At 34.5% G+C, this 288358-nt stretch overlaps 4 protein-coding genes and 1 long non-coding RNA gene across 27 annotated transcripts in view; 1 reads left to right on the forward strand and 4 right to left on the reverse strand.

Moving 5' to 3' along the window:
* LOC118280641 (zinc finger protein rotund) overlaps window positions 1-9881 on the reverse strand; it is a 174574-nt gene extending 164693 nt beyond the window's left edge. For all 3 annotated transcript variants that reach the window (XM_050699388.1, XM_050699389.1, XM_050699387.1), the window contains exons 1-2: window positions 9679-9881; window positions 1393-2253 (exon numbers count right to left, since the gene is read on the reverse strand). In XM_050699388.1, the coding sequence (XP_050555345.1) occupies window positions 1393-1602 (210 nt within the window). In that variant the 5' untranslated portion in view covers window positions 1603-2253; window positions 9679-9881. The remainder of the gene's footprint in view (window positions 1-1392; window positions 2254-9678) is intronic.
* Window positions 9882-34298: 24417 nt separating this feature from the next.
* LOC118281929 (zinc finger protein 628) lies at window positions 34299-160967 on the reverse strand. Of its 18 annotated transcripts, none has more exons than XM_035602750.2 (10): window positions 159575-160967; window positions 101400-102036; window positions 99290-99388; window positions 98358-98456; window positions 97675-97767; window positions 69137-69368; window positions 43157-43341; window positions 42432-42597; window positions 41138-41359; window positions 34299-40551 (listed from the first exon to the last, which is right to left on the reverse strand). In XM_035602750.2, the coding sequence occupies exons 2-10, from the start codon at window positions 101937-101939 to the stop codon at window positions 39533-39535; spliced, it is 2655 nt and encodes an 884-aa protein (XP_035458643.1). In that variant the 5' UTR covers window positions 101940-102036; window positions 159575-160967; the 3' UTR covers window positions 34299-39532. The 18 variants fall into 18 exon arrangements, with proteins under 18 accessions (XP_035458643.1, XP_035458642.1, XP_050555343.1 ...); XM_035602749.2 differs by lacking the exon at window positions 159575-160967 and adding an exon at window positions 149659-150198; XM_050699386.1 differs by lacking the exon at window positions 159575-160967 and adding an exon at window positions 113920-114074 and having other exon boundaries at window positions 97699-97767; window positions 99323-99385.
* Window positions 117330-119619, forward strand: LOC118281932 (uncharacterized). Its single transcript, XR_004784267.2, has 3 exons — window positions 117330-117438; window positions 119006-119090; window positions 119324-119619. It is a non-coding gene; the product is annotated as an uncharacterized LOC118281932 (long non-coding RNA).
* An 11884-nt stretch (window positions 160968-172851) lies between the features above and the next one.
* Window positions 172852-175692, reverse strand: LOC118281937 (trypsin-7-like). The gene is made up of 5 exons (XM_050699529.1): window positions 175559-175692; window positions 174957-175073; window positions 174114-174351; window positions 173505-173648; window positions 172852-173001 (listed from the first exon to the last, which is right to left on the reverse strand). The coding sequence occupies exons 1-5, from the start codon at window positions 175606-175608 to the stop codon at window positions 172852-172854; spliced, it is 699 nt and encodes a 232-aa protein (XP_050555486.1). The 5' UTR covers window positions 175609-175692.
* A 2152-nt stretch (window positions 175693-177844) lies between these two features.
* Window positions 177845-181939, reverse strand: LOC118281936 (trypsin 5G1-like). Of its 4 annotated transcripts, none has more exons than XM_035602775.2 (6): window positions 181776-181906; window positions 181110-181136; window positions 180498-180870; window positions 179731-179986; window positions 178422-178571; window positions 177845-178047 (listed from the first exon to the last, which is right to left on the reverse strand). In XM_035602775.2, exons 1-6 carry the CDS (start codon window positions 181837-181839, stop codon window positions 177892-177894), a joined length of 1026 nt encoding a protein of 341 aa, XP_035458668.1. In that variant the 5' UTR covers window positions 181840-181906; the 3' UTR covers window positions 177845-177891. The 4 variants fall into 4 exon arrangements, with proteins under 4 accessions (XP_035458668.1, XP_035458669.1, XP_035458671.1 ...); XM_035602776.2 differs by having other exon boundaries at window positions 181671-181814; XM_035602778.2 differs by lacking the exon at window positions 181110-181136 and having other exon boundaries at window positions 181776-181939.
* Between the last annotated feature and the right edge of the window lie 106419 nt (window positions 181940-288358).

A 288358-nucleotide genomic window follows, 5' to 3' on the forward strand; every position in this document is an offset into this window, starting at 1 on the left:
CTGTCACAATTATAAGAATTATAAATACGCTTGTTGATTACAAATTAAGTTAACGTTTAATTGGTTTCAATAATTATAATTGTTTCTGCTGATAATTACATGATTACCACGGTGGTACAGTATTCGTAAGATTGCAGTTCGATTCCAAGAAATGGTAAGTAAGAATAGGTGTATTATGTTTCGAGAATTATTTGGTTAAAACTTGATTGAGGTACTTAAAACTGTGGTAAAAAGTTGATATCTTAATATCAGTGGAAACGACCGTTTCCACTAACTAATATTACATCTTCGCATTATAGCTACATAGCACATCTCTAGTGGCATAACAAACTAAGTTGGTTGTAAATGGCTTATAAAGGGTTTTTCAACAAGAACTTTGTTTTTAATTAGGGCAACACCAAGAACGTGGCAGTTTTTGACATTAAATTTTTGGCGGTATTCGTAGTAGGTGCTTTGGCAATTGCTACAATGAATTCAATTTCGCTCAAAAATTGCATTAAAATAATTCAAATTCACTATGAAAATGGTCGTTCTTTTAAAGTTACATTTCGTAAAATTCGTGATATTTTCGGACAACATAATCGTCTGAGATCGCGAATTTTGCAGAAGGATTTGGCTTTGAAGCCTTACAAGATTCAACTGGTGCAGGAATTGAAGCTGACCGACCATTCAAATCGCCGTAGAACCTGCTCAGAACAACCTGCTGGTTTTTCTCAAAAAAACATTTTTTCAGACGAAGCACATTTTCATTTGTCAGGGTATGTCAATAAGCAAAATTGCCGCATTTGGCCATTATTGAGAAGCCTTTGCATGCTCAACGTGTCACTGTGTGGTGTGCTATGTGGTCTGGAGGTGTGATTGTTAGGAAAGTCATTAAAAATTTTGATGAAAGAATCAACATCTGTCAGCGTGGTCCTGGTGGACATTTGTCAGATATCATTTTTCATTCATAATTGCCAAACTTTTCTCTTTTTAATACAATAAAAATTTTATGCATGTTCCACCAAATTCTTTATTTTATTTTGTTTTAAAAAACAAAGTTCTTGTTGAAATACCCTGTACATACCTAAGGGGTGATTAAAAATTACAATAATGAAATTAATTTAAATTAACTAAAACCAACGGTTTACTCACGTAAATATTCTGAGTAAAGCTCTACTAGTTTTGAGTTACTGAGGGACTAAATAGGCTACGCGACGTCGTCACGTCTGCATACACTGCTCATGATAAAGAGTCCTTTTGTGACACGAAACTAGTATAGCTTTTCGTAAAATATTTACGTGAGTAAATTGATTCTTTCAGTTAATTTAATAGCTCCTATGACAGTTATTATAGAAATTTAATAAGACGACAGTATTCTCTAAGAAATAAATAATAATAAAAAGATCATACCTTAATCGGCGGCGCATAATCCACGGCCATCATACAATCGCTGTTGACACCCGCTTCAGTCTTGATCATGGGAGGCCCATGGTGGTACAACTGTCCCATTTGATGGTGATGGACCCCACTGTCACCACGGCTGTACCAAGTGGTGTACATACCGCAGTTTTGGTCCCTATACTCACTCATATACTCATTTTCACCTATAGCGTTCAACATAAAGTCAGTTTCGATTGGACGAAAAGTTTAAAACAGACAAGAATTTTAAATTGATTTTTAAACTTTCTGTTTTTTCGTTTTTATAGTTCATTATATTAGTTTAGGGTGGTTTTTGAGATTTTTTGTGAATATTGATTATTTTTAGTGTTCATTTTTTCAGTCATAAAGTTTTTTTGATTTGCACTCTTGTTTTTAGTTCTTGTGTCAGTTTTTTAGTCATTTTAGTTTTTAATTGTTCTCACACAGTCAGTTTTTCCACATAACACTTGTCCACACAACACTTCACTATAGTTTTTTTATGAAAACAAACTTGAATTTCAGTTCGATCACTACGCCGGCCGTGATTAAGAAAATAAAGTTAGAATATTTTAAATAAATTGTTTTAAAAACGAACAAATAATTTAAAGTTTTAAACTTAGAACAGATTTGCAAAAATAGAATAATAAAAGCACCCTTTTCAATTAAATTGAACCCGTTTTTTATTTTTTTAAAGAATAATTTTGATTCTGAATCAACTATAAATTTTCAACATTTAAAATTATTATTGCACTACGTACATTTTTTTGAAATAAATAGATTAATATTTATTATTTATATTTGACTATTATTTTTTGTGGTCTATTTTACGGATTTCTATCTTGTAGGCAGCATCTGAAAAAAAGAAACAGAATTATTTAAAAAATATAATAGCTAAAACTAGGTTAGTTTTTTGGTATTGATTGAAAAAGAGTAACCTATGGAGTTCATTGCTCGTTCTTCTCCATAGGAATCTACACTTTGGAACGAGCAAATAGCTTCACTAGAGGACTAACCGACAGACAGAAAATTTTACTATATATTTTAATATTGTTTGCTTTGACATTCCGAAGTGTCTTATCGGTCTATTTGAAATAACAACGTCACGCCTTTTATCCCCGAAGGAGTAGGCAGAGGTGCACATTACAGCACGTAATGCCGCTATACAATGTACACCTACTTTTCACTATTTGTGTTATCAATCCCATGTAATAGGGGGTGAGCCTATTGAAATCTATTTGAAATAAATAAATATTTTTGACTTTTACTATTGTTTAGAATTTTGAAAATCTAAAAACTTGGAAAGTGGATTATTGTCATCCTTGTTACTAAGCACATGGATCGGTTTGTTGTTTTTTAATGCAATCATTTCAATAGTAATTTATCACGGTAGATAGATTTCCTCATTAGAAAATGATTATCTTTAGTAAACAATACGTTGTAGGATGGAGAAGGAAGGAAAATACAAAACATAGCATGACGATTGAAGATAGACTGAAGGGGTAGACAGAAGTTTGTACAGTGTACACATATTCAATATACCACCCATTTCCCACTTATTTCCAACTGCTTAGCCGTTGCCCGTGACTTCAATTGCGTAGAATCATGATTTGTGAAGGAATTTGGGGTTTTTGTTTTTGGTTCATTTTGTTGACATAAAAGTGGTTTAATTACTCCTTAATACATCAGCTACTTGGCAATAAACCCGTCAAAATCTGTCCAGCCATTTCAAAGATTACCCGGAACGAACAGACAGACAAACCGGAATTTGTGAAAATGTGATTTAGATGTATATTCATATGCATGTAGTAAAAAACATCTATTTCAATATTACAAACAGACACTTAAATTTTATTTACCAGTCTAAATGACTTCTATCCACATGACTTTAGTCCCTAATTTAACCCGAATTGACCCCAAAACCTTATACCAAGCAGCCATTCTTTCAACCACAAAACCACTGAACACAACTAGCTTAGAATTGCAAATATAGCAACACACTGTTTCACTATATACACATATAAATAGGTACCTATACATAGAACATACAAAGTTCACTGACCGATGAAACCACGCCCCATGTACACGCCCATTGCACGCCCCGCCCTCTGGAAATTTGGTATAACGTAGTTCTACTCTATAGGAGTATAGGTAAAGAGTATATTTAAGCTATGTTGTGGTGTGAGGAGTGGTAGGTGTCTGAAGATTTCAAAGGTTGAATATCTCTTCAGAATTTTTCGTTTGTAAATATTTGAAGTGATTTATTAATTGCCCTGATTAATGTTTTTAAGACTAACTAGATGATTATGATTTTTATATAAATTAAATTGAGCAAAGGATCACCTGATGGTAAGCAATCACCGTCGTCTATGGGCACCGGAAACACCAATGGCGTTAAAAGTGCGTTGCCGGCCTTTTGGGGGTTAGGAATTTATGTGTTGTTAGGGAAATCGGGGATTGAGAAGATTAGGAAGGCGGGTAATTGGGCCTCTAGTAACCTCACTCACACAATGCAACCAAATGATGGAAGTATATTAGTCTAGTTAGCATCACCATCATCTGTGAGAATCTAATGCTGAAGTTATTGACCTCTTTTATAAGACGTCTTAAAGACAAGTTTTCCATAAACTGCACTTATTAAGCTGGTAGTAAAGCTGTTCAAGAGGTTGAGGTTTAAAAAAGAATGCTGCCAACCGGCCTATGTATTGGTAGATTTTAGCCTCTGTGATGTTAAGCAGAGATAAAAGAGATTGAGCAATCATTGGTTGCTCAATCTCTACTTCTCATCACATCACATCATCAGCCTATAAGTGGCCACTGCTGGCTAAAGGCCTCTTCTCACACAGAGAAGGTTTGAGTATTAATCACCACGCAATGCAGGTTAACGAGTTCAAACTTGTAACTAGAAATTATAAGCTCAGGATTCCTCACGATGTTTTCATTCTACGTTTGTCGGCGGTGTCTAAATAATCTTAGAAAATGCATATAACTCGGAAAAAGTCATATTGGTACTTGCCGTTGATAGGTTTAGAACCCACACTCTCATGTCGCAATCTCTGCTTATGATTGGCAAATCAAATGCCAAAGGAATGTTAATGAGTCTAGCTTTATCGGATACAGGAAAGCGAGAATGGTATAACGTCATGCTTTTCAGTCCCCAAAAGAGTTGATAGGATTACACACATACAATGTAGCTTAAATTTTTCACCAGTTATGTTATGAGTGTAATAGGGGTGGTTATAAGCCCTCTCTGTTACCATATATCGGACACAATTGCAGAATCTATGCTACTATGAAAATACGGCCACAACGTCGCCGCCTAAAAGCGACTGCTGCGAAGCTGATTTGGGTTTAATTTCCGATTCGGGCATATTCTTTTAGATTTTTTTAATTAACCCTTTGGAAAATCAAGCATATTACATTAAATTAACACACTAAAATAAAGTGTAGAGACGCATTAGCCAAGAACTCACATTCCTAATCCCACCTACCAATTAAAATAACAAAAATTCAAACGATTTTCAACCTAACCGCTATGTGTAAGTAAGTACATAATATACCCCCTTATATACACGCTAATCTTCAATGCCAACATTTAACATTGGCAGTGATACCGACACTTACAAAACGTACGCACATCGATGCGTTTAGCGCAGAAAAAAAAAATATCTACGCATGCGTAAATGAGTTGAAAAAAAGTGTATCTACACTACATGCAAATTATTCGCCACTTATTCGAGCTACATAGTTTTTGTATCGTTTCCCGTGACCGTGAATGTTTGGATATAGTGTGGATTGACGCTTTTTTTCTTCTGTGTTTTTCTATTAAGAGCTTCGTCTGCATTGCCGTGGGAAGGGTGGCCTATATGTTATCTACCCCTGTTCCAAATTTTATCTCGAACTCTTTAGTCGTTTTGTCGTGAAAGAGTAACAAACAAACAAACTTTCGTATTTATAATATTAGTTGGATGTGCCTTATAAGTTTATCAGGGATGAATATGGCAAAACAGACGTTAAGTGAGAGAAAAGAATAAAAAGGGATGATGACGGGGTGTAAAAATTAAAATCTATTTAGTTCGTCAGTTAGGTAATATTATACGTCTCTAATATTTTAAAACAATCTACAAGATGGACATTAAAATAAAAATTGGTTATCTACTCTATTGAACAGCACTTTGTAAACGTATGGTCTCATTCTAGTCTATAAGTTATGCGTTATAAAGAAGCGTGCCTAATTGTCTGTAGTCACACACTAGGCATAAATCTAGATTGTTTACCCAATTACTGTAGTTTTATTTATTTGCTAGTTTAGTGCTAATTTGAGTACATAATTGGGGATAATGAAACTTCAAATTCATAATTAAAATATAGTAAGTTTTAAGTGTGGGAGAGCCCCGGAGTTGCGAACTGCCTAGAGTATTATGGGGTTCCAGCTTGAAAAGTAGGAGTAAGAACGGCATGGTTAGAGTCTGACACTTCCTCTCACTTCGATATACAATGACTTCACACGAGTGAAGTCATTGTATGATATTCTCCCTTAAAAAAAAAGAAAGTGTGGGAGAGTCATGCTTCGGCACGAATGGGCCGGCTCGACCAGAGTGATATCACGGCCTCACAGAAAACCGACGTGAAACAACGTTTGCGTTGTGTTTCGTTATGTGCCAATTACCCAATCTTCCCAATTCCCGATTACCCAACGACCCCTTAATTCCTTACCGCCAAATGGCCGGCAATGTACTTGTAATACCTCAAGTGATTCAGGTGTCTGTGGGCGGCGACGATTGCTTACCATCAGGTGATCCTTTTGCTCGTATACCGGCTTATACCATAAAGAAAAATAAATATGAACCCAGCTTTGATCATTAAAAGCTACGGACGACCATACGAGTTACCGAGGCTCCAGCTCAAAGCAGGAGTAGGGACGGGGTGACTCAGGGTGGTCCGTTTCTGACTGACAGACAACGCACTTGGCATGTATGTTACTGAAGGAGTGTAGGGGAGCACTAAGAGAGGATTTCCCTAAGTTTCCACGGGAACAGGGAAAAGCAGCAGAAGTTAGTATAATATAATTGAATACGCAACGTCATGCCTTTTATCCTCGAAGGGTAGGCAGAGGTGCACATTACGGCACGTAAGGCCAATGTACACCCAATTTTCGCTATTAGTGGTATACGTCCCATGTAATAGGGGTGAACCTTTTGCCATACACTGCAAACAATTTCAGACTCCATGCTTCTACTGAGAAATTTTCGAAAAACCGAAAAAAGCCCAGTAGTACTTTACCCGGGAATCGAACCCGAGACCTCTTGCCCGGCAGTCGCAATTGCGACCACTCGACCAACAAGGCAGTCTATAATTGAACTAACTTTGAAATACGAACTGACTTTAACTTAATACAAAAATAAAAAGCTATTTATTTCATTTGCTACAATACGGTAACTTACACCATGAACTTAAACATCGTTTAACGCTAGTTAAATTTTAATCGCGTTCAAAGCGAATTAGCGTGAACCGAACCATCACTGCATTGTTAACTGGGATTAAAATATAATTGTTCAAAGTTTTTTCGAGTCATTTGGGTGAATTTATTCAATTGTTAGAAGTGTTTAAAACTTTCGTTTTAAACTTTTTAATACTTTACATGGCATGCAGTTTTTCTTTGAAGAAATCAAATTGATCTCCGATTAAAGACTTGTAGTTTTTTTTGTACATTTGTCATGAAAACAATAGTGGCTATTAATGCTTTAGGTTTTTTTAATCATTATTATTATAAATGGACATCAGTGGACACTACCTATAGTATTTTAATAAACAAAAAATGCTTCCATAAATCGTTTTGGCAGAATCATCATGATTTTTTTGAAATATTAAATTTTTAATGGTTTTTGCTGTACATGACAAGTATTTATTTCTATGACATTTTGTCATTGTCATGACAACGGATTGACTAGGCTAATGCTTAGGATTGTTGTCATGGAAGTTTTTTTTTAATTTATTGGTATAGCATTACGCTTTTTCCCTTGTTAATAGGATGGTCACGAATACGGCAGTTGAACAAGGGTTTTTAGTTGATTCCCGGGTCGAGAAATTTAGTAGGTATTTATTTTTATTGAGTATTTCAAATTTCTAAATTCTCAATAAAACGTAACTGGAATTAAGTCCCAATTTGTTTCGCAGAGCCAGTGGAGTTAGTGTAACATTTATGGTGAGAAGGGTTTTTTACATTACAAACACGCGAATCTACCTGAAAGATCAGTTAGTTTCACGTGTTCACTAGGAAAGATCCTAGTCTACCGGCAACGTTAGTTAATCCTAAGTAAAAATTCTAATTGCCACTAAACAACACATTCACGTATCATGCGACGCTGTACGCCGTAATTCCCGCCAACTCAAAAAGCCCACATCTTGGTATATTTGACTACTTTTTATTATTAAAATTAAGATAACTTTCCATGACACATACATTGCTAATTATATTTAAAAAAATATATGACTTTACTTAGCCATTTCACAAAAAAAACGTAGATGCAGATGAACCGAAAAATTATGATCAATAAAAAAATCTATACAAAATTTCACCACAGTTGGTGCAGAAAAATACAGTTTTCACTATACGGTCCACTGCATTCTAAATTACGGTTAAGAAGGAATATTAAAAAATGTATTTAAATTATAAAAAGTAAAGGAAACGCAGCAATAATCAGAAAAACTAAATTCATATTTGCTAACTAGAGAAATCAGAAATCCACTTTCAAGCGAATTTATGTTTAAGAAATAATTAAAAAAGTAAAAATATTAGTATGAAATCGTGCATAATTAATCATTGCATGATAAATTAGAATATTAAGAAAAAGTTTCGACTATCAAAAAGCCTGATGAAACCAGTGTTTTTAATCGTCGATTTAATTTATTTTTTGGCCGTTTTTATGTCACTGTTGGTATTATTGGTGCAATCCAACCTCAAAGAAGTTTTTTGGGGATTGATTAAAAACCGATTTTACAACGATTATTTACTTAATCGGTTAGAAACGGTATTTGTATCGAAATCTGATTAATGATGAGCATTTTTTCCTGTTACATTATTGTAGAGTGGCAAATAGCAACGACAGAGTGGAATGGGAATGATGAAGGGGTATAAAAAATTTAAAATCTATTTAGTTTGCCAGTTAGGTAATGTTTTTTATCGTTTGAAAACACAAAACTTAGATAAAACGAATCATAGTTTAGGAGTGGGAGCTAAATACGTCATTTCTAAGTATATAACTTACATAAAAATGACGTCACGCGATATTTAAAATCATCAATTATCATCGAAAGTATTTGTTTCTGTAAGAAAATAAAAAAAAAACGTGTCTAATGTTTTAAAATTGTCTACGAGACGAACTTAAAAAAAAATTCATTTCTATTCTATTATATTTTTTCACCACCCAGCTCTACCACTCTTCTCCTGGGTATTATATGTACCAACTGCAGGACTACCTATTTTTATAGAGTTCGTTTAGCAGCACCCTTAAGATAAACCTGGACCCTTAAAACTGCGATCTCCAACCCATTTGCTAAGCATGAAGATTATGCATGGCTGATTATTTAGAGGAGGAACTGTCACGAGCTGATGATGTTGATTTATAATCAAATCTAAGAAGATTTTTTTAGTCGGTTAATCAACTTAAAAAAAGCAGTACCTCAGTTTGACCTGTATGTATATTTGTGCGCGATTACCTCACGTTTGGCTGAACTGACTTTGATGCGGTTTTTGGTGGTTTAAAAATAACAAGTAGTAGAGTCATCGAAATAAAAATTGTGGAATAATTTATTGTAGTAATAAGATTTTTTCTAATCCCATTATCATAGCGCTAATTACCAGTTTAAGGAATTTAATTTCTATAAATCATTAATGTCAGAAATATCCTCATGCTTCAACACGTGATATTTCAGTACTCAATCACATACCGATATTTTGATTGGCAATACGAAAAACTCACGATAATAGAAAGAAACTTTTTTAAATTCACTTTAAACATAGTGCTAAATTGCAAAACAGAAAAAGTATTCTTAATATGAAACACCTATAATATAGCTCTGTAGACTTCAGTACAAAAAAAAACATGAATACTTTTCATTTAAAAAAAAGACGCCTTGTAAATTTTACCCCCATCACCCATCCCAATTCCATTCTATTCCATTTCAAAATCAAAACCATAAAACAACAAACCGAAAAACCGCTTTCCCAACCACCCATGCCTAGCAACCACCCTTAAAAAAAACATCAACAAAAATTACCTTCATCGGAAAAAAAACACACAACACAACGTACACAACACAAAAATACACAGTCAGCAAGAACTAGAAACACCACTATCACACACTGATAAGAGAAACACAGAAAAAACCTCCATTTTTAATAACCGGACAAAAAAACACGTTTTTTTTTTCAATTTTTTTCACAACGCCGTTTGTTCCACGGAGCGTCAACACGGCCGATGTCTTTGGATCGACTAAAAACTTGCTTCGGAAAATGTGTAGGCGTTATGCATGTGAGAGGGATGGAGTGAGGGTTTTTTGTGAGGGGGACAGAGAGGTCGGAGTGAGGCGAGGGCGTGTCGGAGTAGGAGTGGCCTAAGTTTGCATAAACGGCATCCAGTACGGACTGCTCGAAGTGGCAGTGTAAAGCCTGATTCGAGCAATATATTATACGATCCATGGACTTTTTGTGAGCAGTGCATTGTCTTGCCATTTTTTTTTCGGATGAACTATGAAACAGTGTGGTGTTTGCTTTTTAATTTGATACGCTTGTGGTAGGTTAGGGATATCTAGGTATTTGGCTATTTATAGATCGTAGCTAGATACTTAGGTATTGTTTTATTTTCTTACTATTTTTATAGGTAATTGTCAGTTGTTTATTATTGTGAGATTGATGCTGTGGTCTGGTTGGTGACTGCGTCACAATCAACAACTATCTAATGATAAAATTTTGATTGTTGATAAAACTCTTTTTAGGTCCAAAATGTATAATAATTGTTAGGAAGGATTCTTGTACTACGCATAAATGCATGTTACATAAAATTAAATGTGGACTTGAACTCTACCACAATGATCTAATCACATAAAAAACAAAGATTCTGCTTAATGTTTTGTTGTTATTTTAGTTTTCCTAGCTCAAGACGAATTTTTTTAATATCTATGTCTAATTAATAAATTTTAGCAGACAAAATATGTGAAAATGAGAATCTTTATGGCAACTTTTCAGTGTTTTTATATATAACCTATGGTGGGCTGGAACGCAGAGATATGTATACACGAGACACAACTATATAGCGAATATTGTATAAAACTGTATAGTTCTATTCTTATATATCTTCTACTACTATTCGTGAAAACCTATAATTGGCTCTTTGTCACACTGCATCACAATCTTTAATCAAATTGTATGTTTCGTGTGTTTAAATAAACAAATATTTTCCATTCCATTCCATACCGGCTTTTAAATGGTTAATCTTGGTTAACTAACTCACGCTATGGAACAGGCCAAAAATTGTGCAATCGGTCTTCTAAGTAACTCACTATCAATTTCTGAATGTAATTGAAATTGTCCTTTGTGTTTTTATGATAAAGAATTTTCTATTCTAATCTAACTTACTCAGACTAATCGTGATGCTCTTCAAATTAATTGAAGGATAATTAGTTTGTTTTTTAAGTGGCGTCCATGAATAGGGCATCCCTTGGCTTATAGGGTGAATGTATATGAGTACCGCTAAGAGAACATAATAATCTGATTTGGGTAGCTACTTGGCTTTAGATCTTAAATTACTGAAGCCAAATGATTTTACACACTAATAGATATTATAAATATGAAAGTTTGTTTGTTTGGATGTTTGTCCGTCAATCACGTTGAAACTACTGAACGGATTTTGATTAAATTTTGTAAGTACAGTCGAGGTATGAGCTGACTTAAATGATAGGATAACATTTTATCCTTCGAGAACATGGGCGAATTCACTGTTCTCGGGTTCGATTCCCGGCCCGGGCAAAATATTACTCGGCTTTTTTCAGTTATTTTGAAAATTTCTTAGTAGTAGCACTTAGTCTTACACTTAGTGTCTTAGAGAGAGAGAATTATGCCCAATATATGGTAATAGGCTCACCACCTATTACATAGGACTTATAACATAAATGGTGAAAAGTGGGTGTACATTGTATAGTGGTATTACGTGCCGTAACGTGCACCTCTACTTACCCCTCCGGGGATAAAAGGCATATGCTTTATAGAGTTAATCAACAAATAAAAATTTGATTCAATACTACCTAATAAGAGAATTGAGATAGAGAATTTTACTTATCATGCATCGAACTTATGCTAAGCAGCATGATTAGCGGTTGCACTTAAAACAACTCCGTTAATAAGGCAATGCAGCGTCTAATTAATTAATGCAAAATTCACACCTGTTCTGGTTATTGCATTCAAAGCGGTGGAATTAACAAGAATAATAATTTAACTGCGGTTTTAACCATTTGACATAACATCACGGTTAATATTTCAAGTTGGGGGTTGGTACAGGTGTACCTAGAGTTCTTTTCCGGAGTCAAGATTATATTATTTTGTCCTATGAGTGTTATGATATTATTTGAATACTAATGTTCTTCAAATTTAAGTGTGGGAGAGTCATGCTTCGACACGAATGGACCGGCTCAACAGAAGTGATACCACGGCTTCACAGAAAACCGACGTGAAACAACGCTTGCGTTGTGTTTCGTTATGTGAATGAGGTTACCGAAGGCCCAGTTAACTCCACTTCCCAATTCCCGATTTGCCAACGTCCCTTAAATCTAATCTAACCTAACCCCAAAAGACCGGAAACGTACTTGAAACGCCTCTGGTGTTTCGGGTGTCGATGGACAGTGACAATTGCTTACCATCAGGTGACCCGTCTGCTTGTTTACCGGTTTATACCATAAAATGAAAATGCGATGTTTTCCTTTATCATAATTATCATCTCACTACTAGTATCTAAATAATATGAGTACTATAGCCACTACTAGTTTTACAATCCTTTTTTAATTTCATACAAACGCTGACTAAGGGAATCTATCATATTTATGTGAATATTGTCCTTGTCAAGTGAATATTGTCTGTCTGTTTGTTCTCTGAAATCTCTGAAATTGCTGGACCGATTTTTTCGAGACTTTTATTTGTAGGTAGCTTATACATCAGCAGTTGCTACATATAGTAAGTACACTAAGGAGTAACATTTTTTTTAGAAAAAAATATATTCGAGAAAAAAATAAAACACATTATGACAGAAGTCTCTACGCGGACGAAGTCGCGTGCAACAGCTAGTCTAACCTAAGTGCGTCTAAAAAGGAAATACATAGTTTCAACTCACTTCTAATATCTAGCAGGAAACATTATTCAAGATTTTAGTGCTCATGCTTCAAATGTATGATGGGGCTATAAAAATAATGATTTATTATTAACTAAGTGCATTATCCTGTTTCGTCTGCGTGGTCAAAGGAAAATTGTAGCCTATATCACTCTCAAGCTTCGAGCTTCGGCCACTGTAAGTGCGGGTCTGCGGAGGGCGAGCAAGGGTAGCTCACCGTCAGAACAGCACCAGACCCGTGCGTGCTCAAAGCACCATCAGACCACCACATATGAAGCCTAGCAGGGCTGACCTGCAGCTGCGGACTGCCTAGCGGGTTTACCGGGGCTCCGGCTCAAAAAGTCTTTAGATGATTTAAACCCATATTGAAAGGGAATAGAAGCCTTTGCATGATTTCCTCTCCTCAAAAAAACCTCTTCTTACTAATATTATAAATGCGAAAGTTTGTATCTATGTTTGTTAACTAATTACGTCAAAAGCAATGAAGGTTGACAAAGTTGACATTTGGCACATGTATGATATATTATGAGCGTTTTCACTGATACTAAGCTATAGAGCTGTGCGATTAAAATGTACTAAGAGGAAAATGAGTATGCGATGTATCGATGGTAGGAAAGCTATCCATTGCACGTATCTATATAACGTATCTTTCCATATAAAACATATAGTTATATACACATAGTTGAGTACGTTTCAACCAGTGCTAAGCTATATGTATCAATAAATATAATTAGTGAAAGCCAAACGCATCCATAGCAACGTAGCATAGCACATCTCTGGTGTAGAATCACCCTTAACCCTGGTGGAAAAGCACTGGTCCAACGAAATGTTTTACAGAAGTCAATACTTCTTTCCTTTAAGTAAAGTAATGGAGAAATATTTTCATTATTTTAGATATTTAATGAACTACAAAAAGAGATTGAGAAACAAAAAATTGAGAAAATTTTCATAAAAATTCAAAATAAAAGAAATCTTAATAAAAAAAAACAACTCCAAAATCTTTTGAATCTACATCGCACGACCACGAACTGTCATTAAACATTCCATCTCTTTCACACAATACAATAATAAACAAAGACAAAAAGCTTTTGCTTGCCTCCTCTTCGCACGAACCAGTGTAAGCTGACCTCTCATTTTGTAAGATATTTCATTTTCACGAAAGATTTTCCGTTCGCACAGTGGTCAGTGAGTTTAAGTTACGTTGGCTGGTTGTATGTCCGTCTCGCTCTTACGTGGAACGTATGTGATGAGTATAAGGACGCCCTTTTTGCGCATAGTCTGCACGACTAGGCGGCATATTTCTGAAGGGCAAGGAACGCAGTGGAGTAGCTTTAGAGCCTTAATATTTTTGTTTTTTTTTTTTATTTGCATGTTACATGATGACTGCCTCGTTGAGTAGTCGTAACTGCGACTGCCGGACAAGGGGTCTCGGGTTCGATTCCCGGGTCGGGCAAAGTGAACTAAATCTTAGTGAGTTAATTTTCCTCTCTACTTACATTTTCTGGAAATAAAACAATTAATCAAGTATACCAATTTGGTAAACTTCACATAGAATAGAATCTTGGCGAATGGGCTGAGTGATACCACGGCCTCACAGAAAACTGACGTGAAACAACGCTTGAGTTGTGTTTCGTTGTGTGAGTGATTTCCCAACAACCCTTAAATTCCTCACCACCAAAGGCCGTCGACGCACTTGTTACGCCTCTATTGCTTCAAGCGTCCATGGGCGGCGGCAATTGCTTACCATCAAGTGATCCGTCGGCTCGTTTATCGGATTAAGTATAGTAGAAAACGCATTTATAGTAGTTCTACAATCATAACAAAGAAAATCATCAATTAATATACAAAACCAAACATTGCATGCTGAATTCAATAACTCTATTTATTAAAAACGTATCTATAATATGTTATTCATTGTATTAAAACAGCATAATTTTTACCACACATTTACCTGTCAAAATTATAGACTATAGTAATAAATTAATATTCGTTCTTTATTACACAAAATGGCGCATAAAATCGCTTTTAATTGGTTAAATTAGCATTATCATTAGGCTATAAAACTCCGCTCTGCTTGACTTAGCCCGATCCACGCTTATACACAGTTTTATTAAAGCAAACGAATTAATTTGAAACCTTGTAAACAAATCTTACGAAACACGTTTCTTGACGTCTTATTTTGTTACAGCGTGAAATTAAGTTTTAAATGTGCGTGTGCGCATTTTTTTATATAAATACACAGATTGTATTATTGGCGTAGTGGCTGAGCGATAGATCTATCTATCTAGATATCAGTTTATTTATGCAAGAAAAAATACAAAGAATGCATTTTTTGGGTACTTTTTAGCTTTCAGTTAAAAAAAAAATATTTCAAGCATTGGTTTAAAAATAATTACAGTATCTTTTTTAACATTACTATGTCTCACGATACTTATTAAAAAATGTTTTATAACATAATTTAAAAGCAATAAAAATACTCGTTTTGATTCGGTGGCCTCTCCGTGTATTTCTATGTCCACCGCAGATGACAGCGGGCAGCGCGCGCTCAGTTTTTGCGCGTCATCCGAACTGGACGTTCCAAGTTCAAATTTGAAAATTGGAACTCAAACGTTCGATATTTGAAATTTTATGTTTAGCATAAAATAACCGCTGAAGTTTTCGATTTTTAAATTCCTTTTCTGTAATTTCGTTCTCAAGTAAATACAAAACCTTAGAAATTGTATTGCCATTTTCACCACCCTTAAACTGTTTCTTAAGAGTTACTTAACATAAAAGAGGTTTTCCTTCACTGTATGTTAATATTTAAACAAACTTTAAAGTAAAGTTAAAGGCAAATTCAAAGCACACTCAAAGCATTTATTTCAATATTAATCCTTAATTAGGCACTATTGAAATATCAAATTTAATTGTCCGTCTGTCAGTGAAGCTAGATTAGGCTCGTTCCAAAGTGCAGTTTCGAATCTCCATCGCTACTCTTTAATAAAATAAATGTGTTTTTTTACAATTTCACTGATATGTCAAAATAATTTAAAAAAAATGTGTAAATATATGCCAGGTTTCAAACCTGCACCCTTATACTTGAGAAATGGGTTGTCTTAACCTTTATGCATAAATAATTAAAATATGATGACAATATTTTTTCTTTATAAATGAAACCAAGAGTTCAATGGGCTCAGTCGACAGTTATTTGTATCGTGATAGCGTGAGTTCGATTCCATGTTAATGTAAACTTACATGTTTGCTCATAAATTATATTTTAATCTAAGAATTAACTCGCCTTCATTTACATATTATAATTATAAGTTTTAATTATTATTTTTAACCGACTGTTTAAGACAAAAAGGTTGTGTTTTTTTATATGTTGTTTGTTTTTAGTGATATTACATTACATAATGCTGAAACTGTAGAAAGACTATCTGGTATGATTCCTGAAAGAGGCAATTTTCTATGTCATACACAAATTGTAGTTCCGACTCTTAGGGTGCTTTTCCACCAGGGATGTGCTATGTCGCAATGCTACGAACATGTAATGTTAAGCTGTGAAACTATGTGACCGTTTCCATTGATACTAAGCTATGTAGTTGTGCGAGGAAGATTTGCAGCTCGATGGTGAACACCAAACGTATCCACAGTAACGTAGCATAGCACATCTCTAGTGGAAAATCACCCGTAGTGTGACATTTGTGTTTGAATAACCTAACCGATACTTCTTTTTAAGGAGGAAAAATCGTCCAATGACTTCTCTCGCCTAGGCTAAAACGAGGGGGAGCGTCAGACTCTTGCTGACTAAAAAACTACCCCGCCCCTATTCCTCCTCGGTTCTGGATTACCAAGTCTGGATTACCAAGCAGGAGTAGGAGCAGGGTGGATTCAGTGGTGGTGGTTCAGTCTTGGAAATCAGAGCCCCGGTAAACCCGCTAGGTAGTCCGCAGCTGCGGATCAACCGAACCTATAACAAAGTGACACTCAATTATGTAATAATAGTAGACAAACACAAAAACCTATACATTCTTTATCCTAATAAATATAATTAAACAGTGAGAAAACCGCCGCGCACGCAGTCTCAGATTTAATAATTACTCCATCAGAGTACTTAAAGTACAGTCAGCATTGTTTAATGCTAATAGTACTTATTATTAAAAAAATATATATTTTATTTGCACTAATTAGTGCTGGTGTCATCATCATTACCATCATATCAGCTATAAGACGTGCACTGCTGTGACCTGCGACCAGCGACCGGCATCCAGCATTTTTTTTAGAATGAATATCATCCCATTACTTCTTCTGCCTTGGGCAAGGCGAGATATCAGATTTTTACTGATTAAAAACCCACCCCGTTCCTTCTCCTGCTTTTCGAACCGGTGCCCCCGCTAGGTAGTGTGAATAGATACCATAGGCGCTAGTACTGCAAATTGAGTGACTGTGAAATATTACAATATCAATGTCCATCGAACGGAATTAGATTCAAGAGTGAGCCAGAGCCCTGGTAACCTGTTACGTTGTCTGCAGCTCCGAAATCCACCTTGTGGATACTAGTTTACTTCCAATAAATTCTAATCATCCAATCAAGTTTGGATAATGCATGTTTGTTACTCTGTCACAAAGAATCTAGCTGTTAAAAGTTAGAAAAACGGTATATTTTTACTAGACTAGAATGACCTATTGACTAACTCATATTATTATTGATTTAGTATTGATTAACTCCTGAAAAGTGATATGTAGACACACACAAAGCCCACTATACTAAACAATCCACTCGACTGTACCCATCAAATAATTCAAACCAGGTTGACAAGAAACATTGTACCCAAGCTTGCTCACGACCTAAAATGATTAGATCGAGCGAAAGTCTACCATGGGAGACTGCAGTTTTTGCTTACCACCATTGTGGAGCATGGGAATATATTAGTTAGGTACTGAATATTGAGAACTTGTGTCACTGTTGTAAACTAAGTGTACTCTAGCAGCTGCCGACTACCTTTTTTTTTGATGAGGGGAAACCTTCAAAAGGCGCCTAGCTTTTTGGGGAGAAAGACTAGGGAGTGTGATTTTTACCTCACTAAAACCACCCCGGTGGCCACCTTCAGCACCGATAAGGGGCACCGAGACCTCTAACTAGACCTGCTCCGGCGCTCCTGTGGTGCAACGCCTGTTACGGCACATCCCTAGGGAGCTGCGGACTACCTAGCGGGTTACCGAAGCTCCAACTCGAAAAGCAGGAGTAGGAACGGGGTGGTTTTTAGTCAGTAAGAGTCTGACTCTCCCTCTCGCTTCGCCCTGGCGAGAGAAGTCATTGGATGATTTTCCCACCTTAACAAAATAAATAAGAAAAGGTTCTCTAGCAATTACTAAGTAATCTTAATCCAAAATTTTTAAGTTTGTTTCGACTTTTCTTTATAGAGTAGTCAATTGACTGCATAGTTGGTGGCTGGGCAATTGGCTGTCGTGTAACACGTAGCCGGTTCGATTCCTGCACGGAACAGCTATTTAAGAAAAGAAAGAATTAGGAAATGCTGGCCAGTGGCCACATTTTTTTTTGTTGAGTATCTATTCATAAAAGCTCTACTAGTTTCAAGTTACATCCAAACCATTATTTAAATTAAGTCTCATGATATTTATTATTAAACAAAAGTAGCTAAAATTATTAGTATTACGTGGTGGTGCTCTGATGGCTCAAAATAGACACCCTGATACTACCTACTCAGAATTTCCTAAATTAAAACAGTCCAATAGTACTTTTCACCAATTCATAAATGAAACCCAATAGTGACCAACGAAAACCACTAAAAAAATTATGAAAATGCAACATCACGCCTTTTATCCTCCAAGGGATAGGCAGGAGGTGCACATTACAGACACGATAATGCCGCTATACAATTGACACCCACTTCAACATTTGTGTTATAAGTCCCATGTAAGGGGGTGAGCCTATTGCCATAAACTGTGAACAATTCCAAACTCCGTGCTACTACTAAGAAATTTCCGAAACACCGAAAAAAGTCTAGTAATATTTTGCCCGACCCGGGAATCGCACCCGAGAGCTCTTATCCAGCAGTCGCATTTGCGACCACTCGACCAACGAATCAGTTTTGAAAAATATATCACTAAATGAGAAATATAAATTGAAACATTAAAGTCGAAACAGATCATCGTAATACTAAAAGGGATTTTAAGGCTGCGCATGGGCAACTCGATTAGATAACCGCAGTACTTAACAAGGTCCGTTAAATACGCGGTCGTACACACCTGACCTTTGAAGAAAAAACACCTGTTTTTTTACACGACCAACGGAACTATAGTGCGAGACTTTTATATATGTATATGTTTATGTATGTTTATATGTATGTATGTATGTGTAGATAGAAATGTCATCGTTTCCGCTTTTTAGTGTGCGTGATAGCGACTTTATTGGGTGAAGTGGGGTGGAGTTGTGTTGGTATTAGTTTCTTTTTTATTGTAAGAAAATATCGGAAACTCATAAAAACTTGAACTAGAAAAACATGGTAATTATCCCGTTTTAAGTTCCAATTCTAACGTTAGTGGCCATGTCAGTTTAAAAACTTATATGTAAGAAAATGATTTAAATTTTTTTTTGGATTGATATTTGGATTAGTTTCTTAGTTGCTATTTTCTTTCGTTTTGATGATAGATATTTTTCGTGGATAGAATGACTGCTGAATTTGGCATTTTGGATTCGTTTCCCTGCATTTTTTTTATTTTGGCATAGGTGGCAAACGAGCAGACGGGTCACCTGATGGTAAGTAAACAGCACCGCGCATGGACACCCGCAACACTAGAGGAGTCACAGGTGCGTTGCCAGACTCTTAAAATAGGAGTACAATATTTTCTTGAAGGTTTGAAGTTTCTTTTGTTGAAACCAAACATTCAGAGAAATAGATAGAGTCACAGAAAAAATAATTCTAATAAATAAATGAAAATCGAATATTAAGAGTTCTACCTATACCTATCTGAAACATACAATGCAATATTATTACTACTAATATTTTCTTTTTGTTTGTTAAATTAACTCTCTCAAACTCGACTCCATAGCTTTACCTTTAAAAACTACACGGTTCATAACGCATAGACGTTACGATATTCAACTCCTGCGCACGCCACACAAGAATTATGCGCGCGCGCAATTATATAGAAGGAATAAAGTCTGAAACGTCCAGTAGTAACTTTAGACATTTTATTAATGCCCCCTTACTCAGATAATGAGAAAATGTTTTATTTTTTAAACTTGCTTCTTGACATAACATCACGGATATTTCCCAACAGTAGATAGACAGGAAAGTGTTTATTATTTAGTGCTTCTATTTACGCAAGGTGATGCCTTTTATCTCCAAAGGATTAGGCAGAGGTGCACATTAGGTACGGCACGTACGAGTAATGCCGCAAAACAATGTATACCCAATTTTCACCATTTGTGTTATAAGTCCCATATAATAGCCAGCCATATACTGGGCACAATTCTAGGCTCCTTGCTACCACTGAGAAATTAAAAAAAAAAAAACGAAAAAGGCCCAGTAATACTTTGCCCGACCCTTTGATCGAACCCAAGTCGCACTAGCGACCACTGACCAGACCAGACGAGGCAGTCTGGTCTTATTTAGTTATCTTTTTAAAATGATAACTCACTTTATATTTTGTAAAGATTGGTTGAGTGGGATTGGGAAGAAAGAAGAAGAAGAAGATTGGGAAGGAAAAGTAATTGAGACAACACAAAGCAAACGTTGTTTCACGTCGGTGTTCTGTGAGACCGTGGTATCACTCCGGTCGAGCCGGCCGAGTCGTGCCAAAGCATGGCTCTCCCACACTTATGGGATGGTGACATGCACGCTACTCTGCCAACACCACTCGATTATATTATCTTTGAAAATTAACTTAAAGTTCAAATTAAAATGACAGTTTGCGTGCAAATATCTTCCCGCTACCGCTATCAGGCACCTGTGTTCACGATTTATTTCACACCTGGACTATGGCTGACTTTAAAACCATTTAAATAATTATAATTACCTGATAATTACGAAGAGTTTCGAAGTGGTAAGCATTAATTGCTTCTATATAACTTCATGGCTTTTATTTCCTGAAAAGATAAGTAGAGATGTATTTTGTTTTTTCGTTACAATGTTTTTATGTGTCATCAGTTTTATCAATGGACGGTTGGTGCGGTGGCAGGGCAACCGGGTGCCGCGCAACGTGTAGCGGATACGTTTCCCTCACAGATCAATTCTTTGTGTGATCCACATATTGCTGTTTCGTGGTCTAGGTGTCATGTGAATGTGAACTTGTATATTTGTAAACGTACCCACGATACAGAACAAAGTCCTAGTGTGAGGCAACGTTTAGAAAAAATGTGTTGTGGTCATCCCATATAGCTGTCTGCTGCTGGGCTATGAATTTCCAGTCTTCCACTACATCTGATGATTTGCCGTAACCCACGCTTTTTAGCAGCCGTGTTGGAAATCAGTGTTCAAAAAGTTAAGGTTTATTAGAAAGCATTGCTGCTGGTCTCTGTCAAATGTATCGATTGCGATCTGATTGTTGTTTCCGATTGCGATCCGATTGTAGCTTCGATTGTTAATCCAAAATATGCGGATTAAGACTGATTATGATATCATTTGTATGGAGTTTCTGTCATAACCCGACATAGGTTACTCAATTCGTTCTGGTTAATCGGTTCTTCTGGTTCTGCGGGTCCACGGACAAAGCTTATCGCTTAACATCAGGTGATTTGTATGCTCGTTTGCCCCCTATTTCTTAAAAAACCCCTCAAGAAAGAATTCACCTGCAATATTTAGATTTTTACAACTCTAATGTTTATGATTGATAAGTCTATATACTTACCTGTATACATTGGTAGGCACATAGGATGTGTATATAGACACATAAATCATATTTTACAATGGCGTTGTAATCAGTCAATCAATCAATCGGTACACGATAGCTGAGGTATTGCTAATCTGTGGTAACTCAGGGGTGACCAACTATTATTTGACTTTAGATAATTTTATTTTTGTCTATTCTAAAGCCGGTTGATAGCAAGTGGGAATAGGTACAATTAATAGGAAATTAATATTAAATATCATATTGAATTAGAAAAAGTTGTCAAGAGAAAAAGAGGTTCAGAGTTTCCGAATTCGAGATTAGTTACCTATCTGTCATTATCAGGCTTCATCTGTCAGTCGTACATTCCATCAGCTTTGATAAGTATACAGCATTTGTCACCAAAAAAACACAATTAGCTTTACCTACTCGTTGAACAGGGTATCGTAATTAGACTTCATATACCTATTTAGCTGTTGCACTAACGATACCAAGGGGCTTACTCTTGAATCTAATTCCGATCGATCGAAATTGATATTGTGAAATTTCGTACTCTTGAGTTGCAACACTACCGCCCATTACATTTGTATTGCGTGGATATTGAACAAACTAAATGGTTTTGAGTTTGGCTTTATATTCCGTACTCTGAATGCTATTTTAACAGCTACGATTGGTGGTTATATAGTTTTGAAATTGCATATTTATTGAGATTTTATCGGATTGAAATTCCGTTAACATTAAGATTGGTTTCAAGAGTAAGCCCCATTGATTAAGGAAACGTAAAAAAATACATTTCCTCATAAATAACGTACCCATTAGAATACATACAAGAATTTCCCACCAAACCATCGTACATATAACTATACCCACCACAATTAACCTATCACATAACACCTAGGTAACTAATCAAAAATCTAGATTATCTCTACACAACGCACCCAATCACATGGCCACCCCACTCTAGCACAGCTCAGAACAATAGCCTAGGCACACACGATCACACATCAAGTTGCACTAAACCAGTATATCACGGCCTCGCTTTGTATGATGTTTCTTTGAATACGGAGGTCAGTTTATACTGGTTTGTTCACCTTGATGTGCACTAGAAAACTAGTCTGGGAAAATAGACTTTCTATGAAAACTAGTAATTATATTACCATTATTATTTACTTAATCGATAGTGTAAGATCTTCCCATAGTACAGACATTGATTTGATGGTAAAATCACATGCAAACATGACGGTAAATTGGATTGGAAAGGTATTAGAACATTCTTTGATGTTTTTCTTCTACGGTGGAATTGTTGTACGTAATAATTTATTCGTAACTAGGTTTTAACCACGGTTTGCCCGCGCTAGCTCTTCTCTGTACTTCCAAGTTTCAACTATACATTATACATAATGGCATGTACAAAATACACGAAGATTGGTTGAGTACCTACATAATATCGTAAAGAGGTAGCAAACAAACTTTCGCATGATCGCTACAAAGTAGATGTCTCTATGCTTAGATCTTTAAAATTGCGGCAACAGATTATGATGGGATTTTTTCATTGATTGAGTGGTTCAAAAGGGCCAGTACCCCAAAAACGCGTGGGGTGACGTGAAAAAATGCTAGGTTTTATTGTTTATTTCGCTTAATTAACTAAAAAATCACACGGTTTACTCACGTACGTCAAGGTAAATTAACTGAAAACTCTACTAGTTTCGTTCCTCTGTGACTGGAAAATCGTAGAGTTTTTATTTAATTTAGTATATCTTACGATGGTTATTATAAAAATATTAGCTTAATTATTTGTTTGTTTAGAGAAAAAGTAAGTGATAAGAGTTTAGTAGTGGATTTTACACATATATTTTATGTAAATGGTTCCCTGCTAACCCTTTTTCTTTACAGATCCCCAATATCACCAAAGCACCAACCTTTACGAGTTATTATATAAAAGTTTAATGTATTTGTAACCACCGTGTTTATATAGTTATACTTTACATACACCACTTAACTATTGAATAATTAAACTCCAGTTAATAACATGTTCATTTTAACTGTTACTTTAAAATAACATGTTATATTCGTTAAACTATTTTTTTATCGTTATTGCGTATGTGGTTTAGTAATTTTATGGTTTACTTCGTAAGTAAATGTTTTACAAGTGGGGTGTGGGGTTGTTTTTCCGGTTATTGGTCTGTTTGTGTTGGGTTCGATAGCCGGGTTGTTAAATAATACTAAGTTAATAAATTAACGTTTTATTAACAGTCCCATTTAATATGTGATAACTGTCAAACACTGGAAATAAGACTGTGGATTAATTATAATTTGCATGACCCGGGAACAAAACTCGCACCAGCTACACCGCTATGCTGCTCAGAAATCACACTCCCAAATCCTTATCATATAAAGAAGAGAAACCATATGTTGATTATTAAAAGAAAGACAAATAATTAAATCTAATACCAAATCATTATACAGATCTATGAGCCGTTTTAGGTGCTACGAACAACGTAACGGGCCACCAACGGGGTGGTTTTTAGTCAGTAAGAGTCTGACACTCTCTCTCGTCTCACCCAAGACGGGAGAAATCGTTGGAAGATTTTCCCACATCCAAAAAGACTCATTTAAAAATTAACCACTTTTCTCAAAAATATCATTTTAGTTACAGAGGCTTCGGTTCTAGGTACGACCGGGGTGGTTTGTAGTCGGTAAGAGTCTGACACTCTCTCTCGTCTCACCCAAAGCGGGAGGAGTCGTTGGTATCTTCGAAAGAGCCTTTTGAGAGGTAAGAATACTCTTATTCTTACCTCTCAAAAGGCTCTTTCGAAACCTAACCTCTTCTCTCAAAAATATCATTATAAACGTCTATACCAATAAAAAATTAAATTGAATATACAAAAGTACAGTCAATTACAGTAATTAAGTAACACGGCACGCGTTTATCGCGATGACTGTACCCATCGTTGGTTCCACGTTCAAATTCCATAATTACATGTTTAACTTAAGTATTGTCATGGAGTTTTAATTTTAGAATGCGCAAGAGTGCATGTTTGATACACCTGTTTAAGTTTTTAAACTGTTTTTTTTTATTGGTTTTATGTTTATGATGTATAGATTGTTGTTTGGACATTAGCAAATAATAAAGAGTACCTATTCTTTTTTCTTAATTGATTCCATCTAGAGGAGGGACTTTCTGACTAGCTGAAGATGAAAATGAATTCAAGATTAGTATGTACACATAGCTTAGCACTGGTAGATACAGATCTTAGCTAAGCTATGTATTTTTTTTATTGGAAAGAAATTAATAATAATTTCTTTATTTTCTTAATTTTTTCATTTGTCTTCTGAAAGAAAGATGCGTACTATGGATGCGTGCTATGGATGGTTTCACTACTATCAATACATTGTATACTCAAGCTGCGCATTTTCCTCGCACAGCCACTTTGTGGCAGCGCAGCTTCATAGCACATCTTACTCGGACAGCTACATAGCTTAGTATCATTGGAAACGGCCACATAGTTCCACAGCTTAGCTACAAAGCACATCTCTGGTGAAAAAGCACCCTTAATGGAATAAAAATAAAAATACAAGTTCCAAAGCATGGCATGTAATCAGATAAAATTCGCGCAAACGGCACATGTAACAGTGTTTTTGAATCACAAACTGAGATAATGTTGTTAGCATAACAATTGTTTGTACTGATTACTTGCATTCATTTTTAATTGCATTCCCGTTGCTTCTGATCAAAAATGGGATAGGCAGGGGAATGTTAACAGATGTAGGTACAATTGTTAAGTTATACTGGCCACGATGATCAATATCTTAATATGAAGTACTGAGAATTGTGAATCTAGAAGTCACAAACATTGATGTTATAAAAAAAGTCGCTAGTTATCCTTCGATCAACTTTAACTGATCGAAGTATTAGGGTAGATGACTAATTTATTTTTAATGTCCATCTTGTAAATTATTTTAAAACATTAGACACGTAGTTACCTATTTTTCATAGTCTATAAGAAACAAATACTTTCGAAGATATCAATTTGAAATAGGTATCAACACTAATTTCCTTACAGTAAGGCTCTGTGAGACACTAATAATTTCCAAATTGCAAAATTAAATTCCAATTCGTAATAAAGAAGTCAATATTTGCCATATCTGACCATGGAATTTAAGACGTCAATCACTCTGCGGACTACCTAGCAGGTTACCGGGGCTCCGACTCAAAAAACGGGAGTAGTAACTGGGTGGTTTTTGGTCAGTAAGAGTTTGACACTTCCTCTCACCTCACCGGCGAAGAAGTCATTAGATGACTTTCTCCCCTAAAAAAAACATCAATCACTACTATTCCAAAAACATTTTTTCTGTAACTTCATCATCATCTTCATATCGGCCATAAGACGTCCACTGCTGAACATAGGCCATGTGGTGACTCTTACTGACCAAAAACCACCCCGTTTCTACTCCTGCTTTTCGAGTCGGAGCCCCGGTAAAGCCGCCTAGCCGCGATCTTCCAATAGTTTTTTAACTTACTTCACAATAAGCATGTTCTACACACGACATTACACTGGGTATACCTGCCTACCCCCTTAGCGCACAGTCGCAATGATAAACAGTTACACGCTTATCAGATACGGACACGCGAACATTATTTATAGCAATTTTACATATTAATGATGATAACGTTAAGGATTGGACAAGCGTTTTTTTGTATTTCGCTATGGTTCCTTACACTTTTTTTGTAATAAGTATTTACTTTTTTTATATTTTCGGAAAAGATGTATACAGGTTTGTCAATCTATTTGGCTACCCTGAAGCTGCGGACTACCTAGCGGGTTTACCGGGGCTCCGGCTCGAAAAGCAGGAGTAGGAATGGGGTGATTTTTAGTCAGTAAGAGTCTGACATTTCCTCTCGCCCAAGGTGAGAGAAGGCATTGGATGATTTCTTTGATCCGTAATCATGGCGTTTGCCATAGAACCGAAATATCGGAAACTCACAAAAACTCATAAACTTGGTAAATATCCCGTTTTAATGATATAAACAATTCTTCAATATTCTCCATAAAACGGCTATAGAATATTAACTATATACCATGATCTAAGACCATATGTAATAGGTAATGCTACCATACAACAACTGCTTAGCATTTCTCGAGCATTGGAGCGTGGAAAAAACAAGGTAATTCCTTTAAGCCATTAGATGGAATTTCCATGAATTTATTATGAAACTCTATGGTAGACAGAGTTGAATTTAATTTGTTTTAATTATTACCATTTGTCGTGGTGGCTTCAAGTCATGCTTCAAAGGTTTAAGAAGCTTTTTATCGGGTGGTCTTATTGGCCAAGTAACTCTGTTATCAGAGTTCAAGTAAATAAATCCCTAAATCTAAATCTCAATTGGAAATAAATTTCAATCCAATGATTATTTAATGTCAAAACTATACAGCCTTAATCGTAGCTGTTAAAATAGCATTCGGAGTACGGAATATGAAGCTAAACTGAATACAATTTAGATACTTCATTCAATACGGATTCAATGGACGATAGTGCTGCTACTCAAGAGTACGAAATTCATAATTTCAATGTCGATCGATTGGATACAGGATTGTAAGCCCCTAGGACTGAAGATGTCAACTGTATGTTAGTTGTCTGGACTACTTGCCATCCAAGTGCCATCTGATGGCTTTTTGAGGCGTGTGCAGAACGCCTAGGCTAGCCTACGCCAAGCTTGGGTATTATGGCAAGCCACTCTCAGTTGGAAGAGGCCCATAGTCCAGCAGACGGCTGTCACAGGCTATTATTCATGATGACCACATAAACTTACGTACAAAATTCACACGATTACACAACCACCACAGGGACCCCTAAAAAATAAATAAGGTTTTTTTAATTAGTACGATAATATGATAATAATATTGTTCGCTTTAATGAAAAAACCGTCTACGTTAGTGAGTTTTTTTTTAACTTTTTGCCGTTTTTTATCGGTTTTTTAGATGTAAACGTAACCGGTTTTAGGTTAGGTCAAGTTTTGCATATTATTGATACATTCGTTTTTTTATGCAATATTCACGTTTTTCGTTTCTCACCAGAGTTGGGTAGAATGCACATTGCACATCTCGACAGCTTCCTGAATAGTCCACTGATAAGCCTTCTCTACAAAAAGATTTACCATAATCTCTCTAATTCGTAGGTGGTTGGAGATCATTTTAAAATTTTTAAAGGTTCTGGCTTGACGACTTTTAAGTGTGGGAGAGCTATTCTTCGGTTCGACCGGAGTGATACCGCGGTCTCAAAGAAAAGCAGCGTGAAACAACGCTTGCATTGTGTTTATTTGTGTAAGTGAGAATACCGGGGCTCCGGCTCGAAAAGCATGACTAGGATTAGGAATAGGGGTTGTTTTTAGTCAGTAACAATCTAACACTCCCTTTCTCAAAGCGGGAGAAGTCATTTATGATTTTCCCCTCAAAAAAAGAAACTATTGGATTTATTGGTTGACAGGGGGTACACAGGACACATAACGTAACTGGTGAGAACTTGACATTATGTTGTTTAACTTTGTGCCTCTGTTCATCTTCATCTTTCGGGAATAGCGTGATGTTATATTACTGCCTTAAAGAATAACAAACATCATACTATGTTACAGAAAATTATAAACAGGTTTAATAACCTTAATAAGCTCATTAAAGATTTTTTTCCATTCTTTCCTTTAATAATTACTTTATTTAATAAAACCCAATACCTCATTAACAAAGCATGTCCATTTAAACGTGTATTAAGGTTACAATTTTCTCAACCTGCCCATACCAAATACAACACATAGCGTGATAATATACCTTTAAACAAACTAAAATAGAAAATATATACTACAATTAGATACTGAAAAAAAAAGTAAAAGTACCTTTTAAATGCCAAGTACCTATGTCTTTTAATACCCTATTTAAACTCCCATTGCATAAGGATGTAAGTGCAATTTTTTGCCAAAGAAAATTAAATTTTTCTCCTATAGTGTTTAAGTTGAAATTCTATTGGAAGAAAACAAAAGGGGTTGTGGTTTTTTTCTCGTTAATTAAAGTGAAGATTTTAATAGCTGATGGCAATATACTTATATGTTAGAAAACCATAGACCGTGGTTGTCTGGGCCGTTCAAGAAAACAGGGATTGTGAACCTTTGGACAGAAAAAAAAGAAAAAAAAACATTTTTGTCGAACTTTTTCTAATGTGAATGTGATTTATAATTATTGTACTTAACACTTAAGATAAGCGTTAACATAGACTTCAGTTTGGAGAGTCATTAATAAAATTGAGAAAGATAAGGTACTGACTTTTTTCAACTATAATTTAATTATCTACACAGTTTTTCTCTGATATCAAAAAAGTCAATCATTTTAAATAATGTGATATTAGTTTAAAAGATCTTGTCGTAATTCATGTCAATTCATAGTTTCATAAAATACTTTGAGAAGCGATGCCAAAAGAAGTTATTTAGTTTTTTACCCATAAATAAATAGCATTCAAGACAAATAATAAATTGAACCTAACAACAAATACAGCATAGATTGATTAGCCATTACACATACTGCAACTTTCACATAATTCTATTAATTATACCAAGACATCACTAAAATATAACCACGATTTACAACCACCCATTAAAATCACAATTTAAATAATAGCAAAGAAAGTCTTAGATTTAAAACCGAACTCATAAATTACGAAAAAAAAAAAAACAACAAACGATCATCATCGTCAACGAATCAATCAATCAATAAATTGTAAGAAAACACATCAATCACATTTACAAATTACACTAAACACTTAGTTTGACGACAGAAAAACACTCAACACTCAATTGTCACGAAAAACCACACTAAAAGTCATTATAAAACATTTTTAGTCTAAAAACATAAACGTTGAACGCGGAAAAAAACATAAACAAACTAATTTTCAAATCACTCCGTTGAACATTGAAAAACAAAAAGCGATTCCGCTTTGCTTTCAAAAGAAAATAATCACGGTGTCAAAATGAAGAAAAAAAAAACGTTTGTAACTAAAAAATACTGAGTTAGGCGCCCCTGTGCTGTGAAAAAGCGGCATCAAGGAATGAAAATTACGTATCGCCGATGTGAAAAAAAAATGAACTAGAAAAAGTGCAGTTAGCGTATTCTTTGTGATAAGCGAAACACGCAACTCGTGCGTTCAGTTTGCAATGTGTGGATACGCTTTGAATTTTTGGTTTTAAAGCTATATAATATTTATTGTATACTCATACATAAGTAATTTCCTTATTATTATTTTGGGTAGTTATTTTGGTATATTGATGTGAACAGCAGTTGCAGCGCTATCAAAAATTAGGGCATATATGTGTCACAGAAAATGAGCTGTGTGCCAAATTAAAAAGTTATTTGTGGTAATAATAATATGATGGTTATTTCAGTCACAAGATGTTGAAGCCTTTTCCAGTGATTTCCAAATCTTTGGCCCATAAGTCGAAGTCCTGCGTTGCGCTTGCCTCTATTAAAAAACTAACTTTTTGCTCCATTCCTGGCTTTTATTTGAAAAGCTGTTTTAGATTCCATTCCTCAGTGTCAGAAATCACTTTAACGAAGTCAAACTATTTATTCAGATAATCCTTAATTAAGCACTTTTGAAACGTCAAATTGAATCGCCGTACATACTTTCTACAAGATAATACATCAGTAATTAACAACAGTCAATTAAGACACAGTTCTAAAACGTGTGCCCAGAAAAATGTAAGCAAGTCGAGAGGGGAAAATCTTGCAATGACTTCTCCCGCCTTACGTGAAGCAAGAGGGATTGTCAGGCTCTTAGTGACAAAAACCACTCCGTTCCCGCTCCTGCTCTTCGGGTGACAGTAACCCGCTAGGTAGTCCGCAGCTTCAGGTCGGGCATCAGCTTTCTAGACCCCATCTGGTGGTCTGATAACTTTTTGAGGCGCGCACCGTGCCGTACGCACGGATCTGGTTCTAACCAGGCAGCGAGCTACCTTTGCTCGCCGTTCACAGACCTGTACGAGGTAGAAGTATAGGTAGCTAAACTGTAGTTTAATTAATATGGAATCAACATTGACTCTATCAGACTTGTGTCCGACTGGGTCCAATATTGTTACCTACCAAATGTTTACCATCTAAGCCTACATTGTCCAGTAGGGCTGATGCCTGATCTTGAGCTGCGGACTACCTAACGGGTTTACCGGGGCTCCGGTTCGAAAAACAGGAGTAGGAACGGGGTGGTTTTTAGTCAGTAAGAGTTTGACACTCCCTCTCGCCTCGCCCAAGACGAGAAAAGTCATTGGATGATTTTTCCCCCCTCAAAAAATAAGCCTACATTATGGAATGCAATAAAGAATTGAGTATTGAGTATTGAGACCGCATCCACAACACACCAACCAATGAATTCACACCGGTGCTAGTCTCGAGACAAGACTGAATGTATTTGCAGTTTTTTCACGAAAGCAAGCGATTTATTTAATATTATAATAATTACCACGGTCCGTGGGTAGCGCTACGCTTCGTGTGTTAGATACCCCGCTATGCATTGGCGGCGTGGTGCTTTGTGCTAACTTAGTGTTTTAGATTGGTTTTTGAAGTCTATTAGTTTGGAGGGTTAAGTAATTATTAATGTATTAATTAAGTTAAAAATGTTAGTCACTCCTAAAGTTTGTCACTCCTGATTTTTTAATGGTATGCCTTTTTTGTAGTGATGGGGGAAATCATCAAATTTCTACACTCGCTATGGGTGTGGCGAAAGAGAGAGTGTAAGACTCTTACTCACTAAACACCATCTCATTTCTACTGCTTTGACGTTAACTACAACTCCGAATCGGTTAGTCTGATGGCTGTTTTAGGCAGGCGGTTTGCGATGCGGCGTTAGTACCTATGGTTTTTGGAGTCCCAATTCGCGTCTGTCTACAATCCTCAGATCCACAGTCCTCAAATACCTATCTATAGCCCTTAAAAGCCAGCCATGTTTTTGTAACACTTCTGATGATGTTTCAGTTGGTGGCAGTTCTGATGCCCATGCCATGGGCAGCATCAATCACTTATCACCCAGTGATCCATCCTCTCGTTTGCGCCCTGTTTCATAAAGAAGATCTCTTATTATCATAAGTAATGTTCAGCTCCGGGAATCAAACAGTGAACCCCGTACCTATTGAAGCATATCATCCAGACACAACAATGTTGCAATTACGTAGAACAGACACAGCAGATCAAGATACCCTAATCTGTTGTATTCATTGAATGGATCTTCAACCTTAAGTCTTAGTGTTAGAGATGACATTTCATTGCAAGAATTTTGGATAGTTTGATGTGCGGTGTCTAAACAATAAAATTTATCTAATTATTTCGTTCAGTCGTAACTAAATGCATACTTAATTATGAATATTCATAAATAGCGGCTTTATCTGATTTATGATGGATTTAGCATAATGCATTAGTCTTCTTGTGACGTCAAAGTACATAGAACGCATTTTATCATCAAGTCTACTGATCCCGTAGATCTCATAGGAGCTGAACTTCTGTTCTGTAAATCTGTAATCTTTTTATACTACGATATAATTATAACGTATCTGCCAATTTTGCAAATTGTAGTAAAACCTCTAAAAAATTGTCACGGGCTGTCCAGTGTCCTTGACAAGCTATCACTAACTCGACGACAATGATGATTGTGTTGAAATTATTTATATCTGCCTACCACCTTGTGTATTTACGTTTACTTATTTATTTTCCGCCTTTAATCTTATAATTTATATGTACAGCGCCATCTATGTAACACTATCATAAACTTCAACCCTTAGTGAATTACTCACTCGAACACAAAGACGATCTGACGCACACGTTGATCTTAGAAGTTCAAGTATCGTTATATAGATGGCGTTGTATGTACCTCAAGTGTTAGTACTACAGTAACTCAATAGATGGCGTTGTTCGAACCTAAAGTTGCGAATTTGACTTGATATTACTAAGGGACGTTACATACTACCCCATCTAAATAATGCAGGTTGAAGCCGCTAGAGTGCGTGTTTAAGTGAATTTGTGAGTCGCTTGCACTTTTAGCAGTTTATGCAAAATGGTATAGATGGCATTTTTGTTAAATTCGTATAACGATAATTTTCTCTTCTAAAATTAATATTTGATTGCAATAATAAATTCTTAATTTGATTAGAACAAGATAGAAAGAAGAATTATTTATAATAATAAGAAGAAAGACTTTGATTTATTTTTCTTGGTGTAAGTTGAGTTAATTTTTTCGGGAGCAGTATTTTTATTTAGTTATTTACCCAAAGGAAAGGCTACTATAATACTACAAATAACTGAAATCAGATTAGAACAAAACATTGCTGGGACACTACCATTTAATTTTCTCCTATATCGTAAGCGTGTTTATAAACGCCATCTTATAACACCTCACTCGATCCCGAAACAACAATTTGTGAATAACATCCCTCATATAATCATTTGTTATGGGAATCGAACCCGTTAAATACGTTGTGCAACATCTGGTTGCCACCTCGAAAATTATTCGTATAGACTAGACAACAAACGCACTCTTTTACGAATAGGTACGTGTCGGTAAAGTACCGCACCTTTTTTTTTTGTGGGGGGAAAATCATCCAATTACTTCTCCCACCTTGGGCAAGGCGAGAGGGAGTGTCAGACTCTTACTGACTAAAAACCACCCCGTTCCTTCTCCTGCTTTTCGACCCGGAGCTCCGGTAAACCCACTAGGTAGACCGCAGCTCTCTTATAAAAAATATAATAATCAGAAAGTACCGTACCTAATGCAAACTTTCTTATCAAAATCTTAAACATCAATCTTTGCATTTTTGTAGCCATCAATCTTTATATTAAAAAACTGTAAAGTAACTTGAGAAAATAAACATTTTATTACCTATTTATCGAAAATATGAAAAATAAAAATGTTTTCCAATAAGTAAAATGTAAATAAAGATATAAGAAATATTTAATTTACCTTGGTGATTATTTTTTCCTAAAAGCGCGCAATTATTTACAAATGCAAGCGAAGATAAACGTCAGACAGAAAATAACTGGAATTTTATCTCTTTACTCATTCATACGAGAAAATAAAAAATATCTAATAAGAAACCTAGTAAATTTTTATCTAACAAGAATCGTCTAATAAGAATATTGTCTGTTTTAGTTTAGCTACTCAATCAGAGATGGCGTTGTTAGTCGAGGATTTTTTAAATCAAAGTTTTGTTTGCTCTTGTCTTGAATATTTTATATATTTCTAATAAAAAACGCTTTTGTTATCTTTACTATGGATTAATTTAGGAAATAGAGGCCACTCACACAAATACTTACTAATTTAAATATTAGTAAGTATTTGTTTTTTTTTTATATTTGATGGTTCGACGTTTGGTCACTATCTCACCTAGTATTCAGCGATGATGTGGCCTACGATGGAGCACGTCTGCCCATAAGCAACCTATTCACTGGGGCCTTGAAGACACCCAGGTTATACCCATCAGGAAACACAGACTCCGGCAGAGTTCCAATCCCTAACAGTTCGCACAAGGAAGTTTGAAGCGAAGCGCTTCGTGCGAGTGGGTAGGACATCTACGACCATGAACATGTCTAGTATCTATCCTGAAAACACTCACTAAATACCATTTATCCAATTTGTTACATTTCTACAAGGGTTTATAAAGAAAAACGCACCTATGAATCATCCTTTTTATTTTTTTAAAATAATTATAGCTAACCGTTTCGGCAATAATAGTCACTATACTCAATTTAATGACACAATAAGCATTTTCCGTTGTTAAAATTAAACAATTTTTCACAATAAAATTAATGGGTTAATTAAATTTGTTCAATAAAATGTAATAACTAAAAAAATATTGCTTAACGTAACAACACTGAATCTAACTATAAATTACATAGCAGTTCTTATTTTGACTAAATATTGAGTACAAAAAAAATAATAACTTTTATAAAAAATATAATAATATTTAATAAACACATCGAGTAAATCTAAAATAATTACTTAAAAACATGGCATCGTTTTATATTAATATTTTTTTAATAATTATTAAACTTAAAATTATAGGGTACAACTCTATACACGAAAAAATAATTTTAAGATAAAAATTACAAAATAATTAAACAAAAAATTATCTGTCGTGAACACTCGTTACTAAAGAGATTTAAGAATATCCAACATGTATGTATGTATGTATGTTTATTCGCCTAAACATCGATTAGGTACAGTAATATCGTCACATCACATTTCTAAAATTTATTTACAATTTTGTTTTAATTTTTACTTTTTTTTAAGTTTAAATACAGCATGCCAAACAAGAATTTTGACTTCTACCTAACCCGTAAATTTTTTAAATCTAACGCCTAAACATTTTGAATTTTTTACAATTTTTACGCCGAAATTATATTGTAGGTAGTTACAATATTATCATTAATTTTTTTAATATTTAAATTTTTTACAAGTTTCCGTGTTCAAATATTATTTTTTTACAATTTTTATTAGATAGATACTGTTTCCAAAAATGTTGTACAACAATTATTTTTGACCAATCACGACATTTTTAAAAGATAAAGACTAGAAATACACCAATTGAATTTTTGTTTTGGATTTTACAAAAACAGAGAAATGTAAACGATTTAACAAAACGTTGTAACAACGTAAATGCCCTATGTGACATTACAGAGGCTAGGCATTACAATAAAATAGACAAAAAATAATGCGCTGTCAGAGTATTTTAAATTCACCAAAAACATTCCAAAAAAGTAAAAACATATTCCTTTTTTTAGTTTTAGTTTTGAATTTTTCTTCAAATATTTTAGTAAAATTTATTTCCATGTTAAAATTATTGAATTTTTAGTTTTTGTAGTTAAAGTTTATAATAAATTGATGATTGCACATTTTTCCCTTAAAATTATGAATATATATGGATACGACGTGAGAACGGGATGGAATAAAATCCCGTTTAAAAAACACCAATAATTAATTCCATTAACTATCATATTTAAGTACACTGATATATACTTTTTTTTTGTATTTATTTGTTTTTTTTTATTCGTTGTTTACTACTGTACTGTATAATATAAAATACGCAGTTTAGTGCTCATGTTATATTATATGAATAACTATTCATAAATAAATATTCAAGAACATTTATTTATGAATCGCTTATAGGCATTACATTACATTAATTACTAACTTACGATACATTAAGATTATAAGTCTACTATGTGAGTTAAATTGAAAACTTGGCTATCCTGACTACACTTAATTATGATTAATGATGTATATTTAGCTAAATATGTCATAAAACAATAAAAAAGTTACGAATTACATAAACGAACAAGCGAAAAATTAAAATAGTATTAACAGTCAATAAGGATGTGTAATTCAAATCAACAGCAATTCATTGTTTTAAAAACTTAACAATTTTGTAAAATATTGTCAATTGCTTTACCTGGAATTACCTGGATTTTAAAATTTGAAAATCACTTTTTTACATATTAGTTTTGAATTACATTTTTTGTACCCCAAAAATTTTATTACTATTGAATTACCCCAAACTATAACAGTATTTTATTTATGTTACACACATTTTTGATTTTAAAAGAGTTTACCAAATACATTTCGAAATAGTATACAACTCCCAAGTAAAGCAACGAATAACATTTTACAATTAACTTTAAAATAAAAAATGTAATGTAATCGCTGGTTCAAGTTTGCGATTCGATGTTCAGTTGCAAAACAACTGTAAAATTGGTAAATTCAATCACTTTTTCTTGCTCGAAAACTGACCAAAACGATGTTAAACTTCATCGAGCTCAAGTGATAATTCAAAACGTTTTTCAACGAATTTTTCTATTAACAAAACAATTAAATAACAAAAAACTTTAATTATTAATAATAGCCAATTAAACTACAACATTACGGAACGTCGTATCCATCTTAAAACTGACAGCGCATATAAAAATTGAGATTCATGCAGACTAATTTCCACATGGGAGAAGACATTAACTGAATCCAGTACTATTGATACTAAAAAACTGTCAAAAAATATTACAAATGTTACCAAATGCTACCAAATGTTACCAAGTGTAATATTATTTGACTTTGTATCGGCGATCCAGTACATCGCCTCCACTGTTAATTAGGCTTTATATTTAATGTACACTGCTTAACTACGGAATTTTTGTCATAAAATAAAATGTAGAAAAACATTTTTCCATATTTTTTTTCCATTCAACATTAAAAAAATTCACCGTCGAAAACTTAAAAGTAACCTCTGACAATTCGCAGACACGATCTGTTATAACTATTCCTTTTCGATGATCACAGAAAAAACGTATGCGTCCACATTTTTGCGCGGCGTCGACCTAAACACTAAATTTTCTCATTTTATTTTCGTACCCTTAATCAAAAATTCTTATCATTAAATTTTACGGTCTCGAAAATACGACTTGAATATATTTTTTTACAATAAATTTACAAATACGGCGCGCAAAAACGTGGACCACGTTGCGTCATGAACACTTTCTTGGAAACGTAACTTTTGATCTAAAAATCTAATGTTAGGATTCACGATCCGTGCTTTTTCTTATTTTTGTACAACTCGTCTCCTCTGAGTTAAGTTCCCTAACATGATGGTACATTAATTATAACTTTAAAAATACCAAACGTTCATAAATTTTTCCTTCTACTAAGACCTAAATTTAAAACAATACCTTTTATACAATATTCATAGGAACTTCTTTTGTTGTTATATTAATTTATTTATATATTAATTTATGAGGACATTTTTTACATAAATAGCGATCCGTTCACTTGGAATTTTATGCGATTTTTCATATTTTTTGGTTTATTATCAGTCAAAATTGTTTTCACGTCCAATATAGGTTGAATTTTTACTCACGTTTCCTAGAAAACATATGTCTATTCGGTACCGGGTAACCATTCGCGTCTCGGTGTAACTTGCCTGTCCGTACCAAAATAATAAATAAATCTTCGCCGAAAAGTTTTGCATGTCATAAATGAAATTAAGAATAAGGAAATAAACATTTGAAATTAAACCATCTTTCATTCATAAAATTAAAAACACGATAATGAAATAAAAAATGATTTTTTGGGCTATTGCATTGATTTTTTTCCTATTTACATTGATATAACGTAGCAGTGACATCACTTTTGATGGAGCGCACATCACCGTACGCATATACCAATATTAATTCAAGAATCAAATAATTACGTACATTAAAATCAGCTTATTTTTACCTTACCTATGTTACGATTATACGTATAATACAATTTATATGAACAATACAAAGTATAATTATTTATACAGTTCATATAAACTGTGTCTTATTATTATACATGTTGATAATATTAAAAAGAATATTCGGCAACACTTGACATTCTCTTAAATTTGACGTTACAAGAAATCCCCCACAATTTATGGGTAAAAAATGGGAGATATTTTGTAACCATGAACTATAAATCTATTACGGCAACTGTATGCATTATTTATTTATTTATGTTTATTGTTTAATGATTTTATAATTGCTGAGAGCAATTATTAATCATTTGAAATGATTTCTGGGCTATTGCTGTTTAATTATGCTTGTTTGAAAATAAAAATAAAAATGTAATTATGTGGGCTGTGTGAACATCCGTGATGAAAAGAATGTCTTGTGTTTTGTTTCGTCTACTCAAAGTAATTGTCGTCGTAAGCTATTATTGGATCTTGTTCTGTATTTTACTTCGACGTTTAGTCCAATTATGAATAATTGTCCTGTTAAATTGTAAGTTCAGTGAAAAATCGCTATTTTTTTTTATCAATTACAATTCCATTTTGTTTTATTTACATACAAAAGTAAGTAACGGCAGTCTTCTGAAAAAATAATGAATATTTTTTATATATACAACTATACAAATCATTTTGTAAATAATTATTTTTCCAGTTAAAATAATCAATATTAATGTTAAAATAAACTGTAATTTTTTTATGTTATAAAACAAAAGCTTCAACATTTACGTAAAGTGCTACGGTATTTACACAATTATAATCTAATATGGCATTTAAAAATAAAATACGCCAAGAAATAAGAAAATTTTGAAATGAAAATAAAAAGTTAAATAAAATTTATTTTTGTTAAATAGAATTATTTTGTGCGTTCAAAACGTGACTAGCATAAGACGTGTTATTGCGTGAAAAGAATTATTAATATAAATAATTATTAAAAATTGAATAATAATATTAATAAAATATCCTATGGAAACATAATGCAACTAATTATATTGCAATAAACCATCGCTAAATGCGACAAAACGTGCTTAAACCTGTTTGGCACATCCAAAAGTTTGTACTAAGCTAAGAAATTCACTGCTCTGGTGGTAAAGCTAATAAAAATAAATATAATATAATATAATATAACACTCAATAATAACGAAACAAATAATAGAAGATTGCACTGTAATATTATTTGTCGTAACACTACATCTAATTACTTGTTCGGGCGAGTTTTTGTTCCATTTTTTGTTCATTCATTCAACTATTTTAGGTACTTTTTAATTATTTTATATACAGTAAAATTTGTTTCCGCTAAAAGTTTCCCTATTTACAACAGTTAGTTCTATCTAAATTAATGTTATTACTTTATAATTATATACTTTTTTCATAATTGTATACTTTTGCCGGCTAAAATTAAAACGTAAAAACACTTTAGAGTCCAAAACTAACTCGGTAAAATAACAATCGTCAAGCATTACCAATCAGAGGCGATTTCGTTCAAATTCCGGCCCAAAAACTGTTATCATCCAAAAAATACAAAAGTCACCCTTTTATATAATTTCCCTAAGATTTACGAGCTAAATTACATCTATTGCGGCGAAATCGCATCGGATTAGTAATAGCTGAATTTTCATGGCTGAGGATTTTGCTGTAAGTGGACAGCTTGCTGAGCGGCTTGTTGGGCAGCCTGAGCAGCCTGAGCTGCTTGCGCGGCCTGCATGTGCTGTTGCTGGACGGCCTGTTGTGCGGCCTGCTGCGCGGCTTGCTGCGCGGCCTGCTGTGCGGCCTGTGCAGCCTGCTGGGCCACTTGCTGTGCAGCCTGTTGGGCAGCTTGCTGGGCGGCGGCCTGCTGTGCGGCCACTGCCTGCTGAGCTGCTTGCTGCGCCGCTTGTTGCGCTGCCTGCTGCACTGGTGACGGCAAGTTAAACCCTAGCATTCTCGGATCGTGCAATCTCAGCGCCTGCTCTAACCGCTGCTCTTGTGCAATTCTAAACGCTTCTACTAATTCTGGTGAAATTTGTCCACTAGCATCATTCGGTGGTTGCGGAGGAAAGCCTCCGTTGTGTCTTAAAGGACTTGCAGCATCGTTACCGTGTGCTGCAGCTGCTTGGGAGACGGCAAGTCGAAGTGCTTCAGCCTGGCTTCGAAGTAAGGCCTCTGCTTGCTGAATTCTCAATGCGGCTTCTGAAGGTGCTGGTGGTGTTTCTGCCGGAGGTTGAGCTGGTGGTGGTTCTCTGGCCAGTTGCTGCCTCATCGCGGATACCAGGTTGGCAGCAGCTACCTGCACGGCACTAGCACCCTCGCCAGGCTGAGCCATCATGTTGGCGGCGGCCGCGGCTATGGCTGCGACTCTTTCGTCTCCGTACGCTTGGTGTCCATTATTGGCTGATCTTAGAAGGTCCGTGAGTTTGTTGACTGCCGCCCCTGCTTCTGAACCAGCTGAGGATGACAGTCGTCCATTCGAGGATGAGTCTGAGTGAGCTGGAGAGGGAGGTGCGAGGTTCAAGAGACCTGACCCTCCAGCTGAGGCCGAGACGGCGGCGATGATGTCCCTCTCTCGTCTCTCGGCTGCTGCCCTGGATAGAACGTATTGGGCAGCGAACTGATGTTTCGGTTCCATTCTCATGTGTTCCATGTGGGAGAGGAGGCCTGGAATGTAGAAAGGCAAATGAGAAATGACCTTTAAAATCGAATTTGACAATTATAATTTATAGTATTGCACAAAGAATCAAATCTACAAACACATTGTTAGTTGTCCAATTCATAACTAGCTTTTGCCTGCGGCTTCACGGCATCTATGATAAATGTCCTTCGGGAACGAGATTCGATTCCGGTTCAAAAATATTTTATGCTCCATTCCGTGTTGTGATTTATCTCTTTGTCAAGTTTTAACAACTATAGTCTAGTTGTTATCGACTTGGTGTTTGCATATTTGACTGATACGGTCGCGAGTCAATATTAGACAAATATGCAGTCAGATATCTTGAGAATAATTAATCAAGTACTTGGGAACAGTGCTTGTTGTGGTTGGTATTTTCAAAATTTGAGCTAAACTTATAAACTTTAATGATACTGAAAACCTGAAATTATTAACTAGATTTCGAAATCCTTTGTAAAATTGGAATGATTTCATGTTTCTTTTCATAACTCCGAATTTCTTCAATGAGGCTATTCAATTTTTTCTCTCAGTAGCACAGTTTTCTTGACTTGAAATTAACTTTACAAGACCACTTACCACTTTCATGCGTAAACACAGCCTGGCAAACAGAGCAAGGCCACATCCTGAGTCCACTGGTCAGTTGGGTTTCTGGGTGGCAAGCCAGGTGCTTCCGCAGGGAACCCTCGTTCACGTAGTGCTTGCCGCACACCGGGCAGGGGTGGTTCGCCGTCCGTCGCTTCGCTATGTAAGGATCAACAGGTTTAGCTTGCGCTGGGTACGGTGACGTAGCCGGTGGGCCTAGTCACCAGGATTAGGTAGGTTAGTGGGTTAGGGGGAAGGAAAAAAGAAAAAACAATAGGTTAGTTCCATTGTTAGTTCCATTTTTTTTCGGAGACGATACCTTGTCGGTTGGCTAGCTACTCAATAATGAAGTATTTTTTCTAAAGACATTCAATCAATTGAATAAAACCTTTTCAACCGACAAAATGCCGCCCAAACACTTAGATTCGATTAAACGAAATCAAAACGCGAAAATAAATGGAGCTTAAATAAATCAATAAGTAGAACCAAAACAGAAACCAATTAACTGAACATTGGATGCCAACGAAACGGAATTGACGATAGAAAACGAGGAAAACGCTGCCATTAGATACATAAACAAAACATGTTATGATAATACAGACTGAACGCCATCCGAAGAATTTGTAATTCCAGTGACAAGCAAGAAATGTTTGCAAAACACACTACCCTCAGAATGATGCTAAAACAATAACATTTAGTCCCCGGATCGCGTTCAGCGCTTATTTATTAAGTTACGTTTAAGATTTATGGATACGATACGTTTTTGTTTTACCGTTGATATTGAAACCAACACCCCTCATGGCTTTGTGCCAGCTGGAAGCTTTTATAACGCTAAACATAATGTTAGATAAGTGCTACTTATCGCTATGTTACGATGACCAGTTACAAACTTCCAGTGGCATAACTTACATACTATATCTCTCCTTTTGTAACGTACTTACAAGTTACGTTATGTTAATAGTTAATACAATTATTTGAATAAAATGATTTTATACGTGCCAAGGTTTAAAATAAAGTTATTCATAAACAAGTTATTAAAAAAAATACGTTAAATCAATAGGAGAGATCTTACAATCTAAATTACAAACTAAAACCCAAAAACAAATTGAAAAAAGAATGTCGAAGACGTTCCATTCCCAAAAGCGGAATAAAGCGTCGTTATCAACATTCCATTTTCGAAAGAATTCAAAAAAGGAACTTCTTCGACGTTTTGCTTGTCAACCGGAGTTCTTTTTTCAAACCAACCAATCCTTCGAATATTTGAAAAGTCGAACGCTGTGAAACTTACTCGCAACGCCGGATGCATTCGGGTCCTTGTGAGTATTCTTCATGTGTTCTACGAGAGCTTCGCCACCGAACACTACTTTGTGGCATATTGGGCACGGAGTGGCTGTAGCGCCACCTATCATGAGTGCCGCGTGTTGCTGCAAAACACCAAGGTGCAGCTGAAGCTCCTGTTCCACCGGCGGTGGCGATGCGGGCATAGCAGTTCAAAGATTAGCACACATTCGTAATAAAACACACAAAATAAATATACAGTCGAGAGGGAATTTTGAAAGAAAAATTTGCCAAACAGTCAATTTTGATATCAAGCAAAATAATGTTAAAATTGCCAATTGATATTTCTTGTTGTTAATTTTGAAACTTATAATAAAATGCTTAAATAATTGTTAAAAAACAAAAAATAAGTTCCGTTTGTTTTTGAGAACTTTAAAATGTGATAAAAACAAAAGAAAAACAGTGTACAATTGCCAAAAACAATATCAACAATGATAACAATATTACAATTTTGGTAAATTGTTATGTAAAATAGAACAATATTTCAATCAATCAGCATCTATTCAGAATAATAATAAATTACATTAAATTTTATGAAGATTATTTTTATACGAAAAATCGAATTAAAGATATTTAAAATTCTGAATAACAATAATTCAAAAAATATAATTTCTTTTTAATAATTAAATTCACATTAGGAAAAATGATTTTTTATAAATTATTTTAGATACTGACCTTTGCCGTATGGGTTCTCAAACTGCTTTCAGTGGCAAAACCTTTCCCGCAAATATTGCAATGAAACGGTCTATTTTTGGCCCTTTCCACTTGAGCGTCATGATTCCGTAGATGCTGTTGAAGGTTCGAAAGTTGGATAAAGGCTCGGCCACAGTCAGGGAGATGACACTTGTATGGGCGTTCCCCTGTAAAGAAGGCTAGATTTAAGACTGTGTTGTACTCTGGCCTATCAAATACTTTAAAAGATAGGTCTTATAAACTTCAGTGCCGTCCGGTCTAAAGATAAAACTGATTCATTTGAAGTTTCTTGCGATTCTTTCGCATGTGCTAAGAGTTCATTTATAGAGCACAATAAACTGAGAGAGAGTTAACGCAACACAATACATTTGACCCTAATAATTAACAAGAATGTTTTTAAGATCCAATCTTTAAGATCCGAACCATATGCTCCTATTAAACCTAAACCAAACATCAAAATTAGAACAATCGACGTTCGAAAATCGAACACTAACGGTAATCTTACACAACGGAACCGCAAACCAGTTCGAAATTCGAAACAATCTCAGCCAGCCGTTGCACGTTTGTTAAAAAGCCGAAAAATCACGACCACGACCTAACCCAACGCGAAAGAAACCGAACGTGGCGTTCCATTTTTAAAATAAGACCATAATAAAACGAACGCATACTTTTAGCCTGTACTGCAAGCAAATGCATAGGTCGTTGAACGCACGCACACAGGCGCGTTACCCACACAGAGGCGCGTGTATGTACGGAGTCCTGGGCTTTGTTAGTGTATGTGAATTTTGCATGTCTGGGAAGAATGCGTGCATATTATACGCGTGAGGGACTAAGATTATTGTAGAATTATTTCCTAGATGCAACTAGATAGATATGTATGTGTATCTGGTGTAGGTTGTAACGGTCCGATCGCCATATTTATTGCCAGTAAATTTTATAAGTGTATATGTTTTATTAGTTGGCTGATAACAGTGATTTAAATATTGGTTTGTCTGTTTTATGTTCGTGTTTGGTTATTGCGAGATCTCGACGGTTGTTCGAAATTAATTGGTCGATATAATTATTTAGTTATTTGTCTAATTTGAGAAGTAATTATTGATTTTTTTCAGCAGTAATTATTTTAGATTGTATCATTGGCACTTTTATTTTTTGTTGGTGATGTTATTATTTAACATAAATCTCTTTAGGTTATAAAAATTGTATCGTAAGTGGTTATGATGCTAACTATAAAGTGCCTGTTAAACATTATGCAATTGTATTACCTAAATGAGGTCTTAGGTACGATTCCGGAAACCACACACTACATAAGTCAATAATCACCGATCCTTCACGGTTAATTCAATCTAAGTGGTGATTGTTGTGTCATGGTGATTACTGTATAAAGGTTCTTAGTTTTTATTGGAATATCACGACCTTTTAGTGAGTAGAGTACTATAAAATGTAAAAGTGTCGAAATTTTGTGAAAAACTTGTTTAAAAAAACTCAAAAATGCGATTATAAAATGAAGTAAAAATACACAAAATAGTATTTGTCAAGATTAATAGATTTTTACAATTACTTTTTTTTTATCTTTTTAAAACAATATAAGTAACTAGTCTACAATTATTTCAAAAAGTAAGACGGACCAACCAACTTCACAGACTTTATAGTCTACATAGAGACAAAAGGTCTATTTAAAAAATACAAAGAATAACTTAAGAGACAATATAAAGAATTAATCAAAGCATATTACAATATTATTACACATGGACATGATCCTACGATTACATCAATAGACAATAAATAAAAGTACTTTATGGTTTTTCATTTGCTAATAGCAAACGTCTATAAATGTTTATTGATGTTTTTAAATGGATTGTCTTTGGTAATAGACGTTGTTTCATATAATAATAGGGAAGTTTCTAAGTGATTTTTGTGAATTAATTACATAATGCGTTTTATTTTCTATTGGCGATTTTATTTTCTGTGTGTTATTTTTATTCATTAATAATTATTTGTGAATAATAAGTTGGAATGTGTTTTTCGTGTGTCATTTTATTCATTAATAATTATTTTTGAATAATAAATTGTGTCTTCAATTATATTTTGTTTTTAAAGTTTATCGTGTTAATCTTGTTTAAATAAAACGACGTTCATTTAATTTTAAAGTTTACTTGTATTACAAGTTCTATCGTAATTAAAATTTGTGAACGTACGAACACCTAACCTTTTTCCTGTCTAGTAAATTCTAAAACCACATACCTTAATCACAATCATAAAATATTTTACAATCACTTAAAAAATAAACGATACCCGCAATCATAAACCCATATGTAATCTGTGGACAACATCATAAATGTCATATTAAACGCAATATATTTCCGAACGCAAGAAAAAAACAAACAAACCTAAGATTAATCTTGTCTATGGTCAATATGTCTTCCGGGTTCGCTGTTCCATAGACTATTGTGGCTTCACCGCCATTTTTCAACGTATAGAACTTGCACAACCTACGCGTGAACCAGCCAATGGTAGTTGACCCCTTTGCGGTGTGTTAGTAAATTAAGTGAGGGGTCTAGTTATGTTGGCAGCTAACAGTATAGCTATTTTTGTTATTTCACTATGAATAAATGGGAAGGGAAAGGCGCTTACCTTAGCACAGTTCGGCCGATGTGCGATGGTAAAGGATGGTATCTTTTAGATCGTGAACGGATTTATAGTTTGCTAATTCGAGCTCTTGTGTGATTTTTAAACCTTATTTTTTAGTTTTAGGAGCTTTTTATAATTAAATTTAAATCATACAACTATTTAAAATTGTGTTAAAAACAAACTACTAGACATATTATTTATTATTTTTAGTAACATTACTGACAAACACAGTCACAAAAGACAACAAAAGTCTTTCTAAAATTCCAAACGTTTTTAGGACAACACTAAAAAACTAAACATTAAAACATAACACAAACGGTCAAAACAACAAAAACACCTAATTAGTAAAACCTAAAAACATTTCAAAGCTAACTGGAATCCAGGTACAAAGCCTAGACAGAACCTAAGTGCCCTGAAACCTACGCGTTCGATTTACATACAAAAGTACCTCAGAGCCACCTTTGACTCGCCTGCGTAGGCATTAAACATTCTTATGTAGACAGTTAGTCAGTTTCCGACTCGGCTTTTTGAGAGAGATACTATAATTTAGTCAGATAAAACAATATTATTGTCATATTTATGATTAAAACGGCCCTTATTTTATACCCGCGGCCAGCTCTGAGGAAATCTAAGCTAAGCTAAGCTAAATTTAGAGGCACCATCTTTTATTTTGAGTTGACAATCATGGCGGCTAGTGTCATATTTATCACGCCGCCGCTATTTTGTCTATGAATTTTGACAGCTGTCAAATTGTGACAGCTAAATTTATTGTGTCAATTTTGTAATCATTGTGCCAATGTTGTATTGTAGTGCTTCTGTTTGATCTCGTTTTATTGTTTTAATGCCATTATAAACAGTTTCAAATTGCAAAAAGAACAACAATCATAGACATTGTCAATTCTCGTTTACATTTCACAAAGGCAAAGGAATTCAGTTACAGAGCCAAGTTTCGCAACATAATAATTATAGGTCTATTAAAAACTTTGCAGACATTTCGTAAAAAAAGAGTACAAAACTTTATCTTTTTATGTTTAAAAAGAGAGAAAAAAAAAGAATGTCAACTCAAATAATAATGATTAAAATCTACGTGTCGCTCGGGACGTGACTTAAGAGAATTTAATTTAATTTGTCTTTTAAAAACTTCGCTTTTTGTTTTGTAAAAGATTAAAAATTCTTTGACAGATAAAAGAGTTTCGTTGTGGTATTTTTTAATGTCCTTTTCTGACGTTGGACAAAACCTTCTGTGTACTAAAATGGAAGCACTAATTATGAGATTATTATTCATTTAGTTTTTCAAAAGCAAAACCTCGAGCTCACTTAATCATACCTAATCTAGAATTGTATTAAATTGACAAACATTTTTTAATACATAATTAATTAGGAAATCATTGATTTGTTGACACTAATACATAGTTTCTTGCTTTAATCAGACCCATAACACGTTAGAACATAGTCAGCGTACCAGCTACAGTGCCTACCATTCATTCTATGTACATCATACTTTAGGATAGACGTGATGTGTCTACCCTAAAGTATAATGTATGTAGTGTTAGACTCTTACTGACTAAAATCCGCTAAATAGCTTAACACGCTAAACACCGTGGTGGTCACCGGTGACCGACGTTAGCGGAGGATTTGCCTTCAACAGTTTTCTATTGGCAGTCAAAGACTTAAAAGCATGATTGTAATCATTTCATCATACCTAATAATGATAATATTTTTTCTTCTCATACAAGCTAAAATCTAACTACATAACACTACAGATACATAATAAAAGTGTAGGTTTCTACAAATAATATAATATGTCGTAAACTTATAATAACCATGTGACATATTAAATTCCGTGCACATCTAAAAAAGGACATTAAGTATGAATGTGAGACATTAATATGATATGTCAGGCATACGTCTCCTGCACGCGGATATAGACAAACTATTACATAGACATACACACATACATACACACGTATGTGAGTTGTACATGTCGTAGGAGAGTGAGTTGTTTCGAGTTTTCCGGAAAATTCTATGGCGGAAAATGTGAGTTTAAGATTTGAGTGATGGAGTTGGAAGTCATTGGAGAGTTTTTGTCAGCTGTTGTCGCTGGACATTATGTTGTCGCTGATATGATGATGAATTATTATTCAGTGGTTTTGCTTGTATTGTATTAAAATCTCATTGTATACTAATGTTTGATAATAAGATAAACATATAATATAACAGTAACGTGATTATTGTGAAAAGAAAACTGATTTTGATTTAAATTCCTAGCCACAAGACAATCTTTATAAGGTCCCTAGAATAATCAAATAAAACGGATAATAATCCTAGCTAAAAAAGCGATAATAATCCAAGTAGTAAGTTAGTAACAAACCCGAAACTCTAACTTATAACCAATGCCAACAACACACCCACACAACCATACATACATAGGAATACACACAACCACGTAAGCATAGATATGGCGGCGGATTCGAAAATTAAAATTAAACATATCTCGTTGCGCGTCGATTTTAAAACACGTCGGCCAAGCGGCGCGTGCGCGATGCACAATTTATTTTTGAATTTGGAACGCAGACTTCGCGCCGTTTTAATACTGCACGCGAAAATTATTCGCGCGTTTTTGATGTTTTCTGATTGGCAAGGCAATTTTTTTTTGTTGAATATATTTTTTTTGTATTTATTTTTTTATATTTATATTGTAGATAGTTGATTGCATTGTTTATTGGTTAGTTACATTGTTTGTGTATTAAGAATTACTTGCATATTGGGAAAAATATGTGTTTTATTCGAAACACATGTTTTACCCGGCTAATACAGTAAACTAGTACCTATAAAGTTAAAATCTACTTTCAATCACTATCTATTCCTCTTATAACATCACGCCTCCCAATATCAGTATTGAAAATACACTGATATTAAAATGAACGCTATCGCATCTCTTTCAAACACGAAACATTTTACTAAAATGAAACACATCTGCATTCAAACTATGCTTGGCAATAGGCTAACTAAAAAACAACCCTAAAATGCAGCTAAACTAAAAACCAGCGCTCCATACGCCCCATTTTACGTAATAACCCAAAATGCGGCACCCGTATTCAAACTATTTGCATGTATGTATGTATGTTTGTGAATTTATACAACATTAATCATTGCTATTGGAAATTTAAATTATTGGGCCTCGAATTTGCGTGCACACATGATGGTGCAACCTACCCATTCTCCCCCCGCGTGGGGGACGCGGGGTGGGGTGAACAAAGGGGGGCGGGTCACGCACTCCCACCCAACTATGCCACCCTCGCCCCCAACTATTTCGGGGTGGGCAGTGGGCATAAAAAAAAATATAATAGTATTCCACCTGCGTCCGTTGGGCGGAATTCGTATTGACGTTCCGTTAAATATGGATATTGGGAAGCCATTTTGTTTTGTAGTGATAATTTTGGCAATGCGTTTTACATTTAAACTCGCTGTAGTGTGTGTTATGTTACGCTTTATATTCCGTGTTCCTGTGTTTTCGGCTAATAAAGTAAATAGACATAGTTACATTAATTAACATGGCTCTTACAGTAATAGTTATTCAAGTTAGAAGGATTATTAACCACTAATAAGTTGTTTTCTCAATGGTTTCATCCGTGCTGATCTCCTAAGTGACGTAGCGACACTAGCGTAATGTTACATGTTTTGTAGTTATAATAGTCCACTACTGGACTATGAGTCTCTTCCATACTAGACTTTGGAACGACCACCTAGTTTCACTGACGGACAGACTGATAGACTTTTATTTATTTCTTAAAAGTTGACTTTTAAACGTACCTATTTATGGTTAAAATGGAATAAATGATGTGACTTTGACTTTGAGTAGACCTAATCGATTTTTAGGCTTTACAAAATGGTTACTAAACACTTATTTTACCTTCCTACTAATATAATTAACTATTTTATTTTTTCCTGCAGGTGTGTTTCTAAAAAACACACACGATTTTTATCATAATTATTAAAATAAATTCATGTTTAAACATATTTTTTTCATAAATATCTACCTACAATAAAAAAACATCATAAATAAGCATGTAATAGTTACCTTAATCAAATATGGCGACTATAAATTCCAAACTCAAAATTGAAAAAGTATAAAACAACGTAAAAATAATAATCGTAATCGATTCCGAAAAAGTAATCGAGTTACAACTTTTTAACTGTAATCGATTCAAGAAAAAACAATCCGTGAAAAGAAAAAGTATTTTTAAAGTTTGTTAAAGTAATAAAAAGTACCCACTCGTTTCGTCGAGGGGTTGGGTCGGTCCTGAGAACTTTCCTTAGCAAAGAGGAATCCGTTTTTTATCTCGCTCCGTTTTTTTTTTTAATTTTCACCACCGCGGCGCTATCTCGCGAATGCTTCAGTGGTCAAATAAAAACTTAAAGAGTTCTCAAGGAGTAAGAAAAGGTATGGAGACTAAAGGTGAAAATTGTTTGTTTAATTTTTAGGTTTTTGTACTTTTTTTTTGTTTGTTTGTTTGGTTGATGGAGTTGTTAATGTGTTTTTTTTTATTATGTAATGAAATTAGTTTATCGTTTGGGGATGGAGACAGTTATAACATAATATAACCAGCTACTTCACGCCGCGGTTTCACCCGCACTACTCGGCTTCTATGAATCGTGTGCGTGATGTTTTATAGCTATTCTATTTGACACAAATAAAATTAAAATCGAACCAGTAGTTCCAGACATTCGCGTGTTCAAACAAACAAATACTTCAACTTCATTTAATACAAATTTAAGACTAATTTCCTATTTAATACACCGTTCCCTAATTAAAGTGACTAATCGATTTCCGATAACGTAAAACAGCGTGGTCAAAGAACTTATTTATGTATTGGGATTAGGGGATTCCTAAACTGAATTAAAATAAAAACTCCCGTACAGTAACCATATCTAAAAATATAATAAAATATTGAACTGCTAACTCGACCACGATGACATAATAAAAACAGTCAGAATTTTATTATTTTCCTACTAAAACCACTAAAGGTAAATTTATTTTTATACCTATTATTTATTTTTATCGCGCTGATAATTGCATAGAAACCCGAAGCGTACCGAAACTAAAATACGAGCAATTTGAGGAAAACATCTTATTTATTAGAATTAAAATTGACTATAAGTAGGATTAACACATTTATTTATTACTTATTATTATTAATGCTAATAAGTTTATTTTTCGTTTTAATGCAAGATATGACAGTTAATTGGATTTAAAATTAAAATGATTATGATTCATGTAGGTCGGTATAATTTAATTTAATTTAATAATTACATCATACTACAAACTACTACAAACCGACTTCAAAAACATTTATATGAACAATTAAAATTGAATAAAATTGACAAGGACATACCTAACTCATTTTTAAAAAATAAAAGAAGACTTAACCCTCTCTACGCCTCACTAATTCTAAAGCAGTCAAGTTAAGAAAGATAGCCAAGTATCTCCTGTAAAGGGTACACGTTTCAGCGACGAGTAAAAAGATTCAACCGAACGAGGAGAGGGTTAAGCGTAGAAATAGAGGAAAAAAAAAAGAAAATAGCGCTCGGGAAAAATGCAAAAAGGAGAAAAAAACTAATAGTTGGCAAGTTTTCTTGAAGTCGGCGCTGCTTGTAGAAGCTAGGGTTGCTAACGACTTCCTTGTGTGGGTTTTATCTTAACGTTTTAAAGTTATTAATGTTTTTTTCTTGTTGGTTTAGGTTAATTAATGTCTGTGTTTTAATCTAGTTATGTAAAGAATTGTGAAGGTGAAATAAGAATGGTATTTTCATGACCGATAAAAGAATTGTACATACAAGCAAGAAAGAAAATAATATATGACATTTTTTTAATACTTTGACAGATGTTTTGTTAAATGCAAATCATAATTTGCTACTAAATTGTATTAAAAAGAAACTCTTCAAGTTACGTAGCAACATTAATGAGTTGATATTTCTAAATATAAATTCTTTTTAGTTAGAAATAAATAAAAATCTATTTGTTTTACACCACATTCATTTAATATTGTTAGTTTAAGCTCACAATTTTCTCTAACTACCAACCCTGTTACTAACTAAGATCGTGTGAATAGTAAGAGGTTGGCCGGGCATCATTCCCGGGCGGCAATTATTTTTATTCATCCCCCCTTCCTCCCCAAGAGACATCGGACATTTTGAGCAAAAAAAGAATGTCTACACCAACTCGGGGACGATTTAAAAATTCATCTGCAGTTGCAGTGTTAAATCTGATTTTAATGTCGATTTAAACTTTTGCCAGAGACGAAGTTTTTCCATTTTTATTTCTGTGTAAATCGGTTGTTAGTGGATTCGTTTTGGTCTTTATTATGATTTATAGAATTCTGTTTTTATGGTATAAGCTGGTAAACGAGCTGATGGATCACTTGATGGTAAGCAATCGCCGTCGCTCTTGGACACCCGAAACATCAGAGGCATTACAATTGCATTGCCGGCCTTTTGTGGGTTACGAATTTAAGGGTTGTTTTGGAATCGGGGAATTGCGCCTCCAATAACCTCACTTATACAACGAAACACAACGCAAGCGTTGTTTCACGTCGGTTTTCTGTAAGGCCGTGGTATCACTCCAGTCGAGCCGGCCCATTCGTGCCAAAGCAACGCTTATATTATAGTACTGTATTTAAGCCTAAATATTTAAAGGACATAACCAAACGGTAATGTTGTTTTTCCACTAATCAAGTATTTCCTTTAAAGCTATTAAATCAAGCCATTAGACATCAATAACATTTACCGTAAATTTAAACCTATAATCAATTGGAATAATGTTCATTTTTCTTTTAAAGTCTTTAGACCAAACAGTGAAACAAATTCGTTAACGAATTTTTAAAAACAAAAGAGTTTATTGTTCTCTCATATAAAACTCTTCCGTGTCAAATCGACCCCTTGATCCAATTTTTTGTCTACGGCTATTGTTTGTTCCTTAAACTTAACCCTTCGATTACCTGTTGTGTTACAAACGGACCGAAGGGGACCCTTATGTCAATCTGTATTAATTTTTTTTACGCTGTTAATTATTATTTCAACGTTTGCAAACGAGTTGTGTTTTTTATTAAAACAGTCCCGTTTCAATTGTTGATTGGACTGCGCAAAAATATTAATTAAAAATACGGAAAACGTTAAAAAAATTCGGTGACTTAATAGGCTAGATTAAATTTTAGGTACTAACTCATTTTAATAATACAAAACAGCATCGATAGTACTAGTTAGAATAATACTAATAATAATACTGATTGATCTAAATAGGTATATGAAACATTAGGTCCAAAATTAGAATGAAATTGTATGAACTAAACGTAGGCGAAAATGTATTCAACCGAGTCTACTGTAAACTTAATCCTTTACAGTTACAGAACTCTATAATAATACACTTTAAACTCCTATTCAATCACGAAATGGACAATAGTTATTTATCCTTTTGTTAATAATAAAAATTATGATCAAAATTATTATTATCTTCTGATAAAGGGTGACCTACGCATTGTTCTCAAGCGCATCCGAACACCAATGGCGAATGACCTTAAAAAATTGGCCTGCAGCTGCCCAGGCCATAATAGCCGTTTGTTAGCCAATATCGCCAAAATAATAGTACTGCCACTATTATTATGCTAATAAGAGGCACAAGGCTATTATTTTGTTCACAGGTACGTAAAGGAATATCTTCCGGGACGTTTGTACCCCCATTGTGTCCGAATGTTTGTCGTTGCAGTTGCAGGGTTGAGTTTTTTTTTATTAATTTTTATTATTGACCGCCGCGTCCGTGACTAATTTTGATGAATTATTACCCATATGGCGGTGAACGGGTTATGTTTTGTGTTAGTTTTCTTGTATTGTTTTGTAATAGTTACCCATGAGCTATGTATTGTAGGTACATGATATTATTTAATTGGAACGTAAATATATACTTACATTATTTATAAAACGTATTTATTTCTTAATAGGATAAACTGTGCTATTTGTAAGCTTATTTAATTACTTTATAAATTATTTATTTGTAGGTATTTATACATGTGAATACCACAACAATTTGTCAAGTAACACACATAACATAATTGTAGGACAATAATAAAATAACACGTAATACCTCCTTGGCACAAAACTTTCCTTAACCCTCAGACGCTATGGTACTTTAAATAAATTTAAATGGACCAATTACTCAAAAATCGTTCGTCCAATTAAAATGCACCTCATTCTTAACACATTCGTTCGATTGTTCCAAAATTGAATTCTAATCACCGTTCCTCGCACAATGGGCTACCACGCCCCCACGATGCCAAAAAATAGGGAAAATGGGAGAAAATTTTCCTTTTATAAAATCGGTTCAATTCTTGAAAGCAGGCGAGCAATTAACTCGAGTATCTTTTGAGTTTAAATTAAGTGAAAAAAAATATGGGGGATGAACGATTACTCGGGACGTCTGGCATCGTCTAAGATCAATTGATTTTCATAATAGAGTGTGTAATTTGAATTTCTTTTGTGTTTTTATGACTCCAAAAGAAACTTTTCGATCATTTTTCTATGAAATTTAACGCTACATTGTATCAAAATGCCTTTTAAGCATAGAATTTTCATCAAGACTATTGCGAAAGCTAATAAATTATAACAAAAATAAGATAAATATCAATAAAACGTACAAACAAGCTAACCCTACCGCCGCAAAGGTCGCAAATGCCCGCACGCAACAAAATCCAAGCTTGAGCTTGTTATACATCTACATATTTTTGCTAAACAAAACCAGTTTTAGCCGGTAACGTGCAGTATTGCACAGCGTGTACCGTTACTTCGCATCTGGTGATGCAACTTTTGATGCCTATAATAACATAATAGTGCACTTATCTTAGGATACATATTCAGGGAACATTATGCATGAGATAGAGAAATGGTTTCTAATTGTCTGTAGTTTTTTTTCTATATAATTAACCTCCATTTTGTTCAAGGAACCGTGTTTTATACAATAAACAATAGTTCCAATAACTTAATTGTCAAATAATGTATAAACAATAGCCAACAAAAATTTGCATGTCCCGACAATAATGGCGTAAAACATTATCCATTGTCTTCCACAGTTAGTAATTAAATCAGAAAAAATTAAGAGCAACACGCAATCCCATTCTTTTGCTAATTAAAGAAAGAAAGAAAGAAATTGCTAAGTAGCAAGTTGGGATTGTAAAAAAAAAGTAAAACAAAAGGTCTCCATAGGGATTTGAATTCCGAACGAGAGAGTTTGCGTGTCCGCGTCAGTTCGCGGCGTTCCATTTTTGAAATTTATTTTATTCTTTTTTTGCTAATTGTGTCACGACGATTTGCTTTTGTTTTTGTGTTTTTATTCTTTACTGTTGCTGTTTTTAGGGTTAAGATTATGATTCATGCAAAGATTGCTTTGTTACTTTAGAGTATTCAATAAAAAACCTTACTAATTTAAAAGTGTTATACAAAAACTGAGACAATTTATATAAATTCCAAACATTATCAATAGTTAAAAATCAACAACAGACCAACGAAATATCACCCTCTAATAACTAACTTCCGTGAACCCTTACGATTTTTTCTCGATTTAATAATCGAAATAACCATAAACAGCCATAAAAGTAATATTATAAATCGATTTAAGGATTCCCGGACAACATCTGTTGTCTGAATGTTCTCATAAAGTGATCTTAGTACCGGAATAAACTCATCAGTACTCGGGTCGTGATTTTTTAAAACATTTTTTTAAGTTTTTGGGTAACATGTGGAAAGAACAGGTGTTGTGCGTCGAAATCTCGGAGTCAACGACTGATCGATAAAGACTGTTATAATATGTTTTTTTTTCGTTCTTTTTTTCAAATTTTGAAGAGAAAGTTGTTGTCTGGATTTAAAATTGAAAAAAGAATACTTTTATTCTTAGTTGATGGTATGATACGGCGTTTTGAAGTAGCGAATGTTGTTATGTTACATTACGTTCCGTAATGTGCACCTCTGCCTACCCCTTTGGGGATAAAAAGGCGTAACGTTGCATTGTTTTTTATATAGGTAAAGGAAGTTTGAACATTTTACTTGACAACAAGACAAGAGATAGACAATTTTAATAATTTAAATTTTAATACGTGACTAACGCTACTAATATATTGGTATAAGACAATATTATGTTATAAGGAAAAGGACGAAAACTATGTCATATATTTTATTATGTCGCCTAAAGGTTTAATTTGGTTATCAAGTCCAAAACTACATTTATGGTACATTTTTAGGTAACATCCTGTTAATAATATCACCTTATGAGGTATACTTATGAATAAAAATAAACACTAATTAATAATTATTAGAAAATAATATGTAACATAAAGTGCAAAATACCACATTTATTTCAAAACAAACTGAGCTAAAACCAACTTTAAACCTAAGAAAATAAAGTCTGATTTACAATGTGTACGAGCTGGCTATTGCGCACTTATTTCAAAAGGTTTGTCTTGAAAAAACAGGTCTAGTTGACAAGAGAATAAAATTTTGCTTAACAAAACATGTGTTTAGTAAGGAAACCTGTTTTTCTCTAAGTATATTGTACTTCGTGTCTATTCATTATGGTATGGTGATTGTCATGTTAAAATCACCATCTTTGTTTTACAAATCGCGTCCTCGATGTTGCTAAAGTGGTGTTTAAAAAATATGTTTTTAGTGCACGTTTGTGAGGCGGTTTAAATGGAAAATTATTATTTTGTTCATTTAAAATTTTTAAATGAATTTTTTGATTTGTGATATTTTTTTTAAACAGTGAGCGTTTTAGGGTTGGTTTTTTTTAATTTTAAAAATGGATTTTTTTTTTCTTCTTTTATATATATTTTTTTAATTATATTATAAGATCATCTATATTATAAGTCTCGCTAAAACTCGAAAACAGGTGGACCGATTTGGCTCATTTTGGTCTTGAATTATTTGTGGAAGTCCAAGGTAAGCCTGTCTAGTAAGAAGGACAGACAAACTGAAGAAACAAACATTATTACACTTATTATATAACTACACAAGATTATTTCTCATGGTATCTTAAACAATTAGCACCCTAAAAAGTACCAATTTTTACCCCACCATATGCTAGGACAAAAGGCGAATATAATCAAAGGGGTTTTAAACAAAAAACCTCATAATTAATATCAGTAATTATTCTTTGTTTCTTTGTAAGATTAATTATTAATTTGAAGTTATTTGTTACTTCTTTTTTCTTATTTTGAGAATATTGTGATTAAACTTTTGTTTTTCTTGGCTCGAGTGAAGGTATTGTTTTGTTTTTTTTTTAATTGTGTGGTGGAGGTTTTTTTTCGTGTAATTTGTCAGTTATTGATGTGTTTGTGATTAGGTAGAATTGGAGTGTACAAATTGCTGTTAGTTAGTGGTAAAAGTATACTAGTATTACATAGTAAGAATGTCATAGAATACGAACACAGTTTTACCAAATCCTACAATAATTAAATATACCTTTTTCTAATCAAACTTCAACGCGACAGAAAGGTCATATCGCCCCAACTTTTTAAACGTCCTACACAATGGGCGAAATTAAAAAAACTCCAGACAAAAATTTCCAAGACAATTAAAAGAGGGTGAGACACTAAGTCCGATTTAATAACCAATCGGGCCCGACACCTACAAGTAGCAAAAAAATTCTAAGAAGAATTTCTTCCCCAATATAATTTCGTAATCACCGGACCGAACGTCCGTTTCCGGCAAAAAACTGAGATACGACCTTCAGAACGGGCCGGGACGGTCCCGTCACGATTCGTGTGGTATGGATAAGATAGTACCATTGACGTTTTATAAAGAAAGGTAAATGACAAGATTGTAACGATTTTTTTAATTAAGTAATTTAAAATTGGAACGTTTTAAAAAATAAAGTTTAAAAAAATAAATTGCAACAGTAAAACAAAATAAAATTCCGTTTTTCGAATCAAAAATTCGAAAATAAATAAAACACTGGCCGCATACAATTCACCACAGACAAACAAAAGCCGAATATCACAGAAAAATAAAATAAAACATGGCGTCACATCCACCCAATTCGTTTCCACGATATGATGTCAATATTTACCCGCCGTAAAAGAAGGCGGCAAAAAATAAATTAGGCAAAAGCTCATTTTGGGTGAAAAATCTTTTCGGGGTGACATCTGGGGCCCGAGGGTGAAGGAAAGGGAGGGAGGAACGTGATTTCTTTCCCATTACTATTTGAGCACTTAAGTGCTAATGGTGGGCCAATGTTCGGTGGTGTTGAGTAGGTATTGAGTTTCGGTGCAATGGTATATTAAATAGAGTTTTTGTAATGTCATTTTGGTATGAAAAATATTATTAATATAAGTATCTTGCTTATTCTAGAAAAGGTTACTGGGTTTTTGTAGGAATATGTCGTAAATAAACAATTTATTTGGACGCAAATGAGTAGTCTTTGCATGGCAACAGATACAATAACTAGATACCATTATAGTCAAAAATTCAAAGTCAAATCATTTATTCCAATCAAACATATGGTTTAGGTAACTTAGGTACTTTTGAAACTTCAATACAGAAAGAAATAAATAAATAATAGTCTATCAGTCTGTCTGTCAGTGAAGCTAGATGCTCGTTCTAAAGTGTAGCTTTGAATAGAGATATACTCGGAGAGAATAGAGGTATACATAATTAACTGTTAATAAATGCAATATCTACAGCCAATCCCTATGTAAAAACTAAAGTAAAATTACTTAAATAAGAATCTGTTTTTTAAAAACACCGACCTTTCCTTGTGGGAGGAGAAATACTGGTATACGACGCTCAAAAGAAAAGGGTTCGTGAAAAAACTACATAATATAAGTATTTCATTTTGTATCAAACAAAAATCTCTCAGAAAGGGTAGGTGTACTTCAAATTAATAGAAAGATAACTGAGCAAGTTTCTTTTTATTTTATAAAAAAAGCAAGGGTTGCAAACCGTTTTCGTTTACTTTATATTATGAACTTTTTGAACTTCAACCTTTTTCGAACATTATTTTTAGATTTAAAACGGTCTGTTGTGAAAAGCATTTGCCTCATAATTATCTTTGTAACGATGGTGGGTAACAAATTCTAGGAACCACGAAGTTTTTGTGGATAAAACAGAACAATTGAATATAATGTAAATACAAGGAAACGATTTTTTTACTTGAAACGTTTTTAATTTATTTTTTTTGTCCACAACTGTGTTTAAAATAACACTATGTATTTATTTTATTAACCAATTTTTTATGCACAAATTAAAACTTTATGTGACTCTTCTGGTGTTACGGTTGTCCTATAGGCGGCGCTGATCGCTTACCATCAGGTGACCCGTCTACTCGTTTGCCCCTATTCCATAAAAAAAATTTAATGTCGATCTGTTGCATTATTTTCCAAACGTAATACGATTAAAAACATAGCACAGAAACAAAGAGAAAGTCTTATAAAACAAGAAAAAAATGTAAAACAAACAGAATAAATACTCAATACAACGAGGTAGGCGCTAATTTGGACGCAAACATTTGTGAAAATCAAATAAAAGCCGATCACGCGAAACAACCTTTTTTCCATCTCGGGCTCTGCAAATAGGCTTCAGTTTTTTATACTACACAAACAATTTTGATACTTGCATTTTTTTAAATAAATTTTTAGTACAAGAATCACATTGTGGCTGTGTATTTTTGTATGAAACAAGAAACATTGTTCTCATATTTATAAAGAATAGGTAAATGATCAAATAATGTATCCGCGAAATTGTAAAAAACAACATTTTAAAGAGTAACGAAGGAGTTTCTTGCACTTTGGTAGTTCAATTTGACGTTTAAAAAGTGCCTAATTTAGGATAAGGTTAATTAAATGCTTTGGCTTTGACTTTGAAACACTACGCCTAAAAGTGCTTATGACTTTAGTTGCTGTAATGCAAATAAATAATTAATGAGAATGACATCATTTTTATTTATCATGGAACTATAATAAACCATGCCCATTTTTATTAATATTAAATGACGCAATTATTTCATATTATAAATATTAATATGGGAAAAAAGTGGAATTATATAGGCAGGCACGTTTAGGAAAATTCAAACAAAATTACCTTTAATATTTTATTTTACCTATTAACTTTCTACCATATATGTTACTATCGGTAACTAATTACCATAATTCAAATATTAAATTTAAATTATAATAAATACCGCTACGTACCTATACCTGTAAATGATTCAAGTATAAATTATTATAAACCTAAATTTCAGTTAATATTGAATCCAAAATTAATCACCGGCTGGCTAATTCTTAAAAAAATAATAATTTAAAATGTTTGAAACTTTTAAAGCAAGTATCAAGATTGGTGATCCTAGTACTCAGTGCCCTCTTTTCTGGAGGGTGGCACAAAGACGCGGTGGAGAGTGAAAAAAAAAACGACAGTAAAAAAAAAGATAACTGAATCCCTCCAAGTCGAACCAATCATGGAAATTACGACGTTTTCCATTGGACGACTGCGTTACCGTTATCGAGGAGAAACATGTACTTTTTTTATTTATTTGCCTGTAAACTGATTAGCCATTTTGTTTTTGGTTTTTCGAACATTTTTGTTGAAAATGTTGTTGTTTTCTTTAGGTATTTTATTGAAATTTCAAGCAGTTACAGTAGATTTATCTATATAATGCACATTGCACATGGTAAACTGTTTATAATTTATAGTAAATTAAAAGAGTGCTAAAGTGGTATGATCGAATTTTGAAAAATCATCATCACATCAACAGCCTTTAAATGAACTACTGCTGACCAAAGGTCTGAGCTCACACGGAGAAGGTTTGAGCATTAATCATCACGCTTGCTCAATGCGGGTTGGCGATTTCAAACTTATAATTAGAAATTATAAGCCCAGGACCCCTCACAATCTTTTTCTTCACCGTCTGTCGGTGGTGTCTAAATATTCTTAGAAAGTACATATCATTTAGAAAAGTTACATTGGTACTTGATGTATGAGCACCACACACTCATGTATGAGAAACAGGCAACTTAAACCTCCGGGCTACTAAGACATTTTTGAATAATAATTAGTACCAAAGAAACATTTCATCACATTATAGCTTTTTAAACGAAATTTTAAAACCTTCCATTATACCACAATACATTCTACATTAAAAGTATATTATTTAAAACTAAAATATAACCACATAATATAATCCACCCCACACAACCCCCTTTCGTCCCCAGTGGGCCAAAGACTTCTTTTACCACAGACAAATTTTTCCATTTATACTTTTTTATGAAAAGTGATAAGATGGATTACGTGGTTGAATTAACGGTAATTCCCAAAGGTCCCAGGTTCATCATCCCCTTTCTTTTTGGCTTATTTTTAGGGTACAATAAAGTTTTTGAGTGGATATAGTAATCGTAGAAGACAAAATGGCTGGTTTGAATATTCGAATTGAATTATTTTTGTTTACAGTGTATTCAAATTATGGCGTTTTTGAAATGATTTAATATAGGTGCATCTACTTTTAAAAACTTTGAATTAAATCTCTATTGGTAGCGAATTATAGATACATCAATAATAATTGATTGGCTGCGGCATATTCTTACAGTACTTTTCGTCTACCTATTAAAAAGTCTAACTAAAATAAAACAATGTTAAATATACAATAACACTTTACACAACTGAAACCACATGTCTACCAACAACTTAACATAATCATATACCTAATCCAAGAAATATAAATACACTTAAAATCAAGCCCATTACAAATCAATATTCTCCGCTGCTATCGACATAAGAAATTGTCATTATACTAATTTTTATTTGCAACACGTAATTATAAAATTAACACATCCAATGGCATAATATATTGCTGACGCGTCTTCCTTCTAATATCGTATTACAAAAACATAACAAACTATGGTTATTGCATTTTGATTGAATGCGTTTGCTTTTTAATGCAGATTGAGTTATATTCTTAGCTTCTAGAGAGTATAAGACATTATTTAAAGTGTGGGAGAGCTATGGGCCGGCTCGACCGGAGTGATACCACAGCCTCACAGAAAACCGACGTGAAACAACGCTTGTGTTTCGTTGTGTAAGTAAGGTTATCGCAAGCCCAATTACCTCCCTTTCCAATCTCCGATTTCCCAACAACCCTTAAATTCCTAACCCCCAAAAGGCCGGCAACGCACAGGATTAGAGTAGAAGACTACCTATTATGAATTTTGAGTCATATTACAAGTCAAGTCCCTTTAAGTTACATACTTATTGTATTAAAAACCTGTATAAAAATAATGAACAATTTACTCACTATAGGTAAAGTCTTAACAATTTAGTTCAGAAATATTAGACATACCATACTCAATACATTCCTAAATATAAGTTGCGATATATTTTCTAATAATTTCTAAATCGATTTCTGTTTATAGCTCACGAATAATCAGTTTTATTATTTACCTAGCTATAAAACTTGGGTGCACTATTAACTTTAGATCTTGTAAATTAACACCTAGGTATTTATTAAAAAATGCATTAGGTAGTTTTGTAATTAGATCTTTATGCCAATAAGTTTAACAGATTACAAATTATCCAGTATTTATACACATAGTTGAAGCAATCGAAACAATTTAACCAAGAATTGTATTGTGAATCTGATTGAAAAAGAGTAGCCTATGGAGTTTCTTGCTCGTTCTTCTCCATAGGAATCTACACTTTGGAACGAGCAAATAGCTTCACTAGAGGACTAACCGACAGACAGACATTGTTAATAATATTTGCTTTGACGTTCAAAAGTGCCTTCCTGGTCTATTTGAAATAAATAACTTTAACTTTGACTATACCTTTCACTATAATAAATTTACTACATGTTTGCTTTGTATCTAGTACATTTTAATAATGTTTAAACGAGTACTAAAAACCACAGCGTTCTTATTTAAATTTTCTTAAAACTAAAAACGGCATCGTGTAATATATCAAACGTAATATTAAAACAAAGATTTTGAATACGTTTTAGGTCGAAATAATCCCTGCATTTTAACCACAGTGCTGTGGTGTGGTTTCCGCACCGCATAAATGCATTTCCTTTAAATTTAACTAATGTGATATCGGTCTAAATAAATAATAATTTTCGACTATCTTGTTGGATTTTACGTGATTTTAGCTCGGGTTATGTAATAAGCAATTTTAAACTAGTTATCGCCTGTTATGTTTTTGATAATAATCAACCTCCATGCTGCTATATTCATTATCTAAAAACATGAAACGTTTAGATACTAAAAAGAACTACAGATCCAGTGCCTGGTATCATTTGCTGTTTTTTTTTAATAACTATGGACTTAATAAACTTCAAAATCAAAGCTGATGATATAAAAACCTCTGTTTTGTTTCGTTTCTCGAGAATTTTCTATCATAATTTTACGGGTTTAATGTCTTAAACCTCTATCTCCATCTTCGTAAAACAAAAATTCATAACACAATATCTATATACCTTTTCCCAAACACGCTGCAAGCCAAAATAAGCACTATATGTACTGAACTAACAACATTAGTCGCAAATATCGATTTGAACAACGCGTACACAGCATTTCAGAGTCTAGTTTAGTGTTGGTTCTTAGGGATTGCGTAGGACGACATAACTACATTGTTTGAACTAACTAGATGTGTGACTATGTATGTATATGTAGGCTTCGAAAGAGCACGTACGGGTTAGGCTAAGCAGGGGTGAAGATAAAGTAAGAATCTCCATTTTGACTAAGGTTAAAGATGAGAATGATTTTGGTTTTAAAAGAGATGGTAATAGATAGTAGCAGCCGTACTCAGTCGTACGCATTTAATGGTTACTTAACCCAGTCCTAAGCAATTGTTTTTAGAACAAAATCGTTACTAAGGAATAGTTTAAGTAATCATTAAATGTCTCTGAGTACGGCTGTTAGACGGATAGGTTGGAAATAGTGTTTAAAGTTTAGCCAAACATTGATAATTCTTGAAAACCATGAAATAAGAGACGAAATTACTTTTAATCTTACAAGCCTGTGGAAGAAGTCTGTTTGCCCGGATCAGTGAATTACTTTTGTATTTCAATATTACTACTACAGTTTATAAAAAAGTAATTTTTATAGTTTTATTTGTGGTCTATTTTGTAACAGAACAATATAATATATCTCATCATCATCATCAGCCTACATAATATATCTACTTCCATTTAAAACATCATCAAAGAGCCATTGTCCACGTACATTTTTGTCGTCACCATGCATCGCAGTTTCGGTCGCGGATTCAGAATCATCGTCTGTGTACCATGGTGCAATGATTCTATTGATTTCCACTATCCCCCCCTTACCTCACACTACCCGCGAACACACGAGAACACCCCGTCACCCCCTCTATAAGTACATAGCTCCAATAATTTGCACAGGGCGTGAAACCGTAAAATGCTATGTTGTTTATGTTGGTATAGGTCATTCAACTTGCCCAAAATGGTCATTCTGATGATGTGAGTGTTAATAACGATAATGATTATGATATTAATAAAGCTGCTAATGATTTTAAGGTTGAAATTGATTTAACAGCAACAACGACTAAAAATAATAATGAAACATACAACAATGCAGTTGAAATTAGATTAATCGATACAGAACCAAATTCCAATCAACTTAAGACATCAAATCCCTAATCAATAGCTTCAATAAGATCCTGAACTAAAGATCTAACATTACTTATGCATCACTGCTCAAATTCAGTTGATTGCTAAGGTAGTGACCGATATAGCTATAGGCACACACAATCAGGATTAGCATGAAGCTAGTAGCTGTAGGTATGTAGAGGGCTAACAGTGACGGATGGGGTAGAGAGTAGACGAATATTCTAGAACTAGTTGAAGTTGATTTGAGGAAAGAATTTGGTAATTGAGGGTCTAATGAAGATGATGATGATGAATAGAAAAGATTTGGTAAAAGGAGATTAAGAAAATTATGTAAATAAAGTCTTCAAATATATAGTTTTGGAAATGTTATTTTTTTTTTTGGAATAGGGGACAAATAAGCAAACGGGTCGCCCATGGACACCCGCAACACCAGAGAAGTCACAGGCGCGTTGCTGGCGTTTTAAAAAGGAATACACTCACAAATTTGAAGGTCGACGAAAGATGTATATAAAATTTGTAGCAATTGGTGTTCCATTGTCTCTGCCTACTCCCATGGGAAACAGGCGTGAGGTTATGTATGTATGTATGTCAAAACAAGGTTAAAAAAGACTTAGAATAAGAGAAAAACTGAAAACTTTCATCAAAAGTCGGAAAGGTTACGATGGAAATTATTGGAATATTTCTCTCGAGAGTTTTCAAGAACATTGGACAAAAGTCTTTGTTCTTTTTGTGAAATTTTTCAGCTGAAAACTTTTCAGTTTCCCGTTTAATATTGAGTTTCAGTAGCGACCGGAAGATCTCAGCTCGAGTTTTGCGTACACCTGCTAATTTTTTTTTCTTATACTTGTTTTAAAACATTGTTCATATTCCTTTAAGTATTCAATGTTCAATTTTATTTAAATACTGTTAAAGTTTCTTTTGCTTTCTCTTGTACGATTTTATATTGTTGAATTGTGTTATTGGAACGATTAAAATGGTTTTCGTCTAGTTTTGGATAGTTTAGTAATGATTAACACGTTATTAATATACTAACTTCTGCCAGCGGCTTTACTCACAATCCCGTGGGTTAACAAATATCCTGTGAACTATTTATTGCAAATATCCTATGACCATAATCTACGCCTAATCCAAATTTCATTCCGATCCCTTCAGCCGTTTTGACGTGATTGAGTAACAAACAAACACATAAACTCACAAACTTTCGCATTTATAATCGTATAGTAAGATTTGGAATTCTAAAACCTGCCTATAAGTAGATCAATTAAAACAAATACTTTGTCATCATGAGATAAAAAAAATAATATTATTATGCAAAAAGTACAACTAAAGGCATTACAATCTCTTTCAAACAATAATGGACTTTAAAAACAGGAGGACCTTAGCATACAGAAACAAAATAACATATCAAACAAAACAAAATCGTCTCCAATGGAGATTTCTAAAACAAAATGCTTTGTTTTTGTTTGTATTTGAATCCCACTTGTGTACTTAAGGAAAGTTTTTTGTATTCATTGTCATGTAAAATCTTTGGAAATAATTGGAGAAGTAACGTACCTCCTACTTTTGGGCTATTTCTTTATGTGAAGGAGGGCACGGACGTATTTTTGTTTTATACATGTTTTTAAAGGAGGGCTCCGTTTTTTCGATAATTGAGTTTGTCTTTTGTTTTCGAAGGACCATTGATTTGGAGTTTGTTTTGAGAATTGTAGATGACTTAAGCCATGAGCATTGAGCTATGCTTCGGCACGAATGAGCTGGCTCAACCGAAGTGGTAAGAAAACCGACGTGAAACAACGCTTGCGTTGTGTTTCGTTGTATAAGTTAGGTTACCGGAGGCCCAATTACTCACTTTTCCAATCCCCAATTCCCCATCAAACCTTAAATTCGTAACCCGCAAAAGGCCAACAACGTACTTATAACGCCTCTAGTGTTTCGGGTGTCCATAGGCCGCGGCGATTGCTTACCATCAGGTGATCCGTCTGCTCGTTCACCAACTTATACCATAAAACAATTGAAACTATTTTACTCCCTACACAACAGCTAGTATTTCTCTCATCAAACAAATGGACAACTAGCAATTAGCTGCAGGTAACACGAAATAGGGGTGTTATGCGTTATGTCATATTTCTCACGTTATATGTATATATATACGTACATATAAGGTGAATGTCGTTTGTATAAAATGTGTATCGACGTGAAAACGTTTCAAGGTAATTTTCATGTCATTGAAAGTCTGAAAAAGGTTTTTGTTGTGTGTTGTTTATTTGTACTTTTATCTATACGTAGGTACTAATATGTGAAGGTAAAGAATTTGTTTGTTTGAACGGGCTTATCTCCAGGACTACTGGTCTGGATTAAGTAATTCTTATTCTGTTGCATAGTGTATTTTTTGCAGAAGGTTACGGGCTATAAAACATCACGCTAAGATCAAAAAGACTGCCTAGCAGATTAACCGGGACTCCGGCTCGAAAAGTAGGAGTAGGAACGGGGTGGTTTTTAGTCAGTAAGAGTCTGACACTCCCTCTTACCTCGCCTAAGGCGGGAGAAGTCATTGAATTATTTTACCCCCACAAAAAAGCATTATTGAAAATAATTTCACAATATTACAACCCAATCCTTTTTTTTTAGTATACTCTTATAATAACATTACAAGCGAATTATTCACATCGTTTTATTTATATCACAACACACAATGGTCATCATATCAAAAAATAAAAAAGTTACAACGTTTAGTCGAATTAAAAACCTTATAGTTATAACAACTCGTCAGAGATTCAATAAATTAATAAAAAATGCGAACTGGCCATAGACGGGACCTGTCGACAACATGGCTACAATTAAAAAACTCATTGACGGCGTACAAACCTACAATCAGTTGATTTTAAATGCGTTAATTATCTTCAATGACTATGGCGGGGGTTTTAGTCTGTCATTATATACTCTTTTTGAGGTTCTATAAGTGTATTTTAATAGGTAGTGTTTACTTTTACTAATAATTATTAAAGAGTTATATTTATGAAATAGATAGATAGGTACGGAGAAACGGGGTTTTTTACTGTTTAGTTAGCACACCATTTTCGAGTCCTTTCGCACAGAGAAGTCACGTGCATTCATCATCACGCTTGCTCAGGGCGGATTAGTTTGTTTAATCGTTAAATAAAGAATATATTTAAACCATAAAACTAAATCATTATTACCTATAATCTGTTTATAATAAGAACTTTTTACCGTCGCGAAGTATTTGCTAAGAAACCATCTTGCATTATACCTACATACGTCTTAACATCGATCGAACATAATATTATTATCTATTCTGAACAGAAAAATAACAAGAACATAATAAAAACAAGACAAATCATCTTAGATTTAAATAACATTAGTTTTTACGACCGCCATTACTGCAAAACTACATGATTTATTAATACAAAATCAACCTGTATCCAACTAATTGCCTTGCTAAACGCAACAATAAAAATCACGACAAAAAGCCGTACGATTGAATTAATGCAGATACGAATGGACGAACGACGCTCATTGGCCGGCGCGAACGTGGAAAAACACGTAAATTTTTTTCTATCTAAGCCACGTAAAACGTACTTGGATTGCAACGCTGCCCTCCCATTGGCCGGCGCCGCCGCTCGCCGCTGGCTATTGGAGAATTTTTTTCAACGCTTTTCACGTATACGGTTGTACAATTTTTTTTCTTAGACACACCGACCAATAGTGGGGAGCCTATTTTAATTATAACGTTCTATTTTTTTCGTGACGCGTCGCTGCTACGATTTTAAATTTGGAATAGAAGTGGCCGTGGCTATGTTGAGTTTTCGAATATGTTTAGTTTAGAATATTAGTTTTTCTATTATTCGACGCCATTTTAAAACATCGAGACACTGTTTTTTAAACTAAATCGATATTTTACTAACATGGGGATTTTGTTATAGCAAAACTGTTGCCGTCGGATCTTTATTTAATAGGTAAACTACTCGTAGTAATTACAGTGATTTCCCTAATACAATATTTGAGAGGAAAATCTTCTGTAAGTATACCTATAAAAGAGTTGTATGTGCTACTATTTCCATCGTTTTTTGTTCGTGTTTCTTTAGTAGTCGTATGAGTAATACTGATGTATAAGAAGTATTAATAAAGTTACTTAAAATAGCTCAGTGTAAGATTCTATTATGAGTTCGTTCGTAATGGAGATTGTCATAATGATCAGATGAATGGAATAATTACATTTTTATATTAGTTTCTTGATTTGTATAGAGTATTTTTTTATGTTGCTTGAGTTGTATAGTTTGGCTTAAGTGTTTGGCTTAGGTAATACGTTATTTTAAAAATTCGCTTTGTCTGTTTCTTTAAGATTGGAAATACTTTGCACGATTTCAAATTGAGAATGAATGATTTTAAGCATTAAAACTGGTAATAATAGATTATTGTGTTTGGCTTGGGTCACACGTTATTGAAATTGGAACGCTTTGTCGGTTTCTTTAAGATTGGAAATATTTTACAAGATTTCTAATAGAGGAAGAATTTTTAAAATTGCTAGTTCCTTAGTCATTTGTTCCTTAGTCTTTTATAGATAATTGTCAAACATTCCTATCTTTTATAAACCTACACAATTACCAAAAAACCTTAACGATTATTAGAAAACCCGCACAATTATCGAAAAAAACCCCACTTACCTGTATGTAATCGTGTGTGTTGTTGCACATGGCTCAGTTGTTTGAATCTCCGGTCACAATAGGAGCATTTATAAGGTTTCTCTCCCGTATGAACCCTGATATGCTGTACCAGCTGATGATTGGAACTAAATGACTTCAGGCACTGCTGACATTGATGAGGTTTCACTTCGCCTCCGAGTCCTCGTTGCAGTTCTCGTGCATGCATCTGCATTGCGTTTTTGTGCATGAATATCTGTAACAAGTTGGGTTTGGGTTAGTTTCGATTTTAAACGCGGTTTTGGTTTTTTGGATTGGGGTTTTTTGAGATCCTACAGTCGTGAAGGTAGTATGAGTTTTATAGTCTTCTATGACCTCCGATTTGAAGAGGAATCTATGAGGATTTCTCCGTTTGATGAAGAGAAGGGTTTAGAGTTTAATATAAAATAATTATACTTAGTAAAGATAATTTATTAAGTAGGTATCAGCTCGACAATTGCTAAACATGGCCGCTTATTATGACAAAATATGTCACGTACCATTATTGTAGAAAAATTCAAGACAATCACAAAACAAAGTGTTATTTTAATATATACCTACGGATAATGCCATTCTGAATTAATCCCGCCTATGAAACATATATACCTATATTCTAAAATAATACTTTATTGATCCGACAGACAAACTAGATAATATAGTTTTGTTGGACTGCTCACTAGCTTATAACTTTTAACCTGTACCTTTTTAATCAATAATAATGTTTGTTTTGTACGTAAAGTGTAAAATTAATAAACAATAACAATTTTTAAGTAAAAGACCACTATTCATCGAAACCTTCTTGCCAAACCTAAACAAAACCAACTACACGGTAATTCCAACATACTTAAGTATCCATTACTAACACAAATCAACTTAAAAATACCCAATTACGCGTTTCATAGTATACGAACGTACATAATAAATACATAAAGGTATACCACACGAATACATAGGCTATATACTCTCTCTAGTGTTAGGTTTCACGCTAGGCGTCCTATAATTTAGCTGTAGCAAAGAAATTGCCTTCCCCATGCCATAGATAAGGTGAAATTATAGAGACTTTATATTATTTAGTGGTGTTTTACTCATGTGTTAGTGTTGTGTGTTTCTATGTGACATTATTAGCTCGTTTGGTTAAATTATTGTGTGTTTATTCTTGATAGATTGGTGTTTTTTTAAATGGAGTGTCTATATGTGTCTTAATGTAGGTGTTTTTGTTACGTTGTTGCGTGAGATATTTGGTTTGCAAATACTCGTAATTAGAAGTATGGATTTTAGAATGTTAAAATACCTTAACATGAGCGAGATATGTATAGTTTGCAGCTACTTTAAAGTATGGAATTAAGAAATATTGGATATGAAAAATAGGGTGTTTTTTAGTGAAAAGGGGTACTTTAGACTACTATCCGATCCCTGGATTAAACAGTGATTTATTTAAGAATATTATGAGATAAATATTACTACAAGTAATCTCAAATTACCGATAGCCATACTACAAAATCAAAATATATCGTAAAAATAAACTCCGATCGTGTCTTTTTTACGTCACCGCTAAACCTAGCAAAGAACTTCTTTAATAATCGTATGACGCTACCAGTGCAACAAAACCTCATAACCAACACAACCCGTTCCCATAACCCCATACCCTAAAACACCGCAAACAAACTCGAAAACCGAAGTCATTATTACTAACCCTATCAAAAACCTCGCAAAGTTTTATCAATAACGGTTGTCATGTAAGGAAGAATTGTTTAATCTCAACCTAATCTCGAAGTATATATTTTATACGTTTACCTGTATATTTATTGAAAACCCTTCGTTCGTACGATTGCAAAGAAACGACTTTGAGCACGCAAGTGTACAGTGGAGGCCGTGAAATATGATACGTACAATATTGTAACAGAATCTATGATACGAGAGCTACTGGTGTATTGTCGTGTGTTAGTTAAGTTATATTTGTTTTATGATGTTTTCTGTGTTTATATAAACCTTAACAACTGTTAAGGTTTTTGTCTTTAATTATGTTGGGAAAATTTGTTTGTAAAAAAATCTTATCTACCTATGCTCAAACCTTTCTGATGTGTATGCTCTCTTGTAACCTATTTACAAAAATAAATTCATTTCATTTCATTCTATGATTGAGGAGTCAATTTTGAAAAAACAGGTTTAAAATATTAAAAAGTTTCTATTATACAGTTTAAAATCAATATAAATTAATAAAAGAAACATTAAAAAAGAACAATATTTACCTCAAACAAGACATCAGAATTTTGATTGATCCACATTTTTGCAACATAAATTTAACTATTTATTTATTAAATGAAAATGTATTAAAACAAAAACTACACGTAGGTATCGCGGCCACCAATATAACTGAACTTTAAATGGTTATTTTATTTACAATAATAGTTTTATTACGCCCCGCTCAGTGCGGAAGGAAAATAAGAACAAAAACCAATTAAACATTAGTTGTTTGTTTAAAAATTTATTAAATTAACTTCCTCCTTCTTTGCTTAGACGTTGTTCTAAAATAGGAATAATTACTTATTAATTGTAGAAACATAAAACGTATTTAAGACTTTGACTGCCTACAAAAATCTGCTGAAGGCAAATCCTTCGGTAACGCCGGTCAATTTTACCCCCTATGGCGTTTAGTGTGTTAAGTATAAGGATTATTAAATACACATAGTAATAGAGTATTAGTAAAATTTATGATTTATATAGTTTTAACCTTATTGGTGGCCCGAAGGTTTAAGACGCCCGCTCCTGAGAATGAGAGCGCGGGTTCGGAAACCTATCAACGGCAAAGTATCAATGTGACGTTTTCCGAGTTATATGTACTTTCTAAGATTATTTAGATACCTCTGACTAACGGCGAAGGAAAATATCTTATAAGCCTGGAAGAGTTTGAAATCGCCATCCTGCATTGAGCAAGTTAGTGTGGTGATTAATGCTCAAAGTCCAATAGTCAGCAGTAGCCACTAATAAGCTGTTGATGTGTGATGTGAACATTATTGGATTGGGATTTTCATTTGAACATAAATCCTAGTGTTTTGTCTTACATAACAGGATAAATTAGCTAATTGTTTTACTTCTAAATCAATTTGCAGGAAGAGTATGTCATTTGGAAACGTAAAAGCCTGATTTAGATTTAGGTCTCATATTATAATAAAGTATTGCAAAGAGCTATTAAAAATTTAATTTAGTTAAAGGCATGAGTAGATACAAGATCTGTATTTTTCTAATATTATAAAAATATACATTAGGTACCCGTTTTTCGTATCCAAATTCGATGTTTTTAACATTATTGTTACATTATTAATCATAATAATTCCTTTATTCAATCCTAATCAAAGAATTACTCATACTATTTTCTATCAAGAATTACTCATACTATTTTTATCAAGAAATTAGTATTATTTTTTAAATAATTATTGATTTGAGTACGCTTTTCTATCAAATAAATGCTTTTTTTCTATTTCTAATCTTTTTAACATCTAACCAACAAAATAACAAAAATATACTGTATATAAATTCCAAATAAGCTCAAAATGTGTCCATAAATCTGCACTACAGTGTAACCCTTTCACGCGTGGTAGAAAGTGGGCCCGTCGTATCACGCAACGAAGAAATTGCAAAGAATTTATGCTTTTGATACGATATGACGCCGAGGTCTAAGGTTCTGTTCCCGGAAGAACAACTTGACTTATTGTTAGTATCGACGTAACTGGCAGTTCGTTAGATATTTTATAGTTTAACTTCATTTATATTTTTATTGTCATAGATAGAGAATGTTGTTTTATTGTTTTATGGGATATATGTACAAAGGACTTGAAATATGGCCATTTATTTTTACTATAGCTAGTTAGGAGGCCTTTGTTCAGCAGTGGACGTCTCTCGGCTGATGATGATGATGATGATAGCTGGTTAGTTAGTTTTGACTATATTTATATATCTCTAGCCTCAGTCAGCGGATTTGCGTGGGATAAAAAGTATCCTATCCTCGCCCAAGGCAGGATAATTCAAGTCAAGTCAAAATTATTTATTTCAAATAGACCAGGAAGGCACTTTGAACGTCAAAGCAAATATAATAATATTAAAAATGTCTGTCGGTCAGTCTTCTAGTGAAGCTATTTGCTCGTTCTAAAGTGTAGATTCCTATGGAGAAGAACGAGTAAGAAACTCCATAGGTTATTCTTTTTTTATCTGAGTCAAATGATATTTTTGAAAAAGTGCAGTGATGTGCAAACTCCTTCTTCAGCAGACGTATTTTGGCTGATGCTGCTTATGATGATAAATTATGTTATCAAGCTAAAATGATACTTATTATAATAACTTTAAGATTGACTTTAATACTTCAGGAAATAATACACATATATATATGTATAATTATGTAAACAATGATACTAAGACTCATTTAATTATTTATTTATTACTTATATATAGGTACCTATACCTATCGACTATGTTATATTTTTACATACCTACAATTACATAGTAGTATATAAAAATTGTGTTATTATTTTATTTTTAATTGTCCTTATTCCACACTATTGCGGTCATGTTTTATTTTTAAATTAGCTTTGTTATTGACATCATCACATCAACAGCCTATAAGTGGCCATTGCTGATCAAAGACCTCTTCTAATCCTACTAATATTATAATTGCGAAAGTTAGTATGTTTGTTACACTTTAATGTTAAAACGACTGAAGGGTTCGAGATGAAATTTTGGAACACTTTTTATCTCTTCTTACTTTTTATCCCACGGAATTGCGGACAAAGCCGCAGGCAGAAGCTAGTATTGTATTACCTACACTTCTGCCTACCACTTCAGGGATTATACAGTATAATGTTTTTTCAATATTAAAAACGTTTTTATCAGTCGAGCTTACAATGTAACTTAGTACAATGATAGTAAAAATAGGTTAAAGGAAAAAATAATTATTATTTAACATTTAACGAACAATAGTATAGTAATTAAGATAAAGTATTTAATTTCTTTTTCTATGATTTTTTCCCTATTACTATCAAATGCTTTGGTTAAGGAAGTTTTTATTTGTGTTAAGCTCTGAAACATTTTAATGGCACTATAATTAAAAAAACTATAACTTTCCGATTAAAAATAATTTATTTGTCCACGAAACATAATTTCACTACAAAATGAGAAATAAATTAAAAATTTCATCATAAAATTTAAATTAACTATTAAATTTCCCATCAATCAAAAAAATCAAGTCATTAAAAAAAGGTTCTAAAATTAAATTTATCTTAAAAAAAATTACCAATTTAATCCCATCAATAAAAAAAAAATCACGTCACTAAAAAAATGCCTGTAAAATAAAAATAAAAAAACAAAGATTCTCGTCGATAATAAAAACGGCGTAAAAAAGTCGAAACGGTTGTAATTCTTTTTAATAGAGCTGTAATACTGAGTGTCGGAACAATTTACGCAAAAATGAGGCGTGCATATTTCATTAACCTTTTTTATACGTTCGCGAGGCGCTTTATTTTTTACACCCCTAATTACGCCCTAAGGACTCGCGTCCAAGTCACTTGGCCAATTAAAATTTAAGCTTTTGGTGTTTGTTTTACAAAAAAAGAATATTAATATGACATAATGATGACACTTTTTAGATTATGCGCAGCACATCAAGATATACTAAATTGTATTTTGGTTAAACTAGAGTTGAGACTTTATTACAAAATGCATAAGGTCGTATATCAATTGAAAATATTATTCAGATAAGTATAGGTTAATATGCTGGTGTTTCGATCTATTTTGTCTATCCTAGTAATAGTGATAGCTATTTAATAGGGAATTGGCTACACTTATGATAAGTCCTAAGTCTTCATACTTCAACAAAAATCTAAATAACACATTACCCAACTCAATTAAATCACAAACACCGACCAATCACACACATACACAGTCAAAATAAACAAAAAAAAGTAGGGTGACCAGTCAAAAAAATATTGAGGACACATAAGTATTGCACAACGAAAAAAATCGGTCAGTATACCACCTACAGGAAAACGGGCCTGTACTTGTATTCTTTGTATTTTTATTTAGGTATCCATACTAATATTAAAAATGTAAAAGTGTGTGTGTCTGTTTGTTTGTCCGTGTTTCACACGTGAAAACGGAGTGACGTATTGTCATCGTCATTGTAAGTGGAGATAGATGAAGGAATGGAGACTGACATAGGCTACTATTTGCCTCTTTATAACCCCCCACTTTCTTAAAATCTGGGGGTGGAAGTTTGTATGTAGTGTTTCACAATTTTCAAGGTAGAAAATCTATAAATTAGTATTCGAACTATTTGTCAGTAACAAAAAATAGTGCATCTTTTCTTTGCGTTTTCTATGATAAAAAATAGTGCACCTTTTCTTTCCTCAAAATCTTTAAAAGAACGCGAGTAAAGCTGCGCGCAAAAGCTAATAAGGTATAAAAAGACGACCTAAAAAAAATGTGAGTCAAGTTCAGTAAAAATGCGTCATGCTTTTCGTTGCGTCGCGTCGGACGCATTTTTTGTTTTATTATAAATCTGACGCGTGGGTGTGCTTGCGATTTCAATGATTGTGTCATTCTGATTGTGACGTTAGTAAGTAGGTAAAATATCACGCCTTTTTATCCTTTGGGGATGTAGGTAGACTGGCATTTTTTTAAGGGAGGAAATCATTTAATGTTTCTCGCGAGGCGAGATGGAGTGTCAGACTGTTACTGACTAAAAACCACCCGTTCCTATTCCTATTTTTCTAGCTGGAGCCCCGGTAAACTTGCTAGGTAGTCCGCAGCTCTGGAGGTAGACGGGCATGCAGCTCGTTTTTGTAAGAGCGACCTAATAGGACGCTGCATAGTCTAGTAGATAGTTTACTATAATAGCAACCAAAAAAAATTACATTCATGAGAGGAAAAGAATATGTGGTCACAATTGTAAGCACAGGTCCAAAATTTGTTCTATTAATCAAAACTTATTCAATAATGTTTATCGTTAAATATCGAACCCTCAAAAAACACTTCAATGATTTAACTAACAAAGTTACTACAACATACTTATTAACACGACAAAATTACTTCCCCATATCAAAAAAACAAAAATAAAAAAAAACAAGGCGACAAGCTGTCAAAATGTCAACACTTTAATTAAAACATACACCCACGACAATTATCACGTAGGTAATTAACTAAAACAATTTTCACACGTGTAAAAATGGTTAATTAAAAAAAAACTGGCGTGTTAATCAAAAGCCATTAAAAAGTCCACCGCGGCAGGTGTCAAAGTACAAATTAACAAATTATCTGGTATATGGACACCCGCAATTAGTACTCAGGGTAGGGAAACGGTTAAAACACGGTTTTTTAATAATTACTTGGTGTCATAAAGAACTAACTAGGGCTTTCTGGTTTAGGATTTTTGTTTAAACGAGTTAGAAATTATGCATTGATATTAGTTTTAGATTGAGAAGCAAAAAATTCTGAGAGATATTTTCAATATAGTGTCCCTGTTTAATTAGTTTTAGATTGAGAAGCAAAAAATTCTGAGAGATATTTTCAATATAGTGTCCTGTACAAGTTAAGTCTATTGGCTAAAAGGCCTTTAAGGATAAAAAACGTATGATATAGGTAACTAAGAAATAAAGGAACCATTCAGATATTGAATTATACCAACAAGGTCTTTAAGAATAGAACCAATGGATATAGCAAACAAAAATATTGTATTTGCCTTTACCTTATAAAGAAATCACGATAATCGTCGTAAAAAACTAAACACAGTCTATACAACTGACTACCATACATCGAAAATACTGACTCAAGGACTTAAAACCATCAGCTAGTTAGCAAGCTATGTGTAAAAGTAAATCAGTTAGAGACTTAGAAATCACACTAATATTATAGATGTGAAAGTTTGGATGTCCGTATTTTGCCATTGTTTCTTTAATTTTAACATCTAGATTCAGGGTATGAGCTGACTTGAATGATAGGATACTTTTTATCCCACGAGTACACGGGCAAAGCCGCTAGCAGAAATCTAGTGACATCATAAAATAAAAGCTCACATAAAATTTCAAGATTTATCATTTTAACCATAAATAATGCATTTACAAATGCATAAATACAACAGTCACCTTTTATAAGAATTATATGATTTTTTATAAGTTATTTATCGATTCAAGGCGACAATTACTCATCAGTATCAGAACTGAGAAGTCTTTCTTTAAATAAAACTAACCTTGGACAATATGCTCGTAAACAATGAATAAAAAACGTTCGTTTAACGTAAGAATGTCTTTTTAAGATTGCACATGGAAGTTTATAATCCTTTCTGTTATGAAAAAAGTTAAATTTTGTTATAAGACATTGGACCAAAACAATGGAACTAAGGATTGTACTGTGAACATTATTGAAAAAGAGTATAGTTTACACTCGTTTTTCTCCATAGGAATTTACACTTTGCAACGAGCAACTATCCTCACTAGAAGACTGACTGACAGAAATTATAATGATTGGTAATATAAATTGGAACTTCTTAATCACATAATATCAATCCTCTCATTCCAAAAAGAGCTTTAAATCAAACATATCAAAAGGATTATTTTTATTTGACAAACGAATGATCTTTAGGTAGTTTTTCCTCTACACTCAAATCTTACATTGTTACTGTGTTATTATAATAGCCAGAAAACTTCGCTAAAGGAATACCGAACAGATGAACTTCAAACATACTTTAGGCAGAAAGCACTCTTTGCTTCTTTAAAATGTTTAAAGAAACGTTAAAAGTACTACGAATTTACTACTGAACAGTTTTTCAGAAGAAAAACATAGTTTTGTTTGTCCGAAAAGATGTGTAAAGATAAATCTAAATCATAAAATATATGTCGAAAGAGTTGTCATTAAACTATGTAGTCGAGGCCGATATTTTTTTCAGACTACTCTGTAAAAAACAGAAAACCAACTGAAATGTCATAGTGTCTATAAATCCCAGACATGAAAATCTCAAATCAAATCAAATTTTCTCAACATAAATCTAAAAAACACGAGCAAACCCACATTAATAACCTATATGACCAGTAATTCACTGCGCCCTATCGATTTAGTCGCGTTATCACAAGGAACCTCGAAGCAGCCTTGAAGTAAGAAGTGTATTCAACCACTTATCGGTCCGTATTTGATGTAATGATTACTTATTATAAAAGATGGACGCATATTTCTTGAAAACACGTATTTATAAGACCATTTGTATTGGATTACTGTTTTTATTCTAATGGCTAGATGTGGCTCGTTTGAATTGTGTCTTGTAGGTTGATTATATACAGACCAGATTAGCGATATATTAAAGAAGGGCCAAATTAAAAGTACCTTTAACCGACGAGCAGGCATGAAAAGACTGATGACTGTTGATGAAGCGAAAGAATCTTATCTCTGCCCATCCTAGGAGACAGACGTGAAGTTATGTATTATTATGCGTTGATTATTTTCCACAGCATTGTTCAATGAAGAGATTTGGATGAATTCCCAATCTCAATGATTATTATTATGAAATTTTGTGTAACCTATAACATTATGACCGACCTGGGAATCAAACTCGAGACCAAAATATTGAATAACATCTCAACTCGTGAGATGTTCTAAAGAAACTTTGATATCTGGTCTCGGTAAAACTAGTAATACTGTGAGCTATCTAGAAATCAAACTAGAGACTTTATGCTCAGCTGACAACTATACAGAAAATACTGTATAGAAAAATATAAAATGCTCTTTCACTAGACCTACTCTTAATAATTAACTGTCAATTTCCAATGAAAATTAAACTGTCCAAAACACAAACACTTTTATAATAACACCCAGACTATCTAATAAAATAACTTAAACTTAAAAAAAAAACAATTAATGTTTCAATCCACAACACTATATACAAATCATCTGCCATCTCTTTCCCTTCCATAAGAGTAAAAGAGACACAAAACGAGCTAGTTTAGATAGTTGTTAAGATATCCTATCGCCGCCGCCCACGGCTATGTCCGTAGTCAACGCGGAGTGTGGACTTCCTAGTCCATGCGTGTATTGAATACATTGGGAATTTTTATTTATTGTCCATGTTTCTTTTGCTGTGTGGTCTCCCTATATTGTTGGGGAAAAGTATGTGTTTTTGAATTGAACGCTTTTTTATTAGAAAAATGCGTTCTTTTTGTGAATAATAGTGTATTATTTTTTATTACTAAACAAATTATAATTTAGCTAATAAAAATAATACCTATTTCCACACACAGGCTACTTAGACTTCACAAAATTGGGAAACAATCGCACAAGATTTAGTAGAAATTCTAATACATATACAAAGAAATCATTCTCATACACGACAATTCTTAAAATATTAATAGAAAATTAAAGATAGCTTTTGACGATATTTAAAATACTCATTGACTTTTTTAATTCTTCGCTATTACATGGTATATAATTCGCTTTTTTTCCATAAACGATTATGGAAAAAATACGAAAAAAGTGTATTAAATTTTTGGGTATAATTCGGAATTATATACTAAGTTTTAGTTTAACTAAATAAGTAATGAAAGAGATACCTAGTTTGAACTCTTTGTACATCAAGTTACATGGTTACATCAGGTTTAGAAAGAACATAGTTAATATTTAACTTGCAGTTATCTAAGTCACTATAAATTGATGACACAATTCCTTCATGTTACTCTTAATTAAGATTATTATAGCTGTGAGACTTACGTTTACTAGTTTTGATAAAACTCTATTATAAATATAAAAGATTACGTACTTTTAATGACTTAAAGAGATTGTCAGTATTTGATGAACTGTTGATGTGAATCGTGATTTAAAAAGTTTGTAGATTACCCGGAGAATAGGGTAGATGATTGAATTTTTATTTTCTTGTGGAAACTAATACTGTAGAAGATATTATCGATTTGAAATGTCGCGTGACGTCGCTTCTAGGTATATTTTATACGCAGAAATGACGTATTTACTCCGTATTAAAATTTTGTTCTGTTAATGACATTTGATTGACACCTTTGAGGTTTAAAAATCAAGGGAAAATCATCAAAAATTTCAAATTCATTTTACAGCTATGATAGTTGAGTTACAGCAAAAACTAAAGATCAATGTAAATTGTGTCACAAATTGAAGAAAAAGAGATCCTATAAGTGAGAGAAGTACAAGAGATTAAAGATCTCTTACAAGGTACAAGAGATCTTTAGGAAGAGATTTCCCAAAATTTTTAATAAGGATCATCACGGATATGATCAAAATCAAACCTATAATCTAGTCACATTTATAAAGAATCAAAAGATTCTAAACCAATAAACGAATTATCAGAACAGAAAATCCTAATCTAACCCAATATTTTAACTTCCAACCATTGTCTTAAAAGAAACGAAGCTAGCTCAATAAAAAAAAAAACTAATAAAAGCCGGCACTGACCTATGTCAACAAACAGACCGTATTCGCATGTGTGGGTGTGTGTACTTGTGTGTATAAATGTACACAAGTGTGTGTATAGACTTCGCAAGAGTACAGAATGTTTAAAGAATGCATTTTTTGTTCTGCAGCTTTAAAGTATGTAAGAATGCAAAGTTTTTTGTTGTGGAGTCTGAAGATTTTTGCTGTTAACCGTGTTTTGTGTCACAGAATGGTTATTTGAGGTAATTTTTTGGAATAAATATAATGTAACAGGGTTTTAAAAGGCGGATATGAATGGGGCCGTCGGTAGATTGCGTCCTAGACGGACATATAGCGATCAGATTGGATAAAATTTATCGAGTCAAAGGTAATGTTTAAAGTTTTTTCCTTCTTCAATCATTAAGAAATCGTCTATAATTTAATTCTTATTCTGTAATACGTAAATAATCATATTCTAGCCTCTAATTCACCCAATTTTCCTACACATTCTACAAGAACTTTATACGTATAACAAAAACCTAATAAAATGCCATTGTCTTCGGCACATCTGTGACAAAACGGGTCTACGGACGAAGTGCTAACAACGATACAATGACAGGCGCATTCAGATAACCTCATTTCTTTCTGCGATAGCACACACACACACAAAACCTACAATTGACACACACAGACACATATACCAAGCTATCGGGATGAAATCTGAGAGCGGCCGTTTAAAAAATACGTACGTAATTGGATTTAATTTTTTGTGTTTTTGTTGAGGTTAAAGTTAGTTTATGTAAATTGGGGGGTTTTTGGTTAATTTTAATGTGGATTAATTTTAAAGTCACGTGTGAAATTGTATTCTTACGTTTTTTAAACTATTATAATTAGGCATTGGTAAAAAATTAGGACTATTTATATATAACGAAACACCTGAATTTCTATAACTTTAAATTGGGCTTTATACGCTGAAAGTATTATTTTTATCCATAATTGTTGAATACTTAGTTAATTGTTCCTCAATATTAAAATTAAAAATGAAATAATAAATCAAATCCAACGAGAATTAATGAAAAAAATAAAACCGTAGTATAATTATTAACTTTTATTACACATAACTATTAAGATGTAAAAATAATTAAGTTTAAATAAAATTAAATAAGATTTATATTTTATACACATTACACAATAACTATACAAAAACCATAAAACTATACAATAAAAATTAAATTAGTTCTCATTTCTATGTGTAGTCTTTGGATGTATGTATGTATGAGTGAATGTGTGTTTGTCTGTCCGCGTATGAAACGATGATGCAATACCTAATCGCGTTTATCGGAGAAATGACGACGCGTTGCGCATTTTTTATTGTGTTATATAAGAATGCATGCGTTTTATTATTAGACATTTTGTAATTAATCGTGTGTATCATATTGAACATTGTATTATTTCTTTATCGTGTGAGAAGTTAGTTTATAAAAGGTTTTCTTAAAACATTCATTTTTATATGGCTTTTCGTAGATATAGAAAGAACGCACTTAATGATTAGTTACTAAGTTTTACGCTTAAATGATCCTAAAAAGTAAATGAAAGGAAGGATAATAATTTTTGTCACTTATAGACAGTAATAAAACACCAAAAAAGAGTACAATAATGTCGTTAATTGCCAAGAAAAGTGTGTTTTATACCTATAACTGTAAATCGTAAATAATAAATCAAGGGCCTTTAAGTAATAAAATAAATAAAATACAATAAAATGACGCGCTGATAACGTCAACGTCTTTTAAAAAAATGCAGGGCGAATGTACTTTCATGGCCATTTGATAAGGATGACAAAGAACACTATCACAGCAAAGAAATGAGTTGTCTTACAACCTTGAATTAAATAATCTTGTTACTGTATCAGTATAAAATGCAAAAAAAATACAAAAATATATATGAAAAACTAGCAAAGAGATGTAAAATGGCGACGTAGAAGTTGTATTTTTTACTAAAAATAGATTTAAGTGTGTGTAAAAAATTACAATAAAATAACATTTGTGTAAAATAAATAAATTATTTAATCTCTCATACTCATAAACTATAAAGTATAAAAAATAGTGTCTTAATCATTAATTAATTGTCGAAACTATTTTTATACTTATTTTTTTAAATACTTATAATAAAAATGAGGAACACAAAGTTTCCCGACACAACACTATTGTACTTTCAAAAGGGACAAAGTAATGTTCATACAGTATTCATGTGCGTGCGCAGGTCACGATCACGGACATCGAACTTGCATTTTTAAATCGATTACACCACAATGGGTGCGCGGAATCGATTCCATTTTTATACTTATTTCCTTTTCCGATTGTATTCGTAATTAATCGAATTGTGTGTTAATAGTTTTTCTTTTCGATTTTCTTTTACTTAATTTTATAATTGATTATGTAATTTCGTTTCATATAAAAAGGCAAGGAAGTGAATAATTAAATCTGTCAGAATTTTATAATGCCATAGATTTTATGAGCCGGATATGTAAAGTTATTTCTAATAACACGATGAATATGAGCCCTAAATAACGCAGCAAATACCCAGCTAAACCTCGAAATCCCGATAAATCGTCCAAAGAGGAAGATAACGTAATAAAATCGCCATATACGTCTAGAGCCGTCCACGTGTCGGCCCATAATAAAAATAAATGGTCTCTGCAAAACGAGAGAGTTCGCTCACCTCCCTAACCTAAGACAAGAGTTTGTGCTTACGCATCACGCACACACGCGCGTTTGTAGGTCGCCACACGTGTGTACACACAGCTCACGCACACGAACACACAACGCCCACAAGCGAAAGGGGCGCGTGCGCCGAACAAGTTTAGACAAACGGAAGAAATATTATTCTCTTTTTAGGTACAGCATTTGCTCATTCTATTCTTGATATATGTGTATTTTTGTGTCTGTTTTTGCTGTTGATGTGTATTGGATTTTATGATGTCTGTGTTTTTAATACCTGTATTATTACTCTCTTATTTATAATGTGAAGAAAAAATAGTTGATTCTTCAAAATTAGTTAGGTTTTTTCTATAAATAACAATGAATGGCTAAGTTTTATATTACATAGTGAGTCATATCACAGAATTTATTTAATATAACATTGTTTTATGTAAGAAAACGTGTTCACATCATCGATAACGCTGATTATGACAAAAGTTTCGACCTATTTATGATTAAAACTGTTGTCTATACAGTATTATATTACAGGTATGTTATATAAATACCGATAAATGTTGTTTATTTAACAAAAACCGATACCGTAACTTTTTGCGTGCGTTGCTCTTTGCGATTTTTACACTTGCATGTGTGTGTGAGACTTGACCTACGACAACATGGTTTTTTTGTCATGTGTGTGTGCGTGTGGGTTGCGTAATTTTTTCAGTACGTTATTGTTTGTGATATGAGTTGTTTTATTTGCTTTTTTTTTGTGATTGTAATGTTAAAGATAAAGGGTTTTTTATTGTATTTATTTTTTATGTACTTTTTTGCAGTTATGTTTTTGTTTTGGTTGTAATAAATATATATTGGATATTTGAATAAGTTTTGAGTTTTTTCTTTAATTTCGATTGGTTCAATATTTTTTATGATTTCTGACTTAAAAGGTTTTTTGATACGCCTTTAATATTACCTACAAATTTTGAAATCATTGAAGTACAAATGTAGGTTTACTACCTACTTCTTTAAGCTAACCATTCTAAAACAAATAAAAATATTTGGTTATAAAACCTAAAGGATAACGTGAATTAATGTATTATAATATTATTATAGATGTAATATGTATGTCTGTCTGTAACAAACTCCAAGACATGCAAGCTACTCATACAAAAGAAGTTATTTTTAAGATCCCGACGCAAAAGTGCTTCTCATTGTGCAACTCTGAAATAATTAAATTTTTACTCACTCAAAACTTGTATTCTAACTTTAAGAAAGGTTTTTAATTTTGTACTTTTTAATGAGAAAGTTATTTTTAATATTAATACTTTATTTAATATTAATAGTTTATTTAACTCAATTAACGAATACTAAATTTTTATATCTTATTTTATTAATTTATGAGTCGTTAATGTCTTCATGTTAAATTTGATATCAAAGAATTAAAATCTCTCAATAACTAATTATAACAAAGCAATTATTATTATTATTTCTTCCATTTTTCTTGTTATAGTATATAACATTATTACGTAATAATGTCAACCATTTTATTTTATTAACACTTACTTATAACAACTAATTTATAGTGCATTTAATTTCTTTGAAAACGGGAAAGTTTAGGAAATCGTTTCATGTAGTTCTTTCTTTCCGTAATTATCAACTTGGTTATGTAACTTATTCGGACATATTTTTGGAACATAAGGTTTCATGTATAGTAGTAATTAATTATTTTTGGTAGATATTATAATGACTAAATACAATTTAGTTTAGCCGACGGACAAGCATGTTAAAATGTTAAGTCAGTTTTAAGGATAGCAACTAACTGCCGATATCAGTGCAAAATCCTTAGATTAAAATCGAATTTTGAAACTAGTTTTATAGAATATCTGTCAAAAATTAAAAAAGTTACCAAAGATTTTGAATTAAGATCGATTATTGAAATTAGCAGTAGGTACTTGAGTCAAATGTTTTTACAATAAGAACTAAATATTAATCTTAGAAAGGATAAAGAGCAGTCAATAATGAAATTTAACTTACACTTTTCACTATTTATAATAATATCATGATATATTGTAGTAACATCAGTATAAGTACCTAATTTGTAACAATATCAATAAATAACACAAAACCAATCCCGGAACACTAAAATAAAACTAAAAAGAAAACCATTTAAAATGTAAAATAACCGCTAAGAGTTAAAAGTTAAAACGTCGACTTCCGAACTCTTGCAACTACTTTAAAAAAAAAGTCTAAATGTCACACTGACTTTTACCGCGTTGCACTTTGGTTTAGGCTACTTTCTCTAAGTAAAGACTAAGTTAGGTTAAGTTAAGTAAACAAGTCTATATAAACTGCTGCTTAAACTTTTACTTATCTAATTAAGTTGGATTAACTGTCAGGCAAAACAAATATTATGTAGATTTTCATGTCATATTTTTGATGAAAGTCTACATAAGTTGGCGATTATTTACGCAACATAAATAATTATTTTTATGCAACATAAATTATTCGAAAATATAAATATTTTGAAGAAATGCAAGCTTTGTTTCGATTTTTTGTGACAATACATTTTTCGTTCATTTTTGTTAAATTAAAATACATTTAAGTAATAATAAATACAATAGACATAAATTGCAATAGTTGTATTTTTTGCAATTTATTTAAATTGCAAATAGCATTAACAGAGGAATGTTACCGGAATCTATTGTTTATCTATCCGTTGAACGAGCAATAAATCGGAAACTAGTTCGAGTAGTTACGCAACAAGCTCTTAGCGGCTATTGTAATAAAAATAAATACCTGCATTTAATAATAATATGTAACATCGATTTGCATCCCAACAGTTTTCTTAAACACATCTCACAAACGACAACGACTGTCTAACAAGAACTGTCAAAACACTTAACACAAAATAAAAAAGTCACTCTGTTACGTCACGTTTTAGTTTTAGTTTAAAAAGTACTTTTTTTACTTTAAAAAACGAGTTCGTTTTTTCGCGCGACGCGAAATGTTTTTTTTTCAACGCGAAATGTGTGTGTTTACGTCAACATGTATTTTTCAAATGTAAGTGTGCGGGGAAAAAAATGGTTGTGCTCCGCTGCGTCCGTGGGCGTTTTATAAGTAAGTATAGTTATAGGCACGGCCTGGCATCGTAATGCACTTATGTGTACTTGGTAACTTTTTTATTATACACTGTTATATCTGAGCGATTCCTTAGTTAGAGTTTCGTTGCAAGCGGAATGCATCTTGGTGCTTGCATTGCGTAATCGGTTTATTGTATGTTTTTTGCAATAAGATAGTTACTTAGGAGACTTGATAAATAAGCCATTTTCTCTAATAATAGTGCTGAAACTAAGACATAATTCAAGTTTCTAATTGGGCCCAGACCGTAATTGTTTTATGGAAAAAGAAAATAATATGAATTTCAGTAGTTTTACTCTAAAACCTTGTCCACTTTTATACACTGATAGAAAATTCTACCTCTCTTATCTTTATTATTAATGATAATTATCTACTAATAAGTATGTCAGTATTGCAGTTTATACGTTGTAATAACAACTGGGCCATCGCTTTCGAATAACAATCGGTATTTGCATTCCTAACTATATTTTATTTAAACCATGATTATGTGTTCATTTAAACAATTACATTAAGTCCTTTTAATCATACCAAAAAGTCTAATGCAGAAAAATAAGAAAATATGTATATTGAAAATTTACTAAAGTCGATATCGCATTTGATTTCTATTCTCAATATTGTTTTAATTATTGCATATTACACTCATATTATCATGAAATTACTACCCAATCACACATATTTTAAAGTATCAAGATTGCATATGGGCCTACAATACATCATACTCGTACAGAATGATTTAAAAAGTTTTTATTGCGACGTAACTTCGTATGCCATCAGTACTTTTGTTAGATTGGCTTTTGTGTGTCGATTCTTATTTCAAATATTTTTTTCAAGATGGCCGCTCCATTTAAGAAAAGAAAAGCAAACTTCTATTCAGCCAGTACGTTTTGGTGTTCCATTTTTAAAATAAACGTTTAATGTCCGAATACTCAAACGCTACACAATTTTAAGACGCTCTCAAGACTAGTTCTGTCACTATCAATTCTTTATAAAATGACAGAGATAGCACGATATTTAAGTACAATTAAAAATTGAGTATTAGTCTTTAGTTTGTTTTTAAAATAGTACCAAAACTATGTGGTCGCTGTAAGTGATAGTGTGTGTGAAAGAGACAGAAAGTCTACAGTTTTTCATAGCGTTGTACGGCGAAGTTTTTTGCCGGTATCGTTTTTATATCAAGCCTTATTCGAGGCTTTCTTGTAGGAAATATTTGCTTTTTGTACAATGTCGAGGCCTATGCCGGTGGTCCTGATTGCGACCTGTTTTCTTCACGTTTTTCTATGACATTGTGTTTCGATTTCATTAGAACATTGTGTTGTTGAGTTTGTGTTTATCTATACCCACTTTGTATTGAGTTATTTAGAGTTTAAGGTCCTAGGATAGGAGAAATTCGAATTTTAAGATTTGGAGTTCAATTTTACGAGGCGAGAGGGAGTGTGAGACTCTTACTGATTACTATAATTCTGGATAAAAATCATAATTAATAGTAATAATGCCGTTTGATTACAATGAAAATTGGCATTTATTCTTCACATTGCCGCCCTTACTTTAGTAAAATTTTGTCCCATAATTGGAAAAAGCCAAACAGAAAAGGAATTGCGTATTAATAACAGGTATTTATAAATAAATTATTGTGTAATATGATTTGTTTTGAATCAGTCTTTGCATCATCATAAAGGTTTTCAATATGGCACCCACCTATGGTTCGCATGTGTAACAAATTACGTGTTTACGTGGGAGTTTGTATTGTATAGCTTTTGAAAGGTAATTTGGTTATTAGGTAATGGATTTATCTAAATAAAGATTAATAAAAGAAAACGAATGTAGATGCAGGTAAAAAATAAATTGACTGCACAATTGGTGTGGTAGCCGCTCAACGTATAGCGGGTTCGATTCCCGCACAAAACAACTGTTTGTGTGATCCACAAATTGTTATAATCCACCCACGACACGACGAAAAATCCTAGCTTGCGGCAACGTTTTAAAAATGCAAATCTTTTGTTTGTTACGTCTTTCACGTCACGATGGAACGATTGTATAGTATGATTTTTTATTCTAAAGATATAGGTCACATTTTTTGCGGGAAAAGCCACGAGCAGAAAGCTAGTTTAGTAGCTAGAGAGTACATAGAGAAAACTAACCTATCTAAGTATATTCAACATGTCCTAGGTAATCAAATTACTACTTAAACTGTAACAACGCAATTATTGAACATAACAATATTATTGATGAACAAGACTACGCAAAAACAAGCCAATAATGCTGATTCTATCAAAAATATGTTGTTTGCAAATTCCTATGTATTGACAAAACTCACATACTTAATTTTCATGAAATATAATTGTCAATATACCTATGTATATGTTACGGTAAATCTGATTAATTGAAAATTATTAATAATTTTACAAAATTATTAATAATAATCACACGTTTTGGTAAATGTGAATAATCGATCGAAATTTATTACTTTTCGTAGTAATTATTAATAATTCACGACACATATTGGTGAAAGTAATAAAATAAATATAAACCCAATGTTTTTTGACCAGCAGGTATTTATTTATAATATTAAACACAGTCTTACGATTATATTAATTAGAAATCACACAAACAAGGTTACTTGTACTTGCTTTAAAACGAAAGGACAACAAATTCACACATTCTGAACTAGAATATTAAATAGTGCCCTTCTAGTGCACATTTATCTGGACTCGCCTTCATTGCAAGGGTAAGTCCCCTCTTTGAGGAGTGACTAGAAAGGCACCACGGCGTCCTCACCTACCGCCTGACGCAGGTGCTTACCGGACATGGAAGTTTGGGTATGTTCCTGTTTCTGATTGGGCGGGAGGAAAAGGCCGAGTGTCATCACTGCGAGGACCGCCCGGAGGACAAGGTGGAGCATACGGTATGTTCTGATTCAGAACATGCAGGGCACACCGCCACCGTGTTCAGAATTTCTGAATACCGCCGCGTCCTCAGGGATATGGTCGGCGACGGCGACCTCTCGCGTCCGGCATTAGTTCAGGCCATGGTACGAAGCGAGGGGGACTGGGATGCCGTCTCCTCCTTCTGCGAAGCAGTCATGCTAGCTAAGGAGGAGGCGGAGCGCGTGAGAGAACGAACCTCCTTTAGCCGTCGCGAGAGACACTCGGGGCGTCAGGAATCGCGTGACGAACCCCGGCTACCATAAGTACGGGTCTGCGGACGGCGATTAAGGATAGATCGCTGCTCGACCAGAACCATACCCGTGCGTACGGCGCGTCGCGTTCCGCGCGCGCCTCAAAGAGCTATCAGACCACCACAGATGGGGCCCAGTAGGGCTGATGCCTGAACTGGAGCTGCGGACTACCTAGCAGGCTTAACGGGGCTCCGGCTCGAAAAGCAGGAGTAGGAACGGGGTGGTTTTTAGTCAGTAAAAGTCTGACACTCCCTCTCGCCTCGCCAAAAAGGGCACATTTATCACAAAATTAACAATTAAATTCTTTTAAAAATCAAATCTACCATCAAACTTATGCAAGAAAGTCTTTCGTGGTACATAAAATTGTAACAAAAATAAAATTAAACAATTATTGTTTCATTAACAAAATCAACACGAATTCCTAAAAGCAATCATCAACAATCATAATTTCGTTTGCCTGTAAATCTTCTGTCTTCACCTACAAATGCAACAAATTAAAATTTTAAAAATATTTTCATAGAATTCAACAAATATTTGTTGTGCAAGTACAATATATTGCCGTTTAAATTGAAATAAAAATAACATCTTGGCCACTTATTACATTTATCACTACTAGGGTAAAATTATTAATAATAACCGAAAAATGTGATTAATTTATCACTTTTACCTCGAGTTTCGGTAATTATTAATAATCACAGATAATTATTAATAATTTTCAATTATTCACTCTTACCGTAACATATATATGCATAAAGTCAAACCGTATAATCTCGAAAGTAAGAGAGAGATAGACATATAAATAAATTGGACACTACCACTCTTCAGTAGTTAGGTTAAAAGTCTCATAAAAATAAAATATATTGTCAATATACAAGACATATTCTATGCATAAAGTCAAGCCACAATGTCCAAAGAGATATAAACATAGGTACATTCAAGGGACAACACCACTCTTCATCAGTAAAATTAGGGAGAAGAAGAAAAATTAGGGGAAAAATATCAAACACAACTTTAAATTTCAAAAATATGAATAGCTACAGCATTTTTTTGCTTAATTAAGGAATCGTAGCCAAAACCCTGTTGAGCGGTAGTCACATTCGACCAACGGCTCAGTCAAACAATTCGCATGACAAATATTGTCAACATTTCCTCCCAGTAATTACTAATTAGTGCTAAAAGAGCGTAAAATGATATAATCATATATTTGACACATCCTTGCCGAAAGACTTATTAAAAAATGACAAGATGTGTGACTAAAAAATATGGGTTCTTGATATTTTTAATCGACTTCGAAAAAAATTGATGTTCTCGGTTTGACCTGTGTGTATGTTTGTACGCGAGTATTTCGCCTTTGGCTAATCCGATTTAGATATGGTTTTCTTCATACTTAAGAGAAGGTTTTATTACCAGAATTAAATTCTGGTTTGCTATCCTTGCCCTAGCATTTCATCGCAAAAACCTGAAGACTATTGAAGATTTTCTCCCATCGTATTATGTCCTTACATAAATATATTCAAAGGTATGTTTTTTTTAAACCAGTCTACCATCAATACCTACACCCATGTACCTACCTAACATGACAACTATATAAAATAAGTCCAACAACAATTTTCATATCCAATTTGTTATAAATTATAAATAAATAATAATATAACTCTGTCATATCCTTTTCAGCATGACAATTTCCTGTGACAATTGTTAAACCGTTTTACTATAATCACGACGGAACTCTAAAAAGTGTCCCCTACCTAGGTACGCTAGGTTACTTAGAACCCATCCAACCGATGAATGTCACAAATAGGGGGCTCCATAATGATCAGTTGTGGGCTACGGCGATTATTGTCAATTTAGCTGTCGGTAAGTCCACTTTTATTTACGGAATCGATGTCAGCCTGTCATTGTAGGGGTTTTTAATTGGAAATTTAGTAAAAAGTAAGTAATAATAATCATAGAACATTATATTTAAAGTGTAAAATGATTAAATTTGGTCGTTACGCACAAGAATTTTTACTCTCGTCAGAATAAGCACACTAGTCTCTAGTATTATAACCAACAAGGTTAAGCAAACTACAGTTCCAACATTTCAAAAGAAAATCAACCTTAATAACAGCTGATAAACCTACATTTTAATCAAAACACAGCTCAACAGACCAGTCCAACTAACGATGACGTCAAACAAACGTAGCACAGTAAAAAAGACGCTTATTAAACTACGTAAGTAGGTAGGTATAGTAAACAAAAAAACATCAGAAGTAAAGGGAATAAGCTAAGAAACGATTTGAATCGAGAACAGAGAATGGCGTTCGTTAGTATCTTTTAATTTCAGCTAATTTTTATCTTCCAACGACGAGTCGCCTTTTTTACTGTGCAGCACAAGCCATTAACTGCGATCTACGTGGATTGGGTGGTCTTGGTACTTTTGAGAAAGTTGGTTTTGTAAAGGAAAGAGTGTCATGTATTGGTTTTGAAATTACAAGATTGTATGAGCTTAAAGAGGAGGGTTTTAAACTAAAATACATTTTGAAAATATACTTTTAGGTATTATTAGGGACATTTTCAAGAAAAAAGTATTGCGACTACAAAAATTGTGTCTTACAATGCCTAAATTAATAGTTAATTGTAAATATTAACATGAAGAGAAATGCTTTACAAAATAAAATATTACTGAAGTTATGTTGCATTCATTAAGTATGTTATGTTAATACTGCAAGGAAGACAAAATCATACATTAAATAAAAAAAATCCTTTCTCCACACACAAAGTATCAAAACCATCTCATCCAACATCCGTACTGAAGAAATCTAATTTTTGCCGAGTTTTTCTCTTATTCCGGCCCCCAGAGGGCGGTGTTTTCCCGCCAATTTGTGTGTGCTTGTGAAAATTTAACTGTTGTCGTCATGTCGCACCGTTTCACTCCATGTTAATGAAGTGTTATTTTGTGAGGCTACTCTTTCATTTTTTAAATTTAAATTACAAAAAAAGAAACACATTTTAGTTTAAAATCTCAAAAAATCTAAAATGTGTTTTTTGATTTCCGTTCTAAAAAATAAAATGTGTTTTTTATTTTTCATAAATTGTTAATAAAAAAGTTTTTGTATAAAGTGTAGGTACTTTGCTTGTAACGACTATATTAAAAAATGATCAATTATAAAGTATTCATTGCCGAAAAACGGGCAGGTGTCGTTTTACAGCTAAAAAACGATGTTTTTACGACCGCTAAGAAAGTTTTCTAATAATGTCTCGAGTTAAGAGTGTCCTACCGCTAATTGCGAAATAAATTTTCAAGTTTTAACCAAAAAACTCTTTCTCGTGAGTTACGAGCGAAGAAAAAAAATGGGAGGCGTTGAAAGAAAAATGTTCGTGGCTGTACAGCGCCGTATTCATAGGCGAGTCCTAAACTTGTTAGATCCTATTTTATGACTAGACACTAAGCGATTTAAACTTTCATTCTTTTTATGAATAATAAATATCGAGAATTATGTATGACATTTTTTATTTAATTTTTTTAAGACTATCAAGTGCTTACATGCTATTAAAAATCTGCAATTATAGACATCACAATGTACCTGAGAGAGTCAGATTTTTATATGGTACCGGTGTCTTATATCAATTATTATGTCATACTGATTGATATTAATACAAAATAATAGTATGTCCATGTCCATAAGTAAGCTACTTATAAGTGGTTATTATTAATAGCACCAACTGTTATATTAAAACGGTTACATGTGGTCCAATGACACTGAGACTGTTAATATTATTAGGTAGTTATTACGAACGTCAAACATTATTATTAATTATGACAATAAGAGAAATCTGTTCTGGTTTTAAGTTGGAGTAAGTAGGAAAGTCGTTTTTATTGAGAAATTAATATGAATGGTAATAGAGAACAAGATTTATTTATGAGGATATAATGAATAATGAATGTACTGAGTTATCTTTTTTTTACTTTGAAACTGAAACTAAAAAATTCAAATATATGTAAACCATATTTTAACTAGTTTTTATTTAACTGTAATAACCGCATGTTTTTTTTTCGAAATGATCAATTAGTCCTCCTTTTTGAAAGACACGAAGATAAAAATAAAAGAAGACCGCTCTATAAATACGGCCATAATGGGTTCCGAGAAAATTATGAGAGATAGCAGATACCTATAAGAAAAGTGGTAAAAATTACCAAACGGGATGGGGTAAGCAGAGACCTTCATTTTAAACGCTGCCGTTTGCTTTGTCACGTTTTGTTAAAAAAGGGGTGAACAGTAATTCAAATTATTGTGGTATACATTACGTACATTTTTTAAATTTAAATAATGGTTGGTTGCAAGATTGTTTGTTTGTTTTTTATGTAGGTAATAGCTTTATTTGATTATAGAGAAATATTCTTCATGTTACAACATTTTATATTCAAATTAATTTTATATCTTTTCAATATGAATCAAAACAGTTGAAACAACAAAAATAGAAATGAAGTGTCTCAAAACTAAATTGTTCCAAGCGGAATCGAACCCACACACGTTTACTAAAACCGAATTTCATACATAACGCTATAAAAATGTATAATAACCTTCACATTAGACGGTTAGTAATATTAATTTTAATACGACCGAAGTAAATTCGCCTCAAACATAGTTTGTTCGTGGAAAAATCGATGTTTCGCTAAATTATTCATATCAATACCGAATTATGAGCTTATTGAAATATACGTTCAGCTGCAACAACTAATATAGTTTTGTTGGCAAATAACAGGTTTTATAATACCTACTAGTTACTTTTCTTAGAAGAAGTACTGTGAAAGGTTATAGGTATTAGAAAGATTAAGTGCCTAGTTCTCATATTTAATTTTGATAATAATATATATAAATTTAATGAGATAAATACGTAGAAAAATAATTGCGGCCCCCAGTACACATTATGGTGTGTTATCGTGTATGGCACGCAATAACCAATATCGTAAGTTGTCGTGTATTGCGGAATGCTACGTAATTAGTATAAGCCCCTAACATGACATTATTATTAGTTTAAAAAATCTAATCACACCTTTTAAAAAAAGTAAAAATCACGTAAACCATTACACATAATAAGATCACATCGATTCACTTCATAAAAAAAAGATAAAAAAGTCTTAGAGAGTAAGGAGGATCCTTTCAAACCTATTAACTTTAAAAGCTGGCTGGTCATTATACTTCTTTTTTTAAACGGTCTCCCGTCGCCCCCCTCCCCCTAGAACACTTTTCATAATTACCGCTCCCTACCACCCTTGTTACAAGATGTTACAGTTAGGAGCGTTTAAAAAAAAACAATTTCATTATCTTTGCTTCTGTGATTTTTAAATGTTCATTCGGTTCGGCGTTCTTTCTTTCTTTTTTTGAAAAGTTTTAAAACGTAGGACATTTTTGTACGTTTGCGTAGACCGTGAACATTTTGTTAGTATATTACTATGTTAGCATTTAAAGGAAAGCACCGTAGTAGATGTCATGTGGCTCATGCATGAGAGTGCTGGTTCGAAACCTACCAACGGCAAGTACCAATGTGACTTTTTCCGAGTTATATGTACTTTATAAGACTATTAAGACACCACTGACAAACGGTGAAGGAAAACATGGTAAGGAAACCTGGGCTTATAATTTCTAATTATAAGTTTGAAATCGCCAACCCACATTGAGCAAGCGTGGTGATTAATGTTCAAATCTTGTGTGAGAAGAGGCTTTGGTCAGCAGTGGCCACTTATAGGCTGATGATGTACCTTAGCACGGTCAAAGGAGTATTCTAGTATAAGTAAAGTCACAGACGTAATTACCAATTTAAGGTGCGTCTCCTGGCACTATAAACAGATTTAGACTCAGTCTAGGCCAGTCTAGGACACTGTTTTCTACTCAGAAATCTATTCCTGTCTCAAACAAGATTAGAAATGTCCATGAAAATCTCCAACAGAAACAATGACATCTTCACATGTCAAACTGCACATTGCACAAAAAGTTAGCTAAAACTGCATTCATTCTTTTTCGGTGCCAATAAATTTAAGTCGGGATTCTAAAGAGTCCGTTCTAAAAACTCGAACACTCAACATACATCATTAAAAGCATTTTTAAAGCAATATTTATACTTAAAAGGGCCGCTAAACAAAAAGAGACGACTTAACCGAATTGATTTATACGTAAAACGTACCAACAAGAGTACAGTCGACGAGAAAATAAAGTAAAAACAAAAAAAAAAAAAAACATTAAACACATGTCGTAGTACGATACGACGGCGGACGTCAAAATCGTCTCAATTTTAAAACGAAAAACAATTGCGATTTGAATTTTAAATTCGCTCGGTCATTTTCGGTGGATTTTTTCGGAAAGCGGCGCTGTAATAAATCGAGACGCAATAACTATAAATTCATTGGAAATCGACATGCAAATGTTGAAGGATTTTTTTAGACAATGTGTATCTTATTTTTGTTTTGTTCCGTGAAAGGAATGGAGACGTTTTCGATATTGTTAAGTAATGAGTAGACTGTATTTATTTAGACGTGTTTGCTGTTTCTGTTATAATAAAAGATAAATAGTGTGACGTCTTGTCATGATTAAAATAATATCTATGAAATTAATGACTCGAGTTTGTTTTAGGTGTTGTAAAACAAACATTAGATTTGATATGAATATGAGCCTCTTGCATGGCTTGAAACTAGTCGAGTTAATCGTCAAAACATTACGTGAGTAAGCCGATAACATAATAATTAACATTAGATTTATTGTTGTTCTTGTGAAATAACCTACAATATGACGTAAGTTTCATCAATTATGCCTTACAAAAAATTTACAAAAATTACTAGTTGCTTAAACAATTGAACTAAGAACGACAAACTATTATGTCATAACTAGTTAAATAATCCTTTTTAACTTGGAATATCAAACGATTTTTTCCTAACAGGTTCAAAAAACCGACGTTTTCAAGTTAAACAATCCTGTTTTTCAACTCTACAGATTTCGTCGGCGCCGCCCGCAAAAGATCAAGTACTCATCGGAGTACAAAGAGTGCAGTTTTTATTTTGCCCGAGTGTACTTTTCCGTTTCGACCGACGTGGCGGGGCCTCTTTATTTTTTTCGAGCACCTGTGCTTTTTTGCATTATTTACTTGACTGTACTTTTTTAAAATGCACTGCTCTGCACCGTTTTTGTAACTGTTTTACGTAAAAAAGTGACTACGGACTTCATTCCGAATAATGTATGACTCTAGTTTGCGGAAAATAGGTTGTTTAAGTGAGGGTAGATTTAGTATAAAAATAAATAAAAGTGTTTTGTGCATGTTTAAAAAAGAAAAATGTTAGTTGATTTTTTTTTTGTTTATTGTCATTATGTCAGTATGTCTATTAGACATAGTTAAACTCCAATTTTCTACTAAGAAAATACCCTAAATAAAAATATGCATATAATAAGTATATCACATAATTCAATCCGATACCTCAATACGTATAAAAAGTGCAACAATAAAATGCAGATGTATAACATCCCGTAACAAGTACTTCCTGACTTATCATACGCCACCTTGTACGCAGATGGTTGCAGAAATTAAAAGTAAAAAAAAAAACAAAAATGGCGCTCGAATCTCGATTAAATAAATTGTTAACACGCCCGCGGCGTTTTATCGCAAGATTTTTTATCTTGAACGATTCTATGCGAAAACGCTTCCTTAGTAATGAATATGCAACATTTAGATTCAGCCTAGATACTTTATAGTGCCTGTTATAAAAAAAAAGAACGACCTACGCCACCCACTGCTTAGATCCACGATAAAACACTTTAAGTTCTAGATAAAAGTGTATTTATTGAGCCCTAGTGGGAATGTTTTATAAAAATTGACAACACACCTTAGAATTTAAAAATATAAAAATAGTTATTGGTAAAATAACCAATACCCAGTTTATTTTTTGAGAACACATATTGGCGACTGTGTATTACGCATTTTTTTAAACTAAAAATAAAAAACTAAAAAGTGAATTTTTAGTTCGAAAATTGAAATTAAATAAAAAGTGAAATTTTAGTTCGAAAATTTGAATTGAATAAAAAATGGCGCCGCAAATACACGGTCGCGTCTATGCGTCCCCTTCGTTTGGAAGATAACAATACACATTGAAACAGATGCCAACTCACTCGCTGAAGTGTCGACCAGCACTCCTCGAGAGTTCTCTCACTGATAGTCTGCCCTGACCGCGCTTGTTGCTGTAGAAAAAAAAAAACAAAGAATAAAATATGTATATGTAGCTATAACTCACACAAACAAAATTAGGCTAAGCAATTAAAAAAATATTGTATAAAAATAAAAATGTGTTTTTAATTTGGAAAGAGCTTTTTTTAGTTTAGTTTCAGTGTTAAATAAGAAATATAAATAAAATGTGTTATATTTGAAATTAGAATAAGAATGTGATATTTAATTAGTATAGAGATAGAAAGATACAGTAAAAATAATAAAGGTAGAAATAGCTAGTGTAATAAAATAAATAAAATAGAAAAAATAAAGTTCACAAATTGAGAAAACTCTACTATGAAAACTCGTTCAGTTAAATTATAATTCACAATAAAAAGTATCTGCTCAAATAAGTGAAATAAGTGAAAGGTACTCTTCATAAAACAAAGCATTAAAACGTGCTTTATTATTAAAAGAGCATTAAATTAAATTAATATTCATATTTTTGAAATGTAAGACGAATTTGAAACTTTTATCTTTTTTTTAGTTTTGAATATTTAGTTTTAGTATTGAGTTTTTATAGTATAGTGGTAGAAGAATGGAGAGAAAGAAAAACAATAATTACATCGATATTCAGGCTATTCAGGACATTTACCAGAGCGAAGGGTAACATGGCGTTGCGATCCCCGAGCGGTGTTTCTCCTGTTGGTGATTGCTGTTGTGGCTGCATGCGCAAATAGACAAAATATAATTTTAGTTTTATATTTTAAATTAAGTTTAAAAAATCAACATTAACTAAAATGTGAAAATTTTATAAATAAAAATGTGATTTTTATTTTTCATTTTCGAATATTTGAATTTGGAATTGTGTTATTCGAAAATAAAAATAAAATACGCTAACGTGCCAGTTGAGATGAGAAGTTTTAATCAAATGGTTATGATTCCAAATATGAATTGAAAGCAACATAAAATATAAATGGAACATTTAATGTTATTGCACCATCAAAGAAACATAGCAATGTTAAAAACAAGCAATTAAAAAGTTAGAAATTGAACCCATGACTTATATTAGTAAAAAAAGAAAATAACACTTACCCTAGACTAGGGTTGTTACCAAAATCTACACAACACTTCGTGCACATGCTGTTAAAACGGTTAAAACAACGAAAAATTAAACAAAAAACCGCTACTTTGAAAACCGTTACTAGTAAAGCTCAGTGTCCACTGTCCCCGGAATAATTAAAACGATTACAAACCCTATAATTAGTGTAATAAGATCCATATTTACGTGATTACTGTAATCGTGATCGTTAATACTGTTACTTAATAATTGAGATTTGTTTTGTTATTCCAATCATGCAAAATGGTTTTTAGTATTTTATTATTTTAGTAACCAGTGGACAAAGTCTTCTAGACAAAATAAAAAAACAAGCGCAACATAAAAAAGTCACATAATAGCGCTAAAATAACTAAAATGTGTTTCTGTTAAAACTAAAAATAAAATCACAAAAATAAAAATGGACAGACACGAACATTTAGAGTTAAAAATGTATTTACATCGATATTATTGAGGGTTGATAGTAAATTTACCAGCGCAAATGGTACGAGTGACCGCTCGCTCATCGTGGAGTCGGCTGAAGGTGACTGTTGTTGCTGCTTACAATCCCAAGGAAAGCGTGAAAAAAGATACATTGCTCAGTCAATTTATTGGCGAAAAATTAACACTCATATTTGCGATTAAAATTTTAGTTTTCATATTTTAGTTTGACGTAATTCCGTTGTCGTTGTTCCATTTTCTATTTAAATTATGTTATTTTATACGTTGTTTTATACGATTTAGGAAATGTATATGTATTTAAAACTTCTGTTATAGGTATTTAGAATTTAGGTCAACCCGGAAATGGAGTTATTTACCTAATATATGATTTTTTCTGTTTTATTTCAAAATATTTTTGCATTAGGCATAAAAAACGTACTCACGCTCAATTTTCACGAAGAATAAAAACAGAAAATCATAAACCGTGACATACTTTTGAAGAAGGCAAAAAAACAATCAAATTCATTATTTTGATAACAAACCCTTGACGCGACAATAAAAATATTAATAAATCAAATTTTAATTAACTATTCTCTTAAAAAAAAAAACTAAACCACAAAAGCGCAAAGCGACGAACCGTTAAATCTCAATTTACGAAAAAAAAGTCTATGAATGCGAAACACGAATCTCGCCAAACCGGTTTCGTTATTCAAACAGAAATTTTCGAAAACGGAAAAAAAGATTTGGAAACAAATAACTGTCAACACCCCTTCAGTGAAACAAAGGAGAGAAAAAAAAATTAAAAAATAAAAATGATCGCGTCCCTAATCCTGTGCCGTGGGAATCGCAAGGTGAAACGTATCTAAAACTAATTTAAAATGTAATATTCTTTCGTCTGTCTGTTGTTTTCAAATTTCGAATTAAGAAAGTTATTACTATTTTCCCCTTTTTTGTTTTTTACTTTTTATTGTAGCGGTAGGTAGTATTAAGATTTTCTTTTTTTGAAATAGCATTTATAGAGTTGCGTGTTTTGAATTTTAGAAAATGGAACGAACGGTTTTGTGTGCGAAATTATACAATTCAATGCGGAAAATGGATTTAGAATTTTGTTTTAAAGAAATGTAATATTTTCATTTAGGAATAAACTTTAATATTTTTAGATAGTCATACAAGGAGTTCTATAGAATATTACATAGGTATAAAATTTTTAAGACACTCCAAATAGCACCCGCTCAATTTTGTTTTCTTTCTTTAACATCGGCTTAACCAATTTCGAAAAACGAATAATCTCTATACGGCCAGTCCCAAATTCAAATATACGTTATTGTCACAAAAACATCACGGAACGGGACATCAAACAGAATCAAACCATATGCCCAAAACAAACAAATGTTGTTGAGGAATAAAGAAAAAAATGTAATCGACATTGCCGACAAGTTGATCACAGGTAATAATAGAATTATCACAGATTATTGTTATTTACATATCCATTGTAATACCGGATGCGACATAAGGACACAAAAACGTTTTTAATAATAACTTTGACGAAGGACCTTAACCCTTTCTTGGGTTTAACAAAGCTTTACAATATGTTGCCTTGGCTTCTTTCTTTTTTTTTGAATTTTATAAGGAAGGGATCATTCAAATTTGGAACGGGTTTCACCTCGGAGTAATCTGAGGTCAGTTGATCAAGAATGTTTGAAGAAGATAGACGTGATATTTATAGTATTTTCGAATTTAAATAAACGAGTATTTGTTTACATTCGTCCGTGAATATGTGACGTTGTGAAATATTTTACATTAACGTGACTGTGCTAAACGTTTCAGTGAAAACATTGGTGGCAACTTCAGGTAAAGTTTCACGGTTGTCTTGCCGACGGTGTGAAAAGTATACGCGAAAAATACGGAAAGTTTTTTTCTATTTTCTTTTTAGAATTTCTAAACCGTTTTAGATTCTAAACACTAAACGTTTTCTAATCACTTTTAGGATTTTTGAAGAAGTTAATCGTCACTGATATTTATGTTTCTTGTCCGTAATTTTAGAAAATCCTAATTATTTTAGAAATTATTAGATGATTTTTTCTAACACTAAACACGACCTAAAATTATGTAGAATGTTCAAAAACTCACCTGGATTTCATTCACCAGCTTCTCCGTCATAATCTTGTGATCAGGTGTTGCTGGCGGCTGAGGAGTCGGAGGAGCCGGCCCTGGCTGGCTGTGGCCCTCCCCCAGCTGGTCCTGGCTGGGAGAGCCTGGCCGGCTTCTGTTCCAGAAGTCCTGCATCTTGAACTGCCTCTGTGCCTCAGCCGCCTGCTGCAGCGTTGGTATGTGGAGAGATAGAGGGGCAGCGCGGAGGTCCAGCGCGCTGCCTCCAGCGGAAGCCTCGTTGTTCCCTTCGGCGGCTGTCATCTTGAAGGAGTTCTGAAGCCAGCTCGCTACGAAGTTGTCCTCCTCCTTGGGAGGATCCAGCAGTCTAGGGAACGGCGGCGCGGCGCTCGGCTCAAACGCGCCCTCGCCGCCGACCTGCTCGCCTTCCTCAGCTATTTTTGGTACTTTAGCCTCCCTCGGTGAGCCCTCCTCTACCGCTTCCGTCTTCCGATACTCATGGAGGTCCCTGTACCTCTCCTGCAGCGCTAGGGATATGTTTTCATTGAAGTATTTCAACATTAATTCCAGTTTCGGACGTATCGTCACAACGAGGACATGCGATCGCTCGCGGTTCTTTTATTTACACTCTTTTCGTACTCCGACGATGTCTTCGGATCTGCAATACAACAATCTTTTTTAGCGCGGCGCGTCCGAAAAATATTTACGCAAAAAGTTATCGCGGTTTAAAATTTATTTAATTTTTCGCGGCCTAGTCACCCCCGGAAAAGCGCAAGTCCCGTGGAAAGCGGAAACGAGACCTTCTTGAGACGCGGGCGGACGACGACTAACTTCTTGGTGGAAAACTTGAGCGTCGCGACGCTTTCTTGCGGGGTGGGGCGGACGCGCGCGCCAGGCGAAGACGCCGGTCCAACTAGCAAGACGCGGCGCCGCCCCCGCCGCCTTAGACGTAGCCAAGAACATCCCCACCGACGCCGGGCGCACGCGCCCCGCGTTTTTTCCGCGGAAAAATGCGTCCGGTCAAGGAAAAGACGGCGCGGCCGGCGGCGAGCGGCCGCCGTGTGACCGCGCGCCTCGCCCCGCGCGCCTCGCCTCGGACACACTCGGACACAATTTCCCCAAAAACGCATGACGGACCACTCGGACTACGGCCGAAATAAGAACTATTAAAAAGGGCGCTAAGGACGCCGCAGGGTGGTCGCCCCTCTCGCTCGCCCGACCCCGAGCCTATCCCACCCTTGCATGTTAGAACGGGACAAGTAGAGCTCCCCATTTTTTTCTAAGCCGCTATTAGTGAGGGAGGAAATGAAAAAGAATGGGTTTCTTTGTGATTTTTTCTTAATGACGTCTGTCTCGCTCGCACTTAGGGGGTTGGTATATCGCTGTTTCGCGTAGAGTTTTTAAGCATTTCTTTTCGCGACGCCTCTTTTACTATTATGTTATTTTTTTTCTATATTCAGGCGGGGCTTAGGTTATGGGGTTTTAGCCAACGATATTTTTGTGAGAGTTAACTTTTTCCTGTTTTACCTAAAGTTGAGGAAATGGATTGCGGAAGTTATGTTTTTGAGGTTTCTTTACATATTTCTTTACTTTTATTGGGAGAAAAGTTAGATTGAAAACTAAAGTATACTTATATTAATATATTTAACGTTATTTTCAGGTACTTTTGTTAGTTTTGTGGAAGAATTGATAAACAGAATACTATGTCTTACAAAAGTTGAGTCTAAGAAAACAGAGTCTCGTGTCTCAGTAGGGCGCTGTGTTCGCGCCCCTCTGAGAGTTTTCCTTCGCGAAAATCTCACTTCGCTACCCCACGACAGATGGCGTAACCCATTAGGAAAATTGTCTTTGCCACGCTTTTTAACTAAAATTTAATCATGTGTGCTTCTAAAATTCATAATTAATTTTATTTATGAAATAATTTGTGTAGTATTTTTAATTGTGTGTTTGGATATTGACATTGTTTTATATTTTAAACATTTTCTTTTACGAAGTAGCACAGTGCTGCCTAATCTGAATAGTTTTGAATCTAAATTCTAGGAATTAGAAGTTTTATCATAGAATTACTATTTAACATGACTTTTGTTAGTATCTAATGGATTCAATTCTATTTTGTTATGTTTTATATAATAGACGTTCAAAATATTACTTTAATTTTATATTGTAATTAACATCGTATAAGATTTTCAATAGTAATCTAAGCTTAAGTTACTTAAAGTTTACTTACTAATTTAATATTTTTATTAGAACGAATTTAATTTTAAGGTATTTATTAATTTTCATAAGATATTTTTAGTTTTTCCTAAGATTAGACTAGTTTCGTAAGCTAGGTAACTAATGTTTTCTTTTAGACATAATAGAGGGCGTTATGATTTAGTTGTCATAGATTTATGAACTGAAATACGTTTACACCTCACACAAACACAACCGCATTTCAAATAAACTTTTATTTTAAACTAAAATTCGATTCCAGAAATAAAAACAAAAAATCCATTCCACAAAAATCAAAATGAAGTAATATTCAATTTTAGCTAACTTCTAATGAAAATGAGGTTCTCAAATGAACTTGTATGTATTTTGTTGTATCTAACCAATTTTGATGCAGTCTTCAGTATAGTATTTTTTAGACTTAGGAAAAGGGTTATAAGTATATTAACCGACTTAAAAAATGGAGGTTCACTTTAACTTTCTAAGGCAGTTCCCATTTTTATTTAATAAATTGTTTCATTATTTGACAAATATATCTGTCAACTGTCATACTACCTACCAATGATTTTTTCATCACCACTCCCTTGTTACCTCCCGCCTTACTTCAACTTATCATTAGCAAGTATAAATTGCTATAACGATATAATGGGCAGGAGGGGCATGCATGGGAGTGACTATATTACGGTCTATGAACACGTAGGTATTTCAAATGGACTTAGAAAAATGGCATGTATTGTGTTTTCAAGGTGAGGCAATTAGCAAAGCGGTTGTGTTGATACTCAGGTATTTAGCGAGGTAAAATAAGTATTTAAATTGTTGTTTTAGACTAGACAGATGAGGTGTTATTTTTGAAATAGCAAAAGTGAAAAAAATGATTTTGTTTTATTTTTTTAGTTTAAAATAAAAAATGTTTCTCGTTTTTAAGAAATAAGTTTTAGTTTTTAGAGTTATGAAGTCGAGTTCTTGAGAAATTATTTTTTGTAAAAGTTAAGAATGTAGTTTTAAATTGGATTTCGTGAGATATTAATAATCTATTTTTGTACGTGTTGTTTACAATTGAAAATAAAAAATATATATTTTATTACACTTATCATGGTTGTTTTATTTTTTGTACAATATTTTAAATGTCCTTACATAGTATTGAAATCAATCAAAAGTTTTTAAAATGAAATAGACAAAACCCTTACCATTTCATAGACGAGTAGACTTGTGTAGGAGGGTTGAGATTCTTAGCAACGGAGGGTTGAAATATTGACCGATAGATGGCGAAACTTGTACCTCTCTGAAAGATTTCAATCTAAAGATTAGATAATTTCGCCTTTTAATGCAAAAATTAATTGCAATATTATTATTTTTCGAACTTTATAAAGCATACTTTATTGGAATATTGCTTTTACAGCATTTTTTTTGAGGGGGAAAGTCATCCTGTTACTTCTCCAACCTAGGGTAGAGGCGAAAGGGAGTGTTAGACTCTTACAGACTAGAAACTAGCCTGTTCCTACATTTGTTTTTCGAGCTGGAGTAGAATTTTTCCATTGAGATTGTTAAAGGATCTGGGACGTTTGGAAAGTGAGTCAGAGCCCGAAGGCAAGAGAGCGTTGAACAATTTTTCTACACTATTTGTAAATGAAATGGGACATCAGCATATTCCTATAGCTATGCACTCAAGGACAGTCCTCGGCTGATGCAGAACTATTGTCAAATGTGGTACATAAAATAATAAAATAATATTATTATGGTTACTTATGGAAGGGTAACTATGAAAATTCTATAGCACATGCGCCTACCAATACTTATTGATTCTTATTTAGTAGAAACTAGGTAGATTTTTTTCAAAAATATTGCATAATATATTTTATTAGATAATCTAATCTTACCATTTTCCTAAATGAACTCCAGACGTTACCGCCGTGGGATTTGGAGGCGAAGGTGCTGCGCGCGTCTTCTGTTTGCGCGCCGACGCGCGTCGCCGGGGCGAAACTCCACTGAGCGCCAGATTAGTGCGTGGCGGGACGAGCTCCGGCGCGATCTCATGGCGGAATGGCAGCAACGACTGTCCAATACTGGGCTCGCTGTCATTGCAGCGATAATGAGGAGTGGCTTGAGAGACGCCATCCTCACCTACCGCCTGATGCAGGTGCTACCGGACATGGAAGTTTCGGTAGGTTCCTGTTTCTGATTGGGCGGGAGGAAACGCCCGGGTGTCATCACTGCGAGGAAAATGGAACATACGGTGGCGCTGTGCCCTGCATATGAGCACCGCCGTGTCCTATGTAGTCGGCGACGGCGATCTCTCGCGTCCGGCATGGTACAAGCCATGGTGCGGAGCGAGGGGGACTATGCCGTCTCCTCCTTCTGCGAAGCAGTCATTAGCTAAGGAGGAGGCGGGGCGCGTGAGAGAACAAACCTCCTCACGCCCCAGCCGTCGCGAGAACACTCCGGGCGTAGGGGATTCAAGACGATCTCCGGCCACCGTAAGTGCGGGCATACGGCGAGCAATTAGCTCGCCGCCCGAACAGATACCCGTGCGTGCGGCGCGTCGCGTTCCGCGCGCGCCTCAAAGAGCCATCAGACCACCACAGATAGTAGGGCTGATGCCTGATCCGGAGCTGCGGACTACCTAGCGGGTTTAAGCTTGAAAAGCAGGAGAAGGAACGGGGTGGTTTTTAGTCAGTAAGAGTCTGACACTCTCGCCTCGCCCAAGGCGAGAAAAGTCATTGGATGATTTTCCCCCTCAAAATAAAAAAAAAAAAGAAGCACACACGTTACAGAACAATACTTTAACACCACCGTCTCTAACGGACAGACAGACAGGCGATCGTAATAATAATATCGAATTATACAATGAATCGAACGGGCCGCTCGGTTGACCCTACGTTTTAGGGAGCGTTCTACAATGGAAGCGTTTTGAAGAAGTTGTGTTTTATTTTTGTAAGATAATGGAGATATTTATTTAGTAGTGGTATTTTAAGTCAAGGTCAAAAGTCAAGGTCAAAGTCAAAAGTGAATGTCAAATATGTTTTTTAACCTGTCATTTATTGTACTTATAACCATTTGAATAAATATGTAATTGTAATATTGTAATAAATAATCAATTATTGTGGGGAGATCTGACCTTCTCGGGCTTGAATAAATATATATAATAAATTATAAAATAATGACTCTTATTTTTTCATAATTAAAAAGAAGGAAAATTGCACTGATTTAGATACATCAGTTAAATCGCTAAGTTGAGTCTAAGAAAGCCAACATCGTATAAATGCACCCAAAAATTTTGAATAGAAAAAAACTGTACTGATCACAGTGCCATCATTGAATCCAAGACCGTATATTACACAGTCACACCAACAACCATTTAACCAGAAACACATTAAATCATTCACTACTTTTACACTACAACAAAAATATATCTAACCGCCAATACCATCAAAAAGTACCAACCTATAAAACATAGTACCCAATACCTATACAAAACGTACCTAACTAATTAACAAAACATTCACGCTAATAAAATAGAAAGGTGTAGCAGATCTATCACTGATAACGGACGGCTAGATTTATTCTCAACTAACTGACAGGTTAAAACGTAGCCTATCTTTATCTTTTAGTAGCTTGTAAAATATTTAGCTTATTTAGCTTAAGTGAGTGGCATTTTTAACTTGTGTGCTGGAGGAATGTAGACCTTATTGGGTGATGGTTTTATTGTGAGTTTAAGTAGTATGGATGTTTTTGAAATACTATTTTTGGGTGGACAATTTAATTGAATAGTACGTAGATTTTGTAGTGTGTTGAGAAGTAAAAATACTTAATTTTGAAACTGCAATAATAATAACAAATTATTCTACTAGTAGATTATGAGCTACTTCAACTTAAGAAGATTTACCATAATCTACTTTTTTTTATGAGTGGACAATCATCCAATGTCTTGTTTGAAGCGAAAAGGAGTATCAGACTCTTACTAACTAAAAACCACCCCGTTCAATATTTTACTCCTCTATTCGAACCAGAGCCCCGGTAACCCACTCGATAGTCGCGATAGTTCCTATTCTTGTTATGTGTATAGGAGATTGCAATAAAAAAAAAAACTAATTTATAAGAGAACGTTGCTGCCCGATATCTATCAAGTGTAAGGGATAGAAGAAGTGGTGACAAAATATATCATTTTAATTTGAAACAAATTATCCTTAAACTGTCCTTCAGTCATAACTTAACATCTCCACTCCACCTTACAATATTTTACTCAACAACCAACACAACATTATGAAACCACTGTAGAACGCACGCGACAGCTGTTCGCGATCATTGTTACTTTTATATTAACTTGCATAATTTCCGGCAGCCGTATCGCACATTACTATACTATACATACATATACAACATAACTAACTACACTATAAGTATATAAAGTTTACGATCATCGCTTGAGACGTACTTTTTTGTAGTACGATACTTTAGTTGAGACAAAATGTTTTGACTACATACTTTAATCTTGTCATAATAATGTATGTTTTGTTAAAATTTCTTTTGCTAAAATCTTAGGATAGTATATTTTTCCTAATAGATATGTAGGTATATAATTTTCGAAAAATGTTTTTTATTAACTTGCCAAAACCGCTGCAACTCCTGTAAGTCAGGATCTACAGTAGATACAACCATGAAAACACCGGAACACTGAAGTCCGGCGCGTCCCAAGGATATAAATATCTGTCTTGGATCTCGCAACGAAATAAATCAGAAGATAATATTAAAGAAGAAGAAAAAGAAAACGATATTTTTCACTTTGCGAAAAATTATTTTTAATTTTTGCAACCTCCGGCACATTTGCGTACCTACTCAACTACCGAATAACAGGTCTGGGTTCTAACTCGGAGACCCTGACATTACCTGATCTTTCTAAGCAAAGATTCTCCTCATGACTCAGGCCCTAAAAGTTAAAAAGGTTCATACTCACGTTTTTGAAAATATCAAAATTTAATGAAAGATTGACAATGTCAGGTGTTTCAATTCTCACAAAGAAAAAGTAATCATTTATCACGCTAGTTTTAATAAAAGGGTGGAGTAGGAATGTATCACTTTACTGTAATAAAAGTTGGTTTTATAAGTTGAAAATATCTTTTTAAAGAAATATCATAACATTAAGCCAGTTTTAGGTCGTAGGGATAAGCAAAGTTTAAAGTTTTTCAGTTTTTTTTAACGGGGAAAGTCATCCAATGACTTCTCCCGTCTTGGGCAAGGCGAGAGGTAGTATCAGACTCTTACTGACTAAAAAACCACCCTGTTCCTATTCCTGTGAGCTCTAGCAACCCCCTAGACAGTCGGTAGCTCCGGGTCGAAAGTTTAAAACAAAGTTCCGAAAACAAGTTTAAAAAAAACTTATGGAAAATTAGATAGTATACTAAGTACAGGATTCTAGCATTTGTGAAAAAGAATTGACCAGTAGATATTTACCATGCCTATTCACTTACAAAATTAAGAATCACAGGTTGTCGAGCGAAGAATCCAGAGTCACATTCTAGCCACACAAGTAAGACCGTTCATGAATAATCCTAAGCACGAACCACATACAAGGTCTAGATTATAATTCTAGATTCAATGACTATTTCTCATACCACCCCTCACAAACACCCATCCATGTCTAATTTAAACAATCTTTCTATCCGTTTACACATCACATTCTCACGAACTAGTATAAGCTGTACGAACCTCTTTTATCTCGCAATCTTGTCTATGCCGTTCCCATAGACAACAAAGAAAGACCCCCTATCGACCAAAAACAACCGGTTCCTTATTGTTTTTGAAAATAGAAACAAAAAAATGGCGTCATTATTAGTACCGTTGCTCACCTTTTGAATTTCGAACTTGATTTGCATAGATTTAAGGGTCAAATGGATTTTGTATGGTTTTTTTAGGGTTGATGAAAGACTTTTGAGTGTTGTGTTTCATCTCGTTTGAAGGGTTATGATATTTGTTAGGTTTTTTTCGAGGTCCTAGTGTTGGCAATGAAGTATGGGAGTTTGACAAGGTGTTACAGGGGTTTACTGGTTTTGATTTGACTGATATGGTCAAGTTTTTAATGTCGTTTGTGCATATTTTTTGCTGTTCAGATGTGTGAGATTGATTATAGTGTTCGTGAGTTTTGGTAATAATAAATACTGTATGATTTAGGGTGCTTAGTATCAGACTTCGTGCTATGAGTAAGAATGCCAAACTAAAAGTCAAAAAATAATCCAATAAAACGATGATTGTCAAACTTAGAGCCGATTTTTTCTAACACCAAATACATTATCAGAAATTGTTTTTTAATTTGTCCAACAATTTTTGCATACTTCCAATGTAAGTTGTGAATTTTAATTGCATTTTTTTTTTTTTGTAAAAACGTTGCCGCACACTAGGATTTTCTCCTGAAGTCGTGGGTGCGTATTACAAACATACAAGTTCACATACACATGACACCCAGACCCGAAACAACAATTTGTGGATCACAGAAAAGTTGCTCCGTAGCGTGAGACAACGTGCGCGGCAGCCAGTTGCCCAGCCACCGCACCAACCGTGCATGTCAAATTGCATTGTTACCCCGTTTTAGAAAAACATATAGCATATTATTACCTTATTAAAATTATAGACCACACTGTACACTATAGATGCATTAAAGTGATTTGATTTGATTTGACATAACAAATCATTATACAATGTTACGTTACCTACCTGTAACATCGATCCGAGACACATTAAAAATTGATACTAAAAATAGAAATTGGTTAGCATTGAAAGGGTTGCTCGAATTTTTCGTGTGGGGTCATAACGACCGCCCGCTCACGCACCGCGACCTATTTTTAATCATTTTTGGAAGAAAACGGTGAAGGGTTACGATTGGGTTGGATGGAGTAGGCTTCTTTTGTAGGTCGATTTATTTTTTATTTGGGTCAAAATATTGATTTGAAAAGGTCGAACTATTTTACTAAATCTGGTAGTGGTAACTAAATAATCGATTAGTTAATAAAATATAATAGATCTATAAGTAGGCAAGCAGTCTACCAGTTAATTATGAAATGATCAAGCTTCGATGAATTTAATCAGTACTAGGGGAGCGTGATAAAACCTAGAAAAAGTTGTTAATACATATAATTCTGTATCTATGACTATTTTCGAGTATTTTATAACTACTTGTGGAAATAGTCATCGTATTTTTGACTTTTCTCGCCTTGGGAAACAAATTAGTGTCGATGATATATCGATTACTGACCAATAACCAGGTTACTACCTGCTTTTTGAGCCGGAACCCCGGTAAACCTGCTAGTATTAGCTTCGCAGCTCCTAAACATTGATTCGTATTATTCAAGCACTATAATATTTTTGAGATTCTACTTTCAGATCAACTACATATTACATATTAAATAATTAAAAAACCCAAAAACGCCACCCGTTAAATAAACTAATTCAATCTTTAAACATGAAGCCATCTCCTCTCTGAACAATCACTAAAAACATTATTGATGGGAGTATTCCGTGACAACTGTACTACGAACAAAAGCGAGTATGTTTCTCTGTGTGTCTGTGTGTCTGTGTGATCGATAACTACGAAACGAAATGCGTAGTATACAAACAGAAGTTTGTATTTTTATTGAATATTTTATATGTATAGGTATATGAGTATGATTGAAATGGGTTTTATATTAATGGATAAGAAATATGACTATGTCATTTTATTATGACAGTGTCAGTTAAATGACAGGAAAATTTGAAAGGTTATGTCAATAGTCAATAGTTTTGTGGAAATTATATAGATAGTATGTCAATATTATTTATAATGTTATGACGTTAGATCTTAATATGTTATTTATTTTAAGTTTAATTTTAGTAAGTAAATGTATCGGAACGTCACGCCTTTTTATCAACGAAGGGGTAAACAGAGGTGTACATTACGGCACATAATGCCACTGTACAATTTACACTTACTTTTCATCATTTATATTATAAGTTACATGTAATGTAGGGTGAGTCTATTGCCATATTATTATATCGGACACAATTCCAGACACCGTGCTACTACTGAGAATGTTTTTGAGAAACAGAAAAATGCAATAGGTACTTTGTCCAATCCAGACCCCTTGCCCGGCAGTCACACTTTACGACCCATCGACCATCGAGGCAGTCAGTAAGTTAATGTTCCTAATACAATAAAACTGAGGCCATTTCTCGATTAAAAAGTCACCAATTTTATCATTTGAACAAACAAATGTCTACTTACTTCTACTTTTATTTATGAAAAAAGCTAAAGATTATCCTAAGTAAAATTTATTTCGTTAAAATGTTTTAAGCTCATAATTTTTTGAATGATTTTTTTTTACTATCCCACAAAAGCACCTAGTTATGTATTCCGAAAACCAAATAAATAATTACCAAACAGTGATAATTGAATGAAATTTCTCTAAGACGGAATTAATATCTATTTTAATCATTGCACGTGTTCGAATTGTTGAAGAAATGGGTTACTGCGATACCCTCTCTGCTTGTCACCTAGACATGTCGGTATTATGATTGGCATGTACCTAAGTTGATCTTTGATCTATGTGTGATAAGTCTTGGTTTCGATTATTGGGTTTTTCTGTATGGAATTTTTCTGTTATTGTCATTGTCTATCCCCTGTACCGCCTACCCCATTGGGTGAAAGGTCTGATGATATGTTTGAATGTATCTAATATATACATAATAGATATCGGTATGATAAGTACCTACGTAACTGCTGATCCCTTTAGAGTAAAGGACTAGCTTGATGTTATGTTATTCTATTTATAACGAAACGTACTTACTTCGTTTAAAAAAAATACAATTAGTAGATAAGTAAACTTTAAAATTATTTCGTCTATTATCCTTTAAGAAAAAAATTAAAAACAAACCAACCTGATCTTTCTTAACCAAAAGATAATTTAACTAAAATAAACAACACCTATTTTAAAACTTAAAAATCACGTGCCAGTCAACAATCATAAATTAAAAATTCATTCCGCTATAAAACTCTTATACCAACACTTCAACACGTTCTTAACAAAATTTCCTTATAAAAAAAAATAACCCGTTAACCAAATAAAGAAAAAGAAATAGGCAGGACACATAAAAAACCCCACCCCTCAAATCGACCGTTAAACAATTACAAAAGTATCAATCTATATTAAAAAAGAAAAAAAACCCTGAAACAAAAAAACCCAAAAAAAACGGCCTTGTCCAAACATAACATGTCAAATCCCATGTTTTTAAAACGGTAGCTCGAAAAAACCCCAAGTGTTAATCTTGCCACGTGTAAAAAAAAAAATAAAAAAAAACCCGCCCCTCCTATCGTTTCAACCAATAAAAAAGTCGAAAAAAAAGTTATAAACGGCGTTTAGAAAAAAAATGAGTTAATTGGTGGCGTGCGTGCCACCTTTTTTTTAAAGGGGTTTTACGCCCGTGGGGTGCATTTTTTGTGCCTATTATGTGTTTTATAGTCTGTGAAGTTGTCAAATTGTATTAGAATTATAATTTGTATGAGTTTAACACTGCATAATTTTGTTAATCATAGGTCCGGTTGTAAGGGTCGCTTTTTTATTGGAAGTCTATTATTTTATACACGTTTTGCTTTGAAAGAAAAATTGTGTTGTTTCATTTCAGATACATTTTTTGTAAAGACTCCGACCTCACTTTATGTATTTAATATGCTGTATTTATCACAATTACTACGTTTTAAATACTTCCTTTAGATATACAACACTTTTAAATTCAATAATGTTTCAATTAATTAATTATTATGCCATTCTTTTAATCGATACGCTTTATAAATTCGATGACCTTATACATATGTCACTAATAAAAGTTAATTAGACAATAATTAAGGAAAGCGACATCTATTGACGAGTGGACAAAACGTGATCGTTCTAATTAGATTTTAATTTCTAATTAAAAATATTTTTCACAAAATATCTTTGAATGACGTGTCATGACGTGTGCGCAGAGAATATCACAAAAATCAAACTTAAATTAAAAATAGACTTTTTTCAACTAATATCTATTTGCAATATAATATAGTTAAGATATTCCAATTAGAATTACACACAAATAGCTACACAATTTTTTTCAACATTTAATTTCGTATTTTTTTAACCTTAAAAAACCCTAATGGCGTAATAAAAACTTTCCGTAAAAACACGTTCCAAAACGCCACATTTTACTCACAAAACCGACTTTAGAAAACTCTAATAGCACACATTAAACCACAGAAAAAAGACCGCAAAAACTTTAAAGTAAAAAAGACAAAAAGGCAAAAAATTCAAAAAGTTATATAACAATGGAAAATTTTTACCTCTTTCGTGTGAAAAAACAACCGCCTCGCACAGCGTCAACTTATAAAATTTCCATTTAAAACGCAGAATTATTATCTTTTTTCTAACGAAAAAAATGCACTCGTCAACCATTCTTAAACACCACAAAAAGCACATCCCATTCACTCAATAATCAACCCAATTTCCGAAGGGTTAAAATTTAATTTCACTCGAATTTATTTCTGTTATAAGTCCTTTCGTTTCGAGTGCCATGTTCCTTGGTCTACTTTATAGGTTAGTGATGTGACTTTCTTACTTTAAGATCATAGTCTAGATTTTAGTCTAGTCTAGAGCTATGACTCAGGTTAAACGACATCTAGGAATTTCTTCAGTCGCATAAACTTTTGTGACTTTTCTAGGGCATGCTTTAAAAACAGTATGTAAAAGGTTTTTAAAGCAAGATCATTATTTTTATGAATACAAGTTTATTTGTCGTAGGATAATTACAATAACATTAGATTTTATATAAAATCTTGCTTGTTTTGCCCCGAATATTTTTCAATACCAAATATATTAAATAAATTATTATAACTATCTAACAATGTGGAATGTATGTTAAACGTGTCTCATTTTTTTCTATTTAGCGGTTTTTTTTTTCTATTTAATATACACCAGATAGATCGAACATGTCGAACCATTTATTATAATACTTCGAGTTGTCAAAGTTACATATTTATTGTCAGTTATTTTTTATTCAAGAATATGACTCGTTCACACAAAGGTACCGTACAGGTTTGATCAGAATTCAATTTAAAAAAAATCCTAACTACAGCGTAAAAGTAAAAGATATCTTTCCCTTACTATGAGCCAATGAAAAAATCTAATAATAATTTTTATGTGTATTTTAACTAACTAAAAAAGCAACGACATGCCATTCAACATAGCAATGTAGCCAGTCATTTGGCCACCCTACCCCACGACTCCAGAGCTGCGGACTGCCTCTCAGGCTCGAAAAACAGGAGTAGGCACAGGGTGATTGTCAATAAGAGACTGACACTCCCTCTCGCCTCGCCCAAGGCAAAAAAGTCATTGGATGATTTTTTCTCAAAAAAAAACTTACGACTCCGATAAAGATATTTTTTTCTACGCTTTAAGTTAATTTTATATTTCTTTTTATGTATTTCTGAGTTGTCAATATTTAATTTAGTAGAAATCAATAGAACATTTTTATTCATTCTTATACCTAAATAAAAACATTACCACATTTTAAAATACCCCCATTCTTATACCTAAATAAAAATATTTCCCCATTTTAAAATACCCCTATATCATTCAGTCAAAGACAAGATCACTAATTGTACTGATGTTAATCTTTTATTTCAACCAATTACGTTTTATTTTAATTTATTAGCTTTTTTATGGGCAGTCGTGAAATGGTCAGACCAATTGTTTTACTGGATCGAGACAAGTAAACAATGGGACAGAAAAAGTACTCTTTTATTGGTTGTTAATAAATGAAATGGGTACAATCATTTATTATTTACTTAGGGTTTTTTGGATAGTTGAGTTGTTTCATATACACATCTATGTAAAATGTGCCTAAAACTGTTTTTTTTTGAGTGGGGAAAATCATCCTATGACTTCTCCTGCCTTGGGCGAGGCGAGAAGGAGTGTCAGAGTCTTACTGACTAAAAACCACCCTGTTCCCCCCGTTTCTCCTGCTTTTCGAGCCGGAGCCCCGGTGAACCCGCTAGGTAATCCGCAGCTCTGGATTGCCTAAAACTGATATACGATATAAATAATCATGCATAAAAACCTCAAATATTAAGAAAAATCTATAATTAAACGATGCTTTAAATTTTCACAAAAGAAATGAATTTAGTCGATCGATTATACAGCGTTATAGTCGAACTCGATTCAGTTTGCAATTGCACATCACTCGACTGCACTAGTGTGCACGTTATCTCAACGTGCAGTTGATAAAATTTTGAAAAATCCACAACTTTTCCGCGATAACCCCGCCCTCTTGCGAGGAAAAAAAGCTCCACGGCCGTATTCATAGTCTAGTCTCTTAGAATAAAAATTATATACAGTACCTACTCAGTATGAAAGTGAAAATTGTGTTGATGAATTGAATCTTTGTACAGTTCTTTGCAAAATTCGAAATATTAGTTAATATTTTTTGTATTACCTATTTCTTTACGGAATGAAGCCGTAACTACATTTTAAAAAAGTAACAGAATCACGCTGAAACAGCAGTTGTTTTTAACCCTAGAAAGATAGTCTGCGTAAAAATGACGCATGCGTTTGCGAAATATAGCTCTATCTTTCTTAATAGTGGGAATCCATAGATGTGCGTTTAGGACATCTCATTCGTCGCTGGGAGCTTCCATATGGCGTACGTGTCAGTAAGGTTTTCCGATTTTAAAATATAACGACCCCATGCGTTAAAATTACGCATGATTATCTTTTACGCGACTTTTATTATTTTGATTAGTATAATATTTTGTTTATTTTTTTGATGTTATTGTGATTGTATATCATTACTAACTTTAACAGTTTCTTTTATAGATATTGGTGCAACAATGGGAAGTAGTAATTTGGACGAAGACCGTATCCTGGCCAGTTTCATGCAAAGTGACGACGAGCTTCCCTGTGAGGATACCGATAGTGAAGTAGGTGACCATGAGAGTGAAGATGACGTGCAAAGCGACACAAAAGAAGATTTTATAGATGACTTAGAAGTAGACAGAAGAAAATACTGAAGAACCTATAGTAAAAAAAGGAATTTACTGTACTTTGTGCCCTTCTAAAATAAGGCGAAGGGCAAATGCGTCTTGTAATGTGCCAAAACTGTTTGTAACTGATTTTTATAGAATTCTATGTTCCTATAATATGTATAGGATATTGTTATTGTTGATTATGTGAAAAAAAGGCTGATTATCATGGTTAAAAATAATTTATAGTAGTAAAAGTAAATGTTAAAAAGTTTATTTGATTTATGACTGAAGTTTATAAGTTTGGTTATTTTTTATTAAAAAAATATTTATAAATATATTATCTGCAGTTTAAATTATTCTTATATATGTGTTAATATATATAACATACAATTTTATTGAAATAAATTAATAAACAACAACCTACAGCTAAATAAAACACATGCGTAAATTTTACGCATGAGTATCTTTTCCGTACTACACAATATGATTATCTTTCTAGGGTTAAGAACTTTTTTGTTGAATAATATGTTGCGTATTTATGTCTAACTACGGGTCCTAAACTGTGTGAAGTACAATTTAAGTTCATCATATTTTTTTCATTTCACTTTTCTTATTTCTCAACCTCAACAACATGTCACAAAGCGACAATCTATCCACGACTACGAATACAGCACATCTTATAAATAAACGCGTTATCAACGACTAAGTATAAGTCGTATGTATGTTGCAATCATAGAGCTCTTTGTATGAAACAGATAATGAACTACTTCTGTCTAGAGCGCCGAGAAAGATGGACGTTTTGTATGGAACTTGTTGAAATATTTCTAGTAATTCTACTAGGTAAGTAGATATAGATCTTTTATAGTTGTGTGTTTGGTGTGAGTAAGGGTAACGTGCGCGCTTCAAAGGGCTATCAGATCACTACAGATGGGGCTCAGTAGGGCTGATGCCCAACCCGGAGTTGCGGACTACCTAGCGGGTTTACCGAGGCTCCGGCTCGAAAAGCAGTAGTAGGAACAGGGTGGATTTGGATCAGTAAGAGTCTGAGACTCCCTCTCGCCTCATAGAACACCAGCTTCCAATGTGCTAGTAAGGTTACCGCTGGTCCAACCCTCAAATCCCCAGAATATAAGTATTGGTAACGCACTTGAACTCCTCTAGTGTAAGGGGTTCATTGGCAAAGCCCATTGCTCAAAATTAGGTGATTCATGCACTCATTATAAAGTATTCCTATCACAAGACTCCAATCAAACTTTTTAATCATAGTATTTGAATTGACTACTTTAAACAGCCCTAACATAACTTGTGGTCAATAGACTAATACCGAATTAAACTCAGCGAACGTGACGTTTAGACTAGAACCTTTTTTTCTAATACCAAGATAAAATAACTATTATATTAAATATAGTTTGTGGTTACGGTTGAACTGTGGTTTTCAAGTTGAACGAGTTATTTTAAGACTTAAAGATGTCTGGTATAGGGATGATGACGGGGTATGAAAATTAAAAATGTATTTAGTCCGTCAGTTAGGTAATGAAAAAATATAAGACAAGTATTTTTTTATTTTGTGATATAAGATTACAATACTTAGATAAAACGAATCAAAATGTAAGAATGGGAGTAAATACGTCATTTCTACGTTTAAAATGTACCAAGAACTGATGTCCAACGATATTTTAAATCGATATAATTATCTTCGAAAGTATTTGTTTCCGTAAGAAAATAAAAAATACGTGTCTAATATTTTAAAATAATCTACAAGACGGACATTAAAATAAAAATTAGTCATCTAATCTGTTGTGTCCAGTTTATAGTAAAAGATTCCCTCAATAATATGGGACTCACCATGGTTGGTGAAAAATTGATGTTACATTGTATGTATATGTGCTTCTCTGCTTACCCCCTCAGGGAATCAAAGGCAGGACTATATTATGTAGGTAAGTCTGATAAGCCAAGCCTTAATATTACAAAAGTATATTAAAAAAGCATCATTTTGTTACAATGTATGCAGTTGGCATATTGATATACAATAATTATAAGATTATAATTAGTGTTGTTGCCAAGCTAATAAAATTATATCGATAATTTAGATAGTTATAACTTCATCATAATTAATTGGTAGCTAAGTGGTAGAAGGTAGAGGTGTTGCTAGCTAATTTATATGTCTTATTGGAATGGGGAGAGATGAGTAGATGATAAAAATTGGATGGAAAGACAGTGCAAAGAATGATATGGTAAAAGGAATTTAGAAATAATAAGAAGTAATGGAAAGAATACATTGTATTGATCTCAAGTAGCTTTGTATTGGGATTAGGACAAAAAAAGAAAATCGTTAGAGATAAATACAATTTTCAACTTGTTTGTATATTTATGAAAAAAATAATAAGAATGTTTTATAAAATTCCAGGTGCTGTGCTGATCAGTTCTGCCTATAAATAATTTGAAATCCTTCAGAGTCTAATTGGGACTATTACATTTACTATAATGTAAAGGTATGTATGTACTTCTTATTAATTCAATTAAAAATAGGTATCGTAATTATTTACTAAGCTGTTGTCTATTATCAGTATTATTAACACAGCCTATAATAACCACTGCTGACCAAAGCTTTGAGCATTATTACACGCTTGCTCAATGCGGGTTGACTGTTGTCTATAAATGAAACAATTTTTTTATGTTACTAAATTACCAGTAATATTAAAAATATCAATTTCTAATTTTACAGAACCAGACCGACAAAAGAAGAACCAGGAACTCTGGGAACTAATTAGAAAAAAGCCAGCCATAGCGAAAACAGCAATCCAATTAGACAAAATCTCGATAGAGATAAATTTGTCGATATCGATATTCCAATTACCCCACACTAGAGGTCGCTAACGGCAAAATGTGCGCCGGCGCACTAGAGATAAATCTTTTTACTGCACACTTCGATTAGAAAATTCCTTTATTAATTGACTGGCTTAATTAAACCAATTTCTGTAGTTTCTTCCTTGTGGTAATATTATCGGAAGAAATTATGGTGTTATTGTTTTTTTTTTATTGGAACCGCATTCTTTGGTGTATTAGGTCATATAGTTACTTATTAATTAAAGATGTCAAATTGTGTAACGTAGACGTAGATAGCTGCTAGTAAATAATTATAATATGAGTAAAGAACCTCTACATAGGAGGGTTTGCCATAATCATTGCTCTTGACATGTAACATGGTTTGGTGGTAACATTTAACCTCCGTACTCAGAGTCATTAATGATTATCACATAATGATTACTTAACCCAATCCTTAGCAAATGTTTTCGATACAAAATCGTTACTAAGGAATAGTTTAAGTAATCATTAAATGTCTCTGAGTGCGGCAGTAAGAGGTTCGGTTTAATCCCTTATTCGATCGTAATACCCACGAGAATATGTACCTACATGTATCCTACTCTGCTATCACACTACGGTAATGGCAATACTATGACACTACGACTACAACAGATTATTCCACGACATACCAACCATTATAAAAAAAAACTTAGATAATTAAAATACGCAAACACCTAGCAACCATTTATAGTCATTCTTCCCACCTCACAAGAATACCATTTTTTATTTAAATCTTTAAATCCATTCTCAGAAACTGCGCACGAGTGTTTACAACCGCTAATAAATAGTCTACGCACTTTCAACATAAAAACATAGGTACAGAAAGGCCTAACATTAGATTCCAAAGGGGCCCCATAAAGAGCGCAGTATTAGAAAACAGATTAAGATAAAAGTAAGAAAAAATAAATCAACTACCCACGCGACCTAGGGGCATCGGACACACACAGAGTAGAAAGAACTAAAAAAAAATAAAGAACGAGCAAGTAAAAAAAAAAATCGCAAAAGCGATGCGAATATATCCGAGGCGAATGACCTGCGAAAAATAAGACGAAAACGAACTCCAGCGCACATGTGCGTTCGGCCATTTTTTTGTTTCTGTCCCTTTCTTACGCCAAAAAAGGTAGGCGTGTGCGCGGGCGGGAAAGAGAGGGGAGATAAAAGAAAGCGCGCGGAAAGAGTTGGCGGTCGTTCGCGCTCCGGTTTAGTTCCGAACATTGCCGCTAGGTGCGCTTGCGCAGCGGGAAAATTTCTTCCTGTTTTGAGTTGGCGTCGTCCTTTTTTGAGGAACTTTAGATGCGCGTGAGTTTGTTATTATTTTGTGTTTTATGCGTGAATCATAATTTAATTTTGACAAAATTATTAATGTTTTGACCTCTCTTGTAGAAATAAAAGTTATTTTCCTGAACTATCCGTTAAATTCGTTGATTATTAATTCTATAAATGTCCTTTTTTATCGAAAATAAATATGTTTCACAAAATTTTTATTCTTTAAGTTCAAGTTAGCATCTATAAAAATATTTCCTTAAATAAAATACAAGATGTGAGAAGAAAGCGTAATAAAATATCGGTGCGCCATGCATTAGACTAAGAGCCCCCATACGCGCTGTGCGACAGTTTTATAGACACTTAAAATAGACCATATCTTCCTGTTTGTTACATTTACACATTATATTTGCGTTCAGTATCTTCAAAGGGGTAGGCAGAGGTGTCTAACGCGCTTCGTTTGCACATAATGCTCAATTATGTTCAGACAATTATTTCGCTTTAAGAACTCTGAAACTTTTACTATGTCCTTTTAAAATAACAATAGACAATAAGTAAATTTATTTATTGGGGAACCCTTTTTCTAGGTGCCAGCAGGTACGCTAGCAATGATAAAGCAAGCAAAATCATCATCATCATTTTTCAATGATGATTCTGCCTATCAATGGTTATTGTTGATCAAAACCTCTTCTCGCAAGGAAAAGGTTTGAGCATTAATTACCATGTTTGCTCAATGTGAGTTTGCGATTTCTAACTTATAATCAAAAATTATAAGCTCAAGTTTCCTTACACAGTTTTCCTTCACCGTTTTGTCAGTAGTGTCTACATAATTTTAGAAAGAACATATGAATCGAAAACCTCACATTAATATTTGGTAGGTTTCGAAATCGCACCCTCATGCATAAGGAGTCCAACTCCGGGCCACCACGACTACCATTTAAACTGGAAATGATTGTATTTCAAGATTTTTTCTAATAGATACTTAATAGTAATAAAAATAATTCCGCAAAACGTTTTCTTTGGTTGAAGAAGAATTATTAATTTGTAAATTTTAACTATTTATTAAGAATTGCATCTAGTCACTTAAAAATGTAGGAGCATTATGACTGAATGTTTTTCGACATAACTTCTCTCACTACGTGCCAAGTATGGGAATTATGAAAGAAAGGCCTTCAGCAGTTATTGTTTTTCATCTCACGATGATGAATAAAAAAAGGAAAAGAAAAAACTCTTAAAATAATTATTATTTGACCTGGGAAGGAAACCCGTGACTTTGTGTTCAGTAGTAACATTACCGGTAGCCCATCGCAACTCGTAAACCCAATGATAGACTAATTAAAATAAACTTTAACTACCAGCAATAAGCATACTATGATAATATGCATTTTATAACATAATTTACTGTTCTGCCCACCCTGTCATTTTCAAGTCGTAATGTTTCATAACTGTTAGGATAATCTTTCTCATTTTTATGTGACTGACTTGTTGGTCGGGTGGTCGCAAGTATGACTGGCAGGGGGTTTGATTCCCGGGTCGTGCAAAGTATTTACTGGCCTTTTTCGGTTTTTCAATTTTTCAGTAGTTAGCACGGATTCTGGAATAAGGTACTAGTCAAGTGGTTGTAAGGTAAACTGTCTAAGGTTGAAAATGATCGAAAAATCTATATAGATACCGCATTAAATTAGCATTGATACATAGTTTAAATTTTTCATTCACTTGAATTGAGTGGCGTTTCAGCCATTTGTCAAAGATTTTTATCCATTTGTGGGGCATTTCTTTTTTTTTGTTTTGTAGACTATGAAACACGATATTGTGTTAATTAGAAATCTCACGGAATATAGGCCAAGCCTATTTGCTATATAAAAGCATGCACCACCTAATTCTGTACCTACCCCATTTTATGTACAAAAGGCGTGATGTTATATTATTTCTTTACAAAACCCCCACTTCCCTACACAATCCAGTTTGCATCAAAACTAGTCTAACTACAAACTAAGTATTAGAAAAAAACATCAATAACGACTCTAGCGCTTCCATATTTCATATTATACTTATAAACAGTATTAAAAGCTACTCCGTAATATCTTCCTTATACGTTTTTTGTTTCATTGTAAAATGTACCTTGGATGAAGAAGAATAAAGTTGCTTTTTGTGGTCGGTAGTCTAATGAATCTGTCGGCCGATTGATTTAGAAGGCAGTGCCTTTTTTAATTGATGCTTTTTCTCGGCATGTTTATAGGGTACCTGTTAAGGGGGAGCCCTAAACTATAGTGGGAGGTAGTTTATTGTTTATTGGGAACGGGATTTGGTAATAGGAACACTCCTTTTTAAAATAGAATAGATGATAAAATGAATATAAAGTGATGTGCTTTAAATTTGCGTCCACCATTGTTTGTAGTGAAGTTGATTGAACAAAAGTTGATTGATCAAAATTTTTTAAAGGACACTTTTAAGGGTACTTTCTACTTCTTCTTTCAACGTGTCGTCAATTGACGAACGCATTACATGGGAAGAGGAATGCTCTGTCCACGATGCGACATTTGACGAATACATGCAGTATAACGTGTGATTGATGCAACGTCTCCGTAATAATATGGACAGTTTTCTTCGCAAGCATTTGTTTCCGAATCGTCATGCATTCGTCAATTGACGAAAGCGTACTTATACAATGTGATTAGGTCGACTGTAGCCCTTAGTTTAAACGCAGAAGACAAGTTGCACCTAGATTAGTTATAGTTATATTAGTTCTAATTCAATAAACTTTCCGTATCAAATTTTGTAGATCTAGCCAAAGCTATATTGAACAAACTTCAGATAAAAGGAATTTATTTGCATGTGGTATTCTCCTTAACAAAAAACTAGTTTATAGCAATCCCTGCTTGCGCCGTAACCCAGCAAGATTGAAGATTTTTATATGATAGGCTTATTAATTATTTTCTAATAAATATGGTAAGAGAACTTATTCAAGAAGTAATTTGTCTATTTTAACTTCCCGTATCTAAATTATTACAGAATATGTGCATTGTGCATGTCAAGTGAAAATTATTTATTTTAAATGGACCGGGAAGGCACTTTTGAACGTCAAAGCAAATCACTACATAGTATAAAACAAAGTCGCTTCGTCTGTCCCTATGTTCCTTTGTATACTCAAATCTTTAAAACTACGCAACGGTGAGTGTCATATTCTCCACGTTTGGCAGCGGGTTGGAAAATAACAGTTTTTTATCAGAAACAAAGTCAAAGTAATTTGTTTCAATTAGACCAGGAATACATTATTGAACGTCAAACAAATCGTGAGACAACGCTGTTCATGATGAAGATTCCCTCTGTGATTTGAAACTAGTCGAGCTTTTTTCAAAAACGTAAATAACGTGAGAAAACCGTTGTTTCTACTAAGTAGTCAGTCTAACAAAATATTAAAAATGTCAGTCTCTCGATCAATCCTTAATCAGTTAAACATTATAATTCCTTAGTCAGCTCTAATCACACCCACAGCAAGAGTAGAGGTGACAAATATATTCCACTCTACCATCACCATACATAACTTGAACACTGTCTAGCTAAACTTAGGTAAGCAGAAGTGTACCTATACGATTTTGGTGATGAAATACCTCGTCTCAATCGATGGGGGTCACTGAACTCTAGCTTTAGTCCTTAGAATATTGTTCCAGGCTAGTAATTGAGTTAGGTTTCTCAAAGGGTATGTCTTCTAGTAAATTGTTCCATACTATGGGTAAATACGAGGCAGGAAGGAGGATTTGGGGTTCGATTCTTGTTTTGGATAGTTTTGGTGGTTTTGAAACTGATTTGGTGGTTGTGATTGACTGTTGGGAAGGTTTTGGGGTTGATGTCCAGGCTGGGTATCAAACTAAAAAGGCTTACATAAAAACTTAGGTACTTACATAAAATCATGCTTTTTTTTTCTATGGGGAGTAGACAGAATCTATAACATAATAAAGAATATTTACCCATACTATAATATTATGAGAACACAATTTCAAAATACTTATAACTCAACAATAATAATTTGATTAACCTTAGATCTAGCAAAAACTTTACTCGACCTGGAATCGAACCCGAGACCTCTGCTGGACAACAAGGTAGTCTATAAGTCATATGATACCTAGATCTTTTTAAAACAGGTTGCGTCAGTACATAGTAAGTAGACTCGCTTTACTTCATACAAAGTTATTATATTTCTTTTGAGATCATACTTCAAGTTTTATTACGTTACTGGCTTTATAGTTTAGTGGCTACAAGGTGTCATGTAGGACAAGGTCTTTAATTCGATTCCTTGGTCTTTAAGACCAAAAGACGCCTTTAAGGGAGGAAAATCATCCAATGACTTCTCCCGCCTTGGGCGAGGCGAGAGAGTGTCAGACTCTTACTGACTAAAATCCACCTCATTCCTACTCCTGCTTTTCGAGCTGGAGCCCCGGTAAACCCGCTAGATAGTCTGCAGCTCCGGAGCAATAGACGCCGGGAGACGTGCCCTGTGGAAAACTATTATTTTTTCTCATTATTTTTATAGAATAGGGCGGCAAATAAACGGACGGATTGCCTGATGGTAAGCAATCGGTGCTGCCCATGAATAATTACAACACCAGTAGAGTTTCATCCTTTGGGGATTAAGGATTGGGAGGAGGAGTGGGGCTCTGATAACCTCACTTACACTGCAAAAACAACGTAATCGAAAAGAGGGATAGCCTCACAGACAACTGGCGTTTATGTTATGTTATGGGAGGTTTAAACTTCTCCGTCATCCTGAAAAACCAGTATCTCCTCTCGTGTTACGGGTGCCCATAGGTGGTGCCGATTGCTTACCATTAGGCGATGCGTCTGCCTAAGTATACCATGAAATATATCTTAATTTCTAACAATGCTTCCATCAAAAACTAACCGCTGTTACTCGAAACTAGTATAGCTTTTCTCCATCAATTTACGTAAGTAAATCGAGATTTTTAGTTAATTTAGTATGTCTCACGACAGCTACAATAAAAATATTTGCAAACGCACCCTTGACTCAGGAAAAATCCTAGTATAAGTTATAAAAAATCCTCTACCTATCTATCCCCTTTGAAGAAATATGAGGCATTCATTATATTATGTATAAACCCGGTCTACCTACTTATCCAACCAGTTTTAAAAACACTGGTATCATGTGACTATGTGCATAGTCATATTAAACATAGTATTATGAAGGCTTTTTATTATGTGAGAATGACTCATGTACTATTATCGTGGCTTTTATTCTGTAGAGGGATAAGCAGAGGCGTACATACTAATGTGACACCTACTTTTTATTAATATTTAAGCGACTTAAAAGAAAGAAGTTTCTCAGTTTGACTTGTATGTTTGTGTGTCTTGCGTTTGCCTGAATCGATTTTAATGCGGTTTTCAGCATAGTGTTTTTCAGACTTAGGAAAAGGTTTCAGGTATGTTAGCCGTTTTAAAAAAAATGGAGGTTCGCACTTTTATATATGTGTTTTACGTATTGTCCGCGATAACATAGACAGACATACAAATTTATTCAATATATCATAATGTTGTGAAATAAATAATAATTCATTTAAGCTAGTCAATCGACTAGTAGTCTTATAAATAAAATATTAGATGTTGCGATATTGTCAGTAGGTACTAATTGACTGGTCCCATAGAATTTGGATTATAATTTGCGACGGTCTCCTAGATCTAGGGGGCATAGCTACTGAGTACGTGGGTTCGATTACCGCACTAAACAACTCTCTGTGTGATCCACAAATTATTGTTAAGGGTCTGGGTGTCATGTGTATGTGAACTTGTATGTTTGTAAACGCATCTACGACACAGGAAAAATCCTAGTGTGGGGCATTTCGTTATAAAAAAAAGCGAAGCCTCTAACTAATCCAACATTTACCTTATATGACCCAAGAAACAAACCCAGAACTACTAAATTAGTAATTCATACTTATAACAACTAAACCATAGTAGCAATCACACAAAATCTTCATTCATAACTAACATACCATAACCAAAAAACTCCAAACAACACAAGGTCTACAATCTAGTCATAGCCTACAAGCTATGCCACCCCCCCTCATCCCCACCACCGGTGACTCAGAGTTGCGCGCGCGCATGTTTTGCAACCAAAATTCTACCGGTTCGAGACAATGGCATTATTAGGCGTTAGACGCCATGTTGTTTTTTAGCCAAAGTTGTTATGTCTACTATGTAATGTGGTACCTAGTTATAATTTACTTTAAATGTTTTACATAAGGTTCAATTTTCTTTGGCAGTTGATAATAAGGTTGCTGTTTTAATTATAGTTCTGAAATCTGGTTTCAATGGCTTCTAATGTTGTTGTATAGAATTTTGTGCGTGAGGCGGATATCTTTTTTTTAATAGTATTTGTTTACACCGGGATTTTTTTTATGGTATAAATCGGTAAGCGACCAGACGGATCACCTGATGGTAAGCCATCAGTGCTGCGCGCCGCCCATAAATACCCGAAACCCCAGAGCCGTTACATGTGCGTTACCGACATTTCAGGGGTTGGGGATTTAAGGGTTGTTGGGGAATCGGGAATTGGGGAGATTGGAAAGGGGATACACAACGAAACACAAGGAAAACGTTGTTTCACGTCGATTTTCTGTGAGGCCGTGGTATCACTCCGATCAAGCCGGAAAATATAGATATGTCGGAGAACAGTTCGTGAACACTTAAGACGACCGCTGCCAGCCCCTTTTCCATGAATCACTTGAAAATCAATTGGTTTAGTTTTAAGTAAAATTGTAAAGATAGTGTGATCGACACATGTTAAGTACGTAAGACAAAAAACAGTTAAGGGCTGCGACCCTGCAAAGAGTGTGGTTTTTTTAGGGACGCTATAGGACCCAGCCGATACGAGGAAGGGTCAGACACACATTCCTTCATGGGACACGGTTGCGCGATCACGCTCATCTCTTAGGACAATCCTAATTGTAAACTAGTACAGTATTAACAACTTTTGTAAAAGCTTACATTACGTTATTGACTGTTATCATTGCGAATACAATATTGTAATAAACATAGACAAACAATGTAGTTCTCATTACTACCGATTATTACCGCGACGACACCCCGACTCCGTCATCAGAAGTGGGATTACCTCGTTCGAGTGGACGCTGTGATCATGGACGCGAGGAAGTGCGAATGTTGTTGGAGGTGCAAAAATTCTCCGACGCTAGTACGCGCTTTCAATAGACTTTGGTGAGCTTTCGTGTAACCAAGAAATCGTTGAGCGGTACGAAGATATTTGGGGTGGACCAGGAGGGGACTGTGCTTCGGAGGTGGCCTGTGCTTCGGAGGTGGCCTGTGCTTCGCGCGCATCATGCGCAGCGTTAGCAGCGCCGGTGACGGCGGGTCCTGCGAGCTGTGGAGCCCGTGTTGCGGGTGTGCGCGGCGTGAGACGCTGTAAGAGCCGATGCAGGCCTCGGATGACAGCAAGCCAGACTTGCTGGTGAACGACTTGTGGACGTCGGTGCCGCCACAGTCCTTGCCGGAGTTCTACAGCATATTGGTCAGTTCCTTTCATTCTGTTATAACTGTGGAACCGAGTTTATCCTCAAGAGTTCATTGCACAAGCGTAAATAATAGAGTTAAATTAGTGACATGGCTTTTGTAATTCTTTCACGAGCCCGTCTGGCGCCGGACTCTACAACTGGATGCCCAAGGCGCTCGAGCGGAGGAGCCCGAGCGTGTGGTACGCGCTGTATGACCGCAAGTTGTACGGTTGCGCGCCGGTATTGGTGGCGCGTCGCCGAACGGCTGTGTGCGAGCCCCAGCTGTGTGCAAGCTGCTGCGGTCCCGCTTGTAGGCGAGCTGCTGCGGCCCCGGCTGTGTGCGAGCTGCTGCGGCCCCGGCTGTATGTGAGCTGCTGCGGTCCCGCTTGTATGCGAGCTGCTGCGGCTCCGGCTGTGTGCGAGCTGCTGTGGCCCCGGCTGTGTGCAAGCTGCTGCGGTCCCGGCTGTGTGCGAGCTGCTGCGGCCCCGGCTGTGTGCGAGCTGCTGCGGCCCCGGCTGTGTGTGAGCTGCTGCGGTCCCGCTTGTATGCGAGCTGCTGCGGCTCCGGCTGTGTGCGAGCTGCTGCGGCCCCGGCTGTGTGCGAGCTGCTGCGGTCCCGGCTGTGTGCGAGCTGCTGCGGCCCCGGCTGTGTGCGAGCTGCTGCGGCCCCGGCTGTGTGTGAGCTGCTGCGGTCCCGCTTGTATGCGAGCTGCTGCGGCCCCGGTGGGCGCCTGCTAGCAAAGGTGGTGAACGAGAACGTGTGGACGTCAGTACCGCTGCAGTTCTCGCTGGAGGTCTACAACACTTTGGTGCGTTCTTTTCATTTTGTTACGACTCTGAAGGCGAGTTTTCCCTTATAAAGGAGTCTATATCGTCAAAGATTCATGCCAAAAGAGTAAATAATACAGTCCAAATTGGTGATAAAAGTGTTTATAGTACCTACTGTACAAATATCAGCTTTGGTTGAAAGTGACGATATTGCTCTTGAAATTCTATTTCATGTTCTTCCTGACAAATATTTACGACGTGGTATCCTGATTGGTTACGACATTATATCTCACGGTATTAACATCCTAATTTCGTCTGATAAGCTGTCTTTTACAAATCATGGTCAGTAAACGCTGCGTCGTCTCCGCCCTTGTTGCAATAGATTAACGAACAGGCTGAAGCAGGAAATATCAGCCGGTCGTACAAATACGCGAACGATCTGTTACATTCTCATTTACTATATCACTGAGTTGCAATACGAGATTGCTTTGAAGATGAAAAATGCATTAATTTACCTCAATCACCTAATTTTATATCAGCAGTAATTGACTATAAATGCTCTCATACTTTTCTTAAATCAAGTGCAGTTTGTCAGAGTTTAGGCTCAGGGTGCTGATATAATTGTGATCTTCGGATCCGTCCCAACCTGTTGGTTTTCAGCTAAAATCCTTGCGCCTAACCGGGTCACTAGGGTTCACTAGGGTAACCGCGAATTTGTGAGTGTAGTCCAGTTGAAGTACTTATTGTAAAATCTTAAAAGTTAAAGTGTAGTTTGTATAGTTAATAAAAATAAACTACTGTGTAACTCGAAGTGTGGTTTGTTTGATAACTGCCGAGTCGCTCATTCGAACAGATCGCTTGAGAAAACAAAAATGCCTATGAATTAACATTTGAATGATTCGTCTGAGGAACATGAAATTGAATAACAAGTTTTCTAAAATATTGTGATTGAATAAAATCTGAACATGAATAGCAAGATGTTGAAAGCAAATGCAATTACTGAAATATGTAACTGATGATTAAGATATTATGACGATTTACTTACTAGATCAATCTAGTTTATTTAATTTTTTTATCGAGACTGGTTTTATAACTTCAAAATGCATGTGTTAGTGTGTAGTCGTAGCTCCGGTTTAGCCGAAGAGTGTGCGATGCGCATCTAACAATGCAGGTACTGGATGGTTGAATGGATAATCGGTGTAATGCGTGTGTTAGTTTGTAGTCGTAGCTCCGGTTTAGCCGAAGAGTGCGCGATGCGCATCCAACAATGTAGTTACTCGATGGTTAAGTGAAAAATCGGTGATGCATGTGTTGGTTTGTAGTCGTAGCTCCGGTGTAGCCGAAGAGTGCGCGATGCGCATCCAACAATGTAGTTACTCGATGGTTAAGTGAAAAATCGGTGATGCATGTGTTGGTTTGTAGTCGTAGCTCCGGTGTAGCCGAAGAGTGCGCGATGCGCATCCAACAATGTAGTTACTCGATGGTTAAGTGAAAAATCGGTGATGCATGTGTTGGTTTGTAGTCGTAGCTCCGGTGTAGCCGAAGAGTGCGCGATGCGCATCCAACAATGTAGTTACTCGATGGTTAAGTGAAAAATCGGTGATGCATGTGTTGGTTTGTAGTCGTAGCTCCGGTGTAGCCGAAGAGTGCGCGATGCGCATCCAACAATGTAGTTACTCGATGGTTAAGTGAAAAATCGGTGATGCATGTGTTGGTTTGTAGTCGTAGCTCCGGTGTAGCCGAAGAGTGCGCGATGCGCATCCAACAATGTAGTTACTCGATGGTTAAGTGAAAAATCGGTGATGCATGTGTTGGTTTGTAGTCGTAGCTCCGGTGTAGCCGAAGAGTGCGCGATGCGCATCCAACAATGTAGTTACTCGATGGTTAAGTGAAAAATCGGTGATGCATGTGTTGGTTTGTAGTCGTAGCTCCGGTGTAGCCGAAGAGTGCGCGATGCGCATCCAACAATGTAGTTACTCGATGGTTAAGTTGTGACTGGCTGTAATGCATGTGTCAGTATGTAGTCGTAGCTCCGGTTTAGCCGAAGAGTGCGCGATGCGCATTTGACAATGTAGTTACAGCTGGTTAAGTGATATCAACATACGGTCGGCCCACTGGTCATGTGGTGCGACACAATTGAGGTTCTCAAACCAGGTCTCATTATCTTTTGTTATTTCTTACAGTAAAATTGTTGAGAATAAAATAAAATCAAAATTTGAGCAGTTTCTGCTTAACAAAATAATAATGTCAAGTTTGAATTCAAAGTCTTGCTGTCAGGTATGACCGAGACAAAAGTCTACTGTGGTGAATGTTTCCACTTGCAGATTGAACATCACGCGAGGACGTGTGATAACGTCAGGATGGCCGTGTCGGAGAACAGTTCGTGAACACTTAAGACGACCGCTGCCAGCCCCTTTTCCATGAATCACTTGAAAATCAATTGGTTTAGTTTTAAGTAAAATTGTAAAGATAGTGTGATCGACACATGTTAAGTACGTAAGACAAAAAACAGTTAAGGGCTGCGACCCTGCAAAGAGTGTGGTTTTTTTAGGGACGCTATAGGACCCAGCCGATACGAGGAAGGGTCAGACACACATTCCTTCATGGGACACGGTTGCGCGATCACGCTCATCTCTTAGGACAATCCTAATTGTAAACTAGTACAGTATTAACAACTTTTGTAAAAGCTTACATTACGTTATTGACTGTTATCATTGCGAATACAATATTGTAATAAACATGGACAAACAATGTAGTTCTCATTACTACCGATTATTACCGCGACGACACCCCGACTCCGTCATATATATATACTTAGGTAATTTTGTATGTATATATTTTTTTTCTAGACTAAGTCAAACTAATAATACTTAATAACGAATTAATACATAATCATTATCAATTTGAGCACCATTGAAGTACCGTTCGACATAAATTAGATGGGAGGTAAGCTGGTGAGATGACACTATTTAGTGGCACCCTGCCAATTTCGAGTGCCATCTACAACAATTGGTACTTCGTTTTTGACTTTTACGATTAGATAAGATAAAGGTTATATTCTGTTTTTTGTGGTATAAGCCGGTAAACGAGCTGACGGATCACCTGATGGTAAGCAATCGCCGCCGCCCATGGACACCCGGAACACTAGAGTCGTTACAAGTGCGTTGCCTTTTGGGGGTTAGGAATTTAAGGGTTGTTCTGAAACTACTAAACGGATTTTGATAAAATTTGGTATACAGACAGGGTACGTGCTGACTTGGCCGCTAACAGAACCTAGTACAAAATAAAATCTAACATCAAACATCACATAAAAAAGTAATTCCATTCAAAAATAAACTTTACAAGCTTCTATTTAATCACATTTTAAATAAACCAATCAATCAGTTACAAATTGCAATCGTTCAGTAATAAAATCGTACCTACAGCTGCGCCTACGCACGATCGTGACTCGTCCGTCAGATAACGGTTAGCTTCGTAACGATATAAGATTTAGAAATGACGCTGAAACTTTAATAATATTGAAAGGTTTTTTTTTTTCTATTTTGTAGGAATCTGAGTCTTACGCCTCTTAAAAAAAAAATTAAAAGTTATTTAAAAAAAACATGCCATCTAAGATAAGTAGGCTTAGTCTAGATAGAAAAGATGCCTAAAATGGATTAGTGCGACGGTCAGGCAAAGTATTACTGGGCTTTTTTCGGTCTTCAAATTTTTTTTCAGTAGTAACACGGAGTCCGGAATTGTGCCCAGTATATGGCAATAGGCTCACCCACTATTACATGGGACTTCTAACACAAATGGTAAAAAGTGGGATTAAGCACCGTAATGTGCTCACCCCATTGGGAACACGAACCTTAGGTGACAAAAAAAACTATTGAACTAATGTCAAATATCTATTCATTTCGGATGGGTTATACATTTCAGCTATTAGCGCAGCAACTATTTTATTAATTTCAATAATACTTTTCAGTATAGACACAGATACCTACATATAAAACGTCAAACTCGTCTTACCTTTGAAAAACGATATATGTTACCTAATCGGCTATAGAAAGGCGTGAAGCTAGACAGTCTGCGCCCACGCACATCGTGACCAGTAGACGGTAGTCCTGTTAGGTATTTACGATTTTAAATATTACCGACTGATGTATCTCTCACGGTTTCTTTGAAAATGTGGGTAGCAGTGGTGGCTGGTTTGTTTTGAATTATTTTCGGAAAATTTAAGATTTTATAGAAGGTATTTAGCATAATTTAGCTGCACCTAGCTTCACTGATAGACAGTTAAATTTGACGTTTCGAAAGTGCTTGATTTAGGATTAATTGAAATAAATGCTTTGACTTTGATTTTACGCTATTTATTTCATGAAATGGCTGTTTTCTGGCTATTTTTAGAGAAGGGTTAATAGACAAGTTTTTATGACATATGTGATTATTCCTTTTATGAACCTATGTCCGTGAATCTTAAAAATGCTCTTACAGCCACACCACAAGCAGATGCAGTCAGTATGGTAAGGTTTACTCTCAAGAACTAATAAAATGAACGAACTAAAGCTCAATTCCTTTTACGACATGAATATGACTCCCGATTTCATTCGAAATTCGTAGAGCTTTCCTCCATTACTTCATGGGAATAAGACGTCGATATTTTCATTTCTTTCTTTCTTTCAATATACTAAAATTAAATAAAGTTCAGTAATAAATAAAATAGCAATAAATTCTAACCCAACCAATCAGAAACCAGAAGCGTAGATTCGAACGTTTTAGTTTAAAATACCTAAACGCAACCTCGGATAAAAGCGGCACCCATGTTTTTGCGCCCAACGCTATCTAGAAACGAAGATCAAACGTTGGAATACATACATTACCGCGTATATACACGTACATTAAACCACGCACACAACTGGAGCACCGATGTATATGCAATGTTCTAAAGAGCTGCGAAATATCGGCAATGTTTATTTTAACTGACTGAAAGAAGGCAATGTGGTGTTTGTTAGGCTTGGTGCATACGTAACGGGCGAGGATGGATTGTAGTTTTAGATAACGTATTTATTATTTTAAGGGCGGGTGTTGAAGAAAGGTTTTGTGGTAAAATAAATGGAAATGCAAGAAAAAGTAAGGGTTGGTTTGTTTGGCTATCTGTGACTATTTTAAATATATTGAAATTAAATTATCAAAACATCTACATACATGTATTGGGTTTTAGATTTTCATACCAGCGAAAAGGTGCGATAATCTCCATAAAGTTCTTAAAAATATTAAAAAACTGTTTTGGTTTTTTTCTGACTTAAGGCGAGTGATGATTTGAATTCATAACGTTTTCTAAGTTAACTTTGCTACTACTCCATGTTAAAACGAAGTTTCGACTGTTTTTTCAGCACAGCATATATATAAAAGTCATACATTCCATTCATTCCTTGCTACTTTTGTCAAACAAAACTACCAAAATATCGACGAATTAAGTATCCTTGCCTGTCACAAAACCATCAAACAAGTTTTATAACCTAGATAATTATTAGGTATCTGAAAAATCTAGCCATGAACTAAATCCGTCAGTGCACACCACTCCTAACAATCCAAATCTATTTTTAATGTTTAGATTCGTAACTCTGTGGATGCAATTTTATGCACAAAATTCTAACGTTCACTCGCGCCGCCATTTTTCAATATTTAAATTTAGATCCAATTCGCAGGAAGCTCGTAGCGTTCTATTTTCGAAATTTTATTTATTCCTAGGCGTGGTTTGGCCAATCTTATATTTGAATGAGTATGATTGAGTATTCTGTCTATGTGTGAAGGTACTAGTAGATTCTTTGTGTATGTTTGTGTGTATAGGTAATACACATACATTGTGTTTAAATATTTATAAGTTCTATGCTTGATCATTCGTCCGTTTAATTTTTTCGTGGGCGGTACTCAAATGAGGTGGAGTATTGTCTTGTCTTGTCTATGGTAAAGGCAGTTTGCTATTTTATTTTGAATTCGGAATAGATTGGTAATATGTCTTGAAAGTGAAAGTTTAATTTATGAAGATTATATTAAATAAGTTATTGGGTAATTAGGTAGGCAAATATTGAAGGTAATAAGTAAATCAGGATCGCAACCTTTGATCGAATTATTAGCATAAAATTAAACTGATATACTAAGACCCTTAGATATTTCGGCACTGTTGTAAGCGCCATGATCACGGATGAACTAATACAGTAACAGTAAAAACTTAAAAACCTGGTTAATATCCCGTTTTAAGTTCTAATGATACTGTTAGTGGTCATGTCAGTTTAAAAACTGATCTACTAATGACATTACAATTTGATTGTTATCTAAATACTAATACGAATACTATAAACTTTCATCTTTCAGAACTCCTAAAACCACCAGCAAAAAGTGATCCTGATCATCATCATCTACACCAATTTTTTCAGGATATACAGGACGCGACAACTCTTAATACATCGTGCCAAAAAGACACTGAAAAGCTTCACAAAAAAAACTAACCTATCCCAAAAGATTTTTAAGTAAGTATATCGTGAGATAAAATGCATACAGATTTAATAACATTGAGTGCAGCATCGAGAATGCAACGCGTTATTTTTACCAGATCTCAACCTTGAATTTTGTCGGTATTTTTGTGAGCAACGTGAACTTGGCTCGCGTCTGCATTTGATCGTAAAAAGGAAAGAAAATAAAAAGGGAATTTTCCGTTTTCGTGAAGTGAAATCATGGTAGTTTCTTGTTCTTTATTTTCTATAAGAACCAAACGGCCGTACTCAAAGTCATTTAATGATTACTTAACCCAGTCCTTAGCAATAGATTTCGATACCAAATCGTTACTAAAAAATAGTTTAAGTAATCAGTAAATATCTCTGAGTGCGGCAGTAAGTCTTGAAATTAGAAAATAGTGAGTAAAAGATAGAATGACGGATCTATATTTTATTGTTTGATTTTACCAAAAGTGTCTTTCTATGAATTTTTTTTTTAAATAACTATCGTAAGTCATACAAAATAATCTAATAACAGTTTTTACGTAATTATACCCATGTAGGGGTGACACTATTGCCATATACTGGGCACAATTTCAGACTCCGTGCTGCTACTGAAAATTATTCGAAAAACCGAACAGCCCATTATTATTTTATAATCTATTTAAAACTATGATTCCTACAATCAAAGAGTTCTCCACGAAAATCATCGCTGCAATTAGAATTCGACATCCATTGATGCGTAACGTATACAAAATATCAATCACGCCAGTCTAAACCGTCAATGTACGTTGAACTGACGTTTATAGGTTGTCATTACCTATGTTAGATTGTAATTGGATGATTTTAGTGAAAATATTTGAAGATAAACTTAGTTTTTGAAAGAAATCTTTCTTACGAATATATGCAACGTCACGCCTTTTATCCCCGAAGGGGTAGGCAGAGGTGCATATTACGGCACGTTATGCCGCTATATAATATACACCCATATATTACCACCTATGTTATAAGTTCCATATAATAGGTGGTGAGCCTATTGCCATACACTAAACACAATTCCAGACTCCGTGTTACTAGTGAGAAGTTTTTTTGAAAACCGAAAAAAGCCCAGTAATACTTTGATCGACCCCGAGACCCCATGTCCGGCAGTCGCACTTGCGACTACTCGACCAACGAGGCAGTCAAGGCAAAAAATCGTGAGCATTTTGCCTTCTCTTACTTTCATTCTAAAAGTTATAATGATTGTGTAATATTACTCCGCTTCTTTCCTAAGGGATCGGTACATATAATGGTAGGTATATTGGATGACAACACGTAAAGCCTAACGAGATCTGGCTCTGAGAAACAAACTAAAATCTTTTTACGAATCTGCATTATTTGGGATTATTAGACATGAAATAATATAAGAATTTAAAATATTCATGTCTGTAGATAACTCATAAATAGGTTAAATCATAAAAGTATCTCGTTTAAAGCTTAATTTTAAATAGATACCTCAAATACCTGTTATAGCTAGTTGCTCAATTTAACACATAATCCTACTCATTTTATAATTATGTCATAAAACACATGATTCCATTAAAAACGGCCTCCAAAATCAAATATGTAATGCTAGAAATAAATCACATTATATACCTATAAGACATAGCCTCTATGTATAAAAACGATACCTACTCAAACGCACACTAGTAAAAAATCTTAAAAGCATGCTACTATTAGAAATACACACATACAAAAATCCATCAAACGCGTTAGAAGCACACATTTAAAAATTGTATCAAATCCACGCACACATGTGTCTAACGTCTCTGATTGGTCGACTCACGCGCAGCGCAGATTTCAAAATATACGTTAATGTTCATTTTTCGACGTTCTATTTTTGTGTACGTAAGTTTTTATCCCTTTTGTAGTCGGATCGAGTCGATTTGATACTTTTTAGGTCAGTCGAAAATTTTGTTGAACAATGGAATTAAATTGGTTCAAGGACAAGTAATTGAGTTGTTTAAAATTAGTTATAATGTTTAAATTATTATTCATAGTTTTTTTAAGAACTAATATTGTATGACATTATACTTAATGAACGGCATTCGATAAACTAATAATTGTAAAATTTAAATAGATTGTAGAAGTAGTTATATTTATTTTCAGTGAAATTAAAATCTTACTAAATGTCCAGGGATCTAAACTACTGACTTATAATTATGATCAATTCAGTGACTACGACAATGAATCGTATTCTATATCGATACATCGCTATATACGAGCACAGCTCGGGATAGCTTCGTTTCACACGTGCTAAGCTATGCGTCCCAACATAATATGATTGGTGGAAACCAAAATTATTCACAGCAATGTAGCATAGCACATATCTGGTGGAAAGCACCCTTAATGCCATTTAACTACCCATCTCCGTACCATCCCAAACTGATAGTATTTATCGCCATTATATCAACTTCCTTTTCTCAGTCTCCTCCATAAACCAGCAACTATGTAAAGCAGTGTGTTAATTTTTAATATTAAAGAGGACACATAAACTGGTTTACTGTTTTCTATTAATAAAACTCGATTTCTCAGTATCAATGTTTGCAGCACCTGCGTGTTTAGTTAGGTATATAGTGTTTATATGTAAAATGGCGTCACGCTTGTTAATTAGTTTGTTTTTTAGTGTTTGGGGATTTTGGGGGATTATTCTTCTTATTTGATGTCAATTTCTTTATTATGTTGTTAGAAGTTGGTAGACATAGTATGTCTTTCCATTCTTTTTCATGGTCAAGAATGACAACTAAGTAAGTAATTTCGTGTTTGATTACTAGGTTTTTTTATCTTTTATTTATTTTGGGATTTAGTCATCATCATCATAAGCCGGAACGCCCACTGTTTGAACAAAAGTCCTCCCTTAGGTTTTTTTAGTGTCAGACTTTTTATTTATTTTGAGATTTAGTCATCGTCATTATCATCATCAGCCGGAACGCCCACTGTTGAACAAGGCCTCGCCCTTAGTCCTGCCTAGGATTTAATAAGAGAGTCATAATATTTTTGTATCTTTTCAACTCCTATGCAGTGATAAATTTGTCAACTTTTTCTTGTTTTTAAATCTTTTTCTTACAAGTAACTGTTCAACTATTAACCATAATATATTATTATCTCATAATACGGAAATTATACAAATCTAACTACTTCATCAATTAAATAAAACACTTTATCAAACAATATTTATTCAATAAATAAATTCAATATAAGTAAGAATGTAATGGAAATATTTTTTTAATGCCAATTATGTTATGTTGTGCTATGTTACACAAGGTTTTATAACACTTATTAGCATAGGAGTTTTATTAAAAATGCGCTTATGTATGTTGGTAATATTGCTGTATTATGATAATTGTATTATAAATTCCTACTATGTTTTATATTTATTTTCTTGTAGTAATGGTAGTAGATGTTTGAATGTTTTTAAATGTTGTTATTTAGTCTATTTTTAGACTTAGTTAGATTTTAGTCTATTTTTTGAGAAGATGGGGCACCTGATTGTAAGCGGGTCACCATGGACACCCGCAACACCAGAGGCTGAGTATTTATTTATGTTCATATTTGAAAAAAATTGGAAAACTTAAAATTAATTTTTTATGATACTTTTTATCAATTTTTTTTCATAAGACTGTAGTAACGTGCCTTTTAAAAATTAATGAGGCATTAATATTTTACTAATCACACAACAAATATTAAATTTAAATAATTTTCAATTACAAAAAAAATGCAAGTATCAAAACCACTGCCACAACACCGCTCCTTTGTGTTTTTTGGCACGGCAGCCAAACATTGGTTTATGCGATGCACCCTTCACGTGTGTGCGTGTATCTCGACTCGTGCGCACACAAAACAAGATGTGCATGTTCGTGTGTTTGTTAAAACATTTACCAAGCAAAACATACAACATTTAGGATAATTGCTGATTTGTTTGTGATTTTATTAAGTAAGCCATGACAGATTGAAGTCTAGCTAGAATTTGTCTATTTCATAATCAACATCCTATGAAAATCCACTGCTGAACTGCAGACTCTATAAAAGAAGGGTTAAGAACTACAGGCTCTATAAAAAGAAGTTTACAAAGATCTCCACGCTTGTCAACGGAGTTGGAGATCACAGTTTAACGGCTGTATTTAATAACCGATCTTTCCATTGTCAATAATCGATCTCTATAGATTCGGGATTGAGATTGAACTTGGGTTCAAAGTCAAAGCATTTATTTTAATTAATCCTATATTAGGCATTTTTGAAACGTCAAATTGAATTATTATCCGTCAGTCTGTCTGTTAGTGAAGCTAGGTGTGGCTAGGTGCTCATTCCAAAGTGTAGCTTCGAATAGAAAAGAACGAGCAAGAAATCCATCATTACTCTTTTAAAGGATTAGCGGGGGATTCGATTCATCAGAGAACACTGCTACCCAGTTTCTGTTATTTCTGCAGTTAACTCTCATCCCACCCACAGCAAGAGTAGCGGTGGAGACAAACATACTCCACTCTATTCTCATCACACGGTTGATCTAGTAGATAATTATTGCACAGGTATTTGTTTAGTCGAAGCTTCAATTTGCATGTAGTGGATGCGCAAGAGTCTCTCTTACGTCATTTTATGAATGGTATTTAGTTGTTGTGCAATTTTCTTTGGAATTGATATCGGAAAGCTTTAAATGGGTTTGGTGTTATGAAAAGACTAGGCAGAGATGTACTAAAAATAATTATTACCACGTTTTTGAGTAATTGGTAGATTAGACTTAAGTACCTATAGGTAAAAAGTAAAAATATAAAGATTTCGTAAACAGTTTTTCAGTCTGTTAACATCAGTTTTTTTATCTTAAAAATGCCTATCTCCTATAAGGATTTCTTCCTGTGTATGTATGTGGGTACGTTTACAAACACACAATTTTAAATTTTAAATAGAACTTATTTTTTAAAAAAGGAAACCGCTTTCTGTTTCTTTCCGCCTCCATTATTTTAAAGTCAGACAATATCCCTAAAACCTTCTCCTAAGTCTGAAAAATACTATGCTGAAAACCGGTTCAACCAAATGCGAGAAAATCATCTATAGACCATACAAATATTTTTTGTGCAGTTCTCAATTACTCAGCCGCGCAGTAAATTCCACAAACCATTCCAATCAAAGTCCAACTTCCATGATTCCTTAGTCACAAAGTCATAGACCATAAAAATACCATGATTAACAAAGACATTTCACTGATATTTACAAACTTTGCTGACCGTACGTATTGTCCCGTTTTTCTGCTAATCGTACTAGGCTAGATATCATAACACTATTGTTCCTAGGTCTATGTTTTCAGTCTTATAAAACGGACGGACAGACAATTTGGTACTTAGACTCAATGTGTTATGGTTACATGGTTGTTTGAAATTCAAGCGAAGGAAGTTTTGAACACTTTTTTAATAGAATTTTGAAAGTCAAATGTTCGTGATACAAAATTTATATATTTGCTTGAAGGCGTTATTATCATCATCATCAACAGCCTATTAGTCTCCACTGCTGAACCGAAGGGCTCTTCTCATACGGGTAAGGTTTGAGCATTAATCACCGCGCTTGATCGAATGCGGGTTGGTGATTACAAACTTGTAATTAGAAATTATAATCCCCAACCCAGGGGGCGGGGAGTCATACAATGACTTCTCTCGCCTTGAGAGAGGAAACGGAGTGTTTGGTCAGCTCTTACTGACTAAAACCCACCCTGTTCCTTCTCCCGCTTTTTGAGTCAGAGCCCCGGTAAGCCCGCTAAATAGTTTGCAGCTCCGGTACTCCGCCGTGACCACACGGTTTGGTAAGAAATACCATTTAAAATACCTATATTTCTATAAACTAATAAAAAAATCTACAAGAAAAATTCTAAGTTTTAATGCAATATCGACTAGCATCATAAAACTCCAAGCCTCTTTATAGGCAGCAAGATTTTTCTAACTGTATAACAAGCTTCTAGATGTGTATCAGAAGTATCAGGCGATGTCGACTAACTGTGCTGTCGCCTGTCGCGCGATAGATTTTGAATAGGTAAAAAGTGCGGTGTGGCACACAGTGGGTTGGAAATGCTATAATATAAATTGTAGTTTGATATAGCTTGACTCTGTGACTGAAGTTGAAGTGTTATTTGGTTTGTGTTAGGAAAAAAGATGTTAAGTGTTGTAATTTTAGAGATTATATTTGCATGCTAAAGTATATAGGTGTCCATGGATGAACCATATTCGAAGAAACGATGATCGATGAGGTCAGGAAATTTTTTGATTAAGGATAGTGACTCCCAAGAGAGGAGCTAATGGGTCGAAGTGGCGAGTGATCGTTTTGCTTGAAGAATTAAGGGCAAAGTCTTACTTTAGACTAGACCCTACTACTACTTAGAAATGTTTGATAAACCGAAAAAGCCCTAGCAATACTTTGTCCGACCCGGAAATCAAACCCGAGACCCTTTACCCGGCAGTCGCACTTGCAACCACTCGACTAACAGGCTTATGTAAAACCTTTTAAGAAAAGATTAGCAGAAATGTAATACGAATATCAAATGTTTACAATTCGTCAGTTATAGTGTTGTGTCTCATATGTAAACACGAGAGGACGTTACAGTTTCTATCTCTCTACTATTTCTGAGAATTCCGAAAGGGAAAGTGTTGTGAGTAAGGCTTTTAACCCTAAAATTGACTTCAGTGAATTTTCGAAGAGAAATCTATGGGGTCTAGAAATGGTGTAAATCCGTAAAGCTATTTACAATACTAGCTTTAGGGTTAAAGAAACCTGCTATTTGCAAGTAAAATAATATTCTTAACATAATAAATACTAATCTAATTAAACGACTGCGTTGTTGGTCAAGTGGTCGCAAGTGCTACTGCCAGGCAAGAGGTCTCGGGTTCTATTCCCGGGTCAGGCAAAGTATTACTGGGTTTTTTTTCGGTTTTTCAAAAAATTCTCAGTAGTAGCACGGAGTCTGGAATCGTGCCCAGTATATGGCAATAGGCTCACCCCCTATTACATGGGACTTATAACACAAATGTTGAAAAGTAAATGTATATTATATAGCGGCATTACATGCCGTAATGTGTACCTCTGCCTACCCCTTCGGGGATAAAAGGACGTTGCTTATAATAGCTAATTACAAGTAACGTAAACTCTCCTTGATATCAACATTATAATGTATAGCGCTATATCGCGATATATCGCAGAGCTTTTAGTGTGCACAAATACGTGGATGATGTTGGATATAGTCCAAGAAAATCTGGTTAAAACGTAAAACATCTGTATGGAGGACGATTTACACGATCTCCATGTTCCTTGTACATTGTACATACGTATATAGCACGTCTGTCTTTTAAACGGGGTAAGCAGAGACCATTGAAAACTTCGATTTATAGATTCTTCAAAAACTAATAAATCTAATAGACTAAAACTACCCAATACACAGTTTCGAAAATTAAACGAACCTCTTACTTCTTACTACTCGCAGTTCTCGTCAAACCAATTTACAATTTACAAAGTAGCCATTACAAAATTTAATAAGTTAACCATCGATTTCGAAAAGTTAATACCCAGTTTTATTAACAGAGAAAAATACAGGAAGCTCTAAAATGTCCTAGTTTATAAGCTATTTACCTAGACTAGAAGTAAAGACTAATAAAGGTTTACTTAGTACGAAGTAGTGAAGCCACATGTGTGGCCCATTTGCATATTAGAAAAATCGTGCATTCGTACGGTTAACGGTAAATGTTTTACTTTAAATATTATTCTTAATGTAAAACATCATGTAGCCGGCTGTCACGCCTTTAAATCCTTGACGGGATAGGCAGAGGTGTTTTGGGACTCCTAACATAGTATTTTAGGCATGGGGAATCAGTAACTCATTTTTTATGGAATAGGTGGTAAACGATAGATAGTAAGCAATGAGCGCCGCTCATATGTCGTTGTCATTTTACACAAAAGGTTCCAGACTAAAATTTTAGTGTGGGAGAACCATGCTTCGGCACGAATGGGTTGGCTTGACCGCAGTAATACAACGGCCCTACAGAAAGCTGACGTGAAATAACGCTTGCATTGTATTTTGTTAAGTGAGAGAGGTTACCGGAGGTCAAATTATCCCCTTACCTAATAATTCTTAAACTTATAACCCCCAAAAGGCCGGCAACGCACAGGCGGTGGCGATTCTTTACCATCAGGTGATCTGTTCGCTCATTTACCGACTTATAACATAAAAAAAAATCTCATAAACTTTTGCCTGACATAGAAATTGAACCCGAGAATGCTTGTTCTGCAGTCACGTTAGCGACCTGTCAAGCCTTCTCAAATCTCGAAGACCCTATTCCCAGTAAACTTGTAACATCATTTTATTGGCATCTGACTTTACTAAGCTGTACTAGAACATAAAATAGCTAAACCACTTTCACGAAAGTTGTACTAAAGAACCGATAAAACTAAAAAGCTCCGACAAAACTATAATTCTTTTAAAATGTAGCAAAGTTACTTATTATTATGTAGCAATAAGGTTTATAATGCTACATCAATAAAATAATCATAAAAAATATTAATATTCACATGCCTATGTTTTAGCTTAGCATTTTCTGATATGTAAGTTATCGAGAGAAGAGATCACAATAGTGTGATTTTCAAGCTATCTGCCAAGTGTGGGGATTATCATAAACTTCCAAGTTGTCTGCTAAATGTGGGGATTATAATACATTACCTCTTAAGGAGGCTCTGGTTAACAGTGGATGTATTTTGGTCAGTGATGATGATGAATAACAAACATTCATACATGAAAACTGTTGCATTTATACATATTTTGTAATAAAGTATGGGGTGCTATTACGTGAAGGTATCTGATAACCCATTGGTCACCATCCCTACCCTTCCAGTAGGTAAGAGCCGATTAAATGACTACATATTGATAGAGACAAGGTAACAGCACTCTCTGATAAATGAACACATTTCCTACAGCGATCGTCAACTCCCCCGACAAGTGTGGTGATTATCGCAAACACTCTTAGATACAACACCTTTAGTATGTAGTAGTAGACTAATATGAGCATGTTAATGATGACGATAAAGGTGTAAATTATAAAAACCTTTTTAAACTTAATCCATATTATAAACAAGTTGTACCGTTGCGCTTGCCTTGGAACGGTGATTAAAGATCAGGCTATTTTTATCAAGAAATCTCTATTCGATTCCCGGTAACATTAAGTGCAGCATTTTTCCGACAGAGACGGTCTTATTGAAATGTATGCAAATTCGTATATAAATTGAGCGGCTTCATGTCTTAAGGTCTGTTTCCATTGTGTACAGATAACTTTTATAATATATTTTAATAATATAATTGAATCAAAAGTATAGTAAGTCAAATTTAATAAAAAAAGTAACACGGAATCTGGAATTGTGTCCAGTATATGGCAATAGGCACACCCTCTATTACATGGGACTTATAACACAAATTGTGAAAAGTGGGTGTACACTGTACATTGTATAGCAGCATTACGTGTCGTAATGAGCGTTGACGTTAATTTAATCAAATGTTTTACTTAATTAAGTATTGGTTCGAGGTAGGTCTTAAAACTACGAATAGCTATTGAGAGGTGGGCAGCCGCATCATCTGACTTTTAGCCACCTAACTGTAGTTTCTAAGCCGACTGCCAAGTATGGGGATTATCATAAAACTTCTCAGTTGAAGTAGATTGTAACTTTTTGATGGAGATGATACATGATTGTGTGTTAATTTTTTTAAAACGTACCCCACACTAGGATTTTCTCCTGTGTCGTGGGTGTGTTTACAAACATACAAGTTCACATACATATGAGACCCAGATCCGATATAACAATTTATGGATCACACAAAGAGTTGCTCCTTGCGGGATTCAAGCACATTGCGCGGCAGCCGGTTGCCTTACCACCGCGCCAACCGTTTGGATTACTAATAAATTCTTAGAATTAAAAAGTAAAGACTACAAAAATAATATACCAGATCTTTTAGGAAAGTTTTCTTCTACACATTGTTTTCTTTAATCCCCAACTCGTATGACAATGGACAAACACCCAAGCCTGCCACGTATGCATACAACGTACTCTAAACAACTTATTGCCTTTAAAATAGCGTTACGTAACGTTTCGCGCTTGTAAAGGTGCGTACGCGCATGTCTGCGTACATGCGCATGATTTTCATTGCGTTAGAATTTTTCCATTTATTTTTTTATTTTATTGTTATTGGTAAAACTGTGTCCGGTGGAAATATTATAGAGTTGTTCTTGTCAAATTAACTTGTCTGTTTTATTGTTTAATGGGTAAGCAGTAGTGTTACAAGCTCTATACATGATATGATAAATATCGTTGTCTTGTTGGTGCGAGTGCGACCGCGAGGTAAGGGGTCTAGGGTTCGATTCCCGCGTCAGGCAAAGATACTGCTGATTTTTTTTTGTTTTTTCGAGAGACGTTCCTTCGCTGTTGGTCAGTGCTATCTAAATAATCTTAGAAAATCCACATAAATCGGAAAACGTCTCATTGGTACTTGCCGTTTGTAGGTTCCAAACCCTCATGCATAAGGAGCTTCTTCCGGGTCTTAAACCTCCGGGCCACCACGATATATTATTGCCCATACTACTATTAGTATGTGCAATAATAGGTATAAAACCCCAATTTATTAATTTTCAGTTAAGCTAGAAGTTTAGAGGACTAGAGATGTAACTTGTGAGTGCAATGTAGCTTTTGAAATATTCTAAATTCAATGTTCTAAAAGTTGATCGCAAGTTAAAACCCAGTATTAATTTTTAAGAATTACTATATAATACAAAATAACCATTTAAAATTATTGTAACTATGTTAGAAAACTAAATAAACTTTCACATTTAACAGAGCAAACTAGAACAGATTACTTCTAAATCAAATAGGCATAGTCATAAGCTTAGAGACCGGGCTGCGCCTACGCAACCAATGGTCTTAGAGACCTTTGACACCGGCATAGAATGAGTTTACAAGAATATTTGTTAGAAAATCTATTTATAGAACGAAATGTTATTGTAATACTAACCGTACTTAGTATATAATAAAGTTCTTTATAAGTCGGTGGTGGGAGAATAGAGTATATTTACCAGCTCTACTCTTCACGCGGGTGTCGTATGATCCGACTGAGGGACTATACTTTCGCTCTCTCCAGTTCGCTCTCTGATGAACCCAAACTTTTTGAATTGTGCCTTCTAACCCTGCTAAGCGTGGAGGTAGTGGCAAACTCTCTTATTGTAGATAAGGTACGGAGCCTAGCAGCAAGCGCGAGAGGTACTCCAGGAGTCAGGGATCGTGCGACTATCTCCGGCCACAGTCGCTGTCTACAGACCGGTGGATTCCATAATCCATCGATCCAACAACACTAGAACAAGGACTAGAACCATACCCGTACGTAAGAGCCATCAGACCACAGATGGTGATGGTGCCTGATCCGGAGCTGCAGATTACGTAGCGTGTTTATCCGGGCTCTGGCTCGAAAAGCAACAGCAGGAACGGGGTGGTTTTTAGTTAGTAAGAACCTGACACTCGCGTCACCCTAGGTATAGGGCATATAGGCAGGCATTGGATTATTTACGCCTCTCAAAAAATGAAATCTAGCAGTGTACTGTCATGGACTCTTGATATTGAAATGAACACGCGAAACACCAGAGGCGTTACAAGTGCATTGCCGGCATTTTGGGAGTTAGGAATGTAAGGGTAGTACAAATCATTTTATGACTGATGAATTGAAGTAAAATACAGTATTCCTATGTTCTTGTATATTGATGGTACTATTGTAGAGGTACATACTATAGGTCCTATAGCTTCTACTTCCTTATCTGCCCATCTTTGACTCTTTCATTCAATGGTGACCATAAAACTCATTGAAACAAGCGACTTGGATGTTTCTTTGGTGAATTGGTTGCTATACTACAACTGCAACTACAACTGAATAGCAGTGGGTTCAGATTTGATTCAAAGTTTGAACAAAGTATTTTAGATGAGTTGCATGAAAATTGACTGAAACTTGAAATAGATTGAATGAAAAAATTAAATTATAAAGGCTCATATAAAATTTTCTAATATAGAGTTATTTAAGATTCCAACTTAAATATTATTTTATATTGTGTGATAACATTATTACATTGGGTATAATCTGTTAGAATGTTTTGATTTAAATAAATAGATGGATAAATAAAGCTTTTTAAACATTTGCTGTTATCGATTGAAAATACATTTTATATGACAATTGGTTCCGACGGCTAGTGCTTTTAAAATGGAGGTATCAAAGACATAACTCATTTACCCAAGAATTAGGAAATGCTTTGATAGGATAATAGAAATAATTGGATTTTAATGTATAAAACAAATTCAACGTATCAGTCATCTTTATATGAGTTAAATTATTAAATGAGATTTTATACTAAAGTTGGATTTGAAGAGCTTTTACATTAAGTTTTGAGTATTTTTTAATACAATACATCGATAGATAGTTTAAACAACACTTGCTTTATCATTACGAGAATTAAGAATGAGATTCTTCATAATTACAATGCTTTTAGTGGTTCTCTGGAGAGTTATACCTACATATAAAACTTACTAGTACATCAACATTCTTACAATTGAAATGCAAGCTTATACAGACTGCTAAGCAGAAAAGCTAACATTCATCCAATTCTATAAATTCCAATACAACTCTACTCAAAAATTTTCGAACTGTTAACTTCTTGCTGATATTCTACTCTTGAAAATGCTAGACTAAAGATGGACTACAAAAAATGGTTAGATACAGATACATGCTAGAACAAAAATGCCCTACAATACCTAGGACACAGACCAGGTAACAGACCCATGTTATATTCCTTATACCGACACATAGATAACAAGCTATACCCATCGAAAGAAAATCATCCAATGACTTCTCCCACCTTGACTAAAACGAGAGGGAGTATCAGACTCTTACTGACTAAAAACCACTCCTTTCCTACTCCTGCTCTTCGAACCAGAGCCACGGAAACCCGTCAGGTCTTCCTCAACTCCGATTACAACAAACCTACCTAGGTACATCCTAATAGTCCAAACCTATCCTATCAGGTCGACCTATCTTAAGAACCTATTAGTAAAATCCATGGTAGAAAGTCAAATATTTCAAAAGTCACGCCTTGATACGCCCTCGCTCCGCCTTTGCCGTGACGTGGCTTTAGAGGGGATATAAGTGAGATGCTGCTTATGCTGTGTTGTGTAAGAGGCGTGATGATTTTGGAAATGAGTTTTGGTATATTTTTGGGGATGTGCGTGGTTGGTTTTGGCGTAATTTGTGTATAAGTGTAATTTTATGAGATTAATAGGTGTTTTTAAACATTTTTAATTTATTATTATTATAGATAAATTAATTTTTATTCCATTCTGGTAAATAGTACACGAAACACTAATTTTTGGTACATTTTAGTTTTTAATTTTAATTATTTTAACATATCTAATATAATTATAAAATAATTCGGTAAATTGATTGTAGTAGTATCGATTGTAAAGCTTTTAGTCCCGTTTCTCATTTATTGTTTTAATTTTATTATTATAATTTTTTTATTATACCCATTCTTTTTCATTACAATTATTACATCGCAGTTGGTTAGAATATTATAAATAAAAAAAAACAAAAATTAATAAAATAAATAATCAAAATAATAATACACAAAACACTCACATAGCAAGTCAAGCACAAAAATGTAGTTAACACTAAAAAACAAAATAATTTAAAAATGTAATTTAAATTCAACATCAATAAAACGATAAGAATTATTACTGCAAATTAATGTTTTTCCAAATCTATAATTTCTTTTACATAATTATCTTATTACAATACTATGTTGTTAGGAAAATAGTATCGCATGTAATTTTTCTATCAAATAAATTTAGCCATTAAAAAATCATAAAATATAAGCAATTATTTTTTCAATGTGTTTTATTAAACACAGTCATAAAGGTAATGTGTATTATTATTGCTATTATTTCTGTTATTTTCAATGTTTGACTACATATTGGGCCTGCGAAAATTAAATATGTATTGGTAATAAAAACAATAATTTAAAGTTAAAAAACAAATAAAATAAAGTCATAAAAATTATATAAAGCAAAAAATAAAACAAAACACTAACCTCAGGTCCAAATCACAACACAAAATGTTCAATTTCTTCACTCACAATACTAATAATACGATTTTGACGTTTATTTATTTTATTTTAAGTTCCTTTTTAGATTAACACGTAAACTTCCTTTCGAGAATGCGCGCCAAAATCTCAATCATAATGACGCACACATTTTTATTTCTTAAGTTACGCAATATTACATTTTTTCTCCAATTTCACGGAGCAATGAGCGTGGATACTAAAAAAATACGATAAAAAACATAAAAAAAAACGCAATACCAAGTCATTTCACGGCGAAAAATTATTAATAATAAAAAAAAAACACAGTTCCTAAAATAGTTTGACAGTCACATTTTTAAAAAACGAACGCGGCGCTGCGTACTGGCGTGATAGATAAAAAAATAAACGAAAACGGCGCGAACACATTAGAAATTTTCAATATGGCGTTAATATTTTGACTATTTTTATAAAATATCGTTTGGTTTTCATTGCTTTCTTGTTGGAGTGTCGCGCGCGTGTGCTGTTTCAACACATTATGATCTAACACTGGCTAGCTCTCGATTGCAGAACATACTTATTCTAAGTCAACTTACATTCGTTCATATTTGCCTGCGGGGCGTAGGGCTGCGCAAGGATGTTAGAACCTAGTTGAATGCCTTATAAGTTTCCGTATTCTTTAACAGTAACACAAATTTATTGCCTTTCGCCTCTCTTGTTAGTTTTAAATTGGTTTAATTTTGCTTCGTAACTGTTTAACTAAGATTCCTTAACATTACGTCACATAATTTTAAATGATGTCTATAAAACGTTCCGAGTTTAAATTTCCGCGATTGAATAACAAATGTCGAATAACAATTTTTATGAATTACTTTTTATAGAATTCTTTTTATTGTTATTCATAATTTTAAAAGTGGAATGGATTAAGCTCTATCTTCATAAATTAACGTAATAATGATATTTATAGCGGTCGAACAACATTGTATGATGCGGCCAACCCTATTTTCGCGTAGTACAAGAACTTCTTGCATATAATAATATGTTTTAGCCTATATCGAACGCTCACAGGCACCGACTTAGCTGCGCATGCGGCTGCAACGCGGATAACTGCTATTTTTAACTTAAAACGTTATTTCACTTTGATTCTGATGAAAGTTCTTTTAAGATGATGATTTAGTTTGTTTTTTTTTAGTTATTGTGTCGTTTTACTGTATTGGTATAGGCTTAAGTTTTGTTTGAATAGTTAGGCTTTAAAATTAGGCTTTGAAGTTTAAGGTTCATTCTTAAACGGAAACTGAAACTAAACATTATAATACATGTAATGAAATTTTAAAACATTTCAATATAAAGTAAGATTTTCTGAACTCATCATCACTTTTGTTCGCTATCAATAACATTTTATTGCGAAAGCAAGAATATCCGTAGTTCCATGAAAAGTATAGTTTTATTTTAATAACTAAAGTTATTGATATGAACTATGTTTAAACATCTTATAACATTCTTTATTATCTCAACAACGAAAACCGCAAACAACTAGTTATTAAAAACAACTACAAACGCACATCACTAAAATCCGTTATTGGAACCACCACATCACTACTTAGTTGTATGCACCGTGCATTGGCCTGCACTGCCGCATTTGAAACACAACGTAAAACGTCTTAAAAACCACCTCTCACCACACGAAAACCAACTTTAAACTTTAAAAGATAGAGTTGAAACTTGATTGTGGTGTGAAGTGGAGTTATGCGTTTCAGTTAAATAGTTTTTTAGAAGCCAAGCTCTTATACCTACTTATTTTGCTATGAATTTTAGATAGGTATACTTGTAAGATATAGAAAGAAATGTTTAGGGACTACTTATAAGTTTCTAGGACATGGTAGAATGCTAGAAATCTTCGTTGGTACCTAGGTACTAACTAGGTATTGTATTTTGTATAATATAAGATGGAATTGATTTAATTATTTGAGGAGCGGTTTTTGAATACTTTAATTACGAAGCTTTTACGATTGGATTTTAGAGAGAAAATAATTTATTAAAACAATTTTGTTTATTCGTAAGTGTAACTGCTAAGAGAGTAGACTTTAAAAAGTTATAGGTTCAACCTATTATCATAGAATTACTTTTTTTAATCAGAAGTGTGTGTATATAGTTTGAACCTGTGACTTCACTGTCCGACGGTGATATCGACAACTAGGCTTATTACTAAGGTGGTTCAAATCACCAGATAAAAGCCCAAGACAGTCTACTGTTGAACAATGTGCGTGTTTTACAAAAATCTAATATCTAATGATAGTAAAAAATATTAATCCCTATCCCTAGCTTTGAAAGTAAAATTATAGCAAGCTTAAAGCTACTCGTTAAGTAAATAGAAAAGAAAAATTGTAATAGTAATGTTTGGTTTTGTATTTATTGTTATTTTCTAAAATTAAACCAATCTACTCATATCGGGGAACCGGCAACACTATTCTTTCAGTTGTAGTTATTGCCATTCATGATTTGAAAGCAATGAAAATGATTTCGGGATGAAGTAGCAGCTAGTACTTTATTTTTACGTAATAAATAATATTGCTTATCATAGTTTATAAACAGCTCATGACACAGGAAAAAATCGTAGAGTGGGACAACGTTTTTATAAAAAAAGTTATCAAAAATTATAATATTGTTCTGTCAAGAACTTTTAATAACTCTATAAACGAACTTGATTGAACCGAATGAAACTAAACTAAGTAACTACTGTTACTAATACCAAAAATCGAAACAATTTTGTAAAATTCAGGTATCTTCATTTAACCATCCATGCATTAAACCAAAGATGAAAAAAGTAGGTTTAAACAAGAACAAAAATCAAAAAATGACATCACAAAAACAGCTGTTTTAAAGTTCTAAGTTCGACTGTACAACTAACTCCATCTAGCGACACCAATTCGAAACTCGTCGATAGATCCTACGTTGCCTGAGCGCAGCTCGCAGTTAGGCAATCGTGCGCCTGAGTCATCATTCAGCTACAGACCTTTCACCAACTTTTGTGTCTAGGTTTAGAAATATTTTAGGTCATTAAGAGATGTATGTGAGGTTAGGTTTCTTTTTTCTAGGTTTATACAGAAATTTATGGACTTTTTACACGTTTAATTTGTTATAGAGATGTTGTCAAACACTGAGACTAAAAGTACATTGTAATAATAGGTAGTTCTTTCTTGAATGGATTTCGGGATCAAACCTAACACATCAAGGTCGATTTATTAGGGATCATTAAGCCACTACTCGATCACAAACCATTTGAAATCCAATAATAAACAGGGTTAGACTATGGGTAGGTTTTAAAGTAAAGGAATTTGACTTCTGAGGTTGTTGCTTCCTATCTTAGAAAAACAGTGCCTCAATTTCACTACCATCCAGTAACAGTTCACTTTTGGTTTATAATAAACTAGCGACAAACCCCAGCTTCGCATGGGTGCAATGGTGATACTAAACTGAGAACGTTGAATAGAAAAACATAACTGCCTGGCTTCGCACGGGTATAACATATTATAGCCTATGTCACTCACTGAAAAAAATATTATAATCGATCCAGTAGTTTTGATAAGAAATTCTACAATTAAAGTGCGCGAGAGCGATCATCAGTGACTGCATGGCTGTCAAGAAGCCTCCTCTAAGAGAGTTTGCCATATTATCCACACTTGGTAGACATTAATTATTATATTATAACTTTTGTAAGATATACTAAAATAATTATTATACTTTTCGGCTCCAGAGTAGCAGCGCAACGGCCGCCGCGTAGTATGTTGCGGAATGCTGCTCATGAATATGAGCCTCTGGAACGGCTTGAAACTAGTCGAGTACAAACAGTTACGTGAGTGAGCTTTTAGGAGCAACTTTTGTAACTTCTGTAAGCCAGGATCCACAGCAGACACAACCATGAAAACACCGTGTGGTATCAGCTGTCAGTCTATGGTGTTGAACACTGAAGTCCGGATTCCCAGGGAAATGAATGATAGTCTTGGATCCCGCAACGAAATAATTCACAAGATATTATTAAAGGAGAAATATATTAGCAATTGCTTTTGGATTAAAGGTGTTCCTAAGTAATAGTTTAAATCAAAGTAAAGTAAAGTAAAGTAAAGAGAAATGTTTAAATAATCATTATATGTTTTTGAGCCCCTATGGCAGATAAATAGATAATAAAGACTTTATTAAAACTGAGCTCTACCCAAATCTCCAACAAAAAATTCATCACACTAAGAAGTCTTGTATCATCTCTCTGAACCAACAAGACAGTATCTAGCTAAGAAACCTAGGGTTTAATGTACAAATACTTGGACACTAAGTCAATATTGTGACAGTGAGTTCACGGTAAGTTTCGTCGGAATGTCGGAGTACCAATGAAGAATGTGTGTCTTGTAAAAACTCGGTGTCACCTCCTCAACTATAATGGCTTGGAAGTGGCTCTACTTTGTATTATTTACCGACTTCAAAAAATGAGGGTTCTTTGTTACACCTGTACATATGTAAGTTGTGAGCAATTATCTTGCGTTTGGTTGAACCAATTTTGATGCAGTTGTCACTTCGTTCAAATTCAGTTTTTACTTAGAACTTAGAAAGCACTTTAACTTTTAAAGGCGGTTTTAGAAATAAGTTTTGACAAGAATTATTGTGGAAAGTGACTGTGTGAGACTATGATCTTTTGCTGGTCTTTTAATGCATTTAGAAGGGAGAAGTAATGGGTATTACATTATGAACAAGTGTTAACTAATTAAGTGCTATGCAATAAAAGCCGTACACCGAGGATAATTATTTTGAATAAGCTTCTGCCGGTGGCTTCATCTGTGTTCCCGTCGGATAAAAAGTATTCTATCACCCAAGTCAGCTTATAACCTGTCTGTATACCAAATTTCATCAAAATCCGTTCAGTAGTTTCAGTGTGTTTGACGGACAAACATCCAAACATACAAACTTTTACATTTATAATATTAGTGTGATTCGAATTATTGAATAAAGTTCACAAAATAGTAGAACTAAATCATTAGAGTACCGTATATAATTAGAGATAGTACTCTTATGACAACAATTAATTTCTTTAATATTGAGTGATGTCTGTAGTAAAGACTTTTGATAAAAAACGACACAACGCAGAAGAAAATTGTATGTGCTTTAGGGCAACAAAAACCAGAAAAAATCTGCAAGCATGCCAAACTAATGATTTCAGAGTAGAAAATATCAATAGGTAGGAAATATTTAACCAATTGGTAAGATCTAGACAATTTATTAGGTACATCAAAAATATCAAGCCAAGTAGAGCATCTTTCAAACCAACAACCATTGAACTCACATCAATTTTCTAACACCATTACAGTGGCGCACGTTTTTGTCAAAGAAAAATGCGTCTTATTACATTACCGGAGTCATGTCGTGTCGTCGTGTTTTGCATGCATTTGTCTGAAATGCATTTGTCGTGAAGGATGGTTTATACGGATCGCTAATGTTTGGTTTTGTTATATTTTATCTGAGGTTTCATATTTCCTTGTTAGGTGAAGCCGTTATATTTATATGTCACAACCATTCATATTTTCTTCACGAAAAATTAGGAATATGCGTTCGTATTACATTTTCCTTTTGGCTAGTCACATTTGGACCCCTAAATATCAGTGTGTAAGTATGGGATAGCTATGCTTCGACACGAAAGGGCTCGACCAGAATGATACCACGGCCTCACAAGCGACGTGAAACAACGCTTATGTTGAGTTTCGTTAATGGTACCGGAGGCCCAATCACTGATCTCCCTAATGCCCATCAATCTTAAAATGCTTAACCACTGAAAATACCGGCATCGCACTTGTAATACGTTATGTACCGTTTTGAAAAGATCAGGTTTATTAAAAAGCATTATTGTCCCGTCTCTATCAAAGGTGTGTTTAAAACTTGGCTCTTATCTTTTAAACTGCTATTTCTAATCCGTCTGCAAGACATGAAGGTTATAAAAATCCTTCTTAAACATAGGGGTAAAAAAGTAAAAAAAGGAAAAGACCCTGACAGTCTTGCTGGAGTCTAGCAGGACTGTCTGAGTCTTTTGATGGTATTGATAATTATTTTCAACCTCTGAATACCCCTAAAGATTATCATACATCATAGCCGACGGCTTCATATAAAATTCTTATATTCCTATAAATATTCGAATATTTTATTAAAGCCACACACTGCCATCTCTCAATAATAAGCTAGGATGCCTAGGATTGTTAACCACACCGCTAATCTTCTTAGTTAGTACTATTGATATTAATTATTATATTAGATGCCGAGTGCCGACGGCGACGGCGTCAAGTGCTGCTTGAATCATTGAAGGTATTATTACCCAAAACGTATTACGCAGATTTCAGAAGACGAAAGTTGAGGATAGTATTAGTACGGATCATGATACTATGGTGAAAAACCTAATAGTTCTAATCTAATTTTCAGAGGCAATTAAAAGTCTCAAATCAGTAAAACCATTATTTTCATGAAGTGGACAATCGTCATGGAGTCTATAATATACAAGGGCCTTGTATAACGCTCACAATTCGACAAGTCTGACATAGGTCCAGGCTACGAGCAAAATAAACTGTTCAGTTTTTTATCCACTAGAAACAATTTCGGCATACCATTTCATATAAGGTAGTAGACATGTCTACGGAAATTCTAATTTTATAAATGATTTTAAAGTAAAAACCGTTATTTGTTTCCACCCCTGCTTAATCCGCAGTTGTCTTAAGAGTTAAGTAAAGGACTACACATGACTGAACTACACTATATTAAAGAAAGACCAAATTAAAAGTACTCTTAACCGACGGACATGAAAATACTGATGACTGTGATGAAGCTAAAGAGGTATGTAATATCCGTAGTAATTGGCGTGCGGTTATGTACGTACGCAGGGTTTTATTTGTTCACTAAAAAAATCGTGTGTTTGAACAAATACACTTTCTAATTACATGATACTCATTGGGGTAGGCCTATGTTCAGCAGTGGACGTCCTGTAGCTGATATAATGATGATGATGATGAATCAAAACTAGTTAACCACACTATAGACGTCTATTTACCCCTCCTAAGTATAAAAGGCGTGATAATATTGACGCTAAGCTAATACAAAAAGTAACAACTCGAAGCTACTATTAGCCAATAAAATGTAATCAAACTTTTTCCCCTGGCGTGCCTCGCATACACTCATTTAATACAAAGTGACATTAAGGACAACATAATGATTCAACTAACGTACGAACAAAAAAATATTATTATTAGTAGTTAATATTATTATTTATTTTTTTGCTAGAAGCCATTATGCAAACGAGTTGTTTAAGAAAAAATTGTATTGGTCTAATGAGTTTTGGTTCGGAGTTGGAAAATATTGGCTCGTTAACGTTACTAATGGTAGTTACACGTGGGAGGCCTCTATCAGGTTCAAATCCCAGACTGGGTAAAGGAAGTTGGGCTATTGAGTTTAACAATTCCAAAAAATATCACTGGTAGGCTTTTTTTAAGCGAGGAAAATCATCCAATGACTTCTCTCACATTAGGCGAGGCGAGAGGGAGTGTTAGACTCTTACTGATTAAAAACCACCCCGTTCCTACTCCTGCTTTTCAAGCCGGAGCCCCGGTAAACCCGTTAGGTAGTCCGCAACTCCGAATCACTTTTAGCCTGGAGTCTGAAGTTGTGATTGCTAATAAAAAGTTAACCCTATACAGTTAAAATAAAATGATAAAGAATGTAGTCTGTCTCTTGCTTATACCTCTTAAGAATTTGTTATCAATAATGGTTCTCTCGTTGACATAAGATCATCTCATCAGTAGGAGACATGAGTCAGAAAAAATATTTTTAAAGATCAGCATAAATGAAAAGTTATGAACAGAATTCCACCATGGAAGGGTGGGTATTAAGCCTTATTAAAGCTTTCAAATGAAATTATAGAATAAAGATGTGTGAAGTAAATTTTGAGGTGACTAGCGAGCTTGTGAGTAAATTTAAAACAAAATCAGTGAATCTTGTCTTTCACACTATCACAGGTGTGATTCTAGCCGGTAAGAGTCTGATACTACGTCTTGCCTCGCCGTAATGTGTAATAGGAAATATATCTACTATCATCTAAAATAACAAACACCGTACAATAACCCAGCCCAAAAATCACTATAATTTAAAAAATCAGGATATTTTTTCAACTAATCAAAGAGTAAAACACGACTAAAAGGTTCATTCAAAATTCCTGGACTTTGTACAGACAATGATGCAAGTTCAATGAATCATCCGCTAGAGGGAGCGCCGGCCGAGTAATGAACTAACTACCTACCTAAGTATATACCCACTGTAATGTGATCTTTGTATTCAAAGGGAGCTTGTTTATGAAGGGGTCTGCTTATGTTGGTAATGGTGAAATAAACCCCTGATGATTTCAATGACTGCGACATGCGACAGTGGGGACTCAGGATCGATTCCCGGCTAAGATAAGGGCTATGGATTTTTTTTTTTGGAAATTTATGAAGTATTTCCAGTTTGGAAACTTGTCATTCTTGAATTGTGGAACTACCTTTAGACTCGTCTCTTGTTCTTTGAGAATTTATAACTTATCTAGTGAAAAGTGCGTCTTTTATTTTATACAGGATACAACCTCTTTAGATGATACAAGGTGTGATGTTAACATGACTTGGGATTTTATCCATTTATACTTATTGAGGAGTAGGCATAAACATACTGATGATGATTTAAGAAATATCAGATGTATAGTGCCGACGAAACTAAACAGCTTTCCAAGTGTCTTCGAAGACCTAATAAAAGTTTAAATCATAAAATGTAATCATTAGATTGTGTGAGTGAAATTTTCTGTTTTTAGAAAAATCTTTGCTTAGTTGCTAAACAATTCTACAAAGATTCAAAAAATCTCCAAAAGTCATCATCCTCCACTAACAGACACTTTAATCCAAAGCAACGTCATCAGAAACCCAAAACCATTCCAAAAAACCTTCCATCTCCCCCCAAAACTCCATAAAAGTCAATCGAAATGAAAAAGGACTTTAATTAAAATAAACTATCGTATCTGCAGTGGACGCTCTGCAATAAATTCCGCGAACCGATGGGCGTGCCCGATAGAATTTAATACAAAATACGCCATATTGATGTGTGCATTTTTTCCACCCCCTACAACCCACCCCCCTACATAATTGAGCGTTGTGAAAACTATCACGTTAGTAAATGACGCCCCCCTCTCCCCCCGCAGTTTTCCAACATGGCGGAGATCAATAATTTGGCTGGGCAATGACTGTGATGACTCGGACATGCGCAAAAGGCACGCACGCTAAAATCATCGCCAAAACCTGAACTTGACTTGGCGAAAACGAAAGTAAGGGGTGAATGTTTCTACACCGTTCTTGGCATTCGATACTAACACACTGACGCTTCTAAGCCATGTGCTTTTATTTATCAAACGAAAAAAAAATATCGAAGATTTTTTCCTTATTTTTTATATAACACTTTTTTATATTTAAAACTTTGATTTAAATAACGATGATAAACTTAAAATAGAAGATGGTAAAGAAGTATATAATGTAAAAGATAAAAGAAAAGTTAAAGCGTAATGTAACAAGGACATAGTAGGGAATGACGCTGAAAAAGATGAAACAGTCGATACGGTCACCGTAAGTGCGAGCGAGATAATAGACGTCAATTTTATTTTAATGGCGGGCGGCCATTTTGCTCATTACATAATTTAACGTAATGCATAAGAATATAATATAAAAATTTGGAAATTTTGGCGTTATAGGTATTTTTAGTAGGATCCTTAGCTGATGATTAAAAGGAAACGGCAAAACTGAGAAGATTTTATGTACCACGTGGGAAGATGAATTGGCTAAAAACTATCAAAAAATCCAATTTCTTATATACAATATTACATACAATTTCTTACCTGTTTTATGTCCTTCTGGGCGACGAATTCTTCTGTTTCGTGCCTCAGGTGTAAAGTCCTGTGTTTCTGCTACGAAGTCTTGTATAATTTCTTCTGTTCTTCTCTCTTCTTCTCTGTCTTCTTCTATGTCTTCTGTATTGTCAGTTTATTGTATGTCTAGCCCTTGTAAGCCCATTAATTATACATACTCATATAAAACGTTATAGGTATAGAAATAACGCAAATATTTAACTAAGTCTTAACGTTAATTTTATTTTAATTTTGTACTATTAATTAAACAAATCTAGAAGTCGCTTCAACAGGTAGATAAACTCGGATAAATTTAGTAGTTTTTTTTTGTAACTTTTTTTCAGTAATTTTATCTTACCTTTTTTACTTATAATTTAAGGCCAATTTAAGGCACAATAATTTGTCTGTTTATTTCTGCTTATTTTGTTTCATCCACCTTCAATCTGGATCGGTTGATGAAATTGGTCGAAAGCTTTTCCGAAAACTTATTTGCCAAAATCTTCGAATATCACTTAGCCTTAACGAGTAGTCCAGAGTCTTTCACTAAATTACTTTTCACTAATATATATAGAGAGTTTGCATATAAAAATCAATTTAAATTAATATTAAAAGTTCCAAAATTAACCAGTGTTGTTTAAATGTACTTAAAAAACGTAAGATTTAAATTCTCTTTTCTATTGATTCCTTGTAATAACGGTTGATATAAACATAAAACTTGTTCTATTGCGAAAAAACGTGTTTCTTTATTGTCAAATGGCGCTGGTTTTAATTTCTTTTCCTAGATTCCCCTTTGCTATGAAATCTTGGCTTTTTTCAATTTCTTGCGCATTTAACTTATGTTAGTCCGCTTCTATAGTGACATGTTGTTCTGTGCGGACTTTTCATGTGGTCTTTTCTTCTTCTTCTTCTTTATTTTCGAATGCTGCTTCTCCCGGATGGTCGTTGATGTTAAGTAGCCCTGTTTCGACAAATCCGGGTTAAACTGCCTTCAGTTGCCTTACACTAGTTTTACAGTAAAATTAAACCGGTCGTTTGAAAGTCTGTAGAGTTCAAGTGTTGCTGAATACTATGATTACAAATTCACTTAAATACTATTTATGATTATGGTGTGTTGTGGAGAAAAATTAATAGCGTCTATTGCATAAAACTATTTCTGAATGTGTCGGCGGGCGGCAGCGGTGCGTAAGACGCATGCGCGCAAAATTTCGAATTTTGTCACCAAATTTTGGTTTTTTATTTCGAGAATTTTTGAATTTTAGGCCGTTTGAATGTTTTGTTTTAGTTTTTTTATTATTTTATTTATAGTCCAGTGGTTTTTTTGTTAGTTTTTGCGCGGTGGGTATTTTCGCGCTGCGTAGGTGTTATACACGCGACGTCACCAGCCTCGCCGGCCACACTGATGGTTCGGTTGCAATGCTGGTGCATCGGCGACCCCTCGGCTCGTGGGATGAGGGTCCACCTGCCACCCACCTCACCCCGATGACTCGCGTACCTCGAAATCATCAAATAATGATTTTACGTGTTTATTATAAAACTCCACACGTACGCTAGTGTGCGTGAGCTATCTACGATATTCTAAGCGCAGTGTCGATGTGGGTATCATATTTGTTTGTTATTTGGCCTGTTAGAATAAAGTATTTACTGAACATTATATTCATAAAGAGCATTATGGAAAATGGATCAATAGCTTTATGTACTTATGTATTTTGTTGTGTGCTTCTGTCGATGTGTGGTTCTTGAAAACATATACGCATTAAGTATGGATGGCTGGCGGTATATAAGTCATGTCATGTAGAATTATATTCCGGCTTACTGCGAGGGTAGGTAGGAGGGGTTTAATAAAGTATTTTATGTTTTCGAACAGTTCATTTTGAGAGATGAATTGTGTGATAAGTATGGAGGTTTCGGGCGTGAATTGATCTTAGAAATGATTTGAAATGGTCACGTATCTAACCGCAAGAGCTCTGATCGTTTACACCACAATGCTTTAGACTTCCATCAATTTAGTACCACCTAAATCATATCCCTAACAATCTACGCTATCTAATTCCTAACTCCTATCACTCTGCCTACCCCAAAATCAAACAATGAACTGTAACACTTACATCAGCAATTTTTCATGTACCACAAGCAGAGCTGTAGCATAACCAACCTTATGCTCTGAAACTGAAAGCTGAAAGTCATCTGGGGGATGTTTAACAAAATGCTAATCGTATTTTTGACCGACACATTTTCATTCTCCCCGGACAATACACATTAGCCCCGAGGTATCGGTCATCAGTTAATGACCTCATATCGTTTTAGTGTGGATTCGAACTTGAACGTGGACTAATATAGTGACGGTAGTGGAATACTTTTAGCTCGTTAGTATTTCAGTGAACGAAAAAAATGGTATAATAGCTTAGGAGTTAAGGAGCTTGTCAAGTATGGGACTGTGTTTGAAATTTTACAGGTACCAATGTGGATTTAGGCTTAAGTTTCATCAGGTGTAGTTTATTATACGGACCTTGTGGAGTCTAGAACAAATTTCCGTGCGTTTAGACGTTTTCGACTCTTTTGTGTCTTCTTCCAAAACTATCGTTTTCTTCTTCTTCTCCTGTAATTATATCTTCTGATTTATTTCGTTGCGGGATCTAAGACAGTCATTTAAGTGTTTTTGTGGTCGCAGAGCATAACCATTTATTTAGAAACTACTCAACCACCTAGACTATGTTATAAACAGATACAAAATTAATTCTTTACCATCAGTACCTATACCTATACATGTATGTATGCCGTTTATATGTCACTGCCTTTGACATTTATCTCGAAACTATTTTTACTAAAGGTTTTTATAGTCATTAGGAATCATAGTCTAATGTCGTAGGCGTAAATGTCTAGGTTTCTTCTAGACCTAACTACTAACTACCTACGCGTGTTTCAAGGCTAGATCTAGCTTTTTAGGTGACTAGGTTTTGATTGCGATTTTGTTCTTCGAAGAGCAATGGGTTTCGAGTTTGATTTGAGGGTTGGCTAAAGTATTATTGGATTTATTTGGATTGTTTTAATGTGAGAGAACTATGCTTGGGCGTGAGCAGCACGAATGGGCTGGCTCGACTGGAGTGATATCACGATCTTACAGAAAAACGACGTGGAACAACGCTTGCGTTGTGTTTCGTTGTGTGAGGTTGTCTTCACATGCACATGATACTGTGTTGTTCCGTGCGGGAATCGAATTCGCTACACGTTGCACGGCAGCCGGTCACCTAACCGCCGCGCTAGCCGTGCAGATACTGACTGCTGATTTTAGTTTTATAGAAAAAGTCGGAGCTGTGGACGACCTGGCAGGTTACGCTGGATCCGGCTCAAAGCAGGAGTAGATACTGTTTAAGTTTAAGAGTCTGAGACTCGTTCTCGCCTTATTCAAGGCAGGAGAAGAGACTAAAAGACCTTCATTACAAATAGTATCAGATTTCACATTGCATCATTTTTCGATTGAAACTGGGAGAATTCGATTGAAAAATCGATTGAAAAATGATGCAATGTGAAATCTGATACCTGGTGTGGAGTGATTACCCCACAAGGGTTAGAGAGAGACTAGCTTCGTGCCTTAATAATTATAATGATGATCACAGCTCATCACCAATGATGAACAGTGATGATAATGATGATGATGATGACTGTACAGGGTGTTGTCGCATCGCGTCACAGAGTAATCCGACAGATTAAGGGGCGCGCTCGCAAAATTCCATATATCATTATTAACTGCATGCGTTGCAGTGTGTTGGAGGGATAGCAGAAAAGGTTTGATTATTTATAAAATGTGTTTTTTTTTATTGTATTTTTGTCTGATGCTTTGGTCTCGAGTGATTGAGATTGTTGGCTTTAGTTTCAGTGGCTGTGGCTCGTGGAGTCATTGTACGAGTATATGTCGAGCATATATCCTCTTTTTTAAAAGGCCGGTAACGCACCTGTGACTCCTCTGGTGTTGCGAGTGTCCATGGGTGGCGCTGATCGCTTACCATCAGGTGATCCGTCTGCTCGTATACGGCGGCGTGTTCCATAAAAAAAATTGTGTAGAATTATTCACATACACACATTTTTTCCAAATTATATACCTACGTGAGGACTTCTGATTAGCTGAACGATACATTTTCTCATTGGTATTTTTAACCGTTTTTTTATTAGCTGTAAGCCCTTCAAGAATTAAAAATAAAACTAAATAAATATGCTCTGTCATACCCAGTAAATAAACTAAAAACAGCATACTCAACAGTTAAATTACAGTTATTAACAAACAAGACATCATACCAAACCAAACCTTCTTTTTATTTTTAAAGTCACCGACGATGACTATGCAGACCGTCCACCACTACGCGACGACCGTAAGCCTCGTGAAAATGGTGTTCCATGTAAAAATTATCAGAAATTAATAAATATATATTGGACGGGCGAGCTTAAAGCCGGCACGTAAAGTATTGCTTATGTACAATGTAAATATGTACACAAACGTTTGTACATAACGCCAAGTATTGATCTCGAAATAAATAATGCTACTTATAGTTACTGTCTCGTTGGTCGAGTGGTCGCAAGTGCGACTGCCGGACAAGGGGACTCGGGTTGGGCAAAGTATTATTGGGCTTTTTTCGGGTTTTCGAAAATTCCTCAGTAGTAGCACGGAGTCTGGAATTGTGCCCAGTATATAGCAATACTCTCACCCCCTTTTACATGAGACTTAATATAACACAAACAGTGAAAAGTGGGTGTACATTGCGGCATTTCGTGTCGTAACGTCACGCCTTTTGGTGATAAAAAGGCGTGACGTTAACGTTGACTTATTGTTATGAGGCGGGGATATTAAAATGTGTGGCTTTAGTTTATTTTCTAGGTATGCCACTGGTACTCTTCTCTTAGTCAGTGGTAATTGACAGGCTACGCATTTGAATGAGACTGCGCTGTTATAAACCTGAACATTTTATATTATGATTTCAATTTAATTTTTCAGGCAAATCCTCTTATTTTTGTAGGTTTCTTATTATAGGTACTTACCATAGGAGCTCCATAGTCTAGGAAAGTGGATGGAACTTATACGACGGGAATTATATTAGTTTGCTTAAGCTACAATTCAATTCAATGTTCAATTACATTTATTACGGTTTATTACAATTAAATGCTATATTTTTTTAAGAAAGGATATGAATTAAAATTCCCCCACATCCAATAACAATGTGACATAATAAAAAAAGATAAAATTGTATAAAAATATGGCATAGTTCCTAACTTCATTTATTAACACTTTCATAAGAAAAAACTGCTATGAAAATAGTTCAGGCGCTGTTATGAAAAATGTGTTAATCCAGTTTTTATGGAATAAGAGACAACAGATCATCTGGTGGTAAGCGATCAGCGCCGCCCAACATGCAACCCTCAAACCTTCAAGAATAAAGCGTATTCCTTTTTAAAAGACCGGCAACGTACTAGTAACACCTCTGGTGTTTTGGGTGTCCATGGGCGGCGGCGATTGCTTACCATCAGGTGATCCGTATACTCGTTTACCGGCTTATACCATTAAAAGATCCTATTCTTAAACGATATGAGTATCGAGCTGGTAGATTAATATTTATGAAACTATGACAAATCAGTAATGATATATTTTGATATGAGTCACTTTAAAACAAAGTATTATCAAGAAAAATCACTGAGTCATTGTAATTGTCATGTTTTTTTATTAGGTTTGACGTCATGTTCTTAGTAAGTTAAAACGTTACTTATATTGTCCCATACTCGAAGTAATTTAATGCTTACTTAACCTAGTTCTTAGCAATAATTGTTTTCGGAACAAAATCGTTACTAAGGAATAATTTAAGTAATCATGAAATGTCCCTGAGTATGGCAGTTAGGGTCAATTTATTATTAAAATTTTAGTTAGGAGACGTGAATTTTCTTGTTAGCCTACGAAAGTTATCAAATAGAGGACTTGTGTTTTATTACCGACTTTGGGAAAGTATTATTAAGATAATAATACACGAACTTAAACGTTCTCAGCAAAATCGGAATCTGGGATAATTGATCAGTGATTAGCGCTCAATTGATTACACTCAATAGCGCACGGTTGCATTACCTAATATATGCAACTGTGCTTATGTAGCTAATAAAAGGTAAAATGTTAAGTAATGATAAAGGTTAATCTATACTATTTAATAACAAACACGTTCCGTTCAATTTTTCTTTTCTGTAATTCAAATGTTTCTGTAAAGTGACAATGACTTCTGTGTTTGTTTCATATTTCTTCTCATAGTAGTCTGCTAGGAAATGCCGACCTCATCTAGTTTTTTATTTTTTTATATAATATGTTTTGACGTGTAAAAGCCTATTTACGAAAAAAAAATCATTGCATTTCATTTCAAAAAACAAAACTATAAGCCTAAAATCTAACTCAAAATTGTATTGCTATAAATACTAAAAACAGTCTAGAATTCTAGATATAGGTGTACGCTAGACTTTGAGCACAGGTAGTGTCAAGGTCTTGAATAGGGAAGCAACTAGTTTGGACGTTCGGCTAGCCGCAATTTTAAAGTGAAGCCGGTTTTAGGGATGGGAGCCGCTCAATAGGCCGGCTATCGGCCGAGTTCCCGGTAGACGTAGCCTAACGGTTCGTCTATTGTTTCTATTCGAAATAACTGGTCGGAAAAGTGATTTTATTTCTTTATATTTGTGGTATTTTTTTGTTTGAAAATTGTGGTATTGTTGAAATTCTCTATGTTTATTCTAATATGTGAGAAATAATTGAGATAAGAAGTTTTGTGTTGACGTTTTAAAAAAAAAAACATACCTACTTCACACTAATGTTATAAATGTGAACGTATCTTTGTCTGGATGTTTGTCCGTCAATCACGCTGAAACTACTGAACGGATTTTGATAAAATTTGGTATACAGACAGGTATGAGAACGAGAGCCAAGTCGCTGGCAAAAGCTAGTTTCGGAATAAAGCTTTAATAGTATGTGTTAGCAAAATAATAATAAGCACATCTCTTATTTCAGGCAATAAGACTCTTTATGTTATGTTATATGTTCAAAATAACTTGAATTTTAATAGAATGTACAGTTATGGCGTTAATTTGTATGACATGATGATACTCATACAAACTTTCGCAGTACTACTTAAACATGGCTAATTATTGTACGAAAGAGCTTAGTTTTATGTTCAAGGTTCCGCACATATTATATAATTATTTATAAAAATCCAGCTAGCAAATTTCGTACTGCCTCAAAAATATTTTTCTTATCTTTTAGACCTTCCTTGAACTTCCACAAATAATTCAAGACCAAAATCGGTCTAGCCGTTTTCGAGTTTTAGCGAGACTAACAAACAGCAATATTTTTTTATTATATTCCCAATTTGTAATAGGGCAAAAATGTTATACAAATTCATGTGATAAGTTTGTAGACTATACTGTTTAGACCATAGTAGCTATTTAGTTTTATTTTTTATAAGTTATTACGATTTTAACGGCACTAGGCGATGTTGTCTCTGAGAGACAAAGTCCATTAATATCTTAAAAAAATATGAACTGATTCGAACCTGTGTTAATTCAGCAGTTAATTCTAATAACCAGTTACAACTAAACCTAACTCCTCATAACTAAAAAAACAATTCAAAACAACACACGCATCTCTAAAAACATAGGAAATTATCACCTGAGATTCGAACCTACTACCAATAAATTGGCAATCTGATCCTACCAGGATGTTAAGCTTATCTATTGTGCTATTAGCGAACGCTATTGGTCAAAGGGTCCGGGTTCACATTCCGAGTAAAACACGATTATATATTATTGTTTGTGTATAAGAAACTATGTGGTTATGTTAAGTTAATTTCTAATTCTACATTGGTTATGGTCATAGGTATATGTTTTAATGTACTTAATAAGTATTTATTATTAGCTAGTGTTGTGGTTATTTTAGTATATTAATACTCTTGTTTTTGGTTATGTGCTTTTTTTGCTGGGGAAAATCATCTAATGACTTCTCCCGCTTTGGGTAAGGCGAGAAGGAGTATCAGACTCATACCGACAATTTAAAAAATGAGACAAGTAATTTTTATTTTCTTACGAAAACAAATACTTTGGAAGATATATTGATTTGAAATATCGCTTGACGTCACTTTTAGTTATGTTTTATAGCTTTTATTCGTTTTATATAAGTTATCTTATATGACAAGAATAGGTGTCTAATATTTTTTCATTAATATGTAGTATAAACGTAACTAATGATTCATTAAACCGTTTACCTATATCTGGATACATAAAAAAAAAAAAAACTTAACTGACTGACTAAATAGATTTTTAATGTTCATACCCCGTCATCATCCCTATTATAGAAACACCCCAATGTTAGGAGTTACATAGAAACAGTTTTAATAACATAATTAACTTCGTTTTATCACCACCACCTCTGCTGTTACCCCCATGATTTAAAAGCCACATCATCAGCTAACATAAAGTCCGTCAAATGACATCAAGTATCATCAAAAATCATTGAATCGTTGATAACATCATTTTCACCATCAAAACGCCTCGGGTTCGAATTAGTGTTGGGGTAGGTTGTAGCGTATCATTGCGCTAGTTTTAACACGAAGTGAGGATGGGCAGTGTGGTTGATATGGGTGTAATAGAAATGTGTTTGTAATATTGGATTAAGTTGTGATCTGCTAATCGACTCTTAGTTTTGTTTTTAAAATGTATACTTAAATAACGGTCTGTTGTGTTATTTTTTTTATGGAATAGGGGGCAAACGAACAGACGGGTCATCTGATGGTAAGCGATCAGCGTCGCCCATGGACACCCGCAACACCAGAGGAGTCATAGGTGCGTTGCCGGCCTTTTAAAATGGAATACGCTCTTTTCTTGAAGGTTTGAAGGTTGTATCGGTTCGGAAATACTGCCGACGACAGCTTATTACACAGTTTTGTTGTGCGCAGTGTTTTCTCTATAAGAATCTATATTTTGAAACGATGAGTTAGCAATATTAGCTTTTAACTAAACAGACAAACTGATGAATATTTATATTTACCTATGTGTGTATAGATAGTTAAGTACTTCCAATTTCTATACTTTAACTTTGCATAAAAATCGATTAAATAAACTAGTTTACGTAATTTTTCTCTCTTGTAAACAACTGCGTAATTCTAGTGTTACACATATCTTCAGAAAGTGAGAAAACGATGAAGCAACATCATTATCATTGTCAGTATCTACCACGAACTTAATTTGGTAACAAAACATTAGACCAGAGCTATTAATTACTAAAGGCGTAGAAGCAGAAATCTACACTACATTGCGTCAGCTATGCCAGTCTAGCCATTGCTTAAATCTAGACTCAAATACAGACTCAACACAAAACTGAATGATTTTTAATTGAAAATCCTAGGCACAAAGGCACAAAGAGCCCTCTCATCAATGCTGAAAAGGTTTTAATCATCAGAAATACCTTTCACGGCAATTTTCAGTCCCTCATTATCATTTTTACATCGCAATTGAACGCAATCATTCACTATAATCATCAGAAATACTACAAAATTCGTTCATACATCAACAGAGCATAATAACAGGCGGATCCTGGTTAAATCACTAGTATTAATCATGACTGCACTATAGGCATACATTTTTATATACCCGTCCCTTTCTAGCAACTGCGCAGACTCGTAGTCATCGTCATCACCCCACGGGGGGCCAGGGGGTGGCGATACCCCTTCTCCCCGCGTCAATATACAGCAAACCGTGTTGGATAAAATAAACTCACACTAGTGCGAATAAGCGTGACTGCACATACACACACGTGCGCGAAAAACGCACACTAACACCTATTTATACAAAATTGAACAGTTAATTACATTATCGCGAGCACACGCTGTCGCAGTATATAGAGAGGGGGGTTCGAAAAGGGGGGTAGGTTGTCGAAAAATGGAAAATGTTTTTCGACAATTTTTCCCTCTCGTCCGCTCTCGTCGGATATTTTACGGGAAAAATGTTTTCATGCAGTTTTAAGTTGTCTGTCTCCCATTTGCTTTTACCGGGGTATTAAATTCGTAATATTTTTCCGTCAATTCCGGAATGAATACGTTATCAGCCCGTTTGGCTGCCGTTTCATTTAGCTCTTAATTCCTCGTAAGTCGATTGATGACGGCGGCCGATGATAATTTTTTGAGGGATCAAAAGATTGAGGAACATTGTTGGGGCACATTTTTTTTTCTTTTTTCGTGTTTATTATATGTAGTATATTTGAGTTTCAAATAAGTTTAATAACTCTTTGAGAGTGTTTAGTATTTTTATCTAGGTTTTATTCTAATTCTGTCATTTTTGGGGTCTGTAATTTTTAGGGAATATGAAAGAAAGAAAAACAGTTTATTTGCACCGATTACAAAAATAATAAACATAAATAATTGATAAAAAAAAGTATACACGGCACAAAAAGGCCAGTACTCAGCTAAAATGCCGTGACCCGAGGAGAGCCAATCCCCTCTAATATCTAATATCTACTCTTCGTTTTTTTCTGATAAAACAAAAATAATATATCTATAAAGAAACTTTGATTCCTATTCTAGTACATAAGCGAGCATTAAATCTATTTCCAATAGAACTAATTATAACTACTCAAAATATCATTACATTGATTGAATATAAACGTACAATATTAAATAAATTCATCTGCATCATTATATTTAAACATGCAACAATAACCCGCAATGATATTAGCTGTAATGCAACGCCTTTAATTGGATTCGAACCTCAAACCCGGCATGCATATTATATGGGTAATGTAGATTTACACGCAACGATCGAAACTGAATCTTATGTCATTAGCTTTAAAAGGTAGATTGGATATTTTCAACATATTTCAAAATAAAAAGTACCTTTAACAGACGAGCATGCATGAAAAGACTGATGACTGTTGATGAAAAGAAAGAGGTATGTAAGATTCGTAGCAATTTGCGTTCCATTGTCTCTGCCTACCTCCATGGGAGACAAGCGTGAGGCTATGTATGTATAATGTATTCAAAATTATATCAACGCTAAATAAAATGTTCTGGGGTCTAAAGCAATTTTTCTTCGCATTTAATACAAAACTAGAATTTAATTCCTAATCACTACATTTTTTATCAGCCAGGATCTAAAAGACCAACCAAAAATACTTAAAGTAGTAGTTTCTCGGCGTCTCCAGGGTACTACCTAGTTTTCATCAGTTAAGTTGCGAGTCTCAAGGAAACTAAGACATTATAGGAGATTAGCATTAGATTACTAGGTGGACTGACGACATCGCCAGAGATACAGGGAGCCGTTGGATGCAGGTGGCGAAGTCGTTCAGCGTGGAAGGCTAAGAGGGCCTTAGTCCAGCAATTTGCCAGCAACGTACCTGTGACTTCTCTAGTGTTGTAGTGGTATCCATGGGTAGTGCTGATCGCTTACTATCAGGTAGCCCGTATGCTCGTTTACCACCTATTCTATAAAAAAGGCAGTAGACGTCTGCAAAGGCTGTTGTCAATGATGCAATGATGATACCTATTAAGAATTTGAAAACGAAAATATGTCATTGAATATTATTTTTCCAACCAAGCAATCGCATAAAAGGGACTAATTAATCTTTCTAAGTCTAGATGCATGTAGGTATAACCTTAAAACACCGTCAACCAAACCCTATACCTAGGTACACCTAAGCACAAACACCAAAATCAACCCTAAAACGCTACAGGCGTGTAGCATAGTGCAAGTTAACCCTTCAACGACACACGTATACGGTATCAAATATGTACCAGCTAGCTGATAGCAATATTCACATCACTCAAAGTGAAGCTTAAAGCGCTTGAAAGCGATTTAAAGCGGCTATGAAAACAATAGTCAGGTTTGATACGGTTGCAGTGATTAGTGGTATTATGTCGAAGTGTTTTGTTGGTTGCACCTAGGTATAGCGTACCGAAGTCAAAATATCGTATGGGGAAACTTCTTATGACTTAATTTAAACCACATATTTGTTATAATCTTAGCTGACGATGTACGAAAAATAAGCGAAATGTGTGCATTTTTCTATTTGAAATAATTTGGACAGTTTACAAATATGGCATTGTAACAGCCGTGCCACTTTTTTGCTCGACTTGGTGGGGGCGCTACCGTGCCGCCAGTTAAAGGATTACATATTTAGGAGAGTCTGAACAACAGCAATCTCTGATAAATCTGGACTTTTTAAATTAAAATCTATAACCCGTCTAGGGTAGAAAATATAGCCGCGGAAATCAGGTCTTCCGCGGGTTGCCGGGGCTCCGGCTCAAAAAGCAGGAGTAGGAACAGGTTGTTTCTTAGTCAGTAAGAGTCTGACTCTCGCTATCGCTTCGGCAAGTCACGGATTCAATTTCTAGGTCGGACAAAGTAAAATATAATTTCTCGGTACTAGCACAGAGTCTGAAATTGTGCCCATTGTGGCAATAGGCTCACCCCCTATTACACGGGACTTAAAACCTAAATTGTGATAAGGGCGTACGTTGTACAGTGACATGTGCACCTCTGCCTGCCCCTTCGGGGATAGAGGGCGTGGCGATATTTATTCTACTTATTTATTTTTCAAATATTTCCACAATGTTTCATAACAAACAGGATTGTCCTGCCTATCCCATTTATGAAAGCGATCTACAGAAACAATAGCGACACGTATCGAATTGAGCTCGATTGACTCTCGTTTGATGTCCGAGCGAGGCACGTCAATGAGAGGTCATTGACATCACACCCCGAATCATTACCTCTGTAGGGGTTTGGAGGATAAACAGGGTGATGATTTTAGGTAATTGAGTGGATGATTTCAATGACTTTTTGGTGTATAGTTAAACTGATTCTTACCTCTGTAGAGTCTTAAATTTGTTACTTTTTTATATGGTAAGTATAAGCTGGTAAACGAGCAGACGTATTACTTGATGGTAAGCAATTCCCGTCGCTCATGGACATCCCAAACACCAGAGGTGTTACAAGGGCGTTGCATTTTGGGAGTTAAAAATTTAAGGGTTGTTTGGGAATCCGTGATTGAGAAGGAATATAACTGAACTCACCCACACAACGAAACACAACGTAAGCGTTGTTTCACGTCGGTTTTCTATGAGGCCGTGGTCCATAGGCGGTCCGGTCAAACCGACCCATTCTTGCCAAAGCATGGCTCTCCTTGAGCTGGCCCTCTTTCTCAGAGAGGGATCTCTTATACTTATATATGATGAGCACAGGCTTATGTTAAAATAAAAATACAAATTAATCTATATACCAGTGTATTCATGTATCCATTCTCTAATGCCTTTATCAGATATGTTCGTGTAGACGCCAGGCATGCTCCTGCCGCAGCCGAAGCCGAATGATGAGAGGCCTATCAGTTTCCCATGAGAGACTGCTGCACCTCCACTGTCACCCTGGAATTAAGAGTATGTATCGTCACGCCTTTTATTCCTGAAGAGCTTATTTTTTTTTTTATTTGGGAGGAGAAAATCATCCAATAACTTCTCTCGCCTTGGGCGAGGCGAGGGGGAGTGTCAGACACTTACTGACTAAGGCTTTTCGAGCCGGAGCCCCGGTAAACCCGCTAGGTAGTCAGCAGCTCCGGTTCCTGAAGAGGTAGGCAGCGGTGCACATTACGGCACGTAACACCATTGTACAATGTAAACCATTTAGTCATAGTAAGTGTAATAAGTACCATGTAATAAGGTATGAGCCTATTGCCATATACTGGACACAATTCCAGACTCCGTGCTACTACTCAGAATATTTCAGAAACCCGAAAAAAGTATAGCAATATTTTGGCCGACCCGAGATTCGAACCCGAGGCCCCTTGTCCAGCAGTCACACTTTCGCCCACTCGATCAACGACGTAATCAATACTTTTTTGATCTTAGGATGAATAACCAGGGCAACTTACTTGACAAGCATCATAGCCCCATCCACCAGCACAAAACATCCTTGGAGTGAGGGTGTGGTTGTACCACTTATTGTCCACCTCCTGGCACTCCTTCATAGGGAACATCTTGATCTGAACCTGCTGCAGCTCTTCGATGTATTCACCCTGGAATGATGACGAGGATTTTATTGGTAATATTTTTTAACAACAACAAAGTATTTGTTTGGTACGGGAATCGATTACACGACACTTCACGGCTTCCTAAGTAAAAAATTAAAAATTATTGCACCAAAAGTACGCCTTATTTTTTTGTTATTATCAAAATTATTAAAACTTTTTTATGAAATAAGCTGGTAAACGAGCTGATGGATCACCTAATGATTAGCAATCGGCGCCGCCCTTGGACACCCTTGGTTTTTTACTAAGGATTGTTGGGGAATCGGGGTTGGGAAGATTGGGAAGGCGGGTAATTGGGCCTCCGGTAACCTCACTCACACAACAAATCACATCGCAAGCGTTGTTTCACGTCGGTTTTCTGTGAGGCCGTGGTATCACTCCGGTCGAGCCGGCCCATTCGTGCCGAACTATGGCTCTTCCATACTTATAATAGAAAATACCAAAAGACCATACCTTCTCAGTGTTAAACCCCCAGCCAGCAACAGTGACAAACTTCCCAAAATGGCTGCTTATCTTTATAGGAGACACCAGCTTAGTATAATGAAGGGGTCGCAGGAGTACCAGCAGTTGTATGTCATAGTCAAACTGATGCCGAAGCTGGTACTTAGGATGGATCAAGTGCTTGCTGATGATGATCTTCGCACCTTTGAGGCGGTGACTGCTTCGGACTCTGATGTAGTAGTGGTCTATGCTGGAATTATTGGTAATGTCAAACATAAAACTTAAAAAAAGAAACATTATACCGCCCAAATTGAGGACCTCCTCCTTTTTGGGAAGATGGTTACAAACCGCCTTTAATTTTCTTTACAGCCTCCATTTTTTGAAGTCAGGTAAAGCCTTCTCTTAAATCTGTAAAATACTACGTAAAAACCGCAACAAAATCGGTTCAGCCAAACGCGAGATAATCGCGCAAAAACATACATAGGTACTTGTACATAAAAAAGTTAGGATAGCTTCAATGACGGATAGGCTAGCGGACTATATAAAATTTTTCAAAAGTACCTTTAGGTATAATAGTTCACTTTAAATTCAAAGGTTCCAGACAGCATGTTACTCGTACAATACGTATTTTTTATACAGTTTCTAAGTCAGTGTTTCGTCAATATGTCACCTGGTGGTCACCATTATGCTCAGTTATACGTTCACAGACCCGGGAATCTAACTCGATCCCCTTACTCGGGAGTCTCTAAGTCGGGAGCTTATGAGCCGTGCGAAAAGAGACCTTTGGTCAGCAGTGGCCACTTATAGATCGTTGATGTGATGTGTGTTTAACAAAGTTGTATTAGATAAACTTACCCACAATGTGCAGAGGTGACCGCCCATTTTTTGTGGATCAGAGCTCCTCCACACACGTCTCCATAGTTTAGTTGGTACGGAGCATTACTTATTTTGATCTCATAGCCACCCATGATACTGAATCAGGAAATTATAATATTTCAATTATGAAAGTAATGTTATCTTCTTCAGATGGAAAAAGTTTTTTTTTAAGAGGGGTAAATCATTAATCCTGGCTTGGGCGAGGCGAGCGGGAGTGTCAGACTCTTACTGACTAAAAACCACCCCATTCCTACTCCTACTTTTTAAGCCGGTAACACGCTAGGCAATCCGCAGCTCTGGGTTGTTTTAGTACCTGTACGTACTATTTTATGATAGAGTGGATAATGAAAACTGTTAACTGTTTTCGAAAATTTAGATAAACTAAATGCTCTCTTAATTTTCTGACCATAGAAACTTACGAAATTAGCATTTACAATCTTGAAAACAAAACAAATACAGAACCACAATCAAAATCAATGGTTTACAATAATCAACCCTAATTCAAAAGAGATAAAGATGTAATCCGTGTTAATTTCAAAATCGATTTATGACGTCATAATCCTTAAAAAGACATAACTCACCAACAAGCAATAACAAGGTTAGTTAAAAACAATACGAATGCTAAATGCATTAGTATTAGAAACACGATAACTAATTTGTCTAATCACAATTCAATCCAAAACTGTTAATTGAAATTCAAGCGAGAAATTAAAATGGTCTACGTAAAAGAAAACACGTGTGATGTCATTAAATTTTCGGTAATTAATCAGTGTTTGTGGCACATCAACGTATACCAAGATGCTGCATAGAATTTTCAACTTTAAAGGCAAAGTCTAAAGGTTGAATTTCCATTGGGTAGATTGGTGTAGGTTGTTCCGCTGGTGTGTTAATATACATAATATGTTTAATGAACATTTGTTAATGATTAAATAACACTTTATTAGTTATTGTTTCTCACCATTTCCTTTTCTTAGCGCCTTAGGCAAGTTGCCACATTTCTAGCGTCTTCCTTGAGGTCACTCACTTTTTTTGAGGGCGGAAAATCATCCCAACCCCGGCAAAAGTAGTCTTCTGCCTTGGGCAAGGCAAGAGAGAGCGTCAGATTCTTATTAACAAAACCACTCCGTTCCTACTCTTGCTTTTTGAACCGGAGCCCTGGTAAACCGGTAGTCGGCAGCTTCGCGAGGTCATTCACTAGGTAGGCACCTAGAGTTCCCACTCTATGCGCCCTTAGCTCCAGTTAGCCTGCCAGTGATTCAGTAAAGGTTACACAAATTAGGTGCCGAGGCGATTGTGTCTACAACCCCTTCTCCGAATAGAAACAGCCTTCTCGTGTTTCCATACAGCAGCCTCCCAATCCCGACAAACTAGACTCATCGCTCAAAGGGCCACACTGGGTAGTACAGTGTGCTGTACGGAGTCCAGGTTACCTCCACATCAATGTTATTTTCCTTGGGCTTTCACCCTATTCTATTCAAGTACTTACTGAAGTAACCATATCTGATCAGTACCTGAGTGAGACCGAAGGAAACGCGTTACTCTCTCTTCAGCAGACTTCGAAGTGCGGCAGAATGGCTTCGATAATACTCTTGCGTGAGTTCTCTGGCTGTACAGTCTGGCTACCGGTCGAGCATGTGCCAACTTCTTGCTGCTTCAGCCTAAGGAACTTTGCCGTGGTGTCGGTTAAACGGATAAAACGGATCATATCTAGTGACCCTTTTTAAAATTGTAGTTTGTTAGGAAATCCCAAATGGTGGATATCCCACCCACACGCACGAAGCGCTTCGCTTCAAGCTTCCTTGTGCGAACTGCTAGGGAGTGGAACTCCTTGCCGGAGTCTGTGTTTCCTGATGGGTATAATCTGGGTGTCTTCAAAGCCCGAGTGAATAGGTTGCTTATGGGCAGACGTGCTCCATCGTAGGCCGCATCATCACTTACCATCAGGCGAGATAGCGGCCAAACGTCGGCCCATTTAACATTAAAAAAAATATCAATGATTGGGAAGGGGGTAATTTGGCCTGCGGCAACCTCACTTACTCAACAAAACACAAAGCAAACGTTCTTTCACGTTAGATTTCTGTGAGGCCATAGTATCACTCCGGCAGAACCGAACTATTCGTGCCGAAGCATGGCTCCCCCATACTTAAAATGATCTTTATGTTTAATCTGAATTTCGGGATTCCTCTATTCCAGCACGATGACATCAATCTCTTATTAGAGATTCTAGAGAAAATGATGTTTGTATGCTATTGCATACAAACATCATTTTGTAATAATCGTCACTGGTAGTAAGGAACTCAAAACAGCCTGATGACTGTTCTAACCATGATCATTGCTATAGATGATCTTGATACAGTTCAGAATCTGTAGTTTGTAAAACACCGAATTCCAGGCAAATGTAGTTTATTTCTAATCTACTATGGTTAGTTTTCTTCTAACTCATCATGATCATCATCGTCAGCCAGACTACTATTAAATGAAATGCCTTAGGTATCAACATCAATTACGCCACTTGCATGTAATGGATCCCTGTGACTTGGATGGTACTATTGGTCTGGTTACAATTCATGGTTCCCACTCAAACACTTTCCTAGTCCATTGGCCGACCTAGCATGTATAACATATCACTACAGCTAGTGAGACCAATCTTCAAACCAGATTTAGCTAAGCAAGTTGGGTAAAAGTAAGGGGAAAGAAACAATAAAACACAGTACAAGTAATATTTATTTTCTTAATGAGTAACTGTAGATTTTGACCTGATCTTACGTTTTTTCAATATTGTTTTTAAAATGAACATTGAACACCTAGCTTACTCAACAAACTGACAAAATTTTTGACTTTGGTAATAGATGAAGTAACAAAATTCGTGATGTTCCTAAATAATTTATTTTTGGTTACAAAATCCAATCTTCAATCAATCGAATGTGATTCCTGTGGTCTGTTCAATCCATGTTCTGACTTTAGCAACCTTGCTGTATACTCCATAGGAGCCTGGAGTAGCGCATCCATAGCCGAAGGAAACCATTCCGAGAAGACGGTCGTATGCTACCGCTGGTCCACCTGAGTCACCCTGAAATGGAATTTCTTCGGTTAAATTCACTCTTTTTTGACAATCAGCAATAGAACTTGTTTAGCTAATATTTTGATGTCTAAGTATGCTTTAAATTGTAAGCCTATTTTGACCACTTTTTTTTAAACGTTGCACACTTAGGTTTTCTTCTGGGTGCGTTTACAATCATACACATTAAACCCAGACCCCAAACAACAATTTGTGAATCACACGAAGAGGTGTTTGGTGTAGGATTCAAACCAGCGACACGTTACACGGCCTAGCCACTGCACCCACCGTGCAGTTAAAATAACATTTAGGACAACAAACGATACGATTATTTTGTTTTGCGATTTCCATCTTAAAATCTTATTAAAATAAAACACAAATTTTACCTGGCACGCATCTTTCTTTCCTTCCGCATAGCCCGCACAGAACATTCTGGCTGTCAAACTTCCTCTGAAATATGGGAACGGCACATTTTGGCAGCGTTCCTTTGAAATTATCGGCACCCTGACGGCACGGAGTACGTTTGAGTATGGACCCTTGAAACAAACAAACATTATTATGAGACTAAAATTACAAAACACACATAATACGAGAAAAGAAATACAGAATTACATTGAAATTTCGGGTGTTCCACAGGGCATTAACCTCGGCCCACGATTTTCCAGTCTACATTATATTGGTGACTATGATATTAAATACGTAATAATTACAGGAGTAAGTTTATATGAAAAGCAGCGCATAAGACGCACGGTTAAGGCTTACGAAGTTCGCGCTACAACTGCGGCCGACTAGTTTATAAATGATTGTTTTCAATTCGTAACGTTTGGCCAGTTAATAGAAACGTGTAGATGGGCGGAACCAATGCGATTTTAATTTACCGCTTGGTTTATGCCTAACATACTATATCTAAATCGAATCAATCTTGATATGTATTAAATTGAATATTATATTTGAGAATTTTTTTGCTTATTACATGTGGTAGATAAATTATGGGTTGTTTTATTTGATTAATGTTGTTGTAAGTATATGGTTACAATGTAGGAACTTGAAATTAGTCCCAAGTGATGTATTGGAATAGGAATTAAAGTTTTTTGATAGACAGATTATTTTTCTTTTCATTGGAAAACAAGATTTTAGAGTTCAAACCTAAACTACAATCTCAGTAATGACAGACCAGGTGAATTAGAATAAAACTTAGATAACAAAAATATTTGAATATAAATTAAATTGATATTCAAGACGATTACTGAGTATAGCAAAGCCGCGAGTTGCAGATTTTTTATGGAACAAGCCGGTAAACGAATAGACAGATCACCTAATTATTGGCAAATGAGGCGTTACAAATGTACTGCTGGCCTTTGAGGGTCAGTTATTGAAAAAGTAAATATATACTAAGAGTACCGTATCGTAAGATTCTACTCTAAATGACTAGTAGTAACAGTAGAAGTAATATTGCTGATCCAAAGATTAATCATTACAATAACTATCATAAGACATACTAAAAATCACGGTTTACTCACGTAGATTAATGGAGAAAAGCTCTAATAGTTTCGAGTTACCAGAGGGACTCTTCATCATGAGCAGCGTGCGCAGACGCGCCGACATCGCATAGCCTACTGAGTAGGCTCTGTATCTAGTAGAGCTTTTCTCCATTAATTAACGTGAGTAAATCGTATTTTTAAAATTTTTACTTACATTTTCCTCAGTATTTCCCCAACCAGTAACTGTAATAACTTTTCCAATAACCATGTCTTCGATATGAGCTATCTTTATCGGCTGTATGTTCTCCTCAAATTTCAAAGGCTCGCTTAGTTCCAGCAATTGGAAGTCATAATCAAATGGATGTTCCTTCTTCTTCGCTGTCCACATTGGATGTACGTATCCTTTCTTTACGTTAATTTTCTTTCCCTGGTTTATATATTTTGAGCCCGCCCTTATGTATGACTTCTTGCTTTGGAATGATTAATTATATTATTTTTAGTAAATATCAAGATACATTTTGGAACTTTAGAATAATTGTGAAAGTTAAAGTACGGTTAGATAAGAATAAAATTACAATCTTTAATGATAATGATTTCAAATTTGTGTACCAAACCAAATAATTTATAGGTTAATTTTAGCTAGGTACATGATTGTTCTAGGGATGTACCCTGACCCCAAAGCAGGTCTAATAGGAAGACTCGGTGCCCCTTATCGGTGCTGAAGGTGGCCACCGGGGTGATGAACTGAGGTAAAAATCTCCACACTCCCTAGTCTTTTTCCCAAAAAAGCTGGATCCCTTATGAAGGTTTCCCCTTGTCTTAAAAAAAGGCACATGTTTCTGGTGGCATCGATATTAAATCGTTATCAAACATACTAAGGACTAAACATGTTGATGAAGATGAGAAGGATTTGCTTAATAGTAAAACCAAGTAATATATCATAAAACCAAAGTTATAAATAAAAACTAAAGCTTATCTCACCCACAATGTCCAGCAGTTAAGACCCATCTCTTATCAATAATAGCTCCACCACAGTTGGATCCATACCCAACATGATAGGGATACAAATTGATCTCAACTTCAAATCCACCAACAATCTTATCGTCACCGTAATTAGATTCAAAGTCGTATGCTCTAAACTCTCCCACTCTTTCACCATCACGATTATTTCCGTACTCGGAGCTATCTCTATTAGCTACATCTGTCCCTCTATCCTCATAAGAGTCAAAATCGATTCTGTCTGCATCGTCTTTCTTGAATCTTTTTGAATAACGCTGCCTCTGCATCGGCGAGTAGATCACATTTTTTGATTTGATCGGAATTTTCTGTACTGGTATCAATAGAACATCGTACTCTGGAATTTTTGAAACGGAAACATGGATTAGTTACTTTTCTTTGCAAGTTTAAGAAATTAGAATAGAATAAAGTCCTTTTTGCAGTCTCGAATGATATTCAGAAGCAAATTCTTATAAGATTTCGTAATTTCATTCCAAGTTTATGACTATGGATAATAATATATTTGTTAGACAAAATGAATGGCTTAGTAAAGTCAAATTACAAATTAATCCCCAAATATATGATGTTATATCTTACTGTTATTGAGTTCAAGTAATAACGGTGCTGTAAATAAATCAAATACAAATAATAAATAAGCGAATACCAAACTAGATGAAACCAAATAACCTGCAAATCTAGAAGGAGATGATTATAAAAACAATCTAAATGATTTAACTAACAACAATGATGGCAATAATATACAAATGAATATTAAAATGTTTTTAAACTGACATGGTCACTAACACTAACATTAGAACTGAAGACGGGATATTTATCATATTTTGTCTACTCTTAAACATCCAACCGCATATACTCCAGTTCATCCGTGATCATGACGCTTGCAACAGTGCCAAAATATCGGAAACTCATAGACATAAATAAATATGGTAAATATCCCGTCTTAAGTTCTAATGCTAATACTAAAATGGGTCAAAATTCTACAATGGATGTAAAAATCACTAGTTAACTAAATACATTTGATGTAAATGATACTAAATTTGATGTAAATGATACTAAATTTGATGTGAATGATACTAAATTTGATGTGAATGATACTAAATTTGATGTGAATGAAGATAAATAATACAAAGATCCCACCGAGTCCCATGACTTCCATTCCAAGAAAGTATGCAATGATTGGTGTCATCACCCAACTGATTTATTAACAAAATGAATATATAGATAAACTTTTTAGACACGTACTGTCCAGCTGAGCGGGAATCGAACAGTGTAATAGTACTATCGTAATTAAAAAAATATTACACATTATGTTAGAAAATTATCGTGTGATCTTCATCACGATGCTTCGTCCACGCCACGGTAGAATTTCTGATTTTTTTAATATTCAATTGGAAAGCAATGATTGTGAAATTGCTATAGTTAATTTGCCATGAAATTAATAATTCATATGCTAGTTTTCCATTTCTCCGTTTAGTACTGTTTCGTTGTTTTCCTATAATTGCTACAACCACTTTGTTTTTTTTTTGTAAAATTATAATACTGTTTTAGTTCTGTGAGTTAGTTTTTTCTTTTATATAATTTTAACTATTATATTATTATTAAAATTTTCTAGATTTTGTTGCATGTTTTCAGTTCCTTATTTAACAGTGTGTCTATCCTGACATCTAGCGGCGCTCGAAGCAAAATCACCTCTTCCTCCGTGTCGACATCTGTTGGTTCTTTTTTGAACCTAACAAATTTTATATTGCTGTTAGTGAAATTGGTTTCTGTAAATATTACCTAATTTAGTATACGTTTTGTTATAAAAAAGTTTGTTAAAACAAGGTATATTCGGTTTTTCTTTATATAAAGTTTGGCAAGCGTAATTTCTTTACATGTACGTCAGCGCCATCTAGTATCGAATAGCGGACAAACAAAAAGTAATTTTAGTATACGAAGAACAAGTTTTGTATGTTGTGAGTCGTTTCACTGATAATATTAATGCTAAGAAATGTCATATTTATAACGTTTTTCATAATTTGTCATTAAAATTTACTACGCTTATTTTTGAAAACTCGAAGAAGGGCTCAAAATTTTACTTATATCGAAACATATCTGAAATTAGATACAATTTTGATTAAAACCCAAAAACCTGAAAATAAAAGACATCATGTAGGGAGCTGAAAACATAAAATTTTCATAAATAACTGAAAATCTACACTGGAAATGCATGCGAAGCCACCTGAAACATAATAAAATTCAATATTAATAACATGTTTAATTAACTCATTACTTATGCATATACTGTTGCTGCGTGATAACTTCAGCATAAGTATATTTGGGGCCACCGCTCCTCTTCCCGTGGGTATCATACCAGCTGACTAAGGGACTTCACATTAAACAAAGATAGGATGGTGGTCTGATACACCTGTACCTTTTATACTGAGTTGGAATTGCATAACCTAATAGGAACAGATCAGATGATGACGGGGTATGAATAATAAAAATCTATGTAGTCCGTCAGTTAGTAATGAAAAAATATTAGACACGTATTTTTTTATTTTGTCATATAAGATAACAATTCTTAGATAAAACTTATCAAAGTCCAGGTTAAGCAAATACGTCATTTCAACGTATAAAATGTACCTAGAAGTGATGTCATGCCATATTTAAAATCGATATAGGTAGGTATCTCCGAAAGTATTTGTTTCCGTAAGAAAATAAGAAATACATGTCTAATAATTATTTTAAAATTATTTACAAGACGGACATTGAAATAAAAATTTGTCATCTACCCTATTCCCTAGTCCGTTTCACCATCGTACTACGACAAGGCGCCACCCGTATATGATATTTTCACCAATTTGCACGAAGCGTGGAAGACTAAGGGAGAGGCCTTTGTTCAGCAGTGGACGTCTCTCGGCTGATGATAATGATGTTGCGAAGTGCTAAGGAATGGAACTCCTTGCCGGAGTCTGTGTTTCCTGAAAAATACAACTTGGGTGTCTTCAAGTCTCGAGTGAAAAGTTTGCTCATAGGTAGGTGTGCTTCATAGTCGGCCAAATCATCGCTATTTTTTTTTTTGTGGAATGGGGGGCAAACGGGCATACGGTTCATCTGATGGTAAATTTGCGTTCAGCGGCTTTAGCGTAATTGAAAGATAAACATCCAAACATCCGAATAACAAACTTTCACATAATATATAATATTAGTCTGATGCTGCGTTTGTTTTTAAAACGAGCTGCTATCTTCACTACAATCTTCGCTTACGGACAGACTGAGAAAAGATACTAATTTGGACAATTCTATTTTTTTTCTTTCAGTAAATTTTTCGATACAAATATGAATGTTTGTAGATTTCGTCGAATTTAAGACAGTTTTTATTTTTTCAACATAGTAATACTGAATTCACATATAATTTTGTCTATCTGTTTGTTTGACTGAAAATAAAACCAATTTTGTCTATCTATATATATATATATATATATTTCTATATATATATAACAAAACATTTTTACGGTACCCTAAATGTGTGATTTAGTTACGCTCTTGCATAAATCTGTTGATAAATACGGTGAACAGTAAATACTATTGCGCAGCAATGGGCTGACCGGAGTAGTGGACGGTAGGCTATGTGGTCTCTCTTTGATACTGGGATTTTTATGGTATAAGCCGGTAAACGAGCAGACGGATCACCTGATGGTAAGCAATTGCCGCCACTCATGGACACCCGAAACACCAGAGACGTTACAAGTGCGTTGCCAGCCTTTTAGGAGTTAGGAATTTAAGAGTTGTTGGGGAATCGGAGATTGGGAAGGGGGGTAATTGGGCCTCCTGTAAACTCACACACACAACACAAGCGTTGTTTCACGTCCGTTTTCTGTGAGACCGTGGTATCACTTCGGTAGAGCGACCCATTCGTGCCGAAGCACGGCTCTCTCACACTTAAAAATCTTTGATTTGGTTTGATCGTTAGGTCATTCAATTAGATATTTATGAGTATGAAGCAGACTGATTAATAAAAACAATCCAACTAAATAATTAGGTACCTATTAATTTCTTAACATTTTTGTAAAGAGTGTACCTTCTAATACATAGATATAAATGGTCGTCACACACACTAATACACAAAAGAAAAGTTGTCTATATTACATACATAACATATGTCAATCACCCGCTCAAAAACTGACCTTGGTAAACATCGCTTGACCAAACAGCGGTCAGTATACGTAGCTGTAACTAAGATACGAGCTTCTACACAATATTGTACATACACTTACATTGCTTACTACTTAATGATTGAAATAGAATCAAAGTATATTTCACCCAAAGCCTCATAAAACAGTCTCTTTACCATCTATGCTACCAAAAAACTCAATCAAAATTGCACCACCAAAAAGCCATGGCCAGATTCCCGTCTACCAAGACATAGCCGTTCCACCAAAAAGTTTTATAATAACATTATTAACCACACAATAAATGGGGGGGCAAAAGGGGGGAGTAAATAAGCTTCAAGGGGATGAATACATAATGAAATTTCGCCCCTAGCGTCCGTTAATCAAAAACTGGTGCAGAGACGGCGAAATACGTAAGAAAATGGAAATTTTCCAACCCTCCTTTTTCCTGTTAGAGTCTACCCCCTAAGTAGGGGGAGGTCGGACAATCTCCCCCCACCGGGTGGCTGCGAGAGAGGCGAAGGCTTTTTGTTTGTTTTTAGATATAATTTTTTTTCGTCTCCATTGTTGTAGTAAATAGGTTTTATGTAATGTAGCTGTTACGGTTAGATTTAAGAATAACTGTTTTTTGTAGGTACTATTTCCTCTCGATGTTGGTAGATTGGGCGCAAGAATAACAGCTGAGCAAAAGGTCTTAAGTGGAATTCCCGGGTCAAACAGTGTTATGCGACTTTTGGTTTTTCAACTTTTTGTAGTCGGAGTAAACAGTATTTGGATGATAAGCATGACGTTATGCTATGTATGTTTACTATTGTTTAATGTTTTGTGTTATTATAAATTTATTAGTCTGTTATTCTGTATGGATGTAGAATCTTCAACTTATAAAAACTGTAAAACAAAAAAATTAAATACAGTCGACTCTCGTTAATTCATTTGAACCTCTCGATAAATCGTAATTACCACGAGGTCCCTAGGAAATCTCTTTATTATATTTCGAACTAAATTAATTGTACTCGGTGATTCGAATAAAAAAATCATACGCAACCAAATGACTCGTTAAGTTGCAGAGAAAAAGCGACAGAAAGATCTCAGAATTTCCCTTAATTCTGTGGCAATTTAAAATATTAGGACATTTGATATTTCAAACATTCGGAAATTCGAAATATTTCAAGAGACCCTTGCATTTCGAATTAACAAGAGTCGACTTTAACAAAATAATGTCACCTGTAAACAAATAATTACTATGGAATGACTTATTACATAATATTAATGATTACAAAAATAAATATTCACTATAGATGTCAGCCCGATACAGAAAGCCAATATCTATAGAAAATATTATTTTGATAAGCATTATAAGTTGTACATAAATTGATGGATTATTATAGAATACAAACCACATTTATTAAAGAAGGGCCAAATTAAAAGTAAAATTAACCGACGAGCATGCATGAAAAGACTGATGACTGTTAATGAAGCGAAAGAGGTATGTAAGATTCGTAGCAATTGGCGTTCTATTGTCTCTGCCTACCCCAATTGGAGACAGGCGTGAGGTTATGTATGTACGTATAAACATATTCTTATTTCTTTTTTTATCATTCTCCGCAAACACACTCCGCAATAGGATTTTCTCGTGTATGACACAGGAGAAAATCCGTGTCGTACAGGAGAAAATCCGGCGTGCGTTTACAAATATACAATTTTCAAAATAGGCACCCAGAACCGAAACTACAATATGTGGATCACACAAAGAAAAATTCGGTGCGAGAATCCAACACGTAACACGTTGTGCGGCATCCAGTTGCCCCCACCTATGGAACACTAGATTCAAAACATAATTTCATAACCATAACATACTCTATTATAATCTCTTTATAAAAAAACAAACGTATTCCAAGAGCCACCTCCATACTACCAGCGCCTCCCTGCACCACCCGCCAGCCGAATGCAAATTTTATAACACAACGCCCATTTTCTTATAGGCATTGTCGTAAACTCGTTCTCCGTACTCACTTAGCCCGGGTCATTTGTTCTGATTGCTGAATATTTATGGTACTCGAACTAATTAACAATAGTCCTTTAATTACCTACGTGAAGATTTTTAAATTTATTTTCTAGTTAAAAAAAAATGGTGAAAAATAAGTCTCACTTATGTTTTTCGTAAGTGGTGTAAGTGAGACTTTTTTTGTGAGCATTCTAATGATAGTAAAGTCCGTTATGAAGGGAATAAAAAACTAATTTAAAAATCGAACATTCATTCAAATTCTGTTCTGAATTCCACTTCACACATACACAGTCACACATACATGTATGTAAAAGTAATTATGAATTTGTCTTGTTTATTTGTGTACATTCCAATTAGAATTTAGAATTCAAAACCTATAATTCCAATAAGAATGTTGAATTCGAAATATATTCTAGCTAGATATTATCATTGTAATGGAACGTAAAATTTGAACGGTATTCATTTATTTAATTTTACTGCATTTTAGGAAAACGCCATTTATATATTGTGGTTACACAAGTCTTACCATTTTTTATTATACATACCTAGATAAACCAGAAGAAAAAGAATAGTTAACAATTTTAACATACACACATTTACATTACAGGTCAACTAAAAAACTCCTTTTTTTGAAGTCGGATAAATATCCATTTCAAAATACCTATCTAAAAAAATTAGACTCAGCCTTTAAGATTCAAATTTTAATGCGATTTCTGTTTGAAGATTTTTGCCTAAGATGGTATGGTACCTGCCTCCGTTTCGAAGATAAGTGTAATAAAAGTTCAGCTAATGTAGAAACTTCGTAATGTTATCGGTATACGTGATCTCGCCGGCTTTTCGGGTTGGCTCGGTCGTTTTCGGGCGTTACACGATACTATCGGTTCTCGATTTTGAATTTGAGTTTGGAATTTTTGGGAGAAAAATTGTAAGTACCTAATGGTTTGGTGTAGTTAGAGGAAAGTACTGTAGTTAATGAGATGGAGCCTTGTATTAATTTTTTATGTTTTTATTAGATTATTGTGTGCTGCTGTAAAGGATTTTAATTTCAATATTATTTTTCTCGACCCAAGAATGATCATTATTTGAATTACTTTGTCAATTATTCACGTAACTGTTTGACGAGAGTAGCAGCGCGAATGCTGGCATAGCATGGCTTGAAAGTAGTCGAGTTCCTCGTCAAAGAGGAAAGTGAGTAAGTCGATATCATAACAATTAATTAAGTATGTCCCACGAAAGTTATACCTAATAAAATTACTTTGTCTTACTGACATTCGAGAAACATGATTATTTTTGAAGCATCTGAACAATGGAAAAATATCGAAAACCAACTTGTATCTCACTGAAATCTCACTCGCATTTCACTGTCGAGGTTTACCAAATCGAGAACAAACAGTAGCGTTTGGTTAAGGCAACCGCGCTGGATTCTTTCAGTCATTATTCTGTGGAGTTATAATCGACTTTCAGGATATTCCCTGCCTTCCTATAAGCCGTACGTTTCCAGGTAAACTCAAATGCTATGGGTTTTCACTGCTTACGTGGTTTCAGTTAAAGTTATGTTCAATGTTCATACTTTTGTTCATTATAATAAGTTCGGTTTTTGATCGTCTCGGTTTCGTTTTTGTTTATTTGCTTTTTGTTTAGTGGTTTTTGTGTAATTTCGTATGATGTGGTTGATATAGGTATTTTATTTTTTAATATTGATATAGTAATAGTACTATTCATTCGTTTTATTTCACGTGGGTGTTATCAACCTGTGAATTTTATTCCTGGGTGGGTTGAATACGTACATTTTGTTTTTTGTAACGTAATTACTTGCTTTTAATCACTAGAAGGTTAATAATTATTTGCTTTTTGTACACTCTTTCGTGGTCATTTTATTAAGTTAAACATTGTAGTATATACATGCAAAAATGTAATGCCAGGGCACACAATATATTTAACTTTTTAACTAAAAACAAACGACTGAAGATCACAGACAGTTTGCATGTCACATTATTATGACAAGTTTAGTGTTATCAGCTTAAGACCTAGCACGTACCAAAAACTATCGCAAATAAAATAATTTGAACTTAAACCAATAACATCCCAAACCAATCCCAAAAGCCGAGTAACCAAACGCACATAATTATAAAACGTCACAACAATAGCCAATTCTTCGGTCCGCCATCTTGGAAACAGTATTTTCATTAAGTTTTCCCGCCGCGATTTGATACCTTCACATCGGCAAAGCTCATAGATTAAGCTCCGAACGAAAGCTTGAATTTGCATAGAAATTAAAATTTACCTGGACCGTACCTACGCTAGTGGACGAAAGTGGAATTCCTTTGCCCAACTATGGAGTTGAATTTCAAAGCGCGTCCAATTCGAATTTGGAATTCGCTTGTATAAAATGGTGGCTATTAACGGTTTTTTTTTTAGTATGTTAAAGGATTCTTTTTTGGTTTTTTTTTCGGGTTTTTTAAGTTGTTATGTAAGAGGCATACTTTTTTTCTAGGCTTTTAGTAGGTGTCTAGTTTCTAAGCACGTGTGTCCTTACTTTAATAAGCTACAAACTTAAAGGTCATTTCTATTGTCAATTGTATGTCATTTACGGTGAAATATAAGTACATAGTGTGACAAAAAATTTTGTACACAATCAATATAAAAATCCGAAAAAAAGTATCAAACAACAACAATAGAATAACCCACACAAACTGAAAATAAAACTTCATCAAAATATTACCGAACAACGTAATTACCTCCGCTCTCCTATTATTAGAACGAGTTTCGCGCGAACAATATTCTCAAGGCGTTTACACCTAAAACATATAAATATTACGCGAAGAAAATTATATCAGAACTTGTGCCACTGAGGTATTCACGAAAAGATATTTGGTAGAATTAAAACAACACTTCGCAGAGAAAAGTGGTTCTCCCTGTCCCCCGCCCCGTTCTCTGGAGGGGGGTGCACCCCTCGGTACCCAATCCCAAGATGGCTTCTTTTAAATGGGGTGGACGGTCGGCCCCTTTAAGAATAAAAGTATGCCGAGCCTTTCATAGATAGATTCAAGGTGGGGGAATAAGATCCGTCGGCGACGGCGACGCGACGAGCGGCGTTCGATTACATTTTAAATTGCTTTTTGAAATTCGAGCATTGTTTGTATCCTTTGTCTTTGGTCTTTTTTGTTCGAGTTTCGAGACTTTGGCTTTTGAGACAACTGTCAGTGTTCTATTACCGACTGCTTTGTTTTATAATTCTTATATAATTATATATAATTTTAATAATGATTTTATATTACTATATCTACAAATCACAATTCGAACATTACATTCATTCATTCGCACAAAACGAACGCCTCATACTAAAGTTTCCTTAAACTTTGAAATAATCAAAACTTTAATTGATACGTGAATAGTACTGGAGCTCACATGTGATGTTGGGGCGTTGTAAAATGTGTTCTGAGGCGTTGTTTTAGGGGTTATTTTGGTTCGGTATGTGTGTGGAGGTCTTTAACCTTTACATACTTTACTGGGTCAATGTGTGATGTGTATGTTTTGATTTTAAAGGCCTCTCCGTATTTAGGTCAGAATGCCGGGTATAAACATTGCTGAGGAGATTTTTTACGTATGATATATTTATATGGTAAAAGATTACACAATTAAATACATTTTGGGGGACATTACGCTTTTAGTTACACACATTGATTAAAAAGATATATTATAGTTTGTTACATCACCACCATACGTAGAACCTAGTAGGGACATAAGAGGCTATGGCAATCAGATTTTTTTCCAAAGACTTTCGAAGAGTATCTTTCGTAATAATTTTAGATAATAATAATGATGTTGAATTACTTAGTAATAACGCTTCAGTAACCACTAACAACGCATTAAGTTGTGGAACTTTACAGAAATTAATGTAAACCATGCTGAACATTAGATATCTGAAAAAATATTACAAGGTTATACATTTTGCGAACATTTCTAAGATTTATATAGAATAGAATATAATTTCTAAGAATATTTTAGACACTATTGACAAACGATGAAGGAAAACATCGTGAGAAAACCAGGGTTTATAATTTCTAATAATAACTTTGAAATCGCCAACCCGCATTGAGCAAGCGTGGTGATTAATGCTCAAGCCTTCTCCGTGTGAGAAGAGGCCTTTGGTCAGCAGTGGCCACTTATTATGGGTTGTTGATGATGAAGATGAAATTTTAAGAACTTTATTCATTAGAATTATGTTAGGGTAATTTTGAATAATAAAAGAATACATTTTAAAGCCAAACATTGTTTATTCGAAATTTTGAAAAGCTTTTATACATAATTATTTGCCAAAACAATTTGAATAACGAAATAAAATCTAGTCTTTGTTATAAATACAACAACCAAACGTCACGAAACAAAAAAAAACAGTCGCCATTTTTACCAAGTCATTAATTTTTTGTCGACAAAGATATTTCAAAAAAACATAATTAATTGTACAGGCGTCGCCCGTTTTAATTGAATCTCGTCTCTTACCCCCGTTCGGAGTCCCCCAGGAAAAACATCCCTTTCTTATTTTTCGAGTCTTTCCCCCCTTAAAGACGATAAATCCTTAGGAGAGACAGCGGGGAGATAACTTGCTGACAAAATAAAGCAGTTGAAAAACTAAAATTTAAGAAAACACCATCTCTATTACTTAGTGCATAAAGACTAGTTTTGAATTAGCTAAATTTTATCAACGGCAAATGTATCTGGCAGTTTGCAACAAGAAAAAGCCTCTGCGATTCGTCATTGGAATTCCGCGGGCGAGTTTAACGCTTCCATTTTCAAACTTAAATTTTGGATTTAGAATCGATATCTTTGGGCGGTTGCTTGATTTATTTTTAAACTGTTCTTCTGTTTTGTATAAGATGTATTAGTAAAATATGGAGTGATTATTTTTATTATTTATGACTGAAATGAAATGAAACAAACTCAGAGGTTTTCTGTCTCTTTTAAATTCTTTTACATACAGTTGCCAAATGACTAATGAAACTAAACTGATATACAGTATGGAGATCACTCATAAGGCTTAAATGAAACCACAAGTATAATACTGAAAAAAGTTCACAGAAACATAATACAACTAAATATATCAATGAAAACAAAAAATATTTTTCTTGTCCCCCAGAAGAGCTGTAATGTTGTAGGTTATCTAGGAATGTGTCACACGACACTGCTGTTATAATGCCGTAGGTATTTGTAAAGAGTATCTTAATTAGTACAAAGAGAAAATGCAGATTTTCGCCTACCTACTGGGCCTCTTTCGTTCATTCTTTGTATATCGTCAGCCGAGATGATAACAAATATGTGGTTTAAATTAAATTATGTATGTTATGTGTATGTGAATTTGTATGTTTGTAAACACACCCATAACATAGGAGAAAATCTTATATATGGGGATCTTTTTTTTAAAATACATTTATTATACAGGTTGTAAACGGAACACTTCCGACAAAAACGTCCCAATTTTTTTATTTCGTTTCAATAATTTGTGTCATTTTTGTTTTCGTGTTATTCATACAACATCAGCCTTAAGCAGTTGTTTACAACTATTAATACATAACACATATTATAAACATTGAATTCCTTATTTTTTGAAAATAAATCTCGTACTTTTACTATCACCTGTTTGGGGCGTTTAGGAGCGTTCCGTTTACACTCTATATATTATTTTTTACCTACTCAATACATACATAGCCGAATCAAATCAAGAATTTATTTTTCTTATCATTATGCACATATATGCACCTAACAAGTTTGTAATAAGTACAGCAGAACGAATGGGTACAGTGTTTTTGTTTCGACAAGCGTTGAAATAATTCACATTATTTTAATGAATGGTTCTTTCTATAACTAGTCTTGAATTTCAATAACACAAAATAAGTATTTAACAAAAAAAAACGTTGTCCCACACTAGGATTTTCTCTTGTGTCGTGGGTTCGTTTACAAACATACAAGTTCATATACACATGACACTCAGACCCGAAACAACAAATTGTGGATCACACAAAAGAGATAAAACTGTTTCGTATTATTTTACAGTAAAATATAAATGATTTGTTTATTTAATGGGAAACCCACAGCTATACATGACCAACAAATAGTGGCAGAATTTAGAAACAGGTTGTCACGGATAAAAAATGATTTTACAGGTTGTTTTTTTATTATTATCAGATTCAGCCATAAATAGAAACAATGTTGCGATTAACAAATAATTTAGACTTATACATACAATATTTATAGCCAAATTACATAGGTTATTTATAAAATTTAATTTTGACAAACAAAATTACATTGCAATTTTAATAATAAAAAAATCTGGAACATATTTTGACAAATTTTGGAAAGAAAAGGAATAAAATAAAAATGTACAAATTATAGCTAGAAAATAATATATCAAACGCAGTAGGTACAGAAGTAATAATAAAACAATTTTCCACTCTTCAAAATAAGAAGGGTAAGTATATTTTTTAGGGAGCGCCCAAACTCCCTTGTAAGGGTCCGAAACCAACCAAGAAAGACCTCTACTACGACCATATTATAGAAAAATGTTCCGTGATTTTCTATGAAAGAGGGGGCGAGAGGGTTCTACGTATATTGGTCGAAGTTTAGGGGGTGAAAAGGGTGGTTACGGCAAAAGAAGAAGGAATAAATGAATACAACCCCTTGTTTTAAATTGCTAAGATGCGGGGCGAGTGACTGAGTGTTTTTCTTTCATTTTGTTTTTAGAATTTTCTAGTAGAATTTTGTTGATTAAATATTGTTTAGAGATAGCTTTAGACGTTAAGATGTATATTTGGCTGCTATAAAATCAAATTATCGATCAAATCAGGTCATGATCGATATAATAAATAAAACTTATTTTGTCATAATTCTGAGAATTTGACTGCATGTCCATTTACTATATAAATGTTATCATCAAGCACTTTCTTATCACGTAAACAACTGATAATAATAATCATAATCAACCCTGTTAAACTAGAAAAGGTAACCAGAAGTATATTGTTTGATTATCAAAAGGATTGGGGCGACACATTAATAAGTGATGGGATGAGTAAATGATCAACGGATGATGTCATAAATCATACATTATGAAGTTTACATGCGAATAAAAATGGATAGAACGAAAATCCCAACAAACAACAGTTGGGCTGAAAGCCCGGTCACGATCACCTCGCCTGGTTGGAGGATCCTTCTTTTCTTAGGGAACTTTAGTCTCTGTTTCCTAAAGGCAATTGGGCAGAAAGCCCGCCAGGTACAATTGCCTCGCCTGGTCGGAGGATTCTCCTTTTCTTAGATAATTTATAACTGTAGGTACTACTCCGTACCGCCTCCAACCTTGTATCTCGCCTAGACTTTCCTCGACTTCCACAAATAATTCAAGATTCAAAACCAATATTGGTCAAATCGGTCTAGGCGTTCTCGAGTTATAGCAAGACTGATGAACTGCAATTGATTTTAATATAAAGAGATTTATAAACACATTTGCATTATTAATTCATGGTCTTAATGGTTATAATAAATTTTCATGGGAACCTATTAGATAAACATTACTAAAGCTGTTCGAAGAAAATACGGTACCAATATTCGAAAAACAAAATTTAAAAATTAAAAGAAATATTCTTTACCACGTGATTATCCTCACTAATATTACAATTACGAAAGTTTATCTATTAAATACATTTATCTAATAAATAAACAAAAACTGATAATTAATGTCAGTTTAAAAAACAATGTTTTCGACATAGTTTGAGGCGCTTAATCAATTGTTTTGAAAGATGGCAAATAAAAGATAAACAGGTACTGATGGTGAGCTCTGCGCAAAATCTTAAAACTATTTAGACAATCAATATTAAAATTAAACATTTTATTAGAAAATGTCTTAAAATTATTACCGTAAAAATTCACGCAAAACTAAAATTTTACAACCATTCAAAGTCAAACTCAATTAAAAATGTAATTAGACACTCATTAAAAGCAAAAAGAATCAAACTAAAGTAATAAATTCACAAAAACTGCGTTACGTTTTCTAAAACAAGCCTGTTTTTTACAAAAATCCATATCGATCATTAAAATGCCCACCCCTCAAAAATACCCTTAATTTTATCCCCCTGTATACAACATTATGTACGCGAGGGGGTGTAAAAATGCACTCAGACACATTAAAAGATATAATTAAGGGGTGGGGGGACCCCTTGGGGAAATTCGTTCCTTCTTTTGACATTTTAAAGACCCCTTTTCTTAAGCCCCCTTCGAAACATGGATGTAGAAACGATGGAAATAAAAAAATAACGTTTGAAAAATTGCAAGTTACTTGTTATTGGTTAAGTTTTTGAATGCGTTTTCAAAGTAGGATCGTTTTATAACGAGAACAATTTAATGTTATGCAATAAAAGTTTAGACACGTTTTGTGTTTACCACATGAATAAACTTCTCCATTTTTAATTAAGCTACGGACAAAATGAGCCTAATACCATAATAGTACAAAAAAAAAATAATACCTAATACCTGTCTTCATACGAATTTTGTTGGCTATAATCCTATTTCTGAACAACATATTATAAAACTTATAAAAATTCCGGAGCCCTATTCTAATATGTCGCGCGACAAACTCACTACCAAAATAATGTCAACTTGCAACAAAACGCGAATAGTTTATGACGAAAACTGTTCGAAAACGTACGAAAGCTTTAAAACTTTTCAAAAGCGAAATCCACGAAAACAATTTTCATTTAGGGACTTCCGAAATTTGTGTAGATCGGACTTCTAGTGCGTTCCATAGTTTCTATATCCATGTACCGACTACCCCAAGAATGTTAAAAACGAATAACCCTTATAATTACTACTTTGAAGAAGTTTTATTGCATTTTAAAAGTTAATAACCTTTTCGCTAATTATGTATTCGCTTATGTACCTAGAGAGTTAGGTACTGTGAGTCTAAGAACCTTGTCACATTTGATTTAGTGACCGATATTTTGAACCAAAAGAAAAATTAAAGGAATGTGACAACGCGTTTTTTTCACTATTGACATAAATAGGTATTATAAGCAAAATTTTCTCTTTTAGAATCTGTTAAAATCTACTTAAGTACTATAATCATTAAATTCTTGAATTTGTAGTAAGTAGGTATATTACTGTTAAGTCTACGATTTTTCTACAAAAAACTTCAATAAAAGTAGTAACTAAATAACCAAGGAATCCCAAAAAGAAATAAAACAATAAAACCTCATTTCAAAAAACGTAACACATCACAATTAATGTCTGTCATTTTTCACACGAAAAAAGGGGAAAAAATTCAAAAAACGTTTGTTTCACAAATTGGCTGAATTTCCCGCGTCACCGCCGAGGAAGGGCGTGACAGAAAAAACGGTCAAAAGGCGTAAAAATAAGGAAAAAAGCGAAGAGAACCGGGTATTATCCTTGGTAATTCCCTTGCTAATTTAATTCACGCCTAATTCTATTTGTTGAGTAAAACGGGGAGGCGATAATTGTCGGACTTTTTCCGTGATGGAGGAAAAACCCGGTTTTTTGTTAACCAAACGACGTTTTTAACGTTTTAACGCGTGGGAAATGTATGTTTTGCACGTGTTGGTACAATGTTATTTAAATATAATGGACCCTTTATCTTCTGGGAATGAGATACATACTAATGTATGTTGTACTTTTCTTACGTTACCAATAGTTTTAGTTTGAATTTTTATCATTGGTGAGTTTCTGGATGCTTTTGAAGTGGTTTTCTGATATTGAAAAGGCTTTTTCTTCTTAAACTGATTACTATTGCCAAATATTTATGATTTACATTAGATTTTGATACATAGACAATTTTGAAAAAACACGGTCTTCACTATTTTTCACATTTTAATGATTATTAAGAACACGAAACTACTTTTTTTTTTACACATCACACTATCACCATCACTTCTCAAAAATCACATGTTTTAGAATTCGTCTAAAGCTTTTAACTAACTAGGCAAGTCCCTGACCATCGCACTTGGACACCAAAACTAAACTGACCAACGATCAACTGGACATATCTAAGGTTAATAATAAAAATTGTAAAATAACCCTTTATTCACCTAACCGGTTTTGAAATAAAACGTGAAACTGACCGGTGTCCCGCAAGGGTCAATTCTAGGACCCATTGTCTATTTTTGTAAAGGTAAAAATCTGGTTTGGCTGACCCTTCCTTAAAGTTTTTGGCTTCAAAAGTGTTGGACAGCTGCTGCTATACCGGTTTTAGTGACAAAAGTGTTGCATTTGCATATTAGGGAATTTGTGTCTGGCAGTCTAATTTTGATATATTTATTATTTTTGGAATTTAGAATTAATGATGTTGTGCTGCAATCAATAATATTGAAAATATGACATTTTATTTTAAAATTTGTGACCGGCTGATTTTGTTAGTCAGATAGTGAAATAATATTTTATTGTATAAACCAATAAACGACCTCACGGATTGCCTGATGGTAAGCAATCGCCGACGCCCATGGACACTTAAAATAACAGAGGCGTTACAAGTGCGTTGCCGGCCTTTTAGGGGTTAGGAATTTAAGGATTATTGGTGAATCGGTAATTAGGATGATTGGGAAGGTTGGTAATTAGGCCTCCGGTAGCGTCATTCACACAACGCAATGGATTTCTGTGAGGCCATAGTATCACTTCGAACCGGCTTGCTGAAGCATGGCATCTTACACTTAAAAATATCAATGTGTACGAAAAAATGGTCACAGTCTCCATCAAAAACAGATACAAAAGATCCAGTTATCTAGCCTACCATGTTTTACTGTTCCATCTAAAACCATCAAATCACCGGTTTATAGAGAAATGGTATACCAGCAATATTTTCCCATTCGAAATTTCCCATAAACTTCAGTCCTCTAGGTATTCTATTGAACATCTATTTATAAAAATGGCGCGTGCCATCGGAACCAACCGTTTCTGCCTATTGCCAGGCAATCATTACTGGCGTGCATTATAAACAATTTATATGAAATGTTCTATATCACTATAACTTATGCCCTTGCGTATTTTCGAAGCACAGGGTTGCATTTGGTGAATATTTGCTTATGTACTTTGGAAATTAAGTGTTTATTCCAAGCTGTTTTGGTAATAGAATAGTTAAAAGTGCGTCTGTCAATTTAAGGGTGTTTATTTTTGAGTTTGACTGACTTTTCATTTTTAAAAATATACCCGCGCTTATAATTGTATCTATTTTATGATTACATACGTACACTTTATATCTAAAAGTCATAACATAACAACTCAACATAAGTAACGCGACAGCCTCTTATTTCCTCAAAATTAAAATTGATGAAATGGTTATAATTTAAACCAACATATAATTACGCAGTATTTAACATAAACTTAACTAAACTTTAAAAAGTGTTTTTACATACACTCCTTTTCCAAATTAAAAATTGTCAAATGACACAATAAAGTCAACATTTGCAATACAACCCTGTACAGTTTCGCTACACGGCAAAGCAGCTATCACGCGAATGCTCTATAAAATTTCAATCAACCGAAAGATGGCGGTTTTTCATCGATTGTCCCGTTAGATAGCAATTTTATTTACCGATACGATACTGAAGTTTGTTCTTTATTTTTACATTGAAACTTGTTTATGGATGGAGTGGAAATCTAGCTGAGCCGTGCTTTGGTAGATGGGTAAAATGAGTAAACGGTTTTTCGCAGTTACGAGATTAAATCTGAAGTATCTAACCTATTAGAATAATATTTAAGTAGCCTGATCCGGAGCTGCGGACTGCCTAGCAGGTTACCAAGGCTCCAGAGTAGAACGGGATGGTATTTAGTCAGTAAGAGTCTGACACTTCCTCTCGCCTTGACTAAGGCGGGAGAAGACATTAGAAGATTTCAAGTCAAATTACCACCACCGTGGTACCCACGACACGAAAGAAAAGCACTGAGTAGGAAAACGTCTCTAAAAAATATGTAAACGAAATTTGTCGCAATATCTTCTTCCACATTTTCATTTAAAACTCTCCGTAGCCGTATCGTCGTCGTATCGTCAGCTATAAATTCACATAAACCTAACTGGTACGATATGATTTACATTACGCGGACCAACGCCGGCATCGCTTTATGTCACCATTTTATTTTTAGTCTTCAACTTTTAGTACTAAATGTTACGACACTGCAAAAATTTTATTCAAGTGGTACCCACCACGGTACTGATATCTCTTGGTTATAGGTCTTTTAAAAAAATTAAAAGGTTTGTTTTGTTTTAAAGAAAATTATGAAGTATATGAAGAACTTTGAAGCATATATGCTACGTTTAAATAGTTATAAACTTAACTTACTACACACTAGTGTTGCAGCTATGTTACAAAAATGTAATAGCTAAGCTGTGAAACTATGTGACTATTTCCACTGATACTAAGCTATGTAGCTGTGCGAGTATGGATGTGGTATGAAGATGTGCCAACGCTAAGTAGCTGTGCGGGAATGTATTAATAGCCATCTATACCTACATTGATGCCATTATCCTTAGCACACATCCATAGCACGCATCTTTCCATACAAAAAACATAGCTTACTGAGCCCATTTCCAACAGTGCTAAGCCATGTGAACCAATGAATATGATAAGTGGAATCTAAACGCAACCACAGCAACGTAGCATAGACCATCTCTGGTGGAAAAGCACCGTAAGACCGGCACAGATGTCGCCCCCAATAAGCAACTAGATCAACCAAACCATCCCATAATCCTTTATCCTCAGCACGCACCATTAGCCCCACAAAAAGTCCCAGGTTCTTCAAAAAATCGATTATCATAATCGATATCTGATTGAATTTCACTTTCAACATCCGTTTCCCTAGATTCAATAGCCATTCCTAACTTTTTTATACCAATAAAGTTAACCCTTCAATAACAAATCAATAGATAAGGCGTGACTAAAGATGTTTTATAACCCTTCCGCGACATATGGTCATTTTGACCGACCTGTTTATTTTGGTAAAAGGTGAGTTAAAAAATGTTTTTGTATGCTATGGTCCTTTCGACCGTTGTCCATATGTCCGGGGTATTGTTGTAGTTTTTTATTGTTATTGTTGCTAATCAATAGTTTCTATTCGGTGGGCAGTTGTAGGGTTAGTTGTATTAGCAACTGTTTTGGACGTTGGAAGTGAAAGTTTTATGGATACTTGAAAAAACTCTTGATCGTTTCTATACCTGTATTCTGGTTTGTTTACTCTGTTTATTGGTTATATTATTAATATCAAATAACTATTGCAATATACCATTATGCAACGTCACGCCTTTTATCCCTGAAAGGGTAGAGAGGTGCAGCCACTTTTCACTATTTGTGTTATTAGTCCTATGTAAAAGGTGGTGAGCCTATTGCCATATACTGGGCTCAATTCCATATTCCGTACTACCACTGTAATTTTTTTTTTGAAAATCCGAAAAAGTCCAGTAATTCTTTGCCGTACCGAGTAGGTATTGTAACCGAGACCCTAATGCCCGGCAGTCGCGCTTGCGACTACTTGATTAATTTAGTATGTCCAACGAACGCAATAATTTCAATGTCTTCTAAGTTCAATAATTTTACTGCTCTTCTCTTAAATACATCTTTTCGAAAATTATAATTGTTTCTACTAAAATTATTTCAATCCAAAGTTTTTTAAAAACATCTTCCGCCAAAACCATATTGTCCAAAACGCACCCTAAAAATATTCACAAAGGACACTCAAAACCAGTTATAAGCGGAACAAACCGCCTAGATCCGGTTTTGACCAGTAGTGACCCCTTCTTACGGACCTATTGTCCCCATAGTTTAAAGGTCAAGCAGATGTTTCGGACTTGCATATTGTCCAGTCACGTTTTGCAACTGACAATATTATTATTTTACCCGATTGCGGATCAAAGAGGTATTATGCCAATGATTATTGCCATCAAGATTAGTCATGCACATTTTTTACAATTTTATCTGTCAAGGGCTGATGATGGGAGTCTTGTATAAAAAGTGTAAAATTTGGCAAGTTAATTTTCATCATAATTATATGGAAAGATATAATTAAATTACCAAGTCTGTGACTGCCAATAGAAAACTGTTGAAGGCAAATCCTCCGCAAACGTCGGTCACCGATGACCACCACGGCGTTCACTGTGTTAAAAAATTAACTAGGTAGGATTTTTATGGTATAGGCCGGTAAACAATCAGATGGATTACCTATTGGTAAGCAATCGCCACCGTTCATAGACATTCGTCTTAATTACCTCACCGTCTGGATGGAAGGGAGGTAATTGGTATCACTCCCTCTTTCCCAATCTCATTTTTATGCTCGTCAATATTTCATGGTTTCCTGGAAAACTACATTCACACAACCAATAACACTGTGTCCGCTTTGGAGATTCAAACCCAAATCGGACGGTGATTTCTAGCTCAGTAACTCCAACAATAAGCGACCAACGGTCAGTGTCAATACCAAAAAAAGAAATAATAATACTAATCCAAAAACCAGTATTCACCCCTATCAGACAATAGTTTCAAAAAAAAAACACTATTGCAATTTCTACTCAAATTCCCGTTTTGTTCCGGAAGGGTCAAATCCGGTTTTGACCACAACTGACCCCTTCTTGCCCATTGTCGCGAGGTCAGCAGATGTTATACCTTTTGCATATTGTCCGGTCACGTACTGTAGGAAAAGAGTTGGGACTGGATTTGCAAAATTTTTTTTTTACGTTTGATGGGTCGATGTTTGGCCGCTATCTCACCTGATGGTAAGTGATGATGCGGCCTACGATGGAGCACGTCTGCCCATAAGCAGTTCGTACAAGGAAGTTTGATGATAATTATGCATCGTTGAATAAGTAGAGGATGGGATTTTTTTTGTCATGTCTAGTTGATGGGATCGCAAGATTGGTGATCGTGAAGGGTTCTTTTGAGTCTTGTGTCTGTTAGCCTTTTGATGTGATTTTTATCAATCATAAGGTTTTGACGTTGTATAGCACAAACTACGATATATTAAGATGTTTCTTTTCTATCTTCCTCTAATAACATCTTCTGATAAATGTGTTATCTATCTATCTATCTATCTATTTATTTCGTTGCTGGATCTAAGACAAAAATTCATGTCCTTGGGACGCGCCGGAGTTCAGTGTTCTGGTGTTTTCATGGCTGTATTAGATCCTGGCCACATTGCCTACAGGAGTTGCAGCGGTTTTGGAAGATGATGATGTTAAAAAGTAATTCGAATATTGGTATTTCATGTCATGGGTTATAATGTTGTTATAACACTATAAGAACGAATCCCTCTAATAAACCTCTTCAAGCATCTGCTAAGTATAAAAGCCATAGATGGAAACTCTTCTAGAGAAAAGACTCTTAATCCAATAGTGATTGGTCACGCTTTGGATGATGAATAAAAAAAAACGTGAACACTACAACTATTTTCAAAGCAAACTGATATAAATCTAGTATAACTAAAGTAAAATGCACAAACCAACAAATATCAAGTAAAACAAAGAGTGGAGGTATCAGATAAGGCAGTAGTTGTGTAGATACGGTGGCGCGGTATGTAACGGAAGCCGCGCTGTATACCGGTGCGGTAAGAATTCGCGAAAACACCCGCGAATTATTGTCGCCTTCCCGTCGCGTGTGGCACACGTGGAGGCGAGCGTGGGAGTTTATTATGTGGAGTTTTTGGAGTTTAAGAATGTGTTTTTAAATATTTTATCATAGTGATTTTTTAGGACACTTATTTCTGAATTTAGAAGTATGTGTGTAAAAATTGTGTTATTAGAGAAAGGTGTAACTTGAAAGACGATGTAGTGACAAGGATTGAAAAAAGGACATTTAGAAAGGATGGATGAAAGTAGATTTATAAAAGAAATACATATACTAGGGGGATATGAATTGGGCCATGCGTAGAGGACGCCCTAGACGGACATATAGAGATCAGACTGGCGATATATTAAAGAAGAGCCAAATTAAATAAAAACATTATCTCTAAATCCTCCCATGGGAGATAGGAGTGATGATATGTATGCATTTGTAAAACCCATTCGTTTAACTCAAGAGTCAAGACAGAACCTGAGATACTATTTTAGAGCTAAAAATCATCCAACAATGATTTGTCACGCTTTGAGCGAGGTGAGAAGTAGTGTGAGACTCTTACTGAATAAAAATCACCCTGTTCCAACTCCTGCTTTTCGAGCTAGAACCCCGGTAAACCCGCTAGGTAGTCCGCAGCTCCGGATCAGGCATCAGCCCTACTAGGCTCCATTTGTAGTAGTCTGATGGCACTGTAAACCTGAGACTCTAGCCTAACACTCGGAACTGATTTCAACTTAATAGACATGCTCCAAAATACCTCAACACAAAAAAAAATCCAACCACAAAAGACTAAATCAAATGACCTTATCCCAAATAAAACTTGTAAAGACCTCGTCTTTAAAAAAATCATCCCAACATCAAAAGTTCATCAAGTTTAAGATTAAAGTAAGAGATATCTGCTACCACTTTATCTCAAATGATCTTTAAACTTAAGATATCAAGTTCGCTAAGTTACTATAGACGGCTTAAGTTTTTGTAAGCTGAAAACTAAGTTCTAAGTTATTGTTAAGCATCTCTTAAGTTAAAGAGATTAAAAATTATTTTCGAGTTTGATGGTAATGGTGATGTTCATTTGCCTTTTTGGTATATTTATTAATCAGTGTCATCTATATTTTGTCTGAAAGGGTAGGCAGAAGAGATGGCTTAATGTATGTTACCCATTTTTCAAAATAAAACCCCGATTCTCGGGTTTAATTTGACCAACTTGAAGAGTAGGGATGGTTTCAAATGTATACTACTCTGCCATCATCACATTATAACTCTGTGTAAAAGAAAGAAAGAAGGAAAGAAAAAGCATGTATGCTGTATCATGCAATCTATTTATTTTTAAAGGACTCGTCTGACTCGTATATGTGAATAACTAGTTGCTGTCAGCGGCTTTGCCTGCGTTCCCGTAGGACAAAAAGTATTCTATCACCCAAGTCAGCTCATACCCAGTCTGTATACCAATTTTCATCAATCCGTTTAGGAGTTTCACCGTGATTGACCGACAAACATCCCAACAAACAAACTTTTACATTTATAATATTCGTATTATATTGAACTTCTAACACAGTACTAAAGTAAAGTTCCACTCTCTGCTACATCTGTACAGTCTAATGTAAGATTTACACCGGTTATCCGGCTCCAGAGAATAGTTAGCTTCGCGACGGATATCCGCGAGTCACACTAAAAATTTGCCTCACAAATACCCGGGCTCTACCCGGTTGTTGGGGTGTGGAGCCGGGTATAAATTAAAGTGAGGAATTAGAAATTTTGTTTTGCTTTCCGATTGTAGGTGATTACTATTTATTTATAGATACGAGGGTGGATTATTTTGTACAATAATAATTGTCACTAGCAAATGTTGTTTATATAAGTAGAATTTGACTGCATGGTTAGTGTGGTGGCTGGGCAACCGGCTGCCTTGCAACATGTAGCGGGTTTGACCAACCAACTCTTTAGTGATCCACAAATTGTTGTATTGGGTCTGGGTGTCATGTGTATATGAACTTGTCGCTCCACGCTACCACAACATAGAAAAAACCTAGTGTGGGGCAATATCGATTTTTTAAAAAAAGAAGGAAAGGCAAGGAATGAATTCAGTAGTATTCTTCTTAAATAGTTTATAAGACGTATAATATCATAAGCTCGTCACTGTCCACGACTGAACTATAAAACTTCACTACAAAAGCATTTGCCCTAAGCCACGCCTAGATAGTGAGTTGCAGGTCCTTAATTTCAGTTCAGTCGACTCATACGTTTCTCAGAATAATATACCACAAAAAAATTAAGTTTAAAATGAAAGCTTTTACTTTTTTAGTTTTTACAGGTACGATTATCTCAATAAAGTAGTACACATGCAGTAAATTTTGACAAAAAAAAATTAACTCTACCAAACAAAAATACTCCATATAAAAAAAACATTACAACACAAAAAGAATACAACTCATAAACCAATCAAACAACAATTTGTAAATATAAACCAATAAGTTGAACAAGAGTGGTGTAAACAGTAAACAGTCCACTGAAACAGGTGGTGGCCAGTTGTCGGTACTGTAGTGATGGGACACATGTCGTGTGACGCGATTGGGCGCGGGTGTGGATGGTCATAGATTAAAAATGGTATGGAGAGTAGACAGTACTATGGGCTATGTTTCATATTCATATTCATATTCATATATTTATTTGCATTATATATATATTTATATGCAAAATTTTTATGTTTTGTATTAGGTAGGTTATGTTATCACACTAATTTACACTATTCACACTACAAATAATACACACCGGTATTATAAATGTGAAAGTTTGCTTGTTTGAATGTTTTTGGATGATGATTTTGATGTCGGTATACAGACAGGGTATGAGCTGACTTAGGTGATTTTTTTCAAGGGGAAAAATCAGCCAATGACTTCTCCTGCCTTGTGCGAGGCGAGAGGGAGTGTCAGACTCTTACTAACTAAGAACCACCCTGTTCCTCTCTTGCTTTTTAAGCCGGAGCCTCGGTAAACCGTCTGCAGCTCTGGATTTGGTTGCATAGATTCGTGTTTCAAGTCTTCTCTATTCTAAAAATCATATAAATAATTCATTTAAAGTAGAGCAAAAGTCATGTCTGATTACAAAGATTTCTTAATCTTTGTCCATTCTTAACAAGGTGTCGATCGTTTATTTATTGAAAGCGAAGTTATTGAATTTTAAAATGGCTGCTTCCGTCTTCGATTTTATTACAAAATTAATTTGCCATCAAAAAACAATTGCACACACAATTATCAACCTTAACCCCTTGCAATACGACTAACAAATAATTTCTAAAACAGCATTTTAGATTTAGAACATCAATATAATTTGAAAACGTAGGTCAAGCTTCCAAAAATAGCTACATTTAAATTTGAATCTTAACTCTTAACTATAAGATTCACTTTTGCAATTCTTAAAGAATATAAATAAAAAATGGAACACAAAGAATACAAACTTTTAAATCTACATTTGTTGTACAAAGAACCATTCGATTTTGAACCTTATTGTTAAAGAAATAAGGACGCAAAGTCATTTTTTGATTTTTTTGTTAACTTTGTAAGATACGTGACGACACATGTCACATAGAAAATGAAAGTAAGGGGTTGTTCACACTGGGTCGTAACAAAATCATTTATTGTTTGCCAAACTAAAACAGGTGCTAAGTGAAAGTATTTAGGCATTCTTTTGTATAATATATTTGATTTTGAATAATAATGTTTGTTTTTTTCTGATTTATGAGAGTAGGGAATTTGTTTTTTCTATGGGTTGTATCAAATTGATTTTGATTGAAATCAATTACAAGATTTTTTATTGATTTCACCTGTATTCGATTACTATGAATAGAAGTATATTCGTAGACAGACTACTCACTAATGAATATACACTCGGCGTCACAAAAATCGCACCTCTTTAAAAGTTCCCTTCATAGTCATTTTAACCCTATTAATCAATGGCAGACATATGACTGTAAGGTATCATTGGAAAGGCAATTCATTTAAGTTTAAGAATAAATCAATGGATTTGGTTTTTTGTTTACCAGGGAATAAAAAAAGCAAGCAAATGCAAATGATTAAAAAGTTACATTTTATTTTATCAGCAAATAAGTCCTTAAAACAACTTAAAACCTAGTGTTACCCTCCCTAGCCCTGATGACTGCTTCCATGCATTCTCTCATGGACGAATTAATGTGACAACAGTCTCTTGAGGAATGTTATCCCATTCTGAATATTTTGACAACATTTTTTTATCGTTACGTGCTGATGAGATCTGTTATGTTTAGGAATTCTAACTGTTGTTAATTTAAAGGTCGCGTCTTCTGTCCACCTTGTAAGTGGATGTCCTCTGACATAAACATACCAAGAAAAATATTTTTATTCTCCTTGTAATATTGTCCTTACGGTCAATTAAGCAAGTAAAAACATCACATAAAACCTTCAAACTCAATTACTACAAATGGGTAATAACAAAAATAACAACTTAAACAAAACAATAAAATTACTATAATCACACAATTGCAATTTTCTGCAACAGTTCCTTAAAAAACACACCCACTATAAGACATAATTTCAATTTCTCCACACCCACTATAAGTCATTAAGGTGCCTACACACCGTATCCTTATAGAATGATTGGCTGTATGTATATGCAAAATATTTACATAATTTTAAATAAGTAGTCGTTTGGTTGACTGAGCATAAAACAGCAGCGCCACCGTTTTATGGTGGATATCCCACCCACACTCACTAAGCGTTTCGCCTCAAGATTTTTTATTAGAATGGAATAGTCATTTATTTCTAAGTATATGGTATACATCGAAAACTTAATATAATATAGGTAAATAGTTTCAAATACACTACCGTTGTTGGTGTAGAAATAATATTTTTTATGAATAAAACCGCTAAGGAGCGAAATTCTATGCCAGAATTGTTTCCTGGAGGAGTTGTTTGCTTGCTCTTCTCCATTCGAATCTACATCTTTGGACTGAGCACCTTAGCTTCACTGACGGACCGGAGCTGACAAACTATTACCTATTTCGGGTTTATTTGGGGCTCTGGCTCGAAAAGCAAGTATTCGTTAACGGGGTGGTTTAATTAGTCAATAAGATGTTTGACACTTTAATTTCGGTGTCCTCAAGCCCATATGGCGCAGACGAAGTTCTATCGTAGGCATGCATCTATCCCTTGTGGTAAGCTTTACAGACGGACAGACTGATAAATTATTATTTAAGATGTTCAAATCCTCCAATGCCTTGTCCCGCCTTGATTCAAAAGAGGGAGTGTTAGACTCTTACTGACTAAAAACCACTCCGTTTTATTTTATTCCTATTCCTATTTTTCAAGCCTCGGTAAACCCGCTCGATAATCCGCAGCTCCAGACCACCAGGCGAGATACTGGCCAAACGCCGACCCATTCCGAATAAAAAAAGACCCTGTATAAGTCATTAAGCTACCTACAAACCGTATCCTCACACAATGATTGGGTGTATAAGCAAAATTTTACATACTTTGCAATAAGTAGTAGTTCGGTCCGATGAGCACTAATCGCGAAGTAGCAAATGCATGGTATGAAATTATGTGTACTTTCTTTGTATGTAAAAAAATGGGCACGCCTTTTGGCAATTTTTTACTGCTGCTTAATTTTACGTCTCTTTTTATTTGAATTAGTTCAGTATTAATGTATTTGTTATAATGCTAGCTACTGTAAACCGAAGTCGTTGATCGAGTGATTGCAAGTGCGACTACTGGATAAGAGGTTTCGGGTTGGACGGGCAAAGTATTACTTGGGATTTTTCAGTTTTTCGAAAAAAACTCATTAATAGCACGGGCTCTGGAATTGTGCCCAGTATATGGCATTAGACTCACCCCCTAATATATGGGATTTACAAAACAAATGGTGAAAAGTGGGTGTACATTGTATAGCGGCATTACGTGCCGTAACGTGCACCTCTGCCTACCCCTTCGGGGATAAAAGGTGTGACGTTGCCTTTTTTGTGGACGTCTTGTGCTCTGCGTTTATCAATATACTAACTTAACTTGTGATAAATCTAATGTGACTACTGGAAGTCTAGAAGCACACTTTTATCTACCTTCGAAGCACAAGCGTGATATTATGATCACAGATCTGACAAGAATATGGAACCCAATACCATAAGTATCACTACGTACTACCTACCTATCTATCATAGTAAGGGAATGTTCCAAAAAATACAAGCCTACTTGATTCCTATTTTCAATTTACCTGAACAAGAACAATTTCCTAGCCAATTTACACTTGAATGAAAAACCTAATCGATCGAGAGCCAACTATAAAACAATATATATACAGAGTGTTCCACCCGCCGTTATACAGGACGCTACAAAACAGGGCAACTCGCCGCTTAGCTATGTAAGTGCAATTTAAAATGTAAATTAACACAGCAAAGAAGTAGGGGGAAGCGCACCAACACTTGGGGAATTTCCACCAACACTGTCTTGGCCACCCTGTATAATCACTCGGGTGAATAAGTTAAGACAAGAATCGCCACACGCAAACCTCAACCGTATCCCTTTACTAATAAAACCCATTTTCTCATACACCATTTTGTAACTTATACCCTTTTGTTCTAAATTAGAATAGAGATGTGAAAGCAGTTTTCAACAATGTGTTTTGAACTCAATTTGTTTTACCTAAGGTTGGTTTTTCGATGTATTAGGGGGGTTGTATATAGGCCGTTCTAGTTATAATTTTTATATTTTCTTCTCGACTGAAGAGATTTGTTACGTGTAAGTTGTAGCGGACTCTCGGCCCCTTACTGTGGAGGAATAATTTATAATGAGAACACTCTGATTGCTTTTTAATTTTATTTTTTCTGTAGGAAAATGTAAAGCTTGTTTTGATTGTGTTATTCGTGTTTTAAGTTTAAAATATAGCTTCTTTTTGCTGTGTTTGAAACACGATCTAAAAATCGACACCAGCAATTTATACTGCGCTAACTCAAAAAGCGTACTTTACAGTAGAGGCGTTTAAAGGGAAAAACGTGATAACTTCTACATTAATTAAGATACTTTTTTGAAATTTGGTATGCTTAATATTTAATTTATTCATTGTAATATCTCATATTTATATTTCCTTAATTATTTCTATTTTTTGATTTAGCGCAAGTTAGCCGTATATAAACGTAATTCATCAAAAAAATGTTACATCTTATACACGTCTAACTAACGTTAGCGTAGTGTAGTACGGGACGTCGTAGTGCATGATCAATCAGCTGATGCATATTTCAATATTTTATAAAGAACATGTACTTACTTACAAAAAGAATAGTCAACGTACCATTAATAAACTAATTAATACGTTAACACATAAGTATTTACTATGTAAAAGTCGCTAAGTCGTTCATTTTACAAACGAACAAGTATACACACGAACGCACTAAACTACGCTAACTATGAGTTAGTGCAGTGTTGCACAGACTTTGACCTAAGTGATCCCCGCGCACACTCCGCTAATAATAGTTGGCGTAATATAAATCGAGTAATTTCAAAAAGTACCTTTACTTAGCGTTTTATAAGATTTGTAACTTTCTTATTTTTGCATATTTCTTCTCAATTTTTTTATGACGTATGTAAACACACATTTTAAGCAAATTGGCATAAAAAAAGTTTTTTCCAAATTTCGAGTTAGCGTAGTATAAATTGCTGGTGTCGAAATGTCGTGGTTGAATTTTTCTAGGGATTTGTTTTTGGATTTTAAAAGACGTATTTAACTAATATATTTAAAATAAACGGATTTCGGTTGGAAGTCAACCTGTTAAAAATAAAACCATAAGTATCGTTCGGGTATGCCTAAGATTTAGACCCGAGCGTACGGCATGCAATATTCTTCGCGTGCCTCAAAGAGCCATTAGACCACCACAGATGGGGCCCAGTAGTGCTGATGCCTGATACAGAACTGCAGAAAACCTGATTCCAGCTCATAGAGAAGAAATAGAAACGAGGTAGTTTTCAGTCAGTAAAAGTCTGACACTCCCTCTCGCTTCACCTAAGGCGGAAGAAGACCTAGGATGATTTCACCCCTTAAAAAAAACCTAAGTATTAATTTATCCTCTGATTAAGTATAACTAAATCTTCACAAAAATGCTTTGTCTATCTAACAAAAAATAACCTCGAAATAAGACCAAGAATTTCAGAACACTTCAGATCAAAGCACTTTACTTAAAATCTAAGTCATCTAAGTACCTACTTATTATCTCGAACATAATTGAGTTCAAAAATAAACACAATCAGCGGCTATTGAACGCAAAGATTACTGGTTTTCGCAAAATTTCCTAAAGGTCAGACGATCAAGTAATATAATTAAAAACTGCGAGACTCTTTGATAGAAGGAAATTGGGCATCTGATTGATATAAAATTAAAGGCAAAAGAGTTTATAAACTAAAGTAGAACGTACTGTTAAAAATGGGTACAAGCAATTGATCGCAAGAATTGCAAGATTGATCTAAAAGTGTTGCAATGTCTGTATAAGATCCCTCAGTCTTAAACACTATAATAATTCTGGGACCATCATCTTTACACTTACTTACTCTTTTCTTTTAATAAACGCTTTGACTATGATTGTTTCGTTTTAGACATCTTGTATAAGCTAGAGTTATTTCCATTAAACCTTAAACTTGCTAGCCTCATCGACATCATGATATCAGCCACAAGATATCCAATGCTAAACATAGGCTTCATTCAATGACTTTCAGATAGACCGGTTAGTTACCTCAAAGATTTTCTGTATAGTTTTTAAACTGACATGATCACTAGTTATATCTTTAGAACTAAAAACGTTTTATCTTCTTATAAACATCCATCCGCATATACCTACCCCAGTTCATCTTGTGATCATGGCGCTTGCAACAGTACCGAAATATCGGAAACTCACAGAAATTGATATGATAAATATCCCGTTTTAAGTTCTAATGATATTTTTGTCAGTACCTTTATAATAAAGAAATTCAAATTAGAAAGGACGAACAACAAAATCTTTACGAATTTAAGCTAATACTGGTCTACCTATTCAATTTCAGACCGTAACAAAAATACCGACGCAAAAACTTCATTCCCTTATAAAAAAAATACACAAAAACCATCTCAAGGCGTCTCCGTCGCGAGGCAACAGAGAGGCCACTTCTTTTTTCATCCCCCATTCCCTCTCAGAGGGGTGAGGAGGTGGGAGGGTCGCCGAGAAATGGAAAACTCGGGAAAATTGTAGCATTCTTGAGGCAACGTTTTGCTCACACCTTCTTGCGGGAGGGATAAACAACATTTGGGTTTGAAAACGGATTTATTTGTTTGATTTTAGTGGTTTTTATTATTTACATGTAGTGAGTAGAATTAGTTTATTTTGGACATACATGCATAGTCAGTTTAGTTTCTTGTTTAGTAATAGTATAATTATAGGACCTCTCGTTCTTGTTTACAATAAGTATCATTTAACAAAGGTAGGTACTTCATCTCTTCTACATTACAGAATATCATCATTAGCCTAAAAGTTGCATATGCGAGAAGAGGCTTTGGTCAGCATTAATCAATACAGTTTTAATCGTAATGGTCCGTACTAAAATCTCTTAATATCTCTACGGATCAGCGTAAAATATAAACTTCCATTATGATTCCTTATCAAATTTCTCTTTCTTTTAAAAGAATAAACATCCATTGCCGACAGCAGCTACACTGAATTAAAATAATATTCCAATAATAAAAACCACAATATTTCACCTAAGCCAAGAAAATGCGAAAATGTTTTCAACCAATGCAGCGGCGCGCAACGTAAAAAGGAGCGCTGTGTCGGACGCCCCCCCTCCCCTACCCGCGCCGAGCACCCCCCCTCGGCCACGGACAGCGTCTCAGGGCACGGATTTGGGGATACTATTTTTAAGATGAGGTTTATGTAATGGGGTTTTAGGTTTTGTTTGACATTGTATTGTTTAGTTGCTGATGAGTAAATAAGTTTATTATTTATTGTAAGTATAGGGTTGTTTTATTTAGAATTCTAATACGATCTATGTCCTATGTTTAGCTTCACTTTCGGCACATTGTTTCTGAAATTATTTTTTTCGGTTCGTCTTTCTAGCAGTAAGCGGGTTGGTGGCCAAACGCAGACTTACCAAGGATAAAAAAATTGCAATGAGTTGCAGAGATTGGATCTCACCATGACCATGGAATAGGAAAAACAGACTGCACACAGAATTCATACTATTTCGTTTGACAAGAGATCGAAAGTGAGATTGCTTAGTTAGTAGTCTCGGGTGCGATTCTCCAGTCAGGTAAAGTGTATTTTACTCATAGCTAGTTTTAAATGGGTGTCACATAGTATATGTCCACCTCTGCCTTCTTTTGAAACTATCTGATAGTAGTAACTTTAAACAAAATAATTAATGTAAAAAAAATAACAGCTTATTTACGCCATGACAGAAAGATTACAAACCATAAAAATGTTACATTAATACATTATTATCATTATCAATGCAAGAGCAGCATTCCACGCCACACGACGTTGCATTTGTTGCAGTGCTACTCTAGCATATGAGCGTCTAGCATGACTTGAATCTAGTCGAGTTCCTCGTCAAACAATTAAACGTGATTAAGCCGATAACATAATAATCAATTTAGTATGTCTCACGAAAGTTATAATAAAATAATTTTCATTTATTCAACACCTTATACTCACCATTTACAACTCCCACCCAAATCCGGCCCTGCACTCCGTCGCCGCGGGTTCCGTACCGGCGTTTTACATATTTCTTCAGTTCGCCCCCATTGTGAACGGCCCGCGTATTGAATCAACTGTACGTATTGTATACTTGGCTTATACTTATATATATATACTACTTCTTTGTTTCCGCCTTCGCTGGTAGATAATGCGGTAAGTTACTGGTGTTGTTAAAAAAGGAATTTTCCTTTAGGATTGTCCTTACAAATATTATATATAAGTATATTATAATGTATTAGATTACTTTAGTTATTACTTTAATTAATAGTTATATACATACATAACTATTAATTAATTGATATGAAAATAATTCGTGGATTCTGCACTGTCTAGATGTATGTAGTATGCGTAGATTTTATATATTACTGTTTATTCTTCAACGGGTTAAGTAACAGCATAACATACTAACACGTTCTTTGATTTGGATTAAAAAATCTATAATAACACTACAATTTATTTCGTAGCGGGATCTAACACCATCCATGTCCCTAAGACGCGCTGGACTTCAGTGTCCCTGTATTTTCATGGTTGTATATTCTACTGTAGATCCTAGCTTGCAGGCGTTGCAGCAATTTTGGTTGTTGATTTGGTTGTTGGTTGGAGGTTGTGGTTGTTACGGGCTTGTCTCAAACAAATAAAACTACTGTGTACCTAGTACTTTTAGCTGGGCGTCCCAGAACCCTCAGCTTCGCTCCTGAAATCGCATGACTAACGAAGTAGTTTCCTTTAGATAGAACTTGTTTGCAAGTCTTATGTTTCGCAAAGATAGCTCGGTTAACTGTCCAGTCACTCAAAGAGGTGACTGAGACTGACAGACTGAGACTATTAAGTAATATTAAGAAACTTTATACCCTATAAAATTATTTCGATATAACAAAAAACACAGCCCCGTTTTCATTCTTCAATCCTCTTATATCTACGGGCTACTCAGACCAACAAAATACATCGAAAAACAAACCCATTAACGATCTTCTCAATAACAATTATTTTTACAGGTCTAAGATAAAAGAGGGGGTAAATTTCACCCCCGATGACGTCACCATCCGACAGTGTGTCAGCAAATAAACCACCAATGTAAGAAGACCTCTCAATTGGAGCTATGTGATAAAAATCCAATGTATTTTAAGGATAAAGTTCAGGAGTTAAGAGGTCATTTTATGCTGGAGAATTGGGAAGCAAATGTTTTGTTTGGCTCCTCGGTAAATGATGCAAAAAGGTTTAAGAAAATTATAACGCTGGATGTTATAAAGGATGAGTAGGATATTCCAAGATGGATGGTGAGAAATGGTATTTGTTGTTGTTATTATATATTTACGGGGTTGAAATAAAGGATGAAAGGGAAGTAAGGGGGTGATTCTGTGTATTAGTTCAAACAATGTGAGGTTTTGTGTTCTTTTATACCAAGATTTATTTATTAATAAGAACTCTGGGTTATACATAGGTGTGAAATGTAAATATATTGATAATAAACTCTACTAGTTTCCAGTCACAGAGGTTGGCGTCGTTGCCGCGTCTGTGCATGCAGCTCATGATGAAGAGTCCCTCTGTGACTCAAAACTAGTAGAGATTTTCTCAATATTTACGTTATATTTGGTTTAAATCTCAGGTTTTGACATTTTTTCTTTATATTATTGAAAGCTGTTTCTACACTTTACATGAAACTGCAAGGCTGCACAAAAACTGCGGGCTACCTAGCGGGTTTACCATCGCTCCGGATCGAAATACAGGAGTAGGAACAGGGTGGTTTTTAATCAGTAGGTTAGTAATCAGTAAGAGTCGCCGGATGATTGAACCCCTTAAAAATCACACACTCGTTTTTACGAACATTTCGAAATCCAAACCAAATACCACTTTTGGTTTATAAGTATGAGAAACGAATATTTCACCTTTAAATAAACTAAAAGTACACAACATTTTAGTTAGAACTATTTAATACAAGCCACAAAATATGTCCTTTTAAAATATAGGAACAACAAAAATCTTTTTATTTTTAAGTACCACCCCTCCATCTTCATAAATTCTTTAGAAAGAACAAAACAAAAGTACTTTAAATATCTTTTCCATCCACCTCCATATTTCATCTCAGTATCTTACACGAGTTACTTAAAAACTGCATTAAAATATCATTCAACCCTTCGCTCGCCGGGGGTAGTTAAGACCGGCGACGTTGCCAGCATGATATGTTGCCAAATTTATGTTTTTTGCCAACTACTGGCATTATCTCGTTTTAATGTTCTAGTCTATGTTATTTTCTCCTTTTTATTGTGTCTATTTGGCATCATGTGGCGTTTTAGGGTTACATTCTTGGCTCCTTTGTTTAAAGATAGGCTGTGTGTTTATTATTAATGTGGTTACTATGGTTACTGAAAAAAAAACGAATTTAAATAGGTATGAGTACCTACCTAATAAAATATTTAGCAATAGATGTAAAGATTAAGATGGATAGACATTTAAATTTATCAATAATTATTTTTTTACACATAATCAAAATCAAACAAAAACCAAATACTTACTAAAATCAACACAATCGTAACAATATAATCACATTTAAGATTTCATACATTTTATCATGTAAAACATTTGCATCAAACAAATCAACCCCAACTCTCCTAAGACCCCTAAATTACACCCTCAAATCACTTAGATAACACGAAAAAATCCCTAAAACGACCCCTTAAACGTATTCAACGAACAATCGTAAAAAAATCCTCCTTGTGGTCTCACACAATCACAAAAAAAACGCACACAAACAAAAAATATAAAAGAGTGTACGAACACAGGGAATGCATCTGTGTGCGTAATAGCCGTTGCTTCCATTGGGCACGGCGCTATTTCTTTATTGATCCATATTTCTTCTTCTTTAGACTGGCCTCCAAGGGGGAATCCTCCCTCAGGGGGACACCTCCCAACCTCCCCGGAGGTGTTTTTCTACAGTTTTAATGAACGAAGGACTCGAAAATGGCGCGCAAGGAGTTTTGGGGGCGAAAGGGGGGAAAGGTTATTAATGCTTTTTAAGCTGAGTAATTTTCACCCTTAACGTTTTTAGGCTTGCGTGCTTAGTTTTTGTTTTTAAGGCTATTTTGTTGTTTGTGCCTTTTTTATGTGTTTACCTAATTAATAATTAAGTTTATTTATTAAAGTTGGTCGGTAGATAAAGTGGTGCTTTGTGGGAATGGGGCCGTTTGTGGGATAGGTGTCTTTGGGGGCTAATAATATTAATGAATGATGCTGTTTGTTTTATTAAAGTTGCATTATGTAGTGGGATGATGTGTCTGTGTTTCCTAAATGCAGTTTTTATTGTGTGGTCAAATGTAATTTAAGTTGGATTATTATGATTGACTGCACGGTTGACGTGGTAGCTTGGCAACTGGCTGCCGTGCAACGTGTAGCGGGTTCAATTCCCGCACGGAGCAACTCTTTGTGTGATCTACAAATTAATGCTTCGGGTCTGGATGTCTTGTGTATGTGAACTTGTATGTTTGTAAACGCATCCACGACACTGGAGAAAAGATTGATACCAAGATTTCTAAAAAGATATAACAGAGTAAACATTATAGTAGATTTTCTAGCTTAGTATAAATACGACTGTAAAAAGGGTATGTAAGGTTCTTCATCATAGGTATAATACATATTAAATTATTATCAACTCTAGATTTTTAATTATTATGAAACATCCATTATCTTTCACTGAAAAAAATTGAGACCAGGTAACATAGAACAACAAAGAGTGGGAGATGCGTTTTCTATTAAAAACTTTACTGTCGTATGACAGTAACCAGGTACCTATTAGTATACCTATCTACATTCCACATAGCTCTAATAATAACTAGAACTTAAAACACAGATATTATATAGTTTTAGACCCACAAAAACACCATCAATTCACAGTCAAAACAAAACAAAACTCAAAGAGTCAACAAATCACATATAAACATACTCAAAACATAATCCAATCCATTGTCAATGTAACTTGACACTTTATCTCATTGAAACCATACGCTTTCGTTGAAAAAAAAAGCAGCGAAAAAACCCAAAAATGCCACCATGCGTAACAAATTTGAAAAAAACATACGTACCTAATAATTTGGCTCATTACGAAAACGTAGGAAAAACATATTTGTTCGTTCCCTTGTACGAATGTATTCCCCCATAAATAAGGTTGGCGGTTCGAAAAGGGAAAAAATTTATTATCCCACCACCCCACTCCACCCTAAGGAGAAATATGAAATAAAATGAAAATGTAATGGGGAAAAAATACGGAGCGCGCAGCAAGACAAAGGGATGGGATGGGGCGCGTTTGTCAGGAGACGGCTTCGGTAACATTTAATATTTCCAGTTTCTACATACATCGATGCCTGACTGAATATTGCTGTTTTACATTGTCCTCACATAGTTAAACCAACAAAACAATGTAACCAATAATTGTATTGTGAACCTGTCTAAAAAGTAGTCTATGGAGTTTCTTGTTCGTTCTTTTTTATAGGAATCTACAGTTTAGAACGAGCTACAAATAGCTTCACTAAAGGACTGACTGGAATAAGTAAGCTGATAACATAATCATTAATGTAGTATGTATCACGAAAATTATAAGAAAGAGATAAGTTTGTTCAACTAAATTAATTAAGTAATTCTTTGATTGTGTATAGTGTTCCGGTGAGTTTTTTTATAGAGTAGAATTCCAATTTTGACTAAGAATTATTGAAACAACGAAAACGCTAATAACAAAAACAACTTGCTCAGTATTCAAACTTGTGATCACTTGACAAACTAAGTAGTCTAACACTTTTATTAGAACTTATTATTTTACGATTAACGGGATATATACCATGTTTATTTATGTCTATGAGTTTACAATATTTCGGAACTGTTACAAGCGCTATGACCACAATCGTAAATATTCCGTCTAAAATTCTAATGATAGTGTTAGCGACCATGTCAGTTTAATTTATAAATCAGTCTAAATATAAAAATCCTAATATTCATTAAATCTGTATCCTCTTCCACGCTAACTTACCAATAGGGCGGGGGTAGACACCACAAGCCCGCGGCTCTGAAGACTGGCTCCTATAAATCTGCCTTATCATAAAAATATACGCGCATATCTGCCTACGGCCTTACGATTGTGGCTTATACGCACTTTTATAAGTACTTATATTTTATAAGTACTTTTGAGGTATCACGTAGATATATTTAGGAATATTTTTAGACTGATTATGATTTACATAGGTATTTACTGATTTCTTAGTGTAGTTATCCAGTGGTTTTAAATGGAACTGATAGGTTTACTCTAGATTTATATCGTTACGCCTTTTATTCAAGAAGGGGTAAGTAAAGGTGCACGTAATGCCATTGTACAATATACACTTTTCACAATGTATGTTATAAGGCCTATTTAATAGGCGTATTGCCACAAACTGAGCACATTTCTAGACGCCGTGCTATTACTGAGATTTTTTTTAAATCAGACAAAGCTCAGTTATACAATGCCTTGCCCAGCAGTCACACTTGCGACCAGTCGGCCAACGAGGTAGTCACTTTACATAAGTATTCACTTGTTATACACTTAGTAAAATGTCTATTAAGTAGTTCATAGTTTTATTTCGTTTCTCAAGACTTCAAGCCTTCTACTAGTTGGAAATCAAGATCATAGTAGATATTTAGCCTGGAGCTGCAGACTATCTAGCGATTTTACCGGGGTTCCGGCTCAAAAAGTAGAAGTAGGAACGGGTTGGTTAAAAGTTTAAAAGTTACTAAAACTATTTCTTAGTTACGACTTTATTTCGAAAACAATATGCACTGGGTTAAATAACCATTAAATTACTCTGAGTACGGCAATAAGTGCTTGTCTATGTGACACTTAATTGTAAAACCATGATTACCTCCCTCCCTATTCCTAAATCATTTCACATTATCTTTAAAACAAATACACTACCTAAATTCTTACGAAATACTTTCTTACACCGATCGACATTAGCTTGTAAACTTAAATACATAATCAACCTTGACACGTCGATAACACGTTTCCACCCAAAAATAAAATACAAATTAAATATAATATTATAATATAAAAATAATCAATAAAACCTTTTATATTTAAGCCGTTCAAGTGAAAAAACCTTTTCCAAGTAATCTTCAAAAGACCCCTTTATATTCACAGGTAAAAGAAAATCGGGCCCCTTGCAAAAATTAGCCCCTAAAAGGGGTGGTGTGGGGTGTTGGAGGGGGGTGTTTTAAGAGCATTTTTCTCCATACTGGGCGTTTCATTGTTACGACTTTTTGTAAGTGAATTTTGGAGATAGACCCGTTTTTTGGAGCCCGATTTAAGTGGGTGTATATGTGTGTATGAAAAATGTTGATGGACTTTCGTGTATTGGTGATGACAAAAGAGTAAACATTTTATGTTTTACAAAAACATCTTGAATTGATGGTGATTTATTGTTAGTTTAAGTGTGGGAGAGCCATGCTTCGGCACGAATGGGCCGGCTCGACCGGAGTGATTTCACGGCCTCATAGAAACAACGCTTGCGATGTGGTTTGCTGTGTCAGTGAGGTTACCGGAGGTCCCTTCCCAATCACCGATTTCCCAACAATTACATTCCTAACCGGCAATCCACTTGTAACGCCTCTAGTGTTTCGGGTGTCCATTGGCGGCGGCAATTGCTTAGCATCACCTAATAAAACAATACATATTTACTACAACTGTACTTTATGTTTTACACTGATCTAACCATCGATTACTAGCTAATAACTCGAAGAAGTCAATCACACAACATACCTCGGTGTACCTATGTAGGAATAGATACATAACGTGCGTCAGATTGTAGCTGCTGACAAAAAGAATTGAAAATAAATATTATAATAATTATATTTCATAAAAAACATTATTTTTTTAATGCCCGTCTTGTAATCTATTTTTAAATATTAGATACGTATTTTTTATTTTCTTACGGACTAACTACTGACTACTAACCAATATTTTCGAAGGCATATCGATTTGAAATATCGCGTGACGTCACTTCTAGGTACATTTTATACGTAGAAATGACGTATTTGCTCCCACTCCTAAACTTTGATGCGTTTTATCTAAGCATTGTTATCCTACACAACAACATACAAAACTACGTGACTAATATTTTTCCATTACCTAACTGACGGGCTAAATAGATTTTTAATTTCCATACCCCGTTATCATCCCTATTCCCAGAACGGTTTATAAAACACGTACCTACGTTTTAAATCACTACCTAACGTGGATGAAAACATCCCATCTTTAAAAAAAGGTCTTATTTTTTCCTCTAAACTCCGCCTTTCGTTCAGTGGCTGGACTAACCGAGGGTTGAGGGAAGAGGTGATCCCTCCCAGCTTATAATTATTTGGATCCGAAGTTACTCCCTCAGATTAAAATATTTATTTTTGCGATGGAAAAGAAAAAGTACGGTTGGGTACAGTCGGAGAGAAAAATGTGTGAGCGATAGATTTTTTACGAAGTAAGGTTGTGTATTTATTTTTAAAATGTCTAAGTAAGGAGTTTATAATTTTGTTTCATCTCTCAAGAGCTCTCTCGTCTCGTTTCTCTTCATTCAGTAATGTTATAGAATTAAGGTTTTATGACAGCGCTTTTGTTTGAAGGTACAGAAGTGAGATGATATTTTGTCATTTACATGACATATATATGACTATTTGCACGATCAGTTTAGGCGGAGCTATTCATTTTTATAATGTCAATAAATAATCTGCAATTCTCGTCGTTTAGAACAATGTTTTCTTCAAAGCAGAAGTAGAAAACAAAAAGGTAATTATTTTGTAAACAAATAATAGAAGTAGAAAACATAACGACACAATTATTCTCTAAAATTATTATACTCTAAATTTATAACAGAAGTCCACCCTTAATACTTATTACCTACTTTACGAAACATAATTTTAATAATTTTATCCCCTATTACATACCAACTTCAATAAATAGACATCAACATATTAAATTATCGGAATAATAAAATAAACTACAGTACAGGTAGACACTTGACAAATGACAAAATAAAACAATAAGATAATTTAATTCAGACACAAATGAGTGCAACTGTACCACGCGACGATCCGCCTGTCCTTAAAAGGGTTTGCACCAAAATATAATTTCGGAGTTGACTGTACTTCATTTTCATAGGGAGTGCTATGGAGATGTTTTTGTGTTTGATTTTTTGGTAGAATTGTTATTGAAACTGATTGTACTGTTGTCGCAGTGGCTGGGTAACCCACTGCTTGGGAACGTGGCGGGGGTTCGATTCCTGTACGGACTACTTTGTATGTGTTCGAGAAATCTTGTTCCGGGTCTAGATGTGATGAATTTGTGTGTTTGTAAATACTCCCACGATAACGGATAAAATGAGGAAACGAGTTTGTGCAAGCTTTATAAAAAAAACCAGAACCACTAAGTCTCATGCAGCAGAGAATTTTAGTTACTGAGAATTTGACAATCCAAAAGCTTAATAACTAATTACTTCAATTCAATTCTGAGCTCGGGAACTCGGGAACAAGTCAAATAAATTAAGTAATCAAAAAAGGAACCGCCTTCAATAATCATATTAGCATACCTACCCGTTGTTAACCTCTGAAAACTGCAACAAAATTGGTTCGCCCAACACGATATGAACACAAACATACATACAGTACAACCTGAGAACTTCCTTTTTGAAGTCGGTTTAAAATCACACAAGATAATTCAGCTACAAATACAACAAAAAATAAATAAATAAACAAACCGAACATCTCCATACGTTTCCATATTCCCGAGAACCTTTCTAATGGAAAAAAGGATAAAATTTTAGGGCTACCTTTTAATATTTTTTTCATTAAAGTTTTTAATATTAATACGTATGTATTGGAGTTAGGTTCCCGGGTAATTATTTTTCCGACTTTACCTTTTCCGGGAGTTTCGGCACGAGTGAGTTTTGAGGGATCTAAGTAAGCGATTATTGAGAATAATTTATAGGTTTGTATAGAGTAAATTAGGCTTTGTAGTTATTATTATGTTAAAGTTATTTCAAGTGAAGATACAAGTATTATTTACCCACTTTGTCCCAGCCATTTAAGTCTGGGAGAGCCATGTTTCGCCTCGAATGGGCCGGCTCGACCGGAGTGATACCACGGCCTCACAGAAAGCCGACGTGAAACAACGCTTGCGTTGTGATTCGTTGTGTAAGTGAGGTTACCGGAGGTCCAATTACCCCATTTTCGTTTTAGCCAGTTTTCTGTGAGGCCATGGTATATCACTCCGATCGAACCGGCCCATTCGTTCGATTATGGATAATAAATAATAAAATATGTTTTATTCACGTCTAAGAACAATTAATTCTTCTAAATATTTTTATTTTTATTATTCATAAAATAATTAAAGAAGTATTAAAGAAAAGAAATAATAAAGCAGTATTTCGTGGCTTTTTTTGCATTAGGATATTTTTAACAAAATAACTAGGTGAATGAAGACTAATCTAGTTTTAAGACACAACAATCCTACTAATATTATAAATGCGAAAGTATGTTTGTTTGTTACTCCTTCACGTCAAAACAGCTGAAGGAATCGAGATGAAATTTGGAACAGGTAGATTATAGTCTGGAATAACACATAAGACAATTATTATCCCATTGAAACGCAAGCAAAGGCGCTGGCATAAGATAACTTCATAGGTATAAAACATCTCATTAATTATTATACAAATTCCTATAAAAAAACAATCAACTTACTTCCAAAATCTCGCTGTTTTCATAGCCAAATAATCTGTTTGTATATAAAAAATGTGCAGGTGTATTAAAATTAATTTGTTTTTCCCAACTGTCTGGCTCTGGGCTCGAGTTAATTCCGTCTCAGCGACTCGCTACCGTTTTCTGAAGTACGACTGTCGGTTTTAGATAAAATAAGTAACGAAATGTTTTAAATTGAATGCTTTTTTTTTAATGTTGTTTGTTTTTTTTTTTGTTTGTGAATAGGTATTTGTGTAGAGATAGAGTGATCGTTTGATTGGAAATATGCGATTGGAGTTTTTTGGTGTCTGTATAAAATGTACCTATTATTGCAATGTCGACTAACGTTTCTAACAATAAGTTTGACATATACGTTAAACAACATTACGTCTTTTTAAAGAGGTAGACAAAGGAGAGAGGTAATTAAGTTAGAAAAATACCATGACATTATCCGACACGGCAATCGAACCCAAGACATCAAGCAGAACGATCTCATTAGCAATTTACAAACGCAAGAATCAAAGATTTATATTTTTACACATGAAAATCTTAGTAACTTATTTGCGAAGTAACATAAGTGAATGAACTCTAAAGGCTGAAAAAGTTGTACTAATACGAGTGCAACGCCATCTCGTATCGGGTAGCAAAAGATTCATTCAAGAAGCTCTTAGAATATTAGTAGAAAAAATATTTTTCTTTTATCTGAATATTTTTTGAATCCTATATTTATATTTTATTGTAGTACTTCTATTTAAATAATACATTTTGTTACTATTTCATGAACCACGTTTTAAATTTGACGCACTCTTTACTACCGCCATCTTGTGACGAATAGTAAAACTAATTTCAGTCTAATAAGAAAGTTTAAAAAAATGTAACGCAATTTAATTTTTTGACCCTTGTTATAGAAAAAAAAATTTAAAGTTGGTTGTTATGTACAATAATAGTGTTTGTAAAATGTTGTAATTAATTCAATAGTTTCAGTTAGTCTTGAGTTAAAATATTATTAATTAAATGTATGTCAAGATATATTTTACATAGTGTTGAGATCTATCAAATTTACATTGAAAAAAATTAAAAAAAAAATTGGTAGAAGTTGTCCATACCTCCAAACTAGCTTCTGCCAGCGGTTTCGCCCGCATCCCCGTGGGATAAAAAGTATCCTATCACGCAAGTCAGCTCATACACTGTCTGTATACCAAATTTCATCAAAATCCGTTGAGTAGTTTCAGCGTGATTGATGGATAAATCTGGAAGTCATTGGGGTTCAGCAGTCGATGTCTTGTGGCTGATATAATGAAGATGACGAACAAACATCCAAACACACACATATACAGGGTGTAACAAAATACCCATATACATCAAGAAGCACTGAAGAATACAGGTTTAATAGAATCTCTACACAAAGTTTCAGCCTAAAATTCGTTAAAAAAAAATGGTACCAAATTCTTGATGTCGTATGATTCTTGATTTTAAAATCATACAAACGTGTCACAACACTACAGGGGTCGAGACATTTCTTCTGTAAATCTGATCGCCTAGTACCTATCTACCTAATTTTGATTCGCGCGGCGACGGTGCGTGCGTAGGTACATTAGACGCTTTGTTTGCCTAGTACCTGTATGCTAAAATTTGCCTAAACATACAAATGAAAAATTTATTTAACTTACATTTTTAAAGATGTGGTTCGATGTGACTACCGTGATAGTGAATACACAACACACTTTTGCTTGCTTGTAAAACAAATCTCAATCACAATCACAACAATATCAAACACCTTCTGAATGCTACGTTAAATACGTATTCAAGTATTTATTGCTTGCTTATTGCTATCTTCTCTCTTACAAACACTGTTACTATACCAACGAAAGATAATTCAACTCCACATTAAAGAAATTGATAATATTTTTTCGTAAAACTAAAATTCTAATATTTTTCCGAAATACTGAGATGACTGAAACGTTCATGATGACAAAATTATGTCAACACTGACAACTAGGGCTGGCGATCTGAGATCTTCTTCCCGCGAACCAAAAAGGTTGATACCTATTTTAAATCGGTTCACATTATTATTGAATCGGTAATGTAAATTAGATTAGGAATGATATTTCTATGTATTCCACTGTAAAGAAATGCATTGAATAGTAGCCAATTAAAATACAACATGTGTGTTTTATCTATTAATTTAATCAAATACGTATTTTAGAAATAAACGTCGAATTTGCCTACAGGCTCGTATTAGCCCTGAAAAAGTTAACAACTTAGCCTTAGTTTACAAGTAACTAATGTAGTTACAAATAATATTTGATTTTTACAGTGTCCTTTTAACTATTAAGAAATACATCTAACCAAGAACGATAAATCGTATTTTCTTTAAATCGGTTTCTTTCGGAGCGAGTCCCCCATCCTCAATGACAATTCCTATGTACAGAGAGAGAGAGAGAGACATCCAAAGAGAGTAGCCAACAGACGATGACAACATTTCCATCTCTCTCACATAATACACTCAAGCAACGCGTGCGACTGGGAAACAAGATTTTATCGTATTTAATATGAAATTAGGGATCTGTGAGTGCGCAACCGTTTTCCAATTTATGTAATGACAATTCTCGTTTCTTATGGATTCCTAGTACTTTTGCATGTTAACTAAACTAAGCTGCTGAGTTTTTCGTGAAATTTTGTCTATCTATCTGTAAATTCTGTCGGTAATTTAATTAAAATGAAGAACGGAACCCCTGTGAGTTTATTTGTACTAGGAGACACATAATTTGCTTAGAATTGATCTTTAGGGTTCAAATATTACGATATGAAATCCTTTTTCGTAGCGTCTTCAATTATTGTAATAACAATTCTCGTTTCTTATGGGTTCCTAGTATTTTTACAGGTTTTTCTCATTAAGACTAAGCTAATTTGCTGAGTTTTTTTTTTTTAAATTCTGTTAATCTCTCTAAACGCCTCCAAGTAAAAACGTTTATTAAAAAATTATTCAAGAACGGAACCCACTGGGAGTTTTTTGTACTAGGACACACATAACTTGCATAGAATTGATATTTAGGGTTCAGTTGAACACAATATTATGATATGAAACCCTTTTTCGTAACGTCTTCAATGTATGTAATAACAATTCTCGTTACATATGGGTTCCTGGTACTTTTGCAAGTTTTTCTCATTAAGACTAGGTAAGGTAGGTAAGAGTAGGAGGTACCCACAACAGAGAGATAGGAGACAGAGATTGACAGAAGTTCACGAAAAGCTCAGCAGTTAGTTTAGTCTTAATGAGAAAAACAGGTTTTGACTTAGTTTGTCTACAAACATATTCTTTGTTTTTTATGAAAACCTTTCTTCTTAAAACAATATTTAAGAAGAAAAAAAAAATGTTACGAAAAATAAATATCCGGAACCCTTTTTTCATTTATTCGAAGAAATACCAGGAGTAAGGGTTTTGATTTTATTTAAGTACATTGAGTGCACTTGCACTGACACCGATCAGCTGATTACTTGCAAGTGATGTAATGATTTCATTCCAAATGTAGGATTTCATGTATGTTATGTATTGGAAAAATTCATAACTTCGTTCCATGCAAACATGAGTTTAAAAACCCTTCCCGTATAGTTTGTTATGTTATCTAGAAACCGTGCACTTGATGTGTATACCCCCTTTTTGTTACACGTTGTATATAGCTATGATAACAGAACAAAATAAAACTTAAAAGTCCCTAAACACTAATCGCCATCCCCCATTGACACTTCATACGTTTATCTACAAAAAAACAAAATAAGACAGACGCACCGTGAAGTGATACCGAATTGAATTTAATCCCTCAATCAAACGGCAGCTTTACAAACAATTTACATACTACACGTATGAATTGAGCACCGTTTTCATTTCCCTCACACTGATACTGGGGTTTTTTTTAGTAGTAGGGTTCCGTGAGGAACGGATTTTGGTCTGACAGTTGGCGTTTTTCTGGAAATACGTGTGAGTTGATAATTGTTTAATAAAATAATAACATTTATCTATTATAATGGTCTAAGTTTTTATTCTCTATAAGAAGATCTTCTAATTCTAGGCATTTTTGGTTTATTCTTGAACTTGAAGAAATATTTATCGTTCTTAACGTAACCCGAATTATTGTAATGCGTAGTTTCCCTAAATTCAAAAAGATCTAATTACTGTTTCACTTACCTTTCAAAAACTGAAAGTTTTAAAGGACAAACGTTCTTGTAGAATTTCAGGTCAGGTCAGGAACAAACAAAAAAAACCTTTTTTTTGCAAGGCTATTGCAGAACTCTTTTTTTTATTTGAATTAAAATATGGTAGACTATGAAATTAATAATTTTATTTATAATCCCTATATATCTACCAGACATCTAGTCCTGGTGAAAGTTACTTCAAATCAATTAACAAGTATTTTGTACCCATACCATGTACACATAGCAAAAAAGTTATAAAACATATTTGACATAACCTCAATCCTCTAAGATTAGCAGTACCCACAAAAAACCACACCATGTTTATACTTTTAAAAATAATGAACTTCAAAAGCGACTCAATTTTCAGCGAAAAAAGTAAACAAGCCATCAAAATGCAATCAATTAGAAACGAATTACCAAATTAATTACATCAGCTATGAAGACCTAAAAATAATTGTGTACGGAACCCTTTTTTTTCGTTCGCAGAAACGGTCGGTATTTTTTCCCGACCTTTTGCAATTAAGCCGCGCACGACTGAACGCTCATAGCAGTGACGTTTTTTCTGTCGACATTTTTTTTTTCTTTTTTCCCTTTTTTCCAATTTATCTTTTTTTCCACAGAAGGGGTGGATTTTTCGCTTATTTACTCGCTTCATTGGCTTGTAAGTGAGCCGGGGTTGGGATTTTTTTGCAAATTCTTTTGTTTTTTTTTTTTTGTAAACGAAGCCTTTTGACAGCGCTTATTGGATTTGGGTCTAGTTTTTTTAAAGTTGCATAACTTATTAATTTTAATTGGTGCTCAATAAAGATTTGTTGTGTACTATTAAGTTTTGTAGCGACATCTATTGTCGAATAGTTGAAGATAGTTTAAGTTTTGAAAAAATGTGTTTTTGTTCAAACGCCACATTGTCTTTTTATGTGAATAATTATAAGCAGATATATATATATTAGAAATAAAGGAAAATAAAAATACCAAAAAGTGGTTATTAATTTGCTCGACACCCTCTAGCGTGTGGTCGATAGTGGTTTGAAAAATATTCCAGATTTTTCCAATAGACACTAAAATTCTAACAGGAGCATTGTTGGTTGGGGCATTGTTTTAAACATATTATAGTTGAACAAGTAACTATGATAGCATTCAAAATTTTACTTTAAACTCTCCTTTAAGGAACTTTTTGCATAGATTTCTCTTCAAAACTCAAACTCTTCAAAATTAAAAAAATTTAGTTTTGGTTCTCTTAAATTCATATCCCACTAACAAATTTTCTTAAATCATTAAACTAGAATCTTTCAGTCAATAAAAGAATAGTATCACATTATGATCAAACGATTAAAATAAAAAATATCTTATCACCTAACTTTTTGAATATTAATCTAATACACATCAAAGTTAAAATCTAATCCTAAAAACCAAGTAAAACCTTACCAAAACACAACTTACAAGAATAAAAATAACATGAAAAAAAAACACACACAGCAAGTTAATCACACAGTAAGCTGAAAAAGCCCCCAAGAGTATGGGAATTAAGACCCCAATTACAGGTATGATGTAAAAAATATTCCCTGAAGTGACTGTTGGCTGTTTGTACCCCCGTGTTCAGTTACAGGGTTGAGAGGATGAAATGGATTTTTAAGTGGCACCTCTGTCCACCAGTGATTTATTGTAAGAACAACGACTTTTTAGGGTTAGGTTTGCATGGAAGGGGTTTCTTTGAGAGAATTTTTGCATATGGAATGTTTTTCTTTTGTTGTTTTTACTTTGGAATTTCCAGGTTTTAGGGTTGCTTTTTCACCAGAGATGTGCTATGCTACGTTGTTGTGGATGTGTATCATCAATCATATTAATTGGTATACATTGGTTAGTACAGGTGAAAATAGACTAAAAACATCTATGTGATGTTTTTTATATGGAAAGATGCGTGCTATGGATGGCTTCTCTATTAGCCATACATCGCATAGGTACTCGAGCTACGCATCTTCCTCGCACAGTTACGTAGTTTAGTATCAGGGGAAACGGGCACAGAGTTTCACAGCTTAGCTAATACATCCTCGTAGCATATGTAACTAAGCACATCTCTGGTGGAAAAGCAATGTTATAGTGATTGTAGATATGTTGTTGCTTTCTATATTTTATTGGTTGTGGTTCTGATAAGAACTCATTTCTTATTAGATCTTATTAGAGATTTTTATGGATATAATAAAAGGAAAAAGAGCAGACGGTTCCCTAATGGTAAACGACCAGCACCGCCCATGGGCACTCGCAACACTAGTTCAGAAATTCTTTCTTATAAGCCCATTTTTTTTTGGAATAGGATAGAGCCAATGAATCAAGGTCAGTCTTATTAGTAGTTACTTAGTAAACAAAAACTTCTACTGTATTTCTGTCAAAGTATCACTTAAAATGCTTCAATCTGTTCCACATATTTTATTCAAGTCATTTGTAATGAATTTACTGCCATACTCAGAGACATATAATGATTACTTGAACTATCGAAAACAGTTGCTAAGGACTTTGTTAAGTAGACTCTGAGGACTACAGTAAATTATTTTTTAATTGTATTATACAACGACCAACTCACACAATTCAATTCATGTTTGCACTCACCTGCAAAATGTAAAAAATATCCCACTCCACAAACAGCAGCAGACTCATCGCTTTTTTTCTCTCCTCCATACGCTGGAGGCTCGATTACTGCCGCCCCACAAATCTGTTAATCGCTTACAGCGCTTTTTTACCGCTGCAAGTTAATTTAACGCTTGTTTGTGCGGCACACCGCAGAGGGCGCTCGCGTTGTTTTTTTCCACCGACACGAGGAAATATGGTGGGATTTTTTACCGTAAATGGGGGGATGAGATTGTGACTTTCTGTGTTTACTATTTTTTGTTGGTTAAATATGGGGAAATTTATTGACATCGTTGTTGATCGAGTGGTTGCATGTTGCAAGAATAGTATTCTTTTTTTTGTGTTTTTTTTGAGGCTGTATTGTTCATGATTTACTTGTATATCATGTCATTATATTCCTGGATCAAGTGAAGTATTATGGTATGTGTAGTTATTCAAAATGACTTATGAGGATATGGTGATGGTATGGATCCCTTATGGCTTATGAGGATAAATGTATAAATGATCCTGCCTATTTCGATCAGGGTATGGTGCAGTCGCGGCTACTGCTTGCCAATTCCTTGATAATTCTTGTTATTTATGCACTTACAATTTTATTTATTTGTTTATTTTAGATACCATTGACAAACGGTAAAGGAAAATATCGTGGGGAAACCTGGGCTTATAATACTTAATTACTTATACGTTTGAAATCGCCAACCCGCATTAAGCAAACGTGATGACTAATGCTCATACCTTCTCCATGTGAGAAGAGGCCTTTGGCCAGCTGTGGCCATTTATAGGCTGTTGATGCAGCAACAAAAGTATTCTAATTATAAAGCTTCGTATTTTATTTTACTCCAGTTATTAGGTTTCAAAACGAAACTAGGTAACTAGCTCGCTACCTAACCTAACCGCCGCAATAACCTAGCCCATTCCGCGCACCTAGTTTTGTACCTAGGTATCCTAGGATCTTGGCGAGAATACCTTATTCTATTACGTGCTAACTTTGTATGACTCGTTAGAAATGTCTTAAGTTTTACTTTGAAAAATATTTTAGGTTTTGTAGTAATGGGAGTTTGGTATTGCTGTTTATTCTTAATGGTGTTTTGGTTTATTAACTGCCTGGTTAATCGATTGGTTCCAATTTTTTTATTAATTGTTTTCTAATTTTTAGTTACGGAGCACAGAGTCTAATTCAAAATTCAGTACCGTAACTGTAAAACGTCAACGTTTTTTAATATCATGTAAAAGTGTAATCTCTCCTGAACATATTATATTGTTGTGCCCGACAGGGTCCACATTTAGTCCTAGTGAAGTTTAAATACCTAAGTCTTAAATGAGGAAAGCAATAAAGTATTGAGCAAAACGTATCTACATTCCAATTTCCAATCCACATTTCAAAATAAAAAAAACAAATTTCTGTATACTTTGCTCTCTCCAAGTATTGAATCCAAAACGCCTAATACTCGAATAGTTTCACTATTATCAAAGAGAAAAACAATCTACATCACAAAATCAAACCAATTTGACATTTAATGTTACCAACAAAAGACTCATAATCCAACTCCAACCACCGATATCACACAAAATCGTAAAGGAAACTTAAATAGCAAAACAAGATATGTCAGCATTAGATATTTAAATAATATGTTAATACTGTGTTTGTTCTGGGCCAAAAACTTTGGGCGCTACCGACGATATTTCTTCATTCTCCCCCCATACCCTCAAACCCCACCATCCGGATTGCCCCCTACATTTTAATTAAATCTCTCCGCCAAACACGGGCAAGTTGAAGACGTTTTGGTATTTTCTTTGTGAAACAGGTGAAAGTCAGAATTTTGGCCCCTCACTGTTCGTATATAGGTACCTATATACATATTATACGTTGCTATTGTATTTAGTTGTTACACTCTATGTGTGTGGGAGTTGGTATTAAATTTTCGGTGTTTTGTTTTGCTATGATTTATAACTCTTATTTGTTAAAACATTGCAGAGTTATTTATAAGTTTACAAAGGTATATTATAACCTAGGTACATAGGCCCAATTACCGCCCTTCCCAATCTTTCCCATCCCGATTTCCCAACAACCCTTAAATGAACTAACCCCCAAAAGGCCGGCAAAGTATTCGTAACGCTTCTTTGCCACCTATTCCATTACAAAAAGGGGTTTAATACATGATTATTTATACATCTAACAATAGGTTGCGATTCGAAGTCTGGATATCTAAAATCGTAAGTAGTCTAATCTTCAAAAGACCTAAAAATCCACATGATATAAAAAATACCTACTACTTTATTACTAGTGATGTTTATCAAGCCTGAAGACCAAGCACGGATATCGAACTTGGAGAGTTCCATCTCCGGGGCGGATAAAATACTAACACTATTGATTTCTTTGAGTTCTCATAATACGTTTAATGTACTCCTATATTTTATTGGTATTTTAAATTGTAGATTATGAAGTCTGTGAATGAAAGTATAGTTAAATATAAGGTGTTCTAAAATTATCTGCCACGGCTTTAATGGGAAGTAGTGTTGTGTTTGAAGATTACAATAGTGAAGAAATTTTGTAACCCGGACAGTTAATTTAACTTAAGAACATGAAGAAGTTAAATAAACGTTTATTCTACTCTGCCTAAAGTGGTTCACAAATACGCACTATGCGTCAATGAAAACAATTGCTATCAATTGTTTTTAAATTGACAAAGCGACAGAGACAGTGAAAGAGATAGCTCTTTCATAACAAACTCACACGTAGATTTTTTTGTATGATCATATCATAATCAATCATTTATATTAACTATCATAATCTTTAAACACAACACTACCTCCCATTAAAGCCGTAGCTGATACATTTAAAGCTGCTTATATGTTTTAATTTAATTCAAAGTTACAACCATAAAAATTTTTTTTACTTTTCAGAAGAAAAGGTTAACAGTCTGTAATAACACCTCTACCTAACCCTTTGCAGACAACATACATGTACTTGAGCTAACTTAAATATATATCCCTAGTTCAACCCCCCCACATTTTACCCCATAATTCCCACAAACTCAACTATCAACTAACAGAAGAAATCATATTACTCTCTAATCAAATCTTTCATATACGAATACTTTAATAAATTTATAAATTTTCCCTCCGAGAGTGCTTTCTTACAAAGAGGGAGCAATTTGTCACTCACACACGGCCAGTCCTGTATACGTTACACACACATACACACATGTGCAATTTAAGATGAATAATTATGTGGCAGTACCGCCTTGCTACGTTGAGGAAACTCCGCTAGTATAGAGTGGATGTGACAGGAAATAATTATGTAGTTTGATTTTTTATTTATTTATTTACTGATGTATATAATGTATAAACCGTTTAGTTAAGTGAATTTGATTTTCAAGTTATACGAGATAATGGGTATTTAGCAATGTTTTTGTTCGATATCTATGGAATTCTATTATAATTTTCGTGAGACATACTAAATTAATTATGTTATCGGCTTACGCATGTTAGTACTTGACGAGGAAATCGACTAGTTTCAAGCCATGCTAGAGGCTTGAAACTAGTTCATGACACACAATCATGCTCATCATTCATGAGCATGAATTGTGTGTCTGAATCTACTTATGAATATAAACTTCTAATATGAGGGCTGATCGGCACCTGAAGCTGGGAACTACCTCGCGGGTTACCGGGGCTCCGGCTCGAAAAGCAAGAGTAGGAACAGGGTGGTTTTTCTGATACTCTCTCTCGCCTCTCCCAAGGCTGGAGAAATCATTATGATGGATATAGTATTCCACAGTAAAAAAAAAATTGCTTTACAACTTCATTTTCATTTACGTATCGAACTCAATACCTCTATTCCTAATCACAAGAACATACATACTTCTAATTTCTCCAAAGTCCAAACCTACCATTTTCCCAAAACGAAAGACATATCCACCCAACACCAAAGTTTCCTTCGCCTACCCTAAGAAAACACATACTACACTTATTTATCTACGAACCCCTTCTTTATGAAAGGAATGATTAATGTCTACCAGCATTAGGGCTCTAACGAATCCCCCACCCCCCCTACTTCTAATTATTATTCGCACTTATAAGAGTTTGAAGATAACCCCCCCCCCCCCCTTTATAATGGCGCCTTTGTTGTTCGTTAATTTTATTTGAGAATTCCAAGATGGTGGCGTTTAGGGAGTTTTATGGGGTTTAAATGTTTGTTACAGTTAAATTATGTAATGGGTATTTATGGATAGGTATTTGTTACTTGTAACTCATGTTTATGTGTGTAACGTAAAAGGTAGGTTTTTGTATAAATTATATGATAACATCACATACATCATTTACAGCCTAAACGTGGCCACTGCCGACCAAAGGTCTCTTCTCACACGAAGAAGGTTTGTGCATTAATCACCACGCTTGCTCAATGCGAGTTGGCGATTTCAAACTTATACCGGCCTCATCTAGCTATTTGAAATATTGACGTGTAAAAAAAGTGTTATTTTATAACCTACTTACAGAAATAAATATCATTTCATTTCATTTCTATAATCAGAAACGAATAAGTCCAGCTTTCCTCACGATGTTTTCCTTCACCGTTTGTTAGTGGTGTCTAACTAATATTAGAAAGTTATATTATATACGAGTATCTCGGAAAAAGTCACATCGGTACTTAACGTTGGTAAATTTCGAAACCGCACTCTTATGCACGAAAAGCGGGCGTCTTAAGCCTCCGGGCCACCACATCACATACAGAAACCAAAGTTTCAACTACTGGAAACAACCTGTAAGAAATGAACCCCTTAATAATACACGTCGTTAAGAAGAACGTGAGAAACGTGAAGAAATATTTGTGCCTATAACATAACTTTTTAATTCACAAAGGTAAGTAGGAAAACCGAAAATACTCAATAATCCTTAGCCCGACTCGGGCATCAAAAGCGACACCCCTTGTTTAAAAATCGTGCTTGCGATCACTCTGTTGTATCTATCTATACTATGTATAATATTTACAAGCCGAAACTAATACTTACTACAAATTATTACAAATGTTGTCTTATGTAAATCAATAATTAAGGTATATAGTATCTAAAATAGGACATACCTAGAACTTATAGTGCTTAAATTATCCTTAATAGTAAATGTTACTACCAATATCACCTTGTAAATATATTTATTTACAGCTGTTAGCCTAGAGTGCGGTGGGCAGAAATGTATTTATAATATACATTATTTTCTAATAGGTGACACATTTTTTTATTAAAAATAATAAGCTTAATATACTTCCTTCTATGATATAATGTACTCAAATAACAAATCTGTTGCCATAATAATATTCGACATAAATAAGCTTTATATACTTACTTCTATAATATAATGTACTTAAATAACAAATTTGTTGCAATAATAATATTCGACATACGATTTCGAACTTCAAGTTAAAGTTTGATACTCATTCAGTGTTTCAAAATAAGTCCAGCTCAAGATGAACCAAGAAACTCGCATTCAACATGCATATTTACAACCAAGATAACCTTTTTTTTTTGAAGCCCTTTCTGTGTATAATGTTATGCTCTACACCAGTATTTATTTATACATCTATGAGTGACAGATATTCATAAAAAAACCTTATATAGTCCACTACGTTTTTTTAGTCTGTAGTAGCGAATAAACAAAAAAAAAGAGTAAGATGTGCTTCGAAGCTGTGCGAGGAAAATGCGCAGCTCGAGTATGCGATGTATCGATAGTATAGAAGCCATGTATAGCACGCATCTTTCCATATAAAAAAAACATAGTTTAGCTGAGTCCGTTTCCACCAGTACTAAGTCATGTGTACCAATGAATATGATTGGTGGAAGCCAAACGCCTCCACAGCAACGTAGCACAGCACATCTCTGGTAGCAAATCACCCAAACACAATTTATAAAAACACAAAATCCCAAAAAATAAACCTATACCTCAACCTACCGTATATACATATCATGACCCAAAATTCATTATAAGTACGGACTGAACGTGACGAGCAAGAATCCATTGCCTTCGACATTTTCCCTTCTTAATCCAACCTTTGTATGTTATGTATGTGTGTGTGTGTACGTGTATGTTGTAGACATACTATAGAGTTGGGAGAAAACTGTTTTTTGCCAGTGAAAAGGCCGCCTCCGTCGTTAATTACATGTCTAAGAATATTGCGTACAGCGTGTTTGAAAATTGTGATGTGTATTCGGGTAATTTTTTGTGTGAAAAAATTTGGTGAGGAGTTTTGAAGAGTGTGGCTTTTGAATTGAATTGTATTGTTATGTTTGTTTGTTAGAAAGATAGCGTATATACTTAGTATTCGATTTGTAAATAGGTAATCTTATAACGAAGTTGGGGGAACCTTCAAAACGGACGTATTCATGTGATCACTCTGTCGTTTTTCAGACGTACTTAGATATTTAATGATAATTATTTATCTCATTGAAAATAATGATGTTCAAATAGTATATTTTGGTTATTTGCTATGTTATATCTAAAGAGCACCAGAGTGACCACAAGAACTGCTACACTACACAGTCCAAGAAATTAACTGATTGTCTTTTTTAAATTTATTATTTGACCTATTAGCAAATCGTTTAGACGCTAGTACTCTATCAAATCTCTTTGTATCAAAACCTACAGGACTTTCTGAATGTCTGCATGATTACTAGTATATACCAGTACGAAGAATATTAATATGGCTTCGTTTATTAAAACCTTTTTAAAAATTTATGTTACTCGTAACAAAAAAAATCCCAACTATTTTTACCTCAACATCACAAATAGGATTTAAAAAAAAGCAGAAAAAGGGAACTAATTAGTAACTCCATGAATAGTTGGGAAGTTAGTTTAAAAACTATGTTTTAACTGCGCTCGGATTTTTTAATTAACGTGTCGTCCAATTTGTAGGAATGTTCGCGGACTTTTTGCTCTGTTTTCTAGTTATAATGTAAATTCAATTTTATTTGTGAGCTTTTTCGGTTTGCGGTAATTTAATTATGAGTTATTATATTTTTATGTACAGAAGTCAACACTTACTCCTTGATATTACATTATATTACATAATAATAACACATTCAATTGCCAATAATAAACCAACGTTAGTTCGTTGTGTTAATCTTCGTTTATATTATATAAGTAATAAGTATGGAGCAGTATACTTGGAGCAGATGATGCACTTGGATATTTTAATATAAAATGCTTAGACAGTGTAAGTATGAAAAGATAGAAGAGAGTTTCTTTGAGAGAAAGAAGTAAGGTTCCTTAATCATAATCCTGCACTCTGGTATGACACCAAAAACAAAACAGCAATAATAAACACACTATTAAACCCACATTTTCTTTAAACAACACACTAACACCGATAGAAAACAATCTTCCCTAAAACGTAACATCCCGTAGCTACCCACAAAATTCGTCTAAGAAAACGTAGGCTGGGTTCTGCAGCAATTTATCACGAGTCAAGTTATATTAATGTGGATAAATGGGGCGTTCGCGGGGTAAGGGGGGTGCCGGGGGTAGGGGGTAGAGGGTGGGGGAGTTTGGGAACGTCTTGGCGATTAATTTTTTGTTTAGCTATATACTTTAGGGGTTACGTTAGTTGAATTTTAAGACTGATTAAGTGGTTTCGATGGTGGGTTTATTGATTTATTTGTTTTTGTTTGTGTGAAGAAAATTAACTGATGATTTTATTTGATTGTGAAAAAGTTGTATCTGGTATGTAGTTACTTAGGTATTAGACATTGAGCTCTGCAATAAGTCAATTTGGTAGGCAGATATATGTACCTATATATGTCTATTTATTGTAATTAATGCTGTGGCTGTCTCGTTGGTCTCAATTGCGGTTACCAGGCAAGGGGTCTCGAGTTTGATTCCCGTGTCGGGCAAAGTATTACGGGGTTTTATTCGGTTTTCGAAAAATTTTCAGTAATAAGTAGCACGGAGTCTGGAATTGTGCCCAGTATAATATGGCAATTGGCCCACTCCCTATTACATGGGACTTACAACACAAATAGTGGAAAGTGGATGTACATTGTATAGTGGCATTACGTGCCGTAATATGTACCTCTGCCTACGCCTTCGAGGATAAAAGGCGTGACGTTGCACTGTAATAAATACTACTAGTTTTTAGTCAGTTACATGATTAATTCTGTTTTAATTGGAATACGATTACTATTCATTCAGAATACTGATTAAACTATCATTTTTCGATTTAAAAACAATTGACAATTACGCATGCAACAATACTAAATAGCCCAAGATATATAACAAATTCCTTTAATATACATAGTTTTACTCGAAATATCTTAGGTTTAAAACCATTTTCTGTGGTGGTAGACAATTTAATTCTATTTAAAGTGAATAGGAAATCGCTCTGTTAAAGGAATTGGGGTGTGTAATTGTGCCTGAAGGAGATGACCGAGCAATCTTTATGAAAGGGGTAAGTAGAAATGTTCAAGGTACTACTTATTGTACTTGTACTATGTTAGGTTGTATGTCTTTGTCGGCTTGTAGGTAGGCGGTATAGGGTGCTATGTTGTAGATACGATGCTTACACCTACTTTATGCAACTCTTTTATGTGGAACGATTTTGTAGAAGAAACAAAGAGTTTTCTGTGCACACAAACTCGCGACGTGCAAACTCATACTGCCATACTTGGATATATTAAATGATTACTTTAACTATTCCTTAGTAACGACTTGTTCCAAAAATATTTTTTAAGGGTTAGTAACCATTGACTCTGAGTGTGGCAGTAAGAGTATGAATCATGGATCGGAAAAATAATTAAATGAATTATGTATTTGTTTAGGATATCTTAGTAATAGTATCCAACTCTAAAGGTGTCTAGCAACAAGCTCATTTTTACGTCACCAATACCGTAAGACACTTATCAAAACAATACTTTTTTAATGTCATAAGCCGGTAAACGTGCAGACGAATCACCTGATAAGCAATCGCCGCCACCATTATAAGTGCGTTGCCGGTTAGGAATTTAAGCGTTGTTGGGAAAACGGTAATTGAGATGCTTGGGAAAGGGAGTAATTGGGTCTCCGATAACCTCACTCACACACCGCAACCGTTGTTTTACGTCGGGTTTCAGTAGTGGCATCACTCCAGTCGAGCCGAACCATTCGTGCCGAAGCATGCCTCGCACACTATTATACTTTTTATACGGCAAGTAAACGAAACTCCTCTAATGAAGCTATTACATTGTTGATCTAAGTTATATATTCATGGTATCTGAGATAACAATACCGTCATAAATATTAACGCTGTCAATACGAGTATATAGAGGGAACTTATCTGCTTGATATTATATAAACGCCTCAGGGTGGCAAGGCGAGGAATTTTGTGGAGACTGCACACTGTTGGGAGCGCGTCGCTGCGATTTTTTGGGTTGGATTTTTGTGTTAGTTTAAGTGCAAATGTAGGAAAGCAAAGTCTTTGGCTTAGGTAAATGGATATTGTGTAAATATTTTCTGGTGGTCACTTTTATTTTTTGGTCTAAGTGTATAATATGGTGTGGTATAATATGTATGTGTGTATTTTCTAGTAAAAGTACATCTTAGTTAGATACTTAAAGCAATTTCGAAGGTACTATTTATTTTTGATAAAAGGTTGATTGGATTGCAAGACGTAATAAGACTGTATCGTTTCTTAATAAACTAAGAAAATTTAAATAGATAAATAAACTCATAACTCTTCACTGAACTATGTCTTTATCTATACTTTTCCCAAAAAAAAATTCTAATCAAGTCTTCGCTTAACAAAATCTGACATACAAAAACGTATTTTATTTACCTACATAATACTAAGTATTTAGCAGTAGTAGAAGTATTAGTACCTATATATTTTTTTGATCAATTATTATTTATTTTAATCATTTTTGTAACGGTGCAAATAAACTATGTAGTTTTGGTTTTATTTCTTTCTTTCATATAATACCTATTACTAAGTAGGTAATAAAAAATAAATCGCAGCGACTCCAAAACACAAGTGTATAGTCCCCTCACAGTTCGCCGTAATGAGCCCTGGTACAACTTTCTGCAGAGCCGCGAAAGTAGCACGGAAAACTTTAACAGCGTCTTCGCTATGTACCGGGTTCGAACCTGATTGATACTTGCTATTTTCGGCAAGGTAATTAATGGGGTTGATTAATTTTGAGAGGTTGAAAATTTATGTGTTTTTGATAGAATTTATTAAATAACTAGATATTGCCCGCATAGAATAATGATTTCTGAAAGAAAATAGGCCGTTTTTTTTTCTAAAATAAAAAACTCTTAAATAAATGTAACCTAGGTAACTCCTTGATATATAAGCTACCTGCCAATGAAATCCTATCAAAAACGGTCCAACTATTTCAGATATTAACCAGAACAAACAAATAGACAGACAGACAAATAGATATAAAATATAAAATAATATTTAGGTTAATGTATCATAATTATGCATATGCGTGTAGTAAAAAGCGGTTATTTCAATATTGCAAACTGAACTCCAATTTTATTTATTAGTCTAAATGTAGATGTAGATGTTATCTATACTAATATTATAAAGAGGTAAAGTTTGTAAGTTTGTATGTAATGAGTAATCTCTAGAACTAATAATCCTAAATTTTTTTTTACTAGTAGAAGCTATATTATTCCTGAGTGCTATAGCCTATAAATTATTTTTATAACATGTATGTTAACCGAGTAGTCACAACTTTTGTCTAGCAAGTCGGACAGAAATAGCTCATAAAACAGAATAATATGCATACGCTGCCTAAACAGTTGCTTAAAATTGAAAACAATGTATGGCAATCTGGTTTGTCTTAATGATTTCTACAAAAAAGTCCGCGACACCATATTTCTATCTTTTATATTTCATCCTTTATTGTTTTAAAAAAAAAATCGACTTACCTACTTTGATTGATTATTTAAGCAACAAAATATTAATTATTATCAAAATAAATTATTTCAGTATCACAAGGTCATCATACAGATAAGATTTGCCATTTACAGTATTAATATCAATAGGTCATACAGTTTCGGAGATAATGTAAAATTACTAAAAAGCAAATTGCCGCTAGCACAATTAACACGCTTCGTGCGATGTTTTATCTATTCACCCATAGATGGCGTTCGGCGGCTTTGTCCCGCACAGGGATTTTCCCACACAGGTTTTGTCCCGCACAAGCTTTAACAAGCATTGTCCCGCACAGGGATCGTCCCGCACAGGTATTGTCCCGCACAAGCTTTATCCCGCACAGACATTGTCCCGCACAGTGATCGTCCCGCACAGGGATCGTCCCGCACAGGTTTTGTCCCGCACAGGCGTTGTCCCGCACAGGCATCGTCCCGCACAGGGATCGTCCCGCACAGGTTTTATCCCGCACAAGCTTTATCCCGCACAAGCTTTATCCCGCACAGGTTTAGTCCCGCACAGGCGTCGTCCCGCACAAGCTTTGTCCCGCACAAGCTTTATCCCGCACAGGGATTGTCCCGCACAGGCTTTGTCCCGCACAGGGATCGTTACGCACAGGGATTGTTCCAAACAGGGACTGTCCCGCACATATATGGTCCCGCATAAGCTTGATGCCGCACAGACATTGTCCCGCACAGGCATTATCCCGCACTGGCTTTGTCCCGCACAGATATTGTCCCGCAAAGATATTGTCCCGCACCGGCATTGTCCCAATGGCGTTAGTCGCCCAACAATGGGATATGTTCCCTATCGTGGCGGTACTGATGAGAGTTTTCCTCGGAGTCGCTATGTTCCCGACGTGATTTACGGCGCGACCTACATTCGGTTTCACTGCTAGTAACTTTTAAGAAGTTTTACATTTAACTCTACAACATCTATACTTATTATTAATAAGTAAACACAACCAAACGACAGCAATTTAAGAACAATACTAACCGTTTACAAAATAACTATTTTAAATTTCTTTCCAGAACCTTCTATCGACCTATAAACATCACGAGACAACCTCAAATTACGTCTCCTTGACAAATAACCAAAACCAGATTTGACCTCAAAGCGATAATCTTACAAAATTAGCACACTGCGACCCCAACCCTCAAGAACTAACCCTTTTCCCACGCGCTGACCACTGTCCGGTAGCGTCTTGGGGTCATTTCGACCCTTCTATTGTTAGAAAAACCTGTTTCTTACAAGAAATAAATTTGAATTTCTAGAAAAACTAGTTTTTGTTCCCACAGTGGACTTGAGTTTGTCTTTTATGATGATTCAGGTATTTTTTTTAAAGGGTTGAAGTGACCGGACGATTGTAACTTGTTATCATTGAATTACTTTTTGGATTTGATTATTATTTTGTGACTTCACTTGATTTAACTGTGATTTTATTTGTAACTATACTTGCAGCAGGCCATTTATACATACAGCTTAAGTTTTAAAGATTAAACATTATAATAAACCAATATCAAACGTAATTGTAACACGAAATTGATTCAGTGGATTACAAACATAATAGCAATTTTCTAATTTCAAAAAGATAAAGATGTTCCGATAAATAATATTATTTTTCATTTTCTTTTTTTCCTGTGCTGATTTCCTGATTTGCTCCTGTGTTGTGTACGCATACGTTTACAAACACAGAAGTTTACATACACGAGACAATTTGATCTGGGACCAGAAACAACATCACACAAAGAGTTGCTCCGTGCGGGAATCATACCCGTGACACTGCGCAGCAGCCGGTTGTTCACCTACTGAGGCAATAATGCATTCATAGATATTATTATAATATTTTAGTTTTTAGAGTAAAAATATTAAAAACCAGAGTATTACGTAACATAAAGTATCAAAACTACTCGCTCCGTGTACAGCGCGCCTGAGATAAATTTTGGAGCGTCAGTGAAATTTTAATAACTAATTTTCTTGTAGGACTTGCTCGCGATCCCGATCCCGGCGTGCAAGCGAAAATATACCGAGTTTATGTTGTATATAAAATATAAATTTGTTCATTATTGTTATTAGGTTAGAGTTAAAAATTGATTGCGGTTTTGTCGTGTTTTGGTGGTGTTTTCATGTAACTTGTTGGGTTTTATTTTCAAGAAGTAAAGATTTTTAAAAGAATCTTTTTTTTTAACAAATTAAGTAGAAACTCCTAACTCTTCAAAACTAATAATTGAGATCGATTGATCATTAATTTCGTTATCGATTGCTAGTAGTAAAAAGTCATTCAGTGTTTATCTTCCTTCATTAGCATCATCATATCAGCCACAAGACGTCCACAGCTAAACATAGTCCTCCCCTAAATGTATTAATTCCTTATTTCTCAACAACTTAGAATTTCATAGATTGTTCTAGATTTTTAAAAGCTATGCTTCAGCACGAATAGGCTTTCTCGACCGGTGTGATACCACGGTCTCACAGAACACATGAGAAAATCGACGTGAAGCGTTATGTGAGTCAGGTTACCGAAGGCCTAATTACTCACTTACTCAATACTTTTGCTGTTAATCATACATAATCAATAAAAATATCTCTGGTATTGCAGATCTCCGTCCATATGCGATTTAATAGTGCATTCAAGATGAAGATTTTAATGATGCGGGAATAGCTAGTATGCGATAAATATGAAACCAAAATATTAAAGTGAACTTAAAATTTCCTAGTAGGTATAGTATATTCTCACATAAACACTATCCGACCGAATTGTATAGGTATAAATCATACAATTCCTTGATTCAACTCACTTCATGACCTACAAATATACCTATCATATCTAATTTTAACCAAACAAGACGTAGATACGAAACCTTTACCTAACAAAACAAACACCTACACAATTCTTAGGTCTCAAATAATTACTAAAACACAAGGAAGCGAAATAATCAACTATAATTAATTATAAATCAATTAAAAACTTACACTCGTGTGAATACGAATTTAAGGTTGCTAAACATAGTACAACCAATATATCTTGGTCCTTTCAACCCTTTAAAATGTGGGGTAAATAAGACCTTTTGTAGTTGGGGGTTGTTGAAGGCTTGGAGTGGAGCGGGCGTTTCGCAAATTGCCTTAGGGGGACGGGGTAAGGGGTGAAGGGGGGTTGGAAAAGCGTGAAAATTACACAAGAAAATTTCACCATTCAGCATCTTTGTGTTTTCCTTCCTTTCAAGATGGCGAACGGCGGGTGTGGTGTTGCCAGTAAAGTGGGGGAAACGAATTTTCGGAATAATTATAACGTAGGTACTTATCTGAAGAATTCTGTTAAGGAATTTTCTTTGGAACTCTAGTTATGTTGATGATAAAATTCAATTTTCTTACGTTAGAGGTTGAGAGGCAATTTGTCATACTTTACACAAGAATATTTGGTAGTCAGTTTGTTTACCAGTGGAGATTCTGTGGTTCGATTCTCGGTTTGTCATAGTAGCTTCACACTCTATTACACGGAACTCAGGAATCCGTTATGCAAACTATTTGGATGTGAAAAATCTTAATTATGGTTTGTTTATTGTTTAAAATACCTTAACAATAGTTACTCCCGTGTGATTTTACCCACTCTACTTCGCTTCTTTTAGTCTTAGCATGAAGTTGCCCTGTAGCCTTCTTCAATAAATGAACTAGCCAACACAAAAATAATTCACCTTTTCAGACCAGTAGTTCTTCAGATAAGCGCATTGAAACAAACAAACTCTTCTGCTGTATATATTATAGGAAATAGAAAATAATATTAATCTCAACGTCTTAATATTAGGTACTGGCAAAAATCTACTCTCCACTTAGAAAAAAACATCACGAACTACAACATCATTACCATATCAGCCACAAGACGTCCACTGCTGAACATAGACCTCCCCCAATGACTTCCAAATAACATCAAAAAAAAAAAAAATTACTAATAACTTTCTTTTCTAACTCATGTATTTATTCGAAGTAAATTATTACGACAGCCATGCGGACGAGTACTTCGACACCTAATGAAATTATTTTTTTTTAATTTGTTTCTTTTTTCTTTATTTTAGTTTGAAGTTAGTTTTTATTATTTTTTTAGGTATTTATAAGATGTAAATTATGTGTAAGTAAACGTACTAATAACTTTAATATTTAATATTGAATACAATTTTCACTTACGCTCCGCACACTTCAGACGCGTAACAGGAAGTCGGCACAATGGCTGTACTCAGCTTCTTTGATCATCCCGTTAATTAACGCGCCCTGTCTATATAATATACCTATTTATATATCTATATATGTCTACTTTTATTTTATTATTTATTGTCTTAAGGCATTCTCTTTGCGATGTTTTAGAACTTCTACGGGAAATGTTTAATGAGATATAATTTTATTTATGGAAAATACCTATCAATTCTTTTTTAAATCGTTGCCTCATTCTAGGATTTTCTCCTGTTACGTCTGTTAACAAACATACAAGTTCACATACACATGACACCCAGACCCGACATCAATTTGTGGATCACACAAGAGTAGCTTCGTGCGGGAGTCGTACCCGTTACTTGCACGTTGCTTGGCAGCCGGTTGCTCCGGTCGCGACAATCATGCAGTCATCTTCTGACTACTTGTCTTGTTTTTGTTTAACGAAATGGAGACTCTTTGGGCAGTGACTTTTGCTACTCGACCAACGAGGCAGGTCTAAGAGGCATAAGTAGCTACCTACCGCACACGACAGAGTAGTTGATGTTTGCTTACAAACACAATAACAAAATACAATAACTATGCAACGTAACCTCTTTGTAAAAATTATTCAATTCGAACAAAACATATTTTTATTAACTGAAAGCATTTTTAGACTCCAACCGTCAATTTAAATTAGGCATTGTATTCAAACACTATACAACACGACAAGACTCAGACAAATTGTATTAAATACTCTTTTATCAAACACCAACACGTGTCTCTACAATAAAAAAAAGAAAACGAGAAAATCAAGTTTGAATTTTAAAAATCGAATTCTAAAAAAGAACCAGTTCTCTTTTCAAAATTTGTGTCAATTTATCGGACGCTTCAACCCTTTAATGTCGGGACAAAAAGTTGTAACTAGTAAGTCGACCTTTTTGGTCAACTAGACCCGGTTACGAAACTAGTTTTAAGTGCTTTCAAAAGAACTGGTTTCGATATCGGTATTATTGACGTTTAGTTTACGTTAGTTAGTAGTGCCAGGTGTCTTTTGGTAGATAAATGATATTTATTTCTGTAAGTAGGTTATAAAATAACACTTTAACACGTCAACTACTATCCGACTACTCTGAGATAAAATAATGCCGAAACAAACTCGGAGAATATAGGATTTTAGGTATTATTTACTCAGTCGTATGATTTTTTCATTTCCTATATACCGTATGGAGAGACCTCTTATGACTTAATTTTTAACCACATATTTGTTATCATCTTGACTGACAATATACGACAAGTAGCATAACAAAAAGTTATTCTTGTTGAGCTAATTAGAATTTCTTTACAAATACGGCATTATAACAGCCGCGTCACATGTCCGTAACATTCCTAGACAAACTACAACATTGTGATCCAGCTATATGATTGAAACTAAGAACGTTCTTTTCATCAGTAAAATATGGCTTTCTAGAATATTATTAAGTATGCATGTGCTACTGAAATGTATTATTTTAGCTACATATAGTAGACATACATATAGTTTTGTGAGGACTTGATTTGTATACTTTTTTCAGTCTTCAAAATGAAAAACTAACATAATAAGGACTTGTTTCACAACGTCTGGATAGCTGCTATGTATCAGATAACTTTGAATTAAGAACGTAATTTGTATGCACTATCTGTCACATAAGTTTATCGGGCACTTATATTAAAGTGGTGAAACAGTTTCTAATACTAGTTAAGAATGTAGAAGCCAATTGAAATACCCGTTTCGAAAATTATCTATTATATCGAAGCAGTCAAAGTAAAACGAGACTAAAGCAGAAATCCTGATCACAAAAGACTTTTGGTAACAAAGGAATAAAATACAATAAATATCTATGTGTATTCGACCCTAAAAAACTATCTGACGTACACTATCGAAGCGCTATCATTCTGAACAAAATCACCGATACAAAAGGCCCGGGGCGGCCAAGTTACCCAACAAAGGCTGGGCAAATAAGCCATTAAAAGCGTTGCGACGGTACTGGGCTATAAAATCTCTGCTTCTTGTCCCCCTTCCGCACCCTTGGGGTGGGGCAGTACCCCCTCCCCTCCGCGATATACTGCTTTTATGCCGTACCGTAGTATAATTAAAATGGTATGACATTTTCTCGAGTTAGATAAAATATCTAAGACGGCGGTGGCAGGGTTGAGTTTGGATTTTATAGCTGTTTGTTACTTTGTCTGGTTCGTCAAATATACAAAATTTGGAGGTGTGGTCGGGTTTTAAGTTTATGTATTAAATCTTATACTTTTAATATTTTGATATAAACTTGATTTTATATTAAAAGTTTTTATGACATTAAGGACTTGTTTCACAATGTCTGGATAGCCGCTATGTATCAAATAACTTTGAATTAAGAACGTAATATGTATGCACTATCTGTCATATAAGTTTATCGGGCACTTATATGAAGGTGGTGAAACAGGCGCTAAGAATGTACTTAGTGTTAAATTATCAGTTATTCTATATTAGACCTAAAATAAGTTATTTAGACACACTAATTTCATTTTCTCACTAAGCCAAGACATCGGTACTGTCAGGTGGAAATTTGATTGATCCAAGAATCGAACTCAAGCCCTTTGGTATTTGATTTTATTGTGTCGCATAAATATAACCATTGCAGATGGGTCACCTGGTGTTAAGTTATCAGGTGCGATGTCGGCATTTTATAGAAGAATACGCTATATTCTTTAAATTAATTAAAAGATTAACAAATTAATAAAAATACTGAATTTTACTTATAATATTAACATTTAATTCACAATAAAAATGGCCTCAAAACATTATCACATGCTAATCACCAATAACTTAACCAGAAATGGTGATTAAAATTGTCCCTTACCGTAATCGAAGCGGTTGCAACGTTAGACCCGCGCTCGCCATTTATGAGCTGTTGTAATTATAGTCAGACCCTGCTCTCTGTAAGATTGGCCTTAAGTGAATGTACGTATTTAGGGTATATTTTTAATATTTTTTATCTTTATGTATGTATAAAAATGGTACAATTGTCAATATTTTGTTTTTAGTTTAAAAAAGAATCGGTTTAAGTATTTTTTAAGAAATATGTTTGACTTTCTTCAAGATTCTCTTGTGTGTGTTTATAAACATACAATTTCATAATACACATGACACCCAGACCCGAAACAACAATCTGTGTGTCACACAAAGTGTTGTTCCATACGGGAATCGAAAGCCACAACGCACGTGTAAGCCACTGGTGTCCATGGGTGGCGGCGAATGCTTACCACCAGGTCATCCATCTGCTCGTTTACCGGTTTATACCATAAAATAAAGATAAACCTAGTACATAATTATACCATATACAACCTTTTACATACACATTACAAAAAATATAAAATGATAAAGCCACAAAAACTTGTAGTGCATTAAAATCCCAAACAGCTACGGCGTAGCCCGTTCGTAGTATTTACGTAGCGCTCGCGTAGCCGTAGCACTGTAGCCAAATATGAAATTATACTTTTAAAACTGTATTCAGCTAAAGGTCTATGCATTTTAATAACGTTTGATTTTACACATTTCAGTGATATTTTTAATGGAATATTATTTCATGAATGTTAGTCGTTGAAACGTAGGTAAATGAGGTAGGACTGAAAAACGTTGTAATACAAGTAATCCAGCTACATAATAAATAAGTTGACTAGTTTTTAGTTAAAATTCTTAATTATTTTTATTTTACTCATATCTAGCATTAACACTTGGGGAACAGGATGTAAATAATGCACCAATTATAGTAACAATACATTTAATAGTTTGTATTCAATATTCAATTAAAATCTCTAAACAAAAATTTCCTAATTATTTAAACTTAATTATAAAATAATATGACAAACAATATATTCAAAGTAAAAGTCAAATTATTTATTTCATACAGACCAGGAAGCCACTTTTGAATGTCAAAACAAATATAATACAGTGTAGCTTCGAACGGAGAAGAACAAGCAAGAATTTACTAGGTTACTCTTTAAAAAAAATCTCTCTGTTACATTATTGGTTCCTTTACCTATTACATGTACATGGGAAAACAATGCATCAACAATACAGCGTCAAAATTAATGGAACTATAAAACCAATTTAAAATCTCTCTGTTACATTATTGGTTCCTTTACCTATTACATGTACATGGGAAAACAATGCATCAACAATACAGCGTCAAAATTAATGGAACTATGAAACCAATTTCTGAAGAAACAAATCTAAAGACGATTGTTTCAAACATAGTGCACATATTATGTACACTTACAATTTGATAATAATATAATGTTTCTATACAAATAAAACATCTTTGTTCTTTCTTTAAAAATCTTTGAAATCGGAAAATGAGTTGCTTGATGCCATATTACATTGCCTTATTGAAATGTGTGACCATCTCTTCAATTTTCATCTTTATCTCGATGTCTTGTGGTCCATTTCAGCACAGCAGCCTCGAAGACTTCGTCCCCACCTGTAATTTTAATTTTTTTAATGAGTTTTTTTATCTATAGATATCTTGACCTATTTAAATATAGTAAAAGGTACGAGTTCATTGACCCTGTTTTGTAAATGAGAATTATTAATTGTATTGTTGTTATTTGAGGGTTATATTTATAAAATATCTATAATTTGCTACTTCCACGCGGTTTCACCCGCTCTGCTAGACTCCTATTAATAGTAGCGTAATGTTTTATAGTCTATAACTGGCAAACAGACTGACAAATAATTCAATTTGAAGTTTTAAGTGCCTAATTTAGGGTTGATTGAAATAAATGCTTTGATTTTGACTTTGTATACCTCCGTATATGATTTAAGTATAATTGATATATTGTATGGGAAGCCTCGTGGTTACTAGTCATTGTTATAACTATACAACCAGCGCCTTACACGACATCTATCACAATAAACCATAAAATCATTCGTAGTGCCCAAATTCCTAAAAGTTTTTTACGCCAAACCGACTAAATCCCAGAAAACCGCACCCCAAAAACTTAAGATCGCAAAAACCGAAACTTTAATATAATATCTTCAGCTATAAAACCGGTAACGACCACAGAATATAAAGAGCCACAATAGATACGACTAATCTTCTAAAATCAATACCTTTTTACCTCTAACCCCCGAAAATTTTCCAAACTCCCCCCTCGCTCCCCCCCTTTTCAATTTAAACGACAAAGTATTATTTAATTTTCGCCGTCTTTTCACCATTGTAAGGCACTGTGTGAGCGGGATGGGGGGCGCGTTCTTGGCTAAGACATTGTTTGTATCTCTTTCTGGCTTTAGTATTTGTGTGGGTGTGAAAGAGACGGATATGCGTAAGACGATCGCGCTCCGTTTTCTTAATGACGTCATATAGATTTATAGATGTGTTTAGAGGGTGTTTCTCCGCCCAGTGGGTTGCGAAAGTTTTTACAGGCAGCCTTTATGTTATAGTCGGGTTTTTCTGCAGTGCTTTTGTTGTGGGTTTACTTTTTTCTTCATTGAATTTTTATGAGAATTATCCTCTGTCACATAAAGATAAGTTTTTTAGAAAAGTTTCTTTTTTAAAGACTGATTGTTGGTTCGATTGTCTTTACTTTACTTAAAGCACCAGAAAGGTCTGTATTACTAATTTTAGATATTATAAGTCACATTTATGTATTAACATTTTTTCCACAAAACTTTCGCACTTTATATTATTACGAATTTGTACGTGATGTTTTATAGTTTGTTTTGTTTTTATACAAAACCCACCCTTCGTTTACTGCGACTTCCAAAAACATTTAAAATTATGAAATACCAATTAAAATTTTAAACAACACAACCAAACCAACTAAACCACCCACTTACACCACAAACGCGACCCCGAAAAACCTCAACTAATACCATTTACAAACCGTCTAATTAAAAAGAAATATCCACGTTCCAAATTTAAATTACCAACGACATTTATATTCAAGGCAAAGGCATGAAACGATTCAGCCAGCATCGTGCGTTCGAAATACGAAAAAGCCGATGTAAATCGCCTAATCTTGAGACCGCGCTCATGACGTATGTACGGCACGTCGCGTCGAATCGAAGTTCAAATTACGAACGAGCGCCATCTTGGACATGCCACAGAGTAGCAAAATTCCGTTACATTTTAAAACGAAATTGGCAGTATAGTGACATTTCTGTACTGTATTTGTTTACTCTGTGTGTTTCCGAGGTATGGTAGTTTGTACAGGAATCGTGAGGGAAATAGAGGAATCTTGGGCGCTTTAATCCAGCAATTACGCATTTTAATGGCTTTCGTTGGTGCCTCCGGTTTTAATATTCCGTTCCTTGTTTTACTGCTCAGCTTAGCTGCTTAGGCCGTAAGGTATTAACGTATTTAGGTATTTTAATTGTAATCTCGGTGAGGTTTTGATATTCATAAGATTATTAAAGATTTTTGTTTGATGTTTACCCTAGTTTATGTCATAAGATGTTGCATATTTACTGTGTAATTAAAATACTAATAGAAATCTTGACAGTTCAATTTTAGTAAACGAATTAACCACCACAATCAAATGTAACTATCCTCCATAGAGTATTCAAATTAATTGCAACAATCCCAACGAACATTTAAAAACCGAATCCCAACCAGCCAGTAACTTCACAACAACCAAAAACAAAAACAACCTACAAATTGCAAACTAAAACTAAAAAAAAAAACCGCAAGCAAATCCCACTGCAGCCCCCAAAAAACGTATAAACATACTTTTTACACGACGTAACACGAAACTAATTTGAATACAATAAAACTTCGCGTCTCTTGTGTAGCATTAAAACGAATATTCATTCGAAAAGCAAAAGGTAGCTGGCAAAGCATAAAATTCTGAACGCAAAAGACGGGACGCGTTTATTAAAACGCCGGTTTTGCAAAGTTAAAATTAAACATGAAAAACGACGCCACCCGCCCCCCCTCACTACCTGGGGGGCGACCCGCCAACTATGCTCTAGTTATAGGGCTGCCAGTCACATGTATTTATTGTTCTATTTATTTATTTCTTTGCGATTTTGTTTAAATTTCGTGTTAAGGAATCAAATAGTTTTTGTGAAAAGAAATGTTTAATTTGAATAGTATGGCTGCACGGTTGGTGCGGTTAGTGGGCAACCGTCTGCCGCGTAACGTGCAGCGGGTTTGATTTGCGCATGGAGCAACTCTTTATGTGATCATGAAATTTCTCAGTAATAGTTAGCATAGACGTTCTTACGTTTTGACATTGTTACGATTGGTAAGTGTACGATATAAGTTTTTAGACTGATATGGTCACAGAGTCTATCATTAGAACTTGATCACTATCAATAGAACTACTAGGGACTTGAGAATTTACCATGTTTATTTATGTCTATGAGTTTCTGATATTTTGGTGCAAGTTGGTAAGTTCTAACGACAGTAGATCTACGAGACTAGACATCAACACAATTCCAAAATTCCAAAAACTAAAACACATAGTGATTTACGACCTAACTCATACAAGCACCAGAGGCAACCCTAGAAAATTTTATTTCGCCGCGAAATTTGTAAATTTATGTAAATATTCCGCGTCTTGGGGTGGGAGTGGGGGGTAAGGCGGACCAAGAGTTATACCTAAGTGCGAGCGGTGCCACGACTCTAAACGTGTTTGCTACTTGCTTTTATGTATACTATTTGTTTTATAACTATATAATACATTATTTGTATGTTGTTTTGTATAAGTTTTGGCGTTAAGAATGGTAAAAGCCCCATAATGTGGAACTCTTAGGAAAACTGGGGAAAAGTTTTGATACCTATACCTAAGGGATGTTAAAGGAGTGATGTTTTGTTGTTCGTTAGAATAACTTGATGTGTTGGTGATCGTAAGTTTCAATGTGATCCGTTTTGAGAGCACGTGTCACGTATTTGACTCTCGCATTGAACCATTCTTTGTTCATGTGTTTTTCCGTATCTGAAAATGCGTTTTGGTAACATCATTGAGCTAGAAAGATACTCCTGAAGTAGTTTCTCAGACTAACGCAAGAAGACTGATCGACAGACAGACATTTTTTTGTTTTTTAATATTGTACTATTTGCTTTGACGTTCAAAAGTGCCTTCTTGGTCTACCTACTTGAAATAAATAATTTTGACTTTGAGGTTTTTTTTTATTCTACATTGTTGTAGAAGTTATAGATTCCGTCACACTTTTTATTAGAGGTGGCCGAGGTGCATCTACATATTTTTGCACGTAATACTACTGTACAATGTACATCCACTTTTCACCATTCGTGTTTTGTGTTACAAGTGCCATGTTATAATGGGTGAGCGTATTGCCATATACCGATTTCTTTGACGTTTGACGTTTTTTGCTTTGGCGTTCAAAAGTGCCTGTCCTGGTCTATTTGAAATAAATAATTTAGACTTTGACTTTTTAATTCTGCTTATATAATTCTATATAGCATAGAAAATAGCAGATCCAAACTTGATGGATGAAAGTGTAGTGACGAAGACAGTAATGAGTTTAGAAGTTGATGAATAGAAAAGGGGAGGAAGACTGAAGAAAATTGAATGATGCGGCCTATGGTGGAGCACGTCTGCCCATAAGCAACCTATTCACTCGGGCTCTGAAGACACCCAGATTATGAGTTTAATATTATTACTAGAAGAATGGGTGTAGAAGGTGTATTATGTCGATCGAAAAATGGCTGACACTAATAAGGGTCTGATTCACAATGACTGGATGGACGCCAGTAGCAGCGCGACAATTGCCGCGTCGTATGTCACGGAATGCTGCTCATGAATATGAGCCTCTAGCATAGCTTGAAACTAGTCGAGTTCCTCGTCAAACAGTTACGTGAGTAAGCCGATAACATAATAATCAATTTAGTATGTCTCATTAAAATTACAATAAAATTAATGACTGGATAACTACTACTATATACCAGATAAGGTGTAAAAATAATTTCCAAGTGGCGCGGTGGCTAGGCAACCGGCTGCCGCAAGACGTGTATCGAGTTCGAATCCCGCAGGAATATGAGCTGTTAGAGACATGGCTTGAAACTAATCAAATCCTCCTCAAAACCTCCTAATCCTCGTCAAATAATTACATGAGTAAGCCGACAAACATGATAATTAAATCAAAAGAAGTACAGAAGAATCATACGTGCATCTCTTTATACCCTGTACAGGTGTGACGTTACAAAATTTAGAACTAATTAATAAAAACCAAACTTTAAACGTGGGTAAAGTAAAGTTCAAAATCTAATAAATAAACAAATACATACTTAATGTATTTAATACAAAACAAGAGTCTATAAAATGTTCAAGTATTTTCATTTACTTCAAGTAACAACTTTGTATAACTTTTCAAGTTATATAGTCATATATATTTGCTTTAAGAAAACTCATTAAAACTTCCAAATAGGTACATAAAGTCGAATTGAGACTTCAAATTGAAGTCGTTTGAAGTTTTCGAGAAAATTCAATTAATGTTTTTAATTTTGTTGTAAGTAAGTACGTAAATTGAATTGATTTTGAGTGCAAAATGCTTTGCTGTATCAAGTAGAATTTAGAAGTGGATTTCGTAATAGATTTGTAGCAAATTCTTATTTTATTCGTCTTAAGATTTTTGGAATTTGTTAATTAGAATTTTTATTGTAAAGAAATATTTTTTTAAGTCCAAAGTTAACTTTGTCTAACTATAAAATTAATAAGTAAATAGGTACTTTCAATATATCTACGTAACAATCAGTAATATACCAGCGCAAGGCTCTGTCTTGTACGTGCTGAACTGGTCCCATTTCACCGCAGACAAAATACATGCATTGACAAATTTTTGCTGTACCTATTTGTCATTGGTTTATTTTTGTTAAGGAAACGGAACCCTTATACATTCGTCATATCTCTCTATCTGTCTGTCCGTCCGTCGACCCGTATGTCATAGCCATTTATTTGTGTGTTTTCTTTATTTCTTCTAGATAACCAACAAGAAACTATGTCTTAGGCAAGACCATTTTATTAAAAAAGCAAAAAAATTCTTCGCCTACGATCCTAAAGCGGCATTCACACACAACAACAGCGTTATTGTATACATAAAACATTGTGATTGCCTTTGACAGTACACCCCGCGACTGGCAAGTTTTAATAGAAATTTAAATTAGCTGTACCTCGTTTCAAACGACTGTATTGCGAGCGCAGACGTATTAAATATTATATTTATTATTGTATACAGATCACTGGAAAGATTGGTGCTAGTATATTAATAGGGTTTCTTAGAATCATGTCTTTGAAAACTGATTAGTATCAAGAATGGTTAAAGTTTGATTTCTTTTATCGTTGTTTTTTAAAAGTCAAAGCATTTATTTCGATTAATCCTTAATAAGGTAGTTTAGAAACGTCAAATTGATTTTTCCGTCAGTTTGTCAAACGTTTAAATACTATCTTTTCGATATTAGGTATGTAGTTATCTATTAGACACTTATATAACAGCGTTATTTATTTTAATTTGTTCAATTTGTTATAGTCATTGATAAGCTATTATCTCAAATATTTTTTTTCAGTTTTGATAAGTATTAACTATGTCGAGGTGGCCCGGAGATCTAAGACAATTTCAAAATACGTTTTGAACCCGCGCCTTCACTTGAACGACGAGTACCAATGTGACTTTTTCCGAGTTGTATGTACTTTCTAAGAGTATTTAGAATAACGGTAAAGGAAAGCATCGTGAGGAAACCTGGGCTTAATTTCTAATTATAACTTTAAAATCGCCAACCTGCATTGAGCAAGCGTGGTGATTAATGCTTAAACCTTCTCCGTGTGAGAAGAGGCCTTTGGTCAGCAGTGACTCATTTATAGGTAGTTGATGATGATGATGATAAGCATTAAAATCTGTAATATCAAGGTTGCATTGTGCATAATATGGTACCACTATAAATGATTCAAAATGTTTCCTAAGGGTCAGCAAAGCGTATTTATGCCCAAAGTTCTGCAAGCGTTTTTAGGCCACGGAAGCCACCAAGAAAGCACACGGCCCACCTGATTGTCTAACCACCCGTGGCATGGGGGTATAAAAAAAATATTAAATTCATCTTTCAATATGTATAATATTTTCAATATCTAGCAGTAGATATCTTGTGACCAACAACATTCTTCGCCCACGTGGTTACTTCCATAAAATAAATGATTCAAAATGATAAATTAATCATTCAAATGAACGTTGTGAGTGAGGAGTGAGGAATAAGACGTTGGTGAAATAATGCCGAGGACAACTTTTGATTGTCAAACACGACTTGAGACGGAACTAAACTTTGGACCATTTCGTTCAAACTGAAATAGTGATGGGAACGCTGTGAGGTCGGTACAGGAAAATGTCTTGAATAAAGTACACCTGTAATAGTTTTGGTTTTACCGATTTGTTAGACTAGTGGGAATATGAATAGGAGCTTTTAATAACAACTATGCCTTATTGTACTAAAAATAATACTTTTATTTATTATAGAGTTCGTATTACTTATATTCTAACTGCGCCCTTTTAATTTGGTGTGCGTTGTATTTGAATTTCAATATTGTCATTGTGTGTCATGTAGGTTGAAAACTTTTAAGAATTTTGACAAACTAAAATAGAGTAGGTTTGTTACGTCCGTAATTTTCGTTGGGGAAGGAAAATCTCAGTTTTTCAGATTTTATACAATCGCGAAAAGTAGTATTATTATTATTGGAATTTCACAAAATCCGTCCTTAGGGGATTATTTCATATTAACTTTATGCATGAGAAATTTTAGCCCAATCCGATTGGGATTATTATTATTAGCGTTGATTAAGTCAGATATAATTCACAAAGACTTTACAACTAATTAAATCAAACACAACGACCCTAAAAAACTCAACAAAATAAAAGGATTTTTCCAAAAAAAAAATCCAGCCACACTATACCCCGCCCCCACCACTACTCCAAACTCACTAACACTCCAACTAGCTTCGTTGGCTTCGTTCGTGGCAAGTTTTGATAGAATTTTCAATTACCTTCCTTTGTTTCTAGAGTTTAGCGAGCGCCTCTCAACTCGCTACTTCTCAACTTCATGTTTGTCTTTATACTCCTCTCAGGAGGTAGCGGCTGCAGGTGGAACGCTAGTTCTGTTCAGTTTCAAGTTGGGATTTTTAAATTGATGATAGGACTTGTTTATAACTAACTACTTGGTTGAGTTTAACTGTCTTATGTGTCTAATACGGTACCCTTTTAATTGATAAGGGTAATGAGTGCTGGATATTATTCTTAATTATCGTTAAATTTAAAAAGCCTTGAATTTCTTTCTTTTCATTTCTTAAGTCTTTGACTGCCAATAGAAAACTGTTGAAGGCAAATCCGCTAACGTTGGATACCACGCGTTCAATGTTAAGTATCAGATAACTTTGAATTAAGAATGTAATTTGTATGCACTATCTGTCACATAAGTTTATCGGACACTTATATGAAGGTGGCAAAACAGGCGCTTAATCTAATCTAAACAAGGAGTTTAAAGATTATTTTTACCGTCATTTTATAAACAAAGTATATATTCTTAATAGGTCTGTCTTATAAGACTATCTAGACTATCTTAAGACTGTAAATAGAATAGAAAAGATTACAAAAAGAATTTCTTAAAATATAAACTGTATAAGTGACAAAGAATATACGACCAAAAGTGATATACACTTTTACATTTCAGAAAACAAAAGTCAATATGTTATTTATTATCAAGGAGATTTTTAAAGAAATGTGTATCTTTTCAAAATATACATTTTCTTTTAATAAAAACGCCAATAAAACTGTCATAGTGTAACAGAATTCAATTAAGTCACATTGATACAGGGTGTAATCCCGCGCCATCTTGCTTTCCCGAATTCTAATGAAGCCTGACGTCTGCATAATATTGTCATAACTGAAGGCCTGAGGTTGTGTTGTCTACATGAGAAATACTAACTTTAGTTTCTAATAAAACTTATATCTACGACGCTAGCTCGGAGAATATTTTGGAAGGGAGTTTTTGGGACACCCTTTATATGACATGAATTTAAAAAGTAACGACTATAATATAAGTGATTTTAAAAAAGAAGGTTGTCATCCTTCATTTAGCCACCAGGCGAGATGGTAGCCAATCGCCATCCTATTAAGTATACCGTATGGAGAACCTCTTACGACTTAATTTAAACCACATATTTGTTATCATCTTGGCTGACAATATACGAAAATTGAGCGAAATAGGCCCAGTAGTTAAGCCAAAAAGTGCATTATTCTCTTTGAGCTAATTTGGACACTCTTTACAAATACGGCATTATAATAGCCGCGTCGCATGTCCGTAACATTCCTAGACAACCTACAACATTACAGCTCTTCTATGGTCAAGGAACATGGAGCGGTTCACACAGAATTTAATACTTGATTAATTTCATAACTTACTTTGTTCGAAAATTTTTTTTTTCATTTTCCGTTTTCGTTGAAATATTTGGTTGTTTTATGCTTCTATGAACGAGTACTACCTACTTGTAGCTTTTCTCTTGTAGTGTATAGAAAAATATATTAGCTATTTTGTGACTTATATTAGTAAGGAGTCTGTGTGAGACGTTAGACTTTTTGAATACCGTACCTATAATACCTAACCTGTTATATCAGAATGGTTAACTAACTTTTTAATTGTCTTCTTGCCTCTCGATTGACTTTCGGGCTTGAATAGCCAAAAATGCATTTCACACTTTTTAGCACGTGCGAATGTAGCTATATATCTAATATAAAAGGCGATCATATTATGTCGTCGAATTTAACCCCACAACATCTAACTCAACCCCTTTTAAACAACAACGCAAATTCTATCAGTAAAAGAGAAAGAAACCCAACAATTCCCTAAATTTAAACTTCCCCGATCCGTCTTCGTGGCGGTGGTTCATTTTTGCCCCCCTCTTTTAACCCCCCTTTCGCGAAACTTTGACGGTTCCGTGGGGGTAGAACTCACCCTCTTTAGTTCGGTGGTTGAAGGGGTTTTAATCAATTTTTCAACTTCATTTTGCGGCCTGGTTAATTAATTTTGGTTTTAATCTTAGTTTTTAGTAGAGAAATTTTCGTTAGATAGTTTTGTTTTAGTTTTTTAAAGTGAGGTATGTATATTATGTAGGTACATTACATTAAGTTAAATCACGTTTTTGCCATTAATAACGCATCGACTGTTATCGTTAGTATTGTAAGTTGTTTATTTTTGTTGCAAAAGAGATTGGAACTAACTAAACATATTATCATCTTTCACTAGCTGATCCGGTAAACTTCGTACTGCCTCAATAGTTCTTTTCTCAGGACCAAAATTAGCCAAATCGGTTTAGCTATTTTCGAAATTTAGCGAGACAAACGAATAGCAATTATTAAAGATATATGTATATCTGAATAAATAAAAATGTCCTTTAGGATACATCGCCGTGGTATATTTATAATTATGTCTCTTACATATTAATGAAAATAGAGCCAATATGAAATGATATTTTAATGTCAACAAAAATATGACCATTTCTAAAAGTCAAATATATCAACAAAAACACAATTTTCCTCAACAAACAATAAAATTACATAGTGTATCGTCGAAATCACATAGAAAACCGCGGCCAAAATATAACACAATAACCCGATGAATTCTCAAAACTAATAGAGGATCGAAAAACACTACCCCTTTTTGGAGCAAAACTTTTCGAAACGTAATTCTCAAAATTTTACAGCGACCGAACTAAAACTATCTGGGGTCCGAAAGGCTAAAAAAGGTTCGCCTAACCAAACATACCCTTATAAAACACCCCTGTGCAACTATGGGAACGTATGTTATCCCTATTATTTTAGTTTCCATTGCTGGTTGAAGAAATTTTAGTTTTTTTGATAAAATTAGGTGATTTTTCCAAAATTTTTGACTGATAGTTTATAAGACTATTTAAAATGTTTAAATTGTCACTAATTTGATGTTAGGGTATTTTAATGATTCTTTCTTATTTGAAATTTTGAAACAAAGTTGTATGTCAAACATGCAACGTCAAGGAAAGAAACATTACAACTTTACTTGTAACTTTTACTAAATTTAATATACCAACTAAAAACCAGTAGCTTGTGATATTTTCTGTGTGCTAACACAACTTCTACAACTATGAAATTAAAGTGTGAGGAGCTAACTCGCCTTTACAAATAAAGCACTGAAAACGAAAAGTCATTTCCGATCAGTAAATACTACCTACTGATTGGAAATTTATTTCAGCGAGTTAATAACTTATTTCAAGTAAAATTTAATTGTAGTTAATTGCCATTTAGCGTAATTTCTGAATGATTAGACTACAAAAATATATTTTTAGGACACCACCTCAATCTAAAATAAGTCTGGACAAAAATATTACTTTAGTATCTATATTTTATTAAAAGAAAACGTCCATCCAATTTATTTCAAATCCCACCTAAAATAAGTACTAAAAATCCATTTCATATAATAAAACGAAAAAGCCAAACGCAGTAATACATAAAATACGCCATTTTTTATTTATTACTCTCGTAGCGAAATGAGAGCCAATATTTAAAATGTGATACGTGAATAAAATATTAATCCTGCAAAGTGATCGTCTGGATAGGCAATCGACATCCAGACTCATATTGTATGAAAATAAACATCCATAGCTAGGAATATGCATACTCTTTTATTTATTAAAATGTGTATCGATGATGCTTTTTGGATGCAAAATCTTGTGTTCCTCATTTTGAGGATAATTTCAAATGATCTTACTGTTGATGAAGTGAAAGAGGTATGTAAGATGTAGGTGTGTGTGTGTGTTCCATTGTCTCTGCATGTTAGGCATGTATGTCCAAATAATTTACAGATCCATGAACTTTTACAGATCAATATTTCGAGATTTTTCTTTTTTATGGAATAGGGGACAAACGGGCAGACAGGTCACCTGATAGTAAGGGATCTGCGCCGCCCATAGACAGCCGCATCACCAGAGGAGTCACAGGTACCTACGTATTTTTATAATTTTATGATCGTTATTTTTTTGCATGATTCCGGCAGCCTGTTAATTTTTTTTATTGTGATAAAATATAATAAATGATTTGACATCAAATACGATGCAAAATTCAGTAATTTCCATGTTAGTAGGTAGAATTTTTTCCTCGTCCGACATACAGTAAAACAGTAGTATGAGTTTTTTTTTGTTTCGTTTTCGTTCAATGTAAAGCAAACTCATACTAAGGGTACTGAATACATTACAATTACGATTGTGATACGACCAATGTATAATTTTGGTATAGAGCCTATACTATAGACAGTCAAAGCCACCAATTCTAAATGTTAGAAACACAATCAGTTGTATTAAGACGTTCCTTTAAGCAAAGTGGACGAAAAATGCTATGATGAAGAAGGTTAACACCGAAATTATAATTAAAATGCTATTTCTCTTTGAATATTTCCTGATTGCGATTTAAATCGTACAAAATTATAATTTTTGCCATACGACCAATATAAATTGGCCTGTCTGAAGTATTCTGCAGGTATATGTCGGTCTCTGTCACTCGCCACATCTTTGGCATGTGTGTGTCTTGCTTACACAGTGTCACGGCTATCTTCAGAGAGGTCAAGATACGTTGGACGTGAAGTTATTCCTGTCTGTTTTTTTAATTGTTTTTTTTTATTCGTCTCCATCCTAGCGCTTTATCGGAATGGTATCCAAGGCCCAATTGGCTTAAAGAAAGAGGAATTTTGAAAAAGTTTAAAACTATTAATTTGTTATGTTATTATGAGTCATATCAGGCTCTTTACTGTCCATTGAACTTGTATTTTGGAATTGTTTATTTATTACAATATATTGGTCTGGTTATCACAAACATGACGGACGAGACCTACAGATATTATGAAATCTTTATACAGTTTAATCTTTTTATCACCAGTCAAATTCTTTCTGAGAGTTAGGTATCAATCAAACATTCTAATTTTAAATTAAAAAAAAATACTTTTACATAAATAAATAACCGACTTCACTGAAGTGGCAGTGACACAATTTAACTATAAAGAACAGTTTATGGCATTTAAGCATAAAAAGAGATCAAACAGAAGCACTACAATTCAACATTTGCACAATGATTACAAAATTGACACAATAAATTAAACTGTCACAATTTGACAGCTGTCAAAATTCATAGACAAAATAGAAGCGGCGTGATAAATATATGACAAAATAATGTATGTGAGTCGTCGGTTTTTCTTCATTTTGCATCAGACAATTATCTAATTATAAAGGAATAATAATGAATTAAAACTAAAAAAATATTGTTAGTGTAGCATGGATTTCCGCAAAGTAGTGATTCTAATTATCTTTTAAAAATAACTATACTAAACATAAAATATCTCAGATGTTTTTCGGTCGAAAATTTTAATACGAAAACGAACGAGCAATGTAAAGCAAAGTGAGATAGTAAAATCCATCGTATTTTCATAGTAACGCCGGAGGTCCAAAAACCATTCAAAAAGGCAGTAAAACTAAAGGAATTAGAGGCAACTGCGAACTACTTTTCAAAACACTTCTGTGCCCCTAAAATATACGAACGCCAATTTATATTTTGCGGCCCCTGCCGGGTCTGTTTTAGTATTGATTTTGCCTTGAATTTTATACTTTACCTTTGTGATTTTTGTTCTAAGACTTTTTGTGGGGTCTTTTGTTGTGTTTGGTGCGGTATGACTTTGGATGTTTATGTGTTGGTAGTGTTATATTAAGAAATATTTGATTGCTTGCATTGAATAGTCTAAAACTTAGGATAGTAATTGAAAGAGTACTTTTCAGGAAGTGATATTGATAAAACAATCAATATTTTTTTATGATTATGAAGCTTATTATTGACGATAACCACTAGATGATTATGCGATGAGCTGAAAAATCAAGCTCAGTGGCGTACTACTGAGGCCTGTGTCTCCCAGTGTACATAAACAAGCTAATGATTACGATGTTCAATAATTATGTTTAGTTTTTTTTCCATAAAACAATATTTAGTAAAGATGCTTATGGAATATTTAGACACACTATCTCACTAATATTGTAATTTTTTTTTTTTTTTTTATATTGTAAATGTGAAAGTTTGTTTGTTTGGATGTTTTCATGTGTGTACAATACTTGTTTTTGGGTAAATTTTGTATTAGCTATGAGCTCTCTTAAATTAAAATAAATAAATATTATGAAAGATTATTTGTTTATTTGTCCGTCAGTCACGCTGAAATTAATGAACGGATTTTGATGAAATTTAGTATACAAGCAGGGTATGAGCTGACTTAGATGTAAAGATACTTTTTATTTTACGAGAAGGCAAGCGAAGCCTCTGGTAGAAGTTAATTAGAAATAAAGTTATATTAAAACCTTCTTTATAAATGTGTTACATACACTTTTCAATGAAATGTCATTTCCAACTATTTTCGGTTTCCCATTAATTAGTGGGTGGTGTATAAGGGAAGGGGTGGGGAATGACTAATTAGTGGAATGAAATTATGTGTGTGATTCCAATGTTTGCTTGTTAATTTTAATCGTTTCTTGGAGATTGAAATGTATGTCATTCTATAATTAGTTGTGAAAGGTTGAGTGTTTTTTTGTGAATTGTTTTTTTTTTACAATTGTGATGAAGATTTTTTTGTTGTAGGTAATAGTTATGTTTACGCTTTTGTTCATTTTCTTTCACTAGAACATAGATAACAGTGATATTGGGCTACGACGTTATAAATTGAAGTTACATATGAGTATATCGCAATGTCTGTGCGAGAAGATGCCTTTGGTCAGCACTGGTCACTTTATAGGCTGTTGACGTTTGTGTGGGTGTGATATAGCAATTCAGAGCATCGTTCGTAGGACTCAGAATCGTATTTTTTTATCGATTATGAATTGGTATTATTCTAAACTCCTTTTCCTCTCTATAAAATTTTTTTTTGAAATTATCGATAAACTTAAACAAAAAATACAACACTAACTTCAAAATTTTCACCTTTAAAATTTTGACACGCAACGAAACTTTATACCCATAATTATCATCTTGGCTGCGCCATGAAAATTAAATTCAGCGTAATAGACTCTAAACAAGAAATTACGGCCTATTCCGAGGCGTAATTTTATACTTCCCCCGTATAGAATTGTATAGTTTCTTAGTATAAGGTATATAAGATGGGGGAAAGCCATAAATTTTCGAGTACCTACCTCCTTTCTACCTCCTCTTTGCATTTTCTATTTGGAGCAACGCTTTAATTATGTTTTCATTAATTGCTTTTGGAATTCTGTTATGGGGGTTTTTATTGAGTGGGGTAGTTGTTGTGTTAATTTTATTAAGAATTAGGTATGATTTAGACATGTAATTTGGCATATTATGTATGTCGTGGTGGCCCGGAGGTTTAAGACCAACGGCAAGTAGGTACTAATGTGACTTTTTCCAAGTTATATGTATTTTCTAAGATTAAGATCCGGGGCTGGGGACTAGCTAGCGGATTTATCCAGGATCAGTCGAAAGCAAAGAGTACGAACGGGACACTCTCTCTCGTCTCGCCCAAGGCGGGAGAAGTCATTGAATGATTTTCCCCCCTTAAAAAAGGCACATTTTTTCTTAAATCTACATCAACCTGAATTAATATCTATCCATATGTCTACGAACAAAATAATTAGGTAATATCAATTTTACCTCACGGGACTATAAACTTTATTGTTTTACAGAACACGTCTTCGATTCCCGTGAGATGTAAAAGTAAGATGTTTACATGTCATTAATAGTTTGTTGACAAAGTAATTATATTATAAATCTTATGACAGTTGTAAGGTATGCAGTATTTGTTTACATAATAATAAATAAGAACGATTTTATTGTTTGTGTGTAGGCATCAAATTAGAATTTCACAGTGAAATCTTTTCTTTTAGGGAAGCAACATTTTTAAACTACTTTTTTTACTTCCCAGTTCGAGATAAATCTACAAGATTCCACGTGGGCGAAGCCGCAGGCGAAGAGATCAAAATAATATTATAAATGTAAAAGTTTGTTTGTTTGGATGTTTGTCCGTCAATCACGCGGAAACTACTGAACGGATTTTGATTAAATTTGGTATACAGACAGGGAAAAAAAGGGTATGAGTTAACTTGGTGATAGGATTCCACTGGAACGCGAGCGAAGCCGCTGGGAGAAGCTATTAGTTATTTATAATAATATTGTTTAATAGTATATTAATTTGGAACAAAATGTAAATGTTTTTCTTTTATTTAATTTTTTTAGTTATACTAAAAGTCCTTTTGGTATAAAATAGCAAATATACAAATACTATTCAACTAGTGCTTATGTTAATTATTTAATCACTTTACTATTTTTTAATTATTTAACATATAAACTTATTTATTAATGCACATATAAATTGAAATGTCGTCTGTAATAAAGTTTAAATGAAGTGCTCACATTCACGTCACGATCACCTGACAAAAGTACTGCATTCGAGTCCCGACTGTGAACGCTTCGGAACAAATTCAATAAAGTTGAGCCGAACTTCGCTAAGGGGAATACATAATTTCTTAGTGTCTCTTTGTAAGGCAGTTAGGGACGGGGGAAAGGTTGGATGCTTATCGATAGAATGTTGTCGATAAATATTTTTTGAAATGTGAATTTGGTTTTGATTGTACATCGAATTGATTTGATCTTATCAAGTGGGAATTTTATAATCTTATAAATGGAAATAAACTTTTTATTGCAAACTAGATAATGATTTAATTTAATTTCATTTTGTAAGGAGTGGGTTCTTCCCTGTTTTAATATTCCATCTTTATTTTCGACAGATAAGATACCAAAGATCGACTTCAGCAGCATGCTTTGGGAAAATCCTTTGGCCATCAGTGGGACGAGATTGGCTAAGAATAGTCAAATATTATGCAGGTGTTTCAAACACAATTTCAACAACAATAACACAATAACAACTTTAGGTAGATAAGTACATTAAAAGTAACGACTTAAATATCATCATATAAAACCGAAAGGTTTTCGAGTGAAGACTGCTGCAAGAAGTAGGAAGTCCACACCCACAAGGTGGACAGACAACCTGATTAAGATCGCAGGGAGCCCTGGATGCAGGTCTGGAAGTCATCGGGGGAGGCCTATATTCAGTAGTGGACGTCTTATGGCCGATATGATGATGACGATAATGATATAAAATCTAATACCTTCATTCCAATAATCCACTCAAAAAACCTTGTACCTACATAACAAAAGCTTTCGGGTATTTTATCGGCAATACCATAATCCAGTGTCCCATCCCTAAAACGCCAGTAGCGTTACTATTTAAATCTAGTTACAAGTTCTGAATGTATTTTGTTAATTACAACCAAGTTTGTACATGAAAATTTCGAAGCAGGTGTGCCTTGCCATTCTTAAGAAATATATTGTTTGCAATATACCAGAGCTTAATGAAGGAATAAATGCGATTCTCTATATAATTCGACGTTTATTGTAACGTAAACGTAAATGTAAACGTTAAGGTAAGGAAACGCAAGTATTGTAAACAAGTATTTGTTTACGGTTGATTCGTTTTTAGTGTTGTATTTGTTTGGACGTGTTTTTGTGTAGTGTATTATTTTTTTGTTTGTATTCTTTGTGAGAGAATTGTTTGTATTTTTATGACGTAAGTTCGTATTTAATTTTTAATTTCTGGAATTGTAAAGCTAATATTATTATTTGTTATGTATTTTTTATTATGTAATTAAATGTTGTATTACAAGCATATTCATATTCACATATTCTATAAGTACAGGTCAAATTGTGAACCTAATTTTTTTTTGAAATCGGTTGAAAATAGTCCATTACTTTTCGGTTGACTGAAATAGAAGATAAATTGTTTTTTTTTTATTGTTCAGTTTTGATGAAACATAACTTCTTGTTGAGTTTTGAATCAAAAATGAGTATTTTTTATACTAAGTTTTGAAGTTCTGACCCCGTAAAATGATTAGATATTTATTTAGTTGCTATGCTTTTACTGTGTATTCTTAGGTACGCTTTTACCATTAATGACAAGACTAAATATATAGTAATATATGTGACAGTCTTTTATACAATTCTACTTTATACGTACCCATTCTACTTCTATTCTATCTAACAACAATTTAAATACTTACAACACATTTTCACCTACAAATTTCCATTATAAACCAATGAATAATTTTTCGCCATCAAACTCGAACGAAACTCCGCCATATTGTGTTTAATTCCCGCCAAGTCGCTTTAATTTTCAAATTTGGAAACTTGGAACGCGCCGTTCCACGTTTAAATTCAAGTTTGAATTGAGCGCGTTCCGTATTCAAGGCACGAGTTTTCATATCACGCCCCCCTCTCTTTGCTTCACCCCCCTTGCTTCTGATCGCTAGCTAACATTAAATTGACTTGAGAGGTTAGTTTAGAAAAAAAATAAAGGCTCGCTCACAAATTACTCTGTGTCTCTGAGGAAGGAACTTGTGGTTGGATTTTAGAAAGGTTGATTTTTTTCATTGACTAGTAATCCTATGTTTATATGGCTAGACATAATATGTGAATGGCCTGAATAAAAAATGTCGCGTAAAAAACGCCTTTTATAACCAAAGAGTTAGGCAGACTTGCACATTACGGCACGTAATGCCGCTATACAATGTACACCTACTTTTCACTACTTGTATTATAAGTCCCACGTAATAAAAAATGTAGGTATTTAAAATGCAGATAACTATAAATGTGCGTTATCAAAACCCGCGCTTAATGCTGCCCATTTGAACATAGGGTAAGAATTGCATCTTTGAATATAAAAAAGATTTCCAAACCAGATTTTAAAAATGACTACGATATGTCCCTAGCAATAGATTTAGTTGAATTAAGTTTAGGCCAAACTGGAATACATTTTCAGAATCCATTAAAATCTTGATATTGTTTAGCAAACTGTTACTTATTATATAAAACAAAAACATACAAATTGCAATAGTTTTGTTTTATTATCATTTATATTACCTACGAAATAGAGTCGAATATTGAACAAAAAAGAATGTTTAATTTAACAATGTATCATTCTCATTAAACGACCCCAAAATAACCCTTTCCATTCCCAATTCAAAAAGACAAAGCACCAATCACAATACCTCATTCGAAAAATAAAAAAGAAAAACAAAGAACACAAAACCAATAGCGTTCCAATTTCGAACGCAGACGTTTCCCGGAACGGTACGTCAGTTCCTTCCTTAGAGAGAGAAGTAAACAAAATTCCTGCAAGGATATGAGGGCGGGGGAAAGGGGTGGGGTGGGGGGATCGAGGGGGGAACACGACTAGTTAAGGTTTTTTGTCTGTGTACGTAACAACGTACAACTAGTGAAATTTTTCTACATGTGTGCGTGTAATTTTTTCGCATGTGTGCAACGGGTTTTTCGGATAAGCTTTTTAGCTAGGAAAGGGTGAAATTTAATAGTCGGGGTTTTGGTAAAAACCCGGTTATAACGTTGCGTGGAAGTTGAAAAACGATGGCGGAAATTTCTCTAGTTTTATATGTATAGTTGATAAGTTGGACGAGGATTTTAATGCGTTATAACTTTTTCTGTTGGTTTGTTTGAGCTCCGAGTTCCCCTGTTTTTGTACGAAACTAACTTGTAAATTGGAATAATTTTATTATGTACGAAGTCTATGTGCGGGGATTTTGTTACTTTGCTTTGTTATGGGTTTAAAAATGGATTTAATTACTATGAAAGTACGTGTATAGTTATGTTTTGATAGCAAATTACTGTTGTTTCAATTCTAAATTTAGTTCTAGTTCTTGAGATTTTTTAACACCTTTAAAAGCACAGAAAGGTGTAGTATAGGTAGATTCAATATAAATCTTAATTTCACCAGGAATGCTTTAATATTGACTTTGTAGTTTATTACCTACTATGAAAAGAAACCAGGTACGTTTAAAAAACAGACTTCAAGAAAGTTTCTGTCGGTTTCTCTAAATTATCATCAGATCCTGATAGTAGAAATGAGCCTCTTGAAAACATCAGTAAAGATCAAGTTTGGTAATATTTTCATTTTCAGTATGAAGGCAAGAACTAAAACAAATATACCAAATTTATGAATTGATTGACTGAAAAAAAAAACCATACGGCACGATAGACGCAACGGATCAGTTACTGAAACCCAAATAACGTATCGCGGGATCAACTCTCTTATAAGCCAATTATTTATGTGATTATAGTATGTAAGCTATAATGAGTTATTACTTAAACAATACATGTTTTTGCTTAAATATAAAATACTGATGACTGTTGATGATGCGAAAGAGTTACGAAGTTTCTTGCTCGTTCTTCTCCACTAGAAACTACACTCTGGAACGAGCAGCTTCACTAGCAGACAATTCAATTTGACGTTTCAAAAGTGCCTAATTTAGGATTAATTGAAATAAATGCTTTGACTTTATTTAAGACTCGTAGCAATTGGCGTTCCATTGTCACTGCCTACCCCAATGCGAGACAGACGTGAGGCTGTGTATGTATGTATCTCTTTGATTAAAAAATGTAAGCAACTTAACATGAAGTTATCTAAAAAAAAACACGTGGTGTTACATAACAATATGTACATATAGATTACCCACAAACTATAAATGAATAATATCCCAATCTGAAACTTGTAACTTCAAATTCTAAGTTTCGAGATATATAGAGAATAGAATTTTCACAGATTACACAAAGAGATTCAAAGCGCTTTCTAAGTTAGGTACAATAAGTTACACACTCAGTCGTCTGCTTAATTATAAGTCCTTTGTTCGTCACCGAAACGTAATGCCAATTAACATTCATATAAATTACATAATTGTTATTCGTTAATCTATATGTAATTGTAAAATAATGAGTCTGTAATAGATTGAGATTGTTTTACAGAATGATTGATTCTGACATTCGAATTTAAACAAAAGAAAAGTCATTTGGACAAACGTTAAGCAAAAAGTCTATAAAACTAACGATAAACAAAAACAAAAAAGTAATCTTAAAACGACAATTTAAAAACAAATCACATTCCATTTTCAATTTCGAAAAAAAAGAACGACCAACAAAAACGCGCGCTAACGAAATAAAATTCCAATTTCAAAATAATATTCATCCGCGTTCCCAATTCAAACTAGCAGCGTTCTGAAACCGGCAACAAAAATCAATCCCCCTGCATAGTTGGTTGCTAAGTATCCTCCCCTTTTTTAACCCAAGAATTGGTTAAGGCGGGCCGTGGTGTGGGGTAGGGGTAGTTTTTTCACCCTTTGAAGAATTGCCCCAAGGCGCGGGGTGGTTTTTGCGCGAACGGGGCGGGCTCGGCGCGAATGTGTGGGTAGTAAGTATTATTAACGAATTTAGAAAGGGACATAGTTTTTGAACGAAGCGAAGCGGTCGATACGCGCGCTTGTTTGGATTCCGAACTATGTGTTCTTTTTTTATAGTTTTAACTATTTTTATTTTTATTTTGTGTTTTTGTTTTTTCTTTAAGGCGTAAGAGGCTGGTTCAGAAATGATCTTATTGACTTTGCTTAAATTAGCAAATGATTTTAAAGTAGGATAAGAAATAGAAAATAGTTTAAATCTCATTGTACTTTGTTGGATCGTAACATGTACCTACCTATAAATAGTTATTAGTATGGATTCAATTCAAGTTCCGTTTAAGATTACAATTAATATTTATATGTAGCATTAGGTGCTTATTCTATTTCAATTATTCTGTGAGTTTTCAAACTTAAACTGAGATGATAAAATATTCAGTTTATATTTTACTAATAATATATGAAAAGCGTATTATAACTATCTTTTTCTTTGTCAAAACTTGAAGGAAACGTACGCAACTTTAATGATTCTATTATTATTCCTCAGAGGAGTAAGCAGCCATTGTAATATTTCACGCACCTACTATCACTAGTTAGATTATTAGATTTCACGATATTAATGAGAGATAGCCTGTCTGTCTGTTTGTTCCAGCTGATCTCTGAAATGGCCAATTTTGACAGGACTTTTATTGACATTAGGTACTTTTGTTTTAGAGTGAAAAATATTTTATTTTAGAAAAAAAAAAACCTAAATTCTGTTAGAAGGCATTATTCTACGCAGACGAAGTCGCGGGCAACAGTAAGTCGACGCCTATAGTTATATACCTAGTTAAGTACCTAATGTAGGCATTATTTAAAACATCATCACATATATTTTATTCCCTATTAACGGTAGATAAATACCAGTTATGAATGGATTGTGGTTGACTCTTGAACGTTCCATATAATTACATTAATCAGTTAAATGCATTATGTTAATTGTAATTGCATTACTTACATTTAATTATTTATGTCAATTGCATATATAAGTGACGCAATTACTAGGTTGGCTGGCTACTGCGTAACATAGGTTCGATTCTAGCATGTGTATGACAATCATGATTTATTTTAATGCAGAATTAGGGGTATTTATTGGTTGTATCCAATTTAACTCCAATTACACAATTATTTCTATTTATTTATTTACTAAATATAAATAGCAGTAGCCCACCAGTAACGGGAGAAATCCAAGCTACCGGCGGTCAGAGATCAAGAGGGAAGAATTTCCGGACAATACGCGCTGTGTCCAGAAGTACCGTTTTTTGCATAAGGCCGTTGACCCAACCATCTAACATTAGCCTACTCAGGTGTTGGTCGAGGCTTTTGGTTATAAGGCCATTGGCAGATACGACTATCGGCAAAATGATTGTTGAGTCCTATGTGATATGAAATGGGTTTTTACCTTGCTACCGAATAATATTTAAAAATTTGTAGGTCCTATGTATTACAAAAATTCTTCAAAAAGACTCCCTAGCCGTCTAGTCACAATCCGGAGCTGCGGACAACCTAGCGGGTTTACCGGGGCTCCGGCTCGAAAAATTGAGAAGGAATTTTTAGTCAGTAAGAGTTTGATACCCCTTCCCGCCTCGCCCAAGACGTGAAAAGTCATTAGATGAATTTCCCCCGTTAAAAAAAAAAAAAAAGCCGTCTATTCACCGGAGCTGCGGACTATCTAAAGGGTTTACCGGGGCTCCGGCTCATAGTAACTCTCGCCTCAGCTCAAGGCAGGATGACCTCATCCAATGAATATCCCTCTTCACATAGCTGTCTGGACAGTCCGGCAATACCAGATTTCATAGAAACTGGTTTCATCCTTTATCCTTAGCAAAATTCAACATTTGTATGAGACTACTAGCGCAACAAATAAATTGTTTTTTTTTAACTTTACAGATCAAAAAATTACATAAAGATTACCGAAATCTACAGAATAACATATTTAATTTAACTAAGCAGGTAGATCCTCAAACATACGTCGTTTCAACCCTTAAAACGCCGGCAATATTTATAAGTATGTACGTATGTAGGTACGGTGAATTCAAAACATAGAAACAGAAGAACTCAACCCTCCAATGCTAAATAATGCATTATAAAAGTGTGGGGGTGCGACCGACCCCGGAGTTAACCCGCGCCAGCCGACGTCTCAAAGAGAGGAAAGATAAGTAAACGAGTTGTGTTGTACACGAATTTTGTATACAGGTTGTTCGTTTTTATTTTTTTTAGTTCCGGTTTTTTTGGAATTAATTTTATGAAAAATTGATTGTTTTAGCAATTTCTTGATGATATCGCATCTTAGGAAAGCATGTGAATTTAAGGTTTTTATTTTTACTTAACTTTTTTCTTTACTAACTTCTTCTGTATTATTTAATACTTTTATTTTAACCTAACCATTAAGTTTCGAAACAATTTCACATTTGATATAAAATGTTTAAACTTTGTTTTGATATAGGGATGTTTAGTATTTATGTTTGATATCTAAGGATTGATTTAACTTGTTAAACTTTTCATTAAAACCAACAAAGTGATATCAATATGTAATAATATGCAAAACTTTTAAAACACCAAACAATCGAAACTTCCTTACAAACTCAACTCATTTTTCGAACCTCAAATCAGTAGGCGTTTTAACTAACATAAATTCGCACCCTATATAAACATTTGCACCCCAGTGAAAATCTTCGCGACTCATTACTCGCGAGGGGGTCTAGGCCCCCAGTCCTGGGGGTAGGGGGGAAGGGGGGTAGGGAATCTTCGTTCAAATCTCTGACGTTTTATCTAAATGGGCCTCGGAATGGGTGTCGTTTCTGCTAATGACCCCCAAGAAATAGTAAGACGTTGCTTCGTGACAGTGAGTTAGTGGGTGCCTGCCTTAACGTTCAATGTTTATGTAAATGTTGGGAATTTAAGTGTTGGAAAGGAACTGGGTGTTACGTCATGGTTTGCTTCCGGGCTGAATATTGGCCACGATTCAATTAAAAATTGAATCTAATCTCATATTTTTGTATTTTAATATTCTTATCGTCATGTTATTATGTATAATAGAATTAAAGAACGAATGTTATATAATCGTGCTTACATAATAAAACATGCCTTATATTCTCATACATCAAATCATATATCTTATATTTAATATCAAAAACAGTCAAACTCAAAGGAAAATCAGCAATCAACCTCATTTCCATAAACAATACTCCTATTTCTCAACTAATAACAAATACAAATCAAATATAATATTTGACAACCAAAAAAATACAATTATGCAAGAAGTAATTATGTGACATACTCACTATTCTGAGATAAACTGTATTTAGTTTGAATTAGGTTTTGGTTGGTTGTTGATTTACCCATATGATCCTAAATATAACTACTTTGATGAAATTGGTTTTTGCATTTTGTAGAATGTGTCAAAATAAGTCCACTATAGATAAAAACGTATTAAGTGATTTTTTGGCAGTTAATGATTTCTTGCAATAAGCCGACAATATCATTTTGACTGTATAATGTATTGGCTTAAACTGTAAAAGTATGCAAGTTATTTCTACTAAATAAATAATCCAAACCAAAGATTTACCTACATTCTCCTATAAATACAAAAACTAGTACAGGAGGCAGAGCACAGCACACGACAATGTACGAAGGCGGATATTTTCCCGGCAATGCTGTGGTAGAGCGGCAATTTACCCTTAACTGACTCATTTGGAAGGCGTCTTCGTGAACGCAGATGATTCGTAATTTGTTTTCTCTGACTCTTGGCTTATATCGCTGGTTGAGGATACGTTTGTAAGTGCATTTTGTGTAGATTTTTTTGTCAAATGATGTCATTGAGTGTTTAAAATTGACTGAGTCAAAGTCACTGCGGAAGTTTTTGGTTTGAGGTCAGGAGCGTGCTTTTGGTAAGGCTTATGGCTTGGAATGGAAAAAAACGAATTGATGATGATGATTAGACATAGAGAAGGCCTATTGATTGTAAGCAATGTTGATAAAGGCCTTTTGTACATAGCTTTCCTAATGCTGCAGTGATTTCTTATGTTTGATACGATATGATGATTCATGATAGTGACGATGGATGGAGGAAAGATATATGCAGTATCTATGATGAAATGAAATGACTACAATAATAACAAACGAGCAAATAGCTTCACTAAAGGACTGACAGACAGACAGACATTTTGTAATATTATATTTGCTTTGACGTTCAAAAGCGCCTTTCCGGTCTTTATGAAATAAGTAGTTTTGAATTTGAATTATTTGAAAAGCCATTACGATATTTATTTCTGTTGTATCTAAAACGTTAAGTTTAAACGAAATAAACAAAGTTAAGATTCAATTTACTACTGCCACCACAACTTACTAACAAACCGAACATTTTTCCATTTAACTTTGTCACCTCATAAAAAAATAGATTTATCAATCTCCAATTTTGCAGCTACCTCTTTATACAAGAGTTCCAACCTGACTGATGCCTCCGGGAGAAAACGCGCGAGTTTCATTACGTTTTGCCAGGCACGCCTGGATTTATGCCTGTACCTGCGACCTGACACTATAAACTAAGCAGGGAGGCTAGGCTTAGGTAACATTGTAAGAATTTGGTTTTGTTTGCTGTTGGTATGAAGATTCTGTTATTTATGTTGCTGTTATGATTTTTTATTTGGTTATTCATTTATTTAATTTTCTTCACCCATATACCATAGGTAGTGGAGAAAAATGTTCCGGTTGGTGCAATGCGAGAATCACAAAAGATTATGATTTTTCATTGTCTTTAATCAATTTCAAACACGTGAAAATTGTTTATATTTTATTTTATTTTGTAATTTAATTTTATTGCGAATTTGTAAAAAGACAAAAGATAGACATTTTGTTTTTTTTTTTTAATATTGTAATATTTGTTTTGACGTTCGAAAGTGCCTTTGCGCTCTATTTGAAATAAATAATTTTGAGTTTGACTTTGACTTTGGTTTTAGTATTTGGGTTTAATAAATAAAATGCCTGTTATAGTACTACATTTCAGTTTATGTGAAACTGTCTAAAGAAAATTGAAGAATTTTATAAGTTTTTAGGTTCGTTTGTTAAGATTTTGTAAATTATTTTGTTTTTTAATTCTATGTAATTAGAATTAAATCAATAAAATTGTATACTTAGCTTTCATGGACTTTTTCATTTTTCTTCAACCTGGATTGAACAACTAAAAGCGTCGTTCAGTTTGTAGTTTCAATGTTGTTTTTCTCTTCATAATCAAACTTATAAAACATTTCTTTAAAGTTACTACAGTAATAACACGAATACATTTTCACTTCACTACACATCACAGCCGAAACACTCAAAGATCAATGTATAATTTCGAAAAACCCCTTACAGATTTTGGGTTCAGACCTAAAACCCCACTGAGATTTTTCTCCAACTTCATCTCTTCAACTGTCAACACTGAAATGAAGATGATGACCACGATGGGGCCCAATGTCCAGTTGTGGGAAACAAAACCGGTTCCAAAAAGTGTCTTAAGAAACGGGTTGTGTCGTAAGGGGTCGAAATGACCGGACAGCGGTCAGTGTGGGAACTGAGGGGCGATCGTAGGGTTAATAGGGTGTCGAAGTGATGAATTTTGGCGATTTTTTTTTTTTTGGTTTATTGGATTTTGTAGAATAGTGATTTTTTTTTGTTTTGTGATCAGGTGATGGTGTAGTCTAGAAAGTGATTCTATGATAATAAACAGATGAGTGGAAGATGTTTCATGGAAAATGTGTAGGAAATTATTCATGAGGTTTTAAATTAAAGCATTTTATTATCATTTCAAGAAATATTTACAGTGTAAAAAACATTTTTCAAGATTCAAAATTTGTGATTGTACTGCTTAGTTATGACTCAACGGGGCTGGCATATTCTAAGAATAAAAAGTAAAGTAAAGTAAGCCCCTAAAATAAAACAGAAAAAATACTTCAAAATTATAAATTTAGTAGAATTATTTTTGATTTTATTGATTTTCATTACTATTATTCCTAATGACACAATATACCTTACTTGATGAGGGGAAAATCATCCAATGCCTTCTCCCGCCTTTCTAACAAAGCGAGAGGGAGTGTCAGACTCTTACTGATTTTAATTAAACCACCCCGTTCCTACTCCTGCATTTTCTAAGCTCCACACTATACCTTTATCCAGATTTAAATCAGAAATCTGATCATCTGATGAATACCCTTGCAGTTACTTTTGTAACAAACTCGCATCGTCCACACGTAATACCAAAAACACCATCAGCTGTTAAAATTTTACAAGACCCATTTTACCCCTAAATAAAAGAATCCGTTTCTTGACCATGAGAACTAAAACCTGTTATGACAATATTTAACTCATTTCTTATGCAAAGAACAAGTTATTATCATTTAAATATAGCGAAGGGTCATTTCGGCCCAAGACGGACGGCAACAATGAAATGGACAGAGGTCAGCGTTGAAAGGGTTGGTTTGTTTGGCAACTCGTTCCGAATTTGAATCTGCTATTCTATTTTTGAATGTTTTCTTTTTCTTGAGATGTACGATTGTAAGTTTGTATTATCTTGTGAGAATTATTTCCAGCCAGGATGTTGTATGTAAAATGTAACGGTTCTGTAATTTGAATCTGCTATTCTATTTTTGAATGTTTTCTTTTTCTTGAGATGTATGATTGTAAGAGGTTTGTATTAAATGTTATCTTGTGAGAATTATTTCCAGCCAGGATATAGCATGTAAAATGTAACGGTTCTGTAATTTGAATCTGCTATTCTATTTTTGAATGTTTTCTTTTTCTTGAGACGTGTGATTGTAAGAGGTTTGTATTAAATGGTATCTTGTGAGAATTATGTCCAGCCAGGATGTTGTATGTAAAATGTAACGGTTCTGTAATTTGAATATGCTATTCTTTTTTTGAATATTTTGAGGTTTATTTCAGAGAGAATTATTTCCAGCCAGGATGTTGTAACGGTTCTGTAACGGTTAAGCAAATAAATATGATTTGATTTGTAATTATTTTTATTTTGAACTGGTAAAATGATTTTAAAATTAGTAGGTAATGATAATGTCTTAATAATAAAAAACTGTTTTAACCGACATGCTTGTTTTTTTATACCACGGCGATGGTAAAAAGTCACCGTGTTTTTACCATCGCCGTGATATATCGATGATAGTAGGTACATCTCATGCTTTTGTTCCATATGGCAAAGCGTCTAGGTACCTACCTAGATGCATCTTAATAAATGTAATACTCTTTCTTTACCGGTTTCGATAGTGGCTAATCATAGCAGAAAAACACTGCTGAATTTCAAGAATTTGGACTGCAAATAATACAATACATAATCATAGTTTTAATTAGATATAGCCATAAATATTTTTGTCGGTACCCAGCCACATTTCGAACCAGAACTAATAAATAAATTGAATAAAATAGTGCAAACATTTTAATTTATTCCCCATAGTAATACTTACTAGTTACTAGCCATACACGCACATATATGCGACAGATCACCATGAACGGGTACTTGGCAGGTAAATCTGTGTGACTATGGTGAAAAAGGCACGAATGTGTATGCTTGATATGCCTGAAATGTGGGATGTGGTACCCGACTAGGCAGAGCTATTGATAAGAGAGTAAGACGTTACAATCTCTACAGGTTCGCCATAAATTCAATATTATTATATTGAAGTATATTTTATTGAACCTAAGTCAAAATACATGCCTTTCTACCCGTAATACCGCAGATCCAAGCGAGACACAATTTGTTTTCTACTGTGTCTCATATATACGAGAGGTTATCTGAGAATTTTAAAAGCGAAAAATCCAATAATATTTTTTCTCATATACTTAGAAGTCGAATCAGAGACAATGGGCAATTAGCAGTCTTATTGGAAACCAGTTGATCTAAAACCGAGGCTATCTTATAAGAATCTAATTGAAATTGTAAAAATAGAAATAGTAAACAATTACTTTTTCAAAGCAAATCAAAGCCAATATTGTTATTAATTAGAATGTAGATTAAAACAAAGACAAGGATTCTATATTTATCCTAAAACTGGAATTAAATCCAAGTTGATTTTTTATCAACTAGTGCCGCTATCTACTAGAGAGTAGAAGAATTAACAAGCGACATCTACATTTCAATAGCTTTAAAGTTTTGTTAGCGCCATCTCTTGTCTAGTAGCTTAAAACTATTATTATTTTATGCTTAAAAAATAGAATTGAATAATTTAAACACATTTTAAAATAAACAAAATAAAAAGGTTAATTTTATTACAAATACATTTTAAATAAAATCATAATGACGTCCTACCATTATTTGCCACTGTTATAATTAGTGCCATCTTTCGGCGAATAGAATATCTTTAGAGATTCTGATTTGATTCTTAACTTTTAAATATTGGGTTTACTATACAAGTGTAGGTACTAAGTTAATTTTAATAAAATAATTACTGAACGAACTACTGTAAAATCAGTTCTGATTTTAGTTTGTGGCATAGGAGGTAAACGAGCAGACAGACGAGGTATGAGGTAAATGATCAGTGCCGCTCATGGACGGGTGTCCATGAGCGGCAGCGAATCATCATCAGAGAAGTCGATGCATTGCTGGTTACAGGGATTAATTACCAGGATGAATGGTCAACTCTATCTTTTCCTTACATTTTAATAAATTAATAAATATTCTACGTTACATAACCTCATGCCTGTGTCCCATGGGGGCAGAGGGTACGGAACGCCTATTGCTAAAATACTAAATATTCTAATTGGAAATAATATTTAGTTCCTTATAAGATTTTTTTTGCACAATTATTAAGAACCAACAGAAGACTCGGGCTAAACTCGGGCTAAAAGAAGATTTTGCTAGCTTCAACACTATGTCAAAAAGGTTAAAACCTAGGCATACACCAACTCCCATTACAGATCCCACACTTGTGTGAGTGACTGCTTGAATTGAACAATTTCATAAATACCCAATAGGTAGGTATCTAAAAAAAATTACCCGACATAAACACATAAACAGAAGTCGTAGCACAAGAAAGCACGGGTATAGTACCAATGGGACTTTTTCTAAGCTATATTTTATATTATACTTTCTAAGATTATTTAGGCACCACTAACAAACGGTGAAGGAAAACATCGTGCCGAAACCTGGGCTTACAAATTGTAATTATAGGTTTAAAATCACCAACCCACATTGAGCAAGCATGGTGATTAATGCTCAAACCTTCTCCGTGTGAGAAGAGGCCTTTGCTCAGCAGTGGCCACTTATAAGCAGTTGATGTGATGATGATGATCTGAAACAGTAAGAACTTTAGAAAACACTAGACAATTTTCTTAGTAGTACTCAAACAGCGTAGAAAATAATTCCGACTAAGATTTAATTAATTAGTAAAACAATTAGAATTCAGATTGTTACTCTGGTAATGGGTGGGTACCTACCCAACTTGGAATAGTTTCCAGTTATTCCAGACATGTCTTTAGCCAAGATTTCTGTTTCCTTAATTAATATCTTGGAGTGGAGTGTAACAAGAAATATTTGCCTTCTGATTGCTGAATTCTGTTCAGATATTCGTCTGTGTTGTGATTTTAATGAATTTCCTTCGTTTATTAAATCTTCTGCTGTTTTTTAATGGGTCGACGTTCTGACAACTCTCCTGATGGTAAGTGATGATGCGGCCTACGATGGAGCACGTCGGACCATAAGCAACCTATTCACTCGGGCTTTGAAGACACCTAGGTTATACCCATCAGGAAACACAGACTCCGGCAAGGAGTTCCACTTCCTAGCAGTTCGCACAAGGTAGCTTGAAGCGAAGCGCTTTGTGCGAGTGGGTGGGATATCTACCATGAAACGGTAATTTAATTTCACTAACCGAGTCTGCTTAAATGTGACATGTGGATACGGCAAAGTATATAGGTAAATAGAATTTATAAGCCTGCTCTTCACGCGCGTGTTTTCACGAGTCAACTAAAGGCCAACAATTTTAATTGATGATCACAAACCCGCCTGTAAAGCGTGGACATTCTACGTGGCAAACTTTTCGTAAGTAGAACTCATAGTCCAGTAGTGCCAGTGCAGACCACGACAGATGGGCCCCAATAGGGTTGATGCCTGATCCGGAGCTGCGGGCTACCTAGCGGGTTTACCGGGGCTCCGGCTCGATAAGCAGTAGTAGGAACAGTGTGGCTCTTAATCAGTAAGAGTCTGACACTTCCTCTCGCCTCGCCTAAGGCGGGAGAAGTCTATGGATTATTTTACCCCTTTAAAAAAAAGTAGTGAATTGTCACGAGTTTATAGCAGTATAGTATTTTTGCTGCATTTTAATTTGCATATTTTTGGTGCAATAACTTAACAGTTACCGTAGTTTTAAAAGAAACTGATTTCAATTAAAACCTAATAAACGAAATTATTTTTTTTTTATTTGTAAATACCAACTTTTTCGTCACCTAGTCCTCCTACCAATAAAAATGTACACCATACACATTAATACCATTAAAAAAAAACAGTGTCATAAAGTATTTCGTGATTATCTCAAATCCACGTTTTTTTTTAAATAAAAAGACAAACTCATACTTTTCTTTGCTCATTTAATTTATATCAAGTAAAAACTTATGGCAGAGACAGGCATTCTTTCCAGCACTTAACATTTCAAGTTTCAGTTTCCAGTGACCTGCGATGTAACGCGCCGTCGATAGGTGACAAGTCACAGCTGACCGGACAATGACCTCGGACAGGAGCGGTGTGGAGTCGACTGTTACGCTAAAATTTTTGGGAAGTAAATGGTATGAGAAGTTACAAAATGATTATAATTATAATAATACAGTTTTCATAAGATGCTTAATTTACATTTAATAATAGGACATGAATAAGGTTTAACTCCGAATTTTAATTTACAAACTAACGTGCCTCCTTATTTAAATGTGAAAAAGACGCTAAGTTTTTGTTGATTTTTGCCATGAATTGGATAATATTCTTGATTTTTCCAAATTACCAAATTAACATGAAAATCCAAACGGAAATCTAGGTGCCAGCCACCAGCGCCTAGGTAGTTAATTGGAATCAAAAAAGGTTTTCTTCACCGTTTGTACGTGGTTTCTAAATAAAGTAACCTTAAAAGTATCAACACAAGTGGCAAAAAGTCACATTTAATTTATTTTTGCTACGGAAACGGGCATTATTGTTGTGTTTGAGAGTAATAATATGAAAGTTTGTTTGTCCGTCAATTACGCTGAAACTACTGAACGGATTTTGTTGAAATTTGGTACACAGACTAGGTATGAGCTAACTTGGGTGATAGGATACTTGTTATCCCACGGGAAAGCGGCTAAAGAGGCTGGCAGAAGATAGTATTTCTTATACAGATTTTTTTACCGAAATCTGTACCTACAGCAGTTTAAGATAGCAAATCAACCTAGTGAACATTATCAAATTATTTGTTCGTAGCACTTTACCACCAAAAATCTCACACTTTACACACAAACAACACCAAAGCAAAAACAAAATAATAATACAACACACACACAACTACTCCACAGCTCTCGACGTGCGGTCGCCGTGGTCAGACCGTAATATCACACACATGTTGATACGTTGTGTCGCGTCGTTTTACACACTGTTACCGCCTGTAACTGAAAAAAGCCTGAACAGAAGGCTTTGTAAAATAAGACGTCTGCACTTCAGTGTTGTAAAGGCTTTTATGCTGTTTTCTTGTGCTTGTTTTTCTTATTACAATTTTTTTCGAGTTATCTATATATAAATGATCAAATGCCTGCTTCCATCCCAGGTGAGTCGAGAGAGAGTATCAGACTGTTTATTACAGGGTAAAATCTTAAAAAGACGCCTAGCTTTCTGAGGAGAAAGACTAAGTATTCGACCTGCTAAAGAGCCTCCATGGTGGGACATCCCTAAATAGATGTGTGTCCTATGTCTCCTCGCTGTGTAAATTGCACGTTGCACGTGATCAGTGTGCTACCGTCTTCCATGAGGTCGGTGGATGAGCACCTAGATTCACTATATGCTTCTGCATCCTAAAAGACCGGCCTGCAGTTGATGCAAGCGGGATTTCGGCGTATTAGGCGTTAAGGCACATCTTACCTTATCGCCACGTTAGGTAGCGTAGAACTATGCCAGACAGTATAACTATGTTAGTCCTTCTCACAACTGGGTCCATACTAAGGTTCAATACTAACGCCACGTCACTTGCGATAATCTAAAGCTTTTTTGTAGACGATCAGAGGCTTAAATAGTCGAACCTCTCCCATTTATGGGAGGCTCATAATCGATCTTTTTATGGTATAAGCCGGTAAACGAACAGACGGATCACCAGAAGCATTACAAGTGCGTTGCCAGCCTTTCAGGGGTTAGGAATTTAAGGTTAGGTTAGGTTGTTGGATAATCGAGGATTGTCAAGATGGGAAGGGGGTTAATTGTGCCTCCAATGTGTTTCTGTGTGTGCGCAAACACACCTCGTTTTACTTATGGTCAAAACAGTATCTACGGATAGTTTAAGTGATGGGATTATATACTTCCATAGTAGAAATCTATTGCCACCTTGTGAGTATAGTATCAGCTATAGCTATCCCACATACCAGTCAACTTGCAGATACTGAGAACAATTTCCAAAATCGGAATAACTTGAAGAAAGTGTAATTTGTTTAATATGTATGGCAAATCTACTCAAACTGTGATCCGGAGCTGTGGACTACCTAGCGGGTTTACCTAGGAACGGGGTGGTTTTTAGTTAGTGAGAGTCTGACACTCCCCTCACCTTGTCCAAGGCTAATTTTAGCCGTTCCGTAACGTCAGAGAAAACGGTGGTGTAGTGTTGTGTCGCCATTCACAATAAGGTTCAAGGGAAGTGCAGGTTTCCTAGCTTCTTGGGAATAAAAGAGTAAAGGCGTGTGAGATTTTACATCACTAAAACCACCCTGGTGGGCACCAGACTGGATTTCGTTAGAGAGAAAAACCACACTACCTTGCCTTATTCCCCAAAAAATAAGGTCTAAATTAATTATTATGTAACTGTTTGACGAGGAATTCGAGTAGTTTCAAGCCCTGCTAGAAGCTCATGTTCATGAGCAGCATTCCACGATACACGACGCGGCGACTCTCGTACCTTATAATAATAATAATAATAACCCCACCGACGTATCTCTACGTTGCCGCCGTGGTGGGGCTTAAGGGCTCAGACCCTTAGTTCTGTGTCGATTTAGGTTACTTGGATCGGGATAGGACTGGGGCGAAGAGCCCGACTAAACGAGATACAACCCAAGCCAAGGTTGCATATGCCGAGGGCTGCGTGGCTAAGGGGTGCTTAGTCGTTAATATGCCAACTCTGGAGACCGGGGGACCTCCAGTTTTATTTACCCTTGCCACAGTGAACGCAGGGCTCTGCTGTGGTCGACCTGTTTAGTCCCTAGCTACTCGTGGGAACAAAAATGATAACAAGATCAAAAGTAAAAAATACAATGCAGGCAAAGGTGCCTCCAGCTGATGATGAAGCATCAGCGGTGTCATTGTCATCCTCTCCGAGGTCCATTTTCTCATCACTCACACCATCACCACTTTCATTCACCACACGTTCACTAAGATCATCAATATCATCTACATTGTCAACAGACGTTGTGTCGGAGGCTACTGTAGCTAATAATCCGTCACCCGCTGTTGGCACAAAAAGTACGCGAAAAAAATGGAGTAGTGAAATGAACGAATTCATTTGGCGTACGTACCTTATTATCACGAATCTAGAGACAGAAACAAATGCTTATCTGAGTACACTACACAGTAAATTCATCCAACAATTTCCTGAAATGGCAGTCTCCAGGCAAAGAGTAGGTGACCAAAGAAGAGCTATTGTTAACAATAAATTATTATCAGATACTACACTAGATGCAATTAGGTTAGAAGCAAGAAATTATCTCCGAAATCAAAATAACACTACACAACAGATACACAATCAAACACAACCAGAACTAATAACGACACAAATCAATCCAACGCACACACAATCTAATACTAGAATGAAATGGTCAAATGAACTTAATGAAACGCTTATTAAATGTTATTTTATAGTTACGAAAATGGAAACAGATATGACAGTTTGGCGAAAAAACCTGAGAGACAAATTTATACAACACTACCCTCACTTATCACACCTCTCAGAACAACGTATATCCGATCAAAAAAGAGTAATAATAAATAATAGAATGATTTCCGAAATGCGATTACAGTCGATAAAATTGGCAGCACAACAAGAGTTAGATGAAATAGGATCTGTAACTTTCGAGAGATCGAATAGTCCGAATCCACATTTGAATACTAGTATTAGGCTAGAATTACAAACTAACATAAATACCATAAATAGAGAACACATGACTTCAGAATTACAGAATACAAATATAACACAAGAACAAAATGATAACCGTCAACAACCAGCAGTCACTAACACACACACAAACTCCGAAAGAAACCTAGAAATAGATGAACTATTTTCACAAGCCCTACAACACTACACTGAGACGCACCCAACCAATAGATGTTATATCCCTAAGCAAAAGACGTCAAAAAAACTAGCAGAAATAGTAGATTATATCAATAAAGTAATATTACCAGATTATGTTATTAGTGATATAGAGTTTTCCCAATTACAAACAATTTTATATGTTGCTGCTTGGACAGCTGCTAAGGCCAATGGTAGTAGAGTAACTTTAGCGTCTGCACAAGAACGAAATAATCCTCAAAGAGACTATAAACCCAAATGGCAGAAAAGGTTAGAGCGCAAAATAGATGTAATTCGTGCTAAAATAGGTAGATTGACTTATTATATACAAGGCCACAGAAGTCGTAAATTAAAAAAGGAAGTAAATAGAATACTACGTGATTACAGAATACATACTACACACGAAGAACCTAACACACATCTCGCACACTACTTAGACACACTAAAACAGAAGCTTGCAGTATTTAAAAGCCGGTTAAATAGATACACTAAATGCACACTACGCAAAACACAGAACAATCAATTTAGGAACAACGAAAAGCAATTTTATCGAACATTAAAGAAATCAACAACCAATTACACAACACCAAGTAACACGACAACAAACACCCCATTTCCTTCAGAAGACAACCTGAGACACTTTTGGGCAGGTATTTGGCAAAACCCTGTTAGTCACAACGCCGAAGCTGAGTGGATAAAAGCCGAAGAAACTAAATATGACAATATTCCACAAATGCAGTTTGATCAGGTAGATATTGAAACGTTTCACGATGTTCTCAGTAGAGTCCACAACTGGAAAGCACCAGGATCTGACCATATACATAACTACTGGTACAAAAAATTTACGACCATTCATCCATATTTATTCAACCACATTAATACTTTCATTAGAGACCCAAACAAAATCCCTTCATACATAACTGAAGGCATCACTTATATGCTACCAAAAGACCCTAACGACACCGCAAATCCCGCAAAATATAGACCCATAACCTGCCTACAAACTATTTATAAAATTATGACAGCATGCATTACTCATATCATATACAAACACATTGACACACAAAATATTCTAACAGAAGAACAAAAAGGTTGCAGAAAATTTAGCCAGGGGTGTAAAGAACAACTAATAATAGACTCAGTTATACTAAAAGATGTAGAGAAACACAAGAAAGATTTATACACAATGTACATTGACTACAAAAAAGCTTACGACTCGGTACCTCACTCCTGGCTTCTTCATATTTTAAGGATATACAAAATACACCCACACATCGCACACTTTTTAGAAACCATAATCAGTAAATGGCAAACACGTCTTCATTTAAACACACCTACAGGAACAATCGCTACAGAATTCATTAAGATCCAACGAGGCATATTTCAGGGAGACTCGCTCAGCCCTCTATGGTTCTGCTTAGCAATAAACCCACTTTCGAACACATTAAATTCATTACAATCCGGTTTACAGCTACAATACAGGGACACAATTAATACACTAGAATCTAATCAGCAACACTGTAAAATAAATCATCTCCTCTACATGGACGACATCAAGTTGTATGCATCTTCTCCGGAGGATCTATACCAACTAGCTGACACTACTGAAATATTCTCGAGTGATATAGCAATGGAGTTCGGAATCGACAAATGCAAAATTAATTCAGTTAAAGCAGGTAAAATATATACACACTCATACCAACTTCAAACAGGTGACACCATCCACTCCTTGGATGAAAGTGGAACTTACAAATATTTGGGCTATATACAGGGTAAACAAATTTTGCACAAGGAAATCAAAACTGAACTTACTAAACAATTCAAACACAGGATAAAAGTAATATGTAACACCGAATTAAACGCACGAAACACCATAAAAGCCATAAACACCTACGCTATCCCGATTCTCACTTATTCCTTTGGCATTATAAATTGGTCTAAAACCGAACTCCTAACCCTACAACGCAACATCAACACTACACTAACAAAACATAGAAGACACCATCCACGTTCATGCACACAAAGACTTACACTATCAAGAAACGACGGAGGAAGAGGTAACTAACCTACACAATAAACAGATTACGACTTTAAGATCATATTTCTACAGCAAAAGCACTACTTCAATATTACATCACGCAATAGCTCAAAATGATAAAAAACTAACACCTCTGAACATGTCTGACCGAGAAACACAAAATAATGAGAAACAAGTCGATCGGCAAACTAAAATCGCCGAGTGGGCCCAAAAGTCACTTCACGGGAGACACTACCACGACCTTAATCAACCAAACGTCGATAAATCTGCATCGAACGATTGGTTAAGGCGTGGTGAATTGTTTCCTGAGACTGAAGGGTTCATGTTGGCGATACAAGATCAGGTAATAGAAACCCGAAACTACCAGAAACATATCATGCATACACCCATACCCACTGACATTTGCAGGCGCTGTAATAGTGCTTCTGAAACCATTCAGCATATTACAGGTGCCTGCAAAGCCATTGTCCAAACAGACTATAAACATAGACACGACCAAATAGCAAACATCATTCATCAAAAATTAGCAGCAAAATATAATCTTATTTCTACCCCGACAGTCCCATACTATAAATACCAACCTGAAACTGTACTGGAAAACTCATCCCATAAGTTATACTTTGACCGAGCCATCCTCACTGACAAAACCATTCATTACAATAGACCAGATATCACTCTCATCGATAAAATTAACAAAACTGCCCAAATCATAGACATTGCCGTACCAAACACACACAACCTTCAAAACACAATAGCCGAAAAACTCTCTAAATACACAGACCTCAAAAATGAAATTACTAGGATGTGGCGACTCAACAGTGTCACCATAATCCCCATAGTTCTATCTACAACAGGTGTAATTCCGAGACAACTTCATCAGTCCATACAATCACTTGCCCTTCCTTCTTATATATACCACAGTCTCCAGAAAGCCGCCATTTTAAATACATGTCGTATTGTTAGGAAGTTCCTAAACGATACAGACCACGACATGTACACCCAGTCTCAAAATTAAGCCCACCCCGTGGACTAGCACTTGGCTTCGGCCCGTACTAGTCCTCAAATCCGGCACTTAAGTAGCCGAGCTTAGTAAAAGAATATGAATAATAATAATAATAAATCTTTATTCGCCGAAATATGGTACAAAAAAGGTGGTAACAGGTAATTATGTAGCTAAACACATTTCGCCTTCAGTAGGCATGCGAAAACTTAGGAACTTAAATAACCCTATTATTACATATAAAATAAAATAAAATTATATTCTATACTTAAAAAATTCTTCTAGGGTATAGAAGCACTTTTCAATAAGCCAGTCTTTTAATTTTCCTTTAAATTTCGTGGTAGGTAGCTCTCTTATTTCTCTAGGAATATTATTATATATATTAATTATCATCATTGAACTATTTTTCTTATGTAAAGTACTTCTACATCTTTCCATTCTTAATTTTGTAGGATCCCTCTGTTTAAATTTACAGTTCTCACTAACCTTAGGATATAATTGAGGATAGTTTCGTACAAACATACCTATCTCAGCAATGTATAAGGATACCACAGTCATAACACGTAATTTTTTGAAAAGTGGTCTGCACGATTCTATTGGACTAACACCGCATATAGCCCTAATACATTTTTTTTGTACAATGAAAACTTTGTTTATATCTGTAGAATTACCCCAGAGAACCAGACCATACCTCAAAACAGATTGCACATAGCCATAATATGCCGTAAGGGCTGTGTGTGTGTCAGCACTTTGTCTAAGTTTCTTTAATGCATATACAAATTTATTTAGTTTTTTACATGTAGTGTCTATTTGCATCTTCCA

This window comes from Spodoptera frugiperda, chromosome 16, assembly GCF_023101765.2.
Source record: "Spodoptera frugiperda isolate SF20-4 chromosome 16, AGI-APGP_CSIRO_Sfru_2.0, whole genome shotgun sequence".
Classification (NCBI taxonomy): domain Eukaryota; kingdom Metazoa; phylum Arthropoda; class Insecta; order Lepidoptera; family Noctuidae; genus Spodoptera; species Spodoptera frugiperda.

Coding starts and splice junctions, on each gene's coding strand:
- LOC118281929 (XM_035602750.2), bottom strand. CDS start 101,939: ATGTTGAAATACTTCAATGAAAACATATCCCTAGCGCTGCAGGAGAGG. Junction 97,768..98,357: donor TGAATAGCCTGAATATCGAT/GTAATTATTGTT, acceptor TTTTTTCTACAG/CAACAAGCGCGGTCAGGGCA. Junction 43,342..69,136: donor ACACACACGATTACATACAG/GTAAGTGGGGTT, acceptor CCTTCTTTACAG/GGGAACGCCCATACAAGTGT.
- LOC118281937 (XM_050699529.1), bottom strand. CDS start 175,608: ATGCATTTAGCATTCGTATTGTTTTTAACTAACCTTGTTATTGCTTGT. Junction 174,352..174,956: donor GTCACCTCTGCACATTGTGG/GTAAGTTTATCT, acceptor CAATAATTCCAG/CATAGACCACTACTACATCA. Junction 173,649..174,113: donor GGGGGTTTAACACTGAGAAG/GTATGGTCTTTT, acceptor TCATCATTCCAG/GGTGAATACATCGAAGAGCT.
- LOC118281936 (XM_035602775.2), bottom strand. CDS start 181,839: ATGTGTAATATTTTTTTAATTACGATAGTACTATTACACTGTTCGATT. Junction 179,987..180,497: donor TTAACTGCTGGACATTGTGG/GTGAGATAAGCT, acceptor ATCATTCCAAAG/CAAGAAGTCATACATAAGGG. Junction 178,048..178,421: donor GAAAGAAAGATGCGTGCCAG/GTAAAATTTGTG, acceptor ATTCCATTTCAG/GGTGACTCAGGTGGACCAGC.